The 278964-nt window shown below is 39.5% G+C and overlaps 2 protein-coding genes across 3 annotated transcripts; one reads left to right on the top strand and one right to left on the bottom strand.

The window, feature by feature from the left end:
• The first annotated feature begins 51158 nt into the window (after positions 1–51158).
• Positions 51159–136804, top strand: TP53BP2 (tumor protein p53 binding protein 2). 2 transcript variants are annotated; one of them, XM_072647736.1, is made up of 18 exons: positions 51159–51436; positions 95269–95416; positions 100695–100808; positions 103999–104078; positions 105251–105352; positions 105794–105968; positions 107125–107306; positions 107678–107842; positions 108250–108478; positions 109703–109813; positions 110130–110278; positions 115300–115771; positions 116947–117719; positions 119472–119609; positions 120301–120434; positions 124624–124790; positions 132851–133050; positions 135976–136804. In XM_072647736.1, the coding sequence occupies exons 2-18, from the start codon at positions 95269–95271 to the stop codon at positions 136015–136017; spliced, it is 3381 nt and encodes a 1126-aa protein (XP_072503837.1). In that variant the 5' UTR covers positions 51159–51436; the 3' UTR covers positions 136018–136804. The 2 variants fall into 2 exon arrangements, with proteins under 2 accessions (XP_072503837.1, XP_072503836.1); XM_072647735.1 differs by lacking the exon at positions 51159–51436 and adding an exon at positions 59511–59844.
• Positions 136805–138152: 1348 nt separating this feature from the next.
• CAPN2 (calpain 2) lies at positions 138153–227985 on the bottom strand. The gene is made up of 21 exons (XM_072647737.1): positions 227708–227985; positions 216794–216863; positions 178415–178533; positions 176603–176736; positions 175385–175553; positions 173748–173831; positions 171225–171310; positions 168746–168820; positions 167521–167681; positions 162889–163058; positions 160836–160847; positions 157437–157648; positions 155272–155308; positions 153709–153774; positions 150156–150213; positions 148362–148426; positions 146064–146132; positions 144179–144257; positions 142534–142650; positions 142183–142241; positions 138153–139484 (listed from the first exon to the last, which is right to left on the bottom strand). The coding sequence occupies exons 1-21, from the start codon at positions 227942–227944 to the stop codon at positions 139461–139463; spliced, it is 2103 nt and encodes a 700-aa protein (XP_072503838.1). The 5' UTR covers positions 227945–227985; the 3' UTR covers positions 138153–139460.
• Between the last annotated feature and the right edge of the window lie 50979 nt (positions 227986–278964).

The raw sequence follows: 278964 nt of genomic DNA on the forward strand, positions 1-278964 counted from the left end.
TGCCCTGGTGCAATATATACCTGGATCAGAACATGGAAGGGATAAAATGTAAGAGTAAAAATTAGGAGAAGAGCCACGTGCTACAAAACCTTAAATTCTCCCCATTAGACTGTGAGTTCTTTAAGAGAAGAGACTATTGGGGCAGGGTGTTTTTATTTATTGTAAGTATCTATTTTGTCTGTTAGCATATTAGGCAAGATTATTTCTGATGATTTACTTTATTTACTTTTTGGCTGTGAATTCTTTTTTGATTTGATACAATTTGTTCCTTTCTCTCTTTTAGAGAAAGGGGCAGCTAGGTGGTGCAGTAAATAGAGCACCAGTGCAGGAGTCAGGAGGACCTGAGTTGAAATCTCACCTCAGACACTTGACACTCACTAGCTGTGTGACCTTGGGCAAGTCACTTAATCCCAACTGCCTCATTCTGGGTCATCTCTAGTCATCCTGATACATGTTCGGTCACTGGGTTCAGATGGCTCTGGAGGAGAAGTGAGGCTGGTGACCTGCACAGCCCTCACTCACTCAAAACAAAGTCAAGTGCAAGTCATGTTATTATTTCTCTGAAGGCATGGTCTTCTTCAGCAACAAAGGAAGAGCACACACAACACACACTTTTAGAGAAATCAGACTTGGCAGCTCTTTATCCAGTTTATTAGTTTAAAAAAAAACAAACCCTAGTTCCTAGATTTATTTATACTCTTTTTTTGCTTTCAGTTTTACTAAGCTCTTTTTTCATTTTCAGAGTTTCTACTTTGTTGCTAAGTTGGGATTTTTTTGATATGTTATTCAAATTTTTTTTAAGTTGCATGCTCAATTCACTGATTTGTTCTCTCTTGCTAACGAAAGAAAGCATCTGGAAATAAAAATTTCTCCCAAAGAATTGCTTTCGATGAATCCCATCAGTTTTGATATATTGTCTAATTATTGTCATTTTATTTGATGAAATTTTCTATTCTTTCTAGAATTTGTTCTTTGACCTATCAGGGCCTGGCTAGTCTGGAGAAAAATCCCTGGTAACACTGAAGAGAGAATGGGGATGACAAGATCAAATGAAGATTTTTAGAGATGAGGGAGATACAGGGTGTTTGTACTAAGCAAGAAAAGAATCAAAAGGTAGGGAGAAACTGACCTGCATGAAGCTTTAGAAAAAGGCCCAGTCAATTAACAGGCATCCATTAAGGAACTATTATATGAAGGGAAGGGGAGGGGGATAAACACTTATGAAGCACCTACTATGTACCTACTTAGCACTGTGCTAATAGCTTTACAAATATCAGGCACTGTGCTAGGTGCTGGGCATGCAAAGACAAATATGATATAGTTCCTACTCCTCCTAAAGAAAAATAAGTAAAAAAAAAATCAATTCTTGCCCTCAGGGAGCTTATATTCTGGTGAGGGGGAAATGCAAGAAGACTACATAAAAGTGTAATACAGTGTAGAAAATAAAGTGGGTAAAGGGAGAAATTAGAAAAAAGATCCAAGCATATTGGGGAATGAGGATAATACAAACTGGAAGGATCAGGAAAAGTTTCCTGAAAGAAGTATCCCATAAGCTGAGTCTTAAAGGAAAAGGATTCCAAAAGGTCATGATTGGCCAAAAGAGGGGACAAGTTGTACAGATGCATATAGTAATCAATAAATGAGCATATCCAATAAGGACCTGTTATATGACAGGCACTGGGCTTTGTATCTATTATAGATACAAAGAGAAATATGAAATAGTTCCTGCCCCCAAAGAGTTTACATTCTTTGAGAGATTCAAATTGACTGGAACATGGAATACATTAAAGGGAGTAACATGAAGTAAGGTAGGTATACACAAGGACCACAACAGTCAATGTTGTTGTTGTTCAACCTTAGTTTTCAAAGAGGACCAATGACAACGAAGGGGTGATATCTTGACTAGTGAATGACTTGGATTTAAGTAAGACAGAATTGCACAAAGTTCTCAGTCTCATTCTTCCAGGGTCATTGAAATCCAGTGGCAAGACAAAGTCAGGATGACTGGCAGGGGTGTCTTTAATGTCTAACCAAGATCTCAGTATTGAGCAGTAGCAACATTCCAAACCCCGGTCCCATACAAATGTAATAAAAGCATCAGATTAATAATGATTTCTTTCCTTTTATATGGTAAGTGATATATCTTGTAAAGTATCAGCAAATAAAAATTGTGTAATAAAATAACTAATGATAATTACAGTAATGACATTTACTGTTCTGTTCTGATAATGCTTTACAACATTGCATAATATCTAGTCAATAAGATATTTGATAAATGCCATTTGATAATGATAATGTTGAATATGGAGGATTCTGTTTTGTGAGAAAGACAGAAATTACCTCTGGGGTAAGAAGTTGTATCTAGTTTATTTCTATGCCACTTGTGCCCAGTCAGCATGGCTTCTCAGATATGGTTTGTATTTGAGAGGGAACCGTCTGGTAAATTACTTGTCTCGGCTCACTATTTCCCTACAGAACAGGGACTAAGAATTTTTAAAGTTAACTTGGGCACAGATCTTTGGTTATTATGCTAACAAACATCCAGGAAAATGAGCATAAAATTTGCAAAAACATTTAATTAGAACAGGAATGGAAATGGAAAACAATATAACAATTCTTAGCACCTATTTCTCAAATAAAGACCCTTTCATTCCCCTTTTCCTTAGTATAGTCTGAGCAGGGAGTTTCCTCTTTCCAGGTTCTTGCCTAGGAACAGTGCAGTCTGTGCAGCCTAGAGCATTCCCACATAGAACCCAGTTGCATACCTCACAAGTCAAGACCTAGACAATTATTTGCTCTTACTTGCTCTCAGCCACCCACATATCTCAGTTGTTACCTTATCCCCACCTGCATTTCTACATAGCCTCTATAAAGCACAGGCTGACCCAAGCAGCTTTGTCAGCTATGTTGGCTCACATTCTTCTTGTATATCAGTCAGAAACCTGGGCAATATCACTGGTTCCAATACTGGTAGATCTCATGCTTTGGGACTTTCATGGCTCAGCTGCTACATCCGCTGTCTCCAATCATCCAGTTGAATATCTGGTCACTGGATCCAGATGGCTCAGAAGGAGAAAGTGAGGCTGCTGACCTTGCACAGCCCTCCCTCACTCAAATCAATGTCAAGTGCAAATCATGTCATCATTTCCCTGAGATCATGGTCTTCTTCTAAAACAAAGGACAAACACAAGCTACATCTGCCTGCCCTTGTCATTTCTCTGTCTTGACAACCCTGGACCCCTTATACAAAGGCTCATAGGAATTTGAAATCTTAATCACTCTGTCATTTGGCCCAGGTTTGAAGCTAGAGCTTCATAGGAAAAATAGTTTCTAAACAGAATACCTTATGCTTGTTACACAGTACTAGTGGGAGATATGGGCTTGCTTTTGGCTGACTTTCATTTTTTAAAATTGTGCTTGTTCTCTCTGACAACATGAATGTGCAAAAGAAAAGACAAAATGGCAATGGAGTTGATGCCTAAGATAAGAAAAGAGAGTAAGTGAGCCCCTAGATGCCCTTGATGAATTCAAGCCCCCTGACTAAACAGATTGGCAGATGTCATTGCTGAGCTTCTGTCAGTGATATTACATTTGAAATGTAATAGGGCTTTGGACATGCCCAAATCACCTAAGATGGAGGCACCTATAGTGGGAGATAAGAAGGATCTACTTCTAGTAGAGGACATTCTGTGTTCTTCTACTATGGTGCAACTACTATCCATTGGTCGCATAGCTGGTGTAGACTGTAGTTGTCCCTTCCACATTGTGGGGGTTAGGGATGTGGTGCCCCACATTGATCTGAAAAACCCATGTAGAATTTTTTGACCTTTCCTTTGTATGAGAGAAGTCTGAATTTTTTTCTTTTTGTTTTATGGGGTGTTTACAGTGCCTTATTGTAAAATTTGGGTTAAGTATTTGGTCATAGGCTTTCACCAATGTTAAGTAAAAATACTGTATGAAAAAGAAATTTTAAAAAATGAAACAAATTTGAGAATAATACTGAACAAACTGCATGTATTATAAAAGACATTTCTAGCCTTTGTGTGTTGTCTGCTGGCTTTTGTGTCCTTTTTACAAACTAACTTTTTACTTAACTTAAAAAAGATATTGTATATATTTATGGAACTAAAAGATAAAATATGTTGACATTATACAATGTTTTAAGCATTTCTGAGGTCTTTGCCTGTCATCTGAGGCTTCTACAAAACTCCTCCCAAATTCCCATTTAATTTCTTATGCTGGCCCTCAATATATTAAAACCACGATGGGGAAAGTCACGATATGCAAGGGATGATTGTATCTTTAAATTACTAGACCGGGACAATCATGATCTCTCTTGAAAGCAGCATGCATGGCGTAAGGTCTGCTGTTCACCTGAAGCATGGACATCATGCTCTCCCTTTGGATTCTATGGCCCCTCAAAATGGGCTTGGGGTTTTTGATCTATTTTGTTTGTCCTTTTTGATTCTAGGCACAGATCTGTATCCCAGATCTGAGAGTATGAGCTGTGATAACCTTTTTTTTTTTTTTTTTTTTTTTTTTTTAGCATTTTTAGACCAGATGTTGCTGCCAGCCCAACAAGGCACCAGAACATAAACCCAGGGTGGACTTCGGAACTCGATGGGACTATGCTATATAGAAACTGAAACTATGAACCTAATCCTCTTCCCTTCTCTAGAGACTGAGAGGGTGTATGGGGGATTATGCCCTCAGATGCTGGGGGAGGGAGGATGTTGTATGCTTGTTTTGCTGCTTTTGAAGTAAATATTATTTTGTAGAATGATTAAATGGAGAGAGGAGTTAAATGATGAGGTCAGAAGCCAGAATATATAGAGTTAAGAAGAAAATTAGAGGAAAAGGAGTAGAGGTACCTATTATAGATGAAATAATCTTTTCAAGGTTTGCCACAAAAGGAAGAAATGACGTGGGATGATAGCGAGTGGGGACAGATGGATAAACAGGGTTTTTTGAGGATGAGAGAGATATGGACAATATTTGTAGGCAATAGGGAGGTGAGATTGAGGACAAGTGAGAATGGAACAGAATAGAATCACTTGTACATGTGGAAGGTTTGTCTTTGCAAAGAGAGGGGCCACCTCTTCCTGTGACAAAGGAATGAATGATGTGAGGTAAGGAGGAAGGAAAAAAGGGAGCCCTCAGGAAATGGCCTTAATTTTTAAAGTAAAATATAAGGCAATGTTCTTAACTGAGAGAGTGAGGGAGAAGAGAAGCCATGGTAAGTCTGAGGAGGGACAAAAAGTTAATGTGGTGAGTGAGATAGTGAATTGATTTGAGAGATGTAAAAGGATTGCCTTGCTGCAGTGAAGTTCCAGTTAAGGTCATGTAACGTATATTTGCAGTGGACCCAGTCAGCATGGTTTTGTGATTTTTCTCCAGCTTCATTCAGCAGCATGTGTGTAAGAGGCAAATGGTGGGGGTTATCTAAGGCTGTGGCTTGACAGGGCAAGCTGGATGATAGGATAAAGTGACCAGGGACTTGAGAAGAGGATAGGGTAGATTTGAATTGACTTACCAAGGGGTCAAGATGGGAAGAGAAGAGGGTATAGTTGGTGTGGGGTTAGGGTTTGGGAAATAACTGAGGGGTTAAGGGAGTAAAGGTCATAGTGTGGACAAGGAGTAGGGTTTGGGGTTGCAAGGCAAAAGGAGAGGTAGAATAATAATACATTATGGTAAGATAGGGAAATTTCAGATTTCATGAAGATGGAAATGGTCCTTTTGTGGGTGATGTCAAGATTAAGAGTGTGACCGTCTTTGTTGATTGTGTTGCTTTTGTTGTAGAAAGAATACTCTTTCAGATATGGCTCAGACTAGTTGATCACCAAAGTCCCAATATCTGAGTTCACAATTAACTGAGTTTCCTGTTCTGTTCCATGAGTTATTTTTTTCCATCACAGTAACAGAAAGTTTTTTTTTTTAATTACTGATTTATTGTACTTTTTGAAATCTGGTAGCACTTATCTCCCTTCACTTGTTCTCTTTTCTACAATTTTAAAAATATTACTGTTTCTCTCATATATGAGTTTTGCTGTGACTATGTGATTATGTAGGAGTACTTTATTGTATTTCATTGTATTTTCTTAAATCTATCGTTTAGTTTAGGAAGTATTGACATTTTTATTATTGAACAGGTTCCAGACTACTACTCTGGTTTGGAGTTCAATATTACTCACGATAACGCTCTGACCCCCATACCCACTGAATCTTCCTTGTTCAATCCTGCCACAATTTATCACATGATTCTGATAGGAGCAATTTACTTGATGTAGAAAGCAATATGATATAAAGTATCAAATCAAAAAAGGAATAAAATAAACAAATCCAATTTCATTGTCCCAAACAACTTTCTCCCATGCTTCTGATTCCTAGTCCTCAGACTGGACTCTCAGAGTCTGGGTCTCTAAGTTTAATAGCTATACTACAGTCACCCTCCATCTTCTGGTAGGGGAGATGAGGTCAGACTTTCCATATGTAATTACTAAGGTCCTACATGGTGATTCCTTGGCCACCATTGTCTCTTGCCACTAGGTAAATGAGCTCTCCTACCATCCTTCAGTCACAATGTCCCACATCTGAAGATAGAGCCTTCTGAGCTTATGTTGGATCATTCACAGTCAAACACATGGTACCTTGACCCCAACATTGTGATGTCATCAGTCCTCTTTGAGTATGAAGTACAAACAACAGCAACAACCTACATGAAGGGTAAATTCTTATCATCAAGTAGTCAGTTCTAATATCAGTAGGATCAGGAGAAGCCTCTCTTGTTTGCCATCATTCTGCCTCACCAGCCCTCAAGGCTGTCATTGGCAGGAATAATATCAATAACTGCTGTACCCCAAAAGGGTGGCATGCATCTCATAGAGCTTCCTCCTGCCCTGCAGCACCTGTTCTTCTTTCTCCCCATTTCTACATTCTTCTTCCTACTCTGTGTCTTACCTCAGAGCTTCCCATACATGTATCTTATCACACATTTGCACCAGCCCAGTTGATCAGTCATGTAACATACAGGTAATGAAAATGTGCCCAAAGAATCTACTAATGCCAGCTGCTGAAAAACATAGTTCAGGACTATTAGCTCTTCAAATGTGCCTCTGCCTCTTACACCATAGTTACTCCACTCAACTACAATGAGACGGTTTCATCATTGATTCTGCTCTTTTTTTGTGAAATGGAGGTCTTGCACATTCCCACATGCCCTAAGATGTCATCATACATGTGGAAGATGCTATGAAACAACTTTTGGGAGACTGGAGGGCTAGCATATGCATTGGTCTACCATGTTGGCAGGAGCCTTTTGTCTTTGACCATATAGTCAAACCTGGTAGCATCTTCAAAGGACCTGAGTTAGTACCGGCCATAGCTTTGGGCTGTATTTAGGTCTGAGGAAGAGAGGTGACTTCTTCATTAACAGTCAGTCAATAAACATTATTAAGTGCCTATTATGTGCCAGGCATCATGCTAAGCACTGAGGATACAAATATGTAATACAAATATATGGTGTTTAAATTAGATAATATTTATAAAGCACTTAACAGTGCCTGGCACATAATAGGTACTTAACAAATGCTTGTTTCCTTCCTTTTCAGAATCTCTGAGTTGGAAGGAGTCTCCAAGATCATCAAGTCTGACCTATACCTGAATAAGAATACTTCTAAAACACCCAATAAGTGATCATCCGGCCTTTGCTAGAAGACTTCCATTCAATGGGAGTCTTCTACATCATGAGGAAGCTTATTCTACTTCTGGAAACTCTAATTGTTAGGAAGTGTTTCTTTCTGTTAAACCTTATTCTGTCTCTGCAAAGTCTGCCCTCTTAAATCTGCCCTTAAGAACAAATCTAATCCCTCTTCCACATGGCAGGTCTTCAAATACTTTAAGACAGCCATCATACCACACCCTACTCACTCTCCAATCCTTTACTTTCCCAAGTTGAATATTGCTTCAATGGATTATATTATGGCATTCTCCAAAGGCTCTTAACATTATAGGAAGATAGATTTGGAATCAAGAGGGACCTCAGAAGTCATCCAGTCTCACCCTTTCTCTTACAGATAAAAAAACTGAGCCCTAGAGATGTTGTTTACTAATCTAAGGTCACATAGATAATACATGGCAGACCCCTTGTACATGGCACAGGTTTGTGTACCATGCTGCCTTTCACTATCTTGGTTACCATTCTCTAGACATTTTCTACCTTATCAATGTTTTGTTTTGTTTACAAAATGTAGGTCTTAAAATTGAGTTCTAAATATGATCTGGTCAGGGAAGACTGTTGCCTCTCTAGTCCTGGATACAATTCTTTAATGCAGCTAAAATTCCAGATTTTTTGGCTTTCATGTCATGTTGACTGTTGACTTTATATTAAGCCCACAGTCTTTTAAAAGTCTCAGCTCTTTTTCCACTCAGTTCTGTTGCCCACTCAAGCCTCCCACATCTTATACTTATGCAGATGACTTTTTTTTTAAAGCTAAGTGTAAAACTTCACACTTATTTTCATATTTCAACTGATCTGTGACTCAACTGTTGTGGCTGCTGTTTTCATTGCTGCAGGTCACACCCATGCACACCCTGTCATCTAGGGTACCTCTTGCCTTCATCCTCCCTAAAAGCCTCCACAGCATACTCTAATTAAGAGTGCTAGGGGCCTTTTTCCTTGATGTTCTATGGTTACTTGTGGAGTATGCAGCTACCCATCAATTATCCCTTGTTCTTAATGCTGGACCAGCCCATTTTCTTTTCAAGACATACAGCCCTCTGATGACATCCTTTAAGTCACTTCTCTTGCCTAATTCTTGGTTGATAATATGTTACAGCCTACTCACGTCCAATACATGCCCTTTGGATGACCCGCAACTTTAATTCTTTAGAGACAATGATATTCTATGACTCAGCCATTTAGCATCACTGGAAGTGATTGTTTAAAAGAGCCTTTGTTTCAGGGAGAAATTGGAGTTCTAATGAGTGTTGCACAATATCCCAAAGGTAATCCAATCCTTTTCCTTCCCATCATTATCCATGTTAATAACTATAATAATAAGAGTAATAATAGCTAGCATTTATATAGCACCTTAATGTTTGCTAAGCATTATATAAATATTATCTCATTTGAGCCTTACTGGAACCATTGCAGTTCTTTTATACCTTTATTATTATTTTTTTAATTCACAACTCTATGAGATAGGTGCAATTATTGTTCCTATTATGCAGATGAAAAAACTGAAGCACAGAGTAGGTAAATGACTTGCTTGGGTCACACAGTAATAAGTGTCTGAGATCAGATTTGGTCAGATTTTTCTGACTCTAAATCTATCACTTTATCCACTGTAGCACCTATATGCAATATGGTATCAACTATATATGTGAAATTATGAAAAACACATTTCTACATTAGTCATGTTGCAAAAAAGGGACTAAAATAAGGTACAAAAATTATGCTTCAGTCTATACTCAGATTATATCAGTTTTCCATGGAGCTGGATAGCATTTTTCATCATGAGTCCTTCAGAACTGTCTTGAATCGTGGTATTAATCAGAATAGCTAAGTCATTCACAACTGATGGTGGTTCCAATATTGCTGTCATTTTGTACAATATTCTTCTAGTTCTGCTCACTTCACTTTGCATCAGTTCTTTTAAGACTTCCCAGGTTTTTCTGGAACCATCTTCATTTCTTATAGCACAATGTGTGCTGTAAGTATTGATAAGCATCCCCTAGATTTCCAATTTTTTGCCACCACAAAGGGGCTTCTATAAACATCTTTGTACATATAGGTCCTTTTTCTTCGATCTTTTTGGGATACAGACCTAGTAGTGGTATTGCTGGGTCGAAGGGTATGCACAATTTTATAAGGCTAAGCTCTTTCTAGTGATTGTGAATCTCATTTAGTTTCTGTAGTTCTGAGATTTGATGCATTAAGCACAATGCCATCTCTAAACAGGACCACATGAAGGATGCTCCCATTTCCAGGGAACCCCTTTTACCATTGAATGCTTCACTTGGTACCCTGCAGAATGAGACAAACCTATTTAATGAGCTTAGCTCTCTCTGTTCTATGACTCACTTGATAACCACAGTTAGAGACCCATTGTAGCAGATTACCTTTACTATATCTGTCAAAGTATTCTTTATGATTTTGAAAATATGCATGAGAGATGCCTTGTTGGAGGAGAGAATTTTGACCTGTAGAATCAAATGCCTTTTTTATATTTAATAGTCATCACAGTAGGTTCTTGAGGTCTTTTTAATCTTTCAGTCAGTTTTGTGATGGTTGTAGCCTGCTGTCATGAAAAACCTATCTATTCCCTCTTCATACCTTCAGCAAGGATACCCATGATGCGTAAGTAGATTATAATTATAAAAATCTTTGTGGCGTTTGGAAATTAGGAATAAGGATTCTCAATACCTTGAGAACTGATCTTAATATCTTCAAAACTGCGTTGTTCCCAGATGCTTCTCCCCATCTTTGTTTTTTGGGAGTTATTTCTACTTCCTCATGCAGTGCCTTGGGGCACTGTTAGCATCTAGATGAGTTACACTGTCATTGATGGAGGAAAGGATGACAAATCAAACAGAACTTTTCCTATTTTTGCTGTTTATTGCTTTCCTTCCAGTTTTATCTTTAAATGTCCTTTGGATGACTTTGCTTGGTTGGGTCCCTTGCCAAGTTTTCTTTCAGCTCATTTTCTCTGGTATGGTGCCATTTTGTTTCATGAGATGTTATTGACCATACTCTTCCACCATCCTCCTCCATAAAATTTCACAAATGAGCTTATACTGATCTGATCTTTTCCAGTCTACTTTATCTCTATTGAATTTTACCTTATTCTCTCCTACTAAATTGCATCTTATTAGATTCAGCCCAGCAATCTATTCTGTTCAATTTTTTTTTTTTATCCTTTGGTCTATCATTCCCTGTGTTGGCTCTTTTTAATAGATTTATGTCACCCGCAGATTTGATAAGCATATCAGTATGTCTTCATCTAGGTCATTGATAAAAATGTTAAATTTCACATGTTAAATTTGCCCTGAACAAATTCCTGGTGAATTCCACTAGATTTCCTTCCAAGCTGCTCTCAAACCATTGATGACTGCTTTGGATACAGCCATTCAGCAAGTTCTGAAGCCACCTAACTATGGTCTCTCTCACTTCTCTCTATCTTTTCCATGCAAATAACATGAGAGATCTTGTCAATTGTTTTAGCTAAAACCAAGGCAAACTCACTAATAAGAGAAATATAAAATTAAAACTCTGAGGTTTCACCTCACATCTATCAAATTAATAAAAATGATAAAAACAAATGAAGTCAATGCTGGGGAGGCTGCGAGACTATGAGCTGGCGTAGTTATCCTGGAAAACAGTTTAGAATTATGTGAGAAAAATCACTAAACATTTCACATCCTTAGACCCACTTTCTGGCATATAAAGCCTCTAAGTGGCATAGTAGATCATCCCAGGCCTGGAATCAGGAAGATTTGAGTTCAGATCTGGCCTCAGACACTTATTAACTGTGTGACCCTGGACAAGTTACTTAACCTGTTTATCTTAGTTTCTTCATATGTAAAATGGGGATAATAATAATAATAGTAGCACCTACCTCCCAGCTAGTTTTCCATATATTCCATACCTCTTATCTTCATACACTGGTTAATCAGACTACTCTGTTATTGGAACTCAAATCTCCCATCTCCTTGCCTTTCATACCTCCTGCCAGCTACTGTGCTAAGGTCATGGCTGACTAGGTAATTAAGGAAGGTTCATTGGAGAAGTCGGCTTTTGAGTTGGGCTTTAATGGATGGGTAGGAATTCAATGAATAAAAGGAGGTGACAAAGTATTCTAGGTCTAGGGAATAGTGTGGGAAAACCATATTGATCTGAGATATCACCTCATACCCATCATATGGGTTAAATGATAAAAAATGGAAAATGACAAATGTTAGATGGGCATGAAAAAACAGACGCCTTATTATTCCACTGCTGATGGAACTGTGCAGTTGTCTAGCTACACTAGAAAGCAACTTGAAACTATGTCCAAAAAACTATTAAATTATTTTTGCCCTTTGACCTACCAATGCCACTGCTAGGTCAATAACCGAAAGGGTTATTGAAAAGAGGAAGAGGACCGCTATGTGCAAAAACAGCCATCACAAATCAATAGCAACAGCAAAGAATTGGAAATCGATGGGATACAAAACATGCTATCTACCTTCAGATAGAAAGATGAATTCAAGAGTACAGATTGAGGCATAATTTCTTTGCTCTTTCTTTTTCTGTCTTTTTTTTTGACATGGCAAATGCAGGAATTTGTTTTGCATGATTAATAAATTATTATTATTAAAAGATCTTTCCTTTATCTTTTTTTGACATGGTGAATGTAGGAATTTGTTTTGCATGATTAATAATTATTATTAAAAGTTTTTTCCTTTCTCTTTTTTAATATAGCTAATGCAGAAATTCTGATTTGCATGATTATACATATTTATGATGCATTTTATTTTAGTTACCTTCTCAAGCAAGGGTTGAGAGAGAGGAAGGAGGGAGAGAGAATTCAAAAATGAAAATAAAGTAAAATTGAATTCAAGCAAAAAAGAAAAAGCATATTAATAGGAAAATGCAGCTTGTATGAAGGGGACAGTGGTGTAGTCAGAGAACAGTTCCATTTGGCTACGTTATAGAGTAGTACTGAGTACAGAGTACTGAGAGGAATATAATGAGATAAGGCTGGAGAACTAGCGTGGTGCCAGATAGTGAGGAATCTTAAATAATATGCTAAGGAGTTGGAATCTTATTTGATAGACAATGGAAAGTTGTTGAGTGGTTTGGGGCAGAGAAATAGAATGATTTACATACAGAAGGAAAGTAAATCTGGCAGTGGTGAGAAGGACGTGTTGGAGTAGAGAGAAGACAGAGACAAGATGACCTGGTAGAAGGATCACAGATCATAGGATCTTAAATTTGTTCTGGAAGGGCCCTTTGTAGTCATTTTAGCACCCAGAGAGGAGAAAGTGACTTGCCCAAAGCCACATAAAGTGACAGGGTTGAGATAGGATCTGAATCTCAATTCTTTGACTCCAAAGTTTTCATTCATTCTTTCTATTGCAATGACTCAGGTGGGTAATACAAAGGCCTCTTCTGGGGAGATATCAATAGTGTAGTAGACAGGACAGATGGGTGAGATACTGCAGTAGCAAAATTGACAATACTTGGTAAGTGATTGGATATGAGTTTAGTGAGAAGAAAGTAAAAAATAATTTGTTGTTCAGTCATTTTGACTCTTCATGATCCCATTTAGGGTTCTCTTGGCAAATATATTGGATTGGTTTTCCATGTCCTTCTTCAGTTCTTTTCACAGATGATGAAACTGAGGCAAGCAAGGTTAGGTGACTTGCCATGGTCACACAGTTAGAAAGTATCTGAGACTGGATTTGAACTTAGGAAGATGAGTCTTCTTGACTCTAGACCCAGTACTTTGTCTACTGTGCCATGTAACTACCCAGAATAATACAGTTTTTAAACGTGAGAGACATGGTGAATGGAAATAATACTGATAGAAATAGTGAAATCAGAAAGAAGAGTAGCTTTAAAGAGAAAAACAATGACCTCAGACTGAGGCACATTAAATTCGAGGTGTAAATAGGAGAAAATCAGGTCCATTAATATGATGGGTTTTGTTTTGTTTTATCTTCACTTGAGAACAAAGTGGGTCCTTATGTTGAGGTTAAATTAGGTTCTACTTAGACTTTTGCTTACTTTTTTCTTTTTGGTGCCATTTCAAAAGGCTAGGGGACAGAGAAGAGAGTGCTGGGATTGGGTATGGAGATCTGAGTTGGAATACTGTCTTAGACACTTACTGACTATGTGACTGTAAGTTACTTAATCACTTTTTGCCTCAGTTTCCTCAGCTGTAAAATAAGAGGGCTTGACCAGATAGTCTTTAAGTTCCCTTCCAGTAGTAAATTTATGATCCTCTGGTCCATCCGACCTCATACACAAGAGCACTGGTCTGTATCTTTACTGGCCACAAGGTGGACTTTAACTCCACAGAAGTTAACTTTAATTACACAGGTGGGGATCTTGTAATTTTATAGCCCGCATTCTGCCATCTCTTTACCTCTCTGCATCCTGCCCTTCGCCACCCTGCCCCCTTCTAAATACTGACCCATTACTGCATCCAACTTGTCCTAGTTGCTTTGTTATAATGTTTGCCAGATGGATGAGCCGGAGTTTGTGGAGTTTTTTTTAACCAGTGGAAAAATTCTTTCCACGATTTTCTTCGCTGAATTTGCTTTTCCATCTCACTGCCCCAAAACAAAAACCTTACTCATTCCCATTGTTGCCGAAGGGATCATTTTCAATATAAGAATTAGCATTAACTCTGAATTTGCAAAGTACTTCCTAAACATAGTAACCTTCTGAAGAAGGTGAGGATTCTCTGTTTCACAGACACAGACAGAAGTACTGGCTCAAGGTCACACAGCAAAGTCAGAGGTAAAAGAGCAATCAGCATTTATTAAACCATCAAGTCTCATTATTGTCATATTTTTCTCCCTTTACAAAATAAACTTACCTTGTGCTGATTTCAAAATTGGACCTGGATGACTTATGAATTGATTTTATGAGATGGCTTAAAGTTTACCTGGAGAAAGTAGAAGCCCTCCTTTCTGTTCTGAAATCTAGGGGATTCCATTAATTTACTTCAATAAACATTTATTAAGTGCTTACTGTAACAGATGCTGTGCTAGGCATTGGGATTATAATGAGCTGCTGACACCCTCTCACTACACCTTACACACCCCTCATGAGTGAATAAAAAGGTATTTAACAAGTGCCTCCTGCATGCCAGGCACTGTGCCAGGTCCTAGAAATTCAAATAGAAAAGTGACACAGTACTTGGCTTCAAAGAGATTACATTCTAATAGGCAGAAAGGCTTTAAAGATTCCCAGCAGCCCCTGGGACCCCTTGGAGTAAGAAGAAATGGGCTAGACTGGATGACTCTTACAGTCACTTCTGAGATTGTGTGAGCCTAAAGTGACCTCTACTTTGCTCTTCACTATTACAAATCATTTCTGAAAAGTTCAGTGGAAAATAGTAATAGGGAGAGGGGAGGAGGGAGGAGGGATTTTGTGTGTGTGTGTGTGTGTGTGTGTGTGTGTGTGTGAATATGTTTGTGTATCTATATGTTGGCATACACAAAAACAGCCCTAAGGTTGGGGTGGAAAGGGATAGAGAGACAATGGATAACTGGAAGTTTTTTCCATATATTACCTGTAATGTACACAATATTATTTTTAACATACTTTAAAAGAAAGCATGCTGGTAGTTTTGGAATTTGTTGAGAAAGATAAGAGTTTCAGCTTCTCTGAAGTTACATTGAAGGAAACAAGAGGGAATAAAGGTTTTATTGAGCACCTATTGTAAGCCACGTATTGTACTGAGCATTTTACAAACATTCTCATTTGATTCTCACAACCACCCTGTGAATCAGGTGCTATTATTATTCCCATTTTATAGTTGAAGAAACTGAGGAAAGTGACTAAGTTACACAGCTAGTAAGGGGCTTAGAAAAGAGGTCCTCCCAACTGCACCAATGAGGAATGTAGTATAAAAACATGGAATCAGGTTGTTGTATGAAAACATGCCCACTGCACTCCTTTAGTTCCCTTGCCTATAACAATTTGATGTATTATGGATTTGTCTGACAGTCTATTGAAACCTAACTCCCCTTCTCAGAATAATGTTTTTTTAATTGTGTCACCGTTGGGTAAGAGACATTTGTATAAGACTCCTCTGATTGGTAGAGATTGATTGTTCAGTACTCCACATCTGTGTGAAGGACTATGTTGGTGAGAGTTTGAAAAAAGAAAGATCCTGGTCTTCTGGTTTTTCTTCTGGTCCCTGAAGGGAGAAAAATACTGTGAGAGTCTTGAAGAGGAGCCAGAAACTTTAATCATGTCTCTATTCCCAGTTTGCACTAAAGACTTTGGGAATTTCCCCTTTAGTAAGATCTGAATCTTTTTCTCTTTTGATTGAGCTGAGTTATTTCACTACTAATGAGACACCTTATTTACTTTGTATCTTGCTTGGTATAGGTTCTTGTATGTATACTTTCTTGATGTCTGCATACTATCTGTTTGGATAAATAGATTTATTTGCTATTTGCTATGTGTGTTCATTTTGGAACTGGCATCTGGTACAATGAGAGTCAAGTCTTGGATATATAGCTTGATACTCTTTTCCTCGTAAGTGATGGTGTTCAGGAGTACAGCTTGAATTTAAAATTTTTTTCCCCTAGACTAACAATATTTAAAGAAGTAGACAGATATAATTCTATTCCACTACCCCCCTCTCTCTGATGAGGATAGAGTGCCAACCTCTGGCCTCAATCTTCTGTTTCCCCTGTTGGAAGGAATAATTCTTCCTTGGAGAAGGATGGGGTTAGGGTATTGAGTTATCTATACTTGGCTTCCTACAAGCCACGTTTCAACTCATGTGGACACATATAACTTACATGGTCAAAATACAGCACCCTCAGATGCCCCTATAAATGCATAAAGTAAAGTAAATTGGCCAGTCATGCTGGTACACACCTGGCAACAGCCCCTGATGCTAGGGAGGCTGGTAGATTGCTTGGGTTCGGGAGTTCTGAGTTAATCAGGTATACATACTAAGTTTGGCATCATTATGATGAGCTCTCAGTAGTAGGCCACCAGCTGTCTGAGGAGAGGAGAACTGATGCAGGTTGAAAAAAGAGATCTAGCTAAAGCTTTTAGCTGATCAGTGCTGGAATTGAGCCGATATTGGATGCTAAACTTCCAGCCTGGGTAAGATAGGGAGGTTCAGTCTCAAAAACAAAATAAAGTGCAGTATGAAAACAAAGGAAATAATTTACATTGAAAAAGTCATAAATTAAAAAAAAATAACCAAATTCACAGACTTCAGGCTAAGAACCCTTGCTTTATTCCTACATATCCATCCATTGAAAGAACAGAGAGATGATCAACAGCAGAGCATTTCTTTTGGTTGTGGACTCCATTATGAAATTTTAACTTTATGTGATCTGGCATTCCTCAGGAGACCCTGGTCAGATGGTGACTAACTGAACTCTTGGAGCCATATCTCTTTCATGTTGTGGTACCTTTTGTAAGCCTAGTTTTACCCCAAGCAGGATTTCCAACAGTCAAACTTGTAGACATGGAGTCCATTTTGGAGACTACTGCAAATCTAGCACAGCAAGTGAATCTAGAGAGAATGACAGAGATGCAAGTACAAGTTAATGAAGCAAATGACATTTTAATTGATTCTGAGGAAGTAAATTGATTGTGGTGTAGTTGAGCATACAGGCTTTTAAGGCAAACAGCTTGTTGAGTGCAGGATACCAGGTCTGGATAGAATGAGTCATTTAGGGATACTTAGTGCACAGGTGAAAACAGGATGTACTCTGTCAAATTGTGTACATTCATTTGGAGAATTGTCATTTTTATTGATCTACGACTCAGGCAAACCTTTGGAAAAGTCCAAACTTGAGAACACCATGTGAGTACCAGATCAAGGTGAGAGGTTGTGTTATTGGCTTGAAGGGAATAGTAGTGGCCTAGCTTCTCTTTCCCTGTGCAATTTCATGAGTTGGTTACCATGGAGAGTTAGAAGTTCATAGAGATGTTAAGTGATAATCTCTGTATTTCTGCCTTTTCATATTTTCTTTTTAAAAATCTGCTAACCAAAGAAGTTATAACATAGTTTGTATTTCCTGGTATAAGATTGACAGATTTGGTTTGTCCCCAAAGTTTTATGTCTTTTAATTTCCACCAAATAAAACTGAGTCACAGCCATGATACCTATGGTTTCACTTACTGTCTTTGTACAACAACATTCATTAGGTGCCAACTCTGTGCTAGGCTATAAAAAGGATAAAAAATGAAATAAACTCTATTCACAATGAGCTTACTTTCCAATGGGGAGACAACGGGTACATATTAAAGTATATACAACATAAATGTAAAGTTAATATAAATAGTAGTTAAATAAAAGGTCCTATGGGGACAGAGGACATTAGGTGTTGGGAAGAGGGGATCAAGAAAGGCTTCATGGAGAAGATGGTATCTGAGTTGCATCTCAAAGGAAGAGATACTGTTTGAGGTGGAGGCAAGGAGAGAGCACAGTCCAAGAAGGGGGAACAGTCAGTACAAAGCTGTGGAGGTAGGAAATGGAGTGTGAGGAATTAGGAACAGAGACAAAGCTAATTTGGAAGGATCCAAGTATGTGGGAAGGAAAATAATGGGTGATGAGGCTGGAAGGGTAGGTTGGGGCCATGTTATACAAAACATAGGATTTTATATTTTATTTTAAAAACAAGAAGAAACTGCAAGAATTGACTGAGAAAGTAAGTCAGATAGTCAGATCTGTACTTAAGGAAACTTATTTTGGTAGAATGGACTGAACTACCCAAAGACTTAAGGCAGGGAAACCAATTAGGAAGCTGTTGTAATAATCTAGGTGAGAAGTGATGATGGACTAAACTAAGATGTGACTGTGAGTAGAAGAAAGGGCCATATATGAGTTTTTCCCCCCTCCAATTAAATATAAAAACAATTTTTAACATTTGGGTTTTTTTTCAAGTTTTGAGTTCCAAATTCTATTTTTCCTTCTATCCCTTCCCCCTTCCCTGAGACGGTAAGCAATCTGATAGAGAATATATATGTACAATCATGTAAAACCTATTTCTGTATTAGTATGAGAGTTGCTTGAAGGAAGAATTGGAAAGATTCAGCCCATGATCAGATATAGTGGATGATGCTGAGATTACAAACCTGAGACGCTGGAAGGATGGTGAGGCCTTTTGAAAGAAATGATGGTTGTTTGTGTCATTTGTTTTCAAAGAGAATCAAAGACATCACAGGCTGATGACTTGTGTGTGAATTGGATTGATGTGAGGCAGAATTGTATGGGGAAACTGGGAAGAGAGGAGAGTTAGGGAGAAAAATAACTAGTTCAGTTTTGGATATTTTGAATTTAAGGTTTGTTTCGGGGATATCCAGTTTGTAATATCTAGTAGGCAAATACAGAACTGAAACTTAGTGGAGAAATTGGAGCAGAACATGTAAATAAGAGAGTATGTGCCTAGAGATCATAATTAAACTCACGGTAACTGATGAGGTTACTGAGAGTATTGAGAGAGAAAAGAAAAGGGCCCAGGACAGAACCTTGGGGAGCATATACAGGTAGGGAGCATGATAGGGATGATGAGCCAACAAAGGACACTGAGAACAAATGGTCAGACAGGTGGGAAGTGACCCATGAGAGAGGAATATCATGAAAACCTAAAGAAAACTCTAGGAGTAAGGGTGTGGTCAACAGTATCAAAGACAAAAGATAAATAAAAAAGCATTAGGATAGAGGAAAAAACCTCCATAGATTTGGCAATCCAAAGTTTACTGGGAAAAGAGGAGTGACTGTAATTGTTTTATGACTTTTTGCTGGGAAAGGGCAGCTGGGTGGCACAGTGGAAGGAGCACCAGACCTGGAGTCAGGCAGACTGATCTTGTGAATTCAGATCTGGCTTCAGACACTTACTAGCTGTTGGGCAAGTCACTTAACCCTCTTTGTCTCAGTTTTCTCATCTGTAGAATGAACTGAAGAAGAAAATGGCAAACCAAATGCCCAAATGGGGTCATGAAGAGTTGAACAAAACTGGAAACAACTAAATAACTGAAGCTGGAGAAGTGGAGAGGAGATGGGATCATAGATATATGTAGAGTGGTGGGCTTTGTTGAGAAGGACCTCCTCTTCTTCAGAGACTCAAGTAAAGAGACTGAGGATAATGTAGATGTAGAAAAGGGGAAAAGAGGGGACTTACTGTGAAATAGTCTTTTATTTTTTCGATAAAATATAAGATGAGGTCCTTGGATGTGAGGGTGGAAAAAAGAAATGTTTGAAGAAAATATTGGCCATATTTGGCAACTTATTGAATACATGAAGGATACACTGCAAGATATGAAGTTAGAAGAGGTCTGAAATAGTCACTGTGGAGGAGTGAAATAAATAATAGATTAGCAAAGAGTTGTAAGCATGGTCTTGTTGCAGTTCAAGGCCCAGTTGAGATAAGGTAACAAATTTGTAGAGGATTCAGTCAGGCACTTGGTATAATTTCATTCAGCTCCACTGCACAGCACATGAGTAGGACCTGAGGAGGTGAATGGTGGTAGTGTAAACTAGCTAGATTGGGAGGTGGAGAGGAAAGAGAGAGAGAGAGAGAGAGAGAGAGAGAGAGAGAGAGAGAGAGAGAGAGAGAGAGAGAGAGAGAATAAACATTTTATTAAGCACTTACTATGATACCAGGCATGGTGCTAAGCCCTTTATAAATATTATCTCATTTGATCCTAATAATAACCCTGGGAAGTAGGTGTTGTTATTATCCCTATTATACAGTTGAGGAAACTGGAGCAAATAGAGATTAAGTGACTTGCCAGCAGCACACACAGGTAATGTCTGAATCCAAATTTGAACTCAAGTCTTTCTGACTCTAGGGCTAGCACTTTAGCCACTGAAACATCGAGTTACCTCTAGATGGGCAAGGGGTGACACTGTGCTGTAAGCTACCTGCAGGACAGGATTCTGGAGTGATGAAGAGAGCACTAGTATGACCCTCTAGGACTGCATGAGAGGCAGAATTAGTTCAAGAGCTTTGGAAAGGAAAGACATTCTTCTTTCTTTGAGAGAGGACAAACATGGTTCTAGCCTTTCTTAGGGATCATCTTGAGTCACACGAAGGAGATAAAGTTTGGAAGGCAAAAATGTAAAGGAAGACAGCTTCTCCATATGTCTTTTCAAGTTTAACTCCTTAGAGATTTGGAGGAATTTCCCTTTGGGTGAGATCAGGGCTTCTCTTTAGGTGAGTTGAAATTTCGGCTCATCCTTGTGGATTTGCATGTAGATTTTTAATCTATAAAACTTCTCTGCTTTTTGTGTGCTTTTTGCTTGGATAAATAGGTTTACTAGATCTGTGATGATCTTTTAAGTAACCAGCTATGGTGAGAAGAAGCCAAGCCAAAGGATATAATCTTGGGATACCCTCCCCCTTTTAGTGACAATAATCAAGAAAAGTAGAAATTTTGAGATCTAAAAATCATACCTCTAAACTGGTGACATTTAGTGAGGCAGATAGGTATAGTTCTGGTCCAATAGCCTTCTCTCTCAGAAGAGAGCAGAGCTACAGTTTCATAGCTCCTTTTCCTATTTCCCTCAAAGCAAGAATCATAGTCTCCCTTAGAGAGTGGTGGGAAAATTCCATAGATATCTATCTATGTCTCCCCAAGAGTCCCTGTATCTATATTTAGAGATCCCATATGAATATGCCTATCTTACACTGACAGCACATACCTTAGAGGAACAATCCCGGGTTCAGGCTTTGCAAGGGGTAAGTGATAATGTTATTGTTCAGTCATTTTTCAGCCATTTTTGACTCTTCATGATCCTATTTGGGGTTTTCTTGGTAAAGATACTGGAGTGGTTTGCTATTTCATTCTCTAGCTCATTTTACAGATGAGGAAACTGAGGCAAACAAGGTTAAATGACTTGCCCAGGGTCACACAGTTAATACATGTCTGAGGCCACATTTGAACTCAGGTCTTCCTGACTCCAACTCAGCACTCTATCGACTATACCACCTATACCACACCACCTATCTGCCCCTTCGAAGCTCTGAGGCACAGGGAAAGATTAAATGATAGGAGATTATGATCAGATAAAGAAATTTCAGAGTTCTTGATCATGAAAGTGAAATGGTTATGGATGACAACAAGATTGAGGGTGTAACAATCTGTGTCTCTCTCCTGTGGCTCCTGGCTTAAACTTTCCCAGCACAGGACTACCACAGTGCAGGATCAAGCTCAATGGAATAATCTCCTTTAATCTAAGAAGAGATTTCTTCTGTCTTTTTTGGAAGGAAATACTGAGCTTCTCAATGGACTATGGCAATTTTCCCATAATACTTTTGGACTAGAGAGACTCATGATGGAGAGGGTCCTGAATGTACTTTTCCAAGAGATTTTGTTTTTAAAAGAAAAAAGGATGAGGTAGCTAGGTGGCACAGTGGATAGAGGACCAGCCTTGGAGTCAAGTCACATTTACTAACTGTGTGACCTTAGCCAAGTCACTTAACCCCATTGCCTCTCAAAAAAAAAAAAAAAGAGGAAGCAGGGGAAGTAAAGGGTCATTTCAAAAAATTTCTCTGACTCATTTTGCCAATCTGCAGATAATGAGGCTTTTCTCCTCCCCTTGGACAATGACAGACAAACCTCATAAGAAAGCCCTTTCTGTGCTCAGAAAGTTGAGGAGCCATTGGAGAGAGCCCCTGGATATTCCTGCAGCAAGGAGGACTGTTTGAACTGAAAAGAAACCCCCAGAGAAAGGAACAGGGAAGGTATTTTTGGTTGTTTCTGGCATTCTATTTACTTAGCTGATTTACTGAAGGGAGACAACAAGGCTTTCTACAAAGTTCCCTGGTTCTAGGGCTGACCCCCTGCCATGAGTGTCTTTAGTCCATAGGGTCCTGCCAAGACCAGTGTCCCCTGGCAAATGTGTGGGGAGGTGGTTTGCTTGGGGCTCTTGGTGGTTGGGAGTGCTTGTTGTTAACATATTTTCCTAATTTTATCCTACATGTCTATCTTAAGTAAATTCTCCTTTTTCACCACTACAATATGTTATCATGTGATTCTGCATAATTACTGGCTGGTTGTGGGAAAGATGTTCTAAGGGAACAAAGGCTCATAAGCATCAATTCCAATTTAAGCATTTAAATGGAGCTTTAATGTTTATAAAGTGATTTACATGTATTCTCTCATTTGATCCCCACAATATTCTTGTGAGATAGGTATTATTATTATCTCCATTTTACAGATGAGGAAACTGAGTTTAAATGACTTATCCAGAGTCACTCCCAAATCCATGGTTTAAGAGCCTGGAAGGAGCTAGAGGATGTCACTCTGAAGTTAGGCATTATACACATACTATACTGTCATCCCTTCCCACAACGTCTAGGTCAGAAGTTTTTAGCTTTTGATGTCACAAACTCCTTTGGCAATCTGGTAAAATTCATGGTTCCCCTCTCAGAAGAATGTTGAATATAATATAATGATAATAATATGATAAAAATGTTGAATTGTAAAGGAAACCAATTATATTGAAATATAGTTCAAAAAATATTTTTCAAAAATAAGTTTACCAGATTAAGAACTGCTGTGCTAGAACCTCATTCCTTCATGAATAATTTTCAATTTCTCTCCAACTATAGTCTTCTCCTTTACTTTTGAAAATGTTCAGATATTGCTAATCCCTTTCTAGTTCCCAATGTCTCCTCCCCTCACCTCCCATCCTATGGCAGAGAAGCATCTCAAGAATGAGGATATTGCCCTTCCCAAACTCTCAGTTAGGTCTGAGTCACCTTCTAAGGGCAATGAAAAGAAGCAACAAAGCTCCATAATACTCACCAACTTTAATAGGAAAAATATCCTTCCACAGTGATAGCACAATGTGCCATAACTGATTATGCATTTAATAGATCTTGGTCTCCTCAATGTTTTGCTCATAATGGCAGCCTATCTTCCTGCATCCAGAGCCCTCCCCGGAAGAGGAAGACTTTGGACTTCTCTGTGTTCAGAGAAATTCTCTCACCAGGGAAAGAGACATGAACTTGGCTACCAGGCATTGTCCTGCAGACCATGATCTTGTCTCTTGTACCTCATCTTTGACCCTCAACCCCATCTGCACAGAAGCAACTTATTCTTCTTGTTACTATGGGAATTTGGAAGCTTGAGATTGAAATGCAAAAGACTAAGTGAATTCCAGATACATGCTAATCCTAGTTCATCCATCTCCAGGTATCATTAAATCAAGAACAGTCCTGAATATCTGGTCTATTGAGTGAGAGGGTCTATGTACCACGATATGAGTGTCATCAAGTCAGACCTAGTACCCAGTTCCCCACAATGGGGCATTTATTCTTCATCAGTCTCCTTGTTCCTCTTCCCACCTTAATTTTAGCAGGATGTCCTGAATATGCTCTGTAGATATTTTCAGGGAAACAAATATGTCATTTTCTACATATTTGGCATATCTTCCAAGTACATATGTACGCATCCATAGGAGAGGAAGAGCTTTCAATGATTCTTGCAATGATTCAGTGTATCTTGACAAACTCAGAAGGGATCAAACTTAGTCCTGCTACAAATGTACTATATAGAAACATGAATACTTCTGATTTCCTGGTTCATTTGCCCCCTATAGCCACTGTTCTGTGGGTGGTAGGCAATGATATGTAATAACTGGATTCCTCCCTTCATTTTAAGTCCTTTACAGAGCTTGACAGTGAACTGTGTAGAATGATTTGCAGAGAAAGCCCACGCAGGTAGAAGATGTCCTTTAAAAAATACTGTAAGATATGAAGGATAGTAGTCATATTAGGATATGAGATCATATGGCATATTCTGAGAAAATAGTCATAGTCTTAGTTACTATATCAATAGATGCGTTCTGTCTGACTGTTTAGTTGTTGTGCATGTCCCAGGCTAAGTCACGTAACCTCTTTTTGCCTTGGATGAAGCTAGGTAGCTCAGTGGATAGAGTGTTGGGCCTGGAGTCAGAAGACCTGAGTTTAAATCCCATCTCAGACTTCCACTAGCTGTGTGACCCAGGGTAAGTCATGTAACCTCTGTTTGCTTTAATCCACTGGAGAAGGAAATGGCAAACCATTCCAGTATCTTTGCCAAGAAAACCCCATACAGAGTCAAGAAGAGTCTGACATTACTGAAAAACATTTATTTGCTATAAGGGAAGGTTCAGTTTGGGCAATAGGGGTGAGAGAGGATTCATCAAAAAATGACAGAGATGCAAGAAAAAGAAACATTTTAAAGAATGAGAATGGTGGTATTCTCCCTGTGAAAGGTATGTTTGTGTATATCTACTTTTATGCCAGTCTTTGCCAAGAATATGTTCGAACAATGCCGTTTCAAGAAAGCCCCAGGCATTTCACTTCACTCCCTTCCCTCTGGCCACCTCCTCCACAGTTTCCTTCCCAAATACCTACCTGCTCAGACCAAAGATTTCTTCCCTGGGTCTCCCGCCCACTATTTACCCTTCTCTCCCTCTCCCAATCCCTCTCTATTTATGGCATCATGAACTATGATCAAATCAACTCTCAATTGTTCCTGAATCGACTATGGCGATCTATAGTAATTTTCTTAGCCTACAGTGTGTCAACCTACAGTAACTTTCCTAGACTACAATGCCTCATTCTAGCCACTACTTTCTGATTAGAATGTAAAAGGGATTTCAAATTACAAATCTTTTGTATGTTTTAGAAGACTGATCCCTAGATATATACAACTTGTATAGATTCAATTGCAAAGTGTACATCTTGAACAGCTAGAATAATATTCATGCTCATGATTAGATCTTGCCAATACAATAAAAAAGATAATACCATCAAAGTTAATATATAGTCTTAATGCTATGCCAGTCAAATTGTCAAAAGAATACTTCATAGAATTCAATGTGTTGATCAGTTATGCTGATTTTTTCCTTTTCTTTTTCTTTTTTTGTTGGTTAAAAGAATACTGTTTGTTACAGGGGATTACTTTTGGTGGGGAGAGAAAGAGGAATACTATGTTGTGGTTGTTGTTCAGTCATTCAGTCATGTCCTACTCTTCGTGACCCCATGGAACATAGCAGGTCAATGCTGTCCTTGGGTTTTCCTTGGCAAAGATTTTGGAATTTTTTTGCCATTTTTTGCCATTTCTTTCTCCAGTAGATTAAAGCAAACAGAGAGTAAATGACTTGTCCAGGACATAAAGTTAGTAAGTGTCTGGGATTAGATTTGAATTTGAGTCTTCCTGACTCTGGGTCCAGAACTCTATCTACTGAATCACCTAACTACCTCCACACAGCACATAGCAGGGACTTCATAAATGTTCATTGGATATTGGATTACATTCAATATAACTTTAATATCTCTATGATCTATTTTTAATATACTCATTATTTAATATTTAATTTTTCAGTCTCCATTTAAGTTTTATGTCTTTTATTCATTTGTTCTTTGTATTATGATCTATCCAGGATGTGTTGAAATTTTCTGTATTTCTGTGATTGTTTATGAGTATTTTTATGCCCTGGAATGTTTACAAAATTCCTGTAGAATTTGAGGATTATGGACATTCACTAAGATTCCAAATCATTAACCTATGAGTACATAATCATAGGTCCACCAAATATTTTTCCAGCCTTCTGTTGGATTCTATAGCTTTCTTCTTCTTTATCTTTCTGATTTATTTTCCAGCTTTAACAGAGGAATATTAAAGATATCTGTACTTAATGCCTTAATGTGAAGATCACTTTAGATTTTAGGTAAACTTAAAGAATTTATTTGCTAGGTAGATCTCAGAAAAACCTAGAAAGCCTTAGATGAACTGATGCTGAGTAGAGTGAGCAGAACCAGGAGAATATTGTACACAATACCAGTAACATTGTGCAGTCATCAGTTCTGATAGACTTGGCTCTTTTCAGCAGTACAATAATCTAAGACAGTTACAAAAGACTCATGATGGAAAATGTTATCCACATTCAGAGAAAGAACCATGCAATCTAAATGCAGAGCAAAGCATACTATTTTCTCTTTTTTTTCTTTTTGTGGTTTTCCCCTTTTGTTCTGATTCTACTATTTCAACACGACTAATGTGAAAATATGTTTAATATGATTGTACATGTATAGCTATGTCAAATTACAGGCTGTCGTGGGGAGGGGAGGAAATTTGGAACTCAAAATCTTATAAAAGTGAACGTTGAAAGCTAAAAATAAACAAATAAATAAATAATGAATAATTTAGTTGCTGTTTCACTCAGTACATATAGATTTAATGTTGGCATTATTTCATTTTCTATTGCGTCTTTATTAGAATATAGTTTTCTAGTTTTTCTTTCTTGGTATTGTCTAGTTTTGCTGTTGTCTTATCCAAAAACACAATTGCAACACATTCTTTTCTGTTTATTCAGCTGAATCTTAATATATTTTCTTTCAGTTCCTTCTTACCTTGGATCTGTCTGAGCACCTATCCTTTAAGGGCATTTCTTATAGACAACACTTTCTTGTTTCTTTCTGGAGATTTCTCCATGCTTTCCTTTATTCTATGGTATTTATTGTGTTGGGGTTTCTTTGTTTGGCTTACTCATTTTTTCAGTTGTTCATTTTCTTCTGAGGTTTTTCCTATTAAGATTTCTTTGCTCTTCCCTGTATTTTGGTCCTCCACATTTGTTATTGCTTTGAGGGCAAGAGACAAATATAGACTAAATCATGACTACTCACTTGGACATCTTACTTGAAGTCTCAATAATAATTTTTTTCATAAGTATATGACAAGTTCTTTGCAACTTGGGTCCTCTAGAATAAATTACTGGTAAAAGGTCATGGACTTAAGAAATACTACAAGGCCTTAAGGCCTTAGTTTAAGCTAATGAACCCATCCTTTATGGCATAGTCCCATATTGAGTCTTTTCAAGAGCTAATCTCAGCACAAACCACACAAAGGTTTCTTGGTTCTGAGAGAAAGCATGCTTGGGGCTTGTAATATAAACATGTTTGCTTGAAGAAAAAATTAGAATGTTATCTTTGTAGGTCATCTGTTGATTGAGAAGATCTATGCATCCATTATTAATTAATTAATGTTTGTTGATTTGAGTTTGCATAAGTATTAAAATACTGTAGATGAGTTAGCCCATAACACAGAATATATTTTCCAGCCACCCCTAACTGATTCTAAGGAAGTCATAGGCCCACCACATGTCTAGCTTGGAATAGATCTGTGACCTTAACCCTAGCCAAAATGTCTGAAATTAATAGAAGGGGGGTAGTAGTAGATGGCAAGTTTATTTGAACTTTAATAACCAACAAAAAGGTTTGTTTTTTGTTTCCTTTTAGGGAACAAAAAAGAGATGGCCTTCTTGGTGAACAAGAAAGTCAAAGGTTTATGTGTATACCTTTCACATTTGTTTGAATGTATTTATGTAGGGCTTTTATCTCTTTTATTTTTAAATTTACCCTGAGTAGAGAAAGCAATCCTAATTAGGAAGAAGAGACCATTCTGGTCATTGGCTATACCATTTTAGAGTTAGTCTCCTACCTCTTTACACCCACAGGGCAGCCTTCCACCATAACTGTCATTTTTAAAAAATGGATTATACATGTATAGTTATGGAAAGCATACCAATAATGGTCAAAAAACTCAAGAAAAATAAAGTTTAAAAAAGTATGCTTCAATCTATATTCAGACACTACCAGTTCTTTCTCCGGGAATGGATAGTATTTTTCATCAAAAATCCTTTAGAATTGTCTTGGATCATTGTATTATGAGAACAGCTAAGTCATTCACAATATTGCTCTTAGTTTGTACACAGTACATTTCACATTGTATCAGCCCATATAGGTCTTTCCTGGTTTTTTTTTCCTTTTAGTACAGTAATATTCCACTATGATCACATACCACAACTTGTTCAGCCATTCCCCAATTGGTGGGCAACCCCTCAGTTTCTAAATCTTTCCCCCCAGAAAAGAGCTGCTATAAATATTTTTGTACATATAGGTCCTTTTTCTTTTAGTGTTTTATCTCTTTTAGGATACAGATATAATAGTGGTATTACTAGGTCAAATGGTATGCATGGTTTTATAGCTCTTTGGACATAGTTCCAAATTGCTCTATAGAATGGTTGAATCAGTTCACAACTCTACCAACAGTGTATTAATATATCATTTCCCCCACATCCCCTCCAACATTTGTCACTTATGTTTTCTGTCCTACTGGACAATCTAATAGGCATGAGATAGTACCTTATAATTGTTTAAATTTGCATTTCTCCAATCAATAGTGAGTTGGAATATTTTCTTCATGTGGCTATAGATAGCTTTGATTACTTCATCTGAAATTTTATTATATCTTTTGATCATATATCAACTGGGGAATGGCTCTTATTTTTATAAATTTAACTCAGTTCTCTATGTGTTTGAGAAATGAAGTCTTTATCAGAGAAACTTGCTTCAATTTTTTTTCACAGTTATTATTGCTAAATGTATTTTCCTTCATCCTATTCCCCCCACCCCTGTTTATTCTATTCTTTCTCCTTTCACCCTGTCCCTCCTCAAAAGTGTTTTGCTTCTGATTCTCCCTCCCTTAATCTGCTCTCCTTTCTATCAGCCCTCCCACTTCTCTTATCCCCTTCCCCTCCCACTTTCCTGTAGGGAAAGTTAGATTTCTCTGTCCAATTGAGTGCGTATATTATTCCCTCTTTGAGCCAATTCTGATGAGAGTAAGGTTCACTCATTTCCCCTCTCCTTCCCCCTCTTCCCCTCCACTATAAAAACTTTTATTGGCCTCTTTTATGTGTGATAATTTGCTCCATTCTACCTCTCCCTTCTACTTTCTCCCAGTACATTCTTCTCTTATCACTTAATTTTATTTTTTAGATATCATTCCTTCATATTCAACTCACACCTGTGCCCTCTGTCTATGTATATATATATATATATATAAATAGTCCTTCTAACTATCTTAATAATGAGAAAGGTCTTATGAGTTACAAATATCATCTTCCCATGTAGAAATATTAACAGTTTAACCTTATTAACTCCCTTATGACTTTCCTGTTTACTGTTTCCTGTTTTTTATACTTCTTGAGTCTTGTATTTGGAAGACAAATTTTCTATTCAGATCTCATCTTTTTTGTCAAGAATGCTTTAAAGTCCTTTATTTCACTGAATATCTATTTTCCACTCTCAAGAATTACATTCAGTTTTGTTGGATAGGTGATTCTTGGTTGTAATCCTAGCTCCTTTGCCCTCTGGAATGTCATATTCTAAGCCCTCTGATCCTTTAAAGTAGAAGCTGCTAAATTTTATTTTATCTTGATTGTGGCTTCACAATATTTGAATTGTTCCTTTCTGGCTGTTTGCAATATTTCCTCCTCATAAACTGTCATTTTATACATAGACTTATTTTGAAAGAATTCTCCCTTAGACGAGGATCCAAGAAATACAGTTATCTGAAACTTGTAAAATGAGTCCACATTTTGGTCTGGGTCTGGGCTAATCTCAACTAAAGGAGGTAAAGGATAAATCTTGAACTAAAAGATAATCAAGGCAGGATTTGTTATTGTGTCGTTTCAGTCATGACTGACTCATTGAGACCTCATTTAGGACTTTTGGCAGAGACACTGGTTTGCCATTTCCTTCTCCAGTCCATTTTATAGATGAGAAACTGAGGTAAACAGGGTAAAGTGTCTTGCCTTGGGTTACATAGTAAGTGTCTGGGGCCAGATTTGAACTTATGAAATTGAATCTTTCTGATTCAAAGCCCAGTACTCTCTCTACTAGCTGTCCCTAAGGTAGTATAACCACTTCTTACTCCCCAACTCCTGGTTTACTTCTCTGTTTCCAAACCAGAAATTAACAACTCATTTTGGGAAGATTTTGCAGGAAGTCTCTAGTTTTTCTGTAGACATCGTCGAGCCAGACAATGCCAGTAATATCAGAGAAATTACAGTGGAAATAAAGACTCTAATGGCCTCAGAATGCTTCTCCTATTAGAAATTGGCCCCCTTTGCCCCTATCATATTGGCTTAGATCTGTAATGGAAGCCTGATACATATGCAGAATGGCTGGGACAGTGGTTTTCCACTAGAGAATCTGAGAGATTTGCTTCTAGGAGAATCACTGTGGCATGTAAGGGAAGTCCCTGAGAGGGACTGGAGCATGTGTGGACACTCTGTAACTAGTTCCATTTAACTAACCACATTTTTGGGAGGACTTTTTTTTTTTTTTGATTTGTATTATAGCTGCACTTAACAGTACTTTCAAAAGGGCTTGAGTCAGCTTCAACAGGCTTTTTTGCTACATTTGCTTCTGGGGGAACTGAGTGATTCCTCCACTCAGAGGTTCAATGTAAGACTGTGGTAAGGACTTTAGGGCCTCCTTCCTTCCCTGAGACCATATGGCCCCTGAGAAATGGTCCTTGGCCTTCTTGTTTGTTCTTCTGTGTTCTAAGTGCAGGGAGTGGACTCTCCAGCAACAGGAGAGAAGCCACAGGAATCTGGGAGTCAGAACATAGGCTGGATGTCGCCAGCCTAGCATCTAGCATCAATGCTAGAGGAGCAGAGTAATCTTCTGGACCCAGTTCAACGGTGACCGAGATGAACGGTCATCCAGCAGTGATATTGTCTTTGGATGTGAACTTAGTGGGAGCTATGCTATGCTTAGTGGAAGGAACTGAGCTAAATTTTGAGCTTCCTTTCCCAGAGATCAAGGCAGAATGGGGAAGAGTTTACTCTGGATGTACTAGAAGAAATGTTCAAATTTATCAAAAGAAAAAAGAAAAAGGAATGTTTATAGTTTTGTTCTTGCTGTATCTTCATAGTATGTATTTTCGTTTTAAGTATCTAAATGGAATTGGGATGCTGTTCACTGGCCTTTAACACATGAGAAGAACACAGCTAATGGGACTGAATGACAGTAGAAAAGATATCTACAAACCTAGAATCCTGAGGAAGAGATATACCCTACATGTCCCAGAAGAAGTGGGGCCAGAGTATATGTGCTACAGAACTTTTTACCTCCACCTTCCCAGTTGTTCTTTTACTATATGCCCAACCTCGAATCCTCTTGCCCCTTCTCTCATCCAGCTTCTAAAAGTTGGAAAGCAAATAAGGGGAAACAAATAAGTGCCCACTATGTGCCAGAACCTTTGCTAACCACTTTACAAATATTATCTCATTTGGTCCTTACAACAACCCTGTGAGATAGGTGCTGTTATAATAATCTTCATTTTACTGATCAGGAAATAGAGGCTGAGAGAGGATAGGTGATTTGCCAAGGGTTACATAGCTAGTAAATCTCAGAGATTTCATTTGAATTCAGCTCTTTTCTGACTCCAAGTCCAAAATCATGTAACTGCCTGACCATAAAAGTCTTTGTTACACTAAGATTTCTGAAATCTTGAGCTGAAATTCTAAGTTGGAATCCCAGTACTACCATGGAAAAGGATTTGACTCTAAGGTAAGAATTAAAGGCTTTTTAGAAAGTAACAATCTGAAAAAAAAAAAAGGTGGAGGTAAGACCAATATTGAGGCACCTAGGTGGCACAGTGGATAAAGTGCCAGCTTTGGAGTCAGGAAAAGTTGACTTCAAATCCATCCTCAGAAACTTACTAGCTATGTGACCCTGGGCAAGTCACTTAACCCTGTTTGCCTCAGTTTCCTCATGGGTAAAATGAGTTGGAAAAGGAAATGACAAACCACTTCAGCATTTTTTCCAAGAAAACCCCAAAAGGGGTCATAAAGTGTCAGACATGACTGAAACAACTGAACAAGCACAAGACAAAGATTAGAGTAATCTATGATTGATGAGTTCAAGTTTAGTGAGAAAGGTACTAAATTGTACCTCATTGTTTATTTCCTTAAAAAGCATTCTCTAATATTATCTATTTTACTTTTCATTAAAGAAGTTGCCTGTGAACATTACTGAATTTTATTTTTGATAGAAAAGCAATTTTATTTCAATTAACTATGTCTGTGTTTTAAGCATGGGACTTCAAAGCAACTAAGGTATCTACTGCCACCTGGGGGTAAAAAAATTCTAACTGTAAGATCAATTATTTTCAGTGGTGAATGAACATCTCAAAAATCAAGTTTGCAAATATAAACATATAGCATAAATATGTTATGTAAATAGATTTACTTTTCTTAATGTAAGTAGACAAATCTTACTGCTTTACCTAAGTTTATCCTTAAATCTGCTATTATTTTATAGGACTTTTTTCATAGAGAAAACTGACAGTTGAAAAAAGCCCACATTCAAATTGGAAACTTCATGGAATCATTTTATGACAGTATTTTAGGGCAAATTAAAAGTTGCTGAGTTAGTTCATGATTCTAGGAACTTTTTGGTCTTTTTTTCACAAAAAGTCTAAATTTGGGGTTCTTAACCTGGGGTCTATGAACTTGTGTATTGGTTTCCTTTGTGATCCTGTGAATTTTATTTTATGTATCTTAAGAACATTAATCTGAGAGGGAATCCCTAGGCTTTACTGGACTGTTGAAAGGGTTCATGACAAGACAAAGGTTAAGAACCCCTTTAACTAGTTAATAAAAATGCAGAAACATTGCTAATATTTTACATGAATTTAAAATACTTCCACCTGGAAAGACATATAACTATATGCAAAAGAAAAGTGAAAGTTCTTCCATTTCTAGGTGAATTTCCAATGAACAGTTTTCCAGTAGTAAAACTGTAAGGAGACACCAACACAATAAAGTCCACATGAAATGAAACTCAGAGAGGAAGATTTTTTTTTTTGTAGGATTTTGTACAAGAGGTTCTTTTCCACCACAGTCCTACTCTAATGCTATTTTTTTTTTTTTACAAAGAGGTAACACAAAGTCTTCAAAGGCTCCAGTGTATCCCAAGCATTGATAGTTTTTACCAAGATAGAAAGGCCCAGATGTCTGAGAATGAGCTTAGGTAGATAAGGTTATCACCAGAACATTGGCCACTAGGTCATGAATCTATGTCTCCTCCTGGATCACTGTATTATAGTGGTGTAGAGGCTTATTGTAGTTCAATAAAACTATGAATTCTGCCATTCAGGGTTATCCAGGGTTATCCAAGATGGACAGGTCATAGTGAAGAGTTCTGACATAAGGTGGAGAAGAAAATGGCAAATCAATCCAGTTTTTTTGCCAAGAAAATTCCATGGATGGTATTAAAAGGATAAAAGATGTGACACTGGAAGATGAATCCCTCAGGTTAGAAGGTCCAATACGCTCCTGGGGAAGAACAGAGGACAACTATAAGTAGCTCTAGTATTAATGAAGCAACTGGGCCAAAGTGGAAAGAAAATTCAGCTGCAGATGTTTCTGGTGATAGAAGAAAAGTCTGATGCTATAAAGATCAATACTGTATAGGAACCTAGGATGTAAGGTCTATGAATCAAGGTCATCTGGATGTGAGCAAGATGGAAAGGAGATGGAAAGATTAGCATTGACATCTTGGATGTCAGTGAATTTAAATGGAAAGGAATGGGTGAATTTAATTGATTACCACATATACTACTGTGGGCAAGAATTCCTTGGAAGAAATGGAGTAGCCCTCATAGTCAATAAAAGGGGTAGAAAAACAGTACTAGGGTATAATCTAAAAAAGTGACCAAATAATATCTCTTTGAATCCATGATGGACATCTCTAACTATAAATCTTGGGGTACTTTAAGGATTACAAAGAACTTCCATTACAAAAATCCTACAAACTAGATAGTGCAAGTGTTATTACCCACATTTTTGCAGATTAATAAACTGAGCCTTGGGGTGCTGGGACTTGAATCAAGGTCTCTTGACTCCAAGTCCAGCGTTTTCCCCACTATACCACTTCTGTGCTTTTAATTTAAAAACATTCTTTTTCAGCCAAAGTAAAATAAAGTTTATTAAAGACTTGCCATATTGGGTGGACTCTTAAGAAGCCTAAGCATTCATGATACTTGTATTGACAAGCAGGCCAGATAGAATCTCAGCTAGACAGAATCTGAGCTGGATTGAATCTGAGCACCTTCATGGAGGCCAGATGGAACTTATATACGGAAAGAACATGGGAAAGATCTAAAGATGATCTAGTAGTCTCTTAATTTTATTCTTTTTTTTCCTTCAAAAAATATGGTTAACTTTATTTTCTTTTAAACAAAATTTAAAATAAATAATATTAAAATATTACATTTATATAATATATATACAAATAAGTGGTGGTGTTTTCCTCACACAATGCTCTTAATTTTATTCTTTTGAATATTGAAGCAAGTATAGAACAGAGGTAGCATGATGTAATAAACAGAGGGCCCAGTTCATGGTTAGGAAGACCTACGTTTAAGTCCTGCTTTGGCTACCTACTGGATATATGACCTTGGATAAGACATTAACCTTTGAAAAATTGTAGACCAGGTTCTGATCTCCATCTGTAGAGGGAATTTACTCCCTGGGAATATATATATAGTAGGTCAATAAAATTACAGGTTTAATGTAAGTAGAAAACTTAGAAAACTAAATAAATATGAGAGGGCCTATTTTCTATGTTGAAATTTCAGTTGCTGGGGGAAAATAAAATTGTATGAAGATATTCAGTCCATTAGATAAAGTGTCCAAAGAAAGACAAACTTTTCCTGAGGACCTCAGATGACTATGTTAGGAACATATATTTGAAGGCAGAAAATACCTGAGGTAATAATGACTACAGAAACTGTGGCCCATCTGTTCCTTTATATGTGACTGTTTTTAGAGTTTTGAAGTTTGTAACTGACAAAAATAATAAATCAAATAACTATTTGGGAACTCTGGGAAAATGTTTCTAGGATTTGTGGGTTCAAATCTGACAGAAAGATGAATTATTTGAATTTTACCTCATAAACTAAAGATTAGACACCATTTATTGGGAAGCTTTGATTTGAGGCATTAGAGGCTATTAAGACACCAGCAGAAGAGGGGTTAAGAGAAGAAGTTATTTATAAGATAAAAGGAGGAGGAGGAAGAGAAAAAGGAGGAAGAGGAAGAGGAGGATAAAGAAGAGAAAAAGAAAAGGAAGAAGAAGGAGAAGAAGGAGGAGAAGAAGAAAAAGAAGAAAGAAGAAAAAGAGAAAGAGGAAGAAGAAGAAAAAGGAGAAGAAGAGGGAGGAGGACGAGCTGAGCACAGGAGGCATCACAAGGAGTTGAAAACATGTAATAGAAAACTTCTAGCTGAAGATTCTTTATTTTTAACTTTCCTTGACATACTGTTATTTAGTTTTTAAATTTTATTTTATTTTCAGTTCTAAAATCTCACCCTTCCACTTCCACTTCCTTACTCATTGAGAAAACAAAACTTAAAAATTCCTACATTAGCTATGTCACACACATACACACATACACACACACACATACACACACACAATCTAGAGGTGGATAGTGTGTTCCATAATGAGTCTCTTCCACTGTGGTTATTTCTATTGTGTTGATCAGAGTTCCCAAGTCTCTCAAAGTCATTTGCCTTCTAAACATTGTTCTTTTTTATATAATTAATTAATTACTTTTTTAGTTTTCAGCATTCACTTCCACAAGATTTTGAGTTTTAAATTTTCTCCTCTTTTCTCTCTTCCCCCCCCTCCAAGACAGCATCAATCTGATATAGGCTCCACTTATACATTCGAATTAAACATATTTTCACATTAGTCATGATGTAAAGAAAAGAATTAGAACTAATGGGAGGAACCACAAGAAAGGAGAAACAAAACAAAACAACAAAAGAAAAGGAGAGCAAAAAGTACATTTCTATCTGCATTCAGACTCCAAAGTTCTTTCTCTGGATGTAGATAGCATTTTCCATCATGATTCTTTTGCACTAAACATCATTCTTACTGCACACATTTGTCTCTTGGTTCCGCTCATTTCACTTTACATCAGATTACACAGGTCTTTTCAGGTCTTTTTGAAGTTATCCCCTTCATCATTTCTTACAGTGCAAAATTATTCCATCACAGCAAACCACAATTTCTCCCACCCCCCACTTAACAGTATTTTATTTTTTCTAATTACATGCAAAAATAGTTTCCAACATTCATTTTTACAAGATTTTGAGTTCCAAATATTTTTCTCCCTTCCTCCTCTCCCCTTTCCTGAAGACAGCATGTGATCTGATACAGGCTATATATGTACAATCATATTAAACATATTTCCATGTTAGTTATGTTGTGAAGGAAGGATCAAAAAAAAGGGAAAAAACCATGAGAAAGAAAAAAAAAAGAGAAACTAGTATGCTTTGATTTGCATTTAGACTCCATAGTTCTTTCTCTGGATGTGGATAGCATTTTCCATCATGAGTCTCTTAGAATTGTCCTAAATCATTGCATTGCTAAGAAGAGCTATCTATCAAAACTGGTCGTTGCACAATGTTGCTGTTACCATGTACAGTGTTCTCCTGTTCTGCTCGCTTCACTCAGCAGCAGTTCATATAAGTCTTTCCAAGTTTTTCCGAAATCTGCCTGCTCATCATTTTTTGTAGAGCAACAGTATTCCATTACATTCATATAACACAACTTTTTCAGCCATTCCCCAAATAATGGGCATCCCCTCAATTTTCAATTCTCCACAAAAAGAGCTACTATAAATATTTTTTTGTACATGTGGGTCCTTTTGCCTTTTATATACATACCACAACTTATTCAGCCATTCCCCAATTGATGGACATATCCTTAGTTTTCAATTCTTTGTCACCATGGAAAGAGCTGCTATAAGTATTTTTGTATATGTGTCCTTTTCTTCTTTCTTTGATTTATTTGGAGTGCTGGGTCAAAGAATATGCATAGTTTAATGGGGTTTTTTTGGAGGGGGGTATAGTTCCAAATTGCTTTCCACAATGGTTGAAACAGTTCACAGCTCCACCAACAATATATGTGTTCCTGTGTTCTCATAGCTCCCCCAGCATCTGTCATTTTTTCTTTATCATCTTTGTCAGTTCTCTAGGTGCAAAGTAGAGTTGTTTAAATGGTTTTAATGTGCATTTAAAAAATTATTAACAGTTGATTCTTTAGCTGCTTTGCACATAACTTGCTGATTATGACAGAGACGTTGATTTGCTGATTGGCTGGAGAAGGGCTGGAAACTCATTGTCTGAGAGCTGAATCCTACTGTTTGGAGAATACTTATGGACTGACCTTACTGCTTTCTGTTGCCATCTAAAAATTTCAAGAAGGGAAACTTATCAGGAGTGCTTATGACACTCTATTTTTCCTCCTTGTTTGAGATAATGAAACAGAGGAAAAGACAGGCTTTGCTCTGAGAATAGGCTTGAAGGTGATTCAACAAAGTGGAATTCCTTTTGCCATTTGTAGATCTGAGGAGCCTGGCTCTCTATCGCTTAAGTGAAATGCATGTCACTGAGAGAGCATAACATTGTTCCGTGTCTCACTGAGAGTGGCTGGGAACAAAAAGTTTATCACCTCTCTATCCCCTTTTCAGAATCTTATTTTCCAATTTCTCTCGAATTTTCCCCAAGTTTTCCTTTTCTGACTTCTTTCCTCCTTCTATATTAACCTTTTCCACATGCCTTCTAAAGACCTAAAGAAAATACCATAAGATTTCTTTTTACTCCAGACAAGTACCTAGTTTTGCTATATTTCCAACTACCTCATTTAAGTGAAACACGGGATGCCTCCTTTGTTGGGAACAGGACAGACAAAATTAGTCACCTAGAACACATGGATGGTACAGAACACAATAAAGACTTATTCTGTAATTTCTGGGTCCTTCTTTGTCAATCGCTGGTGAGTGTTTTCCTTCTCGGTTCTATTGAACCACAGAACTCGTGATTTTGCTGTTATCTCCCAGTGTTCTTTCATTGAATTCAACACTCACAAATAATTTTTGTAGTTGAACAGTTTTTCTCAAAAAAACACATGAGAGATGAACTTTTCCACATATCTGCCAAACAAGGGCACATTAAAAAATAGTATTTTGGTGAAATGTAGCTGCAAGTCAGGGAATACTACAGTTGAGCATAACTTAAAGAGCAATGGAGAGGTATGCAGAGATGTAACACATGACAAGTGAAGAATTACTCAGTACATGTGGGGGACAAGATGCTATTGAAGGAAAGTCTTACTGGAAGAATGGGCTGGTCACATATAAAACATAAGGAACAACCAAAGGGCAGACCACGTGCTCTGTGGAATCCATATATTATTGAACATAAGGAAGATCCTAAGCATGTCAGGGAGATGCTCTTGCAGTGGAATTATGGGAGGACATGTACCAGAGTTGCACAGGATGGGAAATCATGTGATCTGCATCAGTAGAGAAAATACATCACTGAAATCACACATCCATTGACATATTGAAATATTGGAGTCTGCCATTTGTAGTTTGGGCAACAGAGTTAGAGACAAATTAAATAATTGAAGATTAGCCAAGATGTTGGTTGAAACACTAGGAGTTAACATCCTCTGACTTCCTGAATCCTGGTTACCTTTAGTCTAAGAACAAGGGTTCCTTTTCAGTCTTATCTTTGTAGTCATTATCTGGGTAAGACAGGAGGTAAGCAGGTGAGGTCATTTTCAAGTGTGGCTCTGTATTAAAAGAATAATGAATAGGTGATGACAAATGGCCATTTATTCATTCATTTGTAACTGGGAGGGGTCAACATAGAATAAGAATAGGTCTCACTTCCTCACTTCCCCTTATCAACCAGAAAGAGGTACAGTCAAGACCTTCACAAAACTTGCCTAATTCTGCCTACTTGGTTGGCTGAGAAGTAGAACTTTCTCCACTAATCCCGCCCAGGTAGAAAAAGGGTTTAGCCCTAAGGCACCTTAGTACCATACTCTCCATACAATGAGTCACACAATGAGGACCAGGAGAAAATCTAAGTGAGTCCCTTATTTCAAGCTTTAAAGTTCTGCTTGTTGGAAGAGTTATAAAATAATTCATGAGACTAAATATAATTCAAATAGCCCCCAGGATAGTAGGGGGAGGTTTTACCCACTGAACTAGAACCCTCCAAAATGTTTAGAACATCTTCAGAATTTTCCTGCTCTCCCCATGCACATTATGATTGCAAATAATGACATGTTCACAATGGAAGCAAATTCATGTATAAAAAGAGAATCAGACTTACAAACTACATAGGTATTAGAGGGTAGGAGATTAGAATAGGAAAACAGACATTGTTTTTCCCCTCTTTTTCGTCTAAATGATAGGCTGATGAGGAAGAGGGAAAGAGACTAACAAAGCAGGACCCGCAGAAAGAGTATTCTACTATTGCTGGGGTAGACCCCAATACTAGGTAAAACCAAGCTTGGGTCTTGCTTCTTGGGCTGTCACTATTGCTGCCACTGCTTTTGGTGTGTCAAGCTTCTGGCCATACTGTGTGCCAGATAGTATCAAGCTATCCTTTTGTTGAAACCAGCTCTGAACCACTTCTCCTCTTTATCCCCTCCTCAGGTACCACCACTCTAGAAGAGCATAGCTCTTCCCCTGGCTCTTCAATCCAAACCCTATCCACCAGCTCCTCACAACTCCCAGATGGTATAACACTCTTTAAGTGAAGGTGGCATAGCAGTACCAGATCTCAAAAATACTATTTAAGACCCTACTGGGTAGTGGGAAGGAGTTGGGTGTGAAGTGGTGGGGGAAAGAAGTTTAACTGATACAAAGCCCCTCCTCCCTTTGAAGTCTTGGAAACCTTTTTAAAAACTTCTTTTTAGAAATAATATTTTCTCTAGCCTAAAATCCTTTCTATACCTTTCCCTTGGGAAAGTGGGTAGAGCAAAAGCTACGGTCTCCAAGGAATAGAGTGGAAATCCACCATTTTTCTAGAATCCTAGATAAGATCCTTTCCTCCCTTCCTTTCATGTCCCTTCCTCTCTATCCCCGTTCCATCCTTTAAGTGCTCAACTATACATGTTTGTAACAAGGGTATTGTTTTTCAAGTTTTCTTCATGAGGGAGGGAGGGAGAGAGAAAGGGAGGGAAGTAGAAGGGAGAGCAGGCACACTTTCATTGACTTAAAAAAGAAAAAACAAAACAAAAAGAAATGTTATTTCTAATGTTTCGAGGTAGAGACATGTTGGAAGGCATGGATGGTATTTTGCCAATTTGAACCTGTGTATGTATCTGTCTCTGAATCTCTCTCCATCTCTGTCTCTGATTAAATATAGAGTAATGATAAATTAAATAAAGTTCTTTCTAGCAAATCTGTTACTAAAGTATAGTGTACAGCATTAATATCTTTTTCTTCAACAAGTCAACACCAAAAGCTTTAATGCCTCATATTTTATACACTAACACCATCAGCAATAGAAACTTACTTTTATTTTACTTAATGTTTACAAAACACATGTGTATGTTATTTGTTTGATCCTCAGAAAAACCTTCTAAGGTCATAGCACAAGAATTACTATTTTCATTTTATAGATGAAAAAGCCAAGTTTCAAAGAAAAAAACCAACAAATCAGCTTGCCCTTAACCACACAATTTGTATCTGATAGAAGCCTGAACTCAAGCCCAAGTATTCTGATGTCCACATCCAATACTTTTGCTGTGTCAAAACAATAGCTAAGGGAAGGTTTTGTTTATGGACCTTCAGGGTTGGTGGTCACCTCCCAGGTCACCTAGTTCAACCTGTATGTAAATAGGATCACTCATTTTCAATGAAGTCAAAATATAGTTTAAAAACATTAGTATCATGTATGGCAAGCAAAGAAAGTTAGGCTTCACAAAACTTCTCTCTCTGGCTCATAACCCCACCCAGGATTTCCCCGGGGATCATGAGAATTTGGCTTATTCTGAACTTACCTAAGGTTTTCACGAGGGAATGCCATACAATTGCTTGAAAGAAGTGTAACAAATTTGCTCAGGCTCACTCTTCCAGACCCAGACAATTTACATTGTCAGGGGAAATGTTTGTATGTTTCTTCTAATTATGTCTTCAAGCTATATGCAGCCTTTGGAGTTTCTCTTCTCTAATGTTAGAGCTTCAGGTCCCACACTGGCTGTAAATCATCTCATCCCCACTCTTAGGTGCCAGTGACTATTTCCCTAACTTCATTAGACTACTTAACATTAATTAGCTTTTATAAAGGCCCATCTACTTTGAAAATATAGCAAGAAGTTAACACTCCTTCCCCTGCTCTAACACCTTGGTGACAAGCTCGTAGTTCAGTTCCTAGGTAATATTGGTCCCAGTAAGTTCATGACCAGATGCAGTATGACTTGTCAGATGAGTCCTTGTCTCAGCTACTGCTGATCACTTCTTACTCCTCAGGTCATGCTGGACTCTGGAGCTCCATCCATGCCTTTTGAAACTTGCAAGATCAGAAGCCTCCGATCCTTTCACTAGGAAAGGAAAAGAGCAATGGCACCAAGAACTCTAGCATTCTATAGGAATTGAAGTCACCTTCACTGCCATAGAGTTTACAGATTCTGTTCTCTTCCTTTTTTTTCTTTAAATCACAACATTTGCTTTCCTCCAGGTGTATGTTACTTACCTTGTTTTCCATGATCTTTCAAATATCAGTGAGAGTGAGTTCATAAGCTTCCCTGACCAAAACACCTACCACCTTGCCTTTTGGGGTTGAGTTGCTCCACACTTAGCTACACCAGTGGTAGGAAAGCTGACACATGCAGTCACTGGGTCTCTATGCAAAGTCTTTCTAGCACATAATAGAGCTTTCTCTTCATTGTCCCTTTAAGAACGTTGAGTGATGTCTACGTCATTGTGATATATCAGAGTAGTACTTCTGTGGGCCTGGAGTCAGAAAGAGCTGAGTTCAAATGTGACCTCAGACACTTATTAGCTGTGAGACCCTAGGCAAGTTACTTAACCCTGTTTACCTCAGTTTCCTTATCTGTAAAATGAGCTGGAGAAGGAAATGGTACTGTAGTATCTTTGTCAAGAAAACCCCAAATGGGATCGTGAAGAGCAGAACATGATGAACAACAACAAAATTCATGGACAGTCTTTTACTGTTACTCCTTGTTAAGCAAGGCCAGGCCTTAGAGAGATGTTAAGTATTATCTATGGAAACTGCCTGACTTTAGTCTCATGCTTTAATTAATGAGGTAATCATCCAAAGGCCAATGACCACAATTAATTAAGGTGAGCACAGTTTTCCACCTAGGGAATCCCAAAAATCTGAGTAGTAATGAAGCCTCTTTCACAGCCTAGAAATTCCTAGAAAAAGTGGTCTACACTCATGTTCTCTGTTTTTCACCTCATATTCATCCCTCAAAGCCTTATTATCTGACTTATAGCCTCATCACTCAATTGAAAGGGTTTTCTCCAGGGTAATAATGATCAGTTATCTGGTAAATCTAATGGCCTTTTGCTTTATTTGGCCTCATGGCTCAAGACAGAGCAAAGACCCAGGTTTGAAGATTTATAGAAAGTTGGTCCTCAGAAAACTAGTACAAGCATGAGCTTCAGAACTATGCAGCTCAGCAGACAGGCAAAACCAAAAACTTACACACACACACACACACAATGGCAACACAGACTGACAGGAATTTGGTCGCTCACATAGGGCCAGGGTTATACACATGAAAGAGATGTGTACTGTGGCAAAGATTTTGGTGTACATGATGTACATGTTCAGAGTGGTGTCTGAGCAGGGAATTTTTATACTTTAAAGATGGGCCAGATATGGGAGATATTCCTAATCAGACCTAGATATAGTAGGGAAATGTCCCAGGGCACTTATAGATACCAGACTTCCTGGAGAGTTTCCTGATGGGGCCAGAAATTTGATGAGGGTTCTATCAGGAAAATGGGGAATCCCAGAAATGGGTGTTGGTGTGCAGCTGCTGAAGTTATCTTGGGAGGCTTGTCCAATCAGGAGCCATGATCATTTACTTCTTTGTCATGGAGTTACAGAAAAAGCACAGGCTGTTTGTCATTGTTTATATTTATGGTAATTAGGACCACTTAACCTAAATGACTTCATATTGGAGTCCTATCACCTCAAGCAATGTATTTCAGTAGTCTTCGTTCTTCTTAAGCATTCTGCTGTGTTTTGAGATGGATGACTACCCCCTCCTCCTAGACACTCACTCTTCCTTATGTTTTCATGATAATGGTTTTCTCCTCATTCTCTTCCTGTTTAGCCATTCCTTTCAGTTTGCAGGATCATCAATCCATCTAGTCCCAACTCCTACGAATGGACTAACATAACTCACATGCTCTGTCTTGGAACTTCTTCTCCTTTCTTTCTCCATTTTCTTGTTGATTTGTATCATTCCTTGCCTCTTCCCATCCCTCATCCCCCTCCAAGTTTAACTAACACTTCTATATAAGTACCAGATCAGTATCCTGTCTCTCTCCTGAACTCCAGTCCTATATTACCAACTGACTATTGGATATGTCCAACTAGATGTCTGGTAAACATCTCAGACTTACGATGTCCAAAATAGCATTATCTTTCCCCTAAAATCCACCCCCCCTTCCCCCAACATCGCTATTTCTGCTGTGGGAAGTACCAGTCTTTCAGCCATGTAGGTTCAAAACTTCAAGTCATCCTCAACTCTTTCCCCCCTGATACTCAATAAATTGATGAGTTTTGTCATTTCTACCTCCACAATATATCTGGCATCCATCATCTTCACTCCATTCATAGCCTAGTACATGCTGTCATTATCTTCCATCTAAACTATTGCAGCAACTTCTTAATTGGGACACTCATTGCAAGCCTATTCCCTCTCCAATCCATCCTCTACAAAGATGCTAAATTGTTATTCTTCAATTCTTTTTATTTATTATTTTATTTTCCCCGGTTACATGTAAAAACAATTTTTAGCATTCATTTTTAAACTTTGAGTTCCAAATTCTCTCCCTTCCTCCCTCCCTCCTTGCCTCCCCCTCCCCCTACCATTGAGAAGGCAAGCAATTCAATATAGGTTATACGTGTGTAGTCATGAAAAACATTTTCATAATAGTCATGTTGTGAAAGGAAACACAGACCCAAAAAAAAGCATCAAGAAAAATTTTAAAAAGTATACTTCAGTCTGCATTCAGGTCTTGCTCTGGGGATGGCTAGTATTTTTCATCATAAATTCTTATGAGCTGGCTTGGACCATTGTATTGCTGAGAACAGCTAAATCATTCACAGATGATCATTTTACAATATTGCTTACTTTGTATATAGAACATTTCACATTGTATCAACTCATATATATCTTTCCAGGTCTTTTTGAGAGCATCCACCATAAATCACATACCACAATTTGTTCAACCATTCCCCAATTGATGGGTATCCCCTCAATTTCCAATTCTTTGCCCCCGAAAACAGCTGCTATAAATATTTTTGTACATATAGGTCCTTTTCCTTTTTGCTTCTTATTTCTTTTGGGATACAGATTTTATCTCTTTTGGGACACAAATCTGGTGGTGGTATTGCTAGGTCAAAGGGCATGCATGGTTTTATAGCCCTTTGGGAATAGTTTCAAATTGTTCTACACAGTGGTTGTATCAGTTCACAACTCCACCATCAATGCATTAATGTCCCACTTTTCCCACATCCCCTCCAACACTTGTCATGTACCATTAGCCAATTTAGCCAATCTAATAGGCATGAGGTAGTAACTCAGAATTGTTTTAATTTGCATTTCTCCAATCAATAGTGAGTTAGAGCATTTTTTTCATATGGCCATAGATAGCTTTGATTACTTCATCTCAAAACTGTTCATATCTTTTGGATCATCTATCAGTTGAGGAATGGTTCTCATTTTTATAAATTTGACCCAGTTCTCTTTTTTTAAATCTGTGTATCCCCAGGACCTAGAAGAGTGATTGGCAGTTAGTAGGTGTTTAAATAATGCTTGTTGAATTTAATTGACCTCCTCGATTGCATCTATTACATGTAGATTACCACTAATGAAGAGAAGTATCTAAATACGACCAAGATTCAGTCCATGCTGTAGGTTTTCAGAAAGCAATAAGTTCATATAATTAATAATAATAATAACTGACATTTATATGGCACTTTGAAATTTGCAAAAGATTTTACATACATTAGTTCATCTGAACCTTATAATGACCCCTCAAGGATGGTATAAGAAGTAGGCTATGATCATATATTCAATAAGCAGCAAAATCAGGATTTGAACCTGGGTCTCTCTGATCCTAAGTCTAGAATTTCATCCAATCTATCACACTGCTTTCCTACCATGTCAATTGTAAGCCATAAGGCAGAGGTATAGTCTAATTTGCATAAAACTTTTCCCAGGCATGTGAACATCTCCTATGTCAGCTATCGTCTTTTTGCACTCACTCTTTTATTAGCGCTTTGTAAATTAGAAGACTCAAGACTAAAATGGTGTCCAAAATTATTCTGGGTCTGCAATACACTGGGAATTATGCTAGGTGTCAAGGATAAGAGAAAGAATGTGAAAACAGGTGCTCCACGCCCAGGCAACTACTGATAACAGTAATTTATCTTCTTTGCAAAATGAGTCGAATATAAAATGAAGGGGTGGAGAAGACTTCAGAAAGACTTATACATAGAAGAAGCAGGTGGGAGGAAGGAGAAACTGAAATTTGGAAGGTCAAGATAAAAGAAAATGATTAACTTGACAGCCAGATGAGAGCTTTGAGAGATTGAGGGAATGTGTAACCAAAGCATAGACAAGGTTGCTTTGGTTTCATGCTTCTGTTATTTAAAAAACTCAATATAAACAAACCAGCAACTTGGCAGCAGAGAAATCTCAGTTGGCTAGGAATTAGTTTCAGGATGAATTGCCAGTGGTTGTTGCTCCTTACCTTTCTCCCTTCAGGGCAGGGCATTTGTGAAAATAAACAGTAAAGAAATAGAAAGGAATCCAGATGCCAACAATTCAACCTATCCACTTTTCCTACCTCACCCCTCTTTCCGCTTTATTTATTGACATGACAAATACATCAAAACATTAAGATATTTTTATATTCAAGCAGATTTTAAGGAGGTTTTGTGCCATGGTTTCCCATTGGAGAGAAGCCAGAATTTGGTGACAGACATCTAAAGAATCCATGTGACATCTGACTGCATCACAGTACATGGAGTTTTTGAGATTTCTTCTATTTCTTTTGACAGGTGCAAATAAGGAAAACAAAACAAAAATGACTAAAGATGAGCCTGTGAAAAATCTTTTCTGTGAAATTATCTTTTCTTCTCTGATGTTTATTTTTAAGTATTCTTGCCTCCTGCAAAAGTGTTAATTCTTAGGGGTTATAGTTCCTACGCTTCTCATTCAGATTGCTATTACTCAACCATTAGGGCAGCTATGTGGCATGGTGGATAGAGTGTGCCTGGAGTCAGGAAGAGCTAAGTTCAAAGCTAGCCTCAGACACTTCCTAGCTGTGTAATCCTGAGCAAATTACTTAGCCCTGGTTGCCTTAGTTCTCTCATCTGTAAAATGACCTGTAGAAGGAAATGACAAATCATTCCATTATCTTTGCCAAGATAGAACCAAATGGGGTCACAAAGAGTAAGATACAACTAATGGACTAAACAACAAAAGAATAGAAGGTTATCAATAAAACTTTTTAGAGTGTGTCTAACACTCAGAATGTGATAGTAGAGGACACCTAGAAAACAGTTATAGAGGGACAATGGTTTGACAGAAAGAATACTTGGTTTGGAGTCAGATGACCTCAGTTTAAGTTCTGGCTTTAGTCTGTCACAACCTATTTAATGGTCTGCAAATTACAACCTCTCTTGACCTCAGTTTCCTCATCTGTAGGATTGAATTTAGAGGCAATACCACTGCCTGGGGGATGCTGAAATGATGGGGGGCAGTAGCAGCCACAGGTACAATTGGGGGGCATTGAATAAAAATAACAGGGTGGTGGAAGCATAAGAAAAGAAGAAAATTTTGAAAAATATTTGTACATATTTCATCTGTTGTGTAACAAAGTTAAAGTTGTAGTGATTACATTGTTTTCCAAATAAACACACAAAATGCAAGTTATAACCAATCAGTGATCAAGTCCACCAACAGGTCTTAAGCAAGTGTTGGCAGGCAAGTGCACTGGGTATCAGTAGGAATATGTGCATATAATGACTTCTTTATAATACAGTACTACATGGTTACATGATGCAATGTTGTATCATCAAAATTTCAATGCAGAACCCCCCACAAATTTACAATAAATCATAAAATTTAATATGCATGATTTAAAAATGTATATATTTTTGAAATGATGCAAATTTCAAAAAAAATTAAAAGGTTAAAGAAAGTAGTTTTGGGGGGCACTGGGTAATTTTTTAGAGGGGACAGTAGGCCAAATAAATTTAGGAACCTCTGGACTAGATGATGTCTAGTACATCTCTTTTGTTCTAAAACTATGATCATTTTCTAACTGTGCAGCCTTAGTCAAATTACTCAACTTCTCTGGATTTCATTTTGCAAAATGGGTATATTAAGAGCTTCCTATCTACCTTACAAGGTTGTTTTGATCAAAGTGCTTTGTAAACTTTAAGGTCTATATAAATGTGAGTTATTATAGCATTTAGTATTCCCATTTAGCTTTACAAAGTATTACATTCTACAAATCAATTTCCTCTTCCAGGTAATTTGAAAGTAGACCTCTATTCACTTCTAGGCTCTAAGTTATTTAAGCTGTGCTATATGGAGAGGGTAAGAGAGCTTTCACTAGCATTTATAGCTGCTCTGGAGGGTAACAAATACAAATTCTATCCAATTCAGCATGTTAGATTCAAGGCACTGGCATTTAGAGTACTTTACAATTTGGCTCTTGCCTACCTTTCTAGACTTATTATGAATTAGTCCCCTTCCCATCCTCTATGATCCAGTTAAACTAGCTTGCTCGCTACTTTTCATATATAAGATTCCATCTTCTTTCTGTGTGCATGCTTTCACATAGACTGCACTCCACATCTGGAATGCTCTCCCTTCTCACCTCCATTTCCTGCGATCCCTGACTTTCTTCAGCTCATAGGCTCCTTCATTATGAAGATTTTCCTGATCCCCTAGTTACGAGTACCTTTTTTTCTCCTCCTCCCACTCAAATTACCTTTGTTTTACTTTTTAATATATTTTATACTTATTAGTGTGTGTGTGTGTGTGTGGGGGTGTCTTATCACCCTGGGACTTCCCTATACTAATGAAATCACAGATCCAGTCCTTACCCTATTCCTATATGATGCTGGTAAAAAACATTTATATAGCACTTTTTGCTTTTCAAAGCACTTTATACATGTTATCTTTATAAGTGTATTTTGTGTCCATTCCTAAACCTGCTAGAGTTATTCCATCTGAGATAGTCTCCCCTCTATTTTATATGTTTCTTTTATATATCTACAGATTTACATGTTGTTTTCCCATTAGAATGTGAGCTCCTTCAGGGCAGGAACTGGTTTTTAGGTTGTTTTGTTTTGTTTTTAACTATTCTTTCTCTCACAAGCATGTAGCACTGTGCCTAGCACATAGTAAGTACTTAATACTTTTTGGGAGTACTTAATACTTTTGGATTGATTTGTTAATTGGATAGAATGTAAGCATCTTTTTGTTTTTTGGCAAGGTAATTGGGGTTAAGTGACTTGCCCAGGGTCACATACCTAGTTAAGCATCATGTGTCTAGGGTCACATTTGAACTCAGATCCTCCTGACTTTAGGGCCAGTGTTCTATCCACTGCACCACCTAGAATGTAAACATCTTGAGGGTAAGCCTTGTTTGGTCTTTGTCTTTGTATCCCTGTCACCTACCACAGACTGCAATATGGTAGCTATTTAACAAATGCTTATTGGTTGATTACTGACTGAGTACACAAAGATGTATCTAGGAGGATCTGAACCCCTGGATTGACTTGCCTTGCCAGAAGACATAAACCTGTTTGGACAGCACAGAGCTGAAGTGAAAAGTAAAATATTCTATTCATCACTTTCACAAAGTACATCATATTTTAAGTATCAACCTGCTAGGAGAGCTATTACCATAGTTATAAGTTACTCTATCCAGTTTTAACTCTATCAATGCAACCTTGCAAGTCTTTATGCTTGGCAATTTTTTGTATATGGAGGAAATAAATATCTGTCCCATATCTGGCTTATATTGTACACTGATAACTTGTCTATTCTCCCCTTTCTGGGAAGACTATACATATGAAGCAAATGTAAGCTATAAATAATTTTCTCTGGGGCTCTGAAGTAACAGTATAAAAAGCTGAAGAATAAGGAAAAGGAGTCTTACCTCTCCCATTATGAGGGCAGAACCATGCCACCAAGTTTACAGAAGAATCTCTTAGTAGAGAAGGAAGAGGGCTCAATGCCTTCTCTTTGTGGGATCATATTAGAATTGTAACATACTCAAATACTACTCCAAATATTACATGCAATGTGTTAATTGGTTTTGCTTAACTCTTTCTTTGTTACAAGGGAGGGCTCAATGAAGAGTAATATACTTTTTTTTTAAACAAAAAGCATAAATAAAACATTAAGAAATGAAAAAATATAAGTCAATTTGCACACATACATATACACAGCCATAACTAAAATCATTGCTCCAAGCTCCTATTTTCCCTCTCTGATTCCTCACAAAATCAACCAATATGAATCATTAATCACAGCACAGCAATGCAAAGAGGAATAGTTTACTTGTAATAGAAGTGTAAGAGACATATCAAGAAAATGAATTAACAGAAAATATTCTTATCACCTGTTACCCAAACCCCAGATGATATAAGTTTATGAATCAAACCTAACTTTTGGCCCCATGTCTTGGCTATCAGCCCAGCCTCTAATCTCAGGAAACAAGACAGTGGTTTAACAATTTACTCATCAGATAACTACAAAAGGTGATGAATCTCTTTGTCTTGGTTGTTCATTGATTGTCCATCAACACTGGACTGGTGAGTCTTCAGGAATTGGCTGCTGCTGATTCCTGTGCAGAAGGGGTAAGGTCTCAGATGGTTATTAGAGCACATGTGGAGCAAGATCAAAGCCATGGCAAATATGGGGGAAAGCTTTGGTGCTTTAAATAGTGTTGGAGCACCCATGACTCAAAGTCTAGCATTAGCAAGAGTGTTGGGGAAAGAATTTTCCCCCCTCTGATTCCTTCTTCTTCCCTTTTCTTCTTTAAGTTTTGTGTTTCTTGACTTTTTAAATTTCTCCTATAAGTTTTTGCAAGAAGTGTGCCTAATCAGCCAGATCCTAAATGATGTAGACATGCTGTGAAACCTAAAACATACTTCTGGAGCAACCACTTTGTGCTCTCAAATCCTGTGGGAATGTAACTTAGAGATGGAGGCATGCACCTGGTAAACTCAGAGCCTTGGCAACATCCCCGACATATGCAAAGTACAAGGTAAACTGAACTCCTCATACTGTGAGGGAGGATCAGGGAAAGCTTCATGGAAGAAATGGCACATGAGCTGAGTCTTGCAGAAAGATAAGCATACTGACAGGAACAAATCGGGGAGGGGGGAGAGTACATTTTAAGCATAGGGAATAGCTTTGTGTAACATCAGCTTCAGTAGCCTCTCTCACAAAGACTCTTGCTGCTATGTCTTTAAGAGGCAATGGAATCTTGGGAAGTTATAGTTTAACTGCTATTTTTAAGAGGGAATGAAGCTTGAGAAAACTGGCAGCTTAATTGTTGTACTGGGAAAGTTAACTGTGGTAGCTGGAGAAAGACTGTGAAGACAGAGAAAAAGACTATGAGAATTGCTTTCCTGAGAGACAGCATTTAACCCTTTTCTTGCTGTGAAACATTATAAAGAGAATTCTTGTATTTTGGCTGCTATCCTGAGCAAGCTGAATTGTGGGACTGGGCTTCCAGACTTAAGGAGGTCAGCAGGAGCAGTGATGCTTAGCGGTGACTTTTTTACAGGTGAGACATTATTTCTCTTTATTTCTTGTTACGTTATTAAAACACTGGATAGTTAGAAGTTAGTAACCTTGATGTTTTAAGTCTAGGATATTGGGGTTGATTAAAAAATGTATGTATATGTACATGTATAGATACATGTGTATCTATATATACCTAGAATATATAAACTTAGAACATATAGAGAGAATATAAAGATTTATATAAATCTACACATAGGACTCATATAGAGAATATATAGATTATACATAGAACACATATAAAGAATATATAAACATATACATAGAACATATATAATCCATAGAATATATAAATATATACATAGAAAATGTAAGCACATTTAAGGGTGGGGAGAGAGAGAGGAGAAGAAGGAGGAGGAGGAGGGGCAAGAGGAGAGGGAGGAGAAGGAAGTTTCTCCACTTTAATAAACTAGGGTAGAGGATCAGAGCTAATTACTGACAGATGTCACAATTTTCACATTTTACAAGGAAATAACAGAACATATCCTGTTTGTCTTAGAACTTGGTATGAGAATGAATAAAATGATGAGGGACAGGGTTAACAAACCTATACTTAGTACCCATGTAGTCTACATGGGAGGGTCACCAAACTTAACATCCTATTACACTAGTATAGTAGTGGGAGATAGTGTAAGTTTGAGAAATTGCTAGTAATTCACTTTGTCTTGAATGTGTAAAGTGCATAAATGGGATTAATATAAAGCAAAGCTAGAAAGCTAGGAATAGTCCAAACTGTGGAGGCTCTTAAATGGTAAACTAAGGAGTTTATATTTTATACTGGAAGAAAGTAGTAATTCCAAGAAAATTTTTGCTACAGTGATGTGGTCAGACTCGTGCCTTAAGCAGATTATATTGGCAGCTGTTGAGGAAGAAGAGAGAGAGACGGAGAGAAGCTAGAAGCAAGGAGACCAGTTAGGTCACTATTACCACAGTCTGAGTGAGTGATGATAAAGAACTAAATTAGGGTGGTGGCACTGTGAGTTTGTGGTTTGGCAATTGATTGGATAGTGGGATAATGTGACTGACAGTTACATACTGCTTTTAGGTTTGTAAAATGCTTTTATAGACATCTGACTTAATCTTCACAAATAAGAGTGAAGAGTCATGAATTATGTCAAGGTTATGAACTTGGATGACTAGAAAACTGGTGGTACCCTAAATTTCTTGAAGAATTATTAAATAGAATTATTATGGCATGCCACTGGGTTGGAGACTGAGGTTACAGAGACAAAAAATGAAACTGTTCTTGTCTTCAAGTAGTTGATATTCTTTTGGAAGGAAGGGGTACAATGTATACAAAAGTAAGTAAATATTAATATATACCAAAGTATACAAGATAGTAGAGAGGGAGGAGAAGAGAGGGATGATAAATGACAAATGGAGGGATTAATAAAAGTGTTGTATAAGATTGGCACCTGAGTGACATTCAGAAGAACCCAAGGATTCTGCCTTTTAGATATGAGGAGGGAATATATTCCAGAAATGGTAACCATTTGTGCCAAGGCCAAGAAGCAGAAAATAACAGGCCTATTTCAAAAGTAGAATGAATGGTGGGAAATTATGTTAAATAAGTTTGGAAAGATTGGTAGAAGTCAGACTGTGTAAGGTTCGTGTAGGGATTGTATAGTAGGCTGAGAATTTTTTGTATTTTATCCTAGAACCAATAGAGAGCCATTGGATATTTTTTTCATGGTAAGGAGTAGGTTGGGGGAAAAGATGATGTAGTCAGATCTGTATTTTAGGAATGCCAGTTTGTAAGCTGTTAGGAAGATGGATCAAATCATGTAGTGGAGAAACTGGTTATTGCAATCATCCAGGCAAGTGAACACAAGGAATTGAACTGGGTAGAGGTGTTAGGATTGTAGAGAAGGGGACAGATGCAAGAAATATTGTATAGGTAAAATCAATAAGACTTAGCAACTGTCTGATCAACAGCAAGCATTTATTAAGCACCAACTAAGTACCAGGCATTGGTGCTAAATGCTGTGTGTTTGTAGAGGAAATTAAAGTGAAAGTTCCTGCCCTCAAGGATCTTACATTCAAATAAAGGAGAAAAATGTGCTTACTTTCTCATTCTATGCTCAGACTAATAGTTTGGGTTCCCCGAACATTTCTGGCTACTGCTCACTGCAGGATTTTAAGAGTAACCCTAATGGATGAGGATGGGGGTGGGTGGCAGGGTAGGGGGTGTTTTTCTAATATTATCACTTATAAGCACCAACCAGTGTGTTTCCTATTCATTATCAGTTGATATTAGTGAGCCAAACTTAGATTTTTTTTTTAAGAAAAGTGTTTTGTTTTTGTTTTGTTTTTTTAAGAAATGGATGTTTACTAAGATGGTATAGAAAGAATAATTGCTATAAAACATTCTCCCCCTCTCCTCCTGCCAAACTGGGAAGGTGATCTCTCACAGAATTCAGGGGAAAGTGGGCTAAGGTTAGGGAACACATGTAACAAAGTGGTAGATATTAGCTCCAAGCTGCTGGAAGTCTTTCACTCCACCCTTCCCTTACTGGGTTTTCATGACATTCCCCCCTTGGCATGGTATAGTTTTCTCCTAGGTTCCTTGAAGCCTCGTTGAGCTCTTTCCTCAGGGAAAATTTACTTCTGTGTCTCTCAGCTCCCAGTGTAGTCACTGTCAGCCACTGCTATTTTGGGGACACTCTTATATTTGCAGATGGGAAACCCCAAATATTCTGACTTTTGAAGTTTGAAACCTCCTACTGATCAACAGTGTATATATGCATATATGAACTTCTATTTTCCCTCCTCCCCTCCCTTCCCACCCAAAGCCATTCTCTCCCAGGGGCTTAGATAACGATACTCCATCCTTGGGCTGCTTATTACTGGACTGACTGATTGTGAACTGCTTTATCAAACCAATCTCAAAATACTTTTTGTGTTTTGTAATTGTTTAGTCATGCCTGACTCTTTGTGACTCCATTTGGGGTTTTCTTGGTAAAGATACTGGAGTGGTTTGCCATTTTCTTCTCCAGTTCATTTTACAGATGAAACACAGGCAAACAGGGTTAAGTGACTTGCCCAGGGTCACACAGCTAATAAGTGTCTGAGGTCGGATTTGAACCAGGTCCTCCTGACTCTAGGGCCAACACTCTATCCACTTACCACCTAACTTCCCCTTCTTGTATTTACACTTAGCTTATGTTTTGATTTAATCTCAATTAAGAAGTCTCAGCATTCTGTGTTCACTTAGAGTGAAGTAGACTTCTAGTCTCAAGTAGAAAACAAATACAATACAAAAGAGATATAAAGTAACCTTGGGTAGAGAGTCACTATCATCTGGGGATACCAGGAAAGAATTCATGCAGAAATGGCACTTGGGCTGAGTCTTGAAGGAACTCAGGGGTTCCAGTATGCAGAGGTGAGGATGGAGTTCATCTTAGACACTGGGGATACCCACTGCAAAGGCAAAGAGATGGAGGACTGTGTGTGAGAAACAGCAAAAAGGTGAATTTGACTGGGCTGTAGAGTGCATAAAGGAAAGTAACAAATAATAAATCTGCAAAGGTAGAAAGGAGTCAAATTGGTAAGAATTTTCTATGACAGTTTGTATTTTACTCTGGAGGTTATAAGGAGCCACTGGAGTTTGAGTAGGAGGTGGCAAAGTCAGATCTTCACTGTTGGAAAATCATTTTGGCAGCTGTATAAGAGAATGAATTAGAGGAGAGAGAGACTGAAGCAGGCACCAATTAGGAGGCAATCGAAACAGTTGAGAGCAGAGATGATAGTTTAAATGTGATGGTGCCTGTGTGAGTGGAAAAAGGAAGGGTTATATGTAAGAGAAGTTGAAAGGGTATTAGGTGGCAACTGACTGGGTATGTTCGATGAGTGAGGAGTAAAGGATTAGACCAAGTTTCTGAAAATGGGTAACTGGATAGATAATGATGCCTTCAACAATAACAGAAAACTTTAGAAGAATGGTAGTTTTTTTAAATGAATTTGTTCTCAGTTTTCTACAATCATTTCCATAAGTCTTAGATATTCTCCCCCTCCCTCATCAAATGAGAGATTGTAGAGAGAAAAAATAGAGCCCAGATCAGATTCTTGGGGTACACTCCCAGTTATTAGATATGAAACAACGATCCAACAAAGGAGCTTGAGAAGGAATGGTCAGCTAGGCATGAGGGAGACCAAATGAGAGCAGTGTCATGAAAAATCAGAGTAGAGAGGATTCAAGAGGAGAACATGGTCAACAGTGTCAAATGCTAGAGATATCAAGAAGGATGGGAACTGAGAAAAGTATATCTCTATATATACACACATATGTATATAAGTATATACACATATATACACAGACACATAGCTATACACATATAATATATTTACATTATATAGTATATATTATATATTAGTATTTAATGGATATGAGAGTTGAAGAAGAGGGAAGAGTCATGGATGATTCCAAAGCTGTAAATCTATGTAGGTATTGATAATAGAGGAGAGTAGTTTTACAGGGCTTCTTAAACTTTTCCCACCAGAGACCCCTGTAGTGCTTCCTAAACTTGAGAACCCACCATTCAAGAAGTGCTGGTTAGGAGACATTTTAGGGCTGATTATATAGAAACTGAAATGAGAAAGGTAGGTTTAAGCATGAGAACAGAAGATAATGAATTCTATTTGAGAAGATAATGAATTCTATTCTATGCAAATTTTGGGATACCTATTAGACATATGGTAACAAGGTGGCACAGTGGATAGAATGGGAGGCCTGAAGTCAGGAATCATCCTGAAGTCAAATGTGGCCTCAGATACTTACTAGCTGTGTGACCCTGGGCAAGTCACTTAATCCTGTTTGCCTCAGTTTCTCATCTGTAAAATGAGCTGGAGAAGGAAGTGGCAAACCACTCCAGTATCTTTGCCAGGAAAGCCTCAAATGGGATCACAGAGAGTTGGACACGACTGAAACAACTGAACAACGATATTGGACATATAGGAGAAAAGTATCCAAAAGGCAGTTGGTGATGGGGGAAGTTCAGGAGAGAGATATCAAATCTGGATATATAAATGTGGCAGTCATTTGGACAGATATGAGGACTGAGCCTGTAGGGGTAGAGAGTGTGTAGGATGGCTCAGGTCCCTACATAAATCAATTACTCAGAGGCCTCTCAAAGTGATGACAGAAAAGTGATTCATTCGATTCTCGAGAAGCGGGGCTCACCTGTAGGAGCAGGAAAGCCGAAGACAAAGAAAAGGCAGTGATTTATATAGACCCTAACGCAAGTCCCTCCTCCTCCACTGACCATTATCCGCATTAGCTGAGAATATGGTCTTACATTCTAGACATGAAATCTAACCAATCCCTTTTGAAATGAAGACATCGAGGAATTATGTAAGTTTTGTCCAATCATTGAGACCCTAATACACTACACAGTTTTATATCCTTATATGGAACTATTCTATTCTAAAAATATTGTAACCTTGAGCCTTTAGGCCTTACCTCACCCTTGGGAGAAAAATTACAATCTGAGGAGTCTGCACTAAGTCTATCCCGCTCAAGAGGATACACACACATCTACCTTGATATAGATAATCTCTCTCTCTCTCTGTCTCCCTCCCTCCCTCCTTGCCCCCCCTCCCCCCTAAAAGTGTGTGTGAAGAGAGAGCCAAACAAAATGCTCTAGGAAACTTTGAGGATGGCTAGAAAGAACACTTCGTCTTAGGGAAACTTCTCTTAGGTGCGCAGAAAAAGCTTCATTGTTGAGTTCCAACATGAACTGAAGGATAAGAAGGCTCTTAACAAGGGGCCAGCCTATGCAAATATATAGAAGGCAGGAGGTGACAGACTAAGATCAAGGTACAGATGATGCAATGTGACTGCAAAATACTGTGTCTGTTGAGGAGAATAATATACAATTCTGGGGATAATGTGAAATGTCATAAATATGAAAGGAAGTAGATTGGCCCTGGATTGTGGAGGATTTTAAAAGCTATTTTCGGGAGTTTGTATTTTACACTTCAGGCAATGGGGAAATCTCATGGTCAGACTTGTGCATTTTGGAATGCTTTTTAATTGAACATGGATTGGCAGTATTTTTTTTTTTACAGAGCATAGGGGTAAGGACTAGACTTTTGAAAGGCAACTCCTGGATGAGACAATTCCATATACCAGGGAGGATCAACTTACTTTTGTGTAACTTGTATTCTTAGAAGACTACCTGGAGCATTAATCTGTCACACAGCTGGTGTGTGTCAGAGGCCAGGCTTGAATCTAGTTCTTCCTGGCTTTGAGGCCAGTTCTCTACATCTTCGTGCTCTACTAGTGTGCCCAAAATGTTAAGAGTACATGATGAAGGTCTTCAACACCTTTGATAGATTCCCATGAGGAATTTATGGGAACCAGTGGCAAAGAGTTGAGAGGAGAGAGGAATATTCACAAATAGCTTTTAATTAAAGGAAATAACCACATCGATAAGATTAAACGTCTTCCTGGCTCAGAGGCTGGCTCTTTGTGCACTATGCTATACTGACCCTCTTTCACAGCACAATACTGGTAGTAACAACTCATTTATATTCTAGGTTTACAAAGCGCCTCACAATTCTGTAAGGTAGTGGGCAAAAATATTATTTCTCATTTTTTTTTACACAGATGAGGGGAGAGGGTAAGTGACTTGCTCAGGGTCACACAACAAGCAGATGGTTGAGGTGGGACTCTTTTCTAGCTAACCAGGAACGAAAGGTGAACTCTATTAAAAGTTGTTAGGCAGCACAAGGCGATGTCTCATTTTTGCAGAGCAGACCCAGACTTCTGCTAAATTTCTTCTTTAGTATGAAATTTAGGCCCCTGAGTGAAAGCCTGAATGAATTGTTCTACATTAAGAATGAGGTTTCTGCCAGGGTACGCTAGAACCAGCTGAAACTGACTTACAGATCGCTCAGTGTGAGAATTTACACCTCAGAAACTGGCAAACTACACAAACTAGGGCTTAATTTATTCTTCTTTGATGGCCTAGATTTGAGAAAGCGATGGAGAAAATGTTAATAATAGAGATTAAACTCAAAAGTGCGTGGTGGGCGTTAAGCATTTGCTAGCACCTGGGGCAGTGAAAAGTCAAACCCCGGGAACAAACAGGTAGGTCCTTTCCAGAGAGCCTTCCAAATCAGTTCCAGATAGAAACACAAGTCTCCTTTTTGCAAGACGGAGGCAGGTAGTCCCAGGACGTCAGGTCAGTTACGTTGTGTAATTGACTTAGCCTGTTCCTCCCACTCGGGTGTAATGTCACCATCTGGAACACGGTGGCACTCCCCAGGTGGGAAGGGAGCCAAGTTGGGGCACCGCTCCCAGACGGATCGCTCATGGAAATGGGACATACCTGCCTTTGAGAAAATGGGGCCAAGAATCCCCAAAGGAGTAACCCGGGACACTAGAAACTCACTCCCGGCTTAGGAATGTTAAGAGGAACAGAGGTCTTTTCCTGGTTCTCCCACTCGGGGAGATGTCTCTGGGGAGACCTTGGCCCTCAGGGTCGTTTCTGCTCTTTCTCCCCCCAACTTGGACCTTGCCCAAGGGGGGTCCTCCCTTCCGTGCTATCGCAGGACTACGGGAGCCCCCATTCGGGGATCTCCTGCCTCCAATGCCTCCGAGGTACAGGATCCCCAAGAATCACCGGGAAACAAAACACGTTTAATTCTGTCCCAGGTCTCTCTCGGGGTTAGATAAATGGCGGCAGCCGCTCCCGAAGCCTAGGCTGCTCCTGAAGCACTCACGCCCCCTCCCCCGGCGTATAGGCAGGGTGTGGAGTCGCGCAGGGGGGGCGTTCCACCGAGGAAACGCGAGCCGGCGCGTACCCGCGCCACCTCCCGGGCCCTGGGGCGCGCACCCTTCGTCTCGCTCCGCACTCGCTCCTCCTTTCCTCTGCCCCTCCCTTCCCCTTGCGCTCGGAGGCGCGCGCACTTTTGTCTTGAAACCGGGTTCGTCCCCCTCTCCCGCTCCGGGCTTGTCAGTGCGGGCGCGCGCCCGCCCATCGGCCCCTCGGCGTCCCCGAGGTGCTGGCTCTTCCGCCCCGCCCCCTCTCCTCACGTAGGGCGGGGCCAGCGGCGCGGCTGGGCGGGGCCGGAGCCGGGGAGGGCCGCGGGATTAGTGGGTTTCGGAGCGGAGGTGGGAGCCGGAGCCGCCGGGGACGCGGAGGAGACAAAGCCGCCACTCGGGAGGGGGTGGGCCCGGGGACTCGGAGGCATCCCTTCTCGGGCGGTGGGCCCAGTGTGACCGCAGCTGTCGGCCTGAACCCGCCGCCTCCCTCCGCAACAGGTCGGGCCACCTCCGCCCCACCGGCCCGGCTCGGGCCCCGTCCTGATCTCTGGGGTCGTGTCCCCACGCTCGCCGGGCCAGCCCGGCTCTCCGCTTAGATGCGGTTCGGATCCAAAATGATGCCGGTGAGTGAGGAGCGTGCCCGAACAGTGAAAGCGAGTGTGAACGTCTTGTGTGTTCGGGGAGGGTGGGGGGAGGTTGGGAGTGGGAAGGTGGCGGCGGCTCCCGGCCTGGGCTCCGCTTTTGGGATTGCGCCGGCGAGGGGCTGGCGGGGGCGCCTTGAGGGAGCCGGGCTCCCTTCCCCTCCCTTCCTGCGAGCTGCTCCCGATCCCCGGCCCTGTTCCTGCCTCTGCCCCACCTGTTTTTGTCGGTGGGGGCGGAGTGGGTCGGCGCCTCCCAGCTTTCTTTACCGTCCATCCCCCAGGCTCTCACCTCTCTCCGAGGCCTCTGGAGGCTTTGAGATGACGGAGTGCGAGGAATCGCAATTGGGGGGCTCTGGAAGGATTTTCCGGCACTTTTCTAATCCCCTCCTCCAGGGGAGCGAGCACAGCGCTGGAACTTGTGGAAGAGTTATACTGGCGGAAACTCAAAACTTTTCCCTTTCGATCGATCGTAGCGTGCTGACTTAGTTCTTTCCAGCTGCCGAGGCCTTGAACAGGGGCACTTGGCCCCTGCCCTATTCTAAGCAGAATTTAGATGTCTGCCCTTGGAAAGTGACCTCGCTAAAGTGACTTTCCAAAAGTCTCAGCCTTTAGTCATAACGACTCTTACCTTTCTCTTCACCCATCCACTCTGCACTTGGTTATTCATGAATCCTCCAAAATGTGTTCCTTCATTTTGATTAATAAGATTTTTTGGGGGTCAAGATAAGTGATTTTTGTTTGAGAGATCGAAAAGTTGTTGAAATAACCACTAGCGACACATAACAGGTGTACAACAGTCTTGGAGTTGAGGTGCTGGATGCAGGGGAAGGGATGCCGTCTTTTCTGAAAAGTTAAATGTTTTTCACCTAATGGCAGTCATCAGGTTTATTTCAATGAATGATGCATATTTCGACGCACTTGTTTATGAAACTTGTAGTTCCATCTAGCCCAGGACAGTGCACCTAGTCCTTATTTTAATGGTTGAGGTAGTGATATTGTGAGGATCAAATGTTAAAGAGAAACTGTATCCAAAGGACTTCGTAAACTTGAAATCATAGAATGCATTGTTAACACTGTTGCCCAACTTAGCCTGGTTTCCGTTTCCCTGGAGTAGGGATGTTTCTTTCTGTAATTTTTGAAATGGATTCTCTACCTTGTTTATACTAATATGTGAAATACAGTATCCTTAAATTTTCATAGTTGTAATCATTTATATTAAAAAGAAAAAAAATGTTACTTGGTTACCTTCCTGGCAGAGTAAGGTGATTTCCCACAGATCACTAAACTTCATTGAAGAAACTTGAACTATGAAGAAACTTACAATTTTTTTTGTAATTGAGATTCTTTGTAATATCAAATGAGTTATTTGTAAAGCACTTAGCAGTGTCTGGCGCTTAAGAGTCACTTCATAAATGTTTGTTTTCTTCATTCCTTCCTTAATTGTAGATGTTTGGTAAGGTCTTTCATTTCCCTTTGCAAATGTAAAACTTATCTGTTTGGAGTTCAGGAAAGATGTTTATAGGAATGGGCACATGCACAACAGGTTTGGCATCTGTCTGCTCAGCAACAGGTTATGAAGACAAGTTTACCAGAACCAGGATACAATGCAGTGTGGGGAAAAAATTAGAAATGCCTCGAATGAATTGTCAGGGCATTTCACATTTGTTGTTCTCTAACTCCAAAAGATAACAGAGGAAAAGAAAAGTAAAACAAAAGAAGCACTAAGTGCTGAAATTTTGCACAATGAAATTTCAAAGTAAAATTTTATTTGAACAATTTTATTTTTATTTTTATCAGGGCATCTAAGATAGAAATACACATGAGTATTTATACAATTTTTTGGGGGGTCATGAACCCCTTTGACAGTCTGGAGTGCAAATTTTTCTGCCAGCAAATTGAAATTTATAGGCTACTAAAGTGATTTAAAGGATGTCAAAACAAGAACTAAAACTGATCCAGAGTCTAGGTTTTGAGAAAGAAAAAAATGAAATTCCTTTTTCAAAAGCAGAAAGTAGTTAATCAGTTAGAATGTTCTACTTTTATTTTACTCCTACATGATTTCATAGCAACTGTTTTGTGTGTAGATGTGAACCACTGACTGAATTTTGGTATGATTTGGAGGTGTAGATGAAATTCTTCACTTCCACTGACTTTGAATGTAATTCCATCTTGATACACATCTCTGATCTTTGGAGGTTAGGAGAGGATGAGAGAAATGTAGTAAATAGCTTTTTCAAATGGTTGTGTCATGGGGGAGGTGTATCCTCATTAATTTAACATCCTGACTAAATGGGAGTTACAGTGTATATCTGTATAAAATAAGATCATAGATTTCCAGTTGGAAGGGAACTTAAAAATCATCCAGGTCAACTTCATTTTACAGGTCAGGAAACTGAGGCCCATAATAAGTTCACACAAAGTGTAATACCTGACAGAATCAGGATTCAAACTTAGATCTGTGTTCTAAATCCTGCACTCTTTAACTGCACTGTATGTATTTTCAAGAAATTAAAATGTATTTGGTAATAAAACTTATAATTTAATCTTTGATTCAGAAATTCATTCAGGATGTTGCAGTGCTTCAGAGGCAGCATTATAATTATACTTCTTCAAAGTTTTCCACAATTTTAAATAACACATCTGTGGCACTTTTTGGCAGATATAATCATAAGATCCCAAGATCTTTTTTTTAGGCTGATTAATAGTGTGACCATTTTAGGCCAGTATAATATTTTTTTTAAATTCTAAGACAAGTCCTTTTTAGCCTGAGATGTAATTATCAAAATGTTAAACTTTGTGTTAAATGAATTATTTCCTTTGAAAAAAATGTGCGAATCTCACTTTTATCTGCTAACTTGTCATCGTTTGTTGGATTGTGCCTCCTGGCATAACAATTAGAACAAGTGAGTTTTAGTTTTCACTATATTTGGTACCATCTTTTTTAAAGAAATGAGGATAAAAAAGGTGTTATTCTCAGATTTCTAAAGCAGAAGCAAAATGGTGTTGAAGTACATCACATTTGAACTTGTGTTATTAAAGAGTAGAATATGTAGAAGGGACCTTGAAAGGTCATTTAAATTCATGCCTTACTTCTAGGAAGGCATCCTTGAAAAATGTTTATCTGAATATTTTGCCAGAGTAATTTGGTCCTAAAAGTGTGTTTAACTATTTTGAGGGAATAAATAAATGTTGGTCTGGGGGGAATGGAATAACATTGCAACCTGGGAAAATTTTGCAGGAAAAGAAATACATTTTGGCATTTTGTACAGAAAAGTTGTCATATGTAACTGTCTTTGATGCCTGTACAACTAAAAATATTTTTAAAAAATTTTATTGAGTACCTAGAATTTTTTTTTGTTCTTAAAGTTGTTCAATATTTATCAAGAATATAGTCAATTAAATTAATGAGACCCTGGATTTTGTTTCTCATCAGCCAGCTATATGCATAATTTCAAGTTTAATATTTGAAGACAAATATAATCATCTTGAAATGTTCTTGTGGAACCCTTATTTATATCATGCAGAGAGATTGGGATATGCAAGTCTGTCTTATTACAGAGAGAGATGCCTTAATTTTTCTTGTCCATGTATTTCATTATCTCACAATTTTTGGGAAGTTTTCTTAAAATCCTTGTGCTTCATTTCTTGCCCTGCTTTCAGTTGAAATTCAAGTAAACATTTCAGCAAGCATTGCAGGCTTGATTGAGTGCAGAGAACTGTGTAATAGGGTCTGGGGAAGATGCTGAGTTTTGATAAGCCATAGTATATAGCTGTATACTGTTACTCATATGTCTTCATATATTTGTGGTTTTTTTAAATACCACATCTAATTTATCTGCCAAATAACAAATAATTCCTAAACAACAGGAAAATGGTAACATGGAATAAGAATTTTAGAATCCAGACTTTTGCTCTTTGTTTTGGTAGTTTGCCAAATTTGCATCATTTAAGTACTTGTCTTGGTATAATTGTATCTTATGTGCCCTAGCACATAGTGAAATTGCTATTAAATACCCTACCAATAAAGGAGTTACGTGTATTTTGCTAGATGGGAGATGTCACAGAAATTGCTTGTGCACATGGAGAATGAGTCACAACTGATTTCTTTTCTAGTCAATCAGAGGAGCCTTCATGAAGGAGGTGAGATTTTTAAGATGCTGCTTAAATGAAGAAAAAGAGGGACCTTGAAAGACTAGGTTGGGAGTTTGAGGTGAAGGTGAGGGTTGTTGTGTTGGAGGGAGTCTGCCAGGTCAGTCTGGAAGGAGGCTTTAGTATGTCTGTTCTTTACTCTGGAAAGTAGAAATAATTCAAACCAAAAAGGTGCTGAAGTGATTAATGTAATAATGTTTAAAAGCACAGCAGATTCTGGGATAATGAGCATTATGGAAATGCTAGGCATAATTTTTTTACAATGCTGGATAAACAGTTTCATAGAGTTAGAGATTGTGGCAGATGTTTTCTTATATATAATTTCTTATACCAAAAAAAAAAATACTCCTTTTGGATGACTCTTACCAGAAAGATTTGTTCGACAGTGTTAATTTGGCTAAAAGATGGTTTCATTAAAAAAATGATTGTATTAGTTGTTTTGTCTACTGAATACATATTTTGGGATTTCTTATTCAGTTTTAAAAATTGTATCTTTGCAGAATTCTCCTAGGGCACAAATGCAGAAAATTAGCATATCACTATAATAAATTAAAATATTGTAGAACAGTATCAGCTAAGATAAGGTCTAAAGAAAAAAAGTAACTTCAATGCTGCCCCACTAGTGAAGATGAGTACATTAGCAGATTATATAATTGTATTTTCAGTGCTTTTTAGACAATGATTCTTCACATGTTTTTGCATATATTCTGTGGTTCTTTAAGGCCTTTATTTTCTGAACTAGAACATTTATTGAGTTTTACAGTAAATCAGGTGGTAGCTAATGTTGGTTATAAGTGTGATTTGAAAGCATTGCATGTATGGATATAACTGATGTAGATGAAAATAGGAAACCCTCCTGATTAGATTCAAACCAGTAGACCTCTCACCTCTGAAAACAATGAAAAGGAGGGGAGGTAGTTACACTTTTTCCAGAGCTAGAGTAATAAGGAAGGATTTGTAATCCTTCATGCTAAGATTCAATTCAAAGAGCATTAGAATTGGAATATATGCATCCAGGTTAAATTATTGACTCTGCCACTAACTAGCTATGTGTCCTTGGGAAAGTGACTTGACTTCTGAGCCTCAGTTTCCTCATCTATAAATGAGACTGTTGGATTAGATAAACCTTCTAAATTCCTTGCCTCTTTTGACTCAAAATTTTATCATCCTGAAACTTTTATAAGCGAAATTATCCATTATTTTGTATTTTCCCCCCACCTTATAACATTTACAACACAGATGAAAATGTTGAGATAGAACAGCAGTAGATCTCATTGTCTAAAAGCTGTCGCAGAATTTAGGGGTGGCAAAGGAGGAAGAAAAGGGGAAGAGGAAGAGAGAAGGATGCACAGGGATATGCATGGAAGCTGTGGAGAACTGGGATATGACAGCTGCTGCTGAGACTATTGTGTCCTTGGTTGCTGCTGCAGAGAAACTATCACTTAGTGGGGGCTGTTGGAGAGCAGAACAGATGGATAGCCCAATATTGCACTGGTACTTAGAATGTAAAACAACCTAAACCTAGAGGAAAGCCTCAAGTCAAGGACTTTGGGTAGAGAATGTATTTTTGATTTGAGAATGTATTCAGAATTGATTTCCACCTAAATCAAGACTTGAAGCTTAAGTGAAAAGCAAAGACAAAGTTTTCTAAGTCATCTCAGAGTAAGCAAACTAAGCAAAACACAGCATTCTCATTTGAGGTGTTATTTATTTAACTTAGAAGTCAGTCTAGGTTATTAAATTTAGAAGTTTCTTGATTTGTCACGCAATGGTTATATAACTGTCATAGAATTCTGAATCACTGGTGCTTATAGAACAGGGAATTTGAAATTAGTTTAATCATTTACTATTTTCTGTAATCAAATAAAAATTCATTGAAAAAGTACTTAAAACTAGACTCTCCTTAGACAAACTACTTAAAAATTACCTATCTCCTGGTGGTGTGATTTGTGGTATGCAGTGTTTACAATAAAGCCATTCACTTTGGTAGGAACCTCTAGTTTCTAATGTGAGGATCGTCAATAACTTGTAAATTCTGCTGATGACTTTATTCTCCTCACCACTTTTGCCTATGATGAAAAGAGAGGCATATGTAATATTAAATATTCAGAGGAATCAGTCAATAGGCAATAAACATTTGCCACTATGAGCTAAGCTTCTGGGAATGCAGAGTCGAAAGAAGGAACTCTTATCTAATGAAGAGGGCAACAAGCGAACAAACTATATACTGGATGAATAGGGAAATAATTAGAAGAGGAATTGGAGAGGCTTCCCATAGAAGATAGGATTTTAGTTAGGACTTGAAAGAAGCCTGAGAAGCCAGTAGGTGGAGAAGAGCAGGGAGAACATTCCAGGTGTTGGGGGACAGCCAGGGAAAATGTTCAGAGCAGAAAGATGGAGCATTGAACAGGGAGGAGGTCGTTGTCACTGGATACAAGAATATACGGCAGAGGGAGTAAAGCATAAGAATATAGGAAAGGTAGCAGGGACTGGGTCATGAAGGGCTTTGCAGGCCAAGCAGAAGATTTTGTATTTGATCCTGGAGGGAACAGGGAGCTACTGGAGTTTATTGAGAGTAGGGAGCTGACATGGTCAGACCTGTGCTTTAGGAAAGTCACTGGTGAATGAATAGAGCATGGATTGGAATGGGAGGAGGTGATTATGCTAGAATGGTGACAAGTGTCAGAGTAGAGAAGGGGATTGTATTTGAGAGACTGCAAAGGTGAAGTTGTTAGGTGTTGGCAAGAAATTGAATATGAAGGGGGGAGAGAGTGAGAAGATTGCAAGGTTTTAAGCCTGAGAAACTGGGAAGATGTTATTACTGTGTAGGTATGTTAGAAAGATGGTAGGTTTAGGGGGGAAGATAATGAGTTCCATTTTGGCCATGTTGAGTTTAAGATGTCTATTGAACTTCTCATGCAAGATATCTGAAAAACAGTTGAAGATGTGAATTTGGAAGTCAGCAGAGAGATTAGGGCAGGAGAGGTAGGTAGATTTAAGAATCATCACGTAGAGATAGTAATTAAATCCATGGGAGCAATTAAATTCATAATAGCGGATGAGATCGCCAAATTTGATAGTATAGAGGGAGAAGAGGGCCCAGGATAGAAACCTGTAGGGACTACTCCAGTTAGAGGGGGAGGATGAAGATCCAACAGAGGAGACTGTGAAGGAATGGTCTGCTAGGTAAGAGGAATGCCAGGAGACAGTGGTGTCCTGAAAACCTGGAGAGAAGAGAGTATCAAGTACAGAAGGGTGGACAACAGTGTTAGAGGCTGTAGAGAGTTCAAGAATGAAGATTGGAAAAAAGCCATTGGATTTGGCAATTAAGAAATCATTGGTATCTTTGGAGAAGTTTCAGTGGAATTCTGAGGCAGTAAACCTACGTTGTAACATTATGAAGAGAGTGAGAGGAGAGAAAATGGAAGCACACCTATTGTAGGCCTTTTCAGAGAATTTAGCCACGAAGGACAGAAGAGAAAGCCAGTTAGTTGTCAGGGATAGAAGGATCAAGTGAAGGTTTTTTGAGGATGGTAAGACAGGCATGTTTATAGGCAGTAGAATAGGAGCCAGTAGGGAAAGAGACTGAAGATTAGTGAGAGAGGGATGACACGAGGCAATTTGTTGCTGGAGGTGGGATGGTATGAGATTTCTTGTGTAGATAGAGAGAGCTTTGGTAAGGAGTAAGTTCACTTCTTCATGTGAGGCAGGGTTGAAGGAGGAGAAAGTGACAGAAGGCATCTAAATGATAGGGGGTGAGGGGAAAAGGAGAAATGGCAAATGGCCTGAATTTTTTTCCTGTAAAATATGATGCAAGGTTTTCGGATGAGAGGTTGGGAGGAGAGAGGAAAATAGGAGTTTGAAGAGTGATGAAAAAATTTGGAAGAGCCACTGTGGAGAGTGGGATGATAGTGAATTAATAAGGATAGTATAGTGGGATTGCTTAGCAGCATTGAGGGCTTAGTTGAGGTTATGTAACTTAAATTTGTAGTAGACCTAGCTAGAACGGTTGTGAGCTTTTCTCCACTTCAGCAACAGGTATGTAGGATCAAAGTTAATGGATGGTGACAGTGATCCAAGGCAGGGCACAATTGGCAATATGGTAAGGGGGCCAGGGACTCAAGAGAAAGGCAAATATAGAGTTGACTTGGTTCATCAAGGGGTCATGATTGGGAAAGAGGAGAGAGGGACCCCTTAAGAGGAGATGGCCTGGGAGAGAGCTGAGAGGTTGAGGAGTTGGAGGAGCCCATTGCTTTGCAGGTTGTGAGTTTGATATACAAGTAACAATGAAAATTCATAGATTTTTTTTTTTCAACTTTTATGAAGTGTTTAATTTTTTCAGTCACTTATTTATTGGATACATTCAGTGCCTTAGCTTTTTTATCACCTTTCAGTCCTAGTGAAAGTGAATTGCTTAGCTTTAGTAAGGGCCTCTACTCACTGGGTAATGATGCAGTGTGAAGTGGCCACAAGTAGAACAATTTATAAAGTGACACTGTAGAGGAAAATAACCTCGGAAGCCCTCAGAGTTCAGATCAGTGCAGTGATAGCCCTCAAGTCTAGATGACTGAAGGTGAGTTACCACCCACCTACTGCTGGAGAGTTGATGAACTTCAAATGCAGAATGCGACACACATTGTTGGACATGACCAATGTGGGACTTTGTTTTTATGTGCTATGAGAGTGGTTTTTTTTTTCTTTTTTAAATTGTTCAATGGGCAGGGGCATTAGGAGAGAGAGAATAAATGCTTGTAAAAATAAAATTTTAAAAATAAGTTTTTGTAATAGCATTATACTAGCACCTTAATACTTACTTTGTAAAAATGTGCCATTTAAAAATAAAATGTTATCCCCATTCTTTTTAAATGAAACATCCATGAATTTTGGAAAGGTAAATTTTCATTTGGATTTAAATTTGGCATGTTATTATGTGTATATATCTAGTATCTAGTATACATACTTTAATCAGGAATTGTGAGCTATTCCCTATGAATTATTTTTCTCTTCAAACTCAATAAGTCTCTTTTATATGTGTTTTTACAACTATTTCTGGAATTCTGTTTTTCAGACTGACAGACTAACCTGAAATTTATTTTCATAGTAGATATTTATTGTTATTTAATGAAGAAATAGAACGAAGTTTCCAAATTTTAATTTATTTCTCATTTGATCACATTCAGTTGTTTATGCCAAATGTCTAGTTTATTTTTTTATTTTAAATTTAATTTTATGACTATTTTTTTTAATGTTTTACAATCACTGCCATAAAATTAAGATTTTGTCGCCCCCACACCTAACCCCCACTACCCCCTTCCCTCCCCACGACAGCATACAATTATGTATAGGTTCTACATATACTTTCCTATTGAGTATGTTTTCACTATAGTCATGCTATGTAGTCGAACTAAAATAAATGGAAGAAATCATATAACAAATCAAAACATAATACACAAAAACACACACACACACACACACACACACAAACATGATCTGCTACATTCTGCAAATGACTTCCATATTTCTTTCTCTGAGTGTGGAAGGTATTTTGCCTTAGAAAACCACCATTGGGATTTTTTTTAAAAATAATTTCTTGCATTATTACGAAATTCCAAGTCTACCAGAAATAACTCTCGCACACTGTGGTCGTTGCTGTGCACAAAGTTCTCCTCGTTCTGCTCCTTTCACTCAGCATCAGATCATATAAGTCCTTCCAGGCCTCTCTAAAGCCTTCTTGTTCATCATTTCTTATGGCACAATAGTACTCCATTTCATTCATATACCATGATTTATTCAGCCATTCCCCAATTGATGGGCATCCCCTTGACTTCCAGTTTTTGGCAACTACAAAGAGTGCTGCTATAAATATTTCTGTACATGTGGGACCCTTTCCCATTTTTATGATCTCTTGGGGATACAGTCCTAGTAGCGATATTGCTGGGTCAAAGGGTATGCACATTTTTGTAGCCCTTTGGGCATAGTTCCAAATTATCTCCAGAATGGTTGGATGAGCTCACAGCTCCACCAACAATGAATTAGTGTTCCAACTCTCCCACATCCTCTCCAGCATTTATCATTTTCTTGTTCTGTCATGTTTGCCAATCTTATAGGTGTTTTGTGGTACCTCAGAGTTCTTTTGATTTGCATCTCTCTAATCAGTAGTGATTTAGAGCATTTTTTCATATGATTATAGATATCTTTAATTTCTTCCTCTGAAAATTGCCTGTTCATATCCTTTGACCATTTATCAATTGGGGAATGACTTGTATAGTTATACATTTGAGTCATTTCTCTATATATTCTAGAAATGAGGCCTTTATCCTTGATCTTAGCCGTAAAAATTCTTTCCCAATTTACTACATCCCTCCAAATTTTGGTTGCATTGGGTTAGTTTAAAGGAAGAAATTGAAAAAAAAAACTGACAAGCCAAAGTGGGGAAAAGTAGGGATTTGATCCCCCAGGAATAAATATAAGACGTTTTGTTTGGCACTCAAAGACCCTCTTCTTTCTTTCTAGTTTTTGAGAAACAGAGTGATTTATTTTATACTAAATGCAATGTAGTTTTGAATTTTGCCTTTTATTTGCCAAATGTTGCCTCTCACTTGATGCATAACAGTTTGAAAGGGACCTCATAGATCATTGATAGGAGCACCTTCATTTCTCAGATCTCCTTCCCAGATGCCTCCCCATTACTAATTTAAACCCATATTTGTAAGAAAGGAGGCTGGTCAAGCAAAACCAGCCCATCAAAGATTCTGACAGCTCATGTAACATTGTTCATCTGTTCTTTGGGACCGAAAATGATCTTTATGATTAATGAGATTAATTTAGTGTTCATTTATTGTAGTCATTGTGCATATTGTTTTTCTTCTTCCTGCATTTTCAGTTCATATAAACTTTCCCTTGTTTCTCTTAATTTTGCCTATTTGGTATTTATTATCATTCAACAATATCTCATTTTTATATACTAAAATTTGTTTATTTATTATTTATATTTGTTAATTTCCCAGTTGATGATCATAAACATTATTTCTATAGAAAGTGCTGCTATGAATAAATTGATAAATGTGGCTGCCTTTCTCTTGGGTAGCTGTTAGGGAGTTTTTCCATGCATCAAATCTAAATCTGTCCCATTGACCTTGTTCTATTACTGTTAGTTTTCTAAAAGAGCAAGTCTAAAATCTTCTTCCAGTGATAGCCCATGTTAAATATCCCTAATTTTGTTTTCAACCGAACCTCATCTTGTAGGATCCTGAGGCTTTTCACTTCGCTGTTTACCCTACTCAATGAGTCAGTAAGCATTAAGTGTCCATGTTCCAGGCACTGTACTAAGTGTTGAGGATATGAAGAAAGACAGTTGCTTCTCTCAGGGAGTTCACAGTTTAATGGGAGAGGTAACATGAAAACAACCATGTACAAACACGATATATACAGGATTAATTGGAGATACTCAGTAGAGAGAAGGCAGTTGCATGAAGGGGGATCTCAGAAAGGACTTTTGATAGCAGCTAGGATTTTAACTGGGACTTGAGGGAGGCCAGGAGGCAGAGATGAGGAGGGGAGAATATTCCAGTAAGGAGAGCAGCCAGTGAAAATGCCCCAAGTATGGAGTGTCTTGTTCAAGGAACAGCAAGAAAGCCAGTGTTAGTGCATCACAGAGTACGTGGTGGGGAGTATTATTTAAAGCTCAAAAGATAGGAAGGGGATAGCTTGTGAAGGCCTTTGAATGCCAACCAGAGAATTTTATACTTGATCTCAGAGGATCATATTCCTCCTCCAGACACTTCAGCTTTTCAGTGTTTTTCTTTTCAATGTTTTGCTTAAACTGGACAATTGGCATAGATAACTGAAAATGATATTCCAAGTATGATCTGATCAGGGTAAATTATGATGAATCTTTTATCTCTGTTCTTGAGCACTATATTTATCTTCATATCAGCTCTTTTGTCTGTCATAATACATACCAGGGGTGGGGAACCTGTGGCCTGAAGGCCCTCAAGTACAGCCCTTGGACTGAATCCAAACTTCAAAGTCAAAGCACTTAAGGACCTAGAGGGTCACATGTGGCCTTGAGGCCACAGGTTCCCCACCCCTGGTATTTACCATTGTCTCATTGAGCTTGCAGTCCAGTAAGAGCTCCAGATCATTTTCAGATTAACTGCTGTCTAGCCACACTTCCCGTCTTATGCTTGTAATGATGTTGTTTGAACCCAATTGTGTCTTTACATTTGTCTGTGCTTAAATTTTGTTGTTTGATCTATCATTCTAATCTGTTTATTTTGGATCCTGAGTCTGTCTCCAATATCTTAGCTATACTTTCCAGGTTTTTTTAAATATCATTTTTCACAGTTGATAAACTATTTAATATTTTCGTTTGTGCTTTGTATGAACAACACAAGGTCAAGGACAGATCCCAGGAGCACTGCATTCCAGTGGTGTCAAGCTTAAATTGACAAAGATCCCTGCTGACAGCATATTGACCTAAACAACTACAAATTAACATTATCTATGTTGTATTATATTTTTATTTATTTTTGTTAAACATTTCCCAGTTACATTTTAATCTGGTTCTGGCCACACTAGGGAGTTTTGTAGCCTGTGAGTTGGACAACTCTGCTCTAGACCTTCCAAGGTAGCATGGAACTATTAATGACTACTGTTTAATCTATCAATTTAACCAGTTCTAAGTCCACCTAATTATTAAAGTCTAGTATTTATATTTCTGCCTTTTCCACAAGAGTAGAATGAGAGATTTTACAAGTACTTTACAGAGTTTTAGGTAACTATATTTATGGCATTCCTTGATCTATTAATTTGTTAACCCTATCAGAAAGACCTGTTCTTGATGAAGAAAGTGCTGGTTTTGTAGTCTTCATTTCCCCCCATCCCCATTCCTGCCCTTTAATAATGTGTTCTAGAATTTACCCACAATCAAAATCAAGTTCACTGACCTATCATTTATAGGCTCTGCTTTCTTCCTTTTTTGTTGAAAATTAGAACATTTGCTTTTCTCTAGTCCCATTGTCCTTCCCACCGTTTCAGTGATCATTGACAGTGACTCAGTACTCACATTTGCTAGTATCATATTTGGTATCCTGGGAGGTAGTTTGTGTGGCCTTGGGTGACCTGAATTTATCAAGCCAAGAGTATTGAAAGGTTCCCTTTATCTTACTACTTGTGTTAGGATTTAAGTCCTTGTTAGTTATTTTTGATTTGCCCTCCCAGTTCAAAGAGCATTCATTCTTCTTGACAGAGAAAACAGAGACAAATTAAGAAGAAATCGGTGGTTCTACCTTTTCTCTATTGTCTGTTATCATTATTTGATCTGCCCTGAACTACAGTCCAATCCCTTCTTGATCTTCTATCAAGAAACATGACATCAACAGTTTTGTTAATTCAACCTAGATTCACGGATTATTTGAAAGCTTTTATTGGGAATCAGTATGTTGTACCTTTAATGTTTCTGTACCTGAAAATGTTTGCATTTTTTCAATCTCTTTGCTTTTTATAATGTAAAGAATTTGCTTCTAAGTTTTCCAGGAATGTATTTATAATTAGAGTCAGTGAAAATGATTGAGGTTTCTCATAATAGTGTCTAGAATTACTAGAATTGTTACACTAGAATTATACCTTATAATTCCATTTAGCTGAGTTTTCCATCTAGGAAATTGCTTTGTCATTATATCCTTTTTTTGAGTAATGGAAGTTAAAAAAAAACTTAAGTTAGCAAGAAAAGATGAACTTTTGGTTAATTTAGCAATTATTTATAAAGATTACTCCAGATCAAGGATCATTTTGCATTTAAAAAAATATCTCATGGACTACTTTGGCTAAAGAATTCATTAACTAGGATCCAGCCTTTTGGGGATGACCCTCTTGTTATTAAGGTAAGCTAGTCTTCAGATAGGGGACACAAGTTTGTTGCTTGGCATATATTGAAAGCTTCCCTCCCAGATCTTATCCTCTGCTGGCATAGCCTTTATCACTTTTACCTGTCATTGGAGTAGGGCACACTAACAGAAAGCATGAGACCCAACTAAAGTGGATCATCCACAAGAGTATATTTAGAGATCCAAGAGGAAGGAGAACTATAGCTAAATGTACAATAAAACAAGTTTACCAATATTTCTGTAGTGAACATTTCTCCTCATACTTGATGATGAAACCTGTGCATTTGAACTCTACTCCCATTGTATATCCATTGTACTCTATCGAGAAATGGACATGGACTTTTAAGATAAAGTCAAGAAAAATGCCTGTCTGATCAGATACATACACAAGAAATCCCTGTTGGAGACAACACAATTTTGAAGATATTCTTTAAAGATTGACTTTAATATATTAAAAAGAGGGGACAAAAAGAAAGGACAAGATAGATTGTGTTATCATTCAAAAGGAATGTAACTAATAAGCCACTAACAGATACAACCCATATGACTAATTTAAAAAAAATAGATTTCTGTTAACTACTTTATGTGACCCATAATCCCCTATTGCGTTCCCCCTTTGCCTCCAAAAGAGAGCCGTACCTTAGGATAATTTTTAAAATGAAAGGAATTTACTATGTGCCAGACACTGTGCTACGCACTTTACAGTTATCTCATTTAATCTTCATAACAACCTTGTTAAATAGGTGCTATTGTTATCATCCCCATTTTTACAGTTGAAACTGAGGCATGCAGGAGAGTCTAGGGTAAGATTTGAACTTGGGTCTTCTTGACTTCAGGCCCAGCACACCATCCATTGTACCACCTAGCTGCCTCTGAAGAAATTGAAGAAAAAAGTGGTTCAGCAAAACTGTGAGAAATGAGCTCCACTAAACAAGCCCCCAACTGCAAGAAACGTGCTCACCTTAAAACAGTACTTGCTGTGGAATCAGGAAAGCTTTTATTAATTCTACATTCATTTCCCCTGAACAAATGGGTAGCTTCCCAAGTAAGGTTACAGGAAGACTACAATTTGTTCAGACCAATGGAAGCTTCTTATACTGTTCCAAATTTTGGACTTTCCACCACATCATCCATTGCCACATGACTTCATGTTCTCCTCTCTGATAGATTTTCCCTCAAATACCTCATCAAGCTTTTGCACAAGTTTCTGACCTTTAATCTGACCATACTAGGTCACAACTCTGATTAACCTGTGGAAACAGAATTCCTTCCGCCATTTCCTACAAACTCAACCAATATATTAAAAAAAAGTCTGATTTTATATGTAGTGGTTTATACCCATGGTCCCTCATCCCTGCAAAAAAGTGAGGAGAGAGGTATCTTCTCATACTTAATCTTTAGGGCCAAGCTTGGTTGTTATAAATTTCTTTCTTTTTTTTTTTTCAATTAATTAATTTATTTAACTTTTAACATTCATTTTAACAAAATTTGGGGTTACAAATTTTCTCCCCTTTTATCCCCCCCTCCTCCAAACACCAAGCATTCTAATTGCCCCTATGACCAATCTGCTCTCTCTTCTATCATCCCTCTCTGCCCTTGTCTCCATCTTCTCTTTTGTCCTGTAGGGCCAGATAGCTTTCTATACCCTTTTACCTGTATTTCTTATTTCCTAGTGGCAAGAACATTACTCGACAGTTGATCCTAACACTTTGAGTTCCACCTTCTTTACCTCCCTCCCTCTCCACCCCTTCCCTTTGGAAAGCAAGCAATTCAATTTAGGCCAAATCTGTGTAGTTTTGCAAATGACTTCCATAATAGTTGTGTTGTATAAGACAAACTATATTTCCCTCCATCCTATCCTGTCCCCCATTACTTCTATTCTCCTTTGATCCTGTCCCTCCCCATGAGTGTCGACCTCAAATTGCTCCCTCCTCCCCATGCCCTCCCTTCCATCATCCCCCCCACCCTGCTTATCCCCTTATCCCCCACTTTCCTGTATTGTAAGACAGGTTTTCATACCAAAATGAGTATGCATTTTATTCCTTCCTTTAGTGGAATGTGATGAGAGTAAGCTTCATGTTTTTCTCTCACCTCCCCTCTTTATCCCTCCACTAATAAGTCTTTTGCTTGCCTCTTTTATGAGAGAGAATTTGCCCCATTCCATTTCTCCCTTTCTCCTCCCAGTATATTTCTCTCTCACTTCTTGATTTCATTTTTTTAAGATATAAGCCCATCCTCTTCAATTCGCTCTGTGCACTCTGTCTCTATGAGTGTGTGCATGTGCATGTGTATGTGTGTCATCCCACCCAGTACCCAGATACTGAAAAGTTTCAAGAGTTACAAATATTGATTTTCCATGTAGGAATGTAAACAGTTCAACTTTAGTAAGTCCCTTATGACTTCTTTTTGCTGTTTACCTTTTCATGCTTCTCTTCATTCTTGTGTTTGAAAGTCAAATTTTCTTTTCAGCTCCTGTCTTTTCATCAAAAATGCTTGAAAGTCCTCAATTTCATTGAAAGACCAATTTTTTCCCTGAAGTATTATACTCAGTTTTGCTGCGTAGGTGATTCTTGGTTTTAGTCCTAGTTCCTTTGACTTCTGGAATATCCTATTCCATGCCCTTCGATCCCTTAATGTAGAAGCTGCTAGATCTTGTGTTATCCTGATTATATTTCCACAATACTTGAATTGTTTCTTTCTAGCTGCTTGCAATATTTTCTCCTTGACTTGGGAACTCTGGAATTTGGCCACAATGTTCCTAGGAATTTCTCTTTTTGGATCTCTTTCAGGCGGTGTTCTGTGGATTCCTTGAATATTTATTTTGCCCTCTGGTTCTAGAATCTCAGGGCAGTTTTCCTTGATAATTTCATGAAAGATGATGTCTAGGCTCTTTTTTTGATCATGGCTTTCAGGTAGTCCCATAATTTTTAAATTGTCTCTCCTGGATCTATTTTCCAGGTCAGTTGTTTTTCCAATGAGATATTTCACATTATCTTCCATTTTTTCATTCTTTTGGTTTTGTTTTGTGATTTCTTGGTTTCTCATAAAGTCATTAGCCTCCATCTGTTCCATTCTAATTTTGAAAGAACTATTTTCTTAAGTGAGCTTTTGAATCTCCTTTTCCATTTGGCTAATTCTGCTTTTGAAAGCATTCTTCTCCTCATTGGCTTTTTGAACCTCTTTTGCCAATTGAGTTAGCCTATTTTTCAAGGTGTTATTTTCTTCAGCATTTTTTTGGGTCTCCTTTAGCAGGGTGCTGACCTGCTGTTCATGCTTTGACTGCATGTCTCTCATTTCTCTTCCCAGCTTTTCCTCCACTTCTCTAACTTGATTTTCAAGATTTTTTTTGAGCTCTTCCATGGCCTGAGCCCATTGGGTGGGCTGGGATATAGAAGCCTTGACTTCTGTGTCTTTCCCTGATGGTAAGCCTTGTTCTTCCTCATCAGAAAGGAAGGGAGGAAATGCCTGTTCACCAAGAAAGTAACCTTCTATAGTCTTATTTCTTTTCCCTTTTCTGGGTATTTTCCCAGCCGGTGACTTGACTTCTGAATATTCTCCTCACACCCACCTCGCCTCCTGATCCTCCCAGCCAGCTCTTGGGGTCTGAGATTCAAATGCTGCTTCCCAGCCTCAGGGCTTTTGGCAGGGGCAGGGCTGCTATTCAGTGTGAGATTAAGTTCAGGTGCTCAAGTCAGGGCAGGGCCGCCTCAGGGGCTCAATTCCCTCAGGGGGTTTATGCAGAGACCTTCAACAATGGATCTGGGCTCCTGCCTGCTTGGGGAGCCCTGGTCTGCTCCCGCCTCTGCTGTTGCCTCCCGAGGAGGCCTGAGTTATGGGGGCACCCCACTCCCCTCTCGACCTGCCAAAGAGACCTCTCACCGACCCTTGTCACCTGTGGGTGGAGGGACCCGCGTGGCCGCTGGAGATCCCGTCCCTGAAGCCTGCTCGGATCTGCTCCTCTCGGTGCTGCGGCCCCGGCAGGGCTGTGCTTGGCGCCCAGTCCGCACCGCAAAGGACCTTTTGCGAGAGGTTTGCGGGTCCCTCTGGAGCAGAAATCTCCTTCACTCCAATGTTCTGTGGCCTCTGGTGCTGCAGAATTCGCAGTGAGTTGCTGTTTACAGATGTTCTATGGGTTGTGGGTTTGGAGCTATGTGTATGTGCGTCTTCCTACTCCGCCATCTTGGCTCCGCCCCCTGTTGTAAATTTCTTAGCAATCAGGCATGCTTAATTTTTTTTTGGGGGGGAGATTTGGGGGAAGCATTTTCTTCTTACATTCACATTGTTGTAGTTGTATTTGAACTATTTCTGGTTCCACTCTATTCTCTATCAGTTTGTATAAGGCTTCTAACCCTTTTCTGTATTTGTCACATTGTTTCTTGTCATATAATAATAGTTTGTGGGTATTTATTTTGTTTCTAATTCTTTGCTATCACAACAGTATGCCTTCTTTCATATCTCTATAAAATCTTTGAAAGCAATATATTATGTATACATTAAGGGTACCTGTGTTGAAATTATGAAAAGGAAATCAGGCAGGCTTTTGCAGATGGGTTCTCTATAACAAGGACAACTTGGTGGCATAGTGGACAGAGCACTGCTCCTGGAATCGGGAAGATCTGAGTTTAAATCTGGCCCCAGACACGCAGACCCTGGGGCAGGTCACTTAATCCTGTTTGCCTTAAGTTTCCTCACCTATAAAATGATCTGGAGAAGGAAATGGCAAACCTGTCTAGTATCTGCCAAGAAAACCCCAACTGGGATCATGGGAGGTCAGACATGACTGAAGCTACTGAACAACAACAAATCTCTATAGAAAAACATGTCTTGGAAGTTAAAAGAAGTTTTATTGATTCTTTTTGTATTTGTGCTGTTGTCATAGAATTAAAGTTGTTGGTCAACCAGCCCACTCCCCCCAAATGAAAAGACATCTTAGTAGGTATAATAATAAGGTTACAGCAGGTTGCCATTTATGATTTGAATTAAAGAAGTGACAGCAACATGTAAGTGTGGTATAGTGGAATTGTTGTTGCTCAGTCTTCCTGACTCCAGACCTGGCACTCTATCCACTGTGCCTCATAGCTGCCCTTCATGTGTCATTAGAAAGGAGTAATAGGTGAATAGACCTACTATTCCTTTGGTATCCATGAAGTATTATAAGAATTATAGGATGTTTCTCATTGTGTTTCTCATTGGAAAGTATTGATCTATGTGGTTTAAAAAGACGTGGACAAGAATTGCACAGGATGAAGTTTGGCTCAGTTGTCATCTGTACCAAGAGAGAATCCTTCACAAATATACTTACGGATTTATTGCAATACTCTAGACCAGAGGTGTGAAATACAAGGCTCCTTAGCAATCCAGAATTTGCAGGAACCAGATTAAAATATAATTGGAAAATATTTAAACAAAAATCAAATAAAATATAGATAATGTTGATATTTTTCTAAGTTTTCTAAGTCAGTATGTGACCTTTAGGGATCCTTATGTGAGGTTCAGTGGCCCCCTGTTTTTATTTGATTTTCACACCATTGATCTAGACTATTTCTAGACTTTACCGTATTATTTCCCTCTTCTTAGTCATAATATGTAGACTAAGCACAATAGAGTAGCATAAATTGTAATTTCTCTGATTCAGTTTAATTCTGTGTTTACATCTACTACAAGACCATCTCTGCTTGGATGCTACGTTACCTTAACTCACTGTATCCAAAACTGAAAATGCCCATCCTTTCCAAAATTAGTTTCCAGCCATTCCATTTTAATGGCATCACCATGCTTTCATCCCTTCATCCCCCAAATCCAATTTGTTATCAAGTTCTGCTTCCGTTATTTTGAAAGTTCTTTTGTTTTTGCTCTTTTCATCTCATTCCCACTTTAGCTACTCTGTTCCATGCACTTATAAGCTCATACATGGTCAAAATTTAATAATCTTCTGTGAATTCTTTCTCTTTAGATTAATTTTACTACTCTTTGCAATTTTAAAATTTATTTTTTAACATTTGTTTTAAAAAATTTTAGAATATCATTTTCTCCCTTCCCTGCATATTGAGAAGACATACAGTATGATAGCAGTTATTTTGTTTGTGATTAAACGTAAAGGCCTTATTCTGAAGAACTTTAATGATACTGTTTAAACAAAATTTCTCAACATCTTCATGAAATGCAATTCATTTTTGTTTTAACATGGAAGTAGTTTTTTAAATTTATTTTTTATTTATTCTAGGTAGTTGTAGACTTTTAGAACATTTAATTGATAAATTGAGTATGGCAAAAGAAAGTGTGTGTGTGTATATGTGTATGTATGTACCTAGTTATTTTCACTTTAGTTTAAGAGGTTGATGTTACCAGTTTTATCATATATATGCATATGTATATATAGGTATGGATATATGTATGTATGTTTGTATCTGTTGTCCTTTGTTTTCTTAATCTTTCTCTTTTCCTTAGTGTAGAGCAAGTGAAAAGACGAAGATTAGGAGACTACTGTGTTGCTAATGTGTTCCTAATTTAAAATAAAAACAATTGTAGGTTGTCATATTAAAGTCATTTAATGCGGTCAAATTATATGTTGTTGAAAAATAATATTTATAATAAGTGGTATTTAACCTTTAATTATAATGCACATACCTATAAATCTGAAGAGGGAATGTAATGATTTTTAAGAGCAGTAATATTTAGATAAACGTTGTGATGTGTAGTTAGGCATGTTGAAAAATACTTTGATTATGCTGAAATTACACCTTTCCAGAAAAACTAAGTACTGTGAACTCTACACATGGAAATTGTAGTTAGAGCTGGTAATTCTATTTGTGACTTTGTGTTGAAGAGTAGTTATTAAAACACTATCCAGAAGATTGCTGTATGATGAATTTCTATAAGTGATTGTTGAATCACTTTAGAAAATAACTAATTTATAAACCATCAATATGGTGGAAAATAACTGCAGTGATCACATTAAAATTAGAGCCACTGGTGGTAGCATAGAAATGTCTTATACAGAATCAACATTTCCCTGTTTAGCAAAAGCAGACACATAGTTTGATGAAAGACAGCATAGAAAAGGAGGCTAGCTGAACTTCTGTTGTGGAGGGGCCTTTGCAGCTGGGTGACAGAGTGGACAGAGTCAGATTTCAAACTTAGACTCATAAAGACTTGAGTTCAAATCTAGCCTGAAAGACTAGTTGTGTGACCCTGGGCAAGTCATTTAACCTGTCAGCCTGAGTTTCCTCAGCTGGCACGTAGTAGGTACCATAAAACTGCTTATTCCCTTCTCCCTTCAGTTTTCTACAATCACTTCGATAAATCTAAGATTTTCTCCCCCTCCCTCACCACTCCTTCTCCGCTTCCATTCTCCTCCCTCTCTGAGACGTCGTGCAATCTTATATGGGTCTTACACATACATTCTTACTAAGTACATTTTCACCTTAGTCATGTTGCATGGAAGAATTAAAATGAATGGGAGAAACCATGAGAAAAACCAAAACAAAACACAAGAGAAAATAGTCTCAACAGACTAAGGGCCTCCTATGTGCCAGGAATTGTGCTAAGCACTGGAGATTCGAAGAAAGGCAAACCCAGTCTGTGCTCAAGGAGTTTGCCGTCCAAGCAAACACCTACGTACAAATAAGATATACACAGGATAGGTTGTAGATTATTTCAGAAGGAGGGCACTAACACTAAGGAAAACTGGGAAAGACTCCTTTTATAAGGTATAATATTGGTTGAGATTTGAAAGAAGTCAGAAGCCAGGAGGTGGATGGAGGTGAGGTTTCTTTCTTCAAAGCTCTACACTTGTCAGTGAGCAACTGATTTCCTTCTATCAATATTAAAACTTTTTTTTTTTTAATGAAATACTTTGTGAGGGCAAAAGACAGCAGGGCTCCTAGCGCTGTGTGCTGGATGGACTGCGTGATTTAGGAAGACCTGGCTTTGAATCCTATCTAAGATACTTGCTAGCTATGTGACCTGAGGCACTGATGATAATGGTAGATTGGTTTCTACAGCCTTACTATATGGCCTGTGCTGTGCTCTTTACTATTGTTATCTCAAACTTGGAACGTAGGTGCTATTATTCCCTTCCTCCTCCCCCCATTTTGCTGATGAGGAAATTGAGACAGATTAAGTGATTTGCCTAGGGTCACACTACAAATATGCACCTGAGGCAAGATTTGAACTCAAGTGGTCCTGGCTGCAGGCCCAACTCTATTGCTACATCAGCTCATCTGTTTGTTCAATGAGGAATTGAATTTGATGACCTCTAAGGTCCCTTTTAGCTCTAAATCTGTGATACTGTGGGCCAGATCTAAATTAGGCTAGTCCAGCAGCTCAGCTTTGATGTTTAAAATTCTGTAAGACACTGTGGGTTTTTACTTAATAAGAGATTAAAGAATCAATTTAAAAGAATGTGAGGTTAAAATACCACCCCACCCTCCAGCAGACAGTGCGATCATTAGATAATAGATTCAGAGCTAGAAGAGACCTTCAAGGTCATGGAGTCCAATTCTCTCATTTTGCAAATGAGTAAATTGAAGCCCAGACAGGTTACATGTATGACCCTGGGTCATATAGCTACTGAATATCTGAGGTGGGATACGAACCTGGTTTTGAACTGAAAGTTCAGCACTCTTCTCCATTGTGCCAGAGTGCCTCCAGCAAGGCAGAAAGAGCTTAGGTGATGCTCTTAGGCCTGCACAACACGCAGCCTACGGGCTACTTGCTGTCCACCAAAGGCCTGTAGCCTGTGAAAAATGTAGAGGATGTAAATGAAAGGAAATATATTTGAATGCTTTGTTCGTGCCTTGCTTAAACCGTCTTCCACCGGTTATTCTTGTGCCTGTCATGTTACTTAGCAGGTGGGTTGCCACTGTGTACTCTCTCCTGTTTGTCATGTGACCCATGATAACCAACATCAGTCTGTCTCCAGTCTGAGAAGAGTAATTTCATGATAAATAAAAATCTTAAATAATAAGGATAATTAAATGAAATTTCCTTTTAAAAAATGTTTTATTTGCAAAATAGTTTAATCATTAATTTTACCTTTACTTGGAAAGTAAGCTGCTAAAAACCTATCTATGGCCTAAGGTTAGCCTATTTCAGTTTTGGCCGGTACCTACTACCAGCTTGTGCAGGTCCGCTCTTAGCACTTTCCTCAGGCTAGAAGTATAACTTCTAGGGACAGAAGACCTCCATCTTAAGAGGACCACCCTAGTTCATGTGCCAGAAGGACAACTAGATAGATAGAAAAATCTGCCAACAAGCATTTATTATGTGATTACTAGTTGCCAGGCTGTGCCCTAATCTTCAGGGAGACAAAGAAAAGAAAAATAAGCAAAATTCTTCTAAAGGAATACACTTCTCTTGGAGGAGGGAGGAAACAAAAATGTACATAAAAGGTAGATACAAAATAGATAGATTGTATCTATCTTGTCTCAGAGACAAGTCAGAGGGGAGCCCTGCGGATAGATGGGAAAGGAAAAATCTCCTATAGAAGGTAAGATTTGAGCTGAGACTTGAAAGAAACTAGAGAAGCTAAGTGGTAGAGGTGAGGGGGGCAGAGCATTCCCAGCCGCAGGGACAGTAAGTGGGATGACCTTGAGTGAAATGTAGTGTGCAAAGAACAGCATGTAGGCTGATGAAGCTGGATTGTAGAGTGCTTGGAGGGGGAATGTAATGGAGGAGGATTGGAAGGAGTCAGCTTGTGAGGGGCTTTAAATGCCCCCAAAAAGGACTTCATATTTGATCCTTAAGGACTTCATATTTGATCCTTAAGATAGTAGGGAGCCACTGACTTTGCTGAGTAGCGAAGTAACATAGGCTGAATCTTTAATTGAAATTTGAGGATCAGTTGGAGTAGAGATAACTTAAGCCAGGAGACCAATTAAGGAAGCTATAGTAAGAGATTATGAAATAGGTTTGTGGTGGTGTGAATGGAAAGGAGACATATGCACAGGAACACACAAGAGATATCGAAAGGACAGAAATGACTAGATTTGGCAACAAATGGTACATATGAGGTGAATGCAAGTGAAGAATCAAGGATGACACCGAGGTTTCAAGCCTGGGTTTGTGGTGGTACCCTTGACAGTAATATGGGCTTTTGGGGAGGGAAAATACCGAGTTCTGTTTGAGTTTGAGATGCTTATGGGATCCAGTTTGAGATGTTGAAGGTCATTGGATTTGGCAGTTTAGAAGTCATTGGTAACTTTAGAGAGGGCAGTTTTAGTGGAATGATAAGGTCAGAAGTTGTGTGGTAAGGGATTAAGAAGAATGAGAGAAAAGAAAGTAGCTAGGAAGGAATTTAGCCGCAAAGGGAGGAGAATGTAAAGATCAAGTGAGAGTTGTTTTTTTTTTTTTTTGAGGATGAGGAAACATGAGAATGTTCATAGGCATGAAGGATAGAACTGATAGATAGGGAGAGAATGGAAATAAGTGCTGAGTACCTAAAATCATCCTCTCAGTGCAATACCAGATCTGCATTCTAATTCATGCCAAGTAACAGGCATACTTAGACTACGTTCATTACTAGTTTTTCATTCTCTTTTTTATATGTTCTAAGTATCAATACCACACTTGTTCTGTTCTCTTACTTCACTGCATTCTTACTATTTGTGTGACTGTGGACAAGTTACTCAGCCTCTGTGAAGTGAGTTGACTACACAAGTGACATCTTGCGTATGTAACTCTAAGATCCTTTCTAGCTCTAGATCTGTGCTACTGTACGATCTCATCCTAAGTATAAAGCCAGGGGTCAGTAATGGTATTGGACTTGCCTGAGGGCTCTGTTAATAAGTCTAGTGATTGGCAGCATCAAAAGGAAAATAGCAGAATAGTAATAATTATTTACAATGTGTTAGGAGTGAATTAAGTGGCAGCGAAGTACATAATGTCACAGTGTCCAACGTCCCTACAAACTAGACTTAGATCTGTCACGGATGGCATTTATGATATGGTGAAGGATTTTCTTAATGTAATTTATGAATTATAAACTTAGCATAGCTCTGGAACACAGCCAGTCTACAGCACTATTAAAATGATGCCTTCTGTTGAGGGCAGACATTTAAAACATGAGCAACCAATTCTATCAGGGTAGACTAAAGAAGTGTTGTTATGTTGTCTGGTTTCTATCAGACAAAATTAGCTTAGCCGCGTTATTTTATGGATGTGAAGTTGTCTTAGAAGATTATGTAAGTCTTGAAGTCAGGAAGGAAGGAAATGAGCATTTATTAAGTGCCTACTACATGCTTTATGAATATGATCTCATTTTATTGTCACAACCACCTTGGGAAGTAGGTGCTATTATTGTCATTTTACAGTTGAAGAAACTGGGGGTAGACAGTGGTTAAGAGATAAAGTGACTTGCCCAGGGTCACACAGCTAGTAAGTGTCTAAAGCTGAATTTGAACTCGTTTTCCTGACGGTAGGCCCAGTGCTGTTTCCACTAAGCCACCTAGAATCTTTCAATCACGTGAGCCTATGTTCAGATCTCACCTCAGATACTTACTAGTTGTGGCCAGTAGGCAAGGCATTTATTCTATCAATAGTTTCTGTTTCTTCATCTGTAAAAAGAGATATACTGCTTATCTCAGTCATCAGAACAGTACTTTTTGCACTATTTAAATGTAAGCTATTATTACTTAGTAGCAGCTGAAAGAAAATGGCATTTAGCAGTCAGAAATCAGTGGTATATTTTAGCTAAGACATCAGCTTCTAAAAGACCAGGGTAAGCCTGGCACATAATAATTGCAGACCAAAGGACATCTGTTACCTTTAGGCAACTGGACAAAAGAATAGGATCTTATGTTGATATTTTAGTATCATATAATTACCCAAACTACCAGAAACCCAGTCTTTCGCACCCCCTTCCCCACTTTGGTCTTTAATCATTTATTATTGCATGTAAGTGTGACTACTTATTAAATAAACATACCAGAACCTGTACATCCAAATGACTGTTGGCCTTCACAGTAGTCACTTGGGGTGGGGAGGCAGTGTTTTTTCCATTGCTGTTGCCATTGCTTAGAATTTTGGAACCCTTCCTTTAAGAAAAATGTTTTATATCTTATTTTTTTTTATCATGGTGATTTCAGGATATGTATCCTCCATTCATCAAAATTGTTTGGACACGTATCTGTGTCTTTCTTCTGAACTGAAACCTCCCTTGTCACAAAGAGAAAAAAAAGTTAAACAGAAACACCTGATAGAGTTACTGTGTCTGACATTGTATTCAACATTAGACTTTCTTCCACTAACCTGTTCCCAGGAGAGAGGTCTGTTTCACTATCTGTTCTCCTGAACCATTAATGGTTTTTCAGTTACTCAGAATTTGGCTTTCCTTTAGTGATCTTTTAATTTACATTGTAGTAGAATCTTAGTCTTCAAACAGGTAAGAAAACTTCAGGTTTTAACAGAACTGTATGTACTTTGTGCCCTGCATTTTTTTGGGGAAAAAATTACCTCTAAGGAAATTTCTTTGTACTTATCTTTTGTCTATTACTATTAACTAGGAGGAAAGTTTGGGTGGATTTAAAAAAAAATTGTCCCACCAAAAGGAAATGAGCTACCGTTGATAATAGTTAAGATTATTGTAGTTTCAAATAGAGGACTTCCTATTTAACTACATGAATGTTGCATCATTTCCTTTTAGTCCTTTATGGATAAGTGCCAGTACATTTAAACTTGAATGTTTAGTACTTGAGAGGGAAACACTGTATACTTGATGTACTTTTTAGGTAACTTATTAAATATTTTATCTTAAGTTTTATGATTTTTATAGCAAAGAACTAAATATGGGATGAAAAAGTGAAATTAATTTCTTTTTAGCCAGTTAATCCTTGAATGTAAGTTGCCTATCTAAGCCTTTTACGTATGCTGTGTTTCTTTGCTGCAGCAGCTCCTACGTTATATGGTTATATGGTTAAGGGATTTTAATTACTGATTTATGTTTTATGTAACAAGTTCAAGTGCTTTCTCTTTAGTTGGAAGCTAAGGCTGTAACTATAGTATAGCTGATTATGTGGAGAACCTGCAGTTTGAAAACTTCTGACTTAATTTTGAGAAATAGTTGAATTTTGGGGTACCTTTTCAAAATGGTGGTGTTTTGAGCATCCATAGTGTTTGAAAGTGTTGTTGTTGTGTTTGTCTTTTGTTCTCAAAGAGGACCATGACATCAAGATGATGACATGACTGGCAGTTGACTTTGATTTGAGTGAGGGAGGGCTGTGCAAGGTCAGCAGCCTCACTTTCTCCTCCTGAGCCATCTGGGTCCAGTGACCAGAATATTCATCAGGATGACTGGAGATGGCCCAGAATGCAGTGGGAGACCCTGGCCCTTTCAGGCTAAGATCTTATCACATTTTCACTTTGAGTGAGATACACCCATTCAGTGAAAAGGGTTCTTTAAGTAGTTACTCAAGGGATGGCCCCTTTAATAAAAAAAAAAATTGAATCTGGGAGGGGAAGACCCTTAAGGTTCCTGGGTAAAAAAGAAACAATTACTATTTAGTAATTACATTCTCTCTGTTCTAAATGAGTGAGGAATTGTTGTCCAGTCTATGAGCTCCAGAGTGAATTGGGTTTAAGGCTTGATCTTTGAGCAAGAAATGTAGCCAGCAAACCCAGTGAGGTTTACCCATATTTAAGGAAGCTGAGGAGCCAGCAATGGAGGAATGAAAGGGGTGTCAGATGAATAGAAAGAGAACCATGAGAATAGCGTCATAGAGGGCATCAAGAAAAAAGGGGTTCTGTCCCATAATGAAGTCAAATAATGGAAAGGCCATTAGATTTAGTAATAATCTGTCATTGGAGAGAACTGGTTCGGAAGAATTGTGAGACAAGAATTCAAATTAAAAGGGGTGCTGAATGATAAAGAATCAGAGGCAAGACACAGAGAGTGCTTTAAAAATCTGGCAAAGAAGAGAAGGAGAAAGATTAAATGATATCTTGAAGACAAGGCAGGATCAAAGGAATAACCTTACAGTGTGGGAAAGTGTTTTGTTTTTAAGGCTAGGACAAACCTAAAGTTTTTAGGCTAAAGGAGCTCAAAGCCAACAGAAATTGAAGAAGCATGGGGAAGGGTACGACAAAAAGGTAAGGAGGATGATAAACATTAATGAGACCAGTCTTAAAAGAGACAGAAGAGGGTTAGCTTTAGCAAGAAAGATCAACTTTTCTAAAATAGAAAAAATAAGGATATTAAGAAAGGTAGAGGAGTGGAAGAAGGAAGGTGAGTCCATCAACATATATACATGAATATGAGTCTATATAAACATAGTATCCATCCATCTATCAAAGAGAGAGTTCATTAATCGACATATACATTGGACACGTGCTATATATAAGACAGTGAGCTGGGCCTTGCATTGAGTAGTTAAAAGAAATGGGTTGGCTCATATTTGGGAACACACAAGGCATTTTCTATGGTATTAAACTGCTAACCACTACAAAAAAATCCAGCTCTTTCATACAAATATTTTCACAGTGATGATATATGGTTCAAAATATTGAAATACAAAAAGCAAATAAAATCAAATAATTATATGACAAAGGTAAGGAGAGGAAAATGACCTTGCTATTCTGAATCAAGACCTACTTAGTGAATGCAAGGAATTAGGCTTTGACAGAAACAGAAAATGTGAGATAAGGAGATTTTCAAGATAAATTCTCAGAATCCTTGATTTATAATTATGTGATCTACTTAGATTTTCATCTGTAGAACTGAGCCAATTACATCACCAATATGTACAACAGGCAGAAAGCGAACAAGAAAATGATACCAGACTTAGGACCAAAAAACCCTCACCCTATCATAAATAGCCCCCCTATTCAGTTTAGTTCTGCTTCCTCATGAAGTTGGTTGGTTTAAAAGTATAAAGAAACTTTTAATAACTTCTTGTGCAGAGCTGAAGCAAATTTTTAGCATTGCCACTAGCTATTTACAAGTTTGCAATTTTTTTGTCTTAAAAATGTATTTATGAGACAGCTGGGTGGCACAGTGAGTAGAGTACTGGCTCTTGAGTCAGGAGGACCTGAGTTCAAATGTGGCCTCAGACACATGACACACTTACTAGCTGTGTGACCTTGGGCAAGTCACTTAACCCCAATTGCCTTGCCTTCCCTTCTCCAAAAAAAAAATGTATTTTTCAATGAAGGTATTAAAGTTTAGCTTTTCTGCTCTTTTGCTCCATTTTAGTATAAACATTCTTTAAATACTGTACCTTATGTAGTCTATATTTGAAATGAATACTTACAAATATGCTTGTATTTCACATACTACCCTTGCAATATTCTTAATAATTATATTTCTGAAAACATTTTTATGGGTAAAATGTTCATTCATCTCCTCTATCTCCACCCTAGTAATAATAGTTCACATTCTGTGGGGCTTTTAAGGTTTCCAACAGTAATATAGTGAGGTAAAAGTAATACTAGTATTATTATTTCCATTTTATAAACAGTGAAACTGTAACAGAGAGGTATGATTTTCCTAAGATCACAAAGCTAGTATATAAGCATTCAAGTTCTGATTGAAGTCATAGATCTTTTGACCTTCTAAGGCCCCTAAGACTGCACTCTCCTTGTGTTCCCAACATTTGTTCATAGTGTCCTCATTTTGGACCTTTGGTAGCTCAAAGGCTGGATGGAATGTCTAGTCTTCCCGGGATACCACATACTTTTCTATTCTGTGAGTAATTTAAGAGTTGAGGGAGGATTTCTGATTACTTAGGTACAGAATCTGGTCCATCTATTTTAAATTGACTGCACATTTGTTTTGAAGTCCAATGAGGAATGCAGCATAGTATAATTTGGGAATTAGAATTGGGACTTAGGAAGAAGAATTGGGGCAAGTACTAAACTGATATTATTGGGGTAAGTCGTTCAATCATACTGTGTCATTTTCCTCGTTAGCATTTTTGCCGCTTTTACATTGGGTGAAAACCAATTGAGGTTTGAAAAATGCTTTAAGCTGGGCTGTTAAAAGATGGAATCAGAATTGTAAAGTCAACAAGAATTTTTAATTCTAACTCTAGGTTAGTTTTTATCTTTTCATGCACGGAACACTTTCCCCTTGGTTTCTGTCTTGTTTCTTCCTGGCCTTGCTATTTAGTTGGCCATTTTTACTTTGGTTTTTGTTTTTGTTTTTGCTGGAATGACTATATTGAGTTTTACCTAGTCTATGGATACCTTTTAAGACTGAATTCTAAGCTTCCTTCCTCTGCCTTCATTCCATTGAAGAGTTTGTCCTTGGCTTGTGAATCACCATTTATATTCACGTAACTGATTTGGCTATAAAACTAACCTCTTAATCAACAGATATTTATTAAACACCTATATGTTCTAGGCACTGGGGAGTGGTGTACAAATACAAAAATGAGGTGATCCCTGTCTTCAAGGAACTTACATTCCATACATTCCACTGAGGTATTGCAACATGTTCATAGAGAAGTAAATATAGGATACACAACACATAAATGTGGATGTGTATATGTTTGTATGTGGATGTATTAACATATACATACATATATTGCATGTATGCATACACATTACAGATTTCTAGCTCTCTTTCTGTCATCTATGTCTGTGCCTCTTGAAATAGGTCGTAATTGAGCTGAACTTTGAAGAGGCATGGGAATTTCAAGGGGGCAGAGGTGAGGAGGGAGAGTATTCAGGACTTGGAAGGAGAGCCTGGGCAAAGTGTAAAGGTGAGAGATTGAATGTCACATATGAGTAATAGCTGGCAGTAAGTGCGAAGGACAGTAGTGTATAATCAGCTGGAAAATATAGGTTTGAGCCAGTGTGTGAAGGGCTTTACATGTTGAACAGAGAAGTTGGTATTTTGTCTGAGAGCTGAAAGGAAGCTGCTGGACGTTATTGAGCCAGGGGACTGACATCATTGGAGCTATTAGGCCTATGTTTTAGAAATAAGGTGATGGTTGTGTGAGTGGAGGGGGCGAGTTTAGATATAAAAAATTTTGAGAAGCTTGAATTAATCAGATTTGGCAGTAAAGGATTGGGTATGAGAGATGAAAGAGAGGAAGAGTCAAATATGACTCATAGGTTAGGAATCTTGGTGATTGGATAGCAGTGCTCTCAGTAGACCGTGGTCTTCCCCACGTTTAACTCTGCCTACACAAGAATTGATAGTAGCTTTGTTTTGCTAGATCTGCGTCTGTGAATTCCTGTGTTATATGTAATCTGTATTTTATGTATTGTTTCATGTGTGGTTTTCTTTTCTTCTCGACTAGATGGTAAGTTTATTAAGATTATGTCTTATATACTTCTGTAAATCCATAGAAGCAGAAGAAGCTAGGTCGTATAGTAGACAAATAAATATGACTCTGTGTCCTCAGTCAGGAAAACCTGAATTCAAATCTGGCTTCAGATACTTCCTAGCTGTGTGACCCTGGGCAAGTCATTTAACCTGTCTCTGCCTCAGCTTTCTCAATGATAAAATTGGGATATTAATAGCACTTGTATTTTAAGATTGTTGTGAGGATTAAATGAGACTAAGTGAGAAAATATTTGTAAAGCTCTAGTACAGTGCCTGACACATAGTAGGCACTCAATAAATGCGCATTTTCTACCTCCTAAATGGTTGTTCAGCGGATCTGAACTCTGGCTGAAATATTTCAGGACCTTTACTCATTGCCATGCTGCCTATCTTCCTGTCTTGCTAACCCTATGCTTTTTTTCTACACACTGACCCATTTGTTCAGGTACAGTAATCTACAAGTTGCTCTATTTCTTTCCTTAAATCTTTGCATATATCATTCCCAGTAGCAGCTACCAAAAGGGAGGCACTTGTCATCCAGGTTAGGAGGTATAAGACTGCTCTGTTATTCTGATTGGAAACCCTTTGTTACTAACCTCACCAGACTATTCAGTCTTTTTGAGATCCTTTAAGTATAGTGCGTATGTATTACTTACCTGAAACCTTTCCACAGCAATCACATATGTGAACCCTTGGTACAGATTGACTCTCAGACATCATTTATTCAACAGTCATTAAGCACCTACTATGTCCAAGGCAATACCAAGACAAAAATGAGGCTGTTGTTTCTTTGAGAAGTTTGCATTCCATTAGAGTTAAATACTATCAACTGAGAGGATTCCAGAAGGTTTCACAGAGAAGGTGGCACCTGAACTGAGCCTTGAAGGAGGACAAAAATTCTGAGAAGTAAAGATGAGGGAGTTCACAGAAGCGGGAAGTACAGTATCAAATTTAAAGACTGGCTAGTGGTCTAGAATAACTAAAACATACAGTTTGTGAATGAAGAGTATGAATAAAGCCAGAAAAATAAATGGAAGCCAGATTGATGACCCTAAATCTAAGTGCTAGATTAAGGAGTTTGCCTCTAGGAAAAAATACTGTATAACAATCACTTTGACTGTTTTTAAACTGGGGAATGGCATGGTCAAACCTGTGCCTTATGATGATCGTTTTGGTAAGATGTGTGAAGGGAAGATTGGACTCAGGGAGACCATAAGGAGAGGCTGTTGTTTTTTTTTAAAAAAAAAGTTGATAAAGATATTTTGGATATGAATAACAACACAGAAATGAAATTTGTGTCATCATTTGTTTCAGAAATGCTAAAATGCATTGTGGGTATCAAACTAAGATTGATATTAAAATTAGTCCTTATGTATTCCAGCAAGAAATGATGAGAGATTCAGTTTTGAGTGTTGGCTCTGTGAGTGGAAAGGAGCTCTACATAAGAAATGATATGGAGATAGAACCTGAAAGTCTTATCCATGTTTGGATATAGGAATGAAAGAGCAAAGAGTCCACATAACTCCATGGATCCTTAGAAATAGATGCTAAAACCCTGGGAAACTTGACAATAAGTGGACCTTTCTTGACAGTGACACTTGACACTGTCTATCTAAATTAAAAAATTAGTACCATCTGTAATAGAGAAACATTATAGACATTTCTGATAAGATCAATGATAAAATATTTGATATAGTTTTAGAGTACTAGCTATAGGAATTAGATAAGAAATAAAACTGAAGGACTAAGTATAGGCAAAGAAGAAACATAATAACTATTTTTAACAGATGATGTAATGATTTGTAGAGATTCCCCACAGAGGTTTAGCTAAAAAATTTAATAGAAAAAATAACTTCAGTAAAGTAATAAGATGTAAACCCACAAAATTACCAACCATTCTGTTATAAATAACAAAACCGAGCAGGAATGTAAGGTAAAAGAAATTCTATTTAAAATTACTACAGAATATATAACATATCTGGGAGTCTACTTATTGAGAAATATAGCACTTACTTTACAAACTACAGGACATTCTACAGCAGGGATTTATAGCTTGGGATCTGTGAAATTGTTTTAAAAAATATTTTGAAAACCTGTATTTCAGTATAATTGTTTTCCTTGGTAATCCTATGTATGTATTTTGTGCATTTGAAAGCATTCTAAAGAGTCCATAGATTTCACTGATAGCTGAAGGGGGTCTGTGATACCAAAAAAAAAAAAAAATTAAACTCTATCTATGGGAATGGACTCAGGAAAGGAATTGATCGTGGTGGCTGTGTTTTTGTGAAAAAAAAATGACAATATTACCTAAATTTACCAATATCACTTTAATTTACCATCCCTGATAAAACTACCAGAAGTTTACTTGAGAGGAACAAAAGGTTAAGAATATCTGTGGAAATAACGGGGAAAAAAGTGATGAATAAAGGAGGCCTAGAAGTACCAGATTTCAGATAATGTAGTAATTATTTTAAAAAACCATTTTTTTCCATTGGCTAAAAAAATAGAAAAATTGATCAGTAGAAGAGTCTCGGAATATGAAATTCAGAAGCAGTTGTACACAGCAGCACAGGGTTCAGTCTGAGCACCAGAATGGCCACAACTGATGGTGGGAAGGGCTCATTTGACAAAAAAATTGCTCCAAAGTACCCAGGAGAGTGTTTACTTTATGTTTGATCTGTGTCTATAAATTCTAGATTTTAAGTGTGATGACTACTGTAAGAGGATATTCTGTAAAAATTTGTGCTTCAAATTATGTTCCCTTTTCCCTATTTCACTTCTATTAGCTAGATTTGATGGAGATTGTTTTTTTTTTTTAAGTTGATAAAGATATTTGGAACATGAATAACACAGAAATGAAATTTAAATGGCATCATTTGTTTCAGAAATTCTAAAATACATTGTGGGTATCAAACTAAGATTAATGCCAACATTTGCCATTATGTATTCAGTCTAAATAATAGGCATTTTTTTCCAGTATTTCTGTCTTTTCATAGTTACTGTTTTGCTATATCTTGTTTTTCTTTTTTTGTGAGCAGGTTGCTCCCTTTCTTTGGGAATGATTCACAAAAGACAAAAAAAAAAATCCATATAACTTTGTGTCTCTTTTGATATACATTTATTCAAGATTGTTATCAGAGGAATCATTTTGATAAAAAAGTTTTCTTTAAGTCTAATATGAACACTATCTTGTTAAGGGGGAGAATTGTTAAGGGGAGCTTAGATATTATTAGGATTTTAACATATGGATAAAAGCTATATTTGTATTTGTCAAAGTTACTTGTTCTCTTTGAATTCAAGGTAAAAATACCTTGAATATGCTGTTGTCCTATATATGCCAAGATATTGCTGATAGCATTATTTTTTTGTTAAGTGTGAGGTGAGGCACATGGAAACCTTACATTTTGGTAATTAATCACGCCACTACTTGAAAGGCTTGTTCACAGCCATGTCTTTGAGAACTGTAGTCCAGTGCTTTTGCTCCAGAAGAGTCATTCTGTGGGATTATTGGTTATTGAATTTAGTGTTTCTCTTGCCACTTTTCACAGAGCTTTACAATTATTCAGTGTTATATTTCAGTGTGTCTTAATAGTTTTTCTGCCCACCTTATAGTTACCCTGTTTCAATCTCCTATAACTTTTTTGGGTGTTTGGCTATTATTGATTCTATTTATAATCAACTTATTAACACTTTTATTGCAACAAAGATTATTTCAGTTCTAATGGTTACTTGGTTAAATATTTGAAGGGCCCAGATGCCTTGTAAAAGTATATGTAGCATGCACGCAACCTTATTTATGCACATTTCTGTGGAAAGGAAATCTTGGTTTGGAACAATAGGCTCTTCAAAGTTGAAAGAGACAAAGCATAACAAAACAGACATCAAGGGTGGTAAAAGGGACGGAATTTTTATATCCATTTTGGTTCAGAGATTACGCAAATCATTTTTAAAATGTACTTTACATAAATAGTTTTAAATAAGGAAAAAGGGATACTTCTCATAGAAGCGTTAAAGCCTTTCACAGTCTGTTTCCAGCCTACACTTCGAGAGTTATGCTCAGTGTTGTGATTCAGGCTACATGATTATTTTGTCTTTATATTTTAGATGTTTCTTACGGTGTACCTTAGCAACAATGAACAACACTTCACGGAGGTTCCAGTTACACCAGAGACAACATGCAGAGATGTGGTAGAGCTGTGTAAGGAGCCTGGAGAGAGTGACTGCCATTTGGCTGAAGTGTGGGGTGGTTCAGGTAATCTAATCTTATGGCTGTGATCATCATTCTTTATTACTTTGGGTCTATTGTAAGATTTTGTTAAAAAGCACTCGTGTTAATCCTCAGGAGCATTTGTAGAAAGAATAGTAGAGTTAAGAGATGTCATTTCTAGTCCTGGCTTTGCCAATTGACACATCAACGTGAATTGTCCTTCAAATAAAGTTCAAGTTTCATATGACAAAACATTTTTGAAGTAGCATAGTCTTAAATCTTTAAAAGTATACTACTTTCTGTTAAGGTAAAATTTTGATCTTTTGAATATGAGCTTTCAAAATTCAGTGTCTAAGGGTTTGTTAGAAACTTTTTTTGTTTTTTTCCCTCCTTTTCTCATGCCTTTAAACAACACAAGGAAAATGTGTGTATTATTATTAAATTAATTATTTGGCTCAGTTGGGAGGTTTGAGGAAGAATGAAAAGGTTTGGACACGTAACTGTGGTCAGTCTTGTTCACTGATTAGGGAGGTGTTAAAAGTTTGCCTTAACTACAGTGAGAGCCCACTTGAGATCATATAACACAATTTTGTAGTGAACTCAGCACAATTTCATTATTTTTCGAACTTCATTTAGCATAAGTACATGAACAGGAGCACAAGCAGCCAATGGTGGGAGTGATCCAAGGCTGGGGCTTGTCTGGGAGAGATCAGAGGATAAGGTGGCAAGGGACTTAGAGAAGAAGATAATATAGAATTGAACTAGGCAAGAGGAAGCCCATGGAAGTTCTTGAGTAAAAAAGGTATCTAGGCAGATTTGGTAAATTACTGTCCTAAAAGCACAAGTCTGCTTAGATCTTTTCCCTAATCAAGAGCCTCCTATGGTTTCTTCTTGCCTTTAAGATCAAGTATCAATACTATTTGGTTTTTAAAGTCTTTTACGTCTGTTTCCAGCCTACATTTCTAGAGTTATTTCATAGGACAATGGATTATAGAGCTGAAGGCAGTTGCTTAATCCTTACATTTTATAGCTGAGTAAACCGAAGCCTAGAGAAGTGAAGATCCCTCAAGTGAGTGACAGAGCCAGAATGTCAACATAAATGTTTGAATTCAAAATTCATTCCTCTTTATCATGTATTATATTCTCCCACAGTGATTTCAGGCTGTGTTCCAACCAAACTGGCCTCCCTGCTCTTCTCCCATGTATGACATTCTGTCTTCCTTCTCCTTTTCTTTGCCCTCCTCATCTCTCTGCCTGGTAGAGTCCTATTAAATTACTTCTATGATGCAAATATTATCTTGATATATAAACTGGTTAGAGCTAAAACTGATAAGAAAACTGTAGATCAGTACCTCTAATAAATATTAATAAAAAAATTTAAAATTAAATATGAGCAAGGAAATGACAGCAGTGCATCCCAAAGATGATATACCATGACCAGACTGACTTTATACCAGCAATGAAGGGCTACTTCACTATAAGGAAAAGTATAAGCATAATTAACCATATTAATAATAAAAATAATAAAAATCATGATTATAGGAATGTAGCTTTCTTTAATATGATAAGTAATATCTATTTAAAACCATGGTCTAATGTTGTCTGTATATAAGATGGGGGGAAAACCAGGATGTCCATTATTACCATTACTATTTAGTATAGTGCTAGAAATGCTATTGATAGCAAGAAGACTAGAAAAAGAAATTGAGAAAATTAGCACAGGCAAAAAGAGGAACAATGATCACTTTTTGCCATTGTGATGTTGCTTAGAGAGTCACCTAAAAAATTAATTGAAACAGTCAATTTCAGCAAAGTTGCAGGATCTAAAATAAAACCACACAAATCATCAGTGCTATTGTATTATTGCCATCAAAAGTCAGCAGGAAAAGATAGAAGAAAAAATTCCATTTAAAAAACTACAGATAGTATAAAATACTTGGGAGTCTGCCTGCTAAGACAACATAGGAACTATATACACGCAATTACAAATCCTTCTTTACCCAAATCAAGACAGATTCAAATAATTGGAGAAGTATTAATTGTTCATGGTTAGGCTGTGCCTGTATGTTAAAAATGGTAATACTATCTAAATTAATTTACTTATTCAGTGCCATAACAATGAAGCTACCAAAGCATTACTTTATAGAGCTAGAAAAAAATAACAATGAAATTCATCTGGAGGAACAAAAGGTCAAAAAAGGAATTAATGAAAAAGTGGGAAGGAAGGAGGTCTCGCAGTACCAGATCTCAAACCATACTTCAAATCCCTTAAAGCAAGTAGGTGGCACAGTGGATAGAGCATTAGTATTCCTGGAATCAGGAAGACCAGAGGTCAAATGTGGCTTCAGACAATTATTAGCTGTGTGACGCCGGACAAGTCACTTAACCTTTTTTACCCTTACTTTCATCATCTATAAAATGAGAATAATAATAGCCTCTGCCTCCCAGGGTTGTTGTGAGGTTCAGACAAAGTAATGTTTGTAAAATGCTTAGCAAAGTGCTTGACCCATAGTAGGTGCTATATAAATACTAGCTATTATTATTAAAACAATTTGGTACTGGTTAGGAAATAAGAGAGGTTGATCAGTGGAACAGATTAGAAGCAAACAAACACAACAGTCTAGAATTTGATAAACCCAGAGATCCCAGCTACTGGGGTAAGAATTCATACCTTTTCAGAAATTGTTAGAAAAACTGGAAAAAACTAGGTATGGACTAACATCACATATGAAGGTAAGCTCCAAATGTGTACATGATTTAGACATTACAAACCTTGTAAACAATTTAGAGGAGCATGGAAGAAATTACCTGTCAGATCTATGGGTAGAAGAGTTCAGTGACAAACAAGAGATAAAGAGATTCATTGGAAGTAAAGTGGACACATAAAATTAAAAAGGTTTTGCATGAACAAAACCAATGCATCTAAAATTGAAAGAGAAGCAGGGAATTGGGAAAACGTCTTTGCATCAAGTTTCTTTGATAATGGTCTTCTTTCTAAGATACAACAGGACTGATTCACATTTATAGAAAGAGCCATTCCTCAACTGATAAATGGTCAAAACATATGAATAGATGATTTTCAGAGGAAGAAATTCAAGCTATTAATAGCCATATGAAAAAAATATTCTAAATCACTAATAGATAAATACAAATTAAAACAATTCTTGAGGTACCAGCTCACACCTTTTAGATTGATCAAGTTGACAAAAAAAAAAGAAAGTGATAAATGATGGAAGATCAATGAGAAAACAGTTACCCTAAACGCGCTCTTGGTGAACTTGTCCAGTCATACTAGAAAGTGATTTGGAAATGCCTCAAAAGCTATTAAACTGCTCACAGCCTTTGACCCTGCGATACCACTACTAACTCTACACCCCAGTGAGGTTACAGAGGAAAAGGATTCATTATGCATCAAAAAAAAATTATGGAAGTTATTTTTGTGATAGTAAAGAATTGGAAACTTAAGAGGATGCCCACTTGTTAGAGAACAGCTTAACAGGTAATGGTGTATGAGGATGATAGAATGTTATTGTGCTCTAAGAAATGATAAAGGAGATGGTTTCAGAGAAACCTGGAAAGACTTGTGAGCAGAACTAGGGAAAAAAGTGATATGATAACAACAGTATTTTAAAGACAACTTTGAAAGACTTGGGAACTCTGATTAACACAATGACTAAACCTAATTCCAGAAGACTCATGATGAAACTTGCTATGCACTTCTAGATAGAGAAGTGATAGAGTGCAGATTGAGGCTTTTATTTTTTGGATATGACTAATGTGAGAATTTGTTTTGCATATTTGTACATATTTGTAATAGATTTTGTTTTTCTTGCTTTCTCAATGGAGGTGGGTGGGTGGGAGAGAATTCAGACCTGAAGATAAAATGAAATTAAGTTTTAAAAAATTATAGTAGTTAAAAAAGTGCAGTGGAATGTCTAATGGGGACTGGGGTTTGGTTGATGACCCACAGGGTTTCAGAATCACTGTATAACCTGTTGTGAGTTTGTTAATCATTAAGTGAGAAATTTAGAGAGATTTTCAAAGTCAGTGATATTATGACCTAAGGGTAGATTCCGTTCAGAACCTTGGGCAGTTGAGACAAGGGGATAAGTACTTGGTGCAGAAGGAGTGGTGATACTCTCCTTCTGACAGGAAAGAGACTATTATAAGCTGGAAATGTGATGGAATGGGCTTTTCTCTCCACATCTCAGCAACTGAAAACCAGTAAGATAGAATGGCATGGCACTTCTCTTCCCACAGGAGGATAGAGAATGGGCAGGAGGTGAATGGGAGGTACAATGGTAAAGTGTGTTCCTCTCTTTCACAATCTCATGGGAAGCTGGAAAACAGGCAAGAGATGCATGCTGAAAGATGGAGGGCATCCCACCTCTCCTTCTGGAGGCTAGAGATTAAGAAGGAGAAAAATAATTGAGTCTAGATTATGAAGAATTTTGAATGTCTAACAGAAGAGTTTATATTTGATCTTAGGGGTGAAGAGAATCATGGGAATTGGTATAAAGAAGTGACATTGATCAGATCTGCACTTTAGAAAAATCACTTTGGCAGTGGTTTTTGTAGAGGGTGGACAAGGGTGGGTAAAGACTTGAGGCAGGAAGATTAATTACAGGGCTGTTGCTTGCTGTAGTCCAGGCAAGAGGTGATGGTCTGATCTAAGATGTTGGCTATGTAAATGGAAAGAAAGAAACAGATGTGAGATGTTGAGATAGAAATGACAAGATTGGGCAACTGATTGAATATATGGTGGTGACGAGAGTGAGGAGTTGGGGATGAAATAGAGTTAGACCTTTTAATTCTGAAATTCTGTGTTTATTTTCTTATCTCAAGATGTTACTGATTTCCTATTATGGAACTTTGTGTATGTGAAGTGTGAATTGCAAATTGCCTTTTAAGAAATTTGTGCATATATAGCAGGTGCTTTATAAATGTAATGAACATTTATTAACTGTAGGAAGGACAAGATTTAAGAAATGAAGGACCAATTTGCTTCAATTGACATAGTGCATTTTTTTATTATTTTATTTTTCCCCAGTTACATGTAAAAAGCAGCTTTCAACATTTGTTTTGAAAACTTTGAGTTCAGGGTGCTTTCCCTCCTTTTCTCCCCACTCCAGTTGAGAGGGCAGGTGGTTCGATGTGAGTTATATACATGTATATGTATGACATGTGTAGTCACAAGAGGCATATCCATGATAGTCATATTGTGAAAGCATAGACCAAAAAAAAAAACCTCAAGAAAAATAGAGAAAGTAAAAAAAAAAAAAAGTGTGCACATAACACCTTTTTCCCCCTCTTTTCCTTTAAGAGCGTCCCGTTGCTGATAATGAGAGAATGTTTGATGTTCTCCAGCGGCTTGGAGTCCAGAAAAGTGAAGTTCGTTTCTTTCTTCGCCATGAACATCCCCCTAGCAGGGATATGGGTAAGTGATTTCTTATAAATCGTAGTCTGAAAAAAAATCTACATCTGGTAAGTGGGGGAGGAATTAAGAACTAGCTGCAGTATGATTTTTGGTCTTCTGGAGTTAATGTTAAGGTGAGTGTCTAAGAGAAGACTTTGGAGTAGGCTTACTTGGATCATATTCTTGCATATCCTGAAATATTGGAAGATTTCATTATGGACATTTAAAGGTAGAGTTAATTCAAGACTAAATTGGGTTTTATATTTTAATAGAGAAGTTGTAAAATTACGATTTATGCCTCTACTGAGTTAAAAAAGGCAGTTTGTCTGCTTCAATATTTGTTTGGAAAGAAAACTTAAATTTCACTGTTGCTAAAAATATAATTAGTATATATAGGCAAGTGGTACATGGGGGCAGTTGTTAGAAGTCTGTTACATTTACAGTCAAAAATGTGACATGGTAACTATAGTTTTAATTGACAAATATATTTTTTTAAATTAGCTTCTTTTTATTAATGTAGTTTTTAAATGGTGCATGCATTTTCACCTGATATCTGTACCAGGAAACCTTAATGTATTACTGAGCTGTATTTACTTTCTCTTTTTAAATTACTTCATGGGTCTTCTGATGAATGAGTTGAATTTTGCAATGTAATCTCCCAGGGAATATTTTCTTTGACTAGACTTTATGTAAATTATTCATTAACCTTTCAAAAGTACCTTATGTAGTTTCAGTGTGTCTGTGTTGAGAAATTAAACGTGAGAAATGAAATCTGGAAACAAACTTTTTCACAGTAGAAAACATCAAGATCACAAAGCATTCATAAATTTGAATAAAAAGAGTTTTCCTTTTCTAAGCAGTTTTCGAGACTCAGCACTGTTGAAGTTGTTCCAACTTAACTAGGTCCTTCACTTAATGTGATCAAGCATGTATATAAATTGGGACCCAGGGCTTCAAAAAAAGTCTTTTCTACTTAATACTCTTATGTAAATGAGCATATAAAAGATCTCAGAATCCCAGAGTTACAAGAGACCTCAAAGGTCATCTAGATTAATGTATCAGGAATCTTTTTTTACAACTGGATAGATAGTGACTGGGCTTGTGACTCCATTGGTATAGGAAGTCCATGGTGTGGAAACTCCCTCTACCAGTGCAAGTAAGCATCCCTTCTTCAATGTAGAGCCTTGGAGAATGGCCTAGAATGCTAAGGGATGAAGAGAGTTACCCAGATTCATACACCACCTATTTCAGAGGCAGGACTTGAACTGTGGCTTTCCATAAGGATTTACTCAACTTAAAGACTTCTAATGATGAATAATACCTTCTGAGACAGCACATTCCATTTTCAAATAGTTCTAATTTTTTGGAAGCTTTCACCATAATTTGTTGCTTCTTGGCAACTTTGTCGCATTGTTAGCAGGAAGGGACATTAGAGGTTGTTGGGTACAATCCTGCATTTACTAAGAACCATAGACATTAATTGCCTTGACCAGGGTGCCGGGTGGCAGAGCCAGAAATTCTGATTTTGGGGAGCCTTTCCTCTTGTATCACATTCCACCCATTGGTCTTAGCTCTAGTATCTGATACACTCTACCATTCCTGAGGACAGCTGTTTTATTTTCTCTTTATGTATCTTTTCCTTGGGATCAGCATTTTATTTTCCTTCAGCAAATACTCAAAAGTTGTCACCTCAAGGCCTGGTTATTCCCCTTTAGACTCTCTTCAGCTTTTTAATACTTCTTAAAAGATGACTCAGAGGGAATGTGGTGTCATGGATAAAACGATGGAGTCAGGAGGATCTGGGTTAAGATCGGACTGCAGATACTTAGTAGCTCAGTGACCCTGAGCAAGTCAGTTAACCCATCTATACTTCAGTTCCTACATTTTAAAATAAAGTAGGGGAGGGCCTTTGAAGTTCCTTCCAGCTGTAAATGTATGAGCTTGTGATTCTTTGAATTATGTATTTGAATTATGTATCTAGAACCAAACAAACTACTGTAGATGTAAGCTAACCCAGACAGAGTACAGTGGGACCTTCACCTTCCTCTTTCTGGGCACTGTACTTGTCAGGGAAGCTTAAGAAGCATTAGCTTTTTAGTTACCAGATCTCATTGTTCATGCATTGAATTTGCAGTCCCCTAAAAACCCCCAGATCTTTTTTTTTTTAAATGAACTTAGAAACCTCTTCCCTATCTTAAACTTAGGAACTTGGTATTTTTTGAGCCCAAGTAAACTTACTTTAATAGATTGTGTCCAGTGATCTTGCTTTGTTGAGCTATTTTTCGAGTCTTGCCTTCTTATCTAATGTATTCTCTCCAAACTTTGTTTCATTTCCAAATCTGATAAGCATGCTATCTATTCATACATCTAAATAATTGATTAAAAAAATGTTTTATAAAGTGCATAGAACCAAGGACAAATCTCTCTGAGACATTCCACTAGAGATTCCTATTATGTTGGCATTGGTCCATTAGTAACTACTTTTTGCATCCTGTCTTTCAAACAGTTCTGAATCTACCTGACTGTACTGGTCCACATTAGTCAACACAGTTGAGAAAGTAATTATATTTTCTACTCATTTGATTAGCTCTATAATATACTAGATCTTTTCCAGAAATATGTTGCATAGAATAGATACACTGAATAAATCTTATCTAAGAAAAGGGTAACTATTATATCATATAAGACATATTTGAACTATGCAAAACTAAGAACTTTGTATGTATTTTTATTGAGCTCTTCCACCTTGTACCTTAGAAGAGCTACTGAGTGTAAGATAAGATGATTTGAATTTTACTGATTTTCGTTTTTTGACAAAGCTCCTGATGAATAACTCAGTAAACAGAATGTCAACCCCAGAAATTTTAAGGTGAAAGTTTGAGTCATTAGTCAAAAGAGTGTGTGTGTGTGTGTGTGTGTGTGTGTCTCGATAAAGTGTTTCCATTTGTTTCTTCCTTAGAGATGTTTCTATAGTTTTCCAAGTTGGTTAATATTCTTTTTCTCTCCTTTTTTTTCCCATTAACTGAGCACTATCATACATGGTTTCACATAGTTTGCCACAGGACCAAACTGTGATGACTTATTCCAGTGCTATTTGAAAAATGTCATTTTATAATATATATTCAGTTGAAAGTGGGGGTGGCAGAAACACATGGGTTCACAACATTTCTATCATCTAATTTTAATGTATAGTTTTGAATTTTGTGTTTAGTGAGTGGACCAAGGATTCAAGATCCTGTCTCAAAAAGGAATGGGGTTAAAGTTCCTAGTGATCGAAGAATTGAGAATGGTGTAAGTATTGTTTTTGAATGATATTGTGATAAAATGATATAAACTTTATAAATGTCAGTCTTAGAGGGATTACTTGACAGGATTACATAAGTGATAGGATTAGAACTGTAGGCCTTCTACCTTTTTCTGCTCTTCTGTACCATACTATTTCTCACCTAATAGAGGTGCACTGAACTCCTGTGGTGCATCTGAGTTGTTCCTTAACTCCTTTTTTGTTTATCTATCTGTAATGGTCTTAGGAAGGAATAAGTAAGTGGAGGCCTTAGCTTTAGCTTTCATAGTTTATAGCGTAAGTCAGGGGTTCTTCACTTTTTCATGTCATGGACTCTTTTAGCAGTATGGTGAAACTTACTTACCCCTCTCAGAATAATGTTTTTAATGCATAAAATAAAATACATTTAATTGCAAGGGAAATCATTTATACTGAAATAATTATCAAAATAAAAGCAAATACACAAGTTTATGGACCCCAGTTTAACAACCTTTGTGTCTCTAGGAGGCAAAATGGTATAGTGGAAAAACACTGGCCTTACATTCAGTTAGACCTGAGTTTGACTTTCACCTTTGACACTCAATAGATGGGGCATCATGAGTAAGTGACTTTACTTCCCTAAAATTCAGTTTCCTCCACTGTAAAATAAGGTAATAATACATTGTTGTAAGGTTCAGATAAAAGTCATGCATTTAAGATGCTTTGGAAAACCTTTAAGTGCTATGTAAAGTTTATTATTACTATTATTAATATTGCTTAAGTCTAATATTCCTTGGATACTAGAGACTAAAATGACTTGTTGGCATTATATTCCTAATTAAAGATAAGTGACCATTGCTAGGTTTGGTGTCTTTGCCATCTTATGTTGTAGTTGATACAGTAGAAAGAATGGTTGTGAGACAAGCTACAGATATGTTAGTTCTAAAGTTAGTTTTATGTTAATTGATTTACAGAGTTAATTTTTAGCTTATAATTCAAAATTGTAAGTGTAAATCCTGTAGGTGAACTTGCGAGTTTCCATGAACACATCTTTTCTATTATAAACAAATGGTTGTCATTTTGTCATAGTAAGTTTTCACATGAAACCTTTTAAAACTGTAGGCAAGATAAAGAGAACCCCTGAGAAGGGAAACTAGATGCTCTTTCAGTAATTAGTTGGGTTTTGATTTTTCATTTGCAGGTTAATAGTCCCAGGATAGATATGACTCTTGCTGAGCTGCAAGAGATGGCATCACGCCAACAGCAGCAGATTGAGGCCCAGCAGCAAATGCTGGCTACCAAGGTAAGGCATTTTGACATACAGGGTTGCTTTTAGTTGTGGAACAAACTTCTAGGCTGAAAGTCATTACTTGACCTTAAAATAATTTGTGTATTATATAATAAGCCTTTGGATTTTATTTTCTGGGAAAATGTTTAGCTAAATTACTAAATCATAAATAAACCAGTAATCTTTGAGTGATTTTCATTTAGTCCTAATGTTTCAATAGAGGAGTAACTTTCTCTATTCTTATACATAACAGTTTTCTAGAAGAGTTACAATAGAACCTACTTTACTGTAGTTTTATAAAATCCTACCTTTAGACATATTTCTTTCTTGGGCTGATTTTGCCAGAAAAGAAGTAAAATCAGTGTTTTTTGAATCCACTACCTAAATACTTGTTCTGTTCATTAAGTGTATGATATTTCTGTCTAAAGTAACATGCATTCATTGTTCTTTCTTGAGGAACAACGCCTGAAGTTTTTAAAGCAGCAAGATCAGCGCCAACAGCAACAAGCTGCAGAACAGGAAAAACTGAAGAGACTAAAGGAAATTGCTGAGAATCAGGAAGCCAAGTTGAAGAAAGTGAGAGCCCTCAAGGGTCATGTAGAGCAGAAAAGACTCAGTAATGGAAAACTAGGTGAGTATTCTGTGAGAGTATCCATATAAGTCCAGTTCAAAGTGAGATAATTCTTGACAATAAATGCTAGTAAAGCACCTATATATAAGATAAAGAAAGAGCCTTGGAGATCTTCACATCTGCAGGAAGCCTTGTCTCTATTATCATACCAGCTTTGTGACCATGGGCACATCACCTAAGCTCTCTAACCCAGGAAACATTCTAAATTTCATTTGAGTTTCCAACACTCAGTCCTCACATCGATGAAATCATAGGAGTGGACAAAATAAGTATCAGGTAAGGTACGGGAAAAAATAAAGCCCAATGCAAGTGCTTGTAGTATTATTTTTGGAGTGTGATAAGCTTGCAAAGATCCAGCCTTTTTATCCTTTCTCTAAACATTTATATAAACTATTGGCAAATAATAATAACATATTTTTGTATTCAGAAGATTGGTGTTAGAAGAGACAAGTTATTCTTCTACAGGTTGCTTTTCTGAATTCTTTTTACAGTAATTATTTTTTTAGAACTGATTTTGGATGTTTTGGCAAAGCTATTTTTGGAAAAGATATTTGAACCAAAAAGTCTCAGGATTGTACTAATAGATGTGCCTTTTTTCAGCAGTATAATAGTTTGATTTATCAATTATTATTAATTAGATTTGTTATCTACTTTTAAAATATTTTTATAAATTTATTTCTGTAGAACTTGAACTAAGCTTTTACTGAATAACTTTTCTTTCTAATATGGACAGTTGTTGTTGCACAAAAACTGTATTATAAGAAGAAAAATAATTCATGGAAACTCATATAGATGAGTGATTAAACAACATTGCTGGGGATTTTACAGCTTTGTGGTATCATTTGGTTATTTGGTATCATTATTATGAATAATCCATAAATTATGAATTAGCTATTATGATGGTGTCATAGATCAGGACAGCTTTTTTTAGGATATACCTATATCCATTCTGAAAAAGATATTTGCAGATAATGATGGCAGATTTTCATGTTTCACTTGTCTTCTTTGTATGCGTTGGGAGTGTTGATTCTGAGACATTTCTGAAAAACTGTTCTGCTTTTTATTAGCAAACTTGCATAGGCACTACTGCTTGGGAAGGATTCCGTTCTTGTGTTTTGTTTCAATCATCGCTACTGTGTTCTCGTTCTCCTTCTAGTGGAGGAAATTGAACAGATGAATAGTTTGTTCCAGCAGAAACAAAGAGAGCTAGTTCTGGCTGTGGCAAAAGTTGAAGAACTCACCAGACAACTGGAGATGCTGAAGAATGGTAGAATTGATGGATACCATGACAACCAGTCTGCAGTAGCTGAGCTTGATCGACTATACAAGGAACTGCAGGTAACTTTTTAATTAAAAACAAGTAGAACTACTATTTATATGTAAAACCGCAGTGGTAGGAGCATAGAGATTTATAGACTCCTGGCAGGAAATACTGGTTATTTGGTGGTTTCTCCCCCCAAAAAAAGCCAAACTCAAAAAAAACACAAACACTCCTTTCAGAAACAAAACAGCATCCCACGTGGGAAATTTGCCGTATTCCTCATGACCGCAGCTAGAAGGGAAACAGGTGTCAGTTAGCTTGAGGTTGGGAAATAACAGGACTTGTTTATTCAAGACAGGTTAGTCATGTTTTGGGGAGTATTTTGCCATCCTGAAGAGTTTGTCTTCCCATCTTTTACCCTTTTCTCTCTTCCCTTCACTTTATTCAGTTAAGAAACAAATTGAATCAGGAGCAAAATGCCAAGCTGCAGCAACAGAGAGAGTGTTTGAACAAGCGCAATTCAGAGGTAGCAGTCATGGACAAGCGTGTGAATGAGCTTCGGGACCGTCTTTGGAAGAAGAAGGCAGCACTGCAGCAAAAGGAAAATGGACCAGTAAGGACAGGGGCTTGAGACCCAGTCTGGGGGAGGAGTGGAAAAGACAACGAGCCTACAGAGCTCACCTCTTCACACATAGTCTATTGAAAAGCTTAGCTAAGCTTGGCTGGAAGGAGGGTGGCTAGTGCTGGATGCTTAAAAAAAACCCAATTTCTTTTGCTGTCTGGCGCTGCTAATTGTATAGTGCTGCTTGTAATTCTGATGTTTGTTAATGTTCTGGTTGAGTCAGTTACAAAGGCGCTTTCATTCTGTTCTGGATCCTTATTTTTATTGCATAATCATCATATAGTTGGAAACTGGAATTAATTTGTAGTCAAGAACCCTGCAACTTTAACGACCTTTTCTGACTTAGAAAGTTATGTGATATGCTATGTATCACTGAAGAAAATGTTACTGTTTTTCAGATTTCATCTGATGGGAACCTTCCTCCACAAGTGATATCAGCTCCAAGTAGGGTAGCGGCAGTAGGTCCCTATATCCAGTCCTCCACCATGCCACGGATTCCCTCACGGCCAGAACTTCTGGTGAAAGCACCCTTTCCAGATGGCTCTTTAACCACGCAAGCATCGGACAGTCTGCTCAAAACACAAACGCTGCCTAATATGAGAGCTGCGGCTGTCTCACAAGCAAAAGGTAGTGAGAATAATTTCTTATTTCCTGAATAACTTGGATTTTTGACTTAAACTAATTTTGTTCATTTAAAAAAATATCTCATGATATATGCTCATAGTGTTTACAGGGGAGGGAGTTGTGACTTCTGTTGGTGGATAAAAATGCTAAATGTTGATACAGCCTTATTCTGTGTATTGTAGTCAAATTGGCTTTCTTTCATTGGTATTTTCAGTGTTTGAGAATCCTTACACTAGGGATCACAATCATATAGAAAGAAAGTGAAGTGAGAAGTTCCTGATTTATCTTTGTTGGTGGGAAGGACATCAGGGAGTTTTCAGGAGTATTCTCGTTGTGCATCTTTGGATGGAAAGGAATGTGTGTAAATCAGGGCTTTGATGATGAGAGAACGTTGGAAGAAGAGACTTTCCTTTAATTTAAGCTCTTTTTGCCCAAGACATTGGAAAGAATAGTAGCAGTATTAAAGATCGATAAAAGTTTTTTTTATCTCTGCACTTAAAGTTAATGAAGCTAAAGATTGTTCATTGTCCTGAAGTCTTCACTAGCTGTGAAGAAATTTTGTTGTAGGTTGACAGATCTATAGTTTGTCAACTGGAAGGAAAAGGGAAATTTACTGCTTTTGAATAAAATGGAATACAACCTCTGTATCAGCTTGTGTGTGAAGAATTTGTTAAAGTAACATGGATTCATTCTCTGAGTTCTTTTTCATTTTATGTGCTTTCAACATGGTACCATTTTTCTAGCCTGCACAAAACCGAGAAGGAGATCCCTTCAGGCCATTTTAGGGGGACACAGATGAAAAAAGACATTTTATAATGAAACATTAATTAGATTATTTAAATTTTGGCCTAATGTTTTTGAAGTAGGAGACATTTTCTTTCTGTAAGTTATTAATATTTCATTATGAAATGAAAGTTACATATATCAAGAATTTTTTCTGAAACAAAATTCTAAAATGCTAGCTTACATATAAAAATAATTTAACTTTGACCCAGAACTGTTGGATCTAGTATAATTAATTTTTGTACATTATAATATGAATAACATGTAATTTATATGCACATTTAATGGGTAGATAGATTACTTTTGTTGTTTGTGTTTTAATTATGAAATTGAAAGCTAAGAAGCCTTTATGTTTTTATAAAGTAAAATTCTTGCTTATAAAATAATCCTTTAGAAAGCATTCAAAATGTAGTGTTATTAATAGCACCTTTTCTATAATTCTAGGCTCTAAAGTCCATCAAGCTGGCCAGGATTGGAGTCATTCAAACACAGATCTCTTTCCTCTCCAGGGTTCAGCCTCTTTACCTAAAAATTCAGTGAACACTTCTGAGCAAGGTAAGTTCCAGTTCTTTTGCATCCATCTTTTATATTTGTGTGTGTGTGTCTGTGTCTGTGTTTTAAATAGTCTCTTAAGCGTATTTAAAATAGTGACAGTGTAATCAGTAATTTTTTTTCAAGCCCCTCTCATTCAGTGGTAGAAAAAGTTGGATATTGCTTCTGTAGCATGATCATCGTATCCTTGTATTACTTTAACCTAAAATCATTTAGGAAAAAAAGTTCTTTCACCAAGATGTTACAGAAATGATTGTATTGTGTGTGGGTGAAAATACTTCATATAATGTTAAGTAGCATTCTTTTTTTTCTAATTTAGTTGATGATGGGGAGATACCACTAAGGGAGAAAGAGAAGAAAGTACGTCCCTTTTCAATGTTTGACACAGTAGATCAAGCTGCTGCCCCACCACCTTTTGGTATGCTAAGGAAAAACCAGAGCAGTGAAGACATCTTACGGGACGCTCAGGTACTTAACTCACGTGCTGCTGAGTGATGATAGCAATGCTAAATTGTGAATTTGTATTGCAACTTTCTGGCAGTGAATACACATCTTTAAATGTTTGTTTAAAACAAGTGTGTGTAACACTGTACTAGGTACCCATTACAAGTGATTTGGAAGTGGAAGATGAGGAAACAAAGAATAAAGAAGACACTTCTCAGTTGAGAAACTTATTCTGTATTGTTTAGAGAAGATTCTGGGAACAAAGACTTTGACCATTGTTGGCAGCCTTGTGGATATTGGGCCTTGTAACAAAACGTTAGTTGTTATTTTCTCCTGAGCAAGTGGAATACAGGAAAATGATTTGAGTATATGACAGTCATCTCTCTTCCTGGAACTCTCTTCTATTTTTAGGACAACTTGGTTATTGGTCTAAAACTTTCTTTTTCTGACATTTCCTAGGTGATTGATTCTTTGCTTTTGTAAACAGTAGAAAATAACATCAGTAACCATTTTATAGTATTTTAAAGTTTACATAGCACTTTACATTCTTTCTCTTGAACTTTGCAACGTTTCTTTGAGTAGGGTCCAACAGATATTATTGCCATTCCCATCTTCTGAGGAAACTGATGCTCAGAGTGCTTAAAGTTTTCCTTCCTGATTTATGCCTTGTTTTTCTGGTAGTTTTTGTTAAAGATTGATTCCTTAACACCACTCCCTCCTGCCCCCAGTAGCTTAGACCTGAGGGTTTGTCAAACACCATGAGACTATGTATGTTAACTTCTATATATTGTGTACCTGTTCTGCTCCACTGATCAGCCTCTTAGTTTTTTCAACTAATCCCACATAGTTTTGATGATTACTGATTTGTTGTGTAGTATGTTTGAAATTTGATACTTCTGAATCCTTTTCCTTTCCACAGTATTTCATTATTTCCCTTGAGATTTTTGACCTTTTGATGCTCCAGATCAATTTTGTTATTTTCCTAGCTCTAGAAAGTAGTCAGTTAGTGGTTTGATTGATATGGCACTGAATAAGTTTATGTAGATAATATTTTTATTTTTATTATATTGGCTCAGGTTACCCATGAACATATAACATTTACTTATTGACTTGTCTTTATTTCTTTAAATAATATTTTGTAATTGTAGTCACATAGTTTTTGGGCATATTTTGATAAGTAGACTACTAGCATTATATACTCTTCTGTAGTTATTTTAAATGGAATTTCTCTTTCTATCTCCTGCTGGGAAGATCATTAGAAATGCTGCTGATTTGTGTGGATTTATTTTGTATTTTGCTATATTGTTGAAGGTATAAATTTTAAAAATTATTTTTAGTTGACTTTCTGTGGTTTTCTGAGGGTACCATAATATCACCTGTAAAATGTGACAGTTGTGTTTCTTTTTTTACCTGTGCTTTCCCCCCTCAATTTGTTTTTCTTGTCTTACTGCTGTAGCTAGCATTTCTAGCACTGTATCAAATAGTAATGATGACAATGGATGTTTTTGCTTTGTTCTTGATCTTAATGGAAGAACTTCTCTCTAGTTTATCACCGTATAATTGTGGATTTTATTTTAGATGGCTTTTCCTGCATCTATTAATATAATCATATGGCTTTTTGTGTTCGTCTTATCAATGTGATTGTGTTTATGATTTTCCTAATATTAAACTACTATTGTTTTTCTGGTATAATTTCATCCTGGCCACAGTGTATATGTAGTCTTTGTGATATATTGCTATAACCTCTTTTCATTCAGTAGGGATGTTTCTATAGCTTGCTTTCTCTGTTTTGATTCTCCCTTTAGGTATTGTCTATATTTGCATTATAGAAGGAATTTATTGGGATCTCTTATTTTTTCAAATAGTACTTGTAATTGTTTTTTGAATATTTTAAAACATTTTCTTCTAAATATGTCTGATCCTGGGTGGTTATTTTCATTTGTTTTTTTTGTTTTGTTTTTTTTTTTGGAGGGGACTTTCATTTTTGGCTTGTTCCATTTTTTTAAGATAGCATTTAAAAAATTCTTGTTTTTTTTTGAATTTGAGGGTTTTTTTGGTGTAAATATTCATCATTTTCATTGTTGGTTTTTTACATTGAACATTTTCTAGTAATAGCCTTTATTTCTTAATTTATTGTGAATTATCTTTTTAAATTTTTTATACTGGTAATTTGGTTTCTTTTAAAAAAATTCAAATTAGATAGTTTACTAATTTAATTTAATTTTCTAAAAATTTGGTCACCTTGTTTTATTCTTAAATTAATTCATGGACTTATAAACTTTCAATCTTCTTAATCTTGATTTTCAAGATTTCTATTTTAGTGGTTAATTGAGGTTTCTTAATTTGTTGTTTCGTTTTTGTTTTATTTTACATTCCCAGTTTGTTGATTTTCTTTTATTGATATAAAAGTTTAGAATATACATTTTCCCTTTATGATTGCTTTGGCTATGTCTCAAAAATCTTGGTATTTTTTTCTTATTGTGACCTTTATTTATGTATCATTTCAATTATTTGTTTTTGACCCACCAGTTCTTTAGTCTCCATTTAACTTTTAATCCTTTCTTAATTGGCCTTGTATGAAATAGATTTTTTTTTTATTATGTTGTGATCAGTAAAGAATGTGTTTGCTATTTTTGCTTTGTTTCATTTGTGCATTTTTTATGCTTGATCAATTTATGCATGGTCAGTTTTTGTAAAGGTACATTTCCTTCTTTTCCTTTTGAAAAGTCACTAGGAATCTATTATATCTTATTTTTCTTAAATAATATTGAGATCCTTAACTTTTTTCTAGTTTATATTTTGGTTAGATTTGTCTGTCTCTGAAAAGGGGGTACATTGAATTCTCTCCACTATTATAATTTTTCTCTTTAATTCTCCCCATAACTTGCTTAGATTTCCTTCATATAGTTAGACGCTATGCCATTTGTTGCATATATGTTACATATTAAGATTAATTATTTGTGTATGGTATATCTCAGTAAAATGTAGTTTTTCCCCTATTTATCTTAATTTGTCTGTTTTTACTGTTGCTTTGACAGCATGATTGTTATCCCTACCTTTTTTATGTCAGCTGATGCAAAGTAGATTTTGCTCCAGCTCCTTGTTTTAACTCTGAATGAATCTTTATGTTTCAGCTGTTTCTTATAAATAACATACTGAATTATGATTTCTAATCCTTTCTGCTATCCTCTTCCATTTTATGGGTGAGTTCATCCCATTTCCATTCACAGTTATGTTTGGTAATTTTGTATTTCCCTTCATGTTGTTTTCTTATCCTTTCTTCATCTCTGCTGTGTCCTGTCTTTACACAGGGAGAGCAGAAGGAATGGCATAAGAGTATACTGAGCACCAATATTCCAACTTCAGGAAATTCATTATTTTTACTAATTGGGACCTAGGTATATTTTCAGTTTACTCTCTGGTTCATTACATCTGGTTGCTTTTATTTCATTTGTTGGAGTATGATATTCAGGCTCTTTTTTTTTCATGACTTTCAGGTAGTCCAGTGATTCTTAAAATACCTCTCTTTGACTTGATCTGTTTTCCAAGTAAACTAATTTTGACAGGAGATCTCTCACTTTTCTTTTCCAATTTTTTTTCCGTTTCTGTTTTAATATTTCTTCTTTTCCAGTGGAATAACTAACTTCTTTTTGGTCCATTCTAATTGTCATGATGTCTGCTACTTGAGTAAGGTATTGTGTCTTTTGTACCAAGCTGTAATTCTCTTTCCAAGTCTTTCCTCCATAGCTGTAATTTGTTTCTTTTCCCTCTTTTGCTCTCATTTTCTTAATAACATAATTTTTAACTCTTTCTTAAAACTCTTACTTCCTTTCTTCTAGGAATTCTAGTTGAACTCGTGCCCAAACTGTGTGTTTTTATTTGAGGTTTTGTTTGTAGGTGTTTTGAAATTATTCTCTTTTGAGGTTTTTGATGTCAGGCATCCCTGACATCAGATAATTCTTTTTCTCCTATAGTGTTAGGTTATCTAGGAACATCTTGTTCTTATTTATTCTTCCAGCCTTGCATCCCAGATTGGGACTTTATGTTAGGGCCAAGCTCTGTATTCTTCTAGCAAGCCTCTTGTGACCTTGCCTTGTTTTGACTTACGTTTTCTGAGATCCTGCTGATTCTTTGAGAATTACAGTGACATGGCTTGAGCCAGGTAATTGCAAAATTTAATTGGACCCTATATAGTCAGATCAGGAAAAGGATGTGATCACTGATCCTGGGATTTCTAGATTTCTCATTTTACTTAGACTCTGGGCAGCACCGTAGCTGCAAACTGGCCCTTGAGTGGTAGTCAGGTAGACAACAGTAGGCTCCAGACCTTGTCAGCTGGCTGGGAGGCTAAGAAAGTTCAAGAGCATCTGGGTTGCTTGCTTGGCCCTGGTCTGGGCCCAGATTTGATTCTCTCATTTATTTTAGGCAGTCCAACCTTGTCTTCACTAGGTGCTTTATGAGCTGAGTCCATACTTTCGGGCGCTTTGGCAATTGTGCTGCTGTCCGTTATACTCATTTTGAGTCTAATTTTCACACGTAATCTCCATTGGTGATACCATCTTTGAAAATGAAGTTTTTAAGTTTGGTATTTAAGATTGCCTCCTGTGTTTTTGTAGGGAGAGGTGAGGGGAAAGTGGTAAGAAAAAAATCATAAAATGTGAATTTTAAAAATAATATTTAATTCATTTTCAGAAATAAAAATGATTTCATGGTACTCTTTTTTCCATTTTCCATTTCTATTAAAGTATCAAGTTATGTGTGTGTTTTAGCAGTAGCAGAATAACTTTTATATTAGTAGCATCTAAAGCTATATTTTCGGTCATCTACCTTTTCTTTCCTGTGTTTTGTGTCATTTATTTTATTTTGTATATATGGAAGTAATTGGTAAAACTTCATATAAATATAAGGAATTTGAATTGTAACATACTGTTTAGTGAGAATGCTTGTCTCCTATAATATTAGGTTGTCTAGGAATCCCTTGTTATATATAGCACAAAGCTGGCTCAGTAGTTCTTCATTTTACCTGGCTGTCATTTGCTTTGTAGGCTGCCAGTAAAAACGTGGTGAAAGTTCCTCCACCTGTGCCAACAAAACCAAAGCAGATTAATTTGCCTTCGTTTGGGCAAAGCAGCCCACCGGGGTCAGATGGTAAGCCTGATGGAACTCTGCAGAAGTTGCCACCAAGCGTTACATCCTGGGGAAACAAACAGAAATTAGTAGAGCGACAGCAGCTCCGTCAGAGAGTCACCCCGCCCCCCACTGTACCTGTTGCTGGACAGGACCAAGCTCTTTCTCCAGATTTCAAGCAGGACAGTCCACCTGCCGCAGCAGTCCGACCTTTTACCCCACAGCCTTCCAAGGAGACCTCTCTCCCATCCTTCCGGAAACCACAGACTGTTGCAGCAAGCTCAATATACTCCATGTATACCCAGCAGCAGGCTCCTGGAAAGAACTTCCCACCAGCCGTGCAGAGCGCTTTGACCAAGACACATACACGAGGCACTCACTTTTCAAGTGGTGAGATTCTAGAGTCATTTCTGTTGGCCGAGAGTGCACTGATATGTCTTGATAGTCTAATTTTCTTCAGTGACTTGCAATTTGTAGGTTACATTTATATGAATGATTTGCTTAGTTGGCGATTCCTGCCCTCATTTGGGTTGACGTTTCACAGGCTTATCTTATGCAAGAGTTTGAGGGACCTTAGGGCAGAGTGCACTCATCCCTCTTTGGTTACTTGTTTCTTAGGCGCAATGTGTGTATTTTATAATACTCTTTTTGTGCCTAAAATACTGCTGCTAATAAGGAGAGAAGCCATTGGTTATACAGCTTAAGGACTTCAAGATCAACACTCAAAAGGCTGAAATGAATTAGTGTCTCTAAAAGAACTTTGAAAACTTGTTAAGTACAAGTTGGTACCAGTACCCAGTCTGATTAAGAGACAATGCCCCCACTAAGTTTTATCCGAACAATGATGTGGCCGATTGTATTATGGAAAGAAGCAGCCTTTCTGAGCCTAGTAGCACAAGTTAGGGTGAATTTAAGGGAAGTCATTCAGTGGATTTAAAAGAAGCAGATTATATTCTACCTCTTTCTATTCACTTTGTATTTTAATGAGAATCTTCTTTCTCAAGATTTGCACAGTGTTGAGAATAATAATGAAATTATTTAGGGAAAAGCAGATTACATTTGTCTTCTCTGTACTTTTGTGTCTTATTTTAATAGGAATCTTCTTTCTCAAGAGTTACATTGTGGAGAGTAATAATGTAATTATTTGGGGAAGAGCAGTTTAAAAGGAAGCCACTTTGGTACATGTTTTTGGGGCTCATGAAAATTTTGTGAGCCAAAATAGAATGTTTCTGGCTGAGTGATTTTGAAAGATTTGAATGATGAAATATATACTATTTTAATTTGATGTGGGCACATGAAAGAATTGTGTTTTCTGCTTTTTTGAACTGGATGGGAGCCTTGCCTAAGTCATTGATTGGTGTACTTTTAAGAACTATTTGTTCAAGAAGAGGCTGTAAAATCAAGATAACTTTTAACTTGAGTGAATTTATTAGTCAAATCATAAGACTAACCAGGCTTTAATCAGTATGTAATATATGATTACTATTTCCAGCTAACTTGTCAGATGCTGGTCACTTTTTGTATTGTTTAGTTAACACTAACAAGACCTTTTCTCTTCTAATTAGTATATGGCAAGCCTGTGGTTGCTAGTGCCCAAAACCAACAGCAGTCAGAAAATATCTATGCCAGTAGTCAGGGGAAGCCTGGCAGTCCGGAAGTGGAAACAGAACCCACATCTTCAGCCCAGGAGAATCATGAAAATGAACGAATTCCTCGCCCTCTCAGTCCAACAAAATTGCTTCCCTTCTTATCGAACCCTTACCGAAATCAGAGTGATGCTGACTTGGAAGCGCTGCGGAAGAAACTATCAAATGCTCCAAGGCCCCTGAAGAAACGGAGCTCAATTACAGAGCCAGAGGGTCCAAATGGACCCAATATTCAGAAACTCTTGTATCAGAGGACCACTCTAGCTGCCATGGAAACTATCTCTACCCCATCATACTCATCCAAACCAACTATTGTGGCTACTAGCCCCGAAAGCCCAGCTGAAATCCAGAATCCATATCTAAGTGCAGAACCAGAGAAGGAAGTGGTTTCCCTCTCTCCTGAACCAGTTTCCACAGAGGAAGTAGAAAGTGCCATTACAGAAGAAAATGAAATATCAGTGCCTTCTCCTGGTCTTGATTGTGTGCCAGAAGGAATACCAGATACCAATAATCTTACTCAAACTCATGTAGAAGAATCAAATTTAGAGGTATCCATCCCACTTGAAGTATATTTGGAGGAGTACCCACCGTATCCACCCCCACCATACCCATCTGGAGAACCAGAAGGATTAGGAGAGGATTCTTTCAGCATGCGCCCTCCTGAAATCACTGGGCAGTTTTCTTTGCCTCCTGTGAGTAGTATGATATATACTGATTAGTATGATGCCTACTGATTTTTTACAACTTAACAAAAAAAATCAGGTCTTATTCTACTCATAAGTAGTTGATAGAAGACATCAATTATTATAAGTACAGGCCAATAGTTATCTTTATGCAAAGATGTGTAGTTTAAAAGTTAGTAAAATGTATTTACTATTTAGAGATACTAATGTATTTTAAATTCTACCATTATGATGATTTTCATACTACCTACTGCTCAAATATGGGGAAGCAAGAAAGGGAATTTGAGCTATATTGACTGAAACCAGTCTAAACTCATATTCATGTAATAGAATATTTTGAGAACACTTACTCCTGTGAGTCCATTTTTTATTCACACTAAAATGATATTAACAAGACCTTTTCTAGTTAGTATGTAGCAAGTATACGATTGCTAGTGCTCCAAGCCAACAATAGTCAGAAACTGTTCCAGTAGTCATGGAAAACCTGGCAGTCCTAGGAGAAAACAAAAACTAAATGCCAGTGTGTAAAAGTAGCATTTTTTTCTTTTACAGATTATAGTGTCATTTTCTTGGTAAACAATCATTGACATTTTTCCTACTCAGCCGTAGACAGATTGTAAGCTACATGGTTTTTCATTTCTGACTTACATAGTTCCTAGGAAAATGTTTATTGTTGTAATACAGCTATCAGGTTGCCTATTTGGGGCCCATAAATTATACACCTGTAGCTTTATACCTTTTATACCTATCATCCTAAGGAGAAACGTTGCCTGTTGTGTGAAAGGTATATTATACTACCATTAAATATTTTTTGTTCAGTAACTTTCTCCCTGAGGCAATATAAAAGAAATATGTGTAGGCACTGGTAACTTTAGTTGATGTAATAGGTGACAGAAAATTTTATTATCCTATGTATTAGGGATAAACTAGTCAACAAACAATTAAGTGCCTGCTACATGCCTGGTATTGTGCTAGGTACTGGGATGCAAAGACAAAAATGAAACAGTTCCTGCTTTCAAGGAGCAGTAAGTAAAAAAAGTATCTATTGTCACTCTCAATTTGTAGGATTTTGTTGTTGGCACAAAAAACTTTTAAAAAATATTAAAATTAAATATAGTTTAGTCAATGCATACATTTTTCCTTTTTTTTTAAACATAGTGATTTAGAAATTAATAAGCCTGATCATGGTTAGAATTTATCCTTTTTATCTTTGCATATAATTGTCAGTCTCTTTTACACTGAGCAGTACACGGAGAACTCTGGTACTCTGCAGCAGAGGCATCAAAGAAGATCCTGCAAAACTCTGCAGGGCAGCCCGGCCAGATTACATGTAATTGGGAAATGTTTAATAAAATAAATAAAAATACAGTACAGCATAGATAATGTGCATTCATGGTTTTCTAAGTCAGTACGTGGCTGGCAGGGAGCTTTCTGGATGTGACACTACTTACTGATCTGCATCTACTATCACTAGCTAACCTGAGTATTTACCTACTAGAAAATTCTTCAGTATTCCTGCCCAACTTAAAAAACAGAATTTGCCTTGCTAAGTCAAGTAGACAATTCACTTATCTGTTTCAACTGTGACTAATTTTTGATGCTTGAAAATCAGCCCCCTGCCACATCAAATTACACACCTGGCTTATTATAAATTGCATTTTTAGCAGTTTTTGTACCAGTTTTATGTCTAATTCATTTGGAATTTATTTTTGTGCTTCTCAGGATAAAGCTTGACTCTGCATATTTTCTCTTTTCTTTCAGGGCAAAAGGACAAACTTGAGAAAAATTGGCTCAGAGAGAATTGCTCATGGAATGAGAGTGAAATTCAATCCCCTTGCTTTACTATTAGATTCATCTTTGGAAGGAGAATTTGATCTTGTGCAGAGAATTATTTATGAAGTACGTTTACTGTTGGCAAATTGTTTTAGATGTGACTTTTAATTTTGTTGTTAAATTCAGATTACTAATTAAAAAATGTCTTATTGTTTTAAGCTAGTCTGGAACTCTTAGGAAACACCCAAATAGGATTAATATAGAATTTCAGACTTGACGTCAGTACTTTGACAATATGGAAATTAGACATTACCGTGGGGTCCTCTAAAGTTCTTTTTTGTATCTCATGGAATAATATCAACATTACTGAAATAGCATTTATTAAATGCTCATATGCAGTCTTTTGGTTTCTTTATGAAGTTAGCTAATTAGATATAGTCCCTGCCCTCTAAGGGTGATGGCCTAGAATATTTTTATTTGCTTTTTCTCTTCTATTACACAGGTTCTACCTAGAAATCTGTTTGTTGGAAAGTGAGCAGGAGGAGCAAAAATGATGTGAAAAGTAGCTCCTATAGAAAATATGTCCCCTTTCCCATTCATTTTTGACTTTATTGCATTGTGCCATTACTTGATTTGGTGGTTTTCTTATTTGTGCAGTTAATTTTTGTATAGTGATTCTCTTAGTTCTGTTGGATTCCAATCATGTTCTAAGAAAATAGCTTTGAAAATATTATTTTTTTGCATCCAAGAAGCCAATTAAGTGTTGTATGACATGGCACAAAATTTGAATGATTTCTAATACTTTTTTGTTTTATAGGTTGATGATCCCAGTCTACCTAATGATGAAGGTATTACAGCACTTCATAATGCTGTTTGTGCAGGTCACACAGAAATTGTGAAATTCTTGGTGCAATTTGGTGTGAATGTTAATGCTGCAGATAGTGATGGATGGTAAGGATTGCCTTTAGCTTCCTGAGATGCTATTCAAATGAAGTAGTCTAGATTCAGAAAATCAGTTATTCATTGTTAATTGTACATCTCCTGTGTGCAAGGTAGTTTATCAAGACAATATGTAAGAGGTCATAGGGCATTATCATTATTATCATCATAATCATTATGAAATAATTGGTATAGACCTGATGTGAATTCAGAGGATATAGGGAATTACTTATTCTCCAGTGTTTATTAAGAGATCTGTTATGAATGGATAGTACTCTGCTAAGAACAGTGAAATGCACAGCAGTTTTATATTTGGTTCGTCTTGTAGTTTGTGTCCAGCTACTTTGCATATTTCTCTTGTATGATCTTAAAGGGAGTTATGCTTACTTTTGGTTAATAAATGTTAATGATAACTTTTTAGTTATCATTAGTAATAAGTAGTAAAACCTGAAATGAAAGTATTTAGTTGTTTCCTGTCTGGCTCACTAAAGTGTCAGGAACTTAAGGATTATTGTTGTAATGCTTTCTATAATATGATGCAAAAATAAATAAAGATGGCAGAAAGGTAACCAGTCACAAAATATATCAGAGTCAAGAGTTTTGATCTCTCTCTGACCCCATTAACTGCCAGTCAGTAGTTAGCAAGCATTTATTAAATGTTTGCTATGTGTTGGGCACTGTGCTAATCACTGGGGATACAAAGAAAGGAAAATAGTCCTAGCCCTTGAGGAGAGTGCAGTCTATTGGGAAATACAACATACAAATAAGTGTACATGTGAGAGAGACATAGGGCAATTTGAGGGTGATCTCAGAAGAGTACACTAGTATTAAGGGGGATTGAGAAGTCTTCTTGCTGAAGGTGAGAGACTTGAAAGGAAACCAAGAGGCAGAGAAGAGGAAGAAGAGTATTTCAGATACGAGGATAGGCAGTGAAAATCTACTTTCTGACCCCATTAACGGTGACATAGGGGCCAGGCTGACTTTGAAGTCAGACCATAATGAAGGTCTATGGATGTTCAAACAGGGACTCCTAAGCAATTAAAATTAAAATGTGTAAAAGCTGTTTTGCTAATTTGAAGTGTCTTAAGATTAAGGAGACACAAGGGAAAAGTCAAAATCACAGGGTGAAACTGTATCTGAATGTCATTCTTGGAGAGCCAGAGAAATTTCTTCTATTTAGCTCCCATGCTAAAATCTTCTTGGTTTGAATGTAAGAGCTGGAATCAGAACGGTCCTTCCCAGCTCCTTTTACAACCACGTGTTCCTTTGCCTTCCCTATTGCTTGTGGTTCATTTCAGAACTTTGCTCAGTTGTATGACAGTGTTCTTGAGACGCTTTCAGGAGCCCTAAGAGATATTATTACATTCTGTCCAGCAAGGGGATCTAATCCAACAGAGTGGCCATTGTTAAAATCGTTGGCTAGTCTCATTCAAAGTGAAATAACTTGATTTTTTTTTCATTTGGGACTCTCTAATAATTCATGGGTAATGTTTTTGTTTTTAGTTGGCTGAAAATAGGGTTTCACATGGGCAATTTAATGACTGGATCGCCAGTATGGGCCTGTGGTTTCATCGGTTCAGGGGATTCTTAGTGAACGGCCTTTCTACTAATGCAGGCAGCCATTCTCTTGAGTCTTAGGAAGGTGCATAGTATGCAGTGAGAGGCTTGGGGACTTTGACAAAGTAAAGAGTACCTCAGAAGTGGGGGCTGACCTCAGGCATTGTTGATTCCTGTAGAGGCCACCAACCCATTGAACGGTATTCCTTCTCATCTGCAGAATTTGTGGGGTGTGTGTGTGTGTGTGTGTGTGTGTGTGTGTGTGTGTATGTGTATTCCCTCGTTTGTTCAGTGTGGTTCAAGTGTCAGTTACTTCTTCCAGTTCCTTTCTCCTTAATCGTATAGATATCTGCTTGTGCACCTGGATTATGTCAGATAATTTCCCCTAACCTTTCTTTCCTTATCCTCAGTGTATTCCTCTTTCCCACTCTTTCCATTCTTCTCTTAAGATCATCAAGACATAACAGAGCCACTCCTAGGATTTCTGTCTAATTAGACTTCCTCTGTGAGCTATGATGAGGATAGGGTTCAGAGGGGAACACTTGTATCGTCTCCTCATATTTGAATGTAAGTAGTTTATCCTTCTTTAGTCCTTTATCATTGTTTATTTGTCTTTACTTTTTTACGTTTCTCTTAATTCCTGTGTTAGAATTTTAAAATTTCTATGTAACTTGTCTTTTCATCAGGAATGCTTAGAAGTTCTTTATTTCATTAAGTTCCATTTTCCCCCTGTAATTTGTATTCAGTTTTGCTGAGTGAGTTCTTGGAATGTAAGCCCCTATCCTTCTGAAATATCATATTATAAGTTCTTTGCTCCCTTAGAGGGGTGGATTTATCATGTATGATCCTAATTGTTGCTCCTTGGTACTTGAATTCTTTCTTTTTGGTCACTTGTGATATTTTTTTTTTTTGACCTGGAATCTCTGGATTTTGGTTATGCTGTTCCTGGGAGTTTTCATTTTGTGGTTTCTTTCAGATGGTGACTGGTATGGTAGATTCTTTCTGTTTCTTCTTTAACCTTCTGCTTCTAAGAGATCTGAGCGGTTTTAAGATTTCTTGAAAGGTGTTATCTAGGCTTTTTTTGGTTGTGGCATTCAGATAGTTCAGTGATTCTTAAATTTTGTTTTTCCTTGATTTTTTTAGTCAATTGTTTTTGCTAATGTATCTTACATTTTCTTCTATTTTCCCCCCCAGTATTTTGACTTTGTTTTAGTCTTTCTTGTTGTCTCATGGAATCATTGATTTGTATCTGGTCCATTTTATTTTCGCAGTGTTTGGACAATATGTTGTGCCAAGCTTTTAATTCCTTTTCCAATTTTTTCTTCTCTAGCTTTTTGTTTCTTTTCCAATTTTTTTCTAACATGTTCTCATTTCATTATAAAAATATTTTTAACTTATCTCTTCTAGGAATTCTAGGTGAGTTTGTGCCCAACCTGTTTTTTCTTTGAGGGTTTTGCTTGTATACATTTTGGAGTCATTCACTTCTGAGTTTGTGCCTTGAGTGACCCTGCTTCCATAATAGATATTGTGGTGGGATTCTTTTTGTTGTTTGCACGTTCTTCCAGCCTGTTTCCTGACTTAGACTTGATGTTAGAACTGGGCTCTGCTATAGTTCTGGAGGGAAGATCTGGGCTGGTCCTCTTGCAGCTTTCTTGGGACCTTGAATGTTGTTTTATTCCAGGATCTCAGGGACAGGCTGGGAACCTGAAATCTTTTAGTATTCCGAAAGTGGTCCGATCCGGGGCAGAGTGTGATTTCTGCCCCACTGATCTGAGTTTTGCAAGTTCCTGACCTGAATTTGGGTCTGAGCAGCAGTAGACTGAGCAGCGGCTATATTCCACTCCATCACTCAGCTGGGAAGCTCTACTAGATCAGAGTGACAGAACTTTAGGTTGCCTTTTGGTTGCAATTCCTATTGTGGTTATTGCTTAGTAGGCTTTAGACTTGACGAGAAGCTGAAATTGAGACCCTGCTCTTCTCCTGGTGCCATACTGCTGTGACTGGCTTCTGAGCTTCCTCCTTTATTCATATACTGCTCAGCACCTTTTCCTGGGGAGTTCTGTCCCCAAGTGAAGGCCACTTTTTCAGTCCACCCTAGATCTGTGACCCAGATCTGGGTAGTGGGCAACAAAGCTGCGAGTTGTTATTTGTCATCATTTTGGTGCTTGAATATAGGTCTGAGGGAACCCTGGTACAGGTCTAGGATGTCTTCTTTGCCTAGTACATAGCCTATCTTTAGGTGTTGGAGTGCTTTATGCCCACCAGTATGATTACCCCTTTCCCTCATACCCCACATTTCCCCTTTAAGATGACCTCCTATCTGCTTTGAATATTGTAGATATTGTAGATACCTTTACTTGTTATCTCCCCTACTAGAATGTCCTTGAGGACAGTGACTATTTTAATTTTCTTTGTATCCGCAGTACTTGGTGTGGAGGAATAAATGCTTGTTGACTGATTTCAGGGCTATGTTTCATTGATAGATATAAAACATTTCTGCTGGTAACTAAGATGCTTTTGGGAAAGACCACCGAAATAGAAGATAGATTTAAACAAAGTGCTTCTACAATTGTGTTAGTAGAATAGCTTTCATTGAAATTTGCAAAAACACCTAATTTGCATATTAATTTCTTCTTTTTCCTAGGACTCCATTACACTGTGCTGCTTCTTGTAATAATGTTCAGGTGTGTAAGTTTCTGGTAGAATCAGGAGCTGCTGTGTTTGCTATGACTTACAGTGACATGCAGACTGCTGCAGATAAATGTGAGGAAATGGAAGAAGGCTATACTCAGTGCTCACAGTTTCTGTATGGTATGTATTAATTCAGTCATCAGATTTATTGGTTTCAACTTGAATTTCTATTGTCCCTGGTTGTCTGGATAATGAGCAAGGTTTTTTGATACTGAAAATGTCTAAAAAGTAAAGTAGCTTTGGGTTTTTTTGAAGGTTAAATTGAGAATTTTTCCCATGCTGTAGCAATAATGACCGTATTCTTGACTTTAGGGGCATTGTAAATAGTGGATTGGGAGCTTGGAGGCTTGAATTTTCATTTAGCCTCTGCCTCTTAGTTTGTGACCCTATATAAGTCCCTCTATCAGTCTGGTGCCTAGTTTCCTTATCTTTAAAATGAAGATGAATTAAATAGTCTTTGCAAACCCTTCTACTTTTTGTTTTGGTGTACCCAGTACCTGACAGATCAGCTTACATATGGTAACCCCATAACAAACTCATTTGTCTTCCCTAAAATCCTACTCTGTTGCTTCATTGTAATGTGGAAGCGTGACCCTGGATTCTCTAGGGCTGTTCTGGCAAGTTCTATTAAGATGGCAAAACTTATGTTGAAGTTTTAATCAAAAAGAGGCTGCGGTCTGTTTTACTAGATGGAGTACCTGTACCAACAAAATCATGAGTCATAGCTCTTGAAGTCACTGAGATATCACTAGAGAACTTATGTAAATTTTGGGCTTATTAATGTGAGTTTCCCTCAATTGATTCTTAGTCAATAGTTATTCATTAAACATTTATTAAGCACTTAGGAACTATGTTAAGTACCAGTGCTATATACGAGCAGACCACAGATCTACAGAGATCAGGGGTGGGGAACCTGCATCCTTGAGGCCACGTATGGCCTTCTAGGTTCCTGGGTGCTGCCTTTTGACTGAGTCCAAATTTTACAGAACAAATCCTTTTATTAAGGGGATTTGTTGTGTGAAGTTGGGATTGAGTCAGTGGCCTCACGACCACACCCCTGGTCCAGATCATAGCCTGACCATTTCTCATACTGTGAGATTTTTGTCCTTTCCTCCCATAAATCTCTGTAGAGGAGCTATCTTTGCACTGGATGAACTTTCCCTGTGACTTCTGACGATCATTGGTTACCAGTTCAGTACTCAGTGTGTATTTGTATGCCATCTTTTACTCCTACCATGCCTAGTTAGTGTTCCATTGTCCATTTCCTTGATTCTTGTGTGTAATTCATTGTTTGCAACGTGCTGCAGCATATTTATACTCACAGTGTGCTCTTCCATTGTTCCTTTGCAATTTTTATTGGAAAAGAATTGTTTTTGATCCATGATTTGTAGCCATGTGCCATTACTGGAAGAATATTGGTGCCAAAAATATAGGTTTTTATTTCAGAGAACAGCCTAGAATCATTGAAAGCTCTGTACAATTTTCTAAATGCAGAATAGAATACTTATTGCCTCCTCTTCACTTCTGAACCCAGCACATCTGCTATTTACGTTTAAGATTTGTGCATTGGTGGACTTAGTGGATTGCCCATTTAACTTCGTGTTATAAACTATCTGAAAGACCTTCATTAGAGTTTTCATGAATGATCATGGGTCTATTTGAGGATGTGCTATAGCATTCTGGGACCCAGTGCAAATTAGTACAGTGACATTTAGAAAGAGGAATGTCTATAGGATCTTGCTATCTTTATGGAATCCATCTTCCATATGGACTTTGTGCAGGATATTCTCTTAATAGAGTGGCAGGTATCTCTGGTAAAAATACCTCCTTTCTTTTGATTTTGATAGAGAATTATAAGCGAGTTACTACTGTGGGTACATCTATTTCTGAATCTTGCATGGTGACTATTTTACATGGTGCTTGAAAGCTTGCAATGCTTTAGAAAACTGTCAAGTGACTTTTTAATAGCAAACTTGCTAAACTTTCTGCAGACCAAGAAAGATGGAAAGTTAGGACGGGGCTATGCTGCGAAGATCTTTAAATATCAGAGTTCATATATAATCCTAGAGCTAACAAGAAGCCACTAGAATTTGAAGTGGGGACAGGGCATGTGATATAATTCTGCACTTCAGGAAAATCACTTTGGGCGCTGTGTGGATAATGAAGTGGGGTGGGGAGAGACTTGAGGTAGGAAAATCATTGCTTTACCATGTGTCATTGTTTTAATGAGAGGCCTTGTCGTTGTTGTTCATTTGTTTTTATTCCAGTGCCCATTTGGAGTTTTCCTGGCAGAGATAATGGGAGTGGTTTGCAATTTCCTTCTCCAACTAATTTTATAGATGAGGAAACTGAGGCAAATAAGGTTAAGTGACTTGCCCAGGTGTAGCGCCAGTGCAGTACCCACAGCAGCCACTACGCGTATGCATGTGTATTTCCAGGATAAACTGGCACTATATAAACTCTCTTTCTCATAGACGAAACCAAGACATTTATTCAAACACCAGGAAACCAAATCCATCACAGTAACAAAGAAATCTATACACATTATCAATGCAGGAAGCGTGGCCATCTCCAAACCTTCCCTGTGTCAGGCCTTCCCACAAACAAGTTCCGTTAGGCAAAATTACTCCCTCTCACACTCACACTAGCTGCTCTGCCTTCTCTCTCTCCTGCTCCACCCCTTCGGCAAGCTCTTCCCACCATCAGTTCCATGTGACTCAAGCTGTGGGCTAAGTCAAAGCTCAGAGCAGGTCATGTGGGTCTATTAAGGGGCAGGGAAGATCTTCAGATTCCCTTACCATTACACCAGGGTCACAGAGCTAGTAAGTGTCTGAAGCAGTTACCATAGTCCAAAGAATTAATGTAGTGGTTAATCTGATGATAAGCTTTTTCTTATTTTACACAGCCATACTTCTCCTTAGAACAACAGATGTATCCACTGTTCCCAGGACTGTATGTAGCCTTTCTAGGTTGATAGAATCTGCTCTCAGAGTCTGAGTAATTCAGGGTTACTTTCACAGCCGGATGGGTTTCTCTCAGATCTTTAGTAGATCAATGAGATAATAATGGTATTTTAAGTGACTAGAATTGAGCATCAAATGGTAGGTGTAAAATTGTGAATATAAAGGACATTTTTAGATAGAAGGCAACTGAGATGTGTGGAGACAGATATATACATACACATTCTGTAAATTGCAGAGTATTTACGCTAAAGTTATTTTTGAACATTTAGCTAGACAAAATTGGCTCAAATGTTTTCAAACTAAGTAATTGGAACTTTTTAAACTAAATTCACAAGTATACCATTTATGCTTTTAAAAGGACAAAAATTTTCTTGCTAAAATGTGTTAGTACTCTTTCTCTAAAAAGTAGAACCATGTTTTCTTGACTCAGGGTCATTATTATGAATAATAGCTCACATTACTTCTACATTAAGTGATGCCGACGAGGCTTAATGAGATGTGTGAAGTTGTTTGCTTCTATATAAAGTGGTCCCAGGGTGGTACTTTTTTGAGTTCTTAACTACTTTGTATAGTTTTTGTATCTTTCTGTACTGTCAACTGTTACTTTATTGGAGCTATTAATATGTTCTCTACTAGCAGCCCCCTTCTAATTTGCTGCTTCTCATCTGCTGTGGGTAGATTATTTATCATGCAACCAAACTAAGTGAAAGCCTCTTAAGGCTTTCCTTGTGAGTAAAAAGGCATGATACTTAGCACATGGGTTGGTTTCCACCTCTATAATGATAAATTATTATCATAATTCTTTGTATATTTGCCATCTCACCACTATATTTTGGGTTTTTTTTTTATCAGTCCCAACAATTAGCATAAGTGCTCTGCATATAGTGGTTGCTTAAATATTTGATAATTTGTCCATGTTTAGGAGGGAGGGACTGGCTTTCGTATGAAAGTTCTAGAATGAATGGTGCAGACCATAATGTTAATAGGATTTCTGGGGTTAAGGAGTTGTGGGCTAGGAAAAGATGTGTGGAGGAAGCAGAGCATAAACTAGACCTGGGTATTCCATTCTGTAAATTTATATTCTTATTCACAAGGTGACAGGTTTTATGTAAAAAAATTTTGTTAAAAAAATAGCTATCATTTAGGTACTGTTATCATTCCCATTTTACAGGTGAAGAACTAAAACTAACTGGTTTAAATGATTTACCCACAGTTACACAGTTAATAAGTGTGTGAGACAAGATTTGAACCATCTCCCTGACTCCAAGTCCAGAACTCTGTGCTACCCACCTGTTATAAAAATAAAATATAAGAACAAAAAAACCCCACCTTGTCAAATTGTTCATCAGCATTGATGACTATATTAGGGAACATTTTTACCATATCAGATACTACTCTGTTGAATAAACAAAGGCAAAGGAAAGCACTTCACATAAAAACAAATTCCTGAATAGTGATAACAAGGAACTGTTTATATGAAGGAATTTAAGTTTAAAGTATTCTCTGTGACAGTGGGTTTTGCCAAGATGAAAGTCATTTGTCTTATGTTGAATACTTTCCCAGAGTAGGCAGTTGTCATCTTAAATCCAATGGCAGCATTTTTAGATATGACCTAAGACCATTAGTAAAGAGAACAGAACTGGTCTAGAAAGGTAACAGTGCCCCATTCATCTCCGTAAAATGCCTTTTCTAATTTAATTAGTAACTGGTCTCTTGAGGACAGATTGGGTGACGTGTTCTTATTTTCCTGAACTTTTTGCTATGTGCTGACTAGTTTTCTCTCTTTCAGCTTTCCTTTTTGCCTAACTCTCCTCCCTTCTTTCCTAACTACTATGAGTATAGCTCTGGATGAAACTGAAGGAACAGAGCCAGCTGAATCCATGTATCTAATCCAACTTCTGTTCTAGTTGATTTGATATAGATCAGTATTGTTGTCTGACTTTTTCTGTGCACTTAGCCACTGGGATTATGAGATAAAATAAAGAAAACCTTGTATTATGGAATTACTTTATTGAACCTACGTAGCACTGGCTAAAATTGTGGGAGGCTGGCTTGTTGTATATGTAGTGTACAATCAATGATACCTTAGTTATAGCTCATTATATTGTCAGTCAGTAAGCATTTATTAGGCACTGACTGTATGCCAGGTATAATACTAAGTGCTGGGGGTACCAAAAAAGGGTAGAAGATAATCTTAACCCTCAAGGACCTCACCAACTAATGGGAGAGGCAACATGCAAATAGCTGTGTACAAATAAGATATTTAGAAGGTGGTTTGAAGCTCATCAATAGAGGGAAGGCTCTAGCATTAAGTGGGATCAGGGAAGGCTCTTTGTAAAAGATGAGATTTTAGCTGGGACTTGAAGTAGGCCAGGGAAGTGAAGGAGGCCAAGATGAGGAAGGAGAGTGTTCTAGGCATGGCAGAATAGCCAGTCAAAATGTCTGGAGCAGGGAGAATGGAGTGTCTAATACAAGGACCATCGGTAAGGAGGCTATTCTGGATCACAGAATATCTTTAGGGGAGGTAAGGTATAAGAAGAGTGGAAAGGTGGGAGGAGCCTAGGTTGTAAAGGGCGTTGACTGCCTAACAGAGGATTACTCTTCCTCAATGCACAGTCAACACTTAAACCTATCTCCTATTGTCCTTTTCACTCATCCATTCAAAGTTCATGTCCTTCTTTTGTTGTTTGGCTGCAGGACATTCTTTCTTTTGAAATATTCTTTATGATCTGACCCATTAACCCTTCCTAATACTAGTAACTTTCTTGGGAGGGCTTAAAAATTGTTGAACCCTGGCTTGTAATAATATAACTATACTAAATTTCTTGTTTACTTTGGATGACCATAGTTAGGACAATAGGATCATAGATTTAGAACCAGAGGCCCATCAGAGGTCATCGTCCATCTTCATCATTCTACCGTTGAGGAAACAAAGGCACAGAGAATTTGAGACTTATCTAGGGTCATAGAGCTAGTAATTGTCTGAGGTGGTATGTGAATTAACTCAGATCTTCATGCCTCTAAGACCAGTACCTTATCCACTGTGCCAAGTTGTTTGGCAGTGATAGGATTCCCTCTAATTTTCTCCCAAAGTCAATGAGAATGATACTTGTGTGAATGAATTGAGTCTATAAAATTTGTTTGGAAGGTTTTTTTTTTTAAGCTTTGGTTTTAACCTGTTTCAAATTTAAAAAGCAAATTTATGACTCTTAATTTGGGTACAGAAATATAAGATTAAAAAATTTACTTCAGTTCCTGGTAATGTGAAAACAGAGTACAAGGTGTTATCTTCAACATAGTAAGACTTCGAGAATGAATCATTTTTTCCTCAAAACAGTAGACTGGCAAATCTTTTAATTTGTATGGTTATATTATAGTTTAGTCTAATTATACTTGTAAATAAAATTGTCATGCTTTGATCTTTCTGTTCAAATGAGAAAGTTTGAAGTTCACTTGCCTGCATTAGGAGAAGACCTGAGCCCTCCAAGGAGGTGGATTGTCAGAGTCTTCTATTGGTAAAGAATAACCTTGGATTTCTAATTTCCTTGTTGTCTAGAGACGCTGTTTAGGATGAAATGTCCTAGTGAGCTTATTTAGTAGTAATGTAGTAGTAACTCATGATTATTGGCATAGGGAATAGTAAAGATCTCGTTAATAGTTCAGTGTTCAGTTCAGCTGAAGACTTGAAAGAGGAAATGGTTCCTTGACTTTTGAAGATGCAGAGGTGAAAATAATAGTTTATTCTGAATTATTTAGAACCTTATTATCTAGATTGTAGATTATTTAGGTCTTTTTCTTCAGCTCACGTTTTCCCCTTAGTCTTCTAGCTTCTTCAAAAAAACCCCAAACAGCCCAACACCACTGCTTGTTAGCACTGAGTCTAGAAAGGTGGAGGGCATAAGGAGAAATATAAAACTCAAATGTCCATTTTGGATGTTATATTGATGCAAAAGAATATGTACTAGATTTGGAATCAGAGATGCTGGGTCTGAATCCTAACTCAGCTCCTTCCTGCCATTGTGAGCTAGAGTGAAAGAATAAAAGCACTTATTGTTAAGTGTTGACTCTGGATACAAGCTAGAATTCATATTGCACTGTAATATTTGCAGAGCACTTCATGACAGTTATCTCATGTGATCCTCACAATAGCCCTGGTGGGGCAGGTGCTGTTATTGTCTCCATTTTACAGATGAGGAAGCAAGCTGAAGTAAATGAAGTGACTTGTCTAAGGTCACATGGCTAGAAAGTGTCAGGAGCAGGATTTGAAGTTAGTCTTCCTATCTCCATGTTTAGAATTGTATGCATTGTTCCACCTAGCTGACCATGTGCAAAACATTGAATTGAGGATAAAAATACAAAGGAAATTGCTCTCTAGGAGCTTGAATTCTAATAAGGTGAGAAAGCCTAGAGGGTGTGGTAAGAAATTCTAATACCCCTGCCCCCGTGCGATTTAGTCTAGTATTTCCTTAAAAAGTCCTGAAATTTATCTTTAAGATTTTATTGACTCAGTGGGCAAAAGCTCGGACTGTTTACATTATTTTCTGGTCACCTGAATGCAAAACCATGAGAAGCTCCAGCAGCTCTCAAACATGTGACTGGCAGACCACCATGGGCATCTCTGAGGCTGGGGAGTCATATGCAACTGAATCCACCTTCCAGGAGCCTTGATGCACATCCTTATTAGCTATCTTTGCCCAGCCGTGGGCAAAGTTAAGTGTTGTTAAGTGTTGAATGATCTTCAAGTGTCTCATTTTTAATCAGAACTTACAGGAGTCCTTAAAATAATCGCAGTATTTTAATCATTCAATTTAACCACCTAATTTTGACTCCAATTTAACAGTGTAATAGGTATCTATTTAACTCTTATGGACTATGGAACTGGACTGGGACAGCCTTTTTGCTCTAAAAATAATGCTTGGGGCAAAGAATCTGTCTGTAGAAGCATAGATAGGAACTGTTAAGAGACATTTGGATTGTATGGCAGTCAGTTAAAGTTCTCTTTATCTTTGTTAACTTTTTTTAGAAGTTCATCTACATTGCTGAAGTAAAAAAATCATTAAATTATTGGTACAAGAGTAATAACATTCCAGCCCACACCTAGTCCCTATCCCTTGCCTGTTATGTAACCAGATTGCCGCAGGACTTGAATTATGTAAATACAAATAGTGACTATTTTCAATTCAACATCTCTATGGCATTTTCCTTTTTTGTTGACAGGAGTTCAGGAGAAAATGGGCATAATGAATAAAGGTGTTATCTATGCCCTATGGGATTATGAACCTCAAAATGATGATGAGCTGCCCATGAAGGAAGGAGACTGTATGACAATCATCCGAAGGGAAGATGAAGATGAAATTGAATGGTGGTGGGCACGGCTCAATGACAAGGAAGGATATGTGCCTCGAAATTTGCTAGGAGTAAGTTACTTCTTTTGTAAAGAATGTTTCCCACTAAGGCTTTGGAGAGAAGAGACTTTGAAAAAGGTGCAGGATAGCAATATTCTCACATGATTCCCCTTGAGGCTAGGCTGTTTGTGGCTATGAAAAAGAGTGAAGTTATCCAGTCCAAGTGGGAATTGGAGCCATTGACTTTGACCTTATTAACATTATTCCCTGAGTATCCATTTTAGACCGCGTTGCCCTAGGCTTATGGGCCTTAAAGGAAATGGAATGCAGTGGAACTTAAAAAAAATACTAGAAGGAGGTTGAATATAAGAAATCAAGTAACATAAGAGCTTTTTCTGTTTGCACCAGAGCTGTGTTTTGATTGTTTTGGGGAGCTCCTCAAGAGGTGCTCCTCCTAGGGACAAGGTCAAAAGAGAGAATAGAATAAATGGGAGGTAAGATAGGATGATGGAGGGCAATATAGCTAGTCTTACACAATATGATTGTTACGGAAGTCTTTTGCATAACTGCACATATATAGACTATATTGAATTGCTTGCCTTCTCAGTGGGGATGGGTGGGGAGGGAGGAAGGGAGAGAAGTTGGAACTCAGTTTTAGGAACAAATGTTGAGAATTGTTTTTGCATACAACTGGGAAATAAGAAATGCAAGTAATGGGGTATAGAAATCTATCTTGCCCTACAAGAAAAGAGAGAAGATGGGGATAAAGGAAGGGAGGGGTGTAATAGAAGGGAGGGCAGACTGGGGGAAGGGGTAATCAGAATGCACAGTGTTTTGGGGTGGGGGAAGGGGAGATATGAGGTGAAAATTTGGAACTCAAAATTTTGTGGAAATGAATGTTGAAACTAAAAATAAATAAACATTAAAAAAAAAAAAGAGGTATTCCTATCAGTGCAGATCCTTAGTGTCAACTCTGTGTTATGGGGTCTTAAAGAGCCTTGGTGAACTTCAATGAGAGAGTAAGGGACCTGCCTGGGGACCACCTTGCCCATCTGTATGAGAGGTGATACTGGAACCCGGGTCTTTGTGACTATGCCCCAGGAATAAGAACATATGAAAATTCTAGTGGTTCCTTAGCGTGGACTTGCTGACTTTGGTGTGACATTTGTTTAGCAGCATTTTGAAGGAGAGAGGAGTGTGGGAGAGTACATTCAGGTGAAAAATTTACATGTTTGAAGGTGCAAGCTTGTCCATTTTAATTATTTATGGCCTATTGTAGGTTTGTTATTCTGTGACTTGGTGTTTTGGGGGAAAAAAGAAAAATGAGTAAAGAGATTTGGTCGACTGGATTACAGAACACAAACCAGTGGTGAAGTGGTGATTTCTAAAAGTGATGCTTGAGATACCTAATTCTTGTTAGAATGCTCCATGTAGTTGTGGTTATAAAAGGGAAGTAGTCAGGGTCACAGCTATCAGATGTCAGAGGCTGGCTTTGAATTCAAGTCTTCCTAAGTCAAGGCCCTGGGCTTCTATCCACTATGTTAGTGAGGCAGTGAGGATGCCCAGGTGGTTGGTATAGACTAGGTATAATGTGATTAGGTCCTGAATCGGGGTTGTGCTTGTAGGAATAAGGGAAGGCCTTGTATTTAAAACTGCAGGACTTAACAATGGAGTGGGCACCAGCAATAAAGAAAAGAGCAGTAGAAATGACATTTTAATTCAGAAGTCATACTTGACTGTACTCCACCGTATTCCTCTGGCATTTATCCATCTTGTGTGTTAAGTATCCAAGAAGCTTTGCTTACTTGTCTGATAAAACTTTTAACTAAATACTAGACTGTCTCATGTGAATTATGTATTGAAATATACTTTCACTTTACTATAAAGTTAGGAATTAAAAGGATATATATATAGTCCATAAAATAAGAGATCTCTTTCAGATGTTAACTAAAAATGTGAAAAATTACTATTTTCAAAGAATTTTACTTTTTAGGCCTATAAAAGAGGTAAATTGGAATTAGTAGTAGTAGTAGTAATTGTGCTTAATTTGTATAGCACAATAGAAATTGAGTGTTTTTTTCTCGCACTAATCCTGTGAGATATTATCTCCATTTTATATGCAGAAACTGAGGCTCAGAGTGGCTTAAGTGATATGTATCACAGTCTTGGAGGGATGTGCCTTCTTCTGAATAGTCTCTTTTCTACTGCAACATGATGCCTCCCGTTTTTACTGTGTTTCTGAATGGTTATACTTAGAACCAGTTGCTCCAGATTTCTATTGGATAGATTTAGTGGTTGTTTTCCAAGTAAAGGGGCAATACGCTTCTATGTAGTGGAAGATTGTTCAATAACTGAGCATATAAACAAGTAATCAAATGCAGGAATTTTCTTCAGTGGCATTTGCCCATGTGTTACCAGAAGTAAATATATTAAAGATTTTAATCTCTTACTCAATCTTGAATTTCTTGAGTTCTGAAATCTTTTTTGGAGATAAAATTCACATGCACAGGTTTTTTTTTTTTTTTTGGCTTCATTTGAGATTTAAAGCAGTAGAAAAAGAAACTTGATTCATTGGCTTCAAAATCCAAATTTATTATATTTGCTAATTCCTTTATTGCTATCAGAGAAATGCTCTTCCTTTTGTGTGTTGCACTGACACAACAATTTCGGTGTGTTTCAGTTTTTTCCCTTCACTGTGTCTCTGAAACATTCTCTTGGTGGAGGAGTAGAGGGAGACAAGGTGAGCAGTTGCTCACTTAACTGGCTCATGGATTGAAGTGTGGTCACCAATAGCTCCTTTATACTTAATGCTGTCTTTCCACCCTTCCCCCAGCACTCTATATAGAGGAGATTTTAAAAGTTTCTGTGTTACTATACCACTTTATCTTTATAATTACTATCCCTATGATCTTTTGATATCTTCCTGAATAGTATCAGAACATAGTTGCTCAATATAATTTAATACACAGATTAAATTATTTTTTAACTCCTTTCTAGCTCTATCCAAGAATTAAACCACGACAGAGGAGCTTGGCATGAAATCTCATGATGACGTACTAATCTGTTATTAAAAAAGTAATGTGATTGGTGTGGGCATCCGTGACAACATAACTAACTTGAAAGCAATGAAGAATGTGCTTTAGAAACAAATGAAGGATTGATTTAATTCAATTGAGAACCTTCGACACACTGGAATGGTGCTTATAAGCAAGTGGTATTTGCTCTTTTGGGGTAAAGAAGCTCCATACTTCAGCATGTGGCACTCATAAGGACAATGATGCAGTGACATCTAAATGTTCTGTTTAAAATTTAAAAAAAGGAAAAGACCTTTTATTCAGTAGAAAATTCACATCCTGCCTATGTGACTTTATTTTGGAGCCTGCCTCAGTAGTTGACTGTGATGATCTCCTGTGCACCCGAGCAGGCTATCGCCATCTCAGCCTGCCCAGAAGCACCGAGGAGCACCTGTTGATTAGCAGAGCATTTTCTCCACTGACTCAGTTGAAGTTGTGAAGAGACAGTACCGTAGTCTGTATTGATCTGAAAAACCATTATCTAGGCCTACAGTGAGCAATAACTTTATATGAATGCCGTAACATCTTAAGATTTACACATATATTTTGAATATTATACTGTATTACATGTAATTTAGATTTAGAATCTTGTTTTTCACCTGAATTTTGAGTCTTGTATTTATTGTCTTTTGTATTTTGGAATTTAAATGTAGAAAAATTCTGTAGACTTACCTTTAAAATTTGTCAGAATTTTATCTGATTTTATTTTTTTTTGTCAATTGTGATAAAATAAAATTTTTTTGTCTCTTTGGTTTCTGCCTCTGATTTAAGTTCTTGGTATCCAAAGCAGGCTTTGACTAAAGGCAGGACTGCCACTTCCTAGGTGGCTTAAACAGTAATGTAAAGCCACTAATGTAGTACAGAAATGTGACCCTTAAGTTTAATTTGTCACCAATAACAGTAATGATGCTGATAGCTCACTCTTATATAGCACCTGCACAGTGTTGTACACATGGCCCTGGGAGGTAGGCACTATTATTAGCTCCATTTTACAGGTGAGTGAACTGAGACTGAGAGCCAAGGCAGAATTTGAAATCAGGTCTTCCTAACTTCATGTCCAGCACTCTTAGGCACTGTATCACCTAGCTACCTAAATATACACTAGTTTGTTCATCGAGTGGGTGATGAAATCCCAGCGTGTTCATTGGAAACTACCTCTTAGTGTACTAATTTTGTATGCTCTTTACATACTTAGGATCATAGACTTAGAGTCAGAAGAATATTTAGAGATGTACCTGGTCTACTTTTACAGATGGAGGAAACAGAAGTTCAGAGGTGTGCTCATGTGGGTCTTTACATCAGCTGTCTAAGAGAGGCAGGACATGTGATGATGTGGATCTTAAGAGGCTGTGACTTACCCAGGCACAAGAGAATTTAATTACTGCAAAGGCACAAGTAAAAGCCAAGTCTCCTGACTCCAGACCAGGGTTCGTTTCACCATGCAACACCAGGTAAATGACAATGAAAGGGTACTAGAAAGCTCAGAACATGAGAGCATTGTCATTTTGGTGTCTTGTCTTTCTTAGCTATCCAAGAAGAAAGATGGCACCGAAGAGATTTTTATAGGTTGTTTGGAGTATCCCAAGAGTAGTGATATGTAACTAATGTCATCTAAACACTTTTGGAACACAATCCTTGCTGTAACAGATTGCTTCATATTGTGGGTCAAATCGTAGCTCCTTTGTATGACAGTAATTAATGTACATTGCATATCTCATCTTCATATCCTCTCTTTTCCCTTAATAGCAATGTCAGACTAAGACTGTTTCTGCCATTTTTAATATAACTCATAGGAAAAAGCAAGGTATGTACCTTTTCCAAGGAGCCTTCACATCCATACTTCTTGAGAAGAGAAAAATAAGCTACAGAAATTAGAGCTGCTCTTTATAATTAGATCATTCATCAGTACTGTGTAGTTCAGTGTGGTTTACAGTAAAGTGACTTTTGTTCGTGTGGGGATTTGCAAAGATCCTTGTATTTGGTGGCAGGAATAGAGCTAAAGCAACCTGTTCACACTGGTGCCCCCTCTAAGAGATAACATGTTCTAATTTCTTGGTTCTAATCAATCATACTGATTTGAAAGAAAGGGAAATAAGGCAGTTTTCTTGTTGTTGTAATATTGCTTGCATTTATTTGATGATAAAGTTAGGAAATAACCTGGAACTATTTCCTGATGAACAGCTATTGACCTTGACTGCACAAACAAGCCAAGTGAATTTTTGAAGTCAATAGTTGCCATAGTATTGAGCCAGCAAGCATCCTGATGTGTCCTTTGTATTCGTCATCAATTTAAAAACATGATAATATGACTTTGGTGCACAGTCTTCTGATTGGTCCAGAGCTGCAGTTAATTAGTACAAAATACCTGAATGCTTCATTCTGTAAGACGTTAAGAAGACCAGATTCTGCTGCTCTAGTACTTCTTAGGGTTAAAGACAATGATTTACCATTTTCAGGATTGCTTAGCCCAAAGAATTTGAAGGGTAGAGGCAAGGCAAAATCATAGGATTGAAAGCTGTATATACCTTACATATCACCCATTTTACAGATGAGGAAACTTTCCAAGGCCTAGATAAACTGACATACCTTGGAATTTCCAGGACTTAAATCTAGATGCTCTGATTCCCAGGATCCTGTGCCCTTTCCATTACCCATACTGCCTCTTTCTCATCTCACATCTTTAAATGTCTTAAGTCAGGTTTTTTATTTCATGGGATTTAGAAGAAGGGACTTTGGATGCAATGTAATCCAACCCCTTCTTTTTACAGATAATGGAACTGAGACCCAGAGAGTTAAGTGATTAGCCCAAGATGACTTTAGGTGGCTTTAGGTGGGAAGCAGATATGAGTCCAGGTGTTCTGACGTCAAATCCAGTGCTGTTTCTTTTATATCACATGGACTTTCTGATATGTACTATATTTTTCACCTCGTTTAAATGAAACGATGACCTCACTGTCACTTCTGGGATGTCAGCTAAATTTGCAAATGTAAATACTTTATGCACAGTGAGGGGTTGGTTCCTTTAAAAACAGCCTTATGTTTGCATAGGCATTGGGTTTCTCCCTGCATTTTTCTTGACTTAATATTGTTATACACATGTAAGTATGTAAAAAAAAAAAGTATGTCCTATTTAGAAAATTAAAGCTTTCAACGAGGTTGCAAAGGGCTAAACTACACTTTTTGCATATAATGTAATGAGGCTTGCTCTGGGTATCTGGAAATTTTGATCTCTCGAGTACTTAAGACAATGCTACTTTTTGTCAGTCCTAATCATTAGTTCAAGCAGTTGCTATTCATAAACTCAAGGTGCAGATCAAAAGTAGGACATAGTGTTTCTTTTATGGAAGATTAGTCTTCAGGTGACCGTAATTTCATGAGAAGTCTTCAGTAGGGTCAGTTGTTATTACATCAAAGGACCGAAAAACACAGCCACTATAAGAGAGGAAGGGAAAGGAAAAAAAAACAATTTAATGACCCCCTTTCAGGTCAGGATTACATGACATTTTATAGTGTTGTCGTTAGCTTCTGAATAACAGGTGTATATCAGAAAAATTGTACACATAAATTTCTTTATGGACTAAAACTCAGTCCATCAATGAACATTTTAGACTACATCCCCACTTAAAAGACCTAGATTCTTGGCTTAAAGTAGTAAATAGTCAATACATTATTTGAAACTGGTTATCAATCACTGCCAAGACTCTTCCTGCTACTTGTCTCTGTATCTTGACCATCCTCCTCTCTGATTCAGAGAATTCTCTGATTCTCATAAACTGCAGAGTGAAGTGGGCAGAACCATAACAATTTCTGTTACAATAACATCAGTGTTGTAAAAATTAATAACTTTGAAAGATTCAAGGACTCTGATCAATGCAATGACCAACCATGCTTTAGGGCAACTGATGATGAAGAAGGCTGCCTCCTTCCTGGCAAAGAGCGGATGGGCGCAAGATACAGAGACACTTTTTTCTCTTTTTGATGTGGCTAATACTGGGAATTGGTTTGCTTCTGCACATTTGTTATAAATGCGATTTATTTTTAGTGGGAGATGAGAGGCTTGAGGGAGGGAAAATAAATGCTTGTTAGTTGAAAAAAGTGCCTTGTATTTGACTACTTTGCATATATTTGTATTTATTATTTATTTTGTAGTTATTATTTTGTATTTATTTTTTTCTGTTATTTTATGTTTCTATGTTATTATTTATATGTTTGTGTTTATTATTTATATTTGGGCTATATAATCAGTCATTAAACTAAGTGCTTACAATATGCCAGGCACTGTGTTAAGCATATACATATATATACGTTTCCCCTACTGGAATGCTGGCTCATTCCAGTTTGATTTTTTCATTTTTTTGTACTTGTTATCTCCAGTGCCTGGCAAGTAGTAGGCACTTAATAAAAATCTGTTGATTGATTGATTTCCTTGGGGCGTAAAGCAGTCACATAAAAAGTTTATCTGAAGAATGAGTATCCCCTGAAGGAAGATTAAATGAGCGTTCCTCATACTTAGAAACATCCAAGTGAGAGAGACTGAAGGATGAGGTGATGGAAGAGGAGGGGAAAGTCAAGGGTGTGGAATGTTTTCCTGATACTTGAAAGAAGTTGGGTGGGAAAGTACTGGGTAGGCAGACAAGTTTACTAAAATAGAAGCAACAGTGATACACTGACAGGTAGGGGAAGTTTAGGAGGAATGAGATAATGATAGGTAAACAAGAATAATATGGGTAGAGTTCTCAGACCTTAACATATGCCATGTTTTAAGCTTCAGTTATATTGTGACTATTTTAGATCGTAATCTTTAAGGGCAGCGACCATTTCTTAGGTTTCATGTGGCACCAAGAATGTTAATGTTCAATTATGAGCAGTTTTAAAACGTGTGTTTTGTTGGTCAAGTTATTTTCTCATAATACAACAGAAGAGGCATATGTGTGTGTGCATGTATATATGTGTCCACATGCATGTATGTATCATACACACATACAATAAGCTGTTAAAGTTGAAGCCTTATCCAGATGTCCAATGTTCTAGGAAAATTGTCAGTCCATTAAATAGGTCACCCCCATCTCTCTCCTCTCTCCAAAGTGTAGGAATGTAACTACTCTGCCATTCTACCCAATGCTCTCACTAGATCAGCCCTATTGCTCCCGTTATCTCTGTCAAGAGCAAGCTCAGCTTCTTCAGTCCCTGATGAGAAATCAAAATTGAGTAATTGTGACAGAGATTCAAATTGGAGTCAGGTGTTAATGAAAAAGGACTCAGTTTCAGTTCTCCCTTACTCTTGTTATCCTTGAGGAGATGAAAATGAAAAATTTTGAGCTCTGCTTATTGTCAGACTGATGTATCAGGCAACCTAGAAAACATTTAATTTGCATTGCGGGTGATTTCAGTGTTGGCCATTGTTGGAACTCCAGGCATATAAGTATTGCTCTGCATCTTAAAAACATGTGTCCTGCTATTTAGCTTTATTCCTAATGGATGGAAGGGATGGAGACAAAAGAGAAATAAAACACCAACAAAAAAACTTGCTTAACATGAAATTTGACCCTAAGGTACCACCATCACAAATGAGAAAAAAGGGAGAAAAATGACAGTAGGAAGAGAACATGAGCCAGTAAAGAGGACGAGGAGATTGATGGGCAAAATGAGGAAATGCTCAGTGTTGGGTGGACTGGATTTAAAGTATATGCTGGGCACAGGCATTTATTTAAATCAACCTGTGTCTTCAGAGGTAGTGTGTTTTTAAAAAGATCATCTGAGGTGGAAGTCAGTTCTCCACACAGCATTCATAATATTGAAAAAGGAACCATCTACTATATGTTAATCAGCATTGCCTTTCTTTAGCTGTGACCCACCAAAAAAGGCAAAAACATCCTTTCAGCCTAAAAACCCTTGGATATATTTCTTGCAATGAGGAACCAAGGACTGGTTGTTCTACATCTCCAAATAAAAGTGCACTGTGAAAGCTTGGAACCATAATAAAAGCAGTAACTATTTTCGAGGTCCATTCCTTTTGGAGTTTTGAAAGGCAGGTCAAGAAGTCCTGGGACTCTGTGTCATCCCCTAAATAAAGAGGTCTCCTTTTGAGGAGAAAGATATTGGTAATAATCCTTGCCAGCTGCTGACTTACACTGGTAAGATTGAGTTCTATTGTTCCGGTGTTCTCGGGGTCCAACTGCTTGAATACTTCTGTAAAGGAAGAGGAGAAAAAGGATATTATGAGTAAAGAGGTTGAAATATGGGTAATTGCCCCCTTGTGCCTAGTTCAAAACCACCAAGTGTTAGTGACGATTTTGTTGATAAAGCACCTTTTTTCCTCTTGCCTCTTAATTAAGGAGGAAGGAATGTCACCCTCATATTATGGAGCAGACATCTGTTTGGCTCAGATGCTTTCACCAGCTGTGAAGAAGACAGGACAGAAGCTGTCTGCTTCTGATGCTAAGAGAACCAAATGGATCTTTTGCCCCAAATGTCCACTTACTGAACAGCGTTTCCAGTCGAACTAAGCACCGAACAAAGTTATCAAAGTCGATGATGAGCTCGTCATCTGCAAACCGAGCTACAATGACCTGATGGAGCTGATAGGGCAGCTTGAAACCTAAGGTTATAACAAACAAACAATCTTTGTCTTAGGTTTTCTGTAATCTGATGCTCAGGGAAACCCCACATAGTGATTACTTGGTGACAGTGCATATGATGTCACAAATGAACCCTAGGCTCTATGATTTTCTCCTGAATGCAGGATTATTTTTCCTGGAGGCTTTGGCTCTTTGAAACCAATTTCAGTTTTCAGAAGTCATGTCAGCTGCTGTTTCTTTGGTTTCCAAACTACTTTTCTTGGACTCAGCTCCTGCCTGGTTCTTTGTCCTATTTCCTGTCTGTTTCCTTTGTTTTACTCAAACCAAATCCCTTTGTTCCCATCATCCATCCCCATCTCCATAATCTTTCCATGTTGCTCTATGTTTTTAGCTGTGTTTTTAAAATTCTGCTTACATAACAGCTTTTTTCATCTTTTGAATCATCCTCATCACTAGATTCTTCCAGGACACCTTCTCTACTTTGAGACCCCATTTGATCACACATTTTTGCCATGAATATTTTCCAGTCTCCTCCACCATATTTGTTTTGTCTCAGTGACAATAGGAATAAAGTCCTAGAGTCAAGAAATTTAGAGCTATAAGAGGTATCAGAGATTACCTAGTATTATGCTTACCTGAAGCCTCACTTCCTTCTACAACACCCCAAGCAAAGCTCCAGTAAGAGATCTCCAATGATGGAGGAGAATGCACTACTCAGGCTACTTAGGTAGTTGAGTGGATAGAGCACAGGAAAAGGTCGGAAAGATCTAAGCTCAAACCCTGCCACATACACTTACTACCTGTGTCACCCTGGGCAAGTGCCTCAGTTTCCTTATCTGTAACTTGTTTAATAATAATGGGGCTGTTGTAAGGATCATATGACAATACACATAAAGTGCTTTACAAACTTTAAAAAGTTCTATAACTGCTATTTCTACTTTAGGAGATGTCCCATCCCATTTTGGGGACAGCCTTAATTTTTACAATGTTCCATTTAATACTGAGCTGAAATCTGCCTTTCTTTCCTTTCCATCCATTGCTTCTAGTTCTATCCTCCCCCCTCACTAGATATATTACAGCTTATCAAAGTCCTTTCTAAAAAATATGGCTGCCCAGAATGAAATCCAACATTCCTGCTGTGGTAGAGGGATTCTTGTTGAGGATGAGGCTGGCATCAGTGACCTCTGAGGTTCCTTTCAACTCTGTTGTTGTATGGTATAGCCTGAACAGACCACAGTACAGCAGGACTATCATCACCCTGTTCCATATAATCCTAATTGAAGTTGTTCTAAGTAAAATAAGCCTATGAATTTTGAAAACCATTTTTAGCATGGTTGGCCTGCTAGAGTTTTCTCAAAGAGTCAAATTCAGAAAGAGTACTAGGAGGGGAAGATTCTGTCCCAAGTCATGTTCTGCCAGTTATTCTTTTGAAAGTAGGGAGAAAAAGAGATGTAGTGGCTTTATTTTGGGGGGCAGTTTATGGCACTTTCATTAAAGAAAGATGATATCCAGTGACTGAAATAAATGAAAATCTTTGAGACGTGTTACCTGCTTCTTCTAACGCTTTTCGCATCTCGTAGGCATTCATGGTGCCGGACCTATCAACGTCCATCTCTTTGTAAATTTTCTGGAACAAGCAAAGTAGACATGAAGAACTTGACTTTTTTAAAGCACATTTAATCTTCAATGTATCTTGCAAAGTAGGAATAGTTCGCCCTCCCCCCCCAAAAAACCAAACAACTACAGACCTTTAACTTAATATTATCAGCAATCTTAGGGGAATTAATGGATTTTCTGATTTAATTGTGTGAGAAAAACAAATTTTGCAGCCATTTATTCCAGCTGGGTCTGTGTGTGTTTCCCTCTAAGTATGAAGCCCACTCTAAAGTCTGCTGACCCAAGAAAGCTTAAAATCTTAGGCATTGGGGCCTACAGTTCTTAGAAATCAAATATTTGGTAGTTTTGTATTATAATTTGCACCTTTTCTTCCCTCACCCTTTCCCCTCCCTCAACCCTCCCTGACTCCTTCCTAGAAAGGTCTCTCTGAGTCCCAATTACTATCAAAGTCTTTCCTTTATCAAGTCTCAACATGGGTTCTAGCTCCTTCGTGAAGCCTTCCCTCATTCCCTGGGGAAGAGCTATTTTTGTCTCCTCAAACTTTGTTCAGTACTTTGCCTTTCTTCGCATCCATCACCCTCTGTTCCTCGTGTGTATGTTTAATTCAGATGATAAACTTCTTGACAGCAGGGCTCTATTTTGACCCTAGCTTTGTCTCCCCAATGCTTTACACAGAGTAGATCCTTAATAGCTTGTTGAACTAAACTGGCCATTCTTTATCTACCAGTCAGGAGGTCATTTGACAACAGTGCATTATCGCTGAGCCAAATTAGGCCAACTCTCTTCTCTTCTCTCTGCAAGTTCCAAATGCCAAATTGGCAAAATATTGAGCAGTCGTTTCAGGGTGCATTTCTTTTTTAAATTTCTGGTATTTTTATGAAATGGAAACTCTCTACTAAGTACAACTTTTTTTTTAAAGTACATAATAAATTTATTAGTTTCCGCACTGTGCTGCTCATCTGTTTCTTTTTTTGAATTTTTATTTATTTCTAATTATTTTATTTGTTTTCAGTGTTGTACAGTCACTTCCATATATCTTAGATTTTTCCCTTCCCTCCCTGAGACGGCATACAATCTTATATAGGTTCTACACATACATTCCCATTAAACACATTTTCACCTCAGTCCTGTTGCACAGAATTAAAATGGATGGGAGAAATCATAAAATGCTCATCTGTTTCTTCCTGAACTTCCTTCCACTTTTGTAAAATGTTTCACTGATGTTCTTTTCCCCCCCACTCTCTAAGACTGAGTTGCAGAGGAAGTGCTACTTTCACTGGTAGAGGGAGTTTCATCACTTGGGAATTCCCTATGCTGATGAAGTCACTATCATCAAACTCCTCTCCTTTCTACAACTACTAGCACCTCCCCCTCAAAATCCGCCCAAAACAACAAAGTAAAGCAAATTCGGGTAGCATTTCCGAATCGCTGTTGTTTATGTGCATAGTAGAGGTACACAAATGAAACACAGAAGACTTCTTCAACCAAGAAAATCCCTGATATTTTTGCGACTCTGGTAGCCATGGTCAGTTCTGTCCTTCACCCAGTCTCTTCCTTGCTATAGGTGAAATCAAGTCACAAGACAATGCTCTGACTGTCCCCCCAAAAGTGCTTTGTTTTCTAAAATTATGCATGCCAGAGATATGTATGTGTCCCCAATTTTTCCTTGAGATATAAATATAATTTTAAAAAAAATCTATAAATCACATGCTTCCAAATTTTAAAGCATTAAACCACCACACTGAGAGTATCTTTATGTGAATGTAGAGGAGCTCTCTCTCAACCCCCCCTCCCCTCCCCATGCCTGGAATCATACCTGGTATTTTTGTATTTTTGACCAGAGAAGGTAGAACTCCTTCAGGCCCAGTTTACCACTCCCATCAGCCTACCTTTGGTTAAGGAAAGAGCTTTGTACAATGGAATTTTTTTTGTTATGCTTTTTTGATGTTACCATCCCTTCTACCACTCAGTGATGTGTTAGGTGTTTTACCATGGTTTTTTCCTGACGTTCTGCTAGGCCTTTCATAAAGGGATCTGCCAGCCAACAGCAAACAGGTGTTGTGCAATGGGACTTTGTAGGTTGGGAAAATTTCTTGCTATACCTTCTCACTAGCCATTGGAGACCAGGAGGAAAAATGGCCAAGTGCCACTCTTCCTTGGCTTAGAAAAGTGTCAGATAATGGAGATGAGTGTGGATATTAAAGTAGAAATAATTATAGCAGGAGAAACCACATCATACAGAAACTGAAAAGGAAACATTTAGACCACAGGATCAGTAGGTTCACTTCTGAAAAAAAATTAACTTAGGGGATATTTTATCAGGGTTATTAGGTTGATAGCTAAGGGGAATGCTATAAATATAGCTTACTTAGATTTAAACAATAATTTGACAAAATATGTCAGGCTATTCTTGTGGGCAAGAGAGAAATGGCTAGATCTGCACTTCTTAAACTGTGGGTCTCAACTCCCAAAAATTAATTAAAAATCAAACACATAATCCAAGTAGTTTCATGCAACGTCACTGCGGCCTTGGTTCTGAACACAAAACATGTGCACTTTGCAACACAAAAAACCCTGGACTAGAAAACAGTATAGGTGGATGAGTTCAAAGTATGTTGAATATCCAGACCTCAAGTGTAGTCATTAATGATTTGACAGCAACAACTTGAATACTGGTCTCTTGTGAGCTGCCACGGGGATCTGTCCTTGGTCCTGTATTATTTAACATTTTTAACAGCAGCTTGCCCTCCTCCACAGAGAGGGCATGCTTATCAAACCTGCAGATATTTAAAAAGCTGGGAGGAAAGACAGTCAGGATCCAAAAAGATCTTGACAGCTAGGATTCTGGGTCAGATCCAAGAAGATGACACTTTACAGGAGTAAGTATAAAGTCTTATATAGGTGTAAGAGTCAAAAAAACTAACCTCATAAGTATAAGCTAGAAAAGGCATGTTTAGGTAGTCTTTGGTTAGTAGAAGGTCTAGGGACTTTAATGGATTGTGAGCTCAAAAATGTTTATTGCATCAGATTGACTGATTCAGCAATCTGATATCGTGGTCTCAAAATTTAATTCAATCTTAGGTTGCATTAAGAGAGGAACTGCTCTGGGTCTAGGGAGATAGTAGTCCCTCTGTACTTTTTTTCTGGTCAGACCATAATTGAAGTTATTACATTTGGTTCTCAGCACTACATTTGAAGAAAGACATTATTAAGATTATCTAGAGAATGACAAGCAGGATGGAGAAGGACTGTGAGATTGTGCCATATGGGAACTGGTTAAAAGAACTGGGGATGTTTGGCTCTGACTGGAGGATCCTTAGGGGAGACCAACATGACACTAGTCTTTCAAGTATTGGAAGGGCTGTTTTATGGAAGAGGGATTAGAACCCATTCTGCTTGGCCAGAGAAGGCAGAGTGAGAAGGAATGGGTGGGAGAGAGTGTAGGCTAGATTTAGGCTAAACTTCCTAACAATCAGAGCTATTTTGAAGTGGAATGGACCACCGAAAGAGATAGTAGGTTCTCTCTCCCCAGAGGTCCTCAAGCAAAGGTCAGATGGTCACTAGTGAGGTCTGCCATAGGGGAAATTTTTGTTCAGGTATGGGCTAGCTCTGATGGCTTTCCCACCCTGAGATTCACTCAGGAAACAATCTGAACCGAACACAAAATGGCCACATGGGAATAGTTTGGATGACCCACGAGTCAGCTTCCTTAGAGGGAGTGGACATGCTTCCTTTTTCTTCCTGATCCCATGTCTCTCCTGTTAGGGTGACTTCTCTCCAAGAGAAGCCACAGCTGCCCATGATTCAGGCAGGGGACCCAGGTCTCACCTTGCAGACAAGCTGGGCATTTTTGAGCCTGCAGCATCTCTAATTACCTTTCAAATTCCACTCTCCTTTCCCCTCCCCACTCCTTCTTAGAAGTGGCGTGGCTTCTTGCCTTCCTGTTTTTCTTTAAATTTTCACCCCAGGAGTTAACTAATTTCTTCATGAGCTCTCCACACCAAAACTCAAAGATAAACATCTAGCCTTGGTGATTTCATGCCATTTCTTCAGCCAGATGCAGCATCTGTACAAATCCCCTGTTCTGAGTTCCCTAGCACATGTTTAAGGATACATCTAGCATGTCAACCATGATCTTGCAAGTCTCAATGCTGAAGCCATCTGACTTGATATCTGGACCTAGAGGACACAGAAGGAAAATCAAATCTTTGGTGTTTTGAGTGAGTATACTACAGGAACCTAACTTTGTTCTGTACAGTGCCTAGCAAAGGCCAAGGGGAAAGACACATTAAATAATTTTCTTAAATAAAGGAATAAGAAGTAGTTGGACTATTTACATACTAGAAATCAACCAATTCTAATAAAAATAGTTGAATTTTTAAATAGTACTTATTAGCCATGTGATCTTGGGTAAGTCATTTAATTGGCTTGTGCCTCAGTTTCCTCTTCTGCAAAGTGAGGGAGTTGGATTTGATAATCTCTATGATGTCTTTTCGCTGAACTTTTATGACCTGACTCTATTAAAGTATGATTTTATGCATTCCATGGAGTGTTAGGACTGTCTAAAAAGCTACAGGAAAGAGTGCATTTTCCTTGTTCCATTTTTTTTAAAAGACAAAACACAAAAAGTCTCCATAGAAGTATATTCGCCATGCTGGGGACATGTGCAGTTATCTCAGGACAGAGAGTTTCTTTGGAGTTGCCATTTTGGTCACTTATGATCTTAGAAAGAGAGGACCTTGATATGGGCCTGTTTATAGTCTGAGTATTGCTTTCCCAGAGGCTCATTTCTAGGGAAACGTATGTGTTAGGTCTGCAAAGGGCCACAGGGGCAGGAGTTGTGTGTGGGGAGGGGGAAAGGTGAGAAGGTGTAGCATAAAGGGGATGGGCCCGTGACCAGGGCCCTGGTGTCACCAGTCAGGAAGGGGAAGAGTGTGCTGAACTCAGAGACACATGTGGGGCAATTAATACTCTATAGCAGAAAAGAGGTTTCCCTCCCCTCCATTCCCCTTTTGTCCATCCATCTGTGAATTAACAATGAGGCTCTTGGTCTTCATGGACCCGTGATCACCACACATCTGAGACACTGTCATGACCTCACTGTGCCTGGTGGCTTTGGGGTAAACACCACCTCATTTCCCACATGGTAGGGAAGCCTTGTTGGGTTAACTTCACCAATGCTTGAGGTTGTGTGTGTTTGGACCTGGGGACATCTAAACTTTAGCCAGGTTAAGGTCATTTTAAACCTGTACATGGGTGTTCCTGTTTGGGCTGTGTAAGCTGTAACTTGTATATTTCTTTGGTTCATACAGAACGAGGTGGACCTTTTATCTCTCTGCTTTTATGGGATCCTTGACACTGATATAGAGGCAGTTAGGTGTATCAGTGGCTAGAGTGCTGAACCTGGAGTCAGGAAGACCTGAGTTCAAATTTGACCTCAGAACTTAATAGCTATGTGATCCTAGGCAAATCACTCAACTTTTACTTGCCTTAATCCACTGGAGAAGGAAATGGCAAATTACCCCAGTATCTCTGCCAAGAAAATCCCACGGACAGTATAGTCCACAGGGTCTATATCTACCTATTAAATGGTCATGTATGAAATGGAGATTTTTAAAAAATCTTTTGGCCACCAGCATTTGGATCATCCAATCAGTTTTTCCTTTTCCCTCTGGCTCATCAGTGGATTCTCTCTACTTTAGTCATTTCCTTTTTAAATAGTTTTGAACTACTGGCTATGGCTTCTGGTTGGCATCAAGAGAGTTATCTCAGCCTTTTATCGTACCAAGAGAGGGCTGCTGCCAATAATAATGTATAGTCGGGGGTGGAGGGGAGGAAGATAATCTACTTTTTCTTTATACCCCTAAAAGAGAAGAATAGGGTTGGGGGAACTGGAAGGGATACTTACGTTTTGCTAGAACCCTTCTCAGGATAGTCTGCAGCTCAAAGGCTGAAATCTCTGCATCCTATGGAAACATACAATAGACAATAACATACAGCACAATATTGTCTGTTTCTACCCAGAATCAGAATAATCACAGGACTGAAACACAGTCATGGAAAGAGGAAAAAAATGAGAGCCAACAAAATGTTGCAAAAAGCATCATCAGACCTCCATGCTGGGTACTCAGACAACATCTTGCTCCCTGAATGTTTGGTTCTTAATGAAGGTACCATGTGAGATGGTTCTGGTACAGGAAGGCTTTAGCAAATAGCACAAGGGAACTGAACAGTCCCAATCAGGATTTAGTCAGTCAAGCTTTTCCCAATCACTTTTAGCTCAAATGCCGGTTTTGTTTGGTTGTTTTTCTTTCCCATTTTCCATTTTCTTTTCCATTTTACTCTCTGCTAACTGGACCAAGTCCAGGATTCTCATTATTGTCCTCTTTTCATTCCCATTCATTGTGCTTTACTAAGGATTCTTCCCCTCTATCCAGGGCTGCTGCCTCTCATGCCTGTCTGCTCCCACTTCTATGCCCACTTGGCACATCCTTCACATTCTTTTAGAATGAATCCCTCTCCTTTTAAAACACTGCTCAACATGCTTACTATGGAAATATGTCTTGCATGACTTCACATGTATAATGGGTATCATATCAAAGGAAAGAATCTGGGATTCAAAATTTTAAAAAATTGAACATTAAAAATAAATTTAAAAACAACACTGTTCATTGGGGAAACTTCTAGAACTGAGGCAGAATGAAGTAAGCAGAACAAGGAAAACAATATACTTAATGATTACTGTAATGAAAATAGAACAGAAAACAAAACACACAGTTTCAGTATAATGACCAAGCTTGTTTTCAAAAAAGAGCTGAGAAAATGTAGCTCCCTCCTTTGCAGAAGTAGGAGGGAAACTGTGGGTGTGGAAAACTGTCTTGAGTCTAAGAAATAGCTGATGTGTAGATTTTGCTCAACTGCCTGCTTTCTCTCTCTTTCTTTCTCTCTCCTTCCTTCCTTCTTCCCCTATCCATCGCTCCTTCCCCTCTCCCTCCTTCCTTCCTTCATTATAAAGGATATATGTGTGTGTGTGTGTGTGTGTGTGTGTGTGTGTGTGTTCGTCTCTTTTGTTGCCAAAGAAGACCATGCCATCAGAAAAATAATGACATGACTTGCACTTGACTTTGTTTTTGAGTGAGGGAGGGCTGTGCAGGTCACCAGCCTCACTTTCTCCTCCAGAGCCATCTGAATCCAGTGACCAGATATTCATCAGGATGACTGGAGATGACCCAGGATGAGGCAATTGGGGTTAAGTGACTTGCCTAAGGTCCCACAGCTAGTGAGTGTCAAGTGTCTGAGGTGAGATTTGAACTCAGGTCCTCCTGACTCCTGCACTGGTGCTCTATTCACTGCACCACCTAGCTGTCCCCTTTATAGCTAGCTGGGTAAAGGATGGGGTATCACAGGTATCTATATTTGGAAATGGTGATATAGAAGCAAAATATATCAATAAAAGTTTTTAAAAAGGAAATAAAACTCCCTCAGAATAGCTTTTATTTGCATAGTTGCTTTAAAGGTTTCCAAGCAATTTTTCACACCGTCCCATAATATCCCAATTTTATTGGGAAATCTGATGATCAGAGACATTAAGTGCTTTAATTATAATCTCTGCTAATGAATATTTGAACAGAGACTCAAATCCTAGTTCTTTTGAGGGTACCAACATCTATCAAGTAACCCAAATTCACACCTAGGAATTATTGCTCAGTCTTCTCTGGATCTCCCTGCCAACGCTGCCACATCCAAATAGGTGCCAGGTGTTATCCGTTCTACCTGTTCAACGTCTCTTGCGTATGATCTGTCCTCTTTACTCATACCACAAGCACCCTAGTTTAGGCCCATATCACATTTCATCTGGAGTTTGGCTATGACCTTATAATTTTTCTCTCTGCCTTTAGTCCTCCGCTTTCTAAGCTATCTTTTAAATAGCTACCAAATTGTAGGTCTGACTGCATGTCGCTGCCCTGGGGCTCAAGAAGCTTCTGTGGCCGTAAGTTACCTCTAGGACCAAATATAACTTATTCCGGTTCAAAGTCATTCACAATTGGACTCCAGTCTATCTTTCCTGATTATCCATTACTTCTGTTCACGTGCTCTAAGTCCCATCCAAACTGGCCTGATTTTAAATATTTTTATATATATATATATACATAAAATGTGTCAACTCTCACCCCTGCCTCTGCACAGGCTTTTTGTTCACATGGACTGGATGAACTACTTTTCTTCCCCTTGGAACCCTTGGCTCCCTTCAAAGTTTAGAGCAAGATGCCTTCTCTGATTCCCTCCGTTACTGATGTCCCCCTCCCCTCAGACTTCTCACACCCATATATGTATGTGTTGTTTACTCATTCAGCTGTGTCTGACTCTTCATGGCCACACTTAGGATTTTCTTGGCAGAGATACTAGAGTGATTTGCCATTTCCTTCTCCAGCTCATTTTTTACAGATGAGTAAACTGAGACAAACAGGGCTAAATGACTTGTCCAGGATCGTATTGGTAAGTGTCTGAAGCCAAATTTGAACTCACAAAGATAAGTCTTCCTGATTCCAGGTCTAGCATTCTTTCCATCGCACCACCTCGCTACTCGTGTATATGTACATAATTATGTGTATATATGCATATATATATATACACACATGTATGTGTGTATACACATACATGTCCAATACACACATGTATGCATATAAATATATAAATATGCATGTGTTATCTTCATCTACACATTCACAGATCTATATATTTACTTATCTGTAAACATGTTATAATCTCTACCCTCACTAGAATATTAATCCCTGAAGAGCAGGAACTACCTCATTTGTCCATTTCTATTCTGTTCCCAGCACAGCAGCTGGTTTGTGATGAATGCCTGCTAATCAACACTGTATTGTTAATGTTCTCTGCACTTTACATGCCCATTCCATGAACGATAACTCTAAGTTGTTAGAAATTCTCCCTTAGGTTGATTTACAGAGAGGCAGTTAGGTACTGCTTGTGGATGGAGCACTGGACCTGGAGTCTGCAAGTACAGAGTTCAAATCCTACCTCAGACACTTACTAGCTGTCTGACCCTGAGGAATTCACTTAATCACTGCCTGCCTCAGTTTCCTCATCTGTAAAATGGGGATAATAAGAACACCTACCTCCCATGATTGTTGCGAGGATCAAATGAGATAGTCTTTGTGAAGTACAAACCTTAAAGTGCTATATAAATGCTAGTTATTTTCATTTTTAAAAATTTCCTTATGTAATCTACCTGCCAGTAATTTCTACCTATTGGCCCCAAAGTGTTTACTTCTAAGTATTCTTCTGTTTTGCTTTTTTTCCTGTGTGTATTTACCTTCCTCACTGCAGTGTAAGCTCTTTAAGAACTGACTGTGATTCTCTCTGTAGCATCCTCCTGGTGCCTAATATTGCTTTCCATGCAGTGGGCACTCAGCATATACTGGGCGCTCACCACTTACCTCCCCTGCCAGTTGAGTAAACAATCTCCTGAAATTGTCATCAATGTCATCTTCATCAGCATCATTCTTGAAGCAACGGAGAAAAGAAGAACCATGAAGTTAATCTACCTTCTAAGAAACAAAGGAAGGCGCAGGGTCCTGTCCTCATCACCCAGCTCCGGGGAAGTCTCTCTCCATCCCGTTCCATGCCCCCATTTTCTCCACTTGTGGATCATGTGGAATGGTTCTAATCACCCTTGACACAATTCAGGATTATTCCTATCAGTTTGGTCTGGTCTGGCCAAGAGCTGAAATAAGACTGCCTGGGGCTTTCTAATTGGATGTGGGGATATAATTGGATCAAAAGGGAAAGAATATAAACTCCCTGGGAAGAAGATAGATCATAATTGCTCACAACATGCACCGTGACTACTACAGATTTCTAAAATAACCACTTATGACCAATTCTGATAAGCAAAGTGATAAATAACTGAGAATTTCCCTGTGCTTCTTTGAAAAGAATTTTGTCAATGGGCAGTGAATACAAGCCTTGGGGACTGGTTTATCCTGGCCTCCTCCAGTCCCTTGTTATTCTTCACATCTGAAAACCACAGTGCTGCCCTAACAGCTTAGAAGTGAATAAATACCTAGCCAGCACAGGCTTTCATCAGTACTGCTGTGGACTCTTAGAAAAAAGACAGAAGAAAACACTTAGAAAGAATACTAAAACTATTTCCTCTAGAGTACAAAAGTGGGCTGGATTTGGAATCATACCCTGCAGTCGAATCCTGCCTCTGATCAATGAGACCTCAGGCAAATCATTTAGCCTCTCTGGGCCTCAACTTTCTCATCTGTAAAATGAATGGTTTGAACTCAATGGCTTCTAAGTCCTGTTCAGCTCTAAGTCTATGTTTTTGAAGTCCGTTTGTGGAGGTTTTCCTTCTTTAACTCTGAAATTTATAATTTATAAAGAAAATTATGCTAAAGCAAAATGTGTCTGTTTAACCAAACTCTTGCTGCATTTATCATAGGGTCACAATCAGGGGGCTGGAAGAGTCCTTAGGGATCATTAAGTCCAAGGGCTTCCACAATAATTGGATCATGGAACACAATGGGAATTGAAACATGTTGCTGAAACTCAACAAATGACACTCCAAGGAGTTGAGGTATATAAACTACCCTTGAGATGGTGAAAATTTTAGAGAAAAAAAGCAGATGATTTTTACCCTGAAGTAATGATTTTAGGCTATATGTATAGTTTCATGCATCTCTTTTAGAGAGGAATAGGGACTGCTATCACATTTCTTCATGGGATTCCCATCCAAAATGCCTGAAATCCTAAGGGTCTCTGGGACACAGTTTGGGAAACACTAGCCCAATTGAGGACTCAACTCCCCAGCTTTCTAGATGAGGAAGCTAAGGCCCAGAGCAAAGGAATTTGCCTAAGATAAGAGATTCAGGGTAAAGGACAGTGAGTTGGCCTCTGAGCCAGGAGGACCGTCTGTAAAATGAGGCTTGGAGGACCCTCCCTACTTTCCATCTTGGATTCCACAACAGAGAAAGGAGAAAAATCATAATAAATACCTCGTCCAGGGTGGCATCAATTTCATCATCGACAACTCTGGAAATAGAAAGGAATTATCTATTAGTAGGTGAGAAGTTAAGATGGGGAAGGAGGTGTTTCAGCAATCATGACTCTAACTGAAGTGTGAAACTTCAAACCCATCTGGCTTCAACACTCTTCCCCAACAAAACCAACTTCAGAGCCTTGATGTGTCATAACACTTCCTCAAATATCAAGGGCAAAAAAAATTAAAGGAAGAAGTCAAAGCCAAAAGGACCTTTAGAAAGTGGAGATTTTTTTTTTTAAGGGAGAAGTGGTTCTTTATCGAAGCATGGGTCAGCATCCAAGGTTTAGTCAGAAACTCCCAATAGTACCTGCCATCGAAAAAAGCTTTTCAGTCTCCTTTTTAATACCAATTCCCTACAATAAAGTCTCTTCACTTTGCATGACATGCTATAAAATTATCACCTACTAGCTGTGCTCACTGAGAATTAGAAATGAGTGCTTTGGGGCTGTGGCTAACTTTAGTTACTTTGAGCCTTTTAAAAAATGCATGAGTTCGTCAACGTGCAAATCATATTTCCTGCTGCTGCGGCAAAAAAATTCCTTCCTTGGTGACTGTGGGCAAATTACTTCACCCCTTAGTGTCCCCAGGCAACTCTAAGTTACTGAGGAATTGCCCATCGGCAGCAGTGGATCATCAGATTATAGACTGAGAGGTGGAAGAGACCTTGGAAGTCAATCCCTTCATTCTACAGATATGGAATCAGAGGCTTAGGGAGAGTAAATTAGTTGCCCATGTTCATATGGTACTGTGTCAAAAGTATTATTTGAAAAGATCCTCTTGACTTCACAGTACCACATCCCCTAGAGAGCAAACTCTTAGAGGTATTTTACACACTGAGAATTCCCCACAATAATGAAATCATGAATGAATATGTATGTTTTTATATATAAAACAAATACGATAAATATTTATAAATGGAATAGCAAATTGTACATAACAGATTTTCAGTTTCATGTACAATTATTTTTAAAAATTATACTGTTTTATAAAAATGCTTGTTTTATCCCGTAAATAAAAAATAAATAAATACAGGGCCTTTTTGTGTGTGTGTGTGTGTGTGGAGAGGGCTAGGGAGAGATACTAACCGTGGCAGAAAAAGCAAGTTCCTACGTAGAAAGCTGGCATTTGAATTAAGCTTTGAAATGACCTAGAGATTCTCGGAGTTGAGTTAAGGAGAAAGTGCCTTCCAGGCATGGGGGGTCAGCCAGAGAAAAGGTGCAGCGCTAAGAAACAGAGGGTCACGAGTGAGGACCACAAGGCCAGTTTGGCTGAACCAAACAGCACATGAAAGGCAGTAAGGCAACATAATGCCAGAAAAGTGGATTAGATTGTTAAGTTCCTCCAATTAATCCATCAACAAGCATTGAAGAGAGCTGTGGACCCAGGGTGTAGGATGAGATATATATTTTTGGACATGACCAATAAGGGATTTTTTTTTTTTGCTGGACTATACATATTTGTTACAAGGGCTATGTTTTCCTTTATTACTTTTTCAGTGGATGGGAGAGAAAATAGATTTAATTAAAAAATAAATTTTAATTTAAAAGCTGAAACGCTTATTCAGCATCTTCTGTTTGCCAGTGGATCCAGACTTATGTGTCTTCATATCTAGATAGATACAGAGACACAGTTCCAGACATACAACAAACACTCAATAAAGGGTTATTGACTGAATACTCCCCACCAGATAGAAGGAACCTTAGGGGTCAATAAGTTGGTTCTTGAGTGCCATCAATGGAGCTAATAAATAACTGTTAGCAGCCTCCAACCAATAGGTAAAAAAGCAGCTGGATAATGAAGGAAGAGGGAGAAGGGAGGAAAGCAGAGAGAAGGCAATGGAAGAATGGGGTAGGAGAGGGAATAAAAAAAGGCCAAAAGACCAAGGGAAGAAAGGATGCCTTCGGACTCTGCTTGAGAGCTTACAAGTTACTTAAGCCTGGCCCAGAAGGCACACTGCTCATTGCTAAAGCTGGTAGGCTGTACCCTCTGGGGGAAGGAGGGCCCTTTTGGGCTGGACCTAGACAGAAAAAATAAAGGAAATGGGGGAGCTTCTTGCCAGTCCTCTGTTCTCTCCCTCCCTGGAAATCATTTGCCTCACTCTCTGAATTCCCAACATACTGAGAGTCAGTTTTCTTCTCTGAAAAGACTCGGAGGCAGAAATCCCCGTTCTTGTGGGGTTCAAAAGTAGAAGGCACGATGACATATTCTCCAGCAGGCAGCTTGAAGCGGTTCAGCACTTCCCGGAGATTGATGAACGTGTCCGATCTCTCCCTTGCTCTGGTTGTCAGAAAGAAATTCTTGTTGAGGTGAAGGTTGGTCCGACCAGAAAACTGATGGGAAAACATAGATGAGAATGAGAGAAAACCATAGCACCCACTGTCCTCCAAGCATAGGACGCTAGTTCTTATTTCCACCTCTTGACTTCCCTGACTTCCTTAAAGACACCTCAAATCCCACCTTCTACAAGGTTTTCCCCAATACGTCCTTCATGACCCACCACCAGCCTATGGCTAGTGTTTTACTTCTGAAATTACTTTCCACTTAACACTTTATATATCTTGTTTGTACATAGTAAATTATGTTTCTCTCTCATTTGACTATAAGCTCCTTGAGGGCAGGGGCCAATTTTAGTTTTTCTTTGCATCCCAGTTCAGTACAATGCGTGGGACAGAGTAAGTATTTAATAAATGCTTGTTGACGAAGTGTTGTTTCAGTCACATCTAACTCTCTGTGACTCCATTTGGCATTTTCTTGGCAAAGATACTATTTCCTTCTCCAACTCATTTTACTGATGAGGAAACTGAGGCAAACAGGGTTAAGTGACTTGCCCAGGGTCACACTGCTAACAAGTATCCAAGGCTGGATCTGAACTCTGGAACATGAATCTTCTTGATTTCAAACCCATTGCTCCATTCAACTCATCTAAGCTATATGATGACTTCACTGACAGTTCACTGTTAAGAAATACATAAATACAGTAATACCACTTACCACCTGGAGAATTTGGGGGGGGGGGGTTTGAGAGGGGAAAACATTGCTAGATTTGGACTTGGAGGACTAGGTTCAAATCTTAACTGTGTGACCTGTCCATGTCACTTTAACGGTTCTTGGCTTCAGTTTTACCATCTGTCAAATGAGGAGTTCAGACTAGATGACCTTTGAGGTCCTTTCCCACTCTGGCTCTACTGGGAGTCCTTTGTCCTCCCCCAACACTGGCAGCACACTCACCACCCCACCCTTCCATGGAGATCATCCTTAGCCTTCTCTGTGTTTATCTTGTCAGCCTAATTAAGCTCTGAATCCACAGTGCTGGGATTCTGTCGAATTCTGTAGGGTGTATGGTGGCCAAAGCAACGTTAGAACTCAGCTGGCATTAACACACTGCAAACGCAGTGTCAGAGCCCGGGAGGAGAGCATGAGAAACCACTCATGTTTCTTTGCAGTACTGCATCTACTCCCAGGCTGGCCAGCCTGACCGAGATCAAGGGCCAGGATTCACCCATGGCTCTGACAAAAGAGATACCATGCATCTCCTTCTTGCTACAACACCATTATCTCCTGTACTATGGGCTGCTTAGAGTGCCCTCTTGTGTCTTTACATACATTAAACTTTTAAAGGGACATCATCATACAGTCAGTTCTGCTGTCACATGCCGTGTATGTGTTGCTAAAAATCACTTCACTGTGAAAATCCAATCAAAACCACAAAGCTTATGGGGAAAATGAGGTCAGTGCACATCAAAAAAAGCCAGGAACCTAATAAAAATGGTAGTTTTATACATATTCAATGGTTAAGAAATACATCAATACAATAATGGCTGCATTTGCTGCTTTGGTTCCCCAGCCCCTGGGGAGGCAAAGTTGAGAAGGAATCCTCACGGGAAGTGGCGGGGAGGGGGTCAGGGGCCTTGGCCATAGTGGAAGGTGGGACAGTTGGAGAGTATGGGTGTAGACCAGACCTCTTCCACCCATAATTCCAACTACACCAAGTCCCTTTACCTTGAAACAGATCTGAAGTTTGCTTGTGGAAATGAGCATTGAAAGCTTGGCTGCTTGTGAGTGACAGAGAAGTGGCATGATTTTTTTACATTCTCAGTCTTTTTTTGGATAAAATTATGCATAAGCAAATATGAAAAGCTGTGTTATGCTCATATTGTTCCTTGATATATCATTCAAACTGGAACAAATTCAAGTTTTCAAAATAAGTGGTATAGCAGAACTGACCATACTATTTGTTTCATTGAATTGCAGCATTGGTGAGATTCACAATGACTTTTTTTTGCTTAGTGCTAAGTGAAGCTGGAATCTTCACACTCAAACAAGCAAGCATTTATTAAACACCTACTATGTGCTAGGCACTGGAGCTACAAAGGACAAAAATAAAATAGTCACTGATTATCTTATAATTTTAGAACTGGAAGAGACTTTAGCATACAGCAGGGGTCCTTAACTTCTTTTGGGTCACTGGACCCTTCAGCAGTCTGGTAAAACCTATGGACACCTTCTCAAAATAAAATTGTTAAATGCATAAAGTAAAATATGTAGGATTATAAAGAAAACCAATTATATTAAATGTAACTACAAGTATTTTAAAAAATTTTTAAATTAAAAATTATTTACATTTTTAAAAAAAATTTAAATAGTAAAAAATTTTGCAGACTCCCTTGCAATCTATTCATAGGTTCCTTGGGGATCCATGGTTCCCGAGTTGAGAACCCATAGTCTAGAGGATCAGTTAGTCTAATCTTTTTGTTTTAAATAAGAGGAAACTTGGACCCCGGAGAATGCAGGCAATCCTAGGACCACAAGCTGGGCAACTACCTTAGAAGTCACTCATACAGGAGTTCAGATGACCTATGTGATTATAACAACTGCCCTTTACTGTGTCTCTTGTGCAGTAGAGCTATGACTAACATTTCTGGTGCCCAAGGCTAGTAACATAAAAGGTGCCCTAAGACAAAGTTTTTGAGATACATTCATTTGGTCTTAGGACACGAGACTCAGAGAGAGGAAAAAGCCCTAGGACACTGCCCTTTGAGGTGGGATGAGAGGGAGAATGAAGACCCAGAGATAAGTTTAAGGAGGAAGCACAGAAGAACTCACTTGGGTTATGGCCTCAGTGGAGAGGAATTCCACCAGCCCCATTTGGTAACTTCTTATTAAAATTAATTGTTTAATTAGGTGCTAAGCTCTGTTATGTCTATATGATGGAATATGGATGATGTCAATAGCACTTTAAATGTTGGCACCCTAGGGCAAAGCTCCAGTCACATTACCCTAGTAATAGCTCTGATGCTCAATATTTGGAAAGTGCATCTAGATACATGTGACACTTCAACTCAGGAAATACTTGGGCCTTGGAAGCCTCACTAGACAGAGAATACAGATGAGAATGGGTCCTTGAAATTCAACATCAGGGCCCAGTCTTCATATAACTTCTCTCGAGAGATACAGAAGCCCAGGCCTCTTGGCTAAACTTGATTCTCAGAATCAAAGGACAAGATACAGCAGACGTACCTCCTCAGGGACCTGTAGAGAGACACGAGAGAAAGGAGACATTCAAAGTCAGGCAAAGGGGACGCTATTAGATGTGATTGTGTCTTAGGCTCTTCTTTTCCCTGAAAATTTCAAAGAACCATAATAGTAATGGCTGACGTTTATTCACTGCTCTAAGACTGATAAAACACTTAACATATATTCTCTCATTTGATCCTCACAATGTCCCCAAGAAATAAGTGCTATGGCTACAATTAACCCCATTTTAAAGATGAGGAAACTGTGGTTGAGAAGTGAATGATCTGTCGAGCATTGCACAATCACTAAATATCTCACTCAGGATTCAAACCCAGTTCCTCCTGACTCAAAGTTCAGTGCTCTATCCAATGTTGACCATGTCAACTTGAATGATTCCAACACCTCCCATCTGGGATTCTGTGAACTCAAAGCACTTATCCATCAGTTCCCTTTGATGATGGGGAGGAACAGGTATTATTATTACCGTTAGGGTTTAAACTAAGGCCCTGAGATATTCAATGTCTTGTGTAAGGTCGATATAAAGTTCAAAGCAGAGCCAAGACTCAAACCGAGGTCCTCTAATTCCTAGTCCACACCTTTATCTACTACAGCTATTCCACCACTCTCTGCTATTCCACAGCAGAACTTCATCTCTGAGGACTTTTCCCACTCCTCCTGATACAATCTATCTCTCATCCCCAATACTCACTCCCCACTTCTAAAGCTGGGGCATTTCAAAATGTGACTGATGGAACGATTGAGGATTATAAAATTTGGTGTATTTCAAACATACTAAAGAACTTTCAGTCCCAAGAATCCATTCTGTGCTCATATTTATCTGTGGACTTGACATGACTCTCACATCCTATTTTTCAGATGGGAAAGTAGAAGATAGTACTAAAAAGTAGCTTGTCATAGGTCATCTAGGCTGCCAACAATGGAGTGAAGAGACTACACAGCCTCTTGGTATTTTGTCTGAGGCAAGGGTATGGGCAGAAAAGTTCTGACCCAATAATAATCGCATATGTTTCTTTTTTTTCCCACTTGAATGTCTGCAAAGGATGAAGACTCTCCTTCCTTGCTCTGCGACCCTAGGCAAATAATTTGACCTTTCTAGACCTCATATGTAAAATGGGAGGATGATAATACCTGTCTTCAGTACCTCATAGGGTTGTTTTGATAGAATGCCACAAACAATATAAAGCATTACACCTAGAAGTTGTTACTATCACCCAGACAGACTCAATTTCACTTAAAGTTCCTTAGTTCCACTTCCATGCTGCCTTGAGACACAAGAGGAGGGGATGGGGAGAGTGCCTAGGCCAGCTCCCACTGCCCCCATCCCTGTCTCCAGCAGAGCTATTTCAAAACTCAACCTCTTTAAAGAAGGTACAAATCTCTTTAAGGAAGGCAGACAAGATGACGGAGCTATGCGGTTCAGGCTTTGCCAGTTTATGGGCTTTGTTCTAAAGAGGAACAGGGCTGAAGCACACACTAGGCTATGTCCTGGGAAAAAATGCTCAGTGCCAAGCAACTCTGGTAGGAGTATAATCACCCAATTGTTTCCCCCCTCTCTCTCCCTTAGATTTTCTACCTCCTTGGCAACTGGGCTCTAACTAGCCATCCACATGGTTTCCATTGGTTTTGCTCCTGACTTCACATTCTTAGAGGTAGCCCCAGGACACTTCGTCCCCAGCTCAAATCTCTCTGGAATTCTTTTCATCCCAAGCTGACAAAAGCAAGAAATGAAACAAGGGGATGTCTTCCAAAGTCTGGCTATTTAACTCTCATTGCACTGGCTCTGGGGACTCTATCAGAGCGTCCTGCAGCTCCCTGGTGACCCTTGGCTAGCCATTAGGGCTTCCGTGGGTGAGGTCATTCTAAGAAAAAAAAGAGTCCAGTCTAGGTCTGGCTTGTGTCTTCACATTCCCCTACAATAGTCCTTGTTGGCTGTTACAAACTTCTGGAGTTGGCCTAGCACAAAAGTAGGGGGCTTGGATGAAGAGTAAGAGAGGAAATTGAGGGAGGAAACTTCCAGATATGATTCTTTCCTTACCTCATAGATACCAAAGCCGATAGTGTGCATATCCTCTCCCATTTTCCTTTGGCGTCGCCGGTGCTTCTGGATGAGGCCCACCAGGAAGGTGCATCCAGGCTCAGAGCCATCAGAATCCTCATCCTCCTCCTCCAGCTTGATCATGTATTGAGGGTTCATCCAAAAAGTGTCTGCCATCACACAGAAGGACAAAGGGTATCACTCACCTCAGAGAGTGGAAGAGCCACCCCCAGTGCATAAGGACATGTGACACTGGCCAACTTGGGAGTAGAAGGGAGAGGAGACCATCATCTCACTTACTATCTACCCAAAGGACCCTGGGACCTTGCCATCTGACCTGACCCTTTCTATTTGCTCTACACTTGAACTTTCTTTTATGTGGGGGTTCCCCCCAATTAGAATGTGAGCGCCTATTTTGACCAAGGTCTATTTGCCTTTTCTATTTGTATCCCCAACATGTAGCACCATGCTTGGTCTGTGGTAAATGCTTAAAAATGCTTTTTCATTTATTTATGACTGCACAGATAAAGAACACCAGCAGAATGGAGAAGGGCCTGTCTGTGGCATTTAGGGTTGGGGGCAGTCATGGAAGGCAGAGGGAGTGAAGGAGGGTAGGAGGAATTGGGAGACATCAGGGGGTGGAGGTAATCCAAAATCTCCACTAATTTGCAATGTTAATTTGAGTGAGCAGCAGTGGTGGTGGAGTAAATGGGAGTCTAAAACAGTCCTAAATTACAAACTCCACCCTATGTATGTTTTTTATATTTTTGCCCCCACTTTGTTGAGCTGTTTGTACTCATTTTTTTAAGCTCTGGCAGGGAGGGAGGGAAGATTATTTCTTGAAATGAAGCCTTTCCCTTGCTAGGCTCTGGACTCTATTGCTCCCCCTGGTGTCTTTCTTACTTTATTCATCTCTGACTTTGAATGGAGTTTCAAAGAAGGCTGATCTGGCCAGAGAAAAACTTGGGGTTCTCTTCTTTGGTTTCTGACTGGTAACAGGCCAACGATCCACAAGCAGGAACTAAATTTTCCTAAGGTGCCCTGTGCTATCCTATCCTTTCTCTACCCCCATTTCCCCAATCACCCAAAACACCTTTTCTATCAAAATCTTCTTTTTAAAAAAGGATGTATCCAGGGAGAGGTAATACGATATAATGGAAAGAGCCATGATGCTGGTGTCAGAAAATCTGAGTTCAAATCCTACCGTGGTCATTTATTCCCTGGGACCCAGTTTTCTTATTTGTAAAATGAGTTGGACTAGAGGTCCTTTTCAGTTCTAAATCTGTGGTCTCATGGGGTTTTAATCCTCACCAACCTACAGCTTGAATAGCTATCCCGAAATCTAGCTCTGCATTGCCAACTGCCTGTTGTATAGCATTATCATTATTGTATGTTTAAAGCTAGAAAAGGACCTTAGAGATCCCATGATTCACCTGTGACTTTCATTTTATAAAGGAAGAAATTAAGTCCAGAGAGGTTAAGGGACTTGTAGATCATACCAGTAGTAAACGGCAAAGCCAGAATTTGAACTCAGGTCTCCTGATGCCACATCCAGAACTTCCCATTATACCATGCTGTCACTCAAAGTTGGCAGGTCCAGATTGGAACTGATGATCTTCCTCCTAAATCCACTTCTGCCATTTTTCCTTCTGCACATTTCTATGGAGGACACCCCTCTTCTCCCAGCCTCCCAGGCCATATTATAACCTTAGAGTCGTCCTGAACTCCTCCCTCTCTCTCACCATCCATGTTCAATCAGTGGCCAACGCTTGTTGACTCTACTTCTATCTCTTCCATCCTTTCATCGCATTCTCTCCACTCACATGGCCATTCTCTAACTTGGGTCTTTGTCATCTCTTGCCTTGATGATTATAATACTGTCCTCATTAGTCCTCTTGCTGCTATGTCCCTCCCCCTACAAGCCAACCTCCACATAACCTCCAAAATAAACTTCCTTAAGCACAGGTCTAAGCATGTGGTTAGCATGTTTTGCTCAAAAACCCAAACCAAACCAAACCAAAATCAGTAGCTCCCTATTGCCTTTAGGATAAATTATGGGTGCAACGCTTAAAACCTTCTGTGATTCAGCTTCAGTCTATTTTTGAGCCTAATTTCATATTACTCCTTTTCATGAACTCTATATTTTAGCTAATCCAAATTGAGCTAATCTGTACTAGCATCTTTCCCAGAATTGATATGTCCCTAGGTAGTAAAGCAGATAAGAAGGCTGGTCCTGGAGTAAGGAGACCTGAGTTCCAATATGGCCTTAGACATGTACTAGCTGTGTGACCCTGGGCAAGTCACTTAATCTGTTTGCCTCAGTTTCCTCATCTGTAAAATGAGCTGGAGAAGGAAATGGCAAACCATTCCAGTATCTTTGCCAAGAAAACCCCAAAGGGGTCACAGAGAGTCAGACACGACTGAACAACAACAACTCTTTCCTTTGTGTCTTTGGAAGAGATGAGGCTGCATGGCCAGATGACATTTCCTCCTCCTTTCCATCTCTTGGAATCCCCATCTTTCCTTCATCCTTCTCCTTAGATGCCATCTAAAAATACAAGGAGGTCCAAAGCCTTCCTTAATCCTCACTTATCCCTCACCCCCCAGCTGCCCAGGCAGCACTTGCTTTCTTCTCAAAGTATTCTGTACTATACTTATGTGTGTGTCTACCATATCCCCTTCCCCTCAGTAGACTATAAGCTCCTAGAGGGCAGGCATTTTCATTTCTTTCCTTCTGTTCTTGGGGCCTAGCACTGGCCTTACATATCAACCTACAAACCAACAACTATCTATTAAGTATCTACTAGGCACAAGGCAGAGAGGGAGTGTAGAGAGGAGGATAGGGAAGACTTAGGCTGTGTGATCCTGGACAGCTCATTTAACCTCCAAGTGTTGTAGGTGACTTTTTAAGACTACAAGTTTGCAGAGAAGGTGCTGGTTTTTATTGGCTGAGGAAGTTTCTTATCCAGGACTTCTCTATACCAGTGAACTGACAGGTCTAGACTCTATCCCTATCCCAGGTGTGGGGAACCTGGGGCTTCGAGGCCACACAAGGCCCTTTAGGTTCTCAAGGGTGGCCTTTTGACTGAATCCAAACTTCACAGAGCACATCTCTTTACTAAAAGGATTTGTTCTGTAAAACTTGGACTCAGTCAAAAGGCCACACCCAAGGACCTAGAAGGCCACATGTGGTCTTGAGGCCCACTCCTGCATCCCATGTGTTCGAGGCACCAAGAATACAAAAAAAAAAAAAGCAACAGCCCCTGCCTTCAGGGGCCTTACATTCTATGGGGGAAACAAACAACATGGACCCATGTAAGTATACACAAACTAAAAACAAGGTGATCTGGAGGAAAGGCACTTCTTGTTTCACTAACTGAATTAAATTGATTTGAAACTCACACTAAGGTGTAAATGGCAGGGATGTAAGTGTAGTGTTAGTATAGTGGAAAATAATTTAGTTCAGGAGTCAGGAGATCTGGGTTATAACACCAGTTTTGTCATTAACTAGTGACATGAACTTGGCCAAGTTACATAACCTCTACGAACTACAGTTTCTGTTATGTGTACTGTGGTGTGATACTGCAGTTTTAATTTCTTTTGAGTGCCTGTGAGTGTTTTACTCATCTGGGGTAGTTGGATAGTAGAATATTTTTTGGGGGGGGGAGGAAGATGATTGTCCAGAGTAATTTGGGAAGGGGTAAAAAATAAAGTATTGCTATGTTTGGAGGCTAGAGTAGTAGATAGATGAGGGGACTTGGAGTCAGACCTGAGTTCAAATCCTTCCTCAGACACTTACTAGCTGTGTGACTCTGGGCAAGCCACTTAACCCTGTTTGCCTCAGTTTTCTCAACTGTAAAATGACCTGGAGAAAGAAATGGCAAACTATTCTAGTATCTTTGCCAAAAAAATCCCAAATGGGGTCACAAAAAGTGACAACTGAAACAACTAAACAGCAACGAGCTTACTGAAGAAAAGACTGGACAAAGAGAAGTTTGGCGATGTGAAAAGCCATCCAGGAGAGGGACTTCCCGGGTTCCAGTCAGAGGGGGACCTGTCCCTGGGCGTTGTCTAGAACCATTCTAATCTTTAACCATAGAGTTAGAGATGATACTGCTCAAGATCTTTATAACACTTACAATGGCTAGTGGAGTGCCTGGTACATAACATGTGCTCTATAAATGTCTTTGGAAGTAATCAGGGGGAGCAGTGGCCTTAAACAACCTGCCAACATCAAGATGAGTTGTTAAAGGACATGATTTCCTTCTCCTGTGTCCCTTCACCCTATTCCTCTGTCCTTTCTCTTGATATTTCTTTTGAAAGGAGTGCAAGGTGGGGGCACATCATGATGTTGATAGTGACAACTTACTGACATTTTGATAGCACTTTAAGGTTTATAAAATGCTTCCCTAACAATAACTCTGTGAAGTAGGTACTATATGTGTTATAATCCCCATTTTACAGATAAAGAAACTTGTACTACACCAGTGCCCCACTTTCCTTTCTCTGCCTTTTCAGCTTTTTTCCTGCTCCCTTCATAGTTGGCAGGTTGAGGGAACTGTCCCTTGAGGACCCCCAAAGCTGGAGCTAGATCTCTCTCTCAAGGGTTTGAGTTCTGAATTTTTCTCTTACTTGGGTAGTTCCTGCAGCCTCCTGCAGTAGAACCCCGCCTCCAGGTCCCATCCATCTTGGTGAGTTTCCACTTCTTGTAGGTATCACTGATTAGCGTGTCTGGGGTTAGGTTGCAGATCTCTAGACGAGAATAGTGTCTCAAGAAGTCACCGAAAGACATCCTGCAACAGAAACACAGACAAGGTTTGGTCCAGTATGTCAAGAGATCCTGTTAGAGATACCTGTTAGATCTTTGAATCTCCCAACATGGCCTTAGAATAATAATAACTGACACTTAAAAATTTTCAAAGTGCTTTACATACATCCTCTCATCTGAGATTCCTAACAACTCTGTGAAGTTGGCACACTCCAGGTATTGGTACCCTTATTTTATAGATGAGGAAACTGAGACTCAGAGGCTAAGTGTCTTGTTCATGACTATACAGTGAATAAGTATCAGGGGTGGGATTCGAACTCTGGGATTCCTGACTTTAGGTCCTCTACTATACTATGCTCACTCTCAAGTTATACCATACTATCTCCTCTCCATATCCTGTAGGATGCTTCTAGGATCTAATAGAGTGGAGAGCACACAGTAGAAGCCCACTCAGTGTGTTTGTCCTTTGTTGCCGAAGAAGATCATGTCATCAGAGAAATAATGACATGACTTGCACTTGACTTTGTTTTGAGTGAGGGAGGGCTGTGCAGGTCATCAACCTCACTTCTCCTTCAGAGCCATCTGAATCCAGTGATCAGATATTTATCAGGATGACTGGAGATGACCCAGGATGAGGCAATTGGGGTTAAGTGACTTGCCCAAGGTCACACAACTAGTGAGTGTCAAGTGTCTGAGGTGAGATTTGAACTCAGGTCCTCCTGACTCCTGCACTGGTTCTCTGTCCACTGCCTCACCTAGCTGCCCCACCAAGGAACTGAAAGCTCCTAGAAGTGGTGAGTATGTCCCACTGTCACCACTGGATTCTATTGGGTTCTGAAATAGCAATTCTTTTGTTTTTTCTCTCTGTAATGTACCTCAGTATCTTACTCTAATTTAATAGTCAGATGGGGACTAAGTCATTTCTTGCCCAGGGCTGTGTAGGGAAGCACTTCTAGGGCTGAAAATAGGCCTGAGGAGCTGGGAGTCCTCAGCCTAACACCCTGGGCTGTGCTTTGTTCTAAATAATTTTGGCAGTAAAACAAATTCTAGAAAGTGTACCATTGTCTGTGAAATCCCAAGTAAGCTCACCAGAATTCTCCATCTTCAAATTTCCTGGTTAGTCTCTCCCTCTCATCAGGGTCTATGCTGTTCCAGTTAGGGCAGCTGAAAAGTAAACATGGGTCAAAGTTAGAGATGCTAAAATTTGCTGTTGGGGGGGAGCAAAGGGAGCAAATTTACTTCAAGATTTCCAAAAGCAAGAAGGTGAGTGACATCCACTTTCAATTCTGAACAGGCCTGTAGATATCAAAGGATGGAGAATAAAACAGACCAGAGGAGAGAGGAGGAAGAGGAGGGTGGTGGTTGGGAGGAGCATGAACAGCAGCTACCAAAGGTTTGGGGGGCAGGGTGGGGTGGGTGGGAGAGACATATGGCCTGAGCCTCAATGTTAGCAGGTGAAAAAACCATCAGTGTTCAACGATGGGACATGGGCATTTTAATGGTCTCACTATGCTTATCATGAATTAATATTGCATGAAGGTTAAATTTTTCTTCAGAATCAGTGCATTTGAACTGAAAAAATATTAGAAAAGCATCTATTCAATTAACAATTTTTTTATCCCTTTTTGGGGTGACCTGTTTTTCTTTCTTCTCTTCCTCCCTCCCTTCTTTCCCTCCTAAAATAAAAAATCCTAAAGTGCTTGGGTCTCTACCTCTCAAAGCCCCTAGCTAACAGGTAACTTTCATGATGGAAAGCATTTGCAAACTCTTTTTGAGGAAGAGGGGTTTATCAGGGAGAAAATCTTATAAAGGAATTTTATTTAAGGTCATTCTCTGCAATGAAGCAGGGGTGTATGGGTAAATGTTTAACAACCAGCTCTCCAGAGAAAGTATATAGGACACACTTTTCAGTCTAATCTGCATTATTGATATTTTCTCCATTATTCTCTTGTCTAGTCCATCCACACAACAATAAATCAAGTCCTAATTTGTAGCATTTTCGAGTTGCTCAGATGTAAATGCTCACACAATGAAAATTTAAAAATGCATTGGAGTTGGAGCTAGTTCCAGCAAGTCTCTGGGGTCCTTGCCAGCAAACTTTCCAGGGAAGCTCCCTGACTTGATTTACATTAGTTCACTAGAGAGTAACTCTGGAGTCCAGGGAATGGAAATGGTATTATAACTGTTGGGATGGAGGGAGGAGGGAGGAAGATGAAATGGAGGAGAATGAAGAGAATGTGTGGGAATTCAGAAGAAACTAAAGCTGGTTTTCATTGCAAAAGAGCCCAGGTCATAGCAGATCCACTTGCAGAATCTGTCGACCAAAGAGTTAACTGCCCTAGGTTCCATGGCCAAGTTAATATCCTTGAAGCAGAACAAGCATGTTCAATTGGGGTTCTCAGTCAAGAGAAAGTTCCAGTTTCTTGGTGCCTAACAGAAGGGTGAGTTTGAGCTTGGAAGCAGATTTATTCTGCAGGAGAATCATCCTTGCTGAAACTAGATGAGAAGTGTAACCATCTTATACATAGGATCCCTGAGCCCTGCAAAAAGACACCCCGACTATATAGCAGGGGCTAGTTGCAAAGACAGTGAGCAAATGCCATCATACCCTCTGGACCCCATCCAGGCTTGATGGTGCTGATGATGATGGTAACTAACATTTATATAGTCTTACTACGTGCCAGGAACTTGGCACCTGGCTAGTCTCTCCCTCTCATCAGGGTCTATGCTGTTCCAGTTAAGGCAGCTGAAAAGTAAAAGTGGATCCAAGTTAGGGGTGCTAAAAGTTACTGTTTGGGGCGGGGAGTGCAGGGAGTAAATTTGCTTCAATATTTGTAAAAGCAAGAAGGAGAGTGACATCCACTTTCAACTCTGAACAGGCCTGCAGATATCATACTACCTCATTCAATCTTCACAACAATACTAAAAGGTAGGTGTTATTATTATATCCAGTTTATAATTGAGAAAACTGAGGCAGACAGAAGTTAAGTGTGCCTAACGTCACAGGGCTAGTAAGTTTCTGAGGCTGCATTTGAACTCTGGTCTTCCTGACTCCAGGACTTGCACTTTAACCACTGAACCACCTAAGTGCTAACAAACTGGTTTGGTGAATCTTCTGCCTCTTCTTTCTCTTTTTCCTACTACTACTAGCACTTACTACATGCCAGGCACTGCGCTAAGGGCTTTACTATTATCTCATTTGATCCTCACAACAAACCTGGGAGGTGGGTGCTTTTATGATTCCTATTTTTCAGAAGAGGAAACGGAGGCAAGCAGAGGTTAAGTGACTTGCCCAGGGTCACACAGGGAATAAGTATCTGAAGTTGGATTTGGACTCAGGTCTTCCTGACTCCGGGCCTGGTGCCGTGTGCACTATGGCACCACCTATCTGATGCTCAGAGATACAATATTTCTGTCTTTTAAATCATTTTAGAGTATGCGGCATTCTTTAGCTCATTTAGCCCAAGGGATGCACTGAGTGTATCCTGCTGGTGTGTTCCCAGGCAGATACCATTGTGATGTCCTTCATCCTCAGTCCTCCAATTTTAAGCTTTTAGCACAAACTCACTTGTCGCTCCACTTTCCTGTCCACTCCACTTCTCCCCAAGGGTTTCGGATGCGAATCAGTTTCTGCAGGCTTCCTCTAAACTCCACCTGGGCAAGTTAGATGGAGAAAAGAGGGCAGAAGATAGAATTAAGTCTAGTGTCACATAGGTTCAAAGCCTTCCCCTTTTACTGCTCCTTCTGGGAAGGCTGCCAAACTCTCTGAGATTCACCTCCTTTTCCTCATCCCCTTTTTCCAATTTGGGGCAGGATCACAGCATAAACTGCAGTGGGTGTAAAAACCTTGGTGTTGACACCAAATAATAACCTCTTGTTTACATGGTGATTTAGGATTTGCAAAGTACTTTCCTCCCTACAACTCTTTTCAGAAAGGTGGGATAAATATTAAGTCCATTTTCCAGATGAAGAAACTGAGAAACAGAGGGGTTAAGTGACCTGTTTAGGGTCACACAGCTAAGAAATGTCAGAGCTGGGGCTTGAACTTCAGGTCTTTTGACTCATGTCCTCTATCAAAACCTTTCTTTCCTGGAGAAAACAAAGTTATGGCCATGAGGGTGCTACTTTTACTGAAGTGAGTACCCATAAAATCTCTGCAGGTTGTGAATGTCCTCACAGAGTGGGTTTTTGTTGTTACTGTTCAAACACTTCCATTGTGTCTGATTCTCTGTGACCCCATTTGGGGTTTTCTTGGCAAAGATGCTGGAGTATTTGTCATTTCCTTCTCCAGTTTATTTTACAGATGAGGAAACTGAGGCAAACAAAATTAAGTGACTTGCCCAGGGTCACACAGCTAGTAAGTGTCTGAGGCCGATTTGAACTCAGGTCTTCCTGACTCCAGGCCAGGCACTCTAACTACAAAACCACCTAGCTGCCCCCAGAGAGTGGGTATGATTGCTGAATTCATGCCTCCTTGTCCTTTTGGGGGACTCAGAGTGCAAACACACCAGTTTATTTCCCAGCTCTGACACTTTATCTCCCTGTGACTCTCGTAATAACTTTAGCTAAATTGTTTATAACAAATGAGATATAGTTTGTCAGGAAACTTCCGAGAGGTTCTTAAATTGTGAAAAGAATACTGGATACCCATGAATCACTTAACTGTGCATGCCCTTTCATCCAGCAATACCACTATGGGACATGTACTCCAAAGAGGTCAAAGACAGGCAAACGACCCATATTTATCATGTATGTGTGTATATGTATAACAATATATGCATGCATGTGTGTGTATATATATGTATATACATGCATACGTATATATACATACGGGGGGGAGAGAGAGAGAGAGAGAGAGAAACTTTGTTATTAGTGTTGCAAAGAACTGGAAACAAAACAGGTACTCATCAATTACTGTTGGCTGAACATTTAGTGGTATGTGAATGCAGTAGAACATTACTGTGAAAAATGATAGCTATGAGGGGTTCAGAAAAACCTTGAAAGAGTTGTATGAACTGATTCAGAGTGAAGTGAATAGAACTAGGAGAAAAATTTACAGAGTGACCACCACAATGTAAAGGAAAACAACTACTGAATGACTTTAACACTCTGACCAACGCAGAGATCAACCACAACTTCAGGGAACTGATGATAAAGCTTTCCTTGTCCCTTGAAGAAGTAATGAAATGGAGATGCAGACAACTGCCAATGTACTGATGTGGTTTTTCTCTGACGATATTTGTTTGTTATGAGGGAAGGTTCTTATGGGGGTGGGGGAGAAGAGTGGATAGTGATACAGATGCAATGAAAAGAAGAAAGTAACATCGGTGAAAAATTCACAGAAAACACAAGAGGAGACAATTCAGAAGGGGACACAAATAATAAAGGCAATTTTGTTATTACTGTTAAAATTTAGATACCTCTTTTAAAAACCCTAAGTAACAGGCACTCATAGTTTCATATACTTTTTTGTTTTTCCTTATATGTTTATGTTTGTTGGTTATTGTTAAGTTCATAATAAAAAAGAAAATTAAAAAATTTTTTTACAGGTACTGCACCAGAAATTTTAGGACCAAACCTGAGCTCTGTCACTATTGGCATCTATGACTGTGAACCAGTCAATTCAGTTCACTAGGACTCAGTTTACTCATCTGTAAGATGGAGATGATAATAACCTACCCTCCAGGGCTGCTGAGGAGTCAAATATGAAAGTAATTAATGGAGTGTCACTGAAATAAAGTTCCAGAAGGGACAAGGCTTGTGATTTTTCAAATCGTTCTTGTAATGAGAAAATGGGACCACCAGAGGGCAAAGTGCACCACGCTTAGAGGTCAGCATGACTCAGGGTAGGAAAGTGTGATTCATGTTGGAGTGCCAGGAAATTCTACGGGGCAGCCCTTTTTTAGAAGTGAAATCAGTATTAAAATGTGACTTCTGTCTGACTTGGGCCACACCCTGTGCCATCCCAGACTAAAGTGTACTTTAATTTTGATGCTAGCGTCTGTCTCCGTTAAGTACGGTCCCCCAGAAAACAAACAAACACAGGAACAGAACCCAGACCACGCTACTGCCCCTGCGGTGGGTCAGTTACCTCTTCTGCTCCAGTGACTGAGTATGCATGTCCTTTCACGAGCTTCTGGAAAGTTACCGCCTCTGAGTCTGCAGCACTTGTGATCTGGAAAGGCAGGGGAGGGTTAATCCCTAAGCCTGGGGAGCGGCTGACATGCTACCTTAGTCAGGACCTATGTGTACGTAAGCAAGCTAGATGGCTGCCTAGCCCTGTGGTTTTCAGGGCATTAGGAAGGCCTCCCTTACCTGCTACCCTTCGCCCAAAATTCTCCTAAAAGGAAATAAAGCTGTTCATTTCACAATAAGAGATGAGGTTTAATGTGCAAATAGCCCATGAATAGTTAATACAGTGACTGTCCCATAATTCATACTAAGATGCAAATAACTTCATCAGCTCCTTTCCGGAGAGCAAGACTCTATAGTAGGAGAAAGCATGAGACTGCTGGGTGTCTGCAGAAGTGGGAGAGAGAGGGCACATGAAAGGCTTGCTGTGTTGGCACCAAACTTGGTCACACCGCAATCTGGGCCAGGGTCTGCTCTAACCTAATTTAGAGAGGTAGGCAGGTCTTGTGGTTTAGAGCAGAAATCCATCAAGTGCATGGCCAATAAAGGTCCACAAGACAGTCCTCCAGGTGTTCTACGGGTTATTTTCTTATATTGTTAATGTTTACAAGGCTGCAACATCTGTACTTTGGTTTTTGGCTCATATTAATAATTCATTAGAATCGCAGTCAGGGGTCTCTACTGTGTCATCTAACAGAACAATTCTTCTATCTTGTGAAGGAGGTTAGAGTGTGTTATCTTTTCTGTGGAAGTGATAAGAATAGTCCTTTCTGAACTCCTGACCTAAAGGGCTGCTGGGAAGTTGAGGGCCACAGCAGAGGTGGGTCCTTTTCCTGGGCCTGGTCACTTTGCAACTCTGTTCCTAGTCACTGGCTTGATCTGGGCCTCATGTATGGCTGCTACAGTCACCCCTCTCCTCGTGGGCCACTGCCCAGGACATCCTGCTCCCTGTTCCCTGATGAGGTTTTGGCAGCAGATGCTGTGGCTCAGGAATTGATTTTTTTGTGCCTTTTGAAATCTCCCCACAGTTCCATTAGCCCTGGAGCCTGCTTGGGAATAGATGTCTGGTGCAAGGAAGGGAAGGTGCATAAGTTGCTGATTGCTGACCTAGAAGCTCTGCTAATATCAGACTAAATGCTCCGAGTTTTTTCCTCCCTGGAACAATGGGAGACTTGTTCTCTGGGAGGGTGGTCACTTTGGGCTTGGGCTGGTCAGATATGAACTTCAGGGGCAACATGAGCATTGTAGGGATATTTGGTTCTTAGAAAAATTTAGGGGAGATTAAGAATATGGAAAGAGGGTGGGAAGGAAGAGAGAAGCTGCCTCCTCCTTAGCTGTACACGAGACAGACCTTTGCTGTTGCCAAGAAGCCTGGTTGGTCTATGCAGAGAACATATGCCTGAAGTGGACTTGGTAAATTGGGAGTCATCCAAGAGTGGAGAGAGAAGGATTTCACTGAGGGAGAAGGGTGGAGGAAGAGAGGGGCTCCCCTCAGCACCAGTGGACACTTACTTCAGTTAGAGGGAGATAGGGGTGAGGAGCTGAAGTAAATAGAGGAGAATAAAGGGGAAAACAAGAAAAGATGCATAGACTCACATCAATGGAACAGCCAAGGAGAGAACCCTTCTGCAGGGCCTTCTGGATGATGGCAAACAAGTTGTCAGGAGCTTTCCTCAGCTCATACCATTCAGCTATCCCTCCAGTGAAGTCCTCAAAGCCCTCTGTGGTAGACCCTCCTGAGAGAGCTTCGTAACATCCATTGACCCTGTGTAACAGGAAGAAGAAAAGGGTCACTAGCATTCATACGGCGCTCCAAGGTTGGCAAAGCACTTTACAAATGTCATGTCATTTGAGCCTTACAGTTATCCTAGCAGGTTGGTGCTATTATTATCCCCACTTTGCAGATGAGGAAACCAAATTAGTCAGAAGTTGAGTGACTTGCCTAGAGTCATAGAAGCTAGTAAGTGTCTGAGGCTGGATTTGAACTTGGGTCTTCCTGACTCTGGGTCTGGGGCCAAATTCACTGCTCCACCTATGCAAATGTCCGTACTCAAAGCACTCTCCCATCGTTACTACCTCTGAAATTGCAATAGAAACCTGATGTGTTGTTGTTATCTACTCTAAGGCTTAGAGACAGAGACTCCAAATGCTGAGAAGGGCTAAGGCGAAGATGTGATCAGAATGAGGTCTTTCTGGTGAAAGTCAATCTTGTCTGAGTAAGAGGCTGAGTCCTAGGGGTAGGATCCACCCCTGGCAATCAAAGGAACTGGAAGAGGCGTTGGGTGTGGAGATAAGGAAGACTTGTTGCTAATCGCTGATATGCTATATAATTTTAGGCAGATTGCCTCAGTTTCCATATCTGTGAAATAATGCTAATGAACTCACCAGAGAGCAGTATGGTACAGGAGAAAGACCCCACTGGATTTGGAGTTGGAGGATTTGTGTTTCAAACCCGTTTCTGTTATTTACCATGTGAGAATTTAATACTTGACCAAGTAACTTAACCTCTCTCCTATGGTCTAGCTGGTCTCTAGCTCTAAGCCTATGAACCTAGGAATCTTCTGATGTCCTTGGTTGAAAAATATAACATGAAACAAATATTCTTGTATTTTGTGGTGTTTTAGTAGTAAATGGGATTCTTAATGAAGACAGCAGCAGTATGACTGAGAATGCTGGTCAAAGTACTTCTCATATGTGAACAAATATGGCATTTTCTATGCTATTATAAGTTACATTTCAATAGCAAAGTCTGACAGTACCCCATGCTGCCATCTTGAATCTTCCAAGATCCTGGGCAATGGAAGAGTTACTCACTTGGCATAGGCTTTCTCCAGAAGGGCGCTCCAGAATTCACTTCCCTCTGCTGAGTGTACAAAGAGAAGTTCGCCATTCTTTGTGGGTAGCCTGTCATCTACCACCACGTCTACCCACTCACCATACTGCCAGAACTGTAAGGCAAGAGGTAGTTTGTCATTGCTGAACACGAAGGCTGGAACCAGGGTGAGTGGCACTATGGGACCTGGGGTCTTGGCCTTTGCAACCTTGGACCCTACCTACCTACCCTATAGGGCAAGGGCCCCAGAGGGCATACAGGCTCTCCCTTTAAGAAAATATCTCCTTAACCACTTGGCCTGCCATCAGGTAGGTTTGAGAGCAAAAACAGCTCACTCACTCTCCTCCAAGTTCTGTGCCACAAACTCTTTGCCCTCAGCTTAATTTAAGGAGCCCCTCATTAGTCAATACAGAAAGAAAGAAAGTGAGGAGAAGCTGAAAACTTCATAATAAACCTTTTTTTTAAAATTTAGGAGCTGATTCCATTTCGCTCCTCTTTTATCTTCCATCTTTTTTTTTTTAATAATATTTTATTTTTTTTCCCATGTTACATGTAAGGATGTCTTCTTATGACCATTTTCACCTCATTTCAGGCATCTCTTGGGGTTCATTTGATGGCCAGATGAACATGTGCTATCTCACAATAATGACAGGGATTAGTCCTGTGATTTCATAGGTATAAGGAACTCCCAGATGAGAAAATCCCCCTTCCGATAAAGATCAGCTCCATTGCACCTTATAACCTGTTGCCTAGAGCAACAGATATTCTGAAAAAAAATGCCTCCAAGTACCTCAAACTGTTGAAAAATATTTAACAAAATAAATATACAATAAGACACAGATAATGTCAATATGTGTTTTTCTAAATCAATATACAACCCACAGGGCTCTTTAAAGCTCTGTCTTAAAAAAAATCTGTCTCTTAGTGGTCCCTGTTTTTATCTGAGTTTGACTGACCAACATGTGTCAAAAGGGAGACTAGATTCTGGCTATGAGGGTTTTGAGTTCCACTCTCCAAGGCAAGGGTTCTGTCCATGAGCTATGCCACCGTGGGCAGCTCATCTTAGGAAACCCTGTTGGGGTGTAAGCTCAGTTTTCACATGAACGGTTTCGGGCAGGTAAAAGTGAGGGCTTCTAAACCTCAGAGTTCTCACGAGGCCCCCCAGGGAACAGCTGGGAATTGAGGCGCGAAACATGAGCTATCTTGTATTTAGACCTCTTCTCAGTGGAAACTTGCTGGGGAGAGCATCCCACCCTTGAGATTGGTCCGTGGTCTAAGCACACCTGTTGTTAATTAGCGAGGGGCTGAGAGCATGCATGGTATTCATGTGCAAACTATTCGGTGGGAGAGCTTAAGTAGGGATAGGAAAGCCTGAGGGCCTCTTTTGCTTCGGGGTCCCTCCCCTCTTCTGTGTCTGTCCTCTTGTGGTATGATCCTTGCTCCTTGGGAGGAGGAGGGTCCCTTTCTTCTGGGGAAGAACTTGCCCTGCATATGGATACGTAACTAAGACCCTGAATAAAGCCTAACCCTTGTTTGACTCTGGAGAGTCTCTTCTCTCAATACGTTTATCCGGTTGGCCACCGAAGACTGGTGAGAAAAGGTAAGCAGACTCAGGTAGCCCATCGGCCTCTAGGCCGAACAAAACCCAAACAAGAATACTTCCCCTCCAGCAGCATCAAGGCAATGAGTCTGGACTGGTAATAAGAGACACAGATGAATTCTGCTTCAGCGCCTGTCCCTCTAGGTGATACATCCTCACTGATGAGAGGCCTGGGGACCATTTCTGACATTACCTGAAAATGGAAGATCCCAGCATAGTTTTCCTGGAAGCTTTGATTTTTAGGAACCACCCTGGCCAGCACTTCCTCATTCAGGGTGAGGGAGGCGATGGCTGCCAGCAACCAGCAGTCACCTGTGAAAAAAGCCCAAGGAATAAGAATCAGTGTGATTGTTTGGGACTGAAGAGTTATCAGACTGTTTAATATTTATGGCTCTCACACAGCATGCTGTATACACCACAGAGCTGCTCATGACATTGTCTTAGCCTTCTAGGATGTTCTAAGCCAACAAGATAGAGAAATATTTTAACACATTTTTCTTTTATTTCAAGTGTATTTGTTTTGGATAGTTTTAGGGACTACTGAGGAGGAAAAATAAATTTTGTGGTACCTAGGGAAGGAGGGAATTTATTGTCATTCTTTCAGGCCAGACTTCCGAGGAGAAAGAATCTGAAGTGAATTTTCAGATCTGTAGTGAGAGAATCTGAATCTGAATCCCAGCTTTGCTCCTTGGTAGCTATGTGATCCTGGGCAAATCATTTCACCCCCATGGGCCTCAGTTTACTTCATCTCTAAAATGAAGAGGGCTGGGCCAAATTTTCTCTACGGTCTCTTCCAGCTCTAGATGATAAGCATCTATGAAAACTGACTTCAGATTGACATCCGGTTCTGCTTTTTAATACTTCTGTGGTCTTGGATAAGTCCTTCCTTTTTCTGGGTCTCAGTTTTGTCACCTGGATAGAGTGGTAGACAGAGAGGTAAGCTTGGAATTAAGAAGATCTTTGTGCTTACTATGTTGGACCCTGGGCAAGTCACTTAATCTCTGAGCCTCAGTTTCCTCATCTGTAAAATGAGGAGGTTTGACTTGATGACCCTGAAGGTCCCTCCAGCAGTAAATCTATGAGCCTATGAGATTTTCCAAGCTCTTGAGAAGACAATGACTACAGTGCCATTACGTAAAGCAATGGTGATCAGGAATGGACCTTCTCCCATCCCAAGGGGCAGGAAGCAGACCCAATTAAGGCTGGAGAGTGTAGCTCTCCAGGAGTTTCTGTAGGTAAGGGAGAGGATATCTCTTGTGTCCACATGTAAACAGCACAGTGAAGCTTGTGGATGTGTGGTTCATGCATTTCTGGGTTGTGGTGTTAATCCCATTTTGAGATGAGACTAGAAAGAAAACAATGGAAGCTAGTTCTCACTAAGTAAGGAGCTGTGTTCACTCTGTTAACAAAGGCTGCTTCCTCTAGTCACTTTTAAAACAGCCTGGAAAAATGTGGGAGTGAGTGACTGCAGAGAGGCTTGCTTGGGAGGAGGGGTCTTTATGTACAGAAATTTCATTGGGGGGGAGAGAACCTAGAAGTGCTTTGAATACTCAGACGTATTTTGCTTGACTCTGCATATTTGTTGCAGGAGTTTTGTTTTTGGTTTTCCAACAGGGAGTAGGAAGATGGAAGAGAGAAAACATAAATGCTCATTAATTAAAAATTTAATTTAAAAAGTTGTATCTGGAGTAGATTAGTATGAAGCAGAAAAGGGCTCCCAGAGATCTACTTTATACCCCAGATTTCAGCGTAAATAATGACTTGTCATTGGGTGGGAGTCCCTAGGAGCTACTGTGTTGAGGCAGGAGTCCACCTCTTCTTAATCTGCTCCAGGGTTCACAGGATCAAAGACTGAGAGCAAGTAGGGACCTCAGGGACCATCTTTTTCCTACTCCCTCATTTTGCAGATGAGGAAACTGAGGCCAAGGGAGGTCAAATGACTTGCTCTAGATCACTGGGAATAAGTATCAGAAGTGATATTTCACCCAGGTCCTCTGACTTCAGAGTCAATCCTCTTTCCATGGCACATTGACAGTTTCTGTTAAGTTACCATGAAAAAAAAACCAAACAAACCAATAAGTTGAGGGACGATTTGATTCACTACAAGTCATCAAGCAAATACTAGGTACAGAGCTCTATGCTAGGCACTAGGGATGCAGTGATAAAAGTGGCAGCTCCTGATCCCAAGGAGTTGACATTCTACTGGGAAAAGAGAGAGAAATCTTTGGGGGGAAAGGATCAGGAAAGGATTTATAGAGGAGAAAGCAATTGAGGTGAATCTTGAAGGATAAGGATTTTGAAGGCAGAGATGACTTCCAGGTATTATTGTAATTCATTAGAAGAATTACAAATCAATATACGAAGTCCTTTCAATCAATGTGAAGAGATTACTGGGTGTGGACCTTTTCCAGGAGGGGATACTTTTGAAAACAATTTTTAAAAATTTCTGACATTTATTTAAAATTTTTTTTTTTGCATTCCAAATGCTCTCACTCCCTCTTGCCTCTCCCTCACCCACTGAAAAACAGCAATATGAGATGCATGTGAAATCATGCAAAACATACCTTCACATTATCCATATTGCAAAAAAACAAACAAAAACCAAAACCTAACACAAAACAAAAAAAAGCAAGAAACAAAGAGAGTGAAAAGAATATACTTCATCTCTTCAAAACTTCCACAGATACAAAGGAAGGAAAAACCAGTACCTGCCCTCAAGGAACTTTCAGTCCAATGGGGGAGACAAAAGGCCAGCAGCTGTGGCCAAAGAAGCTTTATACCATATGGACAGGAGGCACCTTGAGAGGGAAGGCTCTAGCAGTTTTGGGGACCAAGAAATGCTTGTTTTCAGAAGGTGAGATTTTAACTGAGATTTGAAGAAAGCCAGGGGGCCCAGGTGAGGGGGGAGAACATTTCAAGTAGGAGAGACAGTCATTGGAAAGACACAGGATCAAGAGATGGAGGGTGTGGGTCAAGGATCAATCAGGAGGCCAACATCCCTGAGTGAGAGGGGAGGTGAAGAGGAGTAAGGTTTAAGAAGATTGGAAAAGGGCCTGGGGTTGGTCATATGGTGTCTGCTATTTGTCATGGGCCTTATAAATGTTTTCTCATTATTGCCAGAATTGTCTGCATCCTTGCTAGGGAATAAGGCAACACAGGATGCAGCCAGACAGGGATACTAACCATTCTGTATCCTCTTGAGTATGACCCGCACTATCAGGAAGGCATGGGTACCAGCCCTTCAGTTCCACAGACGACATATTTACATGTCTATACAGGTACATGCAGATACATAGACATGTGTGTGTATGTATATATAATATACATATGTATATATGTATATGTGTCTATGTATGTATGTGTGTTTACGGGCACACACATTTCTGTCCCAGAGAAAGTAGAAAGCAATTTTGAGTAAGACCAGGTAGAGTTCTCGTGCAGGGAAAAAATAACAAAAATAACACTAACATTCATTCATATTGTGCTTGCTATGTGCCAGGCACTGTGCTAAGCACTCTACAATTATTATCTCACTGGATCCTCACAACAACCGTGGGAAGCAGAGGTTATGATTAGCCCTGTTTTAAGTAAACTGAGTCATCAGTAGAAATAAACCGATAAGTTCATCGAAGCAACATTTTTAAAAAAGAAAGCAGATGCTTGAACTGTTCAAGGCACTTTAGCACAGTATTTGCACCGGCCCAAAGATAATAGTTTCTTCTTTATCAGTTAGTTAATGAATATAGATTAAGCTCCTGCTGTTTGCCTTCTCTGATAGGATGAAGGGAAGGGAGCAAATAGTTTCTTTTTTAATAGGGAAAAGGGAGGTCCTGAAGGTGACTTTCTGGGCCAAAGGCAAAGAAATATCATAACTGACAAAATGGAGTGAGTTAAGCTTTCCCCAAAATCCACTTTGATAATCCTCACAATAACCCTATGAGATAGGTACTATTATTACCTTTATTTCACAGTTGAAGATATCGAGGCAAACAGTGGTTAAGTGACTTGCCCAAGGCCATACAGCTAAATATCTCAGTCTAAATTGGATTCTATTCACTAAGTCACTAGCTTCTTCAAACTAGGGATAGTCTTCCCCTCACCCATTCCCTGTATCACACCCCAAAGCATTTGTTAAAATTCCCAGGAGGAAAGAGAAGAACTTTGGGAAAGATACATACACAAACCAAACATTTTTTAAAGGAATGTGTTGGCATTGTTATTTACCATTAAAAAGAAGCTGAACATAAAAAAAAAGTTGGACCAATTCCCAGCTCTACCAACAGTGCATCAGTGTTCCTAGTTTTCCACATCCTTTCCAGTATTTATCATTTTCCTTTTCTGTCATGTTAGCCAACATGATAGGTGTGAGGTTGTACCTCAGAAGTGTTTTAATTAGCACTTCTCCAAATAATAGAATATTTTTCATGGGACATTGATAGCTTTGATTTCCTCTTCTGAAAACTGCCTATTTGTATCTTTTGGCCATTTATCAATGGGGGAATGGCTCTTTCTGACATGACCAATGAGGGCATTTATTTTTTTGACTATATGTGTTTGTAATAGGTTTCTTTTTTCTTTTCCAAAGGGGAGGAGAGAAGGGTAGGAGGGAAAGAACTAGATTTTCATTGATTAAAAAAAATAAGTTTTAATTTTAAAAGAAGGATAAGAGAAATACATGGCATCGGCAAATGGACAATGTTTGCCCATTTGAGCCTAACCCTGGAATTTCTGGTCTTGGGAGTTAGATTGTAGGTAATCCAAAATTCAAGAGTTTAAGAGTTGCAGAACCTGGGAGTTCCTGAGTATCAGAGTTGAGCTCCGGTCACCTTGGTGGGGAGAAGATTTTCTCATAATTCTCAGGAAAGAGGACCTCTAATAAGAGGCTATAGCTAGAGAATTAAAGCCATGATAGGAGAAGGAGACCTGGTCTTTGCCAGCCCTCCACAGCATTGTTACGAGTTGCTCCGATGATGCAGGCCTGAAGTAAATAGGGAGAATTTAAGTGAATAGAGAGCATTTTACCCTTCTGGAGTGGTTTAGGAAGGTAAGAAGAAAGAAAGATGGAAAGAAGGAAAGAAGGAAGGAAATAGACATTTATTAAATACTATGTGCCAGACCTTGCGTTAAGTGCTTTGCAAATATTATCCCTTTGATCCTCACAATAAGCATGGGAGGTAGGTGCTATTATTATCCCCATGGGGAGTATGAGTTGCAGTAGGACTAAAGCCTCTCCGATGCCCAAGCTAACTTTAGCACTAATACGGTGAGCCACCAGGACTGGAGGGCCATCAGGCTACTTAAGGATGGGTCAAGTGGTGCAGGTCAGAAAAAGGAATAGGTTAAAGCTTCTGTACCAATCAGCATTGGATTGGGCCCATGAATTACTGCTATACCTCCAGCTCAGGTAAGATAGGGAGATCCAGGCTCAAAAAAAAAAAAAAGGGGGATGATGAACCTGCTGACTGAGGAGTGGGCAGAAATGTAGAGTGGAGATTAGGAAATGCCATGAAAACCAGGAGGGTCAACAGTATGGAAAGCTGCAGAGAGAAGAACCACATCCCTCCTGATATGGCTATAATTCTGGCACCTACTTCAGAGTTGGTGGATCACATAAAGTGATGCATATACTTTTTATGCTTTCAAGTGTCGTATAAATGTCAGCTATTATTATACCATGCTACAGCTCACCAAGGAAGAAAGAAAACAAGCATTTATTAAATATCTACTATGTGCCAGGCACTGTGGAAATACTTCATTTAATCCTCTCAACTCTGGTAGGGAGGTGCTATTGTTATCCCCACTTTACAGCTGAGGAAACTGAGGTGAACAGAGGTCAAGTGACTAGCAACAAGGTTTCAAACATGGTAGAGAGTGTGAATAGTGATACCACTGACAGGTTACAAACAGGGGAGAAAGTGTGAATGGTAGTTCCATGGACAGAAATGGTGAAATTAGATCAATGGGAAAGATGAAGGCTTGTGTTTTAGAAATGCTGAGTTTCAAATCCATTTAATTTAACAAATTTATTAAGCCCATACTAGATGAAGGGAACTCTTCTATGAAATGAGAATACAAAGATAAAAATGAAAATCCTCTCTGCTCTCAAGGAGTTTACCTTCTAGAATCTAACGTGCTCATGGGGACACCCAGATGGAGACATCTTATAAGAAGCCGAAGATGGGGCTCTATAGCCCTAGAGAAAAGAGTTTCTGAGGGTTTCCCAACCATCAGTCTATCTCTCATTTCAGCAATTGCATACTTCTGGACATACATGTATTTTCAGGAAAATGAATGAAAGACTTCCATATTCACTTTGGTGAGAACACTGCTACACTCAAGATTTAAGGGATTATTCATCTGATTCACAGTCCTCTCTACACAGAGCAGGCATCTATCTCCAAAGGAATCATCCTACCTCAGATTACTGCTCATCAGACAGGTCTGTCTGCTGTTCTCACAACCCCTTAATTACCCATGGGACATGATTGAAGGTTGTATTTCCTGCTCTCTCAGAAGCATCAATCCTGCCCACTCTCTTTGGTTGAAAGCCTTACTTTTCTAAGCCATTCAGGTTAACTTGCTAGTCATCATCCCACAATTTTCTTTCCTTCCTTCCATCTGTTGTTCTATGCATCCTAGCATTCTCTTGTCAGACATAAGACATCTCAAAGGTCAGGGCTGGAAAGTACTTCAGAGATCAGTCTGGCTTCCCTGCTTTATGGATGAGGAGACTGAGGCTCAGAGTGGTCACATAGCTAGGTAGCAGCTGAACTGGATCTAGAACTCAGATCCCCCACTTCCCAATCTAGTGCTCTTTTCATTACATCACAAAAGGATCTTTATGCTCCCAGCAGATTTCCTCCAACGGAAGGGGAGCTGGTTGGCTACTTCTACAAATCCCACATTGTTTTTTAACATGATACCCACTGTTTCATAAAATTTTAAAACTACATTAAATATTCAGGGTAATGTAAGTAATTCTTGCATTAGTAGAATCACCTGGGCCCTGTTCCAACTTAGCACTAAGACACTTCAACCACTGAGCAGATGTCTAGTTGCAAGTCGTTTATATCCATTTTACAGATAAGGACATATTCCAGACTCTTCTAAAGACTCCGGTTTCTCAATATGCCTAACTATTTGTAATCTCATTTAAGGTGTCTGAAAGTTTCATTACAAGCAGGCCCCTATAGTGTGAACAAGGAATCCCCAGAAGTGGGTTGGTCTGGTCATGCTCCACAGGGCCTATTTCCATTGGGCCGAAACCAATGATCACATTTTACATCACTGTAACTTTGAACAGTGAGATTTCAAATTTGTGGGACCACTTCAGGAGATAATTAGTTACACTAACTGGAACTTAGTTGTACTTTCTACCTCCTTATTTACCTTGAATCCACTAATACATTTGAAAATGAACTGGGGCCAGCTAGGTGGCACAGTGGATAGAACACCAGCTCTGGAGTCAGGTGGATCTGAGTTGAAATGTGACCTCAGATACTTACCAACTGTGTGACTCTGGGCAAGTCACTTAACTGTGACTACCAAGAAAGGAAGAAAGAAAGGAAGGAAGAAAGGAAGGAAGGAAGGAAGGAAGGAAGGAAGGAAGGAAGGAAGGAAGGAAGGAAGGAAGGAAGGAAGGAAGGAAGGAAGGAAAGGAAAGAAAGTGGAAGGGAAGGAAAGAAGAAAGAGAAAAAAACTGTCCACATTTCTCTGCTGACTTCAGTTTGGGATATTCTCAAGTGAGTTTTTATAGTACTCAGACCCTATAGTTAGACAGTAATAACTGATATTTGTATAGCACTCTAAGTCTTGCAAATAAAGCCCTTTGCATACATACATTAGCTCATCTGACTCTTACAATAATCCTGTGAGGAAGGTACCAGACAGTTAGATGGTGCAGTAGATAGAGCACTGGACCTGCCGTGAGGAAGACTGGAATTCAAATTGTGCCTCAGACACTTAGTAGTTGTGTGACTTTAGGCAAGTCACTTAACCTCTGGCTACCTCAGTTTTCTCATCTGTAAAATGGGGATAATAATAGCACTTCACGGTTGTTCTAACCCTGTTCTAAGGATGAAACAAAATATTTGTAAAGTACTCTGCAAACCTTGAAGCACTATGTAAATGCAATTACTCTTTTTTGTGGGTGCTATTATGCCCATTCTGTAGATAACTAGATCACAGATTTAGAACTGGAAGGGACCATAGATGCCCCGTCAAGTTCAACCCCTTCATTTTACAGATATGGAAAACTGAGTTCCATAAAACAAAGTGAGTTGCCCAGGATCACAAGGCAAATAAGCGTCTGAGTCAAGGCTAGAACTCTGATCTTTCTGCTAGGAAGTCCTATCCAGTACACTCTGCCTCTCAGCAGAGACAGGGCTTTACAATTCTGAAATCTTCAGTGAATTAGGCCAACCTTTCACATACCTCCTTGCTTATACCTTCATTTACTGACCAGAGGACACTCAGGGCAGGATCCTGCATGGAGGTTCAACATCTATCTTGTCTTTTTGGGGTTTTGGGAGGCAACTGGAGTTAAGTGACTTGCCCAGGGTCACACAACTAGTAAGTGTCTGGTGCCAGATTTGAACTCAGGTCCTCCTAACTCCAGGGCTGTGCTCTATCCACTGTATCCCCTAGCTGCCTACTATCTTGTCAAATAATATATTTTCTCTTTTATTCATCCTCCAATTCTACTTCCCACCCCACATTCTCATCGGGTGATCTCCCCTTTTCTGGGCCTTCACCTGTACTCCTATTCTGTCCTTCGGTCTCACAGGAAGGAGTCTCTCCTGGCCAAGGCTAACCCTTCTGTCCACTAGTGCTCTGGATCATCTCCTCCTGCCTCCTTCAGGCCCTTCTCTGTCAATCACCATCCTCTCCCTCCCCACTGACTCATTTCCTATTGTCTGCAAACAACATCAAGTCCGATGAAGTGATATTTGTAAACAGTGCTTAGCTCAGTGCCTGGAACATAGTAGGTTCTACAGAAATGCTTACTTCCTCATCCCTTCCCCTACCCCAAAAGAGCTTTCCTTCATTTGATGCTTCAACGTCCTGCAGCTATGACTATTTCCCCTCCCTCTCACTGTCAAAGTTCTTTAAAGAACAGTCTTCTTTCAATCCCATTGCAATCTGGTATCTCTCCCATCATTGTATCGAGACGACTTTCTCAAATATCATGAGTGCCATCCCGATCAACAAATAAAATAGCCTCTCCCCAGTCCTCATTTTTCTCACCCTTCATCTGACTCTCAGAGCCATAACTAGGATGGAACAACTGAGACTTTTTCTGGGGCACTGAAAACGCTAGCAACACTTGGGACTCTTTCAGTGGTATGGAAATAGCTGAGTTACCAGACTCCTAGTTAGCAAGAGTGGTTAGTTAAAACAGGAAGCTGTTGTTTGTCCTTCCTTCTCGAAGAGGACCATGACTTCAGGGAGGTGAGCCCATGACATGCAAGTGAATTGGCTTTGAGTGAGGCAGGGCTGTGCAAAGTTACCAGCCTCACTTTCTCCTCTGGAGTCATCTGGATCCAGTGGCAAAATACAGACCAGGACAACTAGAGATAGCCCTGGATGCAGCAGGAGAGCTTGGCCTTTTAAGCTAAGGTCTTTAACAAGTTTGACTTAGCAATGCCCATTCAGGCCCACGCCTTAAACCCCAAAGAGGAAGCTACCACTACGAAGAAGCTACCAGCTTCTCTCCCTGGCAGCCAAACCCCAGGTGAGCTTCTCTTCACCCTGGCCTTGTTGTTGTTCAGTCATGTCTGACTCTTCATGACCCCATGAACTTGTCTGTGGGTTTTTCTTTTTTTGTTTGTTTGTTTAAAATACGTATTTTTATTAATTTATTTTTAGTTTTCAACATTCCATTTCAACATTCAACAAAAACCACAAGGTTTTGAGTTCCAAATTTTCTCCCCATCTCTCCCCTCCCACTACCCCAAGACTGTGTGCATTCCAATGACCCCTTCCCTCAATCTTCCCTCCCTTCTATCACCTCACCCCTTTTCTTATCCCCTTCCCTCCTATTTCCTGTAGGGCAAGATAGATTTCTATACCCCATTGCCTGTATATCTTATTTCCTATGGGATTTTCTTGGCAAAGATACTGGAGTGGTTTGCCCTGTCCTTCTCCAGTGTCCATTTTACAGATGAGGAACTGTCATACAGCTAGTAAGTGTCTGTGGCCAGATTCAAACTCAGTTCTTTCTGACTCCAGGCACAGTGCTCTACCCACTGACCATCTAACTGTCCCTACCTTGGACTCAGTAGTGGGATTTGTGCCTTCCTCCCTCTCTCCCTGCCATATAAACCCATAACTACCCCCTGACGTGAATTTTCCTTAAAAAGCTGATTGGAAGTGGGTTTTATACTTTTGCTTCTTTAGGTTCTGCTCTTTCTTTCCTAATATTCTCTATTTCCTTGACTTTCTTTTTTTTCTCTTTTTTGTCCTCTTACTTCACTAACCACTCCTCCTTCATTCCCTTTGCTGGTTCCCCTTCTCCTTCAATATTTCTCCACAATCAAACATACCGTGCTAAGAGCACCGGGACCCACCATCCCCATTCCTTTCAGAGTCCTTCCATGAAGCAGATCCAGAATAATTTGGATAACCAGGTTTAGACATCTGCTGAAGTCCCTTTTCCAGTCTGAGATTCAGTCTTTCTATATTCTCTACAGTCCCTTCCAGCCCCCAAATGCTAGAAATGGCTTGTATCCTGCCTCCTGCTCTGTCCCTGCCTAGGCATGATGATCAAGTAGAAACCGAGTCTGCCACAGTCAGACTTAGGTAGAGCTGGACTAGGTGGGTGCCTGAATCAGAGTTTCTCCTCCTTCCTCCTGCTTCCTGTTACCAGAAATGCCTTTTATGAGTCAAAGCCTTTTATTCCTCACATAGAAAGGAGGTTTAAAATGCAAATATATCAGTGACTTAAATTTACTCTAAGTTAAAGAAAGATATTGATATTAGATTCTTTCTTGAAAACAAGTTTTAGTAATAATAATAATACTCCCATTTACATAGCACTTTTAGTACAATGGACAGAGCACTGGTTCCAGAATCAGAGGACCTGGATTCAATCAAACCTCACCCCTGACACTTCCTAGGTGTGCATCTGGACCAACTGTTCAATCTCCCTAGGTTTCCTTATCTATAAAATAAATAAGTTGGACTAGGTGTCATCTGAGGTCCCTTCCCAGCTCTAGCTCTCCGCTCCTATGATTTCATTTGATCTTCACAAAAGCCTTGTGATGTAAGTGCTATTGTTAATCCCATTTTTCAGATGGGGAAACTGAGGCTCAGAGAGTGACTGATGGAGAAGAAAGGGAAGAAGCAGAAGGTTCTGGGTGTTTGAGGTCAATGGAGGAAGTAGGGATAGGAGTGGAGGGAAAGGTAAAGAAGATGATGCTGGAAGGCTTACTCACCCTGAGCATGTGTCTATAAGATATGGTAAGAAATGGAAGGAATGCCCTGCTAGAAGGTAGAAATGATAGTCCAGCCTAGCACTTATCACAGTGTGTGGCACATAGTAGGTGTTTTATATATGTTTACTGATTGTCTAATTTAGGGGCCCCCTGCAGCATTAATCTCCTTCCTGTGGGAATGTTTCTTCTGAAACATCCCCAAGATCTTTTGGAATAGCAATGCTGCCAGCCCAGTGTCAAATGGTTCAATACCAGAAACCAACTGAATTTTATCAGTGGCAATGACATTAAAGAGGAGGCCCCCTAAGGACCATGGGATATTTCCATGTGACGTGACTGAAATCTTCTCTGTGTTGTCTCCCCCATCAGAATGTGAGCCCTCAAGAACAGGGACTGTCTTACTTATTCCCATGATGCTTTGCACACAAGTGCCTAATAAATGCTTCACTCACTCATTCATTCCTTCAGTTTCTTCCTGTTCTTCTTAAAAAAATTCCCACTGCTAGCAGATTTGTGTGGGTGTATTTTATCTTTCCCCTTACATCATAAACCCCCAAAGCTTTAATAGCTTAAAACTACACCAAGACTTTGGGACACCCTATTTATTCCCACAAGAGTGGTTTGTATTGTAAACACTAGGGGATAGTGAAAAGTAACAGCTGGGGGTGGTAGATAAAGCACTGGCTGGCCTGCGTGCCAGATAAGATGGATTTAAACCTCGGTTCTGATGCTTCCTGCCTCTTTGACTTTGTGAAAGTTGCTGAACCAGTTTCCCTGAGTCTCAGTGTCCTTGAGGGAAGTGAAGGAAGACAGTGGACAGAGATGCAGAGGGAGAAGAATCCAGGCAGGGCAAACAGCCACAAAGTTATGAGATGGAGGATGCTGGAGGAGCAACAAGGAAGTCAAATTGACTCTAAGTTAAAGAGAGATATCGACATTAGATATGTCCTTGAAGACAAGTTTAACAATAATAGTAACTCCCATGTACACAGCACATTGTTTTAGTACTTGTCATAAATGTCAAAGGTCTGAGAAAAGGCCATTATATCTGGCAACAAAAAGATCCTAACTAGTGCAAGAGAGCACTGAGGGGAATGATGAGGTCAGAAGCCAGACTGCATAGAATTGAGAAGTGTGAGGGGAAAGGAAGCGGAAGGACCACAGTAGGCCTTTTCAAGGAATTGAGCACAAGTTAGGAGAGATAAGGGATGACAGCTAGCAGGGATGGATGAATTCAGGGAGTGTTTTTTTTTAAGGACATGGGGGGACATGACAAGTTTGCAGGTAGTAGAGAAGCAGCCAACAGATAGAGGGAGAGACTGAAGACAAGTGAGCGTAGCGATGATAGTGAGGAAATCTGCTTAAGAAGCTCGGATGGAATGGGGTCACTTGTGTATGTAGAGAAGTTCATCTTGGTTAGCAGAAAGACCACCTTTCTTGTGAGACTGTGGTCTAGGGGCAGCTAGGTAGCACAATGGATAGAGTGCTGGGCTGTCAAGAATTTTCCTGAGTTCAAATCTGGCTTCAGACACTTATTAGTTGTGTGACACTGGGCAAGTCACTTAACCCTATTTGCCTCAGTTTCCTTGTCTGTAAAATAAACTGGGGAAGGAAATGGCAAACCACTCCAGTATCTTTGCAAGAAAACCCCAAAAAAGGGTCACAAGGAATCGGACACAACTGAACAAAAGTGAAGGAGGAGACAGTGTCAGAACGCCTATGAGACATGAGTTGGTTAGGGGAGGAGAGGAAGCTCACAGAGAGAATGGCCTAATCTTTTTCAGAGAAATACGATGTTCTCAGCTGAGAGGGTGCAGAGGATGCGTTTTAAATATAAAAGACATCAATAAAACATTAAAAATAAAAATTCAACAACAACACATATTCCTAAACTGGTAGACTCCTCATGCCTCAAACCCAGGATGAGGCCACTTGTGCTGTGACTTTGATTACAGGAGCCAAGGCTACTCAGTTAATTCCCTCCTTTTGTCTCTTCGGTTCAATAGCCCTGGAGCACGTGCAGGCTTTCTCCAGACCCAATGCTTGGCCATCTTTATGCTATTCTGGGCCAGGATGGCCACTCTCTCTAAGAATTTTGCCTGCTCAGCTGTAGATCTTGTCCTCCATCACCAATGCTATGCATACAGAGAGGTGAAAAGAAGGTCAGCCCCTATCAGGCCACTCCAGATAGGGCCTGCTGGTCTTTTCCCTTTCCTCTAGTTAATCACTGAAATGGCCTGAGGGCCAGGAGGCCTCAGCAGGGAACTCAGCACATGTGAATATATATGTCTGGAGGAAGTCAGGGGTTAGGTCGTGCAGAGGCTATGGAAAGACTGTAAACTTGAGCTTAGCAACCTTCCACCTTCTGCCAAGGACAAAAAGGGTCACAAATTCTGAGCTGGAAGAGATCTCAGAACTCATCAAGTCCAAAGCCCTTATTTTACAGATGGGGATAAAGACGCCCAGTGAAATGAAATACCTCGCCCAGGGTCACACAGCTAGTATCTGAGTCAGGATGCGAAACCTGCTCTTTCTGAGTCCAAGTCCAGAATTCTCTCCACCATGTCATTTAAACTACTGACACATAGCCCCTTAGGGGATCAACTGTATAGAGCAAGTCTGGATCTTGTTCACCACATCCACTATAAGAGACAGTTTGAGCCTATAGTGACTACTTGGATTCTGGAAGACCTGTGTTTAATCCTTTCCTGTGACACCTACTGGTTAAGTGACACTGGGTGAGTTACTCAATCTCTTGGTGCCCCAGGTAACTAATACTGAGCTGCAGAGAAAGTGCAGATCATAGATGGCCAATGAAATCAGAGGTCAAGTGCAACCAACCTGCCACCGTTCTAGGCTGGCACAGGAAGAGATATGGGTAAGCCAAGGCCCTTGCCCTAGTACTCCAGAACCTCCCTGAGCTTCTACTTAACCCCTTAAACACTGCTAAAGTGACATACGCATGATCTGCATTCTCTTTTTGTTACCATCAGGCAGAATGCTGTCACTGCTCTATTTACAACTGCAGCCAGTTTTAGAAGAGAGAGAGAGCTCAAGGGGGCTTCCCGGTGATCAGAATTAGTGATGGAAGTAAAGAAGTCCTGAACTCTGAACCACTCTGAGAAGTGATAACATAATTTTTTTTTTCCAAAAGTGTGCACAGGTAAGTAAATAACAAACAATTCCAAGAGGCAGAAAGTATGGGGCGTGGAGGAAGGCTCAGTAAAAATCATGAGCTGGGTTGTAAAAGAGGCTAGGGGTTCAGCAGGCAGCCTGTACAAAGAAAGGTTCGGAGGTGGCAGATAGCCTATCAGATAACTGATAGGGTAGCTTGACTGGATGGAGACTGCAGGAAGGTGAGTCGTACATATGAGATAAGACTGGAAAGGCAGGTGGAAGTCAGACTGTAGAGGGCTTTAAAAGTCAGGCTGAGAATACTGCATTTTCCATTGGAAGCAATAGGTAGCCATTGGAGTTTTCTGAGTCGAAAAGCAAGTGATTTCTGTTTTAGGAATAATAGTTTAGTAGCTTCCTTTTTCTGCTAGCAGGAAAACCACACCTGTGTGCATCAGCTGTGTACAAGCTCTCTACAAACAGACTCAGACCTGATCTGGACAGGAAGAGACACACCCAGGGATTCCTCTGAGAACAAGTTGCTGCAAAACACATCTTATGAATGGGTCCCTTAACCTCCAACTCCAGGGAGATTTTCAGTAAATTTCCAGAGGACTGTCATTCCAGTTCCTACCCTCCCAGGCTCTGTGAACAGGAGCAACACATGAAGGGCAACACTGTGTCCGCGAAACTGAGTGCGCAGGATGAGGCTGGTTGCTGGCCCTGGGCTCTGTCAGAGAGAGAAGGGGACTGTGGCTTTGGTCCTAATACTTGTTCCCTTTGGAGGCTTTTCCAAAAGGAAAAATCCTTTTTTTTTTTAAATGAATTATATTAATTCATTCTATATAGGTGCTTCTCCCCTCTCTTTTCTAACATTTCCATAGCATTTCATCATTTACAAAGAACTTTATAGACATTATCACTTTTGATCCCCACAAGAGACCTAAGGAGGGAGGCAGTATGGGGATTTTTATCCTCATTTCACAGATATGGAAACTGAGGCATGCGGTGTGTGTGTACATGTTTGTGTGTGTGTGTGTAAGTGACTTGTAAACAGGTATATAGAGAGTACACAGCAGAGCCAGAATCTGAACTCATACCATAGGACCACAGGAGCCTGTTTTTCCCTTCCTCTTTCTAGTACTACATCAAATGCTCCTTTCTTACCATGCCCACAAAACACAGTGCTGGGAACTTATATACTCTATAAAATGCAGTCTCTGTTCTCCAGTGAGGAAATGGAGCGAGGATAAGTGACATCACCAGAGAAAATGGTGAGAATGCTTTATGAACAAAGCACGAATGAGAGGACTCTTGTGATTATTAATATTGCTATCACCAATAAGTTTTGTGTTATTGATTCAAATGATTAATATTAATAAATATAATTATTATTTAAAAGACAGCATTGGGTAATGGCTAGGCAATCAACCTGAGAGTCAGGAAGACCTCAGTTCAAGGCTAGAGCCTTTGACGTGTATCAGCGATGTGACTATGGATAGGACACTTAATCTGGTAACATTCCAGGTAACTCTCTAAGGCCACAGGGTGCAAAGAAGGTACAGATTTGTCTTGATAGAGGGAGCTTCCATATCTGGTATTACCTATAATCACTGGAGGCAGCTGAGATGGAGCCGTGGGTTTGGAGTTAGGAAGACCTGAGTTCAAATATGGTCTCAGACCCTTCCTGTCTATAAGACCCTGGGCAAATCACTTCTGTTTGTCTCCATTTTCTCATCTCTAAAACAGCACTTATTTTATAGAGCCTTTGTGAGGATCAAATGAGATAAGTGGTTTTAGTACAGTGTCTGGCACACAGTAGGAATTACAGAAGAGCAATTTCTCTTCCCTTTCCCTACATCAATGAAATCAGAAGTCCAATGAAAACATCTCGTTGCTACCACTTGTCAGAGTAGGTCAGAGATTCAGGTCTGCCTTCTTTGCCTCACAAATCCAGGCACATGTGGTCTCGTCATCCCTTAAAAAAAGTTAAAGGGCTATGAATGGAGTTATAAATAGTGTTCAGTGACGGGCTCTGCGTAAGGCCAATGACACTTAGAGGCATGGACGCCACTTAGACTCCTTTAACAGCGCAGAAACAACTATGCTTTTCTCTTTTCTAGCAAGAATATTTAATTAAAATGAGCGTCAGCCTGTCTGTAGAGGATAAAGGACCATGCTGATGATAGGAAAACCTGGATTTAAGTCCTGCAGTGTCCAGAAAAGTCACTGAATGCCAGAGGTCTCTAGGCCCCTTTCGAAGACTAGGCATCTCTCTCTCTCTCTCTCTTTCTTTTTATATACTTTAGTAAATTGTCTCAGCTGCTGTCTCACCCTGGGAATTCCCTCAAACACGGTGACTCACCTCCTTGGAACCACCATTTACCCTGCTGTCTTCTCACCCTGTAATGTCCATCCCTCCACCAATGCCAGCCACTTTCTCCCAGGGGGAGGTCCTCCCTGGGCCATAGGATAGCCTAACAGCATTCCCACCCTGGTTCTCTTTCTAACTGTCCAGATTTCAACACTGTAGCCCTATAGTACTCCTCCTTTCCCCTACCTCTCATTTTCAGTTCCCTCCTGTGTGTCTTCCTCTCCTGTTAGAATGTAAGGGCAGGGACTGTTTCTCTTTCTGCTGGCATTTGTATGCCCAATGGTTAACACAGTGCTTGGCACATAGTAAAAGCTTAATAAATTCTTGTTGCCTGTTCAAATGCTTGCTGCCTTAAATGATACAGACACATTATAGATCTTTGATACTGGAAAGAGTTTCCTTATTAAAACGTGAGTTCCTTGGTGGTAGGGACTGTTTTTTCTTGGTTGTATTCATTTCACTGGCACATAGCACAGTGCCTGGTATATAGTAAAAATTTAATAAATACATGCATGTATGTTTTTATCTATCTATCCAGGTCTAGACTAAAAAAAATTACAGTATTTTAAAAAGGAAGCTGCACCACCTCTTAGTTCTGAACTCTACTGCAGGATCTAGTACAGTAGGGTCTTTCTCTCCAGCAGTAGAATTTGTCTTTAAAAAAGTGATTTGAGGACCTGTTTCACACTGTAAAATGAAGGGGTTGGACAATATGATTGCTATTATCTGTCTTTCCTGTGCTATGCACTTTCCAAATATTATCTCTTTGATCTTCACAACTCCGCGCAGCAGGTGTTAGAATCATCCCCATTTTATTGTTGTTAGGTGTTCTTCAGTCATATCTGACTCTTCATGACCCTATTTGGGGTTTCTTGGCAAAGATACTGGAATGGTTTGCCATCTCTTTCTCCAGTTCATTTTATTGATGAAGAAACTGAGGCAAACATGGTTAAGTGACTTGCCCAGGGTCACACAGCTAATAAGTGTCTGAAGTCAGATCTGAACTCAGGTCTTCCTGACTCTAGGTCCAGCACTCTATCCACTGTGCCATGTAGTTGCCCTTTCCTCATTTTACAAATGAAGAACCTGAGGCAGGCAGAGGTCAAGTGACTTGCCCAGGGTCACACAGCTAGTAAGTGTCTGAGGCTGTATTTGAAGTAGGGCCTTTCTAACTCCCACCTTAGTGCTTGTTCCACTGTGCTACCCCACTGCCTAGGAGAGGCTACGACACTGGCCCAAGGTCACAAAGGTATCACGTGTCTGAGAGTCAGGATTTAAACTCAGGTCCTCTGAATTCAAACCAGTGCTTTTCCCACTGTACTACACTGCCTACTGGGGTGACACCATTCCACAGCCTCCATCTATAGCCTTATTGCTCTAAGTATAGGGATGAAGGGATAGGTAGTCCCTTCATTGTGGACTAGGATAGGGAAAGAGTAAAGAAAGAAAAAAGAAGAGAGGGTCTTTGTTATACAATTAACAAAGAGGGAGACATGTTTCTGAGCTATTTTGGGGTAGCCCCAAATGTAAAGCTATTGTCTATAAATTCCTAAAGCCATGATGGTTAGGAAGGGTGGGAAAGAACAGTGTCTGCCTAGAAAGGGCCAAAGCAAGATGCTTTATCACAGGATGTCTTCCTGAGCCCTCCTGTTACAAGGATCTGGCAAGCAGGCTGCTCTCTCCCCCCCACTGACGTGAGCTCTAGGCCCTCTGACTGGCACCTGGCAAGGTGCCCGGTTCATAAAGCTCATCAGTCAGATAACTGCTCCAATACTGCGAGCCACTCACAGTCTCTTCCAAGAATCAGTTTTCTCCTTTGCTGCAGGTTCTCACATGGCCAGTGGGAGGGTACCTGTCCCTACTCACACCACCCAAAATCTGAAGAATGCCCAAGTCTCAGTTCAACTTTGTTTTCTCCTCTTTTTGACTGTTTACTCAGAGTTGAGATGTCCTCTCAGGTACCTGGAACCAGGCCAACCCTTAACAAAACTGTGAAGGGAGTGAAGCTGATGTGTGGCACCTTTCTACCCCCCTACCCCCACCTCTCCTTCTCCTCCCTTGCTGGTACCACGCCTGGCCCAGATACCCTGGTATCTCCTTCAAGTCAAGAGATATTTATTCCTGGGAACACAAACCCATGAAGAAAGAGGGATGACTTGCCCTCAAGAAGCTTATGTAGTAATGGAGAAAGAACACATAAAAGGAAGTGAAAAGGGGTAGGTGGAGAGAAAAGGTACCAGGAAGCCAGGGGACATGGTGGAAAAAATCAGGAATCAGGAGAAGAAGGAAGCATTGGCAGGCCTGGGGGTTTTCCTTAAAATGGAGATTCTTGGAAGAACAAGCCAAGCAGAGGAAGGGAGCACAGAGGATGGGGAGAACTTCCAGGGTGAGAAGGCTGTGCCATGGTGAAGAAAGTCCAGAGAATTAAGAACAGAGCCCAGAGCAGAATGACTTCATTACATCCTCCATCTCAAGGTTGTCAGGTGTTGTGAGCAATGAACTTGGAGCTAGGAAAGACTAGGTTGGATTCCCTCCTCACCTCCATAACGCTTATTAGCAATGAGCCCATGGCTAAGCTAAGTCTCAGTTTCCTTATCTGGGAAGTGGGGAAAATAATTGCACCAACCTCACAGAGTTGTTGTGAGGATCAAATCAGATACACACACACATATTTATACAGAGAGAGAGAGAGAGAGAGTGTGTGTGTATGTGTGTTATAAATCTCCAAAAGGGATATAGAAATGTCAGTTTCATTTCCTGTATGAATTTGGGCTAATAACCTCTTAACTTCTCTATATCAAGGGTGTTGGATTTCAGGGGTGGGGAACTTGCAGCCTCCCTAGAGGGCTCATGTGGCCCTCTAGGTCCTCAGGTGTGGTTCTTTGTCTGAATCCAAACTTCATAGAACAAATCCCCTTAATAAAAGGATTTGTTCTGTAAAACTTGGACTCAGTCCAAAGGCTGCACCCAAGGACTTAGAGGGCCACAGGTTCCCCAACCCTGACTGGTCTCTAAGATCTATCTAGACTTAGCCTCGGGCACTGTGGTAGAGCAGCAGTGGAGATATAAAGGGGGGTTGGCAGAAGCTGCCTTTCTTGTGAACCTCAAACCACACTCATGAGCAGCTATGAGTCTCCTACTTGGACAGGAAGGGAGGAGCATCTGCAGGGACTCCCTCTGTAAATAGGGCCTCTTGATCAGTTAGAGGTAGAAGAGGAGGCCCTAGACTAGAGGAAGTCCACACCCTACGTTTGACTAAGATCTGTAAGCTTGTTACTCATATGTGGGCAACCCCTTCTACCTCTGTGCTCTACTATCTGAAAGCGAAACACTCCAGGAGGAAATCTCTACCACCACATTTATCTGTGAGGATGGAGGTGTCACAAAGATTCCTGAGGGGGATCATCTAAAGACTCCCAACCCCATTAAAACAATACCTATAGTCTCTTAAACAAATGTTTGGTTAGCCAAGCTAGTTAGCAAACTGTCTGAATTGATTCCTTTTCCCTGTTTGTTTTTGGGCCCCGTGTCTAAAGAGCAATGAAAGCCCAAAGGTGGAGACAGGAGTAGAAAAAAGAGCTAGTAGCTACTTAATAATCACAGTTCCTACTCACTCCAAACGGTACAGATGCACTCTCACACACTGGGCTTCAGTTAAGGAATCTTTTTGCACAGATAACTAAACTCCATTTTCTCTACTCCTAATCTCCTAATCCCAGGACTTGGTCATTTTAAACACAAACTTAATTTTGTAGCAGAGGACCAAGAAGTCACAGTATTCTTTCTTATAGGTATTTACTCCAGCATTTTTACCCTAGCACCTTAAGCATCCTAAATGTGTCCCCTTTGCCCCTCCTCTCTTCACCAAAGGAAGAGGGTTATCAAAATGTTGACTTTTGATAGGCTGGTTGTTGGGTTTTTCGAGGCAATCAGGGGATAGATTGCTGACTCTTGAGAGAAATAGGCATTATTTTGGAGTCAGAGAAGCTGGGTCCAATTCCTAGCTCTGCCACTTACTAGCTGATGGCCTCAGGGGAGTCAAACCCCCTGGACCTCAGTATTCTCATCTTTAAAGCGAGCAGGTTGGACCAATGGAATTCTAACATCCCTTTTAGTTATAAATCATGAGAGAATGCCAAGGGAGTGCTGCTATCAGAGCCCTAGAGAGATGGAGAAACCAGAAGAGCAGATGTGATTAACCATCATTTACTAATAAGCTAAGATATGGCAAGCACCATGCTGGGGATACAAACACAAAAACCAACTCTGCTCTCCAGTAGGTTACATTCTAGTGAGAGTTAGGTTTTCTTCTGGCAACTTACAGATAAAAGGTCTCAAGATGCCTTCTCTCCTTGAGAAAGAAACAGTTGTATTATCACCATTCCCATTTTACAGATGGGTAAACTGAATCACAGAGCAGTGGGATTCATCTTGTGGCTGAGGTCCAAGATCCCTGAGACAGGGGAATGTATGTATGTGGGGGATGGGTCACTATCTAGGGTTCTTTTGAAATGAAAGATTTTCTGGGCTGCTGTGGAGGTGTGACTAGGGGGCAGGAAGCATGAGGGCGTGGGGAAATCACAGTACTTGTATCACAGAAACTTAACTACCTCATTTTACTGAGGAGGAAACTGAGGCCTACAGGAATGGAAGGATTACCACAGGATTGGAACCCAGAGCTTCTAACTCTAGAGCCAATGGTCTTTTCCCTATACCAACCTGTCTCTCTAGAGAAGAGCAGACACTGAGGACACCTCACCCCCCCCGCCCCGCCCCAGTATATCATTTCCTGCTACTATTTCCTGTTGATAAGGACCTAGAAATTGGGACAGAAAGATTAAATTCTTCCTAAGACTCAACTTTGATTATGTCACTTTTCTTCTCAAAACCTTAGGTGGGGACCTAGTTCCTGTAGGATCTGTTTGGGATACAGACCTAGTAGTGGTATTGCTGGATCAAAGGGTACGTACAGTTGGATAGCCCTCTGGGTATAGTTCCAAATTGCTCTCCAGAATGGTTGGATCAGTTCACAACTCCACCAATGATGCATTAGCGTCCCAATTTTCACATATCTCTAACATTTATCACTCTCCTTTTCTGTCATATTAGCCAATCTGATAGGTGTGAGGCGGTACCTCAGTTGTTTTGATTTGCATCTCTCTAATCACAGTGATTTAGCGCATTTTTTTCATATGACTATAGATAGTTTTAATTTCTTCATCTGATACCTGCCTGTTCATACCCTTTGATAGTTCCTGTGGGATCATGGCCAGTATCAGGACATTTCAAGTCCTTCATAATTTGACCCCAGCCTACTTTTCCTGTCTCATTTATCATGGTTCCCCTAGGATAACCCTACATTCCCGCCAAACTGTCTACCCACTGTCTCCTGATCCAGTCTCTCATTTTTTCTTAACCCTTGCTAGAGGTATGAACCTGTCAGCCTCAGTTTCCTCATCTGTAAAATGGGGATAATAGCGGCATCTACCTTCCAGGGGTGGTGTGGGGATCAAATGAGATAATATTTGTAAGGCACTTTGCAAATGTTAAAACGTTATATAAATGCTAGCTACTATTGTCTTACCTCTCTCTACAACTTTGCTCATAGCATGCACTTTGTCTATTGAGTGTACAATCTTACTCCTCTCAAGAAGCCTTCCTAGACCACAATTACCTGAATTTGTGCTCTGTGTGATCTGAATTCCTATTATTATTTCTCATCTAGAGGACTGATTGGATGCATCATTTAATGGCTTTGTAGCTACTACTAGCAATCTTTTCACATCTCCTCAACTAGATTATAAACTTTGCAGTCCTAGGTTGTCCAATGGATAGAGTCAGGAAGACTGGCCTCAGACACTTCCTAGCTTTGTTACCCTGGACAAGGCACTTAATGTCTATTTGTCTCAGTTTCCTCATCTGTAAAATGGGGTTAATAATAGCTCCTATCTTGCAGGTCTGTTATAAGGACCTTAATTAAGTAAGTGCTCTATAAATGTCAGCTATTAAGTTTTACCCTTTTTAATCTCACACAGCACTTGGCACATAGTAGGTGCTTGATAAATACTTCTTGGTTTAACCGAATTGCTTTGGTCATGGGGCTGGATCATTGGCCTTCTTCCTGTTCCATCTCCAGACTCTGTGTCTCTTCATTGGCACTCCCCTGCCTGGAATGTTCTCTCTGAACCTTTGCCTCCTGGCTTCTCCAGACTCTTTCAAGACTCAGCTCAAATCGCTCCCAGTGTGGGAGGCCTTTCTTTCTCTCCCTCCTACTGATAGCACCTTCTCTCTGACATTGCTTTCCATGTACTTTGCATGTATCTTGTATGTACAAAATTATTTACCTCCTGTCCCTTTCATGAGATGATGAACTGCTTGAGGGCAGGGGCTGCTTTTGCCTTTCTTTGTATTTCCAGCATCTAATGGTGGTTCTTAACCTGGAGTCCATGGACTTAAAATACAAACTCTCTGTCACTCTCATTAACACTGCCCATCCCTGGTCACTGAGCCAGCCTGGGAAACAATAGAGGAGAGACATCACTGTTTACTAGTAGGGATTAGTAGGGGGCAAACAAAGCAAAGCTGCCCCACTCTGCAGGGTACAAAGGGTGAGGGACAGCTTCCAAGCATTTGGGGATAAAGGAACACTGGAGATTTTAGATGATGGAATTTTAGAGCTGGGAACAGATCTTAGAGACTATGGAGTTCAATAACCCCTTATCATTATAGGGGAATAAACTGAAGCTCAGGGGGGTCATGGTATTGAACACAGTGTCTTTTACATAGTCAGCATTAAATGAACGTTTGTTGAATTGAAATGGCCAAGGTGGACAAAAGCTTGGTGGCTAAGTCAGGAAAAGTCTTAAAAGTAACGGGTTGCAAATAAACTTAATAAAATAGCATTAATATAGAACTTAATTCTCTGTCATATGAATTAGAGGATGGAGGATATAAATCTACTGAGAAATGTCTGTGGATTTACAGAAGGAAGGTTTTTTAAAAAGCATTTATTAGGCACCTATTATATGCACCAGGCACTATGCTAAGCACTTTATCTCATTTGATACTCATGACAACTTTGGGAGGTGGATAAGTAGGAGCAGTTATTAACTTCCACTTACATTTGAAGAAACTGAAGAAGACAGAAATTAAGTGACATGCCCAGGGTCACAATGTAAGTGTCGAAGTTTGGATTTGAGCTCAGCTCTTCCTAACTCCAGGTACAGCACTCTGTCCACTGTGCCACCTAACTGTTAGTTCATAGTCTTAGCTCTAGAAGGAACTTCAGAAGCCATCTAGACTAACCCTCATATTTTAAAGAGAAAACTGAGGTCTAGACAAGTTAAGTGATTTGTCCAAAGTCACATTGGTAGTAGGTATAAGAGTCAAGGCTTAAACCATGGAGAGGGGGGAGATCAACTTCTCCCACTCTAAGGGGACAGGATCAGCCTCCTGATGTATTGGAGTGGAAGAAGCAGGTGGTTGATATTTACATCAGTACTGAATATTTGTAGCTCTCCACCTCATCAAAGGACCTCCTCTCCCCTCCATTCTCTGGTGGATTCGAGTCTGCTGATTGATCAATAGGCAATTATTAAAGGCCTACTATGTGTCAAGCTTTCTGCTGGCAGGAGGAGAACACCAAGGGCACACAAACTGACAAATATGGCCTCATTTTATCCTCACAGCCTTGGGAGCTAGGCGCCATTATGATCCTCATTTTAGAGCTGAGGAAGTCACATATCTTGGAAGTGTCTGAGGCTGTGTTTGAACTCGGGTCTTTCTGATTCCATGCCCAGCTCTCTATCCATTGTACCACCCTGTTGTCTCTGTAAGTGTCTAAGGCAGGATTTGAAAACCTTTTTTTGATTCCAAGTGTAGTGTCCTACATGCTGCCTTACCGTGTTGGGAGTCTATGAAGGAGTATGGACAAACAGAAGTGAGTCAGAGAGGAACTGGGGAGCTTATTTCCTTTTGCTCTGAGACATTTTTTGCCTTATCTCTGGCCTGTTGCCTGGCACCACTGTTCGTGTGTGTGTATGTGTGTTTATGGCTTGGTTTTGTTTTTAATAAAGCACAGAAGACCTTTCTTCTTCACTACATCAGCTGAAGACACACTTCCTAAATCTTTCTACTTTATAGGACCCTCTACAAAAGAAGAATCAGCTTTTAAAATCATATTATAAAATGTTATAAGTGGCTCTGATAATTTCTCTTCCTCTATAAAATGGGGATGGTTCTTACCTTACAAGGGATGAATAACATCCTGAAAGTCCTTTGCAAACCTTGAAAGAACCATCTGTCAGCTATTATTATCTGTGAAATTCTTGGTTATACCGCCACTCTTGTCTTTATCTGTAAGTCTGAGTGTTGTAATGCTGTTTTCCCATAGAAACCCAGGGTTCTCTTCTTCAGGCTGAATGGGAGCTCAAAAGAAAGACCCAGTTTTTAAATGTTATCCCTTACTCTCTCCTCAGCTTCAGGAGTAAGAAGAGAATTAAACCTGCAATTTCAGGAACTGAGTTGAAATTCCAGTACTGATGCTTGTGACCTTGGGTAAGCCACTTCCCTGTGCCTCAGTTTCCCCATCTGTAAAATGTGTGTGTGTGGGTCTGACTAGATCACGTCTACCCTCCCCACTTTAATCTTATCTTCTTTACTCCATGCCTCCCTTCCCTCTTTTTCTCCTTTCTTCCTCTTCTTTTCTGATTATATTTTTGTGGGAGAAGTGGGGGGGGGGAACAAAGACAGGGATAGAGAAATGGAGAAAGACAGAGAGAGAATGAGAGAAGAGAGAAAGAATAATGAATAGAGAGGTGGGCTTTGAGTTCAAATCTCTCCTCAAACATTTAAAAGCCATGTGATCATGCACAAGTCATCTCAACTTCTACGAGTCTTGATTTCCTCATCTGTAAAATGGGGATAATATTACTTGTCAAACTCACAAGGTTGTGAAGAGCAAATGAAGTAATGTGTGTCAAGCTCAATTTAGATGCTAGCTATTATTGATATTACTTTTCTGAATCCACAGGCTTTGATTCATGGTGAAAATACTATCTATATCCAGAGAAAGAACTATGGAATCTGAATGCACATCGAAGCATACTATTTCCTCTCTCTCTTTTTTTGTTTTTGTTTCTCTTTCTTGTGTTTTTTCCCATTGGTTCTAATTCTTCTTTACAATGTGACTAATGTGGAAATGTGTTTAATATAAATGTATATGTATAGCCCATATCAGATTGCATGTCGTCTTGGGGAGGGGAAAAGGGAAGGAGGGGGAGAAAATTTAGAATTCAAAATCTTATAGAAGCGAATGTTGAAAACAAATAAATAAATAAGTTTTAAAAAGTAACAAATCTACAGACTTTGGCCAGTAGGTTTATATCATCCAACCTGCTAATCCATGTGTCAGGAAATTGAGCTCAATAGTGCCAGTGCCAATTTACTGAGTATACTCCAGGGCTCAATTCCAATGAGATTCCTAGTGTGATCCAAAATGGAGATTCTCTGCCCCATGGGGTCTTTACTTACATCTCCTGCCCCACCAACTTAAACAGTTAAGTAAAGGGTACAGATAGCCTTTGAACCCCCAGTCTTCTAATTCCAAATACAATAAGTTTGTCCTGCTACTGGACTTTGATGACTCTGGAAGAGAGAGTGAGACGGATGACTTTGTGCAACTCTGCTTCACTTAAATCCATTTCAGATGCCCAAGTCAAGACATCACCTGTGAGATCATCGTTCTGCTTCAAAAGTGAAGGACAGACACCAACAAAGGTGGTATGAGAGACTAGGCTCTTGAATGACAGAATTTTCAAGTGTTTTCTACCAATCACAGCATCTTGAAGGTAATCCTTGATAAATGGCAAAGTGGCCCAATGGATAGAACACTGGCCTTGAGAGTCAGGTATGCTGAGTTCAAATCTAGCCTCCCTAGCTGTGGAAGTCACTGCCCTGCTGTCTGCCTCTGTTTTCTCAGCTGTGTAATGGGCATACTTATTTTTATTCAGCGCCTATCTCCAAGTGTTACTGACAGTATCAAATGAGATAACACTGGGGAAATGCTTTGTAAACCTCAATGTGCAATGTAAGTAATTGTTATTAGTATATTAAGATAGCCCCATTTTCTTCACTTCTCTTTGCCACTTTTTGATCGGAGGGTGAAGGTGCTGAGAGTTACAACAAAGAGAGACAGGAGGATGACTGGGGCTGTGTGTATTTAGAGTCAGAGCACGGGGGTCTGAGTTCCAATCCTGCTACCCCTGCCACATGGCATGTGGCCAGGCACTAATTGATTTAAACCTTGGTTTTCTCAGTTCTAAGATGAAATAACATTTATTGGTCCTCCTTACTCTACTGAATTGTTGGGAGGAAAGCCCTTTGTAAACCCTAAAGCGTTAATGAAATCTGACCTATGATGGTCATTTTTGTATGTATGTCTCTGAGGCTTGGGATATTTTATTTCAGGGATTGTTTTGATGTCCTGATTTTGCCCTGCCTAATAATCTCGGAAATCCTTGTTTGTTGGGTTCCAGTTCTGACTGGGTCATTAGATGTATTTTTCTTTTTTTGAAAAATCAAACAAAACAGTACAAACAACTTTGACTTGGTTTAATCTCAACCTTGATTCAAGGCTCAAAATATAGGCTGGGTATTTAGCAAATGAATATACCTGATTCTCATCGTTTAATTTATGATTTGTATCAAGTTCTTGGTAATACATATGGAGCCCAAATGCTTTCCTTCCACCTATGGTATTCAGTGGCAGTGAAACAGCTTAGCAAGATGGTGCTGGACTTGGAGGCAGAAAGACGTGGGTTCACATCTTTCCTTCTACAGCTTAACTCATGGGCAACTAAGTCACCTTTTCTTGTCCTCCCTTTCTTCATCTGTAAAATGGGTATACAAATACCTCTGGCAATCACCTCGAAGGGTTATTATGAAGATCAACTGGGATAACATTATGGAATTATGAATCTTAGAGCATCATGTTATTTTTAATATTACTGATCTCTTATGGGTTTTTTTTGGAGGGGGCTGGGAAGTGAGGGTAGAGAAGTTGAGTAGTTAATATCTCGGAGTGCCGGGAAATAATTGCCTGCTCAGGGTGAAATATCAATACCTCCCCTTATATATACATACAAATAGCACTTCACAACTTACAAAGCACTTTACAAACATTATCTCAACGTAGGCTTCCAATAGCCCTGTGAATTAGGTAGGATATGTCTTATCATATTCATTTTATAGACCAATAAACAGAGATGGAAGAAAATCCTAAAGTGACTTGTTCAAGATCAAACAGGAAGGTTTTAATCTCAATGCAATTAACCCCAGTGGTCATTACACTCTACCACAGCTAGGTCAGAAAACTAAGGATCTGTGTGGTGGGTACTCTTGACCCATTCTCACGATTTACAGAATCATAGATGAAAAAGCTAGAAGAGACCTCAGAGATCCCCCTGGTCACAGGTTTAGAACTGGGAGGAGTTTTAGGGGAGATTGTCCAACTTCATTTTACAGATGAGGAAACTCACGTCTGGAGAGGGTCATAAGTGACTTTTCCAGGATCACACAGGTACTGAGTGAAACCCGGTCTTTAGGTTTCAAATCCAGCACTTTTGCCATTGTAATAGGAAGCAAACCTTTTGGTATTCTTTCAGGACCCAAGAAGCAACTTCAGTCAGTGTGAGCATTAGCAGAGGAACAGAAAATACCTGCATGAAAAGGTGCCCTACGAGAGCTTTATTTATCCTACCTTTCATTACCGTTTTCATGTGGAAATGACCCATAAGAGTATGGTTGGTGAGACATAATCATATCCCAAAGCCTTGTTGGACAGGGGGCAGGGCACTCTGGCAGGTGTATACACCCAGCAAAATGAGTCAGTGCAGCCTGCAAAAGTAAGGCTTGGTTTCTAGCTTCCCTGGAAGAAGCTACAGCTGTTCTCTGCTGAGCTGATTCTCCACAACAACCATTTTCTGCATTGTGCAATATGGTCCTTGGTCAACTTGCTTCTGTAACCTGATCTGAATTCATCTGGAGAAGTTCCAAAGCAGAAACTTCTGGGAAAGCAGGCAGATGTTTAATTTTGGATTAACTGTTGCCTTGCTGTAGAGAGAACTCCCAGTAAAATCCTAGAAAATTATGCTAATTATAAGTTAAAGGGAAAGGACTCAGAGAATCACTGAATTTGAAAGTTAGAAGGGACCTGGGAAGCCATCTGACCTCAAACCATATCTAAAAGAAATCCCTATTGTATCACATGGTCCACCAGCCTGCATAAAGACTTCCAAGGAAGGGAAACCCACCACCTCTCTGAGTATCCCATGCTACTTTTGGACAACTTTAACTGTTAAGAAATTTTTTAATTGAAAGCCTACATTTTTCCCTTGGCAACTTCTGCTCATGGCTCCTAATTCTGCCCTTTGGGGCCAAAAGAGTGAATCGAATCCTTCATCCACATGACAGCCCTTCAAATACTTGAAGACATCTGTCATGTTCTGCCTTCCCCCTCTCCCCTGCAGGTCTTTTCTTCATCCTAAACATTCTCAGCGTCATTAGACGATATGGGTTAAAGGCCCTTCAACAGTCTGGTTGCCCTCTCTGGCCTCTGATGCTCGCTATGTGGCCTTACTTCCCTATGAGCCTCAGTTAATTTGTCTATAAAATGAGAGATTTAGACAGCTGAGTTCTATGAGCCTTTCCAGGCCTACAGTTGTCTGACTTTATGCTGACTGATGACAGTTCTCTGTGTCTGCAGCTGCACAGAGGCCACAGTGAAAATGAGTCCCCTTTAGGAGGCCTGGTCAAAGTAAGAGCCACCTGGCTCTGTGTGTGTGTATGTAAAAAAAAATATATATATATATTCATATAATAATAATATAAATACAAATACAAAGTTAATTAATATGTAATGTTCTATTATAAATATTAATAAATAACATAATACAAATCTAAAATAATATAAATATATTTATATATATTTTACATACTCATCTTTTATGTACGCATGTATGTGTATATTTGGGTGTATGTACATATATATATTCTATATATGTATATATAGAATATATATATGAATTTTTCTTTAACCTTCAGATTTATCAGTTAACATTTCCGGGAGAAGAGAAGGGAAGTACACCTTATATAGTATTCTTTCGATCTTCACAAAAGACCTGGGAAGTAGGTAGGGCATGAATTTTTTTATCCCCATTTTACACATAAGGAAACTGAGTTTTCAAGGATAACTGGTTAAGTGACTCACAGACAGAGGCATCAGAGTCAGGATTTGAAATCATGTTGTTTGCCTCCCAGGCTAGAGTTTATTCTACTATGCCAAGCTGCTACTTTTCACCATCCTCTAGTATTCATTATGCAAAGCACTACAGTGGGAGTAGACAAGGTGTCTCTAAAGTCTTAGTGCAGTTTTAAGCTACTAAACGATAAAGATTTCCAAGGAAGGGCACTCCACCACCTCCCTATGTAGACCATGCCACTTCTGGACAACTCTAATTGTTAAAAAACTTTTTAATCTAAAGTCAAATTTTTCCCTTTGCAACTTCTGCCCATGGCTCCTAATTCTGCCCTCTGGGGCCAAACAGAACATATTTAATCCTCTGTTCATATAACAGTCCTACTGAAGTGCTGAGACTTTAGCAACACTCTGTATAAATAGAAAATACCGCAATCTCTGTTCTTCAGGTGCTTATGATCTAAGGGGAAAGATCTTCCCCGCTAGCCCCAGTCTTCTCTCTCTCTCTCTCTCCATATATATATATATATCCCTCTCCCTCTCTCTCTCTCTGTTTCTGTCTCTCTCTGTTTCTCTCTCTCAGATACCACACACACACACACACACACACACACACACACACACACACACACACTTCTATTGGCAGTGGAAATGTTTTAAGAATAACAAAGAGAATCCAAATTCTAGCAGGAGAGAGGACAATGCTCCAGGGACCATGTTCCCACCTTCTTGCAGGGTCTTCCTTCAATCCACTTTATACCAGATTCCACAGGCACATACATGGGGTGGGCAGGAGACAAGTTTGTGTTTGGTTCCCCCTGCATCCTCTCCTTTACCTTCCCTTCAATCCTATCCCTACTTCCTCAGGCACCAAAGCCTTCTGCTTCTTCCTTTTCTCCTTTAGCAGTCACTTAATCATGCTGAACCTCAGCTTTCCCATCTGAAAAACAGAGATAACAATCGCACTTGACATCACAGGGCCATTGGGAGGACTGAATGAGATCAAAAGGATCACAGAGCTAGAGCTAGGAAGGGATCCTCTAGCCCAACATCCTAATTTTACAGAAGAGGAAACTGAGGACCAGAGAGGTTAAGCAAATGGCTCAAATTCATACAACTTCCCAACTAGTGGTGGGATTTGAACCCTTTTGTCCTTCAAATATTTAAAGACAGTTATATTCCAACTTAGTCTTCCTTTCTCCAGATAAATATCTTCAGTTCCTTCAAACAGATCCACATTCACTGAATGAACTAAGGATGCAAAAAGTAAGCATAAATGGTAAATGCCTGAACAAATTGTATGTGAGCTATAATGACATTATAGTGCTGTCAGAAATGACACTTATGAGGAATTTAGAGAAACATAGGAAGACTCGAATGAACTGATACAGGAACCAGGAGAACAATATATATAAAAGACATGATAACGCTAAAATGAAACCACACACTGGATAATCATCTGACCAATCTTGGTGCCAGAGGAGAGATGTGGGAGCACCCTTCCTGCAGTGCAGAGGTGGGGGATGATGGGAGTGAAGTGTGGCATATGCTGTCAGATGTGGTCAATGTTTCCTACAGCTTTGCTTAACGATTTTTCCTTGTTACAAGGAGGTTCAAAGAGGGGGCCAATATATCCAACGATTAGTATGATGTAAAAAAAAAAAATCCAAAACCAAAAAACATCAACAAAACTTCTTTAAAAATGCAAATGAAGAACACACTGAACAAAGTCAATTAGCTTTAAGAAGTCCATTTTGCCTTTAATATTTCACATTCTTCGTTCTCAGTTGAGGGTTGTATGTCTTCTATAGCTTCCCAGTTTACAAAGCTGTTTTCTTTCCCCTAATGTCCAAAATCAGATTCATTGCTGTAACAAGAAAGTGACCTCAAATTCTCAAGCCCCTCAAGGCTATGGATGGTTCTACCAAGGTAGAAAGGCTTTGAGTGTGGGCCTGGTGACAGATTTTCTGTCTTTCATCTGAAAGCCAGCTGAACCAAATTTGGAGAGACTCATCAACACCTTAGCTACAGGATGATGAATTTTTCAGCCATCATAACTTCTGAAAATCATTTTACCAAGTCACTAAGGGACCATAGGACCATAAATATCAAAATAAATACAAAACAAATCAATTAATATAAATTAAATAAATGCAAATATTTTGAAGCCAACTAGTCCAACTCCTTCATTTTACATATGAGGAAACTGAAATCCAGAGAGATGAAGGGACTTGTTCATGGTCATGCATTTGGTATGGGGGAGGATATGCATCTGACTCCAGAGCTTTGATCTGTGTTGATGGAGAGAGGGCCTACGTCACTAAAATCATGGATACTTGACGTAGTTCCCCCGTAAAGTCTGTCATACAAGCATTATTGTCCCCATTTTATAGATACAACGCTGAAGCTCAGAGGAAGATTAAGCGATGACTATCACACAGTGAGGTGGTGGAGGTAGGCCATAAATGCAGACTCTGACTCAAAGGTCAGTGGTCTTTCCATGACCATGTACTGGGGTCCCTTAGGACAGAGGCTGATGGCCCACAGTAGGCAATGGCTCTAACTTCTATTCCATGTACAGCCTTTCAAGTGGGCCACAGGTCGAGTAGTACATTCGCCAGTTTTTAGTAATTCTCTTTTTTGTCAGCTTACTGATATTGTCAGAACACCTCATTCACAGGCTGACATTGCCTGAGAGCTCAAGGATACGTACAGGCTTGTTTTCTCCTGCTAAAATGAGTTCTGGTGTTTCAGGTATCCAAAAATAAAGGAACAAACGATGTTTTTCAACCGTCTGGGCTGTGGCCCCAAACCAGCTCTGTTTATTTTTGCATAGTTTTAGAATTTGCCCCTCCTCCCATCAGATATTTCCATCCTTCATACTCAGCATATTCATTTTAATAACAAAAATATTTGGGCTGAAATAATTATTCTAGGGTGATCAGTTTGTGACTTCCCCCATGCTGTTCTCTTTGGTAATGCCTAGACTCGGTATGCTGAAGAGAGCATTGAACTTGAGACTAAAACCCTTGGGTTGAGGCCACAGCAGGCCACTCTACGTGAGCCTCAATTTTCTTTTTTGTAGAATGGGAATAATAATCCGATAGCATCTATCTGAGCAGCAAGAGAGTCAGTATGGCATCATGGTCAGAGAACTATCCTCAGAGCCAGAGAGGCCTGACTTCAAGTTTGTCCTCTGAGCCATATGAACTCTGTGACCCTGAGCAAGCCACTTTATTTTTCAGGGCTCTGGCCAACAATCTAAGACTATAAAACGCAAAGGAAGTACTGACCTGCATTAGTGAAGGGACTTTCCTCATCTGGGAATTCTCTATACTAAAGAAATCAGGGACCAGTTCAGCACCTACCTCACAGGGTTGTTGTGAGGACCATATGAAAAGGATGTATTTGAAACAATAAATAATTGTTAACAAATCACTTCATCCTTCTGAGTCTCAGTATACTCATCTGTAAAATGGGAATAATAAAACTTGTATAATCTACCTTGCAGGGTCAAGAGAAAAGCACTTGTAATCCTTAAAGCATCATAGAAACATGAAATCAATATTGTTGTCAACACCTTCAGCATCAAGGAAAGGAGATAGGATTTCTATACTTTTCACAGAATTTCAGAGTTGGAAGGGACAACAAGGGTCTCCTAGACATTCATTCATTCACTCAACAAGCATTTGTTAAGCACCTACTATGTGCCAGAAATTGTTCCAGGAATACAGAGACAAAAATAAAATTGTATCGGTTTTCAAAAGACATATTCTACTGGAGGGAAACAACATCTATGTGGAAAATTAAATATAAAACAATTTCCAGGAGGAGGACATTATTAGCACCTGGAATCAGAACAGGCTTCTTGTAGGAGGAAGCATTTGAGTTGACCTTTGAAGGAAGCTAGGGATACCAAGGAGGAAGTAAAGACTAAGTGTATTCTAGGCATGGGGCACACAACCTCGATAAAGGTATTAAGATAGAGGATAGAATATCACGTACTGAGAAATCCAGTTTAACTGGAAGGTAGAATCAATAAAGGGGAAATGTGAAATGCTTTAAAAGCTGAATAGAAGAGTTTATATTTGATCCTAAAGGAAAGAGGGAACCACTAGGGCTTCTTTTCTAAAAATTATTTTTAAATGAAGATTTTAATGGAATGATAAGCACATTTAAAACACAGGAAATTTAACAAGTACATTTGAATGCTTACACTATACATTTACATTCATGTGAAATGCATGAAGCCATATGTCTGTGTATGCTTTATATTTGGTACCTTTATATAACCAAAACTTATTATGCCTATTTTATAAACACCATTTCATATATGATCATTTGACAATTAGTAGTTTCCCCTGCGAGATAGAATAAATTCTGTTCTTATTGAGAGTATTCAATAAAAATTGTTTATCATTAAAATTTATTTTAAATTAATATTCTATGATGAGAAGTTATATAATTTGTAATGTGTGGATTTCTTGGTATCAGGCCTTCTTGTTTGGTTTATAGTCTTAAGTGACTTAATTTTGAAGATTTAATTCTTCAGATGAAATCACAGTAAATGGTGATCTCAGATAATTATTCTAAAAATTGGATCATTTTTAAAGCACTCATTTAAAATACTTAAGTTTGATAGTAGTGAGCAGGGCAATAGAGGTTCTTGAGTAGAGGAGAGATGTTCAAACTATGATGAAGCCCTGAACTAGGATGGTGGGTTTGGGAGTAGGTGGAAGGGAACAGAGCCAAGCCAACACAGCCATTCTACCTTGTGGAGGTAGAATCAACAAGAATTTGCAACTCATTGTATACTATATGTAAAAGTGGTCATTTGTTCTTGTTTTTGCTATGGTGGTGGTTTAGACTTTGTGTGAAGAACTCTGGGTTGGAGGGTGAGGGAAACCGCTAAGGTAACCCATTCTAATTTCAGACAGCTCTAATTGTTAGGAAGGGCAGTTAGGTGACACAGTGAATAGAGTGCCCACCTGGAGTCAATCTGAGTTCAAATCTGTCCTCAGACACTTATTAGCTATGTGACCCTAGACAAGTCACTTAACCCTGTTTACCTCAGTATCCTCATCTGTAAAATGAACTGGAGAAGGAAATGGCAAACCACTTCAGTATCTTTGCCAAGAAAACCTCCCAAAAGGGGTCATGAAGAGTTGGAAATAACCAAACAACAAGAAAAAATTATTAGTAAGTTCTTCAAATCTAAATTTGCCTCTTGCAACTTCTATCTGGTGCTATGAACCAAACAAAACGAGTGTCATCTGTCTTTCATGAGACAATCCTTCAAATCCATGGAGACAACTATCCCATTTTCCCCCTAGTCTTCTCTTCTCAAGGTTAAACATTCCTAGTTCCTTTAATTGATATTCACAAGACATGGACTAAATGCCCTTCATGACTCTCCTCTAGTCATTTCTCATGTTATCAATGCCCTTTCTAAGAGGTGGGACCCAAAACTTAACAAAATACTATGGCCTGAGCAGGACAGAGTATAATAGTTCTGATAAAATGTTCAGTTGAAGGGATTAAAGCTAACGGCTAATTCCCCAGCAGAGTAGTCAAAAGATATGAACAAATAGTTCTTTCATTTGCAGATTATTAATAATTACATGAAAGAATGCTCCAATTCACTAAAAATAAGATAAATGCAAATTAAAATAGCCCCAAGGTTCCATCTCACACTCATCAAATTGGCAATGACAAAAGGTGGAAAAATCAAAATTAGAGGTCTAGTAGAGAGGCAGGCATGCCAATACATTGTTGGAAAATCAAAATTAGAGGTCTAGTAGAGAGGCAGGCATACCAATACATTGTTGGTAGAGCTGTGAATTGATACAACTATTCTGAAAAGCAATTTGGAAATATGCAAATGAAATTTCTAAAATGTCCATACACTTTGACCCCAAGATTTCACTGCCAAGCATGTGCCTCAAAATGAGTGTTTCATGTGCAACGAAATATTTATGGCAGCATTTTCATAGTAGCAAAGAACTAGAAACAAAGTAACTACTCATTGACAGGAGAATATCTAAACAAGTCCATGAATGTAACAGAATATGATTGTGCTATAAGAAATGAGGAGCGTGATGAAGACAGAGAAGGATGGAGAGTTATGTGAACTGATCAAAGTAAACAGGCCAGGCAAACAACATATACAATAATGAATATAAAAAGAAAAAACCCCACTAGTATAGAATTAAAACTGAAGGCTATGAAATTATAAAATACAAGATTGGCCTCCAAAAAGAGATATGGGAAGAAACTTTCCCCTGCTACTTTATAGAGGTGGGGGTCCATGGGTGGGGAGGAACATTGCATATAATATCAGACTTTTTTTTTTTTTAATGTGTTTTAATGACTTTTTTTCTCATCCTCATTTTCTTTTTTTTTTTTTCTTTTAAATGTCTTTGTTATAAGGAATGACTCTGGAAAGCGATCGAGGAGAGAAAGGGGGAAATCTGGGCAATGTTTAAACAAAAGATATCGATAAGATGTATTTAAAATAAATTAACAGCTAAAAATGGGTCTCTTTTGTTATTAATACATTTCATTCATCCACACCACGGTAGTCTCCATTGCCATAAATAGACTGACTCCATATGTGCTCTGCACAATGGCCACAAGAAGACACAGCTGAGAATGTCAGTCCTACTGTGCTCACAGCTCCAATCCGTGGAGGGCTTTTATCAGAAGAAGCTCCAGCAACAGCCTAGTCTTCAGGCCCTTTGTAGATTAAAATCGTAACACGAATTACATTCAGAAACAAACCTACCAAGAGCCAGGCTTTAGATAGGCTTTTTAATTCAACTATTCCATGGAATTTGTTTTTCTCCAAAGAATATAACATCTGTCCTTAGATCAATAAATGGCTTTGTTGCTGTTATGATACCATGGTGACTTTGTATGGTAAAAACCACAAATCTAACGCTGTACTAACTTCCTTTCATCAGAGCACATACAGTTTCCTCTTCTGCTACAGTGAGTCACTTTCCCCTGTTCACTGGGCTGATAATTCAGAGAGCAGAGGGATGGCTGGGGTGATGTCGTTAGGACTGGCCTGAGCTCTGTTCACTCAGTCATCAGGATTCCCTATAACAGCAGCATCCCAGATTCCTCCCACTGCTCTGTTCCCCCATTCTGGCGGCTTTATAGGCCTCAAAAAAAATGCCCTCTGGTAAAGTACAGACTATATTGGTCTCACACATTCAAGTCAAATTAAGTCAATAAACTTTTATTAAGCACTTACCATGTGGCAGGCAAGTCTGACCCTCTGAGATCCTTTCCAATTCTGAGATTTTGTTTTCACTTCTAACCATCTCCACATCATGCTATCTCTATATGGCCCATCATCTTCACTTTCCCCTACTGGACTCTTGAACTCCATCTCCAGAATAGGTCAGCTTTGACTTATCTTGTGTGGATCCTGGTCATCTCCATGCCACATCCAACATATGTACCCTCTTCTCTTCTTTCCATTTCCTCTTTATGTACTATCTTCTTCCACTAGAATATAAGCTTCTTGAAGGCAGGATCTATCTTGCTTATTTATATTTGCATTCTCAGCACTTAACAGTCCCCGGCACTAGAAGCAGCTAGGTGCTCAGTGGATAGAGGATTAGGCCTAGAGTCAGGAAGACCTAAGTTCAAATCTGGCCTCAGGAACTTAGTATCTGTGTGACCCTGGAAAAGTCACTTAACTCTGTTTGTCTCAGTTTCCTCATCTACAAAATGAACTAGGGAAGGAAATAGCAAACCACTCCAGTATCTTTGCTAAGAAAACCTCACAGACAATACTGATGTGATGTGGCCGACAGGGTCTTGAAGAGTGGGACATGACTGAGTCACAACAACAGCATTAGTAAGCACCTAATAAATGCGTTACCTATCTACTCCGTGATCTGGGCATTCTCATGTCTCAGTTGGTGGGTCGTGGCCACTTTGACAACTCATTGTAGCGTGGACTTTACTCCAGTTTCTCAAAGGCTTTGCTAGTAGAAGGCAAGGTCTGGCAAGGCCAAGAAAGCTGGAAAGACTTAGAGTATAGACCTGCCAATGGACTGTGTGACCATCAGTCTAGCATATTTTGAAGAGGCTTGTCTCCAGAGGGTTGGTCCCAGGGGATGAACTACTTGGAACACAGGAGTTCATAAAGAATGTACACTAAAGTATTAGTAGGGGATGGATATCTGCTTCATTGGAAAGACTGCTCAAATCATGGCTCATTTAGGGCACTAAAATTGTCAGAACACAAGCAATATTAGGTTGGACAAGCTCTTGGGAAGAGAAATCAAAATGCTAGATGTAAAGGTTGTAAAGTCAAAGAGAAAAGAGAACTCTCCCCCACCTCCTTCACTATTAGAACTCTGTCTCTTAGTCACTTACCTAAGGCTCCTTGACAGATGTCTGTGCGGGTTGCTCCTTCAACAATAAACTGAGGATCCGAGCAGATCTCCTGAGAACAAGACCCATAAAGTATTGTTAGTGCCAGTGTTCTCCCCCACTGGGATCCAATTATCATTCTAATGAAACTGTTTAATTTCTTATTTGATCCTCTCTTTTCTTTAGGCGAAATCCTCCCTTGGGGCATGATACCTACTGGACTTTTAGGCATTATCTTGTATAGTTTAGTCAAGTATGGACTGTTCAAGAATATGATGAGATGTTTAGGTAAGTCTTGGTTTTTGCCCTCCTGGAGCTTATCCCTCTCCTGGAGGATATGATCAAAACATGTATAATTATATGCTATGGTACTATATAAATATGCATATATGCTATATACCATTTCACATGTTATCTCATTTGATCCTTACAGGTAAAGTGCTTTTACTATCCCCATTTTGTCGATGACAAAACTAAGGCTGAGAAAGGTTAAGTGATTTGTCCAGGGTGATACAGCTAATAAGTGTCTGAGGCAGGATTTGAACTCAGGCATTCCGGATTTAAATCCAATGCAATGTCCATTTTGCCATCCAGTTGCCTAATAAGTATAATGCCAAAAAAACAATACATGATAAATGAATCAGAGAAATGCAGAAATGTTGTATGAAGACACAGGGAAAAAATATCCCTCACTGAAGGGATCAGGGAAGGCTTTATGGAGGAGGTGGTATATGATTTGAGCTTGAAAGGACAGATAAGAATTCAACAGACAAAGAGGGCAGAACATTCTAGAAATAGGGAAGACCATGAGCAAAAGTACAGAGGCAAGAGACTGAAACGTGCATGGGGGATGGTATTAGTTCAGTTTTGCAGGAGCCTCCAGAATGTAGAAGGCAGTACTAAATTAAGAGAGAAAGAAAGTCCCAAAGAAAAAGTGGCACCAGACTGTGGGAGGCCTTGGATGAGAGGTAAAAGAATCAGAACTTTTTACTACATAAGTCATAGGGAGCCAAAGACAGGGTTGAGCAGAAGAATGATGGGATCAGATTTATGCTTAAGGAAGATTTGTATGGCAGCAGAATGAAGGAAGCAGGGAGAACACACTGTTGTTGTGTTGTTTTTCAGTCACTTTTAGTCATGAAATCCCCTTTTGGAGTTTTCTTGCAAAGATACTGGAATAGTTTGCCATTTCCTTCTCCAGTTCATTTTATCATTGGGGAAACTGAGGTAGACAGAGGTTAAGTGACTTGTCCAGAGTCACACAGCTAGTGAGTGTCTGAGGCAGGATCTGAAGTTAGATTTTCTGACTCCAGACCCAGCTCTTTGTCCACTGTGCCACCTAAAATCAGGAGGGACAGACTGAGGTTGCAAAGATGGCTGATGTAAGGAAAAACTTCCTATCAATTAGAGCCCCCCCACTCCCCAGAGTGGAATGGCCTACTTAGGGAGGAAGTGGATTTCCCTCCATTAGAAGTTTTTAAACAAAAGCCGGACCACTTGACATGTATTTTACTGAGGGGATTCTGTTTTCATAAAGAGACGACCTCCTGTTGCTTACTTTAATAATAGCTTACTTTTTAAAAAAGAGTAGGCCACGTTCCTATAGTGTTCTATAATGTACAACAACCCTGTGAGGCAGGTTGTGTAAGTACTGTCATCTCTTTTTACAGATGAGGACACTGAGGCTGAGAGAGGGAAGTGATATGTCCAGTTACACAACTGTCGGAGCACTTGTCTCCCAGCTCTCATCCTGACTCTAATGGTCAGTCCATCTGCTCTTGTTCCCTCTCCCTACTTTAATATGCTGTTCTCCCTGACTGGAATATAAGCTCTCTGAGGGCAGGGACTATCTTTTTGCTTGTATCCTCAGAATTCAGTGCAGCGGACTAGATAAGCCAGTAAGTACCACCAGTAACTACCCTAGCTTCTTCTGTCTCTCATTCCAACACCACATGCACTCTTCCTTTGCCTGAAATTCTTCTCTTCTCCCCTTCACCAGTCTAAATCCTTATCCATTCTTTGCTAAATCCTCCCTGGTCTTTGAAATCTTTCCAGTTTGTTTATTAATCTCCTTCCCCCTGAGTACCTATTGTCTGGATTTTTACCACTTCTGTACTGTACAATTTGGTATTATTATACTTTTCTGTGCTTAGTATAGTTGAAAGAATGTTTGAATTTGAGACAAGGAAGACCTGGGTTAAATCCTGCCTCAGGCACTTATTAGTTGTGTGACCCTGGATAAGTTATGTGACTACTATCTGCCTCAGTTTCCTCAACCATAAAATGGGGATAAAAATATCAACTATCTCAGAGGATTGTTATGAGGCTCAAATCTATTGATTGAAAAGTGCTTTGCAAACATTTAAAGAGCTGTACGTGTGAGGTATTATAAATTCTAATCTTATTTCTTAGGATGGTAGAATGGAATCTCCCTGAGGGCAAGAACTATCTCATTTTTAGATTTGTATTCCCCCTTGCCCCCTCCTCACCCAGGTATTTAATGAGTGTTTGTTGATTGCCAATCTACATACAGTGAGAAGGGGCTTTAGAGAGCTTTTAGTCCAACTCCATAAACTGAGACCCAGCAAGGTTGAACAATTTACCTAATGTCCCTTAAGTAATAAGCAGCAGAGGAATCCAGGTTCTCTAGCACCAAATTCATCACTCTATCCACAATATTTCACAGGTTTCTGTCGTTGGATTGGTTGATGGAGGAAAGTCTCTGGGGACAACAGTCTTTCAAGAGAGCTGGATTCCAGTTCTGGAGATTTCTGGCTTAGAACTTGTTAATAGAAGAGTAGGGTGTGTCTGCTTCCTGGTCCGTAACAGTGCCTTCTCAGAGGAAGTGGGAATTTAAATCTGGGCTATTCTTAGATTACGCAACACCGTATGAGCAGATATGCCCATCAAAGGCTCCAAGAGTCTACTCTGAATTTTGCATTGAGAGAGAGAGAGAGAGAGAGAGTTTATTCCAGCCCTCCCAAGTTCACACCCTTTTTCAGTTTTCCCTGAGAACTTCCCAGGGTTCTGCTCTGCTCCACAGCTTTCCTTAGTCCAGTTTAGCATGGAGGTGGTTTCTGAAGCATATTCTACAGTAGGGCAGATCACTGACCAATCAGTGCATCACAGGAAAACCTCCATTTGGTTGTTGTTGGTGATGACAGGACAAAGAGACTGCTTATCTGCTTGGGCAAATGGAACACACTTTGCACTGATGCTTGCTAGCCTAGCATGAATCTAGCTGACTGAGTGAACTGAACCTAATTTTCCCAGCCTCTTTATAATAAAATATTGTGCTTATCAGACTCAGCTTGCCAGTCAAGCAGGATATAGTACTAAGAGCTCTGGAATGAAGTCAAAGAACCTGGGTTTGAGGTTTAGCTCTTCTACTCCCTTGCTGGGCAACCTTGGCCACTTATTCACTCTGACCATCAGCTTCTTTTACTGTAAAGGAGGGATGATAATATTTGCATTACTTATTTGGCAAGATGGAGGATGTCAGAAAGCTTATAATGAGACCCAACAAAGACTGATCATTCCTAGAACACTTGTAGATGACACTGGTGTTAGAGTTAAGTAATACAACTGAGTATCATCCAGATAAATGATTTATTTAATAGCATATGCAGTTGCAAAACAAAATGGGTTCAAGCTTCTTAGTAGTCAAGAACCCAGAACTTTGGTTTTTACCCAGTTAATATACAGTTTGGAGGGAATGAAAAACAGGGTGAAAGGATTAAGCACTTGGTTTTTTACTGAAGGAGGGGATCTGGAGGTAATGAAGTGAGGGTGAGGATTGGTTGGAGGGAATTGGGAGACAATCAGAAGACATTGAGGAGAGAAGGAAAAAGGGGTTGTTTTGTTTGATTTTTTAAGCTGGTTTACTCTTGGGAAGGGGGAGTATTCTTGCAACTTCTCCAAACTCAAATGACTTGGAGAATTAACTTCACAAGTGATAAAAGCAAACAGAGTCACTAATGCTATTTCAATATTACATTGGGAAAAGAGCAAACAATGAAAAGAGATAACAATGCAATTGTCAGCATTTTTATGATGCAGACTGATGACAATGGAGCTATGACTTTTGGACCCAACACTTCAGGACACAGTGTGCTGGGTGAAAAATGGCATGTAAGAAGATAAGGCTGAACCAGACCAAGTATTAACGGAAGTGTGTGTTGGAGTAACACAACTCTGAAAGCTTTAAAGGAACAGGTTTCAATATCTCTCAGAAGTAAGACACCAAACCACAGGGGGAAAATCACTGATGGTATTATTAGCAGAAAAAAAAAAAGTAACAGGGAAGATACCAGCAACTGCTGAACCATATATCAACTTTCTCATTAATTACTTGATCAACATGCATTTATTAAATGGCTACTACGAGTGGTAGCTAGATGGTAAAGGAGATAGGGTACTGGGCCTGGAGTCAGGAAGGTTCAACTTCCTGAGTTCAAAACTAGCCTTTGACATTTCTAGCTGGGCAAGTCTCCTATTTGCCTCAGTTTCCTCATCTGTAAAATGAACTGGAGAAGGAAATGGCAAACCACTGCAGCATCTTTACCAAGAAAACCCCAAATGGGGTCAAAAAGAGTCAGATAAAACTGAAATGACTGAACAAGGTGCCAAGCACTGTGCTAGGTACTAGAGAAACAAACAAAATGATATGCCTGCCCTCAAAGTACTCACATTCTATCAAGAGAGACAAGTCTTTCTGAGAATGATCTACATATCCATGAATCAAGTAAATCTTTGATGGGGGGGGCAGCTAGGTGGTGCAGTGGATAAGAGCATGAGTGCAGGAGTCAGGAGGACCTGAGTTCATATCTCACCTCAGACACTTGACAGTCACTAGCTGTGTGACCTTGGGCAAGTCACTTAACCCCAACTGCCTCATCCTGGGTCATCTCCAGTCATCCTGATGAATATCTGGTCACTGAATTCAGATGGCTCTGGAGGAGAAGTGAGGCTGGTGACCTGCACAGCCCTCCCTCACTCAAAAAAAAGTCAAGAGCAAGTCATGCCATCATTTCTCTGATGGCATGGTCTTCTTCGGCAACGAAGGACAAACACACTTTGAAATCTTTGATGAAAATATCAAAGATGGAAGGAAGTCTTTTGCAGATGATTTTTATAGCAGACTACATCTTCATAGTCATAAAACTGTGTGAAGGGTGCAGAGAATAGAAAGCATTGTCTTTAAGAAAATGCTTTTGACTTGGTAGAACATTAAAGATTTTCTTATAATAAAATGTTTCCCATGAAATCAGTTAACAAGCATTTATTAAGCACCTACTATGTGCCAGGTATTGTGGTAAGCACATAGAGATACAAAGAAAGGTAAAGAATAGTAAAGATGCTAAGATAATTAGATCATGGCTGGAAGGGACCTCAGAAGCCATTTAGCCCAATCCTCTCATTTTACAGATAAGGAAACATCTGGCTTAAGTTGTGCAAATTCAATAAGCAGAAGTAGGATTTGAACCCATTTTCTTTGTCTCCAAAGCAAACACTACACTTTATCCAAAGTTCTAAGAGAATTTTGTTTGATGTTCCTCTGATTACCAGTACCAAAGCATAAAACATGGAGATGTATCTAGCCAAAGATGTTTATAATTATCATGAAGGACATCCTTCAGAGAGTCCAATTGCAGGATGACTACTCTATAGATGGTAGGGTCTTCCAGAAATCACTGGCTGCAGATGATAGCATAGAGATGGCAGCAAACCACAGAATGAAAACCACAGGGGCCCCTCAATGATCTCCATGACTACTCAAAATAGATCAGCCTAGCAACATACACAATAAAAGCCAAACTGATAAAAAAATTCATTATCCATATTATGGCATGCATACTAATGACAATGCATCCATTGAATCAGGCCTTTAGTACAGTGATAATATCTAAGATAGGCACTGAAGATTACCAGTGAGCTTGGCTTAGAATTGTTGTTGGTTAGTTCATTTTCCGTCATATCTGACTCTTTGTGACCCCATATGGGGTTTTCTTAGTAAAGATACTGGAGTGGTTTGCCATTTCCTTCTCCACATTATTTTATAGGTGAGGAACTGAAGGAAACAGGATTAAGTGACTTGGCCAGAGTCACACAGCTAGTAAGTGTCAAGAGACTGGATTTGAACTCAAGAAGACAAGGCTTTCTGAGTCCAGGGCTAGCATTCTATCCACTGTGCCACCTAGCTGCCATGGCCTAGAATTAAACTGAAGGAAAAAGAAAAAGCTGGATTGTCTTTGGGCAACTGTTTTGTGCACTCAATGATCTCAAGCTGCCTCCGGACATGAGATTTGTTTTTCTTAACAACAGTACTGTTTCAATAATGCTATATATGGTTGTAAATCTTGGAACATCATGATGTTCAAAGAATCCAAATTGCAGGGCTATAGAGAGATGCATGGTGGGCATGAGTAGGATTAAGCAAATTGCTAATCATGATGTACACACAAGAAGAGCTGTTAAAGACAAAATTAAGGATAGTTGCTTTATCAATGATCAGAAAAAGAGGTAAGAGGGAACAAGAGATAACAGACTGATACCCCAAGAGCTGTCCTGTTATTTGTGAGACGCTGATAGACCAAGAGGAGTACCTCCAGGATGATATGCTTCCAGACACTCTAGAGTGAAGGAGTTGATCAAAGGAGTTGAGGAGATAAGGAGTTATCTTCATGATAAGATATGGCCAACAATCACAGGATGGAAACATGACAAAAAGGTTAATAGGAATATAGATTCAGGGCTAGAAAGGACCTTAGAGGAATGAGGAAATGGAGGGACAGAGAAGGTAAGTGACTTGTTTGGAGTTATCCAGCTCATAAATGTCTGAAGTGGGATTTTACATTCAGGTCTTCCTGACTCCAAGTCTAGATATGTGCCCACAATGATGAGATCACATATCCATCTAAACAGACATTTGCTTTTTTTTGTGTATGTTAAGTGACTTGCCCAGGGTCATACAGCTAGTGTCAAGTGTCTGAGGTCAGATTTGAACTCAGGCCTTCCTGACTCCAGAGCTGGTATCCTATCTACTATGCCACCTAGCTTCCCTTAAACAGACTTATTTGAAAATCTGTTTACATTCAAGTATTAAAAGCTATATGCAGTGATAATGTTGAGAGAAATTATTTTCTCTTATATTAATAACCCATTATTAATTAGGATCCAGGGTTATTTCCTCAACTAGGGCTCAGACCATGTAGAAGGTCATTCAGTTTCAGAAGGACATGACTAATTGATGAGTGTGTAAACAGAATCCAGTCTGGGTGAGTTCTTGTCCCAAGGAAAACACACCTGTTCTTATTGTCCACTAGAATTTAGGGTGACCCAGCTCAAGAATTTAGGGTGACCCAACCAGAGTGGTCTGGATGGAAATGGATTCCTCTGTTCAGCCTGCTAGGAGCACCTGAGTGTCATAAAAAGCTGAAGATTTCCAGCCTACCTCTTCATTAAATGTCCCCCAATCAGGGTTTATTTTCACTTCCCAGGGCATCCTCTTTTACAAAGCTATTTGAAGCATCCAGTGACTCCAATGAGGGTCTTTGGTTACTTAGAGAAGCCACTGAATTTATTGATTATTAGCTAGCCTAATTAATAAATTAATACCTAGAAACTGTCTCTCAGTTTTTTTCATTCATCACAATGTGTGACTAGTTACTTTATAACTAGAAGCATGGTGTAAGTACATCCTGCCAAGCTATTCATAGGAATTTTAGTACCCAGGGTCGGTTTAATTGAACTGGTTCTGGGAGGGGTGGCAAGGCAGGGCATTTATGATATGACAGAAGTCATATGCAGGATTCTGATGGGAGAGAGACTTCAGGAGAGCTGAGAAACCTGAGAAACTGTGCAAAGCCAGGGTGTTCCAAAGGGGCAGGGACTGAGGTGGAGAGGCAGACTGTGAGTCAGGTAGCAAATTTATTGGGCAAGAGGAAGGGTGACCTGGAGGGCCAGAGAGGACAGCAACAAGGACTTTGGACAGGAAAGAGTGGACTAGAAAGGACAAAGAGTGGCTGCTGGGTGAAGCTGGCAAGGGGAGGAGCCGAAAGTAGCAGTGGGAATGAAAGAGATATGTCAGGGGGTGTGAAAGTAGCAGCCAGACTTGGGGAGGGTGAGATAGTTAGGATGCAGTGAGACCCCAAAAATGAAAGGAATCTGAAAAAGAGATCGAGGATTCTAGAGTTAGCTCTGGAAGAGGCCTTGAAGGTCATGTAGTATAACCGTTTCTTTTTCTTCCTTCCTTCCTTCCTTCCTTCCTTCCTTCCTTCCTTCCTTCCTCCCTCCCTCTCTTCCTTCCTTCCTTCCTTCCTTCCTTCCTTCCTTCCTTCCTTCCTTCCTTCCTTCCTTCCTTCCTTCCTCCCTCCTTCCCTCCTTTCTTCCTTCCTTTTTTCCTTCTTTCCTTTCCTTTCCTTTCCTTTCCTTTCCTTTCCTTTCCTTTCCTTTCCTTTCCTTTCCTTTCCTTTCCTTTCCTTTCCTTTCCTTTCCTTTCCTTTCCTTTCCTTTCCATTTTGTTCAGTGGTTTCACTTGTGTCTGACTCTCTGTGACCCCATTTGGGGTTTTCTTGGCAAAGATACTGGAGTGGTTTGCCATTTCCTTCTCCAGCTCATTTTTACAGATGAGGAAACTGGGGCCAGCAGAATTAAGTGACTTGCTAATAAATGTCTGAGAACAGATCTGCAGTCAGGAGGATAAGTCTTCCTGACTTCAGACTCAGAACTCTATTTATTCATGGTACCACCTAGTTTTTTTTTACACAGATGAGAAAACTGAAGCCTAGTTATGTGATTCACACAACGTCACACAGATAGTAAGTAGTAGAAGCAGAATTTGAATTCAGATCTCTGATTCTAAATCTAATGACTTCACCACTAGACCACAACAGAGGAAGGACTTCAGAGGTTACAGCACAAAGTAAGGGCAGAGGAAAACAGTGACTGAGGAAGCATTAGGGTTGAGTTTACTATGAGGCACAGTCTATAGCCATTGGTACAGTCAGTAGCAACTACTTTGTGGCTGATCCCCTACTGATCTCCAGGCCACAGGTTAGGTAGCTAATTGGAGATCCAGAGTTTGGATGAGGAGGTGCCCCCCAGAAGGGCACAAAGGGCATAATGAACCCCATGGGGACAGGTGGACTCCTTGAGGCCAAGGGAGGAAGCGAACTGGTTGGATAGCTAGAACTGGAAACCTTTCTAGAGTAGATGGAGAAATCACCCTCTCTCCATAACTCCTCTAACTCTCTACTTCCCCATGTCAGCATTAGGGGTACAGCCCAATTGCCCCATACTGGTTGTAGATTTGGCTCTTATTGTTAAGGATTATTCCACGTATTTTCAAAAACTTTTTTCACGCCTTTGGCTTTCTTTCTGAAGTCCACAAATGTAGCTAAGAAATTCCTGATCAGGCCAAATTAGGCCAGGGAGAATTCACTGTAGCCAGAATAAACAGCTAACCTCTGTTTCATTCATAAATGTTGTAGCAAAAATGAGAAAGTGGGTCAAGGGAAAGGCACAGATGAGAGAATGTAAGATGACAATCGCCTTTTCAATCATTCCAATGACCTTAAAGAGAGATCCTCAAATTCCTCACTCAGGTCTGGTAAACAGACTGTGGAGGAACAATTCAAATGTGGAAGGACAGGAGATTGGGCCCCCCCAAGGTGCACCTGTCTAATATGCACAGACATTTCCACTGAGAAGGCAGAAAATGTCCAAGGACCAGCTCATCTGTCTGCCTGCCTTGGATCTTGTGAAAGTTGATGGGTGTGTGAAACGGGAGGCTTGACAAAAGAGGCTGTATGTAATAAGGAGAAACCTCAGGCCTGAGTGTCTGAGGAAGCGGGAGTGACCATGAAAAGGAGTCCTCTGGAGTATCTCTTCCTTCCCAGATTTTACCTCCAGTTAAAGTACTACCAGATAGCTCAGCTGTCTTTCAGTGGAGAAACAAAATACTTTCTGTATAGAAATGAATGAATTTTGCAGATGAGGAAACTGAGGCCTAGAGACACTGATGTACCTGACTAGTTAGGGGTGGAGATGGGAGTAGATCCAGTTTCTCCTCTGTCCTCATGCCAAGTTCTTTCTACAATGCACCAGGTTACATGGCTCCTCAAATATTTGCTTCTTAGCTGCTTTTCCCTATGGTCCATTTTTCCTTTATCTTCAGACTTTGACTCACAACAGGGTATCCCAGATCTCTGAGGAGCTAGCTATCCCCGGTCTTTACCAGCTTTCTCCTGATTAATGTTGACTCTGTGGATGCCGAGTTGTGATGACAGCCGGGCTTGCCCTGGAAAATCTTGCTCTGTATTGTGTGTGAGGAGGAAAGACTACATGTGTTCCAGGCCTCCTGGAATCCGGGCTCCCCTAAGGGACCCTCCTACAAGTCCTTTGCACTGAGTAACCTCAGTTCCTTTAATAGAGTAAGCAGGCCAGATGTTCGGAAAAGCTGAACTCTGGTTGGCTGCTTTCTATAAGGGCGCAGCTGATTCTTTCCTGAACCATTCCCGTCTCCTTCCGCTTGGATTCTACTTCTATTTTCCTGGGTGTGTAGCCTATACCGCACCACCCTTTCTACCTTTCTCATTACCCAGAACAGCTAACAGCGCTTTAGTTAAGTGTCAGCTAACAGCGAGGGCTAGTACTAACTCTAATATGGATGGATGATTCACTTCGTTTCAGTTCAATCCAACAACTATTTAATAACTACCTACTGTATACAGAGTCCTGGATTAGGTATAGGGGGGGCAATACCAACTTGAGATACAAACTGGCATACAGACTGACCTCCTGGCATTGACTCTTTAATTCAGGCTTTGCTGAGGGAGGGAGGGACTCCAGTCCCCTCTCCCTGCTCGGATCGCTTCCCCATCCCACCCCAGAACAGCTTGCCAGTACACTGCCTACCGTGGGTCTCTTCCAGACGACGCCTTGAGTTTTGCTCGAGTGCGGTCCCAGTTCCTTGAACCCCAGGGAAGATATAATCGCCGGGAAGGAAGGATCCTGAAAGAGTTTACCCTCCTCCAGGCATTCGTTGAGAAGTGTCTCGTAGTCCTGGTTGAGGTATTTGACCGCGAGGTCGTGAGTGCCCAGGCCGGCCGCCGCCTCTCGGTCTCTCACCACTTTGGCTGCGATGCCCGACATGGCTCCGGTCCTGGGTTGCTGCCACGGCCTAGGAAATGCGGCTCAGAAGGCGCTGGGGCTGCCCAGGAGCAGAGGGAGGCTGCAGGCGCGAGGAGCAGGGGCACGCCAGGGGGTTGGAGCTGGTGCTGCTATCCTGTTTGCGGATGGGGGTGATTCACCGGAGAGGGAAGGGCACCACCAGCTCACCCGCCGCAGAAGGCTGGGTGTGGCTTTGTCTCCTAACTCTGCGCCGCTTTGCAGCGGGACTCCGGGCCCAAAGACTTCAGGGGAGGAGCCAAGCCCCGTGGAAGGACAGCTCCACTGGATGTGCTGCCCTCTGCGGGCAGTCTGGGCACACGCGCCCGCACAGGGCACCTCTTCTCCCCCAGATCCTGCTCCCCATCCCCTGGGAAGTTGCTGCCTTCCCTTCCACCTCTCCCAAGGAGGCTAGGCACTTAGGGGGCCCACTTATCTCCACGGAGTATGGAGAAGATGACGCAGTAGTTAGAGCTCTGGATCAGGAGAAAAGAAGACCAAGTTCACATTCCGTTGGCTTTGTGATCTGGGGCAAAGTACTTAATTGCTTTCGGTCTCAGTTCTTGTTCATCCTCAGTTCTCAATAATACTAACCTTTACCTCACGGGGATATTGTGAGGGTAAATTGGGATAATATTTGTAAAGCGTTTTGCACACCTTAAAATGTTACTATGTAAATGCGTGCTACTATTATTATTATTGTTAAGATAATATGTATCTCAGGCAGGGGTTCTTCAATTGTGATCCATGAACTTGAATGTGTGTGTATACACATACATAAATACATGCATAAATTTTAAAATGAATATGATATATAAATATATATGATAAATGTATGCATATATCAACATAATTGGTTTTCTTTGTAATTCTATGTATTTTATTTTGTGCATTGAACAACTTTGTTCTGAGAAAAGAGTCCAAAGGATGATGCTGGAACTAGCTCCAACTGGCTCCTGTTAAATTTTCAGTATAAGCATTTAGACTTCAGAAATGGGAAAGTCTACTAATCATGGCTTGATTGACTGGTTTCTAAGCTTAAGAAAGTGATGGAGAAAATATTAATGCAGATTAAAATTATGTTTACTCCCCCCCCCCCCAGTCTATTCTTAAAAATTTAACAGCACATCTCTGGGGTCGTGACACAAAATGAGATTTAAACTCCTACTTTAAGGTTTGCAAAGTGCTTTGAATATAAGATCTCCTTGATGGATAAGAGTGATGGATTTGGAGGGAAGAAGACCTAGGTTTTCCTCTTGCCGGACAGTACTACTGAACAGCTCTGTCAGCTTTCATTTGAGAAATAAAATACTTTTTTTAAGGAACCAGGATAAGATTGATAACATTTTACAAAAAAGGAAAGCAAAATCCCAGAGATGATGTGACATGTCCAAGGTCACACTGCCATTTCCTGAGAGAGCTGGGGCTAAATCTTGCATCTCCTGCCTTCAAGTGCTGAACTCTCTCTAGTGAATGTGAATGCACTACCCCATAAACGTTTGCTGGTAGGCGTCAGTATTGTGGATTCATACAGGTCTGGCCTTGGCAGCAAACTGACTTGTGTTCAAATCCCACATCAGAAACTGACTTGTGTGACTCAGGGCAAGTCATTTAATCTTTCTCAGCCTCAGTTTCCTCATCTGTAAAATGAGCCTCTAAGATCCCTCCCACCTCTACATCGATAAGCTTATTTCTGAGTCTCCCAATGACCTTGTAAGGAAGATGCTATTTTTATTCCCATTTTACAGATAAAGAAACAGGCACAGAGTTTAGTGATCTGCGTAGGGTCACATAGTCCATAAATGTCTGAGGTGGGATTTCAATCCAGGTTTTCCTGATTCCAAGTCTAGCCCTCTATTAGCTCTTGTGTTCTCTGTCTCTAGTGTTCTACTGTTTGTGATGGTCCCACATATTTGGTGCTATGGAATGAGTGCGGGCTTTTGAGTCAGAAATCCTGGGTTTAAATCCTGATTCTTACCCTTACTATCTATATCACAAGATCACAGATTTAGATCTGGGAAGGACCTTTGAGGTCCTCTAGTCCAGATGTGTCAAACATACTGCCTGAATCATATTAAAATTCAATTGGGAAGTATTTAGCAAAAGAAATTAAAATACAATAAAACATAAATACCCTTACATTTTAAAACTGCATTAAGGTGCAGACCACAAGTATATTTATGTATGGCTAGTGACCTTCCTTTAAGTTTGAGTTAGACACCACTGAAGTAGTCCAACGTCCTCCTTTTACAGGTAAGGAAACTGAGGCTTGAAGAGATGAAGTGATAGATTTGGACCCAGCTCTTCCTAACTCCAACACCAGTATTCTCTCTGCTTCACCAATGATTCCCAGCTTTCTTTTTTGTTAGTCTCTGAACTTCTTTCAAGAACAAAAGTAAATGTATGGTGAACCCCTAGGGTAATTTAATGTACCACTCATAATATTATTTTAGACATTAATTAAATGTTTACAGTAAATACAATGATAACTTTTGCCCAGGAAAGCTCATGATGTGCCCAAATTGCTGTAGAAACAAACAAAATTCTTCAGACATGCACATGCTTGTCATTGAGGAAAATTTTATTTGAAAACAATTGAGCAATTATTTATTGCTTAAGGCAATGCTAAAGAATTTTTTAGCATGAACATCTTGGAGTTAGGTTTGTGAACCACTAATTGAGACCTACTGCACTATAAACACCCAGTCTTTTCAGCTGACCTTAAGCAAATCAGCTCACTCTTCTGAAACTCAAATTTCTTCATCTGTAATGAAGTTGGACTAGATGACCTCTAAGGTCCTTTCCAGCTGGAAATCTGTGAATGAATAGACTTCTGCTTTCTACTACCTCTGTTAATCCTTGTCCTGAACAAATACTCTTTACAAAACCAGAGAGAACTACTTTATGGGAAAGATTCCCCATCAGTTTGTTTTGCTAGGTCAGATTTGACCATGACTTTTGACTATTAAACAGGCTTGGAATATTGAACCCAAGTTATCCTCTTTCCTCCCTCCTCTCCACCCCTCCTCCTATGAACATCCTCCTTATTTTAGACATTAGCCTTATTTAAGACATTAGCCTTATTTCTTGGGCCCATAAATTACTACTCTTGTCTGTAGCTAAAGGAAACTATCTATTGTTAAGTGGGTGTGGGAAAAAAAAACAATCAAGTAATACCAGCCAATTATAAACAAATCAAGGTTGGAGATTTCACTTCAACTGCCTTCAAAAGAGCCTATCCTATGATGAGACTGGCTTCAGCCATGACTTCTATGTCAATGACTCCCAAATTGAGATCATCTTACAAGGTTCCTTCCAGCTCTGTGTCCCTGCAGTCAAAAATGATCTTTTTCTTTTTGCAAGGCAATTGAGGTTAAGTGACTTGCCCAGGGTCGCAGAGCTAGGAAGTGGCAAGTGTCTGAGGTCAGATACGAACTCAGTCAGGTCCTCCTGACTTCAGCGTCGATGCTCTATCCACTCCGCCACCTAGCTGCCCCCAAAATGATCTTTCTTGTCTCAGAACTTTTATTGTATTTTGTATTTCTCTTATGCCCTGATCATATTTTATTTTGTAGACTAGTTAGTACATAATGAACACATATTTGTGTATATTCTTTCTCCTTTTAGATCATAAGCTCCACAAAGTCAGGGACAATATTTTAATCATATTTTATCTAAATATTTGTTGCATGAATGAGTGAATGAAGTGATAGAATCTGTCCTAGCATATCTGGTTTTCCGCTTAACTCTTTCTCATGTGGGTGGCATTCAGTTACATCCTGGTAACAGGTTTCATGATAGAGTCGGTGACATTCCCAAGTATTTGAGGGGAGAATGGTGAAGATGACATGAAGGAAGTGATGGGGTTCAGACTCTGGGAGCCTCCTTGATCTCCCCTTGAATCTTCCCACTTAATCAGGCCTTTCGTACTCAAATCTAATCTTCCCATTTGTTCAGGCAGTCTCTGGAAACTCATCAAGATCCGTATTCATTCCCATGCTGCCCCTATCAAGATCTCTGGATTGCCCCACCCGCTTCCCACCCAAACCCTCCATTGTCTGATATCTCCTGATAGCCTCCAGCTGTTTCCAGCCTTAGACCTTCCTCGGATTCCCTCCTTGGACTTCTCAAGACCCTTCCTAAACCCCTCCTCCCGTCACCCTGGACTACGGGACACCCCCACCCCCACCCCCGCTCCCCCAGATCCCTCCTATACTCTTTTCTGTATTTAAGTTCCATCTCGCCTCCATGAAGGCGCTCAGATCCAATCCAGCTCAGACTCTGTCTAGCTGGGATTCTATCTGGCCCGCTTGTGAATACAAACGTTACAAATGCTTAGGCTCCTTAAGAGGCAACCCAATTAGACGAATCCTTAATAAACTTTGTTTTCTTTGGCTTTAAGAAGGCTTGAGTAGAATTCATTCGAGCATGACCCGGACTGTCGATGTTTTGAGGTCCCCTATCACCCCTGAACCTCATCAGGAGTAGGTATGAGGTCCAGATGAAAATGCTCTGGATTGAGACATGGGTTCAAATCCTAATTCTGCCATTTTACTACCCGTAGAATTTTGGGCAAGCTACTTAGTCTCAATGGGCTTCAGTTTCCTCACCCATAAAATGAGGGAGGAGGGAGGATTAGATAGAGAGAGGTAGAAGAAAGGGAAAGATGCATTGATGAACTCCAGCTAGGATGCCATCTCTTCCAGGAAGCCTTCCCTGATTCTCCTGTTAATAATGTCCTTTTCTCCCTAATATTTCATATGGTATTTTCTTGCATCTGCCTTATGTGTTTCTCATGTATTCTTTGTACTTTATTTATTTATAAATGTTATGTTCCTCTGTTCTATGAGGGGCATGGACTGTGTTGAGGAACCTTTGTATCCCCGCCCTCCCCGCCCCACAGGACCTAATGCAGTGTTCTGCACATGTTAGACAATTAATAAATGTTTGTAAAATTTAATCTAATTTACAAATTTACCATTTCGGTTACTTTGCTCTTCATTGCACTCCCCCTCCCCCACTTCAGCTCCCTTTTGTGTGTGGTTTTCCCTCATTAGAATGTAACATCCTTGCCAAGAGGGACTGTCTTGCTTTTTGGCTGTATTTGAATCCCCACAGTTTAGCACAGTGTCTGGCATGTCGCAAATGCTTGTTTTCTCCCTCCTCTCCCCCTCCCCCCCCTCCCCTCCCTTCTCCCCCTCCCCTTCCCTCTCCTTTCCTCTCCTCCCCTCCCCTTCCCAGATAGTGCTTCAGCTATGGTTCCATTTACCTTCTTTCTGGTTTAACCCTGCCCTGCTCCCTTCCCTGTTACAATGCCCCTGTCTTAGTGGGTCTCCCCAAATGTGACCTCATGGCATGCTAGGTCCAGTCTCTCTGTCTACCACAGAAAGTAACTAAAGTTTCTTTCTTTACCCTCTACTGAATTTGTCTTTGAAAGTTAATTAGAAATTTTATTCAGGGTCTTTACTTTGAATTTCATGAAATTTACCCCCCAGGGCCAAAATTGAGAGTTATGGCTAGCACATTTTGTTACTTCAGAGGATAACAGTTTAACCAAGCGGGGGAAGAGTGAAGAGGACAAGGAAGAAGTTCTGGGCATAGCGTAAGAAAGAACTTCATATCAACTAGTGTGACCCAACGATGAAATGGATTGTCATATCACTCTATTAACTGATACTGATATAATAACACTTGAAAGTTTTCCATTTGATTTATGTCTATGATTTCATTGATACAACCCTTTGTGGAAGGCACTACAGATATATACCCATTTTATAGATGAGGAAATTAAAGGTTTAGAAATGGTAAGTGACTTATCCAGGGTCATATGGCTAGTACAAATTGCACTTGGAGTCAGGTCTCTTCTGACTCCATGTCCAACACTCTCTTGCCTTTTGAAAATTCCAAAACTCCACTGAATAGAATTCAAATAGCATACTGGTTGGCTGGCTATCAGGATGCTAAAATGGAACTGTGCCTCAAGTAGGGAGCGGTGACCTTTGAAATTTCATTCAGCTGCAAGATTTTTATGATTCTATAATGTCTTGAATTTGTTCCAAAATGGAGTTATAATACCAGCTGTACAAAGGTGTTCATAAAATTAGTAGACCCATAAATAATGTTTAGTTGTAGAACCGGTATTAATCTAGTTCTTGGGTCACCTCATATACCTTTCCTAAATGTAGAGGAGTTGGTTTTTGATCCTCCTCCTCTATTTCCTCAAGGTCAGAAAGTTCAAAACATAATCATAAAGTATTTAACTTGCAGTTTTAAACTAACTGTAAAAATTGTGGTTACATCAGATGATCCTTTTATGTAGTAGGAATGCTTTTCTCGGACACATCCAGAAGCCTTTAAATAACTAAACTCAGGGAAGCTGGAGACATTGCAAGCCAGGATCTGCCTGTGGAAGGGAACTCTGCAGGGGAGGAGGAATTGCTTCTACTTCTTTTCCATATGTTACTTTAATTGGAGGCACTGGATCAGTATATACAAATAGATAATAACTTGAGGAGAAGGATCCCTGGGGCAAAGAAGAAAGGAAACTATGTAGAGGAGCAGTCCCTGAGAAACCAGACAAGCAACTTGCCCACTCAACCGAGGAGAAATAGAATTTCCAGGTTTTGTAGCAGCAGGAATTGTAAATTGCCTTTACCATATGTGTGTGCTTCTCTCTCTCTGTCTCTCTCTGTCTCTCTCTCTCTCTGTCTCTCTCTGTCTGTCTGTCTCTGTCTCTCTCTCTCTGTCTCTTTCTGTCTCCCAGACATGTATGTATATATATACACACACACACACATACAGCTATGTATACAGACAGAGACAGACACGCATGCACATACATGCTATCAGCTAGATGGTGCAGTGGATAGAGAGCTGGGACTGGAATCAGGAAGACCATCTTCCTGAGTTCAAATCTAACCCTGGACAAGTCAATTAATCCTATTTGCCTTAGGTCCTTATCTGTAAAATGAGCTGGAGAAGGAAATGGCAAAACCACTTCAGTATCTACCAAAAAACTGCAAATGAGGTCACAAAGAGTTGGACACAATTGAAATGACTCAAAAACAACAACAAATATTTCATAACCTTTGTACTCTAAATCTGAGTCCATGCCCACATGGACTCTGGGTATATTTGTGGGAGAATGTACCTAAGGTTTATGAAAGAAGTGTTTTGTGGCTATAGTTCTTACTATGTCATCAGAGGTAATATCTTTGCTAATTATTAATGGAAAGTACACTGGTGGGGGCTTGTGAGTAATACCATTAGTGTTGAGGTTGAGGGGTGCTGGGACCCTGAAATAGCGAAAGGTGGGTCCTGCCTGAGTGAATTCAACCCAAACCTTCTTTCAGCCAAAGAAAAACAAAGTTTATTAAAAATCCTCCATATTGGCCAGACTCATAAGAAATGCCAACATTGGCTAGACTCTTAAGAAATCTGAGCACTTTCATGGAAACATGATGGATCTTATGTACAGAAAGACTGTGGGAGGGATCTAGGGTTGGCCAATTAGTCTGAGGTGATTGGAGGAGGGGCTAGAGAGGATCTTGGTGGGTGTGGTCAGTAGTCTGGGGTGACTAGAGGTTAGAGACCAGGAATCAAGACAGGATCAAGGGTGAGAAGTAGCTGGGAAAAATGGACCGACAATGGAGGGCTAGGCTAGGTTAAGAGAATTGGGCATATCTATAATGAAAGGCTTATAGTCTCAGACAAACACCAAATCAAGTGGGGAAATTCAAGGAGAGTTCAAGGTGGGGTTTTCCAGGGCCCATAGACAAATGGGGCCCAAATTCTTTTGGGGTAAGGGACAAAGGTCTGAGCTTGGTTCTGTACTTTGTCACAGAGATACCTGAGATAACAGTTGCTGTCTAGAGTACAACCTATGAGTGCAAGTTGGAGGACTGTTCCAGAGCGGGTATTATGTAAGGATTTGTCCCTGTTTTAAAGGAAAGATTCTTATGTCCTCAGAAAGCTTCTGAGGAGAGCCTATTATATATTTCCCCGCCTCCTTTTTTCCCATGTTCAGGTAGGAAAAAAGAACATTATCTCGGGTAGGGGGTTGGCAAACTATTTCTTGAGGACCAAATCCAACTGTCCACTTGATTTCATGTAGCCCAAGCTAAGAATGTTTTTTTCATTTTAAATAAAGTTTTTTTGTTTTTTGAAATTGAAAACCATTCTTAGGTCACTGGCCATAGGAAAACAGGTGAAGGGCCAGATTTGACCCCTTGGATCATAGTTTGCTGATTCCTGATCTAGCGGAGTGTAACTTGTAACTGAAGAGCTTTAGAGTTGGCAGAGCTGGTTGAGGTGTGAAAGAATTAATTGAGACCTTCTTTGTAACCATTGGGAGCTTTATTTTACATGAAAAAGTAGTCTGGGTCTCCTAGCAAGAAAGCTAAGTGAGACCCTGATAATCAGGGGCTTCAGAATGATGATGTAGTCCTAGAAGGTTTTAGGGGGGTTGAAGACTAGGGACAGGATGATACAAGAAAAGGGAGATGGGAAATTTTATGACTTAGGATGGGGGGGGTGGGGAGAGACAAGGAATTTTATGGTCCAGGATAAGGGGGAAGTTTTATGATTTAAGGACAGGGCAAGAGGATACAGATTAAAAATTAAAGGATCTGGGGAACACAGCATAAGGGATACAAAAGCAATTCTTTTGGTACAGGTTCAATACAAGGGGGGAAAGGATTTTAGACACCTTCAGGTTACAGAATAAACTAGGGACTTCACAAAATCAACCCTTAGTATTATTTTTAACTGTTAGGGCACTGTTTGTATCTGCCCCTGGTAGGTGTTCATATGAGTTTAAAAACAGTTCCCTTTGCACAAACTGCTTCAGTGACCAGACACCTCAAAATCCTCTGCTTGGGCCCAAAAGGTAGAAGACCACTGGATATTTGACCATTTCAAAGCATCCAGGTGGACTATACTGAGCTGCCTCCTGTGGGAAGCCTCAATGTTTGCTAGCAATAGTCAACCACTTGACCTCATGGGTAGAAGCATTCTCACTGGCCCAGACCACTGCCTCAGCAGTGAGTCAAGTACTCCTAGAACAGACCCTCCCTCGATATGGGCTGGTAGAGCAGATTGATTCTGACCAGGGAGCACATTTTACCTCTAAAGTTCTTCAGTTCCTGATAAGAGCTCTTGAGATCACTTGGGAGTTTCATACTCCCTGGTATCCTCCCTCTTCTGGCAGAGTAGAGAGAATGAACCAAGAAATAGAAAGACAGTTGACCAAATTGGCTATGGAAACCCAGTTACCTTGGACAAAATATCTCCCTCTTGCCCTGTTAAGAATAAGAACTAAGCCTAGAAGAGACATAGGGCTGTCTCCCTATGAACTCTTATTTGGGCATCCTTATCCAGGAGTAGGGCTTGGGGAGACAAATTTTAATAGTAATGACAAGTTTCTTAGGGAATATGTACAATCTTTGGCAAAGTCTGTGGTCTCTTTGCAAGAGAAAGGCTTAATAGTGCAAACACTGCCACTGGGATTTCTGGTCCACAAGTTCCAGTCAGGAGACTGGATTCTCATCCGTATGTGGAAGGAGGAAAAACTTGTTCCACACTGGGAAGGCCCTTTCCAAATCCTGCTCACCTTGGATCCTGCTGTGAGGACTAAAGAATGAGGTTGGACTCATCACATCCTGGTGAAAGGACCAATTCCAGCCCCAGCTCAGTGGACTGTGGTTTCACGCAGGACCCTGGAGGACTTAAAGTAAAATTAGGGAAGATAAGCGGGTCATATACTGGGTTGGGGGGGCCATGACCCCTGAATGAACAAGTTGGGGGAGAACAGCAATTCGCTCATTATTTGTAGTAACCCTCTTTGACTTGGCAGTTTTTGTCAAAGGACTAATCTTAGTCTGTGAAGGAGTGAACTCCTTCCTGAAAGAGAACCACCTTTTCCTAAAGTGTAGGGATAGTGTAACACCGTAGGGCATCCCTTAATATCGGTCCTATTAGTTTCTCTCCTATCTTGTGGAGTCCCTGCCCCCATGTGAGCACCCTGGTAGGTGAAAAGAACAAGTTTGAAGAGCTAATAGAGGCAATAGCGAGTAGTTTTAACCTCACTCGTTGTTGGATGTGTGGGGACCCCAACAATTTGCACAATGGCCATGGGGTCCTGTTCCCCTCTCCCCAGCCTGGATATTAAGCAATTGCTCTGAAGTACATAACGGGAGTGGATTTTGGTCAGCCCAGAAGGAACACTCCTGGTCCTTAGCAGAAGAAGTGAGGGGACAATACTGTCTGCAACAGCAGGGAGTGGGGATACAGGTGGGGAATGGTAGTTGTAAATGGATGTATTCTCTTCAGATTGGGAACTGTGTAAAGAATTGTACTCAACATTCAGGAAAATGGAATGGTGCCCACGTCCAGTGCAGCAACGGCACCTGGATGGCATGCAATAATAACTCGATGTCAGGTATCGAGCAGAACTCTGAATATCTGCTAGTAGGAGGGGACCTGAAGTATAGTTGTATAGGAGACAAAGTTATAGCTGATTGCATGAAAAACAACTCCATTGGGATAGTGACTCTCCCAAAGTATAACTGGGCTTGGTGCAACTTGAGCTGGTCTGCTTACTTCACCACATTCTGGAGTGCTGACAATAGGAGCGAACCCTGTATCAAAGGGTATTCGTGGAAAAAGGAACAGCAATTGTGGAGATGCCAGTATAACAATACTGATCAGTTGCAGTATAGGGGCAGTCCCTTGGGAGATCGGAACTTGCAATACTACCCTGTAGTTCCTAACAAGACATTTATATCCACCCAAGTGAAGCCTGCTCTAAGGGGTCATTATTGGATCTGTGGGAAAACACCATATACACACTTACCTTCAAACTGGACAGGGGTTTGCTATGTTGGCCTAGTGAGACCAAAGTGTTTCTTTCTGCCAGGACAAGAAGGAGATCATCTAAGAGTAAGGATATATGATGATTTGAAGAGACGGAAGGAGCATAGACACTTCCCTCATTAGCACAGGGGATGCTAGTAGAAGGGGAAATACCTGGCCTCTTGAAAGAATAATACAGACTTACAGGCTGGCTACTTGGGTTGAAGATGGGAGCTAGGGCTATAGAACACCTGTCTACATGCTAAACCGGCTAATCTGACTCCAAGCTGTAGTGGAAATTATAATGAATCAGACTGCTTAGGCATTGGATCTGCTAGCAGACCAGGCTCCTCAGACAAGAGAAGCACTGGTTAAATCCCAGATTGTTTGCTAGCTGAGGATGGGGGAATTTGTGGGAAGCTAAATCTCTCCATCTACTGTATGAAAATAGGTAACAATGGAAAGGCAGTAAAAGAAATCACTAGGAATATTAGAACATTGGTTCATGTTCCTGTTCAGACTTGGACATCACCATTTAACACTTCTTGGTGGTCCTGGTTTGGAGACAGCTGGTGAAAACAGCTATTATGGTTTGGGCTCCTTGCCATCAGTGGAGTTATACTCCTCCCAATTTGTTTCCCTTGCCTGATACAACTAATAACAAGACTAGTACAAGATTCCCTTTCAAAGATGTTTAGGCTAAAGACTAAAGCTGAAGGGTTGGTTAGACTCATGGTCCTAAAGAACCAAGGCTGGACACCAATTGAAGATAGTGGAGAAGAAGATAGGGAGGATGATTTAGCACAGGCAGCCTTCCAAGAGTGGTGTGAGGGGATTTCAGAGGGACAAAAATAAGAGGAGGGATTGAGTGAAATCAGGTTAAGTAAAGACCCTCAGGCATGAATTCCCCAAAACCCCCAAAGCTAAAATAACTAAGTATCTGCCTTAGGCAAATAAAATGCTCCATGGTGGAGGAGAACCACCAAAGTTCAGGTCATGTGACCTGGAGTACCCCCCACTTCCTTCGCCACCCCCTTATGCCACACCAGCACTCTTCCCTTAAGTTCCATATTTGGTAACAAAAACCCCATTGGTGAGCAACAATCCTTTCCATGTTCTTTGTGTTCTTTGTCTCTGGGGCAGATTCCCGTGCTTAGACTGTATGCCTGGATTCCCAGCCAATGGGAAGAGAGGCTAGAGGGCTTCCCGAATTAGGGTCTATTTAATGTTGTACTCTGCTCTGCTCAGGTGTACTTCCTTGCTGATACCACCTGTGGTCACGTGGGAAGTGCCCCTTCTCATGAGATTGTAATAAACTCCTTTTTGCCTTCTACCTTCAGAAGCCTCTGAGTTTAATTTGAGTAGGGGTTGCTGCACCCAGCACCATTTTATTCAAGCTCACCCAAAGTTCTCTAATCTCACTGTGACCAAGAGTTGACCTTCTTGAAAGTTCTGCTAGCAGGGCACAAACAAGACTTAGTAAGATGGAAATGCTTCAGGTATGGGTCTGGTGGTAGACTGACCATCTACCGGTCAGCCCAGCTAAGGGTAGAGAGGTTCCTCACAAGACAGCCACTAGGTGATAGAGTTTTTTTAGCCATAACAATAATTTACTCACCTGACATTTACACAATACCTTAAGACTTTCAACTCACTTTACAAATATGATTTTATTTGATTTGCACACCAACCCTGTGAGGGAGGTCTGATTATTTTCCCCATTTGACATATGATGAAACTAAGGCAATTAGAGGTTAAAGGTTATGTAACTTGCTCAGAGTCATACAGGGAGTAAGTGTCAGAGACAGGATTTAAAGGCAGTTCTTTCCTGATTCCAAATCTAGAATTCTTTTTGCTACATCATACTACCTCCCAAAGAAGGTTTGTGATCAGCTACTGTGAAGGGAGTACCAACACTAATGAACTCATAGGTCCATGAAAGACTGAAGCTTTTAAAAATTTAAATATTTTTCATGGTCTATCTCTAATTTTTTTCTCTGAAGCAACACTGTCTCCTTTCCCCATTTTATAAAGCAGCATACGCTATCTGATCCACTTTGTCATTTATTCTTTATCAGATCCAATAAATCCACTCTAGTAATTTAGTTAAGGAAACATACTGTAGGCATCTGCCTTTAGAACACAGTTTTCTGGGGGTTGATTCTTACAATAACCAGGGAATAGAAAGCTTGAATTTCTTTTGGGCTACCCACCTGATCCCATGAGGCTCATCCTGGTTTTTATTTTTTTGAGCTCTAGTCACATAAACCAGTGCTTGTTAACATTCTTTCCTTTATGCATTTACTTATCAAACACTTATTGAATGCCTACTTATGAGAGGCACTGAGCATCACGGTGTGGTAGAAAAATCCTGAATTTGTTACTTGATGATCTTCATTCCAGACATGTTACTAATGCTGGGAGGTTGGAGCTTGATCCTAGGGCAGTGAATTTAGAGGGTATTGTCTGTACTTGTAATTCTTCGGCAAGTTAGAAACAGAACCTAGAGCATAGGTAGCAAGAATAATTAGTTAAAGTAGAAGATATTAGAATAATTAGTTGTAATAAGGAGTTATCAGAAAGCACATGCTTTCGAATCTCCAGGTGAGTGCTGACACAGCTGAGCCCCGTTATGTTCTGTCTTCCATCCCCCTATCCCATATGGGGATAGTGTCCCTAGGTGGGTTGTGCTAATTGACTACAATGTAAGAACCACTAGTTTTGGCTCTGCCAGGTTCATATCTCTGCTTTGCAACTTGTTAGCTTTCTGACTTCAGGCAAATTCCTTTCTTCACCCTGGCCTGCAGTTTCCTCATCTCTTAGGTAGCTAGATGTGGACTGATCTGAATTTATTCTTTGTTTCCTTGACAATGTATACTCGCAGAAGAAGGCTAAAGCAATCAACGTGATTCAACAACAAACATCTGTAAAATAAAGGGTGTTGGGTGATATCCTGCCCCAAACTCTCTGCTGACCTCCAGTCTCACATCTCCAATTGTTTTTCAGACATTTCAAACTGAATTTTCAGTAGACATAATTTCCAGTAGACTCAATGTGTCCAAAATTATCTTTCCCCCTAAACGCTCCCTCCTTAACCTTCCTTATTTCTTTAGGGGGCTCACAACCTAGGAATCACTATGGAGTCTATCTCTCACCCCCTCTCTCCAATATCCAATCTGTTGCCAAAGCTTGTGGATTTCACCATCTCTCTGAAATGCCCCCTTCTCTCCTATGGCACTGCCTCCACTCTAGTGTGCAGTCTTCATCCCCTCCCATCTGCATTATTGCAATAACCTGCTACTGAGTCCACCTGCTTCAGCTTTCTCCTCAATCCAATCCATCTTCCAGTCAGTCACTAAAGGAATTTTCAAATGCATGCTCAATTATGTCAACCCCCACTCCCTTCCCCCAAGTCAGTAATCTCCAGTGGTTCCTTATTGTTTCCAGGATCAAATATAAATATGGTCTGTCTGGCTTCAAAGCACTTCATAACCTAGTCCCCTTCAACCCTTCCAGTCTTTAATACCTTATTCCCTAAGTTCAATCTAGTGACGCTGGCCTCCTTGCTGTTCCACAAACGAGACACACTATCTCCTGACTCTGGGCTTTTTCTCTGGTCATCCCCCATGCCTGAAATGTTCTCCCTCCTCCTTTCTACCTTCTGATCTCCCTGGCTTCCTTTAAGTGCCAACTAAAATCTTATCTTTCACTGGAAGCCTTCTTGGATGCCTCTTAATTCAAGTGCCTTCCCTTTGTTAATTATTTCCTGTACTTATGCTGTGCTTAGCTTGCTTTGCATATTTTTGCACATTTTCTCTCTCCTTAGATTGTAAGTTCCTTGAGGATAGAAATTGTCTTTTGCTTCTTTTTGTATCCCCAGCACTCAGCAAAGTACCTAGCACATAGTAGGTGCTTAATAAATATGCGCTGATTGATTGATATGAATGCTAAGCTCCCTCTAACCTAAGATTCCCTTCTAAATGGAAGATTGTCATGATTAGGCCTAGCTCTGTGGTGCAGTTTATTTCTTCTTAGACATCTCTCCTCTCCTCTGCAAGAGAGCAGGTCACACCTCAAGGAAGCAGCTCTCTTCTAACACACTGGTCTGCTTTTCTCTCGTTAGCCAAACAGTAGAGCAGGTTGGACTAGAGCAGACTGGACTAGTTGTTTCAGTCAGATGAAGGGTTTGGCTTGACCCAAGAGCCTCCTGGGACAACAACCTGGACTTCTTTTTTATCCAATAAAGTCCTTCCCGTATTTATTGCAAACAGTGCAGATAGCTTTTCTCCAGCATGCTGTGTCAAACTGTATGCATGCTGGTCTGGATGTCTTATGGGGCTACAATACTTTCTTCCCTTCCTTATGTATACCGTATGCTCACTGGATTCATATTTCTGGTGAATACACACAATTTTGCCACATTGCATTTGTATACTAAATGTTTTCTCTTTTTCAGTGACTATTTTCCCATATCTTATTTGGACTTTATTACCTATGTTGGAGGCAGTGAGGTAGCTCAGTGGATAGAGCACTGGGCCTGGAAACAGAACAACCTGAGTTCAAATCTGATCTCAGACACTTACTAGCTGTGTGACCCTGGGCAAGTCACTTAACTTCTGCTTGACTAATCCACAGGAGAAGGAAATGACAAACCGCTCCAGTATCTTTGCTAAGAAAAAACCCATATAGAGTCATGAACTGAACATGAACATGAGTTCAGAACTGAACAACAATGCAGCAGTTCATTTTCTGCATGGACAGCAGTTGCCTACTAAATACAGAGTAATTGCCATGAGCTTCTCTTAATCATCATATATAACTGACGTGAATAAAGGACTTTAAAGTTTGCAAATCTCTTTTGTCTGTCAGCTCACTGGAGCCTCAGAAGCAGGAGAGGGTTAGACTAGATAACCAGGAATGTTATGAAATCAGAAATACTCACTTGGGGTGGTGGTGGAAGGGGAGGAATGTATGCATGACACACTTTTAAATTTAATCTGCTTTATTCACATTTTATCTATCACTTTAATTTGAGACAGTCAATAAAATGATAAATGAAGCCTTAACTTGAAGATTTGCTAGTTTGTTAGTTTCTGAAGTACAAATGTTCACAATAATTAGCTCCTCAAAGCCAGCTCTAGCTCTGTGATCCATTGAACCTAAGTGTCAGCATGCGCCAGTAAGCATTTTTTAGATACCTACTGTATACCGGGCCCTGTGCTAAGCTGAGGACACAAAGAAAGAAAAAAATCAGTTTAGGCTCTCAAGGAGTTCCCAGTCAAATGGGGGAGAGAGAGGAGACAAACATAAATGGAAGCAGGAGACTTGGCAACCTTTGTCTCTGGTTTCTTGCACACAAGCTGCATGTATGTTTGTGTTTCACAAACATATGCTTGCCTGCACAATTGTACCATCTTAAATCTGTACAGCAGATAATTACATATTTTCAGAGCAAATTTTCACATTTCTTATTTGCTCTCAGTAAGTCTCATTGATCTGAATACACAAGTTCCATCCTATGAATGGCTAAGCATCCCTGCCCCCACAAATCAGCACACACCCTATTGGTATCCACAAGAACAGCTTTCCTGGAGTGACACATTAGCCTCAAAGGCAGTGAGTCAGACACAACCGTGATTCCCCAAACTAAGTAGTTAGCTGCCAAGGCTAAAGTATGAGTTGTCAGTGAGGGGCACAGAAGGGGAAGTAGGATTTATAGGTGTCTCTCTCTCTCTCTCTCCTCTCTCTCTCTTCCCCTCTCTCTTGTCCTCTCTCTCTTCTCTCTCTCTCCCCCCTTCCCCCACTCCTGCTCCTCTTCCTTCTCTTCCCTCTCCTCCTCCTTTCTCCTCATTGATTTTCTTTGTTTTGTAAGAGCTCAAGAAAATAAAACCACTGCTCAAAGCTAACTCAACATACATTGTAGTATGTACTCCTGCTGTGTTGAGAGTTTTAGCACTGGAGTTTCAATCCTTGTTCTAATGGCAGTTGGCTGTCTGATTTGGGGCAATCTATTTACTTCTCAGTTTCTTTATTTATAAAACAAAAGGGTCGGATTTGATATTTTCTGAGATTCCCATTAGCTCCAAGATTTTGTGATTCCATGATGGACCTAGAGGGAAAAACTGGGAAGAAAAGGCAGACAGTTCAGAGGCAGATTTAAATACGGTATAAAATCAAACCTGCCAATAGAGCTATCCAGAGGAATGAACTGCCTTGGGAGGTCATAAGTTCATAGACCTAAAGCTGCAAGGGGCTTCAGAAACCATCTAGTCCTGCTCCTTCATTTGACAGATGAGGAAACTGAGGTCCAGAAAGGTTAAGTGATTTGCCCAAGGTCACAAAGGGAATGAGTATCAGAAATTAGAGTTGAGCCCATGTCTTCAAAGGCTGGCACCAATGCTCTTTCCACTGTACTATTATTAACTTGGTAGGGACTGCATGAGGTCTATGAACTTGGATAAGAAAAGAAATTGCACCTTTATTTTCCCTAATTCCTAAATGGAATTTAGCATTTCCTTCAATTATTCAAAAATATTACTCTGAGAAAGGATCTTTAGGTTTTGCCAGACTATCAAAGGGGGTCCATGGCACCATAAAAGTAAAAAATTCCCGGTGGGACTATTGCCTTCCTATTGAGGGTCTTTATGCAGAGGCTGGATGACCACTTGTTAGGGTGTTCTAGGGGGATTTCTGTTCAGATACTAGTTAGACTAGATCGTATCTGAGGTCTCTTCCAGCTCTGTGATTCTATGACGCTTGTGTGGCCTTAAAACGTATCAGATCTGAGATGTAGCTTCCCCATGATCAAGCATTGGCAGCGCCTAAGTTTCAGGCTGGGGATGGAATAATCAACAATTTTGCATGTTACTGTGGGCCTTTCTAATGGTTAGGAGCACAAGCTAAGGAAGCCCTACTTCTTCCTTCCTCTCTGGCTCTCCAGCTGTGAGCCCAGTCAAAGTGGAGCCAGGGAGGGACATGAATTCCAGAGTTGTTGTTTTAGTGAATTTTTTTAATGTCTTTCTGGAGAGGTTACAAGATTCATTCTTTCCACATGACTGTAGCATGGCTGGCTGGCTTGTAGGCGAGACTATCAGAAAACATTGCTTAGTCAGGCTTTGGTGCAGCGGGAAAAGAAGAGACAAAGGTGCCTGCCTTAAGCTGGTTTTTTAAAGCTAGGGATACACTGGGAGGAGGAGGAAAAAGAGAAGCAAAAGGATTCTGGGAAATAAAGGTATGACTAGTCCAAGCAAGGTTCTGGTTCTTTTCTTTATAGAGAACAGCACAATTAAAACCCTGACACTAACGCCCAATCTCTGAGTGAGTGAACTGTGCCTCAGCTATCCAAAATATGCTCATCCCAGAAGGGACCTTCATGGAGATGTCAGGTAACAATTCTACTCCTTCTTTTGTTTGTTTGTTGGTTTCCCTTCAAGGCCCCGACTGCTTAACATGTAGCATCTCCTTAAGTCTCACACACTCAAATGAGGTCTTTTGGGAACATGCCAGCAGATGGCATTCATTGCCATCTGTATAGCACTTTAAGGATGCAAAGCACTGTCCATGTGCCAGTCTCCACATACAAACATAGTGCACATTCATTTTAAGCTATCACTATCAAATAAGTGACATAACAAAGTTTTTAATTTGAATTTCCACAATAGCTTCAAACAAAGCTTTAGTAGTAAAAGTTGATAGAGCTGTGCAATTAACACATACATGTATTACAGCATAGTTTTCTAAAGTCAATCACGACCATTTTAACTCCCCCACTCCTTTTCCACTACTATGTGACACCAATTATTGTCATTTTTAGTGCCCCTGTGTATATGAATATTTTATAAAAATAGTATTTAAAGGATTAATAAGTACAAATTAGGACTAAAATTTTTTTAAGACAAAATTTTGATTCAATCTATAATTCTATTCAAGATTTATGTTATCTGTATTGCATGAATGAAATGGAATTTTTATCTTAAGGCCATTCAACTTACTGAGAGAGTGAATGACATATTTACTAAATATTTTATTCTAATCAAATTACGTTAAAATGTTACATGAGGCATTATGTACTTACCATCATATACAAAGTAAGTTTCATCTTTGAAAACAAGCGCAGCAGGAGTCTGATTCAGGGTTACATACTCACATATGCACACACACACATGCATACACACATATGCTTAGACACACATAAACACACAATACATGTGTGTGCACACATACATGTACATGCACCTACATACGCATACACCCATACCATACACAAACACATATACATATACACACATACACAAACACACATGCATATATACACATATGTACACACAATATGCACACATGCATATGTACATGCATACACATATGCACACACATGCATGCATGCATACACATGTATATAGAATGTTTGATTCTCAAAGCAACCCTGGAAAATAGATGCTATTATTATCCCCATTTGACAGATAAGGAGACTAAGACTAAGGCTAAGACAGGCTAAATAACCTCTTCAAGGTCACACTGCCAGTGAGCATCTGAGTCCAAATTTGAAGTCTTTCTTACTGCAAGTCTAGAGCTCTATCTACTTGTATCATTTAAATGTGTTTGTTCCCATTTTATAGACGGGAAGATTGAGGCATGGCAAAGGGAAGCAATGTTCTCAAGGTCCAACATTAAGGTAAGTTGCAGAGTTCAGATTAGGCCTACCAGGTGGGGAACTTGTGGCCTCAAGGCCACATGTGGTCCTCTAGGTCCTCAAGTGCAGCCCTTTGACTGAATCCCAACTTCACGGAACAAATCCCCTTAGTAAAGGATTTGTTCTGTAAAACTTGGACTCAGTCAAAAGGCTGCACCCAAGGACCTAGAAGGTCCCATGTGGGCTTGAGGTTTCTGTTAGCCTCTAGTAGGTGTGCGTGTTGCTAGACTGGCCAGCTTTCTTGAGTCTTCTGGGTAAAAATCTGCAGTTTTCCTTAACAGAGCAGCCTTATAATAATATTTACACAGTGTTTTCAAGTTTACAAATGTTATCTCATTCGATCTTCACAGCAGCCTTGGGAGGGAGGTATTATTGCTATTCCTGCTTTACAGATGGGAACACTGAGGCACACAGAAATTAAGTGACTTGCTCAGGGTCACACAGCTGGTCAGTGTCTGAGGCAAGATTTGAACTCAAGTCTTCTGGATTCCAAGTCCTTTACTCTATTTACTGTACCACTTAGCTACCTTTTACTTAAAATAACAATTCACATTTCTCTAACACTTTAATATCTACAACCTTTTTGATGACAATACCTCTGTGAGGCAGATAGGGCAAACATCATTAGTATGCCCATTTTATGGATGAGGAAACAATGCATAGAAAAAGTAAGGTGTCAGGCCCATAGCTTCAGAGCTAGTAAGTATCAGGGGCTGAAACTCCATCCCTGACTCCCAGGCTTTTTCCATTGTAATAACCATAGTGCCTCCTTACCCTAAATTGAAGCTACTATTGTCCTCAAATCACATCCACTCAATTCCTGTTGTTCTCTCTCAGGCAGCTGAACAATTGTTAAATAGGTCAAATTTTGTTTATAAGTCATAAAGTTTGTATTTGGTGATGATTATAGAACTAGAGATGGGAGGGATGACAGAGGTTTATAGTTGAGTTTCAAATAGATAGAGTTGAAATGAAGTGGCTTGCCAAGAGTCACAGAGCTGGTAAGCCTGGATTTGAACTCATGTTCTTGGGCTCCAAATCTAGCCCTCCTACTCCTAAGACATCCTGCTGAGTCCTTCCAAGTAACTCTACCTATCCCTGTCTCTCTGTCTGTCCCTCTCTGTGTGTGTGTCTTGGTCTCTGTCACACACACAAACATACAGGAGCATTATGCCTGGATAACACCATGAATGATGAAAACATGGAGCCCATAGGTCCCAATGACTGAGTGGATCAAGTAAAGTTTCTTACCCTTCCTGTTCTTCAGTTTATCTGTGAAACTAGGATATTAAAAGTAAGTGCCAGATGCTTTGAGGATCTCAAGTGGAAGGAATCCTCCAGGTACCAGTGGAATTGTTGATAAAATCTGGCTTATTAGTGTATCTTTTCTTCCAGAGAGGGACATCTCTGAGTTAGGTAAACAAGAGATAAAGCACTATGATGTCATCATATTTTAAGCCTCCTAATAAGTCTTTCTACACTTCTCCCCTCCCCCACCCCCATGTCTCCTCTCTTTGGTCTCTCTCCTTCATACCATCGCCTGGGTCATATTTTTTTTTTATGCACAGACCTGGATTTAATATTGATTTATTGCTTCCCAAGTGAAGTTCAGACTATTGGCCTAGATCCAAGGCCTTCCACAATCTGATACCACTCTACTTTTCCTGCCTTTTCTCATATTATACTCATCTCTGAGGGAATTGAGGGGATTCGGACAGCAAGTGGTTAATTGTGGGAATTGGATGAATCACACTGACTTCATCTTGTGACTCAGTTCTGGAGCTAACTTAGTTCCCTTTCTATTCAATTATGGGTCTAGTTCAATTTTTGACTTGTGAGGAAACTTTTTTCAGTTGTGGGAGAAAGCCTTCTTGCATTGTTTGAACCTAGCCCAGCGTTGCTGGGAAACTGGACCACCTCTCCCTGCTGCTCAGGCACCCTTAACCAAGGACCTCGGTTACGCTGACCAGAAACCCAATGAGATCCAAAGATTGATGCACGGCATTTTCTCACAATTGTACATCTCAAATAACCTATATATTTTATCAGACAACTGGCCCTCTACTGATCAATCAGTTATTGTTTCCATATTCCCTTAATTGTTTATAGATATTTAAGGAGTGGGACACCTCTTTTTCTGAATTCAGGAAGTTGCACCTGTTCGCTCTCCCCTTCCTGACTTGCAAAGTTCCTAATGTTTCCTCCAATTAGAAATCAGATTATCTAATGTTGTGTGGTTTCCTTTTAATTAATTGACCTTATTTGATTAATGGTTTTTAACGTATAAAAAACTCTCTTTCTCTGTATTCAGGATCCAGCCCTAAGCTGAGGAAGGAGCTTGGTCCCATTTTGTTACACAATTGCCATGCATGGAAGATTAAACTTCTGTTTTCCTCAGTCATTTCATCTTTCACCTGCCACATCTTTATGTTCTGTGCTCTAACCAAGTTGGAATGCTTTCTATCCTCTGAATGTCCCATGGACTTCCACGCTTCTGTGACTTGGCTCATACTGTTACCTATGCTTGGAATGCCCTCCCTATCTCTTTTCACCTGTTTAATTCCTATCTACCTTTTAATGCTTAACTCTCACGCACAGGTAAGTAATTTCTCTAGGAAACTGTAGCATGCCACATCCTGGTATAACTGTCTCAACAGACAGGTTAAACCAGGTTGAGGGTAACTGACGGGCCTCGAACACACCAGTGAATTAGAGGGATGTCTATCCCAAGCATGTCAAGACATTTCCAGCCTCCCTTTCCCCCCATGAAATGGATAAGTAAGAACTATTTGTTCCAATGGCCTTATGAAGATAGCTGAAGCAGACACTATGGAGTTACTTAGAGTTTGGTCATACATTGAAGACTCCCAAGTCTTCTCCTGTGTCCCAAACCATCAACAATCCTCTTGACTTTGTCTTGCCACTGAACTTCAATGACTGGAAGAAAGAGTGAGGTTGATGACTGTAGCTCTGCCTCACTTAAATTCAATTCATATGCAAGTTATCACCCTGTGATGTCATTGGTCCTCTTTGAAAACAAAGGCCAAACAACCCAAATACTATTTCTCCTCCATGAAGCCTTCCCAGAGTCTCCAGTTAGTAATGGCCTTTAGCCTTGGACCTCAAGTTTCAGAACTTTCTAATACACTTACTTTTTTTGGGAGGTATATGTGAAATCTTTGGGTTTTTTAATGTGAAGCCATGCAAAATGTATCATTAGCCTTGTTTTTTTTTTTAAAGATAAAAAGTAAGAGACATAAAGAAAATGAAATAAGTATGTTTCATTCTGTACTCAGAGTTCATCAGATTTCTCTCTGGAGGTAGATAACATTTTTCATCATGGGTCCTTTGAAATTAGCTTAGACTATTGTATTTTTAGAGTAGCTAAGTCTTTCAGAGTTGATCTTCCTTATAATATCACTGCTACTGAATTCACTTACTGATAATATCATCCTGTTAGGAGAAAATTACTAATCTTACTTTCCTTGATCTGTGGTAAATCTAGAGGAAATCTAGAGGAGGGTATGGCTTCCTCTCCCTCTCCTTCATGTTTCCAGAAGCATCAATGGGTGACTTGACTACCCTTCCTGGCAGCTGCCCTACGAGGCATCAAAGGACTGCAAGACCATTGGAGACGAGTTCTAAGACGCTCGCATTCGGAAGTATTGATGTATAAGATGACCAGTCTGGTGCTGGAAAAGAGAAGATTATTAAATCCCAGTCAAGTGGACCTTGGAAAGGGCTATCTGCTTATTAAGAGGATTGAGGGGAGATGCTCCTGACCCCTGAGAGAGACCTGTTCTTGTATGGAGTGTCAGGGGACAGGCAGAGGGGAGTGGAGATCACCAATCCTGGAGGGGCATGTTTCAGTGTAACCCAAATAGCCCATACTTCAACACTTGGGGCATTGTATGGCAATCCTAGGGCAATGATAAGAATTCCTTGTGACTTGGTAAGGAATCCAGGTCGAAACAGCTGAGATGTAGTTGACACAATGATATTTTTGGACCAACACCAGCAGCTGCTGCTGTCCCCCAAGGAGAAGCTCACAGATCCTGCTGGGTGCTGCATAAGACAAAGAGGTATTCAGGTCTAGGGATTTCTAGGGTGAGGGCCAAAAAAAAGGCACGTGCTGTCTTGGCTGAGGCATATAAGTCACCCATCTGTATTTGAGGTGTCAAGATATTTGGAGACACCCTGTTTCCCAGAGCTAAGGCCCAACAAACAGGCTGAGCTTGGCATAACAACAATCCTTTTCGCTCTGGATGATCTCACCCTCTGGCAAAATGTATAGTTTTGACCAGCACTGGGTATTCACTGAGGGATTTGTAATTTTTAGATTTGTTGGAACTCCCCCTATTTCCCAGGCACTTGAGAGCCAGAAGCAGGTGACATACTGCAGCCTAAAGCCATCCATCACATCTCTTGACATGCTCCTAATAATAAAAAGAAATGGGTGGTGTTGGCATTGGGATCCTGACAGTGCATATACTGGAAAAATACTAGTGTTATACAAATAGTTTTTGTTTCAGGGACCAGCCTGGGATGTTGAAATATATAGTGTAAATTCCCAGCCTATTCTCTTCATTCTATTTGATTCTGGGCTTAGTTCATTGTCCATTTGCAATGTCTTTTCCAGATACATAAAAATAATAACACTGGAGTCAGGAAGACCTGAGTTCAAATCTGGTCTCAGACACTTACTAGCTATGTGACCCTGGGCAAGTCACTTAACTGTGTTTGCCTCAGTTTCCTTATCTGTAAAAAAAATGAGCTGGAGAAAGAAGTGGTAAACCACTCCAGTATCTTTTTTTCTTTTGGCAAGGCAATTGGGGTTAAGTGACTTGCCCAGGGTCCCACAGCCAGTTAGTGTCAAGTGTCTGAGACTAGATTTAAACTCAAGTCCTCCTGACTCCAGGGCTGATGCTCTACGCACTGTGCCACCTACCTGCCCCCACTCCAGTATCTTTGCCAAGAAAACCCCATGGACAGTATTGATGTGCGGCAGTCCACATGGTAATAAATTAGACATGACTAAATAACTGAACAACATTTATGTAGCACCTTAATATTTGCAGAGCTTTTTATATCTGTTATCTTATTTGAGTCTTTCAATAACCGTGTGTGGTAGGTGCTATTATGGTTATTTTACAAATGAGATTTATTCATGTACACACTCCCTGGGTTGTCCATCCAAATGTATATCTTAATCTGGACAATAGGCATTCTTTGTCCATTTCTTTTTTTCTGATGTGGGTGGTGAGGCTGAATTCTTACACAAATATTCCCTTCCTCCAGCTTTCCAGTGCTTGTTCTGGGCTCAGTAACCTAGGACTGTGGTATAGATCAGTTCACCATGTTGATGATTGTACAGATACTTCCCTGGCCCTCACTGCCATGTATTTATTTTTGTCCCTAATTAGAATGTAAGTGCTTTGAGGTCACAGGGACTGTCTCACTTCTACATTTGTATCCCTGGTACATAGTAGACGTAAGACACAGCCCATGTGTGCTGCGTGCTGAGAAAATTCTTTTTCATTCATTCATTCATCAATTCATTCCTTTCCTTACCTTTCCCCATACTTAGTACATAAGAACTGGATTCATATTTGTTGCCTTACTCATAGGGATTATTAATGACTGAGCACCCGACAATCATGATGGTCTTGATTTAGGGAGATGTATCTGCCCCCAAACTAGGTGAGGCAGTAGAGTGCTGGGTCTGGAGTCAGGAAAACTTGAGTTTAAATTCAGCCTCAGATACTGGATGGGTGACCCTAGGCAGGTCACTTAACTTTTGTCTGCCTTGGTTTTCTCCACTGTAAAACAAGGACAGCAATGATATACCTCCCTTCCAGGGTTATTGTGAGGATCAAATGAGGTAATGTTTGTAAAGTACTTAGCAAATGCCTGGAACTTAGTAGGTACTTACTGGTTCCCTTTGCCTTCCCTCTTCTTGAGTATCTATGAATCTCATTTAGAGGTATTTCAGAGCCTTTAAGGCTATTCTGCTCTACACAGTCAAATGATTTTTAAAGAATAATGCAGTCACTATATTAAGTGTTATATCTGATACCTCCACATTCCCCCCCCCCCCCCCCCCGCCCAAAGTCTAGTCCTAAGGTCCCTCTGATGAGGTTTAGAGTTAGTAGAACTGGTTCAGGTGTGAAAGAATTCACTCAGATCTTCTATGTAACCATTGGAAGCTTTATTGACTCAAAAGCAGTATGGGTCTCCTAGCAGGAAAGCTAAGTGAGACTCCAATATTTGGGGGAGTTCTGCTTTTCTAGAATCATCAGAATGATGACGTAGTTTTAGAAGTTTTTATGGGGGTTAAAGGATTAGGGACAGGATGAGGAAGATGAATGATACAAGACAAGGGAGACGGGAAATTTTGTGACCCAGAATGGGGGGAGACAAGGAATTTTATGGTCTAGGAGAAGGGGGAAACTTTAAAGTATTTTAAGATAAGGGGAAGAGACTTAAGGATGCCTCTGGTTAGAGAATAAACTAGAGGCTTCACAAAGTTCTGGAAAAGCAACTCTTACCCTTAACTAAGGCACTGTTCATATCCCCATCAATCAAACTATAACACATGAAAATTCTAAAATAATGGTTGCTAACACTTACCCATATTCAAATGGGGTAAATGCTGTCATTATTATTATATCCCAGATAAGGAAGCTGAAGTTGAGAAGGAGTTCATTAAGTAATTTCCAGAATCACACAATATCTGAACAGGATTTGAATAGTAGATCCATAAGCATCTATAAAATGATCTAGAGAAGGAAATGGTGAATCACTCCAGTATCTTTGCCAAGAAAACCCTAAATGGGGTCTCCAAGAGTTGGACATGACTGAAAAAACGATTGAGCAGCAATGACAGCGAAAATGGTCCAGGCATTGTGCTAATTACTGTGCATACAAAGAAAGGCAAAAGATGATTCCTGCCTTCAAGGACTGTCTATCTCTTTTGTCTGTTTGTATCCCCAGTGCTCAGCACAATGCCTGGTAAACAGTAGGCATTTAATAAATGTTGAGGAGAAGTCCAAGGAGGACCTTAATGTGACTGGGGTGACTGATCAAGGGTTGGAAACAGCTGGAGGCAATCAGGAGATATCAGATAATGGAGGGATTGGACGGGAAGCAGGTGGGGCCATCCAGAGCTAACAGACAATGGAGGGCCAGGTTAGGTTAAGGATAACAGATCTGAGTATGAAAGGACAGATTAAGTGGGAAGATTCAAGGAGGTTTCCATCCCCGTCAATGTAAGGATCTGTCCTGCTCTAACATTACAAAAATGACCTCACTTCTGCATCTCTCTCTCTCTGTCTCTCTCTTCCTCTCTCCCTCCCTCTCTCTCTCTCCCCCTTTTTGAAGAGGGGTGGAGTCCACTTTGGTCAAAGTGTTCAATTCCTCTGAACTCTACTTTAATAAATTTTCCCTGATACTTTTCAGTGTCAAGTGTGTTTCTAACATAGGTGAATACAAAATGCATACAAAGGAGATAAAAGGGAATACGGGAGTGGAAGGTACCATAGATTGGGGATCTGGGAAGTGCTTCCTGGAAAAGGTGCTGAATATGAATGAAACCAGGGATTCCATGAGGCAGAGATGATTCTAGATTCAGAGAACTGAAGAATGAAAGAGACCTCTATTTCAACCCTCTCATTTCTCTCCAGATCTGAGAGATTTTCTCTAATATAAGAAATATCTAACAGAAGACACACCCAACCATAACTGAACTGTCCCTATATTGTTGCCCATGTAATTTACGGTCCTGGGAAGAAATTCTTTAGCAACACTCCCTTCCGTGTATGACTCAAGAAGAAAGGGCGTTCACCCAAGTATGACATAATCCCAGATAGGGAAGGTTGGGCACTCTAGTTTTTTCTAACCCAGTCTTCCCTGGCTCTTTGGTGTAAAGTCAGGGTCTGTCCGGCAACTCTCTAATGTCTTCTGAAGACATTGCCTGGGGCCAAGTAAGGGAATAGTTACAAAATACCCCATGGGACAGATGGGCTATCCAATGGGCCACCCAGGGGTGTTGGCCTGGTCATGTCTTAATGTAGCTTTCCTGTTTCTGACTCCTCCTGAAGGCACAGATTACCTTGGAATCCTTTGGAAAGGAAAGGAATTTTCACATGCTGTACCATACTGTAATTCTTGGAGGTCTGGAGACTTGGGAGGAATTCAGTTCATATGCTGATCCAAATTCCTAATGACACAAAAATATGGTGTATATATGTTTTTAAAGTACTCCCCTCCACACTTCTCTCCACGCTTTGTAGATCTAAATTTAGACTGGAAAAACAAAAAAAATGAGCATTTAAAAATAATACCTTGAAATACCTATTAAAATTAATATCTTCAAAAGGTGCCCAAGTAACATCTCCTCAAGATAGTCTGAGTGTTTTGTCTTTCACCTAGCCTCCAGTAAGAACCAGGAAAGGTAGAAGGTCTACAGTCCCCAGATGAAAAGATTCAAAGGTCACTTCTAGTCTCCACTAGAAATTCATCCATTAGAAAGTCATCATTAAAAATGAGATGAAATGTATTATCCAGTTCTTTGAATGGATGGATGAACTCATGAACATTTATCTAGAACTTAACTGTATGCTAGAAGACATTGTACTAAATACTCTAGAGACAAATGTAAAAGTAAGAGAGTCTCCAACACCAAAAGAGCTCGTTTTCTACTAGTGTGAGGTAACCTAGAGGGGAGGCGGCCAAGAAAGACCATTTTGGTAACAATGGAAGTCACAATTGAAGCCTTAGATAAGTTAATTGACACACCCTTTCTAGGAAAAGTGATAATGTTGATTTGATCCTCTACTAGAGGTAGACGAGAGTAGGTGGAAAGTGCTGTACCTTCTTTTTAAGAGAGACTAGAGAACTCAGTGGATAGATTGCTGGGTCTGGGGTCAGGAAGATTCATCTTCCCAAGTTCAAATCTGGCCTCAGACACTTAACTTGCTGTGTGACCCTGGGTAAGTCACTTAACCCTGTTTGGCTCAGTTTTCTCATCTGTAAAATGAGTTGAAGAAGGAAATGGCAAAACATTTCAATATCTTTGCGAAGAAAACCCCAAATGGGGTCGCAAGGAGTCAGCCACAACTGAAAAAAAGCAATCAATGTCAATGAAAGTATCATATTCTAAAATACTGCATCTATGAAAGAAGTCTCCAACTAGGAGACTTTTTTTTTTTTTTTAAACATATTAAGATGGAAAATGCAATGTTACAGGCTGCTGGGTTTGGAGTCAAAAGAGACCAGGGTGAATCTCCATTGGCTCTCCCCTCCCCTCTCAGTTTCTGCCTAGCTCTCTGGGTATGATGAACATCTCTCTGAAACTTGATTTTCTCATGAACTGTCTTATAATACCCGCAGTGCTTGACTTCAAAGGACCTTTGCACTAAAACTCTGCACACTTTAAAATGTAAATGTTACTTATGATCGTTCCTAGGTAAGTCCAAGACCAACTCCCACTCGGAGGCTCTTCCCTCAGAATCCTTCAAATATTTGAGAAAGTTGAAACATGTTTTAAATTTGGGTGACTCTGGGACTTGCTGATGACTTGGGATGGGACCAAACATCCCAGGTAGCTCTGGTTTATAGGGACTACCTAAGGAGTGCCCCAGTTCAGAGTCGTACAGGGAGGCTGGCACACTTCTTGTTTCTGGGGATTGGGGGATACATGTTGGGGTTTCCCAGGCACATTCTCCTTCACATTGCCTGAAACATTTCTACCTTCTCATCTCTCTCTCCTGCCTTTCTTCCATTCCTATCTTTTGCAAGAAACCTGTCTTGATCTTACTTAGTGCTACTGCCTTTACTCCGTAGATTGTCTCTTAATTTATTCTGTGCATTTCCTGTTTGTTCAGAGTTGTTTGCATCTTCTTTCCCTCATTAGACCGTGAGCTTCTGTGTAGATCTGCTTCACTCATAGTAGGATCATAGGATTTAGATCTGGCAGGGACCTTTGGATTTACCTGGTGCAACCACCTCATTTTGCAGATGAAAAACAGAGACTGAGAGAAGTTACCTAACTTGTTCAAGGTCATACAGGAATTAAAGGATGGAGTCTGAATTTGAACTCAGGTATTTCCACCCTAGACCCATTGCTCATTCCACTGCATTAATTTGGGTTCAGTGCCTCCTCTGAGGAAGAAAGAACCTGTACATCCAAGAACATCTTTTATTTTAACCCAAAATTGGTATTTGTGACTTTTCATTGTGCTTTCTTATTTACCACACAGAATCAGCCAGTGCTCACATCTCTCAGGAAAAGACCTCTGAATGGAAAATAAACAGTGTTTTTGTACTTTCCAAAGCACAACTTTGTGGGACTTCCTTGTTCCTCAGAAAAAAAATGTTAAGATAAACAAATGGTTTTCCCTTAAAAATGAGTTTTAATGGCGCAATGAAATGTTCATGGCCAAAAATGTATTCCATTCTACTTAGGTCTTCCCCGCTTCCCCAATACCTCGGGGAAGGAGTAGGGCAGGGAGGCACATCTGCTGGCTGATGATGTGAGTAACATTGTCACAAAGAAAGGGCTTTGATGTGGTTTTGGCTCCACCAAGTGTCATAAGGAAGGATTGTTTCTCTCAAACCCCCAAATGCCATTTTCCCAGTAATAGTACAGGACTGAGTGGAGTTGGAAATTTCCCATTTAGAAGTGGTTGCTGTTTTTTCTGATGTGGTGCCCCCAGAGTTTCTGTGGTAGCTACTGTGTAACTTGCCTGGGCACTTAAAATACCTCTTTATTTCCCCTCAAGCTGTTTACAAACCTTAGCATTATATGCTCAAAACAAACTAGCCATTTAAAAGAGACATGCCTTCTCTTACTCCATGCCTCTGAACAGTCTGTCCTCCATGCCTGGAATGAAATGACCAGAACCAGCAAAACAATTTGCCCAATAACATTAGCATTGCAAACACAAACAACTTAGAAAGACTTAAGATCTCTGAGCCATGCCATGATCAACCATGATTTCAAGGACTGATACTGATCTAGGATAACCACTTCCTATCTAGGATAACCACTTCCTGACAGAAGTGATGAATTCAAAACGCAAAATGAGATAGATATGTTTAGACATGACCAACGTGGGAATTTGTTCTGCTTAATTGTGTGTATTTGTTACAAGGCTTTTAGTGGTTTTTTAAATTAATTTTTTAAATTTAAATTTAATTTTAGAATTTTTAATTTTTTAAAATTCTAAATTAGGGGTGGATAGAAAGAGAGAAAATAAATGCTTGTTAATTGAAAAAAGAAAAAAAGGGAATGAATGGGTTATACAAAGACATGTAGATGGCACAGTAAATATAACTCTGAGCCTGGAGCCTGGAAGACCTGAGTTCAAATTCAGTTTCAGAGTTTTTTTTACTGTGGCATCCTAGGCAAGTCATGTAACTTCTGTTTGCCTCAGTTTCCTCAACTGTAAAATGGGGATAATAATAGAAACTACCTCTCAGGATTGTTGTGAGGATTAAATGAGATAGTATTTGTAAAGCACTTAGCACAGTGCCAGGCACAGAGTTGGAGCTTAATAAATGCTTATTTTCTTCCTTCCTTTTTATTATATCCTTCATCTTAGGACCTAGATTACCTCATACTTCCTTCAAAATGTGGGCACTCGAGCTCCACCTGTAACTCACCCACTAAGGGCAAAAGTGATGGAGGTGGGATGATGACAGAAAAGGTATAATAGGACAGTTCTGTAATCTATTTGAGAGCAATTAGGCAGCACAGTGGATAGAGTACCAGGCCCGGAGTCAGGAAGATTCATCTTCACAAGTTCAAATCTGGCTCTGACACTTACTAGTTGTGTGACCCCGGGCAAGTCACTTAACCCTGTTTGTCCCAGTGTCCTCATCTGTAAAATGGCAGGATCTCTGCCAAGAAAATCCCAAATGGGATCACCAAGAGTTAGAGATGACTGAATAACAACATACTCTGAATAAATATAGTATTAGTGTGGTACAAAGAAAAGTGTGCTGAGTTTGGGAGATAGAGGACCTGCTTACAAATTGTGTCTCAGATAATACTGGTCTTCCCTTGGGCATATTACTTGAATTCCTTAGTAACCTCAGTGGCCCTAGGTCTACTCTAGATTCATGATATGCCTTCTTTGCTTTCTGCATGCATTCATATGGGTGAATCTTGTCTAGTCTCTTATAACCAAAGTTCCTTCAACTGGAAGCAAGTATCTGTTAATTGTTAGACAAGCTTATAAATAAATTTATTCAGTCTAAGAGTTCACTGGTAATCCACTGGACTGGACTGTGGATTGATCTTTTTTCTACCAACCTGGAGAACACACCCTTAATACGTGTTAATTAACACTAAATATCTGTCTCTGGTACCTTGGAGAAAGTTGTATCCCTCTAGAGGATCCACATATTAAAAGACAACTCTGTCTCTCTGGGAGTTCTGCTTCTCAAATCCAGCTTTTTAAAGAGATTGAATGGAATTTTTTAGTATTTAATTTTATGCATCATATCTATATCTTTCTAGGGATTAGGGGATTTTAAAAATAGCTCATTCAAACCAAATATCTTAATTTTCTATTAGGAATTGTGGTACCTTATGTTTTGTTAGGATTGGTGCCCAGAACATGATTCTAGCCAAAGCCAGCCCCAGGAAAAATTGTGAAGTAGGTACAATTTTGGGTTCCCAGCCCCATTTGGGGTTTTCTTGGCAAAGATACTGGAACGATTTGCTATTTCCTTCTCCAGCTCATTTTACAGATGAGGAAACTGAGGCAAACAGTTAAATGACTTGCCCAGGGTCACACAGCTAGTAAGTATCTGATACCAGATTCGAACTCAGGAAGATGAGCCTTCCTGACTCCAGGCCTGGCACTCTATCTACAAGCCTATATAAAATCTTAAACAAAAGGAATGCAGTTCTAACATATTTGGAGTATTCTTTTAACAAGGGAGGGAAATATTTTTCAGGTAGTGGGTTTTCCTAGTGACTCTGTGTAATGCATAGGAGTCCAGTCCAGATGAAAATCATTATCACTCAGAGATAGCTTTAACAAACTCTATTGCTACTCACAAGAGCAGGAGGAAAGTAGTTGCTAGCAGGACAGCCATGGCCTGTAAGGCCAAAGTGGGCTGAATAGAGGGATTGGGGGTGCGTGGGACAGTCACTCTCCACTTGAAGACTTTGATACCCTCAAGGTTTGACCTTATGTAGCATTTTAGATAAAGAGCCAATATGATATCAAAGTGAAACTGCCTGCCCAGTTCTCCATAGGACCAATAAAATGGAAGTATTTTCTAAATTACCTTATAAGGATGTTGGAATGCAGAACCTGGAAGTAGGAATGAAGACGAGGGAAGCAAGAAAGTTAACTCTAAAGATATCATTCCAGTGAGAGGCTTGTAATGGAGGATTGGGGCTGTATCAGTCAGACTATTTTTTATTAGCACACACCTTGAAAATAGCACTAGTCCATCAAGTATTATCTGGCAGTGAGGTGGCTCCACAATGAACAGAGTGCTGGGCCCAGAGTCGGGAAGACTCATTTTTCTGAGTTCAAATGCAGCCTCAGATACTTACTGGCTGCATGGCCGTGGGTAAGACATTTAACCCTGTTTGCCTCAGTTTCCTCATCTTTACAATAAGCTAGAGAAGGAAATGGCAAGTCACTTCAGCGTCTTTGCCAAGAAAACCCCAAATGGGGTCATGAAGAGTTGGACATGACTGAAAAAATCAACTATTATGACTAGCCTTGGTTCTAGTTATATTTTAAAGTGTTTATATTTTAATTTCCTTTTGGTGGTGCTTTGAAATCATGTTTCATCTCTTATGGTTGCTTCAGTGATGGGTAGACAGAATTAATTTAATACATTATTTTAAGAGTTCTGGGGGGCGGAGCCAAGATGGCGGAGTGAAAGCAACAACTCACCTAAGCTCCTGGACAAACTCCTCTGGATATCTCTGAAAGGAGAATCTGACCAAACTTTGGAGGTACGGAATTCAGTGGGTGACAGACTTTGACAGATTCGGAGCCCAGGTTAGACTGGAAGGTCCACGGGAAGGATCTGTTCTGCGGGGGGTGAGCCCCCAGTGCACAGCGCAGCACGGTCAGTGCAGCAGGGAGGAAGGGACCTGAGAAGCCTGAGAGTGGCGGGTGGAACCAGCGGAGCAGGAGACCAGCCAAACTGAGCTGGTGAGAGCCGCTGAGCGCCAGATAGCAGCACAGCAGCCCTTGAAACCTTCAGCCTGAAGAATAAACTTCGGTAAGTCACCTACTTGAATTTCCGGGAGCCAGGATGGCGGAGTGATCAGTAAATGCCCCTGATGACCGTGAAAGAACCATAAAATATTTCCCCAGAAAAATCCTGGATCAGCGGGAACAGCAGAAGGGGGCAAATAGTCTCATAACACCAGAGGCTAGGAAAATAGCAAAGGGGGATTCTTCCTACTGTGGCGGAGGCGATCCGGAAGGACAGAGGACCCAGGGCAGAGAAAATTCGCACTGAGACCCAGGCAAGCCTCAGCACCGGGAGAGGAGCCCCAGGACAGGTGGGAACACGCATTAGCATCTAGGCGTGCCCCAGCCCTCCAGGGGAAAAGGGAAGACAATAGGGAAGCTGGGATCACCATCCCCTGACCTTGCCTTTGCCTCAGGTCAGCTGAGGAGATCTCCTGTGACCAGACCACCCCTCCCACACACCTAACAAGCTAACCCCAGGGTTGATCTGGGAAACAAAAAAAAAAATATTTTAAGAGTTCTGAGATATTATCAATGTGGATAGGCACACTACTGGAGCAGATTTCAACTCTATTTTATCTTCTCATCCTTTGTAATTCTTGTTCCCATTCTTCTGTAGATCCTCTCCAGAGAATTTGTCCATGCTAGGGCGTGAACGTGCTGGAAATCTTATTCTATGGTGGTGATGATGATGATGATAATAACTAGCGATAATATAAGTGCTTCATGGCTTATGAAATACTTTATTAATATCTCAATCTGTCCTCACAGCATCCCTGAGAGATTGGTGCTCTTATTATCCCCATTTTATAGATGAGGAAACCGAGGTAGCTAGAGGTTAAGTGACTGCCCAGGGTCACACAGTTAGTGTCCGAGGCCAGATTTGAACTCAGGTTTTCCTCACTCCACAACCAGCACAGCACCACTACCTAGCTGCCTTCAATTTGAATTTTTAAAAAAATTTTTTTTAAAATAATGGTATCTGTTATCCATGACTTTTTCTAAATGACCCGCCCTCCTCCTTTCCTGATCATTTGTTTCCTGAATGATATTTTTTGTGGTCCCTCTTGCCTGCTGGCCAGCATTAGAAACATATTGCAGCCTACTTTTACCTACCATGTTTCTCTCCATTGATCTTTGTCTCCTAAGCAGTCTTTAGTTACTGTTATCCAAAAGATCCTCAACCACATAGAATCACTGGGAGACCATTTGTGTCAGGGATCATAGGATCATAAATCCAATCTCTTCATCTTATGCACGAGGAAACTGAGATCCACAGACTGTAAAGTGACTTGCCCAGGGTCACACAGCTAGCAAATGTCTGAGATTTGAATTCATATCTGATGTCAAGTCTACTATCAGCTACACCAAAGGGGCAACTTGGGACCATTAAAAATATTTAACAGTTTTTCCAGTTGTAATACTGCCCTCTCTCTTCTTCCTCTTCAACTCTGGATACAACTCTGAATACCTTTAGGACCTGTTTCAGATATATGTACTGACATACTAGATCAATGGACTGGCTTTCCTAGTAAATATTATAATAGCCAATAAGCATTTATCCAGAGCCTGTCATGAGTCAGGCACTGTCCTAAGTGCTAGGGATATGAAGAAAGGTAAAAGACAGTTCCGGCTTTCAAAGAGCTGAAAGTCTAATGAGAAAGACAACATAAAAACAACTACATACAAACAAGATATATAGGATAAATTGGAAATAATCCACAAAAGAAAGGTACTAGCATTAAGGGACATTGGAAAGGATTTCCTGCAGAAGATAAGATTTTACCTGGAACTTGAAGGAAGCTAGAGAAACTAGGATGCGAAGATGAGGAGGGAGAGAGCTCTAGACATGGAGGACAGCTAGTGAAAATGCTCAGCCAGAAGATGGAGTGTCTTATATGAGGAAGTCCATTTCTCATCCATTTAGTATTTCTTATATGGATTGTTAGGTCATTTTTTTTTTTTTTTTGGTGATTAGTTCTTATTGAGAAACCTCTGTATGTTCTGGGCTTTGATGCAATCACACAGTGACATTCATAGAAAGATACACTCAGGAGACCTTACTATTAATAGAGAATCATTCTTTCATTTGGACTCTCTTTAGAACATCATGCACAATAGTGATAAATACGTTTGGCAAATGTATACCTCTTTGTTTTGTGGCTTATTTGAAGTTAGTATTTAGAGGATTATTACTTAGTAATCAGAATATTAGTAACCAGAGGATCTCAATAGTTGCATTTATCTACAATTCTTAGCTTTATTGATTTAGAGTTGGAAGGGAACTGAGAAATCATTGAGCCTAACTCCTTCATTGTACAGATAGGACAAATGAGGTAGGGTGATATAGCTAATAAGTATCTGAGGCAGAATTCAAACTTAAGGCTATCTGTCTCCAAGTCCAGTGGTATATCCACTACATTGCATGTTAATGGAGCACCCTGTTAAATTTAATTAGGAACAGTTAAGGTCTGTGTGCTTCCTTTCTTTGCAGCTTCTGGGTGTATATGTTAGATAAACAATTATGAATTCCATTACAGTCACTTTGAGCTTCCAGTTAAGAGAATATTTAACATTAAGTAGAGGTTGGACTCTTTGACTTAATTTATATTTCTATGTATAATTGTATACATATATGTATATGTGTGCACAATATGTCACATACATACTATACATAGGTGCTTGCGTGCATACACATATGCACACAAATGTATACATAAACACACATATATGTATATATAAACACACATACATAGTTCATCTCTGGCCTCTTTGTGGTTAAAGCAAAATTCAGTTGACTGGAAATACTCAAGTAACGAAATAGATTATATTATTGTGTCTGTGGATAGATGAGCACCAGGAAGAGAAGGTGGAGGAAGAGCTCACCCAGAGACAGGAGACAGGAGTTGTTGAGAAGGTAGGTGCCCTAATCATATCATGCATCTTTCTAAGATACTTTGCTGTAGCCTAGTCTTGGCTTCTTTCTCCTATTGCTTGCTGTCCTTCGGCCGTTGGTTTTTTCCTAGATCAGTTGTGTGTAAGCTCACTCCTTCATACCTTTACTATCTCTATTTAGTTCTGAGATAGCATCTCTTTTCATAAAAGTTCCTTAGCAGATGACCAAGTCTCTCACACAATAGCTTTGATTGACTCATGGTGGTTTACAGGCTCTGTTCATACATAGTTCAGGTTGATTGATTCAAATGGTATTCTTACCTAATCAATGTAATTACTTTTAATTGGGTAAGATAGTAAGTGGAGGGCTGGCTAGGTGGTGTAGTAGATAGAGTTTCAAGCCTCGAATCAGGAAGACTCCTCTTTCTGAGTTCAATTCTGCCCTCAGACACTCATAAGCTGTGTGATCCTAGGCAAGTCAATTAGCTTTGTTTGCTTCAGTTTCCTCATCGGTAAAATGAACTGGAAAAGAAAATGGCAAAGCATTTCAGTATTTTTCTCAAGAAAACCCCGAATGGAGTCAGGAAGAGTTAGACATGACTGAACACAGTAAGAAGGGGATCCTCAGCCTTGCACTTCTATAGGCACAAGAGTTTGTTTGTAATCAACAGAAAATAAACAGTGATATCTCTTGTCCTCTACGCTCTTTGGTCAGTTGTATAAATGTACAAGTGTGGTCTGCTGTAGAAAAATCATTTTGTGAAAGCCTGTTTTCTTCATATATTTTCATCAAGGATACTCGACATGTATATAGATCAATTTCTCTCAAAACTAATTAAAAAAATTTCCATTACTGACTTTCCTTTGAAAGCCAAAGTGATGTGGTGCAAATGTATCAAGTATTAGGCCTGTGGGGAGTGTGTATCCCACAACACTTCTGAGTGAAGTTTGAATTAGATTAAAATGTATTTCTCATCTGATTTTAATATGTTGATGTATTAATAAAAATATATGTAAATGAGTTGTTTTCTAAGTCAATATGTGGCCTGCAGGGATGCTTATGCATGATTTAATGGCTATTGTTTCAATTTGACTTTGAAACTACCGGCATAGTAAATGGAGAAGTTGTCTTGGATCTAGAAAGACCTAACCAGTAGTATTCTGGTAAATGTCAAAGTCTATTAAATTTCTAATCTGCAGTGTTAGCATTTTTTCTATCACTTTCTTAAATCTACAGAATCAACAAAACAATAAAACAAGCCCTGATCTGTAATATTTGCTTATTTTTGAGGTGTAAATACTCACATTGAAAATTTAACAGCTGTCTTTCAAAACTGGTACTAGCCGTTTCCAGCCCACCCCTGGTCCTAACTGTGTAACTCTGGGCAAGTAACTTAAGGACTCAGTGTTTGTTCTAGGTAACTCTTTAAGACTAACCTGTGGAGAAGGTGCCAATGTACATAGGTAGAAGGGATTTCTTCATCCAGGAATTCTATCAATGAAATTTAAGATATAGATAGTTCCTATTCTTTTGTCTTTGTGATTTTAATCCTTTTCCTCCAATCTAACCCTCCTTTGTGACAAAAACAATTAAGCAAAATTATTCCATACATCTGACAACATATACAATTATCTGTGTTAGCAGATTTTTATTTCTATGTCTTGAAAAAATAGCCATGCTTTATTAATGTGTTCTCCAAGGCATTTATTACTTTTTTTTTCAGCTATTCAGGGTTTAACTTCCTTTTAGTGATTTTTTTCATCTTGTTTCAATAATTTTCATGAAAATATTATAAAGGAAAGGGAAAATATGCATGTATTAACACCTGCTTTGTGCAAATAGGATCATTTATAATCATTATTATGCATTTCTTACTATTTACTAATTACTCTTATTTACAATAATTATCTCATTTGATCTGCACAACTGTTTTTCAACCCCCGTGGACCATAGCACACCAATACATATTTTTTGAATTTTTTTTGATAAAGATACTAGAGTGGTTTGCCATTTCCTTCTCCAGTGGATTAAGGCAAACAGAGATTAAATGATTTACCCAGGGTCACACAGCTAATAAGTGTCTGAGGCCAGATTTAAACTCAGCTCTTGCTGACTCCAAGGCTTACTCACTGAGCCATTTAGCCACCTCTCTTTCAAGTTTAGGTACTACTGTCATCCGCCTCAGACACTTGACAGTCACTAGCTGGGTGACCTTGGGCAAGTCACTTGACTCCAATTGTCTCATCCTGGGTCATCTCCAGTTATCCTGGCAAATATGTGGTCACTGGATTCAGATAGCTCTGGAGGCGAAGTGAGGCTGGTGACCTGCATAGCCCTCCCTCACTCAAAACAAAGTCAAATGCAAATCATGTCATCATTTTTCTGATGGCATGGTCTTCTTCGGCAATGGACGGACACACACACTATTGGGGAAACCGAAGTGAGCATAGGTTAAGTGTGCTTAACAAACACAACCCATAGTTACAAAGATAGGAAATTTCTGATACTAGATTTGAATTTAGGTGTCTGGAACTCCAGGCCTAGCATTCTATCCACTGTACCACCACCTGCCTGCTAAGAAAGTAGGCACGTGGGACAGCAATTGTTTATGGCTTCTTGAACACCTTTTTTTGCATAGTCATATTTTCTATTCTTTTGGTCTTTTCCCCTCCTGAGCTAGTTTTCACAATGGTTCATGAGGTTTTCAAAGTCATACTACTTTTAACACCCATCTCCTCATGGTCTAGTCTAGCTGCTTCTGCTGACTTTGTCTCCTTAAGGGATATTTCTATTTCCTTGTATACTGAAGTGCTAAGACCCAAATGTGGCTGTTCCTCTATTGCTAATAATCAAAAAGATTACTGTTGAAAAACACTGGCAGGCATGTTCTATTTTCCAGCTGTCATTTTGCCAGCTTTACCTACCAACGCTCTCGGGATCTTATGGCATTCTAAACATTTTTCAAACTTCATTCTCTCCCGTTTGCCTCTAGGCTAAAATACAGACGCCTCTGTTTCACACTGAAATCCTTCAGGGTCTGGCTCCAGTCTGCCTTTCCTTTAACTTATTCTATAATTTATAATACATATTTGTTTTTATAATATTTATATGAATATATATTTATGATATGTGTAGCAAATAAGACAAATATTTCTTGTTATTTCTTTTATTTATTTGCATAATAATAATACTTATTATTACACATTACTTGTCTTCATGAACCTTCCATTTTAGCCAAACTGGTTTTCTCGCTGTTCTTTCTACGCCACAGTCAATCTCTTATCTCTGTGCCTTTTTGCTGTATATCTGGAAACCCCTCCCCAATAGCAAGTAATAATGACTGGCATTTACGTAGCACCTTAAGGTTTGCAAAGTACTTTACCAGGATAGCTAGGTGGCACAAGTGGATGGAACGTCAGGCCTGGAGTTAGGAAGACTCCTCTTCATGAGTTTAAATCCGGCTTCAGATACTTACCGATTATGTGACCAATTTGGTCCTCTGGGGACAAAAACGACAACAGCAAAAATAATTGTCACACTGGGCAAGTCACTTAATCCTCTTTTGCCTCAGTTTCCTCATCTGTAAAATGATCTGGAGAAAGAAATGGCAAACCATGCCCTTATCTTTGTCAAGAAAACCCCAAATGGGGCTATGAAGAGTCAGACATGACTGAAATGACTGAACCACAACTAAGTGCCTTACACGTATTGTGTCGTTTGATCCTCACAGCAACCCTGGGAGGTAGATGCTACTATTATCCTTATTTTACAAGTGAGGAAACTGAGGCCAAAAGAGTTTAAATGACTTGCCTAGGGTCACACAGCAAGTCAATTACTGAGGCAGGTCTTCCTGAGCTAAGCCATTCCGCTGCCTTTTCACTTCTGTCTCTCGACAACCTTGAAAACTCATGAAGCCTTTCATCATTTTGTGATTTTGGTATTTCCTATTGCCTCTCCATCAGAAACTTACTTTGCATTTACTTTGCATGTATTTACATATCTGTGTATTACTCATAAGCTCCTTGAGGGAAGGGATTGTTTCATTTTTTGTTCTTACATCTCCAGCCTCTAGCAAATGCCTGGCACACAGGAGGCTTTTAATAAATACTTGTTCATCAATTGATTAGATGTTGCATTCGCTACTTTTCTATTATCATAAGGACTGGTCAGTGAGTTTGGTGTCCATAGGCTTGTGCAGAGTTCTGTTGATGCAGTTTCCCACATGGAAGAGCTTGGGGAGTCTGCTTCTGGGTGCGTTGGAATGATGGAGCGTCTTGGAGAGATTTTGGAGCATGCTCAGGCATTCTGCAATTTGTTCTAGCCTGCTACCTGGGTTAGCAGCCTCTTTGGCTATGGTTGACAAATTAAAATTTAGTTTTAGTATTAAAAAGATATTATTCATCCTTGGCCTTTCTTGGCTTGACAACTTTTGCTGACTTCTTGGCTGATGGCATCCAGTAAGAGACAGTGTTATAAAGTGAGAAGTCTTATGCCATCTCATCTGAGGCTGACGTGTGGCCACATGAATATGGACATCAGTTCTTGGTATACCTTGCTGTTTGTTGGAAGTTATGACCCTGTGAGTTTTGAAAGATCAGGAGAATGAACTATCTGGGAGTTCCAGGATCCAGGAGTCCTGGAGCACAGTCCACACCAGGTTTGGCAGCCAGCCCAGTAACGAAACCCCAAGGAATGTAGAGTGATCTTCAGGACTCAGCCCATCTGTATCTGAGGTTAGGATTCTTCTGGTATTCTGACTCTGGATGTATATTTGAGGAGATCAATGCTATATATAGAAACTGTGTTAATTCTGAGCCTACTTTCCCCAGAGACAGAAGCGATGTAGGGGAAAGTGTTTTCTCAAGTGTTGGGGAGAACGATTTGTACTTCTATTATTGCTACATCTTCAAACTAAATACTCCTTTATAAAAGCTAGTTAATATTAATGGAAGTTGATATTAAATGAAGGTGAGACACATCACTGGTGGCTAATGATGGAGAGGAACACACCGAGAATGGGAACTTGAGCCAATGGCATTAAAGGGGAAACGATGCGATAGAGATGTAGTAGTCTGCTTTGGGATAGAGCCCAGAGAGATACTTGCTGCACTGTATTTTATCAGGTGATACTGTTAATTACCTTCTGCCATCCTCATCTAGAATATTTTATAAGCAAGTCTGCATTCTTAACTGCTATTGCCTTTGGATGCCATCTTGCTCTGTACTAGCAAGAAGAGCAAATGTTTGCGGGCTGAGGCCACTCAAGTTCTTTTTTCTTCTCATTGCGGTGATTGTATTAAGCAAATGACTCAAGGCCAACATCTTTGCTTTTTCCCATTTTCTATTTTGACAGTTTATTTGAATAGGTCAGTTTGAGTTGGTTGGAGTTGTATGCAGGGTCATCTCCTCATTATGCTGTGTGGATTTTGACCTTTACTCCAACAAGTGAGTGATATGAGCACACATAGGCTGCTTATTCCGATATCATTCCAATATCAGTAACTAGGCATTTCTTGTTCATTAAGATACAGTTTCAGTTTTGTGGTGGTTTTTGAATATATTTCAATGATGAATGATATTTGTCAAATCTAACACCTTTCTACTGTCTTCTTAAAGGAAGTAGTCATGATATGGACTTGAAGTGGCTATAGGTTTTTGGACTCTAAACTGAACTGGATTGTCTAATGTATCTTTTCTTCCCCCAATTTTTCCTTTTACCCTTGCACTCTTTATTTCTCACCAGTCTGTACTCAGAACTTCTCCATCCTGACCCCATATGGGTATCTTCCTTCCTTCCCCCCACCTGCAATTTTATGCATTGTCTTCCCTTATTTGAAAGTAGGGACAGCTAGGTAGTGCTGTGGGGCCTGAAGTCATCAAGATTGGAGTTCAAATCCAGTCTCAGACATCTAGTAGCTCTGTGACCTTGGGTGTCACTTTTTCCTTGTTTGCCTCAATTTCCTCATCTACAAAATGAACTAGAAGGAAATAGAAAGCCACTTCAGTATCTTTTCTGGGTAGGTAATTCTTGGTTTTAGTCCTAGTTCCTTTGACTTCTGGAATATCATATTCCACACCCTTTGATCCCTTAATGTAGAAGCTGCTAGATCTTGTGTTATCCTGATTTTATTTCCACAATACTTGAATTGTTTCTTTCTAGCTGCTTGCAATATTTTCTCCTTGACCAGGGAACTCTGGAATTTGGCCACAATGTTCCTAGGAGTTTCTCTTTTTGGATCTCTTTCAGGTGGTGATCGGTGGATTCCTTGAATATTTATTTTGCCCTCTGGTTCTAGAATCTCAGGGCAGTTTTCCTTGATAATTTCATGAAAGATGATGTCTAGGCTCTTTTTTTGATCATGGCTTTCAGGTAGTCCCATAATTTTTAAATTGTCTCTCCTGGATCTATTTTCCAGGTCAGTTATTTTTCCAATGAGATATTTCACATTATCTTCCATTTTTTCATTCTTTTGGTTTTGTTTTGTGATTTCTTGGTTTCTCATAAAGTCATTAGCCTCCATCTGTTCCATTCTAATTTTGAAAGAACTATTTTCTTCAGTGAGCTTTTGAATCTCCTTTTCCATTTGGCTAATTCTGCTTTTGAAAGCATTCTTCTCCTCATTGGCTTTTTGAACCTCTTTTGCCAATTGAGTTAGCCTATTTTTAAAGGTGTTATTTTCTTCAGCATTTTTTTAAGGTCTCCTTTAGCAAGGTGTTGACCTGCTTTTTATGCTTTTCTTGCATCTCTCTCATTTCTCTTCCCAGTTTTTCCTCCACCTCTCTAAGTTGATTTTCAAAATCCTTTTTGAGCTCTTCCATGGCCTGAGCCCATTGAATATTTATTTTGGATGTTTGGGATACAGAAGCCTTGATTTCTATGTCTTTCCCTGATGGTAAGCATTGTTCTTCCTCATCCAAAAGGAAGGGAAGAGATATCTGTTCACCAAGAAAGTAACCTTCTATGGTCTTATTTTTCCGCCCCTTTTCTGGGCATTTTCCCAGCCAGTAACTTGACTTCTGAGTGTCCTCTCCACACCCACCTCTCCTCCAGATCTGCCCAGGTAGTGCTTAGGGTCTGAGATTCAAATGCTGCTTCCTAGCCTCAGGGCTTTCAGTGGGGGTGGGCTGCTATTCAGTGTGAGATTAAGTTCAGGTGCTCAGGGGGTTTATGCGGAGACCTTCAACAATGATCTGGGCTCCTGCCTGCTTTGGGAGCCCTTGTCCGCTACTGCCTCTGCTGCTGCCTCCCGAGGGGGCCTGAGTTATGGGGACACCCTACTCCCCTCTCGCTGGCCAAAAAGACTCTCTCACTGACCTGTGCTGCTTGTGGGTGGAGGGACCTGTGTGACTGCTGGAGATTCTGTCCCTGAAGCCTGCTCGGATCTGCTCCTCTCGGTGCCTTGCAGCCAAGGCAGGGCTGGGCTCTGCTCCGGGTCCAGTGCGCCATGGACCCCCCCACATCAGTTTTTCAGGTCTCTCTGGAACAGAAATCTCCTCTGTTCTGTTGTTCTGTGGCTTCTGCTGCTCCCGAATTTGTTGGGAGTTCTTCTTTACAGGTATTTTATGGGCTGTGGGTTCGGAGCTAGCGTATGTGTATCTTTCTACTCCGCCATCTTGGCTCCTCCCCAGTATCTTTGCTAAGAAAACCCCAAGTGAGGTCAGGAAGAATCTGACATGACTGAGCCACCCCAACAACAACATTTGAATTCAGTCTCCTTGAGGGGCAGGGACTGTCTTTTTGCTTGTATTTCTATTTCCAGTGCTTAGTGCAGTCCCTGACACATAGAAAGTGCTGACTGAAAGCCTGCCTGTCTTTGCAATGAAATCCAGAAATATAAAATTATACACTGACTTGGTCTGAAGGATCTTGCCAAATTTTTCATAGACCTCTCTTACCTCTTCAACCTTTGTAGATGAATGGACTGTAATTAATACTGATGCTCCTATTATCACGAGCACTAGCAAGATGGAATGACCAAGTATCCCAAGACTCATTGGACAACTCTCTGCTTAGCTTCTCCAAAGGAAAAAATCTGTGAACCATCATTCCATTGGGCTGCTATATCCTTTTGTCTTCCAGTTTCATTTAGAGCAAAACATGAATATTGATGTAGTTGAGTTCTTCCAAGAACATATTGATCACTGGATGAATACCTCACATTTAGTAAACCAGTAGTTTAAAAATATTATGACAGTTCATCAACTGTGTGATTCATAGCCTGCTTTGTCCCCTTTCCCATAATCCCATCACAGTCACTGAAGAAACAGAAAGGATACCATTCATTGGGTTAGAGGAAATTTCACATTTTCTTTGTTTCACGGATTGTCATAGTCAAAGAATTCATTCCTTAGTACTTTTGGGGATGAACCTTTTTGAACTTAACTTGGTGGTAGATTCAGTGTGTTGTCAGGACCATATCTGACTCTTTCCTACCATGGAAGAGACCCACAGAACTTATACTCTGTTGGCACAGCATTTGAGAATCTAAGGACACCTCCCTATCATGATGAAGTACCAGAGTAGGGTTTTGTGAATTATAAAATCAGACTTTTAGGTTAGAAAACCTTCAGAAATCGTCTAGTCCAGTCCTTCACATGACATAAAAACCTCTCCTACAATATCCATGACAAATGGTCATCCAGTCTCTGGATATCATTAGTGTTCAGGGAACTCATTATTTCTCAGAGCAGTCTATTCCATTTTTGGTTCTCTTATATTAGCAGGAAGTTATTCATTCTGTAGAGAATATGAATGTCAAAAAGAAGTGTCTCCACAGAGACCATTGGGACTGGGATAATTTCTGTTTGCTTTGTGGTCAGCAAGTCTTCAATGAGTTGGATTACAGATGAGAAGTTGGTCACAAGAATGGCGTGCTGAGTTTTTACAGGCAGAAGGAGAGACAGAGAAATGGCAGCTGGGATCATACAGACACAACTTTTCCTCTGCTGATGTCATTGTAAGATTTGTGACAGTCAGTCAGTAAGCACATTGTTGGGCATTTGAACAATACTCCTTTGGGATTTCAGGGATAGATGCACAAAAAGGAAATGGAAAGGGAATACACATTTATATAATTCCTACCATGTGGCAGGCACTGTGCTTAGTGCTTCACAAATATTATCTTGTTTGATCCTGTCCACCCATGAAGCTCACTTCTCAGAATGCAGAGGAGTCAAAGCTGGGTTGAAAGCAGAAAAGTTTTATTAGGAGCAAAACCAGACACTACTTCTTAGGCCCCATTGTGTGTGTGTTTGTCTTTCGTTGCTGAAGAAGACCATACCATTAGAGAAATAATGACATGACTTGCACTTGACTTTGTTTTGAGTGAAGGGGGACTGTGCAGGTTACCAGCCTCACTTCTCCTCCAGAGTCATCTGAATCCAGTGACCAGATAGTCATCAGGATGATTGGAGATGACCCAGGATGAGACAATTAGGGTTAAGTGACTCACCCAAGGTCACACAGCTAGTGAGTGTCAAGTGTTTGAGGTGAGATTTGAACTCAGGTCCTCCTGGCTCCTGCACTGGTGCTTTATCCAGTGCACCACCTAGCTGCTCCCAGGCCCCATAGTACAAGGCACAAAGGAGTCCACAGTCCAGAAGAGGCAGAGAAGATTTATACTTGAAAACCATAAAGGGGCAGTTTAGGGAGAGTTTAGGAAAAAGAATGGACAATCTTTCCCAGGAACAGGTGGACATAGAAGCAGGATGTTTTTCAGGAACAACTGACCCAGGCTGCTTTGGGCCAGTTTTTTTTGGGGGGGTGGTACATCTCAGCCAGCAAATAACAGCACAGGTATCTGGGAGTGAGCAAGATTTTGGCTCACTGTAGGATCCTGATTGGCTCCTTTCAGCAAATAGGCTTACTCTGTGTCCAGTGCATGTGCCTGATAAGGTAACTCATAGAAAACAGACATATTAATTTCAGCGGGGCTTCCACAATCATCACAATAACCATTCAAGGTATATACAATAATGACAACAGCAAGAAAGACATTTATATATCACTTTAAGGTTTGAAAACCACTTTACAAATATTATCTCATTCAATTCTCACAAAAGTCCTGGGAGGGAGGTCCTATTATTATTTCCATTTTACAGATGAAGAAATTAAGGTTGACAGATGTTAAGTGACTTGACCAAGATTACTCAGCTAGTATCTGAAGCCAGATTTGAACTTGGGTCCTTCCCCCACACCAGACCCAGTCCTCTGTCCGTTGTACCATCTAGCCCCTGGGATAAAGTTCCAGACCCTGTACTAGAGGGAGCAATGACGTTAGCAGAAGCCCAGCACCACTGACGTGACTAAAATTATCCCTTGTGCGAGCCATTCCCTATCAAGTCTCATGAGTACCAGCTAACACACTTTTGTGTGTGTTGTATAGGAGATAAGAGGTATACAGTATGTAGGTGAACTTGTGGCTTTCTCCTCTTTGCAAGTTGGGTGTCTGAAGGGTATGGAACAAGATTCCAACCTGAAGGAGGCTTTTGTTTCATTTTTTTATTTTTTGCTTCTGAGGGTCAGAGTTGGAAAGTGTTCACATATTTTATGAAAAAGTTGCTAATGTTTTGAATGTGCTACATTTTCTATAATCTAATTATTTGTTAACCATTATTATTGATGTTTGAATGACTGAAACCACCCGGGATCTGAAAGGAATGTGGCTGTATAATATCATGATTGACAGTATTTTTCTAGGCAGAGGACCTTGGGATGGAACACTGAGAATGGAATGTTGGGTGATTGACAGTCACTCTTTGAATGGTCATGACTATTGAAAGAACCAATCTGTTACGCTATTTTTTTTAAGGAGGGGGAGATTCAGACTTGTGATTTCACTGATGTTAACAATTCCCAGTAAGAAAACTCTCTCTACCCAGTGCAGCCTGGCATCTCTTTCTGGACATTAAGGAGGGTGGCCTAAGAGTACCGAGGAATTAAGTGCCTTGTTCTGGGTCATGTAGCCAGGATTAGTCAGAGGTGGAATTTTAACCCAAGTCTGAGGCCAGCAGGCTATCACTAGACCAGGCTTCCTCTTATACACACACTGTACTTAAGTTTAGCCATAATGAACTCTCTGTAGACTCCATTTAGTAATTCTAGTTTGGCTTTCTGGAGCCATGCAGCTTAGATCTATTACCTTTTTTCATGCTGTCACTTCAAATGTTTGGAGTTAGCTATTTTGTTCTTTATCCCCAACTTATTCCTCCATATCTTTCCTAAGTTTGTTGATGAATCTATGAACTGATTTAGCCCTGGGCTTATTAACATTTGGACAGGTCAGGAGCTTCCTAATGCTAGGACCATTGACCAGTTTAAGGAGATGACTGCTGAAACAGGAGTGGTGTGGGGGTGGATTCGATTCTGGTTTTCATGGTTCTGTACCAAGTCAGAGTACAGCAGAATGTGAAAGAAGGATTTAATAAGGTCTCTTGAGAGGCCAGAACTTTCCCTCTAGTTTTTGTTCCCAGATAAGAAATTAAGAAAAAGGCCCTCATGGTTTGCTTCTGCTTTAAAGGGTTTAGGAGAGTTAAGAATTTGAAATCATAGATTTAGAGCAGGAAGAGATGTTGGAGTTCACTGAGGACAATCATTCATTTTACAGATGAAGAAATTGGGGTCAAGAGAGATGGAGTGATTTGTCTAAGGTTTAGAACTTAGAGGGGAGAGTCAAGACCAATCAGAGAGAGGTGGAGGAGGGCCTGAGTCTCAAAATCAAAATCTTCAATCAAGTCAAGAACTAGCATTACTGGAGTTTAGAACTAGAGCATATGAATAGCTTTGTTATACACAATTTTCTGTTGAAATATTGCACAAGAAGAGGCATTGTGGCATTATGGATAGAGCGTTAAGTTGGAGTCATTCTCTGACATATATGATGTGACCCTGGACAAGTCACTTTAATCAGTTGGTGCCCTTGGGGAGCATTTTAAAAGAAATTCAGGTTTATGTTTCTCTTTTTTCTTTGTGACCTATTTTCTCAGGTATCTTCTTCAACAAAATAAAACAAAGACAACTATCGTGAACTTAGGTCTGTGGTAGTGGCTTAGGACTCTCTGGACCTACGTCTGACAGCAATTAGGCAGTGTTATACTAAAACTCTTGGTTCCTGGATCTTCTGACTCATAGACCTCCCCTGCAGGCAAGAGGAATACAGAAAATATGAATAATCATTGCCAGGCTGGGCATGGTAGCACACCTGTGGTAGGCTGAGGCTGGTGGATTACTGGAGTTTGGGAGGGCTGAGCTGCAGCAGGACTGAAAGCTTACTGAATATTCACACTAAGTCAGTTACCAAGCCCCCGGAGCAGAGGGCCACTAGGTGGCTTAAGGAGGGGGAAAACTGGCCCAGGTCAGAAAATCAGAGCAACTTAAAGGTTCTGTGTTCATTGGTATTGGAATTGCGCCCATGAGTAGGCAACTACTGCAGTTGCAGCCTTGGCAAAATAGGGAGATCCAGCCTCAAAAACCAACCAACCAGCCAACCAACCAACCAACCAAACAACCAATCAACCAACCAACCAACCAAACAAACAAAACAAAAAAAAACCCAACCAACCAACTTGCTCCAATCATTGCCAACAGGAAGAAGGATAGGGATTAAACCTGAGATTTAACTGGTACAAGAAACTCCTAAGTAAGGAAATTCTCTCAGACAATGGGAACTGTCTTTGCATTTAGAGTCTTAGAAAGCTGCTTATGACCCCAAAAAGTGATCTTTGTGGCTTTGAGGCCAACTGTCTATTACTAGGCCATGTTGCCTCTCACCAAACTGAAGAAGCATTCAGTAAATCTCTAATTGTGCCTAGCACCCTGCTTGGTACCTTATAGTGAGAAGTAGACTTAATCGATGCTTTCCCTGGGATTGCTCTCTAAAATAGACCAAGTCATCAAATCAACCTATCAGTAAGGAAAAACTAAGGGACTGCTATTTGCCAAGCAATGTACTAGGCACCAGGGATACAGATGCGAGGAATGAAACAATTTCTACTTAAATTGAGATTGTATTCGAATGGGAGGGACAACAGGCACATTTAAAAATATATACGGCACAAAGATAAAGTGAATAAATGCAAACATTTACAAAGTTGTTAAATATAAGATAGCTTAGAAGGAAGGGAGCTAACAGTGAGGGGGATTAGGAAAGGATTCATGCAGAAGATGGGGCTTGAAAAGTATCTTAAAGGGAAGAGAGGGGATTTATGAAGCAAAGATTAGGAAGTAGTGATGTGCAGGCAAGGGGTGTGGTCACTATACAAAGAAATTGATATGGGAGATGGAGTATCATAGGTGGGGAATAAAGAGAATGCTGGGTCACCGAGAGCAGGAGGGAGAATGCTATTCAAAGAAACTGGAAAGGTAGGTTGGGGCCAGGATGTGGAGGGATTTAAGGAAATAAGGAAGCACCTACTATGTGCCAGACACTGTATATATATATATATATATATATATATATATATATATATCATATTCATCCTCAAAACATCCCTGTGAAGTAGGTGTTCTTATTATCCCTATTTTATAGTTGAGGAAACTGAAGCAGACAGAGGTTAAATGACTTATCCAGGGTCACACAGCACCTAAATGTCTGAGGCTGGATTTGAACTCAGGTCTTTCTGATTCTAGACCTAGATATAAAGGCAGATGTAGCTGCCTTTAAAAACTAAACAGAGTAGTTAGGAAGTCACCAGAGTTGATTGACAGGGGAATCAACATTAAGATGGAATTCTTTTTTTTTTAATTTAGTTATTTGTTTTCAGTTTTCAACAATCACTTCCATAGGTTTTCAATTTTTCCCTCTCCCTCCCTAAGATGGCATGCCATCTTATATGGGTTCTACACATACATTCTTATTAAAAACATTTTCACATTAGTCATGTTGCATAGAAGAATTAAAATGAATGGGAGAAACCATGAGAAAAACCAAAACAAAACAAAACATAACACAAGAGAAAGTAGTCTGCTTCATTCTGCGTTCTGATTCCATAGTTCTTTGTGCTATAAGAAATGACTACCAGTCGGACTTCGGAAAAACCTGGAAAGACCTTTCTTATGACTAGGTTAGGGTTGGAGCGGCAGGATCTGGATTTGACCACTAGAGAGCGAACTAGGGCTGTGTGATGGATACAACAACGTGCTGGTTTCTGCAGCTGTAGAAGACTGAGAGTGATGAGAAAAACATGCAGATCAGACAAACACCAGGCTGAAATTAGACTCCATAGGTCAGCTCTGTTACCTTTCCTTAGTATGGCTGAAGTGGCTGGCTTAGGTGGAATAATAGCCAGCATTTACATGGCACAAGTTTGCAAAGTGCTTTATATAAACTGTCTCATT

This window comes from Notamacropus eugenii, chromosome 2 (assembly GCF_028372415.1).
Source record: "Notamacropus eugenii isolate mMacEug1 chromosome 2, mMacEug1.pri_v2, whole genome shotgun sequence".
NCBI classification, from domain to species: domain Eukaryota; kingdom Metazoa; phylum Chordata; class Mammalia; order Diprotodontia; family Macropodidae; genus Notamacropus; species Notamacropus eugenii.

Bases quoted from the DNA above. Each gene is read 5' to 3' on its own strand.
- TP53BP2 (XM_072647735.1), top strand. From the start codon at position 59,818: ATGCGGTTCGGATCCAAAATGATGCCG. The intron at 115,772-116,946 runs GTGAGATTCTAG...TCTTCTAATTAG, and splicing joins AGGCACTCACTTTTCAAGTG to TATATGGCAAGCCTGTGGTT. The intron at 133,051-135,975 runs GTAAGTTACTTC...ACTCCTTTCTAG, and splicing joins TGCCTCGAAATTTGCTAGGA to CTCTATCCAAGAATTAAACC.
- CAPN2 (XM_072647737.1), bottom strand. From the start codon at position 227,944: ATGTCGGGCATCGCAGCCAAAGTGGTGAGAGACCGAGAGGCGGCGGCC. The intron at 168,821-171,224 runs GTGAGTTTGTGC...TTTACTTTTCAG, and splicing joins ACAGGAAAGTGGAGCGACAA to CTGCCCTAACTGGAACAGCA. The intron at 155,309-157,436 runs GTATGTTGGGAA...TTCTATTTCCAG, and splicing joins GAGAAGAAAACTGACTCTCA to AGTTGTCGATGATGAAATTG.